Raw genomic sequence first — 288358 nt, forward strand, 5'->3', positions numbered from 1 at the left:
GTTACTATGGAAATAATTAATAAGGACAGGGAATATTAATGAATATGCCAAAGCCTATCTAGATTAGGTTAGATTAGATTAGATTAGATTACTTACAGTGTGGAAACAGGCCCTTCGGCCCAACAAGCCCACACCGACCCGCCGAAGTGCAACCCACCGATACCCCTACATTTACCCCTTATTACCTAACACTAAGGGCAATTTTAGCATGGCCAATTCACCTGACCTGCACATCTTTGGACTGTGGGAGGAAACCGGAGCACCCGGAGGAAACCCACGCAGACACGGGGAGAACGTGCAAACTCCACACAGTCAGTCGCCTGAGTCGGGAATTGAACCCGGGTCTCTGGCGCTGTGAGGCAGCAGTGCTAACCACTGTGCCACCGTGCCGCCCACAAATCTAAAGCTAAAACAGAAGTTGCTGGAAAAACTCAATACTGGGGAAAAGAAAGCAGAGTTAACATTTTGGGTTCAGTCACCCTTCCTCAGAACTGACAGTTACTCGGAAATGTTATATATGCTGAAGACAGGGAGGATTGGATTGTGTAAAGGAGAAATGACAGATGAAGCCAAAGCCCAGAGGGAGAGAAAGACATTCAAGCAGACAATGGATTGGATAATAGTAAGCCAGGGAAGGAGAAAAGCTGATAATGGGGACCACATGTAGCTGTACTGAAAGCTGTCCATGTCAGAACAGGGCCTGGGATCCGGGTGGTGATGAGTAACCAAAATGGAAGAAGGTGTTCACATCCTAAAATTAATGAACTCAATATTGAGTCCTGAAGGCTGCATGGTCTTCAGGTGAAAAATGTGATGCTGTTCTTCCAGCTTCCACTTGAGCACTGCAGTGAACCTTCAATAGAAACATTGGCCAGGGAAGACAGTGGTGTGCTGAAATGGTAGACATCTGGAAGCTGACGGTTATTTTTGCAAATAGAACTTGTCTAGATCTACTTGGCTTTATTTCCACCAGCATCAGAATAGAGACCAGTCATTCAAATCTAAATAATCAGGACAGTAACATAGTTAAAAATAGTTAACAGTCTTTGTCGATCATATCATGGACAATACATACATTATTGAAAAAAGTACATATAAACCACTTTTATATGTGGAAGATGTGTTTAAGGCAATGAGGAGATAGAAGCTAAAAAAGGCAAGTCTTGCATGTCCTATTTTCTTTGTGGAAAGGGGATGGGCTGCTGGGGGTGTTCATTGATGAGGGACCATGTTTTGAAGGACAGATCCTCTGAGAATACTGGAAAGGATGGAAGAAGAAGTTGTTTTTGGTGGTGACATCATGCTTGGGACAGCAGAAACCAAAAAAGATGATCCATTAAATACAGACCCTGGTGGGGCTGAAGATGAGGACAAGATGAATATGATTTTGAGAAAGAAAGGAAGAATGCGAGCAGCTGACTACCTTGTCAACCAAGGTTAATGATGCTGGGTGGACAGCGAGAATTATTAATTGAAGAAGACGGAAGTTCTGTTAAAATCACTGCTATGGAAGTTTGCATTGTCACTACAGATGTGAGGGAGACAAGAAAAATGATTTGAAACCTCAGAGTTTAAGGAATTGTAATCAAGGTAGCACTGAGAGTCAGTGGGCTAGTACAAAGGTGTTTTACACTGTGGGGGAATCAACTACAGATTGGGTGATCACTTTATGGAACACCTTGCATTTAGACTGCAGGCATGACTGCAAGCTTTTGGTTGGGTATCATTCTAACTGTCCACCTTGCTGTTGTGCTGACTTCTGCCTTCAGCCTACCACAATGCTTCAGTAAGCTCACCTCAAGGTTGAGGAACAGCATCTGATCTTGCAATGAGGCACTTTACAGACTGAACGTTAAGTTTCACTGTTGCAAATGTAAATTCTATTTTTTATTTGTCGGTTTTTGCTTCCTATCATTGAGCAGATTTGGTTTCTGCTTTATTCCCTTGTTTTTGTTTTCAAATTCATTTTCATTCACACCTCTTTTAAACTCATTGGCCTAAATCTCACTAGAAATCAACTAAGTGTTATTTACATCAAGCTTCATAGAATGTTTGTCTCCATGAGGTCCAGCATGTTTTCTGACATGATTGCTGTACACATGCCTTCCTAACTGGGCACCACATTCCTATGGCACCCGCTAATCTCATGTTAGCCCTATTCACCCACTAGCCGTACATGGAAGTGCTCAGCATTTTCAGGATAAGAGTCAAGATTAGGGTTGTGCTGGAAAAGCACAGCAAGTCAGGCAGGATCTGAGGAGCAGGAAAACCGATGTTTCGGGCAAAAGCCCTTCATCAGGTTTCGGGCAAAAGCCCTTTACCCAGCATGTGAATGTATTCTTAACATGCCACAACTTTGTGATGCACTTGCTCTTTTACCTGCTGCAGGTACAGTGACATTAGTGTGGTCTTCACAGCCAAGAGGATAGGACACTAGATAATGGCTCTTTCACTTCTGAGGAAGCACCATTAATGCTGCCTCTTGCACCTTCCACCAACTCAGATACTGACACCTCGGTGGGTGTTTTAGCGACATTAGAGTTGGAAGGTCCTGCTGATGGGTTCACCACTCCCATGACTCTGCAGATAGCCAAAGACGAGGAGATCAGGCACTTGCTCGAGCCCAGGCAGGAGACGATACCGTGATGTCCACAATCCGTGACCTAACTGGTACGCGTAAGCAGATACAGGAGCAGCCGGCAGTTTTGTCAAGGGCACAGGGTATACTAGCACAAAAGTTGCAGGACCACAGAAATGCAGTTGGGACCCTGCTGCCTCAGACATGTGAGTAAATATCTCTCTCCATGGACAGGTTAGTTGCTGTCATGCACAGCCAGGTTCGGTAGTCTCAGAGTCTGCTGGGTATACACACAGACCTGCACTCCATCATTCTAGCCATTGGTGTCCATCACCAACAGCAAGGCAACAGGCATATGATTGTTCTTGACCTCAGGCCCGGTGCCCCTTCCTCACAAGGAGACAGGACAGTGCCAGTGGACACCCAAGGAGAGGATGAACTACATACAGGCTCTCAAGGTGTCCTCCCAGGACACTCCAGCTATTGCCAAGCCTTCAGTACGCCCAACCTGCCACCATCTGCCCTGGGTGAGTTCAAGTCAAGGAGAGAGGCCATTTTCAGTATGCCTGGACCCTCTAATCACAAACATCCCCAGAGTGGCCCAGCCAAACTTCAAGGCCAACCACAATCACTGAAAGGCAGGTTCCCTCTACCCCAGCTGAGGAACATAGGGTACACCGAGACATAGTGGCAGGGAAAGAAAGTAGATTGTCTGAGGGCAGATGGTTGGCATGAGTGACCCATCATTGTAAACACATTATCACATTTACAAATATATGTTCAATACTCATCATCAGTTATGAGCAAATGCCTGCTTAACCACAGGTACACTGAAGGTACACAGCCAAGCCATCCATACTGCTACACAATATTTCATAGTCCGAGATGTGAAGTAAGATATTCCTGCATAATGTGCAGCCTATGGGAACTTGAAAGGAGTTCCCTACTTTGGCAACTAGGCCCAATCTTTCCAGATTGTTAAACATTGCTTGCCCATTACAGTCTTTATTGGGATTGATCTGCAATGTTGCATGATATGATCAAGAGTGCTTGGGGACGAGGAATTTGACTGTTCACTGTAGGTTGGTGTTTACATTTAACATTCAGCATGTAGTGTTTGCAGGTTGTTTTAGCTGTGTGGCTGTGTAACATTGTTAGCCTTTAAATGACCAAACATCACTTAAAATTGAAGTCCCCCCTCCACAGAAAAAAACACTTGTTTTACTCACTCAAGGTTTGGTTGCTCCATTCTGTCATCTACAGCACAATGGGGGAAAAGAAAACAGTGGTTGCTCTTTGGACTGTGAGTCTCAGGCTCCATCTCTCACACCCCCAAATGTAAATATTTCCCTTCTTGATAGCTCCCCCTGTCAATCCCATTAGCTTTAAACTTTCTCATGTTCCCACCCAACCCATTCGTCTAAATGTTTGTCTCCCCATTTTAACCCCAACCCGACATATGAAGTCAATGTGATAGGTGCTCGCTGGACATCTCACATGATTTTCCTAACTTACATGCCATAGTTCAGAAATTGGGATGATTGCATCTAACACTTTATTTTATTCAACCTACTATCTTCCATCACTAACCGTAGCCTCAAAACATATAATATCTCATGTCTTTAACCCTAACATGGATTTTTTTTGTTCTTTTTCTATGCTCCCTAATTTCACTTGCTTAAAACTTATGATGTTTCCAACTTTTCATAATCTGATGAAACATCATTGTCCTGAAACATAGATCTCCATAGATTCTGCCTGAGCTGCTGAGTATTCCCAGCAATTTCTATTTTTATGTCTAATTTTCAGCATCTGTCGTATCTTAATCTTGCAAAGTTTTAAGTTTTGATCTTTTGGATGTTCATTTAGCAACAAGTATTTGTCTAACTATTTTGGACAACTTTGAAATAAAGGCGCAAGATTCTGGTACTGACAAGAAAACGTGAATGGATAATGACAATTCCACATATAACTCAAAATAAAAAGAAATTGAGAAAGCATTTTAAAAAATATTGTGTGAACGCAGTGTCCTGATGTTAGAATGGTGAAGTCTCTAAGGCAGGTATTCATATTAAATGTGGACATGAGAACTTATAATAGGAAAAATACTGTACAAATGTGTGGTGAATATTCTTCAATGGAATGTCAAGTGTCACGAAAAGCTAATATGTTATATGTTAAAGTATAAGCAATTTAATGTGCTGTGGATCAAAATGGTAATCAGTTATAAAAATACCCACTTATTCATCACAGAATTACAGAGTACAGGATAGGCCGCTCTGCCCATCGTGTCTGAACTGCCAAAAATACACTGTTATCTATACTAGTTCCACTTTCCTGCAAGCCACCCATAGCCACAGCAAAAAGTAAATTAGTTCTCAAATATGCTCAAAAAGGTGTAATTCACAGACATACTGAGGAAACAAATACACAGCAATATATATAACATGGATGTCAGTGCAATGATGTCCTTGATTTGTAACAGACATTGTTCTTATTACAGAAAAATGGCCATTAAAATTAATATTTTAACAGCAAACTAAGTCTTGATGAAGCTGTATGAAAGCTATGTAAATAATTAACAGGCAACTCTGATATTGGATAGCATTTCATCCACAGACACCTGAGCCTGCTAAATTGGTGAAAAGAGATTGAACTCAATGAAGGCAGACTACAGAAGCTTCATGTTACTACTGTGAGCAAAGATATCAACAAACATCGAACAATGCCTGAAAATGAAGAGCTAAATGGAACATCGATAGAATATCAATCAATGAGAAAGATGTGCTCAGGATTGTTCAAGATTTAAAATGAAGCCAGGGAATTGGGAATAAGGAACTGGAGGAACTGATCTTATTCTGGTGTTGCTGTGGAGTCAGTTGGATTTTGTGTGCTATTTATCCAATGAGGTGATCCACTCTTTGTTAAGTACAATTAAGGATGGTTCTTTTCTTGAAATCAATGTTGACAAATGTAATATTAATATATCACTATTAATCAGCCAGATTTGTGAAATAAAACTAAACAATTTTTGAATTAGAGTATTCTTATGGTAGAAAGAAAAGTGTTAAAAGTCAGCAAATCTCCTTTAGTTAACAAAAAAAGAAGTTGTTTATTGCAAAATAGCTGATTGTTCACCAAAGGATTAAAATGTGTACTGTGTCCAATTACTCTTTTTGAAAAATAATCTAAATCTCTGGAGAGTGTTTTCTTATCAATACTTTTGTCAAGTAACTGTAAAATAGAAAAAAAGAATCATTCACAAAGTGTCCAAATGTTAATATGCAACTGAAGTCCCTTCCATGCATACTTTTACAACTTGGCTTTCTTCCTGGATCAGTTGGAGCTGGTTTAATTTTCTTTTTTTTCTGAAGGCAGAGGTGTAGATTTAGACTTCTCCTTTAAGGCCACTCCCCTTGCATTCATAAGGTTTTCCACTGGTTTCCAACACACACACACCCTTGATGAGGTGGGTTTCTAAGAGAGAGGCTGTTGGCCTGGGACAGGCTCTCTCTGAACCGTATGTGTTGAAAGCTAATGTACTTTACATCCACAAATAGATCATGTGACCTCTCTCTGAAAGTAAAAACTCAAAGAACTGTGAATGCTGCAAATCAGAAACAAAAACAAGTTGCTGGAAAATCTCAGCAAGTCTGGCAGCATCTGTAAAGAGAAATCAGAGGGTGGTGAATCTCAACGGGCTATTGAGGCTGCTTAATTAATTATATTCAAGACTGACATAGATTTTTAATCAGGAAGGGAATCTAAGGTTATGAAGAAAAGGAAAGAAAGTGGATTTGAGGATTATCAGAGCAGCCATGATCTCATTGAATGGCAGATCAGGCATAATGGGCTGAATGGCTTACTCTTATGATATTACACAAGCTGCTTGACTGGACTTACTGATTGTACAACACTTTCAGAGAGAGAGAGAAAAACAAAAGTTGCTGGAAAAGCTCAACAGGTCTGGCAGCATCTGTGAAGAGAATTCAGAGGAAGGGTCACCAGACCCGAAGCGTTAACTCTGATTTCTCTTTATAGGAGAATGAAGAGTTGAAGGGCAATTGTATTAGTAAGAACATTGTATGGGAGAAACCAATAGGGCTGCAATTTGATAGGTCCCTGTAACTTGATATTCTACCTGCCACGATGTTGAAAGAGGTGGCTGTAGAGATAGTTGATGCATTTTCCAGAATATTATGAATTCTGGAATGATTACTATGGAATATTATGGATTCTGGAATGATTATTGCAGATTCGAAGCTAGTAACAACTGTCACTTCATAATCTAAGAATGGAACAAAAGATAACCCAGTCTTGTAAACTTTAGATCAGCAGTAGGGAAAGCTGGAACAATTTAAAAAGGATGCGATAAATGAATACTTGGATAGTAATGATCTGATGGGGTCTAGTCAGCATTGATTTGTGAATAGCAATTTGAGTTTGACAAATTTGTTGAAGTTTTAGATGATGTTCCTAACAAAATTGATAAAGAGGAGTTGATGGATGTAATATTTTCAAATGGCTTTTGATAAAGTCCTCCACCGGAGTTTGTTTAGAAAAATTAAAACACCTGGGATAGTAGGTAGTGTACTGGCAAAGATTAAGGACTGGCTAATAGACAAAAATCCTGATATCACTTTAAGGGATTGTCCAACTGCACCTCAGTTGTGTACTGTCCCTTTAAATTTTGGACACAGCACGACAGGGTTCTAAATTTCCTGCTTATGGCTCTGCCACACAAGAGCATTAGCTCAACAAGTGCTTACAGAGAAAACATCCACAAAACGCAATCCAGTGGCCTGTGATTAATGCTTCCGGAGATCCATAGGACTTTCAAGGTGAGTCAATGAAGGTATATATATGTTCTGAAAACAAGAAATACTGGAAATCACAGGAGGATGAAGAGTTATCTAGACTTGAAGTGTTAGCTCGTTGTCTCTCCATGGATGCTGCCTGATGTGCTGTGATTTCCAGCATTTTTTTGTTTTCCATACAGATTTCAGTACATGCAGTAATTTACTCCAGCCATGTACATGTGAAGCAGGTGACTGAAAGCATGAGGGACCTGTGTGAAGGACCTGTGTGAATTTCACTAAATCAGGGAGACTGGAGCAAATTGCATCAAATTCTATTTAAATTATATGCAAGTGGGCAGTTAAACACGTCAATGAGATTTCTGCTGCTAACGAACAGGTTTTCCTGTTTTGTTAGCTTCCTGTCACAGACTTCAATTGTTTATGGTACTCTGCCATGGGGTAGTCTGATGCTCATCCTCCATGCCCATGCACAGACTCACGCAGATTGCCCCCTCCAGTGAGCTGTATGAAATCCAGCCTATGTTAACATTACACATCAGGGACATTGCATCAGAACTGGAAATGATGAATAAGTCACTTAAAAGCAAAGGCTGGGGGTGTGATCAAAAAGAGCTAATCAAGACTGTAAAGGGTATTACTGGAGAAGACTTTTCAGGCTTCTCCAATGGTCGGTGTGGAGATGGAGGGCAGACCACAAATACCTGGTGATGGCCAGCGTGCCAGCTACCTCACCATTTTTACTATGAAGGGCTCAGGGCTGGCACAGCATGCGACCTCAATGAGGTGGGCAGAAAATTATGTTTGTTAAGACCTTCCATGTTCCCCAGCCTGACATGGGGCAATATAACTGCCCACAGGCAGGCACCTAGTGGCAGGCTACCAGGTCCAATAGTCCAAGTTAGTCCACACCAAAAGCATTTCCAAGTGCCCACCCTGTCAAGGGAATCCTTCCCCTACTCCCTCATTGCCACCCACTACACTGATGGCCTGACTGCAGTATTCATTTTTGTTTAGGTCAGCTTTTATAAAGTTTGCTACTTCCATGATGAAGCCTTTTTAGTTAGTGACACATTCAGTCTGCTGTTCTTCTCAAGCTCAAAGGCCTCCAGTTTCCCAATCCCACCCACCCTCATATTTAGACAGGAAACATGTCTCCGTGCTGATTAGGAGTTTCTGGTGACTCTTCAGAAATCCTAAATTTCCCCCAAGGCTGTAGCCAAGACATAGAAACTGTCCCAATCCTTGTTTTCTGCCCTGCAAGGAGATTCTAAACAGAAACATTTTCACTTTTGAAAAGACGCCAATCAATATTAAAAAGTTACCAAGCAATCAACTTTTTCACTCAAAAACTGATCAATGTTTGATTCCTGCTACTAGGGAAAGCAATTGACCTGAATAAAATAGATGTATTTGAGCGCAAATTACATAAGCACACATAAACATATAAAGGAGAAGAGAGTAGCTAAAGTGATTGTTGGCCCCTTAAAGGATGAGATTGATTAGATTAGATTCCCTACCCTGTGTGGAAACAGGCCCTTCGGCCCAAGAAGTCCATACCAACCCACCAAACAGCAACCCACCCAGACCCAACTTCTTCTGACTAATGCACCTAACACTATGGCCAATCCACCTGACCTGCACAACTTTTAGATTGTGGGAGGAAACTGGAGCACCCAGAGAAAACCCACACTGACACAGGGAGAATGTGCAAACTCCACACAGACAGTCACCTGAGGCTGGAATCGAACCCAGGTGCCTGGTGCTGTGAGGCTGCAGTGCTAACCACTGAGCCACCATGCCACCCATAATGGATATTTTAATGGGAAACAGGGAAATGACATTGATTTTGAACAATGCTTTGTATCTGTCTCAAAGATAGTAGATGCAAACAGCATCCCAAGAGTAGTACAAAATTAAGTGGCAAACCAAGCAAACAAATGTAAAATAATTGCTTTCATTAGAGAAAAAAATGCTCGGAAAATTAATGTGACCGAAGACTGACAAGTCCCCTACATCTGATGACTTGCAAACATATGTCTTAAAAGAAATGGCTGCAAAGATTGTAATCATACAGAATTCTAGAAATAGATTGTAAAACTGCAAACTTAACACCACTTTTCAAGAAAGGAGGGGGATAGAAAGCAGGACACTACAGGCCAATTGTCTCGTCATTGGGAAAATACTGCATTCTACTATTAAGCAAATAGCAGTACATTCAGAAAATAAATATAAAATTTAGCAGAATTAACATAATTTAAAGAAAGGGAAATCATATTTGCAAATGTATTAGAGTTTTGTTGATATAGGAAGCAGGGCGATAGAGGGAAACCAGCAGATGAAGTATATTCAGATCTGCAAAAGATATTCAATATCATAAACAGTTACTGCGCAATTGCCTCATGGTGCGAAGGAACTCTGTGGGTTACTATATTAACATGGATAGAGAATTGACTAACTTAGAGGAAAAAGAAATTCAGGACTAACATTGCCAAAAGGTAACTTGTGGACTGCTGTAGGGATCAGGGTTGGAGCTGAAAATGTGTTGCTGGAAAAGCGCAGCAGGTCAGGCAGCATCCAAGGAACAGGAGAATCGACGTTTCGGGCATAAGCCCTTCTTCAGGAATGAGGAAAGTGTGTCCAGCAGGCTAAGATAAAAGGTAGGGAGGAGGGACTTGGGGGAGGGGCGTTGGAAATGCGATAGGTGGAGGGAGGTCAAGGTGAGGGTGATAGGCCGGAGTGGGGTGGGGGCGGAGAGGTTAGGAAGAAGATTGCAGGTGGAGGGAGCCTAGTTATGGACAATTTTCATGCCTCAGTACATAATGAACCTTCAGTTCAGACATAAGGTGGAATGGTTGTGGTGAGAAAGTCAGGCGAATATGATGAGAGTGAAATATCAGATTCCTGACTGAGCAAAAGAAATGTATGATTTTCCCCTTGGGGTCTAGATAGAGTGTTGGAACATTCCAATGAGCTGTGACTACTTCATTTCCATGCATTTGCATTTCATTAACTGCTATTCTCCCATGATTCTACTCAGCACCCAATCTCCCCTCAGTCCCCAAGAAGCTAAGAGGCACCAATTCTGGATATGGAAGCTACCTGGCAACAGGAACTTGCCACTTGCTTCTCCAGATTTTTGTTTAACTTCACTGTCACCCCCAATTCCCCCTGCAGTCATCATGGACACAGTCCTCTTCCAGACAATAGGCATTGTCAAACCACCAACTTCACAACATCATTTTGACTGCTTTCAGACACACTCACACCTGCTTTAGCACTTCAGGACTTCACTTCAGATCTCATGGATGCTAATGATTTGTATGTTTCTGCCAGATCAAGTTAACCACGAGGAAATACTAACAGCTCACAAACCACAGAGGGATTTGGGAGGCTTCAGACAAGAACCAAAAAAAATCTGTCATCCACATTCAACAGGTGTTAGGAAAGGCAAAACGAGTAATATACTGCATTCTACTATTAAGCAAATAGCAGTACATTCAGAAAATAAATATAAAATTTAGCAGAATTAACATAATTTAAAGAAAGGGAAATCATATTTGCAAATGGAATTTGCAAAGGGAATTGATTACTGAAGAAAAGTACGGTCTTGCTAAACTACACAGGTCACTTGTTAGACCACCACCTAAAATACTGTGAACAGTTTTGGGCCCATTGTCTCAAGAAAGATATGTCAGTGTTGGAGGCAGTCCAGAAAAGGTTCAATAGGTCAATCCCAGGTGTAGAATGATGTTCTTACAAGGAGCATTTGGGAAACAAAGTTTTATTTTCAACACCTGGACAATAACATGCCCTTCCATGGATTGAAAATTGCTCAGATTCCATAACAAGTGGGGTATTTGATTTAATTTATTACTTGTGTTAAAGACAAAAAGACTTTACCTTAATGTCCACTAGACAAAGCTGCAAAGAGTTGGCAGTGGAGCTAGGACTGTTCACCCTCCACAAAGTAAAGCTACACTTTCCCCTCAAAACCCCCCACTTACCAATAACTATTGCTTTCCCTTAGTGTGGCATCTGTTAGTTTTCATACAATTGAGCAGCTTGCTAGACCATCTCAGAGGACAGTTATCAACCACATTGGTCTGGGACTGGAGTCACGTGAAGCCAGCTTTCCTTCCCCAAAAGAATGAAAAATGACAACATTGCATTGCCATATTAACTGCCCAATGCAAAATATATACTGATAAAAAAACTTTTCTTCAAACAGGACATTTTCACAAGTTTTAAAATCTGCACTGAAATGCCAGAATCAGAACATGCATCAATTAAAATATAATTGACAAAGCAGCTCCAAGACGTACAGTATTCAAGTCAGCTTGTTAATTCGTGAGCACGTCTATGTTTGAAACTTCCTGTTATTTTATGGTGACACATTGCTACACCGGCTAACCTGCTGCAAGTCTTGACATGATAGAGGTAAATGTGTGACATCCAGGTTAAATCCAGATTAGTCATTACTCCTTGAACCAAATTTTGGAAAGTCAGCTGTCTTGGTTCATTGAGATGCCAATCATTATAATATTATGGACATTAGGTTAGATGTATTAAACATTTCCTAATAACCATAATTGTATAAATTAAGGTTATCTGTCTATCTTCCTTATTAAATGTCAACACTGATATTAAAGCCAGATTACCATCGTAGTAGAGATATTATTTGCTGTGGTGAAAATGGAGAAAGATGTTGAAGTTCTAGATCCTGTGGCTGAATCTAGCATTTTTGATTTTTACGAAATGGGGTGTGTGCGTGTCTGGGTCGAGTGAGGGGAAGTGAGTGGGAGGTGTGTGGTGGTCATAGTGGTGTCAGAGAACAAAGCAATTGGAGATGACACAGTTTTCAAAGGCAGCGGCACGAGGGAGTAAATAGCTGCCTCCTCTCAAACTGAATGCTGAAGTCCCTACTGTCTAGAGTCCTGAATGTGGAGATTACATTGTGTTAGCACAGATCTATTCTCAGTGGCTTTGATTTGGATAAGCAGGCTAACCCTTTGGAAAGCTGAGATTTCCCTGTGGATATGGTCCCAGGATAGCCTGGGAATGGTGGTCAAGGATCCACTGGAGGAGAGGAATCACTTTTCCTTCAGGGAGGTCAAAAATCCTTCAGAAAAAGAATGAAGGTGCCCTTTGTGATTACTAATTGTGAGGACAATTGTACCTACAAGGTGCAGAAACCTTTGGAAATTGTCCAAGAACTATCAAGAAAATGCCAGAGCATGCTAGGCTATCAAGAATATATCAATGGCCATCAAGAAGTGCCAAACTCTTAAGACCTGTTGAGAGATTCAAGAAGTGGTAGCAAACTCTTCAAAGAAGTGTTGATTTATCAAGAAATATCAACATATGAAGAACTTATGAAGAATGTCATAAACTGTCAGGGTCTGTCCAGAAGTGTCAAAACCTGTCTGAGGAATGTCAAGACCTAGAGGGAATTGTCAAAAACTTTCAAGACATGACTAGAAGTGTCAAGAAGCATCAAAAACTGCCAAGAGCTGCCAAAGAGATCACACTCTGTTGGAAATTGTCAAAACAGCTGTCAAGAAGTATCAAGATCTGTGAAAAAGTGTAAAGCCTTACCACAAACAGCCAAGAAGTGTCAAACTAGGTCAAGATGTTTTAAGGTGTGTCAAAACAGCCAAGACATGACAAATATATTCTTTTTAAGAATGGAGTTGCAAATGACACTGTAATTATCAGCAATTATTTTATCTGTTTAGTCCTGCGCGGGCTTTCAGAGTAGCGGGGTATGGATATTAGGGCAGTTGCACGTTCCTCCTGCAGAATGTGACAGATGAGAGATACGACACATGTCTCTGCAGATCACATCTGCGGGAAGTGCACCCAATTTCAACTCCTCGGGAACTGGAGCTGGAGATGGATGAACTACGGATCATCTGGGAGGCTAAGGGAGAAATTCAGAGGATGTACAGGGAGGTGGTCACTCCTCAGACACAGGATAAGGACAGCTGGTTTACAGTCAGAAGGAGGAAAGGGAACCAACAGATAGGGCAGGGATCCCCTGTGGCCATTCCCCTCAGCAATAAGTCTACCGTTTTGGATACTGCTGGTGGAGACAGCCAAACAGGGGAAAGCCATAGCTGTCGGGTCTCTGGCACTGAACCTGGCACTGTGGCTCAGAAGGGAAGGGGGGAGAATAGAAAAGTGCTAGTGGTAGGGGACTCAATAATTAGACGGATTGACAGGAGATTTTGTGGTCAGGAATAGAACTCCTGGAAGTATGTTGCCTTCCTGGTGCCAGGGTCTGGGATGTCGCCTGTCGGGTTTACAGGATTCTGAAGGGGGAGGTTGAGCAGCCAGAAATCGTGGTACATATTGGCACTAATGATGTAGCCAGGAAAGGATTGAGGATCTGAAAAGTGACGACTGAGAGCTAAGTTGGAAGCTGAAGAGCAGGGTGAATAGAGTAGTGATCTCAGGTTTGCTGCCAGTGCCACGAGATAGTGAGGTGAGGAACAGTCAGCGAATGCAGCTTAACACGTGGCTGTGAGGCTGGTGCAGGAGGGAGGGCTTCAGATACCCAGACCATTGGGATGCCTTCTGAGGAAGGTGGGACCCGTACATGAAGGACGGGTTGCACCTGAGCTGGAGGGGCACAAATATTCTGGGTGGGAGATTTGCTCGTGTGGTTTGGGAGGGTTTAAACTAGTTTGGCAAGTAATCAGAGCCACAGATCTGAGAGGGGGGCAGTTGCAGATGGGGCAGTGACAGGATGTAGTGAATCTATCGGGAAGGTTTCTCACGTGATGAAACAAAGGGATCGGTTAGAATGTGTCTGCTTTAATGCAAGGAGTGTCAGAAATAAGAGTGATGAACTTAGAGCATGGATCAGTACTTGGGGCTATGATGCTGTGGCCATAATGGAGATGTGAGTTTCACAGATGCACGAATGGCTGCTAGATATTCCAGGGTTTAGAACATTTAAAAAGAACAGGGAGGGTGGAAAAAGAGGAGAGGGTGTAGCATTGCTAATTAGAGAGTGCATCACAGCTACACAAATGAAGGTTGTTGAGGAAGGTTTGTCTACTGAGTCAGTATGGGTGGGAGTTAGGAACAACAAGGGAACAGCAACCACATTGGGGGGTTTCTACAGACCACCTAACAGCAGTAGAGAGATTGAAGAACTCATAGGCTGGCAGATTTTGGAAAAATGCAGAAGTAGCATAGTTGTTGTTATGAGTGATTTCAACTTTCCCAATAGCAACTGGGGAACTTCCTTAGTGCAGATGGTTTGGATGGAGCCATTTTTGTCAGATGTGTTCTGGAGGGTTTCCTTACTCAGTATGTAGACAGACCGACAAGGGGAGATTTTGGATTTGGTGCTCGGCAATGAGCCAGGACGGGTGTCAGATCTCGCAGTGGGAGCACACTTTGGTGACAGTAACCACAACTGATTCACATTTGCCATAGCCTTGGAGAGGGAAAGGAGCAGTTATCAATTGGTTCCTCTGTGACAGGTAAGAAGGGGTAAGATTACGGAACCTTGGATGACAAAAACAGAGGAACTTCTCATCAAAAGGAAGAAAGCAGCTTACGTAAGGTGGAGGAAGCAAAATCTAGCACAGCTTTAGAGGATTACAGGCTTGCTAGAAAGGTGCTCTGAAATGGACTGAGGAGAGCCAGGAGGGGGCATGAAAAAGGCTTGGCAGGAAGGATTAGGGAGAACCAAAGGCATTTTACTCATATGTGAGGAATAAGAGAATCATCGGGGAGAAGGTAGGGCCGATCAGGGATAGCGTAGGGAACTTGTGCATGGAGTCTGAGCAGATAGGGGAAGGCCTAAATTAGTTTTTTGCTTGTTTTCACTATGGAAAGGGACATTGTTGTGAATGAGAACTTTGAGGAGATCAGAATTGATGAAGTTGATGTGCTGCAAATTTTGGCAAATATTAAGATTGTTAAGTCCCCAAGGCCAGACCAGATTTATCCTAGGCTGCTCCGTGAAGCGAGAAAGGTGGTTGCTAAGCCGCTGGCGAAGGTCTTTGCTTCTCACTCTCCACAGGAGTCATACCAGAGGATTGGAAGGAGGCGAATGTTGTTCCTCTTTTCAAGAAGAGTAATAGGGAAATCCCTGACAATTACAGACCAGTCAGTCTTTTGTCTGTGGTCAGCAAGGTTTTGGAAAGGATTCTGAGGTATGGAATTTATGGCTATTTGGAAAAAGCATAGCGTGATTAAAGGCAGTCAGCATGGCTTTGTCAGGGGCAGGTCATGCCTCACAAGTCTTATTGAGTTCTTTGAGAAGGTGACAAGACAGCTCAACGAAGGTTGAGCAATGGATGTTGTATATATGGACTTCAACAAGGTATTTGATAAGGTTCCCCATGGTGGGCTCATTCATAAAGTCAGGAAGTATGGGATACAGGGAGATTTAGCTATCTGGATTCAGAATTGGTTGGCTGACAGAAGGCAGAGGGTGGTTGTCGATGGAAAGTATTCTGCCTGGAGGTGAGTGTTGAGTGGGGTCCCACAGGGCTCTGTTCTTGGGCCTCTGCTCTTTGTAGTTTTTATAAATGACTTGGATGAGGAGGTTGAAGGGTCAGTAAATTTGCAGATGACACAAAGGTTGGAGGCGCCGTCAATAGTATCGAGGGCTACTGCAGGCTGCAGCGTGACATAGACAGGATGCAGAACTGGACTGAGAAATAGCATATGGAATTCAACCTGGATAAATGTGAAGTGATACATTTTGGAAGGTCAAACTCGAATGCCGAATATAGGATTAAAGAAAGGATTATTGGCAGTGTGGAGGAACAGAGGGATCTTGGTGTTCAAGTACATAGACCCCTCAAAGTTGCCAGGTTGTTAAGAAAGCATAAGGTCTTTTGGCTTTCATTAACAAGGGGATTGAATTTAAGAGCTGTGGGGTTTTGCTACAGCTCTGCAAATCCCTGGTGAGACCGCACTTGGAATATTACGTCCAGTTCTGGTTGCCCTACTATAGGAAAGATACAGAAGCTTTGGAGAGAGTGCAAAGAAGGTTTACCAGGATGCTGCCTGGACTGGAGGGCTTGCCTTATGAAGAAAGGTTGACTAAGCTCGGGTTTTTCTCTCTGGAGAGAAGGAGGAAAAGAGGAGACCTGATCGAGGTGTACAAAATAATGAGAGGAATAGATAGAGTCAATAGCCAGAGACTTTTCCCCAGGGCAGGATTGACTGGCACGAGGTGGTCATAGTTTTAAGATATTAGGAGAAAAGTATTGAGGTAGGTTCTTTATGCAGAGAGTTGTGAATGTATGGAATGTGTTGCCAGAGGTGGTGGTGGAAGCAGAATCATTAGGGACATTTAAGCGACTGCTGGACATGCACATGAATTGAGAGTTGCGTAGATTAAGTTATTCTATATTACATTAGGATTAATCCTCAGCACAACTTTTCTATGTTCTATGTGATAACAAAAGGAAGCGATTTGCTGAATATGGTTTGGACTAAGACATTTTATTAATGTGTAAAATAATATCTGAATAGTTTTCACATTCAAACTTCAGTGAAATTGTAAAATCAATATGGACCTGTGAAGAACTCTAAATACCAAAAAACTATTTTTTGCATACATAAAGAAGTTGTTGGATTTGATGCACATTTTAGAAATTTTTTTTGGATTATCAATTTTAAAGATTGTATTAAAGTGGCAAAGTGTACGTGAGATTGAACAGGCAATAAATGAAGATTTAATAGTTAAGGCTGGAGAGCCCAATATCTTTATGTCTGGCCTTCTTGGTTGATCAAAGGCTCTATGTGCCATTGATTACATACTCTCCAAAAAGTCTTATATGAAATTAAATATCAATTGTGGATCAGAGGATATCAAACACCCCAGCCTCGAGAGCAAAATTTTTTTAGATTTAGGTCTCACTGCTGGGTTGAACACACAAAAAACTACCCAAGGCTGATGCTTAAGTACAGTGCTGAGGGAACGCTGTACTCTACTGGAGGTACTGTCTTTTGGATGAGATGTTAAAATGTTGTCTTGTCTCCTCCTGACATAATTTTGAAGCAGGGCAACAGAGTTTTTTCTCAATGTTCTGGTTTATACTATTTCACCGTTCAACATTCAGTTAATAGAGTGTTTGGTCATTATCACATTACTGACTGTGGGAGTTTTGTATACATGCACTGGCCACCATGTTATCAGTGACAATATTTCAAAACTATTTCACAGACAGGTGTAAAGCTAGATTGAATTTGGATCCAATCACCATAAAGCATCAGGTGTAACATTTTTATCTTTGTAATTTTCACATAAATCTAAACAAAATTGATTCAATGAATATATTTTTAGATCTAACTGAATGATAGGATAGATCTGAGTGGCTAAATGGCCTACTCCTGTTCTTTCTTACAGTCCTAGTGAAAGCCTCAACTCTCTCTAGTACTTAGAAAGCTCATCAACCTTAAATGTTACGCAGAATTTTCATTCCTAGTTTCTGATCCCACTGTTGAGATGAAGTACAAATGGGGAAGATGGTTATTCAGGTGGTGGGATGGCCAGAGAGATTTTGAAATACAGGGAGACTTCCGTATCCACAGAATCATTTTCCGTGGTTTCAGTATTCTGCAGTTTACCGCTGCCCAAACATTGTACAGAGAACATTACAGAACCAGAGATCAGGGGGTTGCCAGGAAGATAAATTTCCCATTTAAATGAATGGGTTTGCTCCCATCCATCATTTCGGGCTTCCGCAGTTGGTCTTGGAATGTATCCCTTGCGGGTATGGGGGGGACGGGGTGGGGAGGGGGGGTTCTAGTGCAGATCATAAATAAGAGGCTATCTCTGGGAACCTTGTTCAATTTAAGGTGCCTGGGTATCTAGTTTCCACTCTTCTCATAATGAATGTGTAGATTAGGTTAGATTACTTACAACGTGGAAACAGGCCCTTTGGCCCAACAAGTCCACACCGACCCTCCGAAGAGCAACCCACCCAGACCCATTCCCCTACATTTACCCCTTCACCTAACACTACGGGCAATTTAACATGGCCAATTTGCCTAACCTGCACATTTTTGGACTGTGGGAGGAAACCAGAGCACCCGGAGGAAACCCCATGCAGACACGGGGAGAATGTGCAAACTCCACACACACAGTTGCCTGAGGCGGGGATTGAGAGGTTTGAATGGTCACGTCAATAAAAGTGTGTTACCATAGAGCTTAGGTGCAGAAGTATGTTAATTTAGCCCAGCGAGTTTCTCTGTCATTCAATGAGATCATTGAACGTAGAACAGCACAGCACAGTACAGCCCCTTTGGCCCTTGATGTTATGCTGGCCTGCTATTCTACTCTAAGATTAGTCCAACCTACATACCCTTCATTGTCCGATCTTCCATCTGCCTACCCAAGGGTCGCTTAAATGTCCCTAATGTATCTGACTCGACTACTATTGCTGGCAGTGCATTCCACGCACCCACCACTCTCTGTGTAAAGAACCTACCTCTGACCATCTCCCCTAAACCTTCCTCCAATTACCTTAAAATTATACCCCCTCGTGATAGACATTTGGAAGAGAATTTCTGACTATCCCCTATATTTATGCCTCTCAACATCTTGTACATCTCTTGTTTCCTCATCATGATTTAAGTAAAGAAGAAGCATTTTCAGGTTGGAACCAATGTTGTCAATAGAAGTTAATATTTTAGCAATAATACGCTTAACTATAGCGATACCAACAAAAAGACAAATTAAAGCAATAGCTCCATACAAAGACATATTAATTAATTGGTTGTACCATGAGCCAAACCCCAATCTCCCCATCCCGCACCTTCATTCATTTGGTTGACAAAAATGTGAATATTATCAATATGTCTCGTAATGTTTCCAAAAAGATCAGTGACCCCCATAATGCATTTTCCTTTAACTATAATGTAAAATCCATCTTGCTTCACAAGTATATAATCGGTTTTGTTGGGCAAATAGGCGCAATTCTGAAAGCATTTCTAATTTCTATTAAGGTAGCAGTTGTCTCATTTCCCAAAATTGTGAGTCCACCAATGAGATAATAATGGTTTTGATGACTAATAATTCTTAAGGACTCTCCTAATGAAAGAATTCTAAGAGCTGCATATGCCAATGAGTGTGTTTTACTTCTTGATATGGTCTTTGGATTCTTCCATTCTGCACAGAAGTCAGGAGAAACTGTATGTTTAAAAGGGGTATGATTTCATTGCCAGGTAATTGGACAGGGAACAGGAGTTGGAAACAGTGTTCCTACAGCTACGACATGAGGACTACTTGCTCTATTCAGGACAAGGTAGTTAGCTGCCTTATTATAACTGAAAAAATAATATCCAGGTTTACCATAGGGAATAGAGGGACCTTCTCAGTAAGATGCAGGCTTATATTTGTGACTTCATAGGGTATGTGGATAACCCATGATTACATAATTCGGCCCTGGAAGCTGAGGGTGAAAATCATCCAGTACTAATGAGGTGAGTTTCTTGATAAGAAACATGGTCAACATCTCAAAATGGTTCTTCCCCTCCAATAACTGGGAAAATATTGGTGCTATTAGGGGTATCATAATGAAGGTGTGTGTTGTTACCCTCCCCACATAGAGTTTGAATTCCAGTGATAATAGGGATACATTTTTTGTTAAGGCATACAAATGAGATGCAAGGTCCTTCAGAAAAGTAGTGACAACTAACACATTTAATTATAGCACAAAAAAAGGTTTTAGGCACTCTTACATAAGCGCACCCCCATTCCTTACCCTTGTAGTAATTTGGATAGGATATTACGAATTTATTGGAGGAAGTCCATAAACAAGTATCAGGTGGGGATAGGTAATAACTAAAAAAGATATTACGTCTTGTAAATACTTTAATACTATTCCATACCCCCATGTTAGGATTTGGAAGGATAAAAGGGGTCAAGGAGTCTCTTACTGAAATAAGGGCATAACAAATTAATTCATCCTCTCCAAAAAATTTTATTATGGGTTTCTACAAACATCCCTCCTTTGTCTCTTTTACTATGTGATCTATCAGAAAGCGGATAAGGCTTATCAGGGATGCCCATAGTACAAATGTAATCAAACTGGCACACACCAGTTTTACATGGTAAAGACCATTTAGACTTGTTCTGTAAATGAACTGTTAATTTTTTTATGCAGTTGACCACTGCAAAAGTCTTTCTTGGCAACATTCAGTCTTTTGGCGCACAAAGACAAGGCATAGTTGGTACACAGTCTCTGTTTGCTCAGGATGGCACAGGTAAACTGTCCCTTCTTGTGCAACAATGCTGGCAATGGCAAGTCCACACAGCAGGTCAAGTTCGATCTTTATCATCTCCCCCCCTTGCAAAGTTGGAGACCGCGAAGTGTCCATTGTAATAAAGTATAAACCATTTCCTCCTTGTATATAAGTATATACAATATACATACATTCAATTAAAATAGGCAGCAGCAAAGAAGTAACACAAACTAATCTGGTAGAGGTCACCCATATTCTGGTTTGAGTATTGCGGGAGTACCTTATTTGAGGCCATAATTTGTGCTCTTCAATAGGCTAGAAGCCCTAAGAGCAATTTTGAAATAAATAATTCTCAAATTAATCAATCTCAAATAGCCCGCTGGAGTAAATATATTGCCCATACTGGCAAAACGTTTGTTCATTTTAAATTATGCACTAGCATTCCCTTCCTTCCCATCATTTTCATGTTTTATATGGAAAAGCCTGGGCATGGGCGAATTAAGTAAACCTTTTTTATAAATCCAGCTTTGCTGGGATATAATGCTCTTTGAAGTTTTGCTACTAAAAAAAATCTATATTATCTAAAATCAGATTAGAAATCAGCAAAATGGTTCACAGGCTATCTTATAGTATTAGATTAGATTACTTTACAGTGTGGAAACAGGCCCTTCGGCCCAACAAGTCCACACCGACCCGCCAAAGTGCAACTCACCCATACCCCTAACCTAACACTATGGACAATTTAGCATGGCCAATTCACCTGACCCTGCACATCTTTGGACTGTGGGAGGAAACCGGAGCACCCAGAGGAAACCCACGCAGACACGGGGAGAAAGTGCAAACTCCACACAGTCAGTCGCCTGAGGCAGGTATTGAACCCGGGTCTCTGGTGCTGTGAGGCAGCAGTGCTAACCACTGTGCCACCGTGCCGCCCATAAATTCTTGTAAATTGAGAAATTTTGTTATAATAAAAATCTACATATTTTTGTTGCCTAAATTCAAATTTTAGATCCTCATCGACATGGACCCCAAGATCCCTTGTTCCTCCATACTGCCAAGAAGCTTACCTTTAACCCTGTATTCTGCATTCAAATTCAAACTTTCAAAATGAATCATTTCTTACTTTTCCAGGTTGAGCTCCATCTGACACTTATCAGCGCAGCCCTGCACCCTGTTAATGTCCCATTGGAACCTACAACAGCACCCGACACTATCCACAACTCCACCAACCTTCATGCCATCGGCAAACTTACTAACCTACCATTCCATTTCCTCATCCAAGTCATTTATATAAATCATTAAGAACAGAGGTCCCAGAACCGATCCCTGTGGAACATCACTGGTCACCGAGCTCCTTGCTGAATACTTTCCATCCACCATCACCCTCTGTCTTCTATGGGCCAGCCAATTCTGCATCCAGATAGCCAGGTTTCCCTGTATCCCATGCCTCCTTACTTTCTGAATGAGCCTACTATGGGGAACCTTAGCAAACACCTTGCTAAAATCCATGTACACCAAATCCACTGTTCTACCTTCATCAATGTGCTTTGTCACATCCTCAAAGAATTCAGTAAGGGTTGTGAGGCATGATCTGCCCCTCACAAAGCTATGCTGACTATCTCTGATCAAGTTATGGTTTTCCAAGTAATCATAAATCCTGTCTCTAAGAATTCTCTGCAATACTTTGCCACTACTAATGTAAGAATGACTGGTCTGTAATTCCCAGGATTATCCCTATTCCCTTTCTTGAACAAGGGAATAACATTTGCCACCCTCCAATCATGTTGCACTACTCCAGGGGACAGTGAGGACACAAAGATTATTGCCAAAGCCACAGTAATCCTGTAGTAACCTTGGATATACTCTGTCTGGCCCAGGGGATTTATCTATCCTTATGTCTTTCAAAGTTTTCAGCATATCCTCCTTCCTAACATCAACCTGTTCTCGCATATCAATCTGTTTCACACTGCCTTCAGAAATGTCAAGGTCCTTCTCAATAGTGAATACTGCAGCAAAGTTTTCATTAAGGACCTCTCTACTTCCTCCGACTCAAGTTCCCTCCACTATCCCTGATCAGCCCTCCCCTCCTTCTGGCCATCTTCTTGTTCCTCACATAAGTGTGGAATACCTTTCGGGTTTTCCTTAATCCTAACCACTAAAGCCTTCTAGCTCGTCTAAGTCCATTCTTCAGGTCTGTCTTGGCTACCTTGTACCCTTCTAAAGTCCTGTCTGATCCTTGCCTCCTCAACCTTAAATAAGCTTCCTTCTTCCTCTTGACCAGGTATTCCACATCCCTTGCCACCCAAGGTTCTTTCAACTTATCATCCATTCCTTGCCTCAGTGGGACAAACCTTTCCAGCACAATCAGCAAATGCTCCCTAAATAACCTCCAAGTTTCTGTCATGCATTTCCCTGAGAATATCTTAGGTACTCCAGTTCCTGCTTAATAGCATGGCTGATTCTATCTGATAATCCTCAACTCCACTTTCCTTGCTTTTCCTTTTCTCTTGATTTCTTTACTCATTAAAAATCAATCTATCTCATCCTTGAATATACTTAATGAACCAGCCATGACAGCCCTCTGTGATGAAGATGTCTACAGATTCACTCTCTTCTGAGAGAAGAAATTCTTCCTCATCTCTGAGCTCAGCATGGATTTTGCTTTGCTGAAAATGTGTTGCTGGAAAAGCGCAGCAGGTCAGGCAGCATCCAAGGAGCAGGAGAATCGGGCATGAGCCCTTCTGGATTTTGCTTTGTCAAGTGATGTCAATTGTGGACTTTGCTTGAATGTGATTGTAAGTGATTATATAATTTTGTTCTATTATCTTTTGTCAATGCCTCAATTTGGACATGATTAATAAATGTGAAGTGCTTGAAGCCTTTCTTATTAATCCTTTAATAGCTTAACTGATTAACACTTTCAGAGGATTGTAGGAACAGCAGGTACTATTTTAAAGAATAATTTTGTACCGGCAATATTTTCTCTCAGCACTTGTTATTGTTCTTTTATTAGGCGGAAGTGGTTACTGCAGATGCTGGAGATTAGAGTCAAGATTAGAGTGGTGCTGGAAAAGCACAGCACATAAGGCAGCTTCCGAGGAGCAGGAAAATCGATGTTTCGGGCGAAATCCCTTCATCAGGAATCATGATGAAGGGCTTTTGCCTGAAACATCGATTTTCCTGCTCCTCGATGCTGCCTGACCTGCTGCGCTTTTCAAGCACCACTCTAATCTTGACCCATTGTTCTTTTATTGTTCATTGGTTCTGTACATAGTGCTTCCTGGGTGAGTGATTCAGAAGGGACATTCATCAGCATTCAATTGACATGGAAGGGGCCTTAGTAGGTGGCTGGGATGATTAAAATGATAATGGGAAGTGGCTAGTGGATACTAATTGTCATTAAGTCAACATGGAATGTATGGGGGACTTGTGGAGTGACTAGGGAAAGAGGTGAGTGAGAGAATGTGAAAGGCAAAAGATAGAGAGCCTAATTGATTTAATTAGAAATGTCACAGAAACCTGAAGAACTGAGGCACGATTTCTACACAGAATAGCCGCTGCCTGGGAACTGTTATCCGGGCTGTTGAGCCTGACTCATCTCCTGGAGAGAAAAATGCATGATTCTAAACCCTTTAAGCAAGTTGCACCTGCTTATTGTTTGAACAGTTTGGTTTGAAGGCTGAATTGGCCTGTGTGAACAATGCTTCTTAAACATTAATTGACTAAACATACATCAGTGTCTTTTCATTGACCTGTCAACATCTCGTGTAACAGAAGTAGCAGGTGAGCTGTATGTGTGCTTATGTTGACCATGTCTCACCAGGCAATACGAGACGTCTTGACGTCGTACTCGTCACAAATTCAAAAACACACCTGACTCAGGTTTCACCATGAAATAATAACTGCAGTCATTCATCAGGTTCCTGATATTCATGATACTCATTCATAATTTATTGGTTTGCTCTGCAGGACAACACAAAGAGGTTGCAGACAGGTTTGGGTGTGAGGTCACTTACTTTACCAGGTCATGTAGAGAAGAAATGAGCCAGGTACAGTGCTTGCAGGATAATTGAGCATGAAGAAAATAAACATTTGCCTTTGGACTTCTTATGAGAGATATCCCTTGTGTATGAAAAGAAAGAAGAAAGATGTAAAATATCTCACGGCTCCTCTTTATAGCCAAAGAGGCACATAAAGTGGGACTAGTGTACCTTTTGAACCAAAACTGGGAATTGCTCAGAAAACTTAGCAGTTCTGGCAGCATGTGTGGAGAAAAAGCAGAATTAATGTTTTGAGTCCAGTGATCCTTCTTCAGAACAGGTCACTGAGATTTAGAATAGTTGCTGCAGACTCAGTTCGCCAAAGGGTTTCTTCTTTATTATCTTCTGATTCTATGACTCCATAAATAACCAAAAGAAAGAGATAGAATTCAGTCATTCAACTTACCAAATTAGTTCCACCATTTTATTAGATCACAACTGGTTTATGTTTGGAAAGGCTTGGATGCTGTCAGCATGCAGGTAGACATTAAGTGTCTGAGTGCTAACAGAGCAAGTGAGCAGCCTGGTCTACCAGTGAACTGGGTGCTTATCCCTGCCTGTACTCTATGCCTGCTGTAGCCTTTCAATGTTAGGCACTGACGTGCCCTTCTGAGGGAAATGGGGACAGACGACTGAGGAGGAGGAGGAGGACAAGGACACTGAGTTGGGGGAAATATCTCCTTGTGGATGACAGACCTCAGGTCTTTCAGGTGATACAAGGCAGACAGGTCCTGATTGACACCCACTTCCAGTAGATGTGAGCTGGGCGTAGCAGACATTATGAATTGTCAAGGTCAAGATGCCAGGGTTGGGTTCACACTGTGGGTGTGAACTGTGATCTGTATTCATTTCCTTTGTGTTCCCTTTGCTGGGCTGTTAATAAAAACGCATGTCTGGAATTGTCTCATTAATGTATGTGATGTCACCCTACTGGACAATGATAAGATGCTGGTGACCACTGGGCAATGAGAAACAGCAGCAGGGACTCAGAGAGGGTCTTCAGATGGGATGTATCTAAGGAAGGATAACATTTAAAACAGTTAAACAATATTCTCTTGGCTAAGTATGAGAATTGACTTAACATAGAACATTACAGCACAGTACATGCCCTTTGGCCCTCAATGTTACACCGACCTGTCATACTAATCTGAAGCCCATCTAACCTACACTATTCCATGTACGTCCATATGCTTGTCCAGTGACGATTTAAATGTACTTAAAGTTGGCGAATCTATTACCGTTGCAGGCAAAGTATTCCATACCCTTACTACTCTCTGAGTAAAGGAACTACCTCTGACATCTGTCCTATATCTATCACCCCTCAATTTAAAGCTATGCCCCCTCGTGCTCGCCGTCACCATTCTTGGAAAAAGGCTCTCCCTGTCCACCCTATCTAACCCTCTGATTATCTTATATGTCTCTATTAAGTCACCTCTCAACCTTCTTCTCTCTAACGATAACAGCCTCAAGTCCCTCAGCCTTTCCTTGTAAGACCTTCCCTCCATACCAGGCAACATCCTAGTAAATCTCCTCTGCACCCTTTCCAAAGCTTCCACATCCTACTTATAATGAGGTGACCAGAACTGTACACAATACTCCAAGTGCAGCTGCACCAGAGTTTTGTACAGCTGCAGCATGACCTCATGGTTCCGGAATTTGATCCCTCTATTAATAAAAGTTAAAACACTGTATGCCTTCTTAACAACCCTGTCAACCTGGGTGCCAACTTTCAAGGATCTATGTATCTGGACACTGAGATCTCTCTGCTCATCTACACTACCAAGAATCGACGTGTCAGATTGTGGACGTAGATACCACTATTACGCATGGGAACACCTCCCACCTTGTACATGGCAGCTACTCATGCGACTCAGCCAACGTTGTCTATCTTATATGTTGCAGGCAAGGATGCCCGGAGGCATGGTACATTGGGGAAACCGAGCAAAGGCTACGACAACAGATGAATGGGCACCGCACAACAATCAACAGACAGGAGGGTTCCCTCCCAGTTGGGGAACACTTCAGTGGTCCAGGACATTCAGCCTCGGACCTTCGGGTGACCATCCTCCAAGGTGGACTTCGGGACAGGCAGCAGAGGAAAGTGGCCGAGCAGAGGCTGATAGCTAAGTTCGGTACCCATAGGGAGGGCCTCAACCGGGACCTTGGGTTCATGTCACATTACAGGTGATCACCATTGCACACACACACACACACACAGATATTCCTACACACACATACTCTCACATACACATGGACACAGGTACACACAGACGCACACACAGACAACCACACACACCCTTATAGACACACACACTCCCACACTAGCACATGCACCCCCTCACAGACTTAAGACACTCTGCACTCACTACACACACACACTTTCTCACACTCACAACCCCCACCCCAGACAGACAGACACACACACAGACAGACAAAGACCCACATGCACACATATATTTTGTGGGGTGAATTTGTACTTGCAGAGTTACATTGCACTTTGCTCAAAAATTGCATACATTCATGTAGAACTCTGAGCTCAAAAACTGCATGAATTTATGTAAAACTCTGTTATCTCACTTTTTAGATTAGAATCAATCTAAACATCAGGTCATAGACAGAGAACACAGGGGGCTAACACCTTCAACATATTGTCTAGCTATCACCATTGTTAACAGCTAACCCGAGAATGCAACTTTAAAAAAAAGGGTTTTGTGATTTACACATGAAAGAAGTGAAACTATCACTGTATTCTAACAGATGAAAGGCTTAACAGACAATCAATTTTTCAATGTATAATTTCAGTTACATCACACTGCAAATTTTTGCTATAAATTCTGTGTAATGATCGAGCCCTCCACAATCACCTGATGAAGGAGCGTCGCCTGGAAAGCTAGTGTGCTTCTAATTAAACCTGTTGGACTATAACCTGGTGTTGTGTGATTTTTAAGAATCTTACCATTAGCCCAGTATTTGCATTCCGGTTACTCCGACCAAAGTGAATCACTTCACACTTGTCCGCATTAAATTCCATTTGCCACCTCTCAGTCCAGCTCTGCAGCTTATCTATGTCTCTCTGTAATCTACAACATCCTTCGTCACTATCCATAATTCCACCGACCTTAGTGTCGTCTGCAAATTTATAACCCACCCTTCTACACCCTCATCCAGGTCATTTATAAAAATGACGAACAGCAGTGGACCCAACACCGACCCTTGCGGTACACCACTGGTAACTGGACTCCAGATGAACATTTCCCATCAGCCACCACCCTCTGTCTTCTTTCAGCAAGCCAATTACTGATCCAAACTGCTATATCTCTCACAATCCCATTCTTCCGCATTTTGTACACCTTGCTGAAATCCATATACACCACATCAACCAGTTTACTCTCATCTACCTGTTTGGTCATCTTCTCAAAGAACTCAATAAGGTTTGTGAGGCACGACCTACCCTTCACAAAACCGTGCTGACTACCCCTAATCAAATTATTCTTTTCTAGATGATTATAAATCCTACCTCTTATAACCTTTTCCAACACCTGAAGTAAGGCTCACTGGGGGTAGATATAGGACTGAAGTTAGGGGTAGGTTCTTCACTCAGCGAGTCGTAAGTTCATGGAATGCCCTGCCAGTAGCAGTGGTGGACTCTCCCTCTTTATGGGCATTTAAGCGGGCATTGGATAGGTATATGGAGGATAGTGGGTTAGTATAGGTTAGGTGGGCTTGGATCGGCGCAACATCGAGGGCCAAAGGGCCTGTACTGCGCTGTATTCTTCTATGTTCTATGTTCTATGGTCTATAATTACCAGGGTTGTCTCTACTCCCCTTCTTGAACAGGAGAACCGCATTTGCTATCCTCCAGTCTTCTGGCACTATTCCTGTAGACAATGACAATTTAAAGATCAATGCCAAAGGCTCGGCAATCTCCTCCCTGGCATCTTCTTATGAGGGAGACTGATTAGAATGAAAAATTAAACCATATTTCTTCTTGGAAGTAACTGCCTGAACCTGAATCCTTTCTGGAGGAGGAGAGAACATTAGATTAGATTACAGTGTGGAAACAGGCCCTTCGGCCCAACAAGTCCACACCGACCCGCCAAAGCGAAACCCACCCATACCCCTACATTTACCCCTTACCTAACACTATGGACAATTTAGCATGGCCAATTCACCTGACCCTGCACATCTTTGTGATGGTGGGAGGAAACCAGAGCACCCGGAGGAAACCCACGCAGACACGGGGAGAACATGCAAACTCCACACAGTCAGTTGCCTGAGGCGGGAATTGAACCCAGGTCTCTGGCGCTGTGAGGCAGCAGTGCTAACCACTGTGCCACCGTGCCGCCCACATTCACAGTGAAAGTTTTGAAAACTCAAAGCGAAATTTGTCCCCATCCCCATTAAAGTCCCCATCAACAACCGCTACTACTGAAAGTGTTTGACAGTATTAGTTCCAAACCATTATTCTGACATCAATATGTAATATTCTGAGAATTACCAAAAACAACAGTTTAGATTACTCATGCCACCAAAAGCATTCAAATAATTTTTTTCATTTGATGTCAAAGTTATCCAATCTAATTGTAATCACATTTATTCTCAGATAAATAGACAAATATGGTTTAATTTTTCATTCTAATCAGTCTCCCTCATAAGATGTCTAGCACGGTGGGCGGCACGGTGGCACAGTGGTTAGCACTGCTGCCTCGCAGCGCCAGAGACCCGGGTTCAATTCCCGCCTCAGGCGACTGACTGTGTGGAGTTTGCACGTTCTCCCCGTGTCTGCGTGGGTTTCCTCCGGGTGCTCCGGTTTCCTCCCACACTCCAAAGATGTGCAAGTCAGGTGAATTGGCCATGCTAAATTGCCCGTAGTGTTAGGTAAAGGGGTAAATGTAGGGGTATGGGTGGGTTACGCTTCGGCGGGTCGGTGTGGACTTGTTGGGCCGAAGGGCCTGTTTCCACACTGTAAGTAATCTAATCACTGAAACTGATGTTTTATCGAAAATGTCATTGAGAGATAGACTTCACTCGACTTCACTCAATCACAAGCAGTTTACATACAGAGAAGCACATCACAAAAAGGCATGGTCAAATCCAACAGTCATAATTACCATGTGTTCTCAGATATAGGAGCAAATGTGAATCCCTAATTAACATCCACCATGCCTGAATAGATTCAGCATTTGATTAACATGCATCTGATAAGGGAAGTGTCTTGCAACACAATAATAGTTAGTAACTCTCTCTCTCTCTCTCTGGGCGAGATGTTCCAGCTTCAAGTTCCACCTGCCCAGGGGTGAGTCATAACATGGCTGCACAACCAAAAGGACTCTTGTGGTATTGTGGTAGTTTCCCTACCTCTGAGCCAGGAGACACAGGCTTAAGTCTTACTGGCTCCAGAGGTGTGTAATAACATCTCTGAACAGGCTGATTAGAAAATATCTTTACAACTGATGCCTAATGGAAAAATAATATAATATTTTATAGGGGATTCTATAATTAGGGGGACAGATGGTATCCTTTGCAAGCCGGATCGGGAGTCTCACATGGTGTGTTGCCTACCCGGTGCCAGGGTGCGGGACATCTCTGACCGGCTTGAAAGGATATTGGAGCGGGAGGGGGAGGATCCAGTTGTTGTGGTCCACGTTGGGACTAACAACATAGGCAAAGCTAGGGTGGAGGGCCTGTTTGGGGATTATCAAGCACTAGGAAGGAAATTGAAGTACAGGTCCTCAAGGGTCATAATCTCCAGATTACTGCCCGAGCCACGTGCCAATTGGCATAGGGATAAGAAAATTAGGGAAGTAAACATGTGGCTAAGGGATTGGTGTGGGAAAGAGGGATTCCACTTCATGGGGCATTGGCATCAGTTTTGGAACCGGGAGGATCTGTACCGTTGGGACGGTCTCCACCTGAACCGATCAGGTACCAATGTTCTAGCGAAGAGGATAAATAGGGTGGTCAGTAGGACTTTAAACTTCTGATTTGGGGGGAAGGGAAAGTGAAAGCGACAGGGAGTATGGAGTTAAATGGAAAGATAAGAAGCAGGATAGCATTTGTGCAGGCAGATTTAAACTTGAGACAGACTGGGAATGCAGCAAAAAGGAAGGATAACTTAGGACATCTTATGACTTCCAATATCTCTAATGATAAGAAAGTTAGCATTAAGGCACTTTACCTGAAGCTCGTAGCATTCATAACAAAGCAGATGAACTAATGGCACAGATCATCGTGAATGATTATGATGTGGTAGGCATCACAGAGACGTGGTTACAGGGGGGTCAGGACTGGCAGTTAAACATCCAAGGGTTTTCAACTTATCGAAAAAACAGGGAGGTGGGCAGAGGGGGCGGGTTGCCTTGTTAGTTAAGAACAAAATTAAATCTATGGCACTGAATGACATAGCGTCAGATGATGTGGAGTCTGTGGGTGGAATTGAGGAACCACAAAGGCAAAAAAAAACCATAGTGGGAGTTATGTACAGACCTCCTAACAGCGGTCAGAACAAGTCAACATGGATTTAGTAAGGGGAGGTCGTGCCTGACAAACCTGTTGGAGTTCTTTGAAGAGGTGACAAGTAGGTTAGACTGCGGAAATCCAGTGGATGTGGTCTACCTAGACTGCCAAAAGGCCTTTGATAAGGTGCCACACGGGAGGCTGCTGAGCAAGGTGAGGGCCCATGGTGTTCGAGGTGAGCTACTGGTATGGATTGAGGATTGGCAGAGAGTTGGGATAAAAGGTTCTTTTTTGGAATGGCAGCCGATGACAAGCGGTGTCCCGCAGGGTTCAGTGTTGGGGCCGCAGCTGTTCACGTTATATATTAATGATCTGGATGAAGGGACTGGGGGCATTCTAGTGAAGTTTGCCGATGATACAAAGTTAGGTGGACAGGTAATACTGAGGAAGTGGGGAGGCTGCACAAGGATCTAGACAGTTTGGAAGAGTGGTCCAGGAAATGGCTGATGGAATTCAATGTGAGCAAATGCGAGGTCTTGCACTTTGGAAAAAAGAATACAAGCATGGACTACTTTCTAAACGGTGAGAAAATTCATAAAGCCAAAGTACAGAGGGATCTGGGAGTGCTAGTTGAGGATTCTCTAAAGGTAAACATGCAGGTTGAGTCCGTGATAAAGAAAGCGAATGCAATGTTGTCAATTATCTCAAGAGGGTTGGAATATAAAAGCACCGTTGTGCTACTGAGACTTTTTAAAGCTCTGGTTAGGCCCCATTTGGAGTATTGTGTCCAGTTTTGGTCCCCATACCTCAGGAAGGACATACTGGCACTGGAGCGTGTCCAGCGGAGTTTCACACGGATGATCCCTGGAATGGTAGGTCTAACATATGAGGAATGCCTGAGGATCCTGGGATTATATTCATTGGAGTTTAGAAGATTAAGGGGAGATCTAATAGAAACCTACAAGGTAATACATGGCTCGAAGAGGGTGGACGCTAGGAAGTTGTTTCCGTTAGGTGAGGAGACTAGGACCCCTGGACACATCCTGAGAATTAGAGGGGGTAAATTCAAAACAGAAATGTGAGGACATTTCTTCTGTCACAGAGTGGTGGGCCTGTGGAATTCATTGCCACAGAGTGCAGTGGAGGCTGGGACGCTAAATGTCTTCAAGGCAGAAATTGATAAATTCTTGATCTCACAAGGAATTAAGGGCTACGGGGAGAATGCGGTTAAGTGGAGTTGAAAGCCCATCAGCCATGATTGAATGGCGGAGTGGACTCGATGGGCCGAATGGCCTTACTTCCGCTCCTATGTCTTACGGTCTTATGGTTTTGGTACGGTCACAGCACAGAAGATAGCCAGCTTGTTATTTTTTTTTTCTTTTTTTGGAAAGTCCTTGACACTGATCCAGCTTCCTCAGAGCCTGCTCTCAGAGTGAACAGAACCTCTGACACTCCTGTTCTTTTTTGTTCTTTTTTTTCTTTCTTAACCCCCACACTCCCACCTAACTGCGGTAGTGCTTATTTTTTCCCCAGCACCCATGGTGTGTGTGTGTGCAGGTGTGAGACACAGTGAGAATCTTTATTCAATTTCCTCCACCAGGAAGAGAGGAAAACACCCGGGTGGCCAGTGACAAACACTGCCCTTCACAAAAGGGCAATGCTGTGTGATCAAACAGTGAAGGGGAGGGTAGGGACTAAATCAAAATAGAGTTGGAGGGGGAAATAATGCACTCCACTCCCTGCGGCGCCCACCTCTCCCTGAACAACTCCAGGGTGTTGGTGGACAGCGCATGCGCCTTCTCCAAGGACACCCGGGCACTAACGTAGCCAGCTTGTTATTTTTTTTTATTTCTCTTTTTTTTCCTTTAACCCCCACACTACCACCTAAGTGCGGTAGTGCTTATTTTATCCCCAGCACCCATGGTGTGTGTGTGCAGATGTGAGACACAGTGAAAGACACAAAGCGCACGAATCTTTATTCAAATTCCACCACCAGGAAGATAGGAAAACACCCAGGTGGCCAGTGACAAACACTGCCCTTCACATCAAAGGGAAATATCCTGTTCTTTTTTTTCAGTTTATTTTTTTTTCTTTTTTTCTTTCTTTTTTGTTTTCTATTTCTTTTAACCCCCACACTACCACCTAAGTGCGGTAGTGCTTATTTTTTCCCCAGCACCCATGGTGTGTGTGTGCAGGTGTGAGACACAGTGAAAGACACAAAGTGCGCAAATCTTTATTCAATTTCCACCACCAGGAAGATAGGAAAACACCCGGGTGGCCAGTGACAAGCACTGCCCTTCACATCAAAGGGCAGTGCTGTGTGATCAAAACAGTGAAGGGGGAGGGTAGGGACTAAATCAAAATAGAGTTGGAGGGAGAAATGATGCACTCCACTCCCTGCGGCGCCCATCTCTCCCTGAACAACTCCAGGGTGTTGGTCGACACCGCGTGCTCCTTCTCCAAGGACACCCGGGCTCTAACGTAACCGCGGAAGAGGGGCAGGCAGTCGGCCCTAACGACCCCCTCCACGGCCCGCTGCCTGGACCTGTTGATGGCCAATTTGGCCAGGCCCAGGAGCAGACCCACGAGGAGGTCTTCAGACCTGCCCTCCTTCCTCCGTACCGGGTGCCCAAAGATCAGGAGCGTGGGACTGAAGTGCTGCCAAAAACAGAGGAGAAGGTTTTTCAGAAAATCAAAAAGGGAGTGCAAACGCCCACACCCAATATATACGTGGTCCACGGACTCCACAGCGCCACAGAACAAACAGTTGCCAGCTTGTTTTTTTTTTAAATTTAATCCCCACACTACCACCTAAATGCGGTAGTGCTTATTTTATCCCCAGCACCCATGGTGTGTGTGTGCAGGGGTGAGACACAGTGAAAGACACAAAGTGCATGAATCTTTATTCAATTTCCACCACCAGGAAGATAGGAAAACACCCGGGTGGCCAGTGACAAACACTGCCCTTCACAGCAAGGGACAGTGCTGTGTGATCAAAACAGTGAAGGGGAGGGTAGGGACTAAATCAAAATAGAGTTGGAGGGAGAAATAATGCACTCCACTCCCTGCGGCGCCCACCTCTCCCTGAACAACTCCAGGGTGTTGGTGGACACCGCGTGCTCCTTCTCCAAGGACACCCGGGCTCTAACGTAACCGCGGAAGAGGGGCAGGCAGTCGGCCCTAACGACCCCCTCCACGGCCCGCTGCCTGGACCTGTTGATGGCCAGTTTGGCCAGGCCCAGGAGCAGACCCACGAGGAGGTCTTCAGACCTGCCCTCCTTCCTCCGTACCGGGTGCCCAAAGATCAGGAGCGTGGGACTGAAGTGCAGCCAAAAACAGAGGAGAAGGTTTTTCAGAAAATCAAAAAGGGAGTGCAAACGCCCACACCCAATATATACGTGGTCCATGGACTCCACAGCGCCACAGAACAAACAGTTGCCAGCTTGTTATATCTGTACCAAATCTCAATATGAACAGCTGGATCCAATAGTTACTATATCAGATGACCACAAAGTTAGTGAAAGCAGAAGGTTTGAAGGAAGAAAGTGTGGTAGAAAGGTAGAAGGAGAGCATTGCAGTCATTAAAACAATTGGAGGCATGGCCACTACTGGTTAGTGATTAAAATCAGGAATGCACAAGAAGCTGGAGTTAAGTCAGATATCTTGGGGGTTGTGAGGCTGTAGCAGATTACAAAGATAGGGAACAGTTAATTGAGTCAATTGAAGTTAATTACATATAGACGAGGGCATTGAATGGATGGCTACTCGAGCACATACTAAGACATGCAGTGATGCAAGAGTTTAGTGAATTGAGAAGATTCACTCTGTGAGTTAATCTATGTCAAGTAAAGACTTAAAATTCTTCCTTTCCTGATTACTATCAAGAGTATAGCTATGACGTCAGGATGGGTTGTAAAAACAAGGCTGAAAGTTTTAAAATCAAGGCGTTGCTTGATTGGAGGTCAATGTGTGTCACTGAGTACAGTGGTTGAAGATTCTGCAGCAAGTGTCCAGCATCTACAAACTACACATTAGGAGCATAATGGAATTCTCCCCACTTGCCTGGATGAGCTCAGCTCCAACAATACAACCATACTCCAACAATACAACAAAACTACATCCAGGAGAGAAAATGCTGTTTAATTGGCACTGCATCATTATCTTAAACATTCACTCCATTCACCAGCAATGTACAATGGTATGTACCACCTATAAACTGCCTTGCCAGTACACCCCAATGTACTTTGATAGCATCTTCCAACCCCGTAAACTTTACACCCTTGAAGAATGTGAGCAGCAGAGTACAGGGTACCTGCAACTTCCCCTCCAAGAATACGTTAGCCTGACTGGGAATTATATTACCATTCCTTTACTGTTCCTGGGTTAAAATCCTGGACCTATCACCATAACTGCACACGAGAGTACCCATACCAGGTTGACAGTAGCAGTTCAAAGTATAGTTCACTACCATCTTGTGATGAGCAGTTAGGGATGAGCAACAAATGCTGCCCTAGCCAGTAAAGCTTATACTGTGAAAGAACTTTTTAAAATGTCAAGAATATGTCAAAGTAGTCAAATCGATAGGTAACAAAAGCATGAATGAAGGTTTCAGTGGAAACTAAACTGAGACAGGCTAATATTACAAAGGTGGAAATTGGCAGTCTTCATGATGGCATAAATATGAGACCAGAAGGGGTCAAATGTCATGCCAAGGTTGCAAACAAACTGACCTACTCTCAGCCTGATTCCAAGGTGTGGGATAGAGTCAATACAGAATGTCCCTAATTCATGAATGTCCAGTTCATGAATGCTCATTTTTACAAATGTGATTTCATACGGTGTGTGATTTTAAAAATTCAACAAACAAACTTTTCATGTACTTAGGAATAGCTCTTTTATTGCTCTGTGTTGTGTTTCAATATGTGCACAAATTGACTTGCAAATGGACTCCAGATCAAAGCCTGTTCACAACCTAGGGGCCCCCGATATCTAGGAAAGGCCATTTGGAACAGAGACCATAACAAATGGCTTAATTGTTTCTAATATTCTATTAGACTAAATCACGTGGCCATTCAGTACTAAGCATTTAACAACAATGGAGAACTTGAGAGCAGTGGTAGTGAGCTAGAGCTGGGTATCATCAGTGTACATGTGAAAATTAATGTTGTAGTGATGTTGTCAAATGGCAGGATGTAGATGACCAATGGGAAGGGGCCAAGGATAGATCCTTGAAGGACACCAGATGTAACGATGGGGAGAACCGGAAGGGAAGCCATTGCAAGTGATTCTCTCATTATGATTGAATTGCAAAGAAAGGAACGAGGTGAAAAAATTCTGACTCAGTTGAATCAATTTGAACTGTAGCTCTAAGATCAGTCTCAGGCAAACTCAACTATCCTTTTTATTTATTCATTCATGGATGTTGACATCACTGGTCAGGTTGGAATTCATTGCCCATATTAATTGCCCAGACAGCAGTTGTGAATCAATTGCATTGCTACAGGTTTGGAGTCACAAGTCATCCAGACCAGATAAAGATGACAATTTCCTTCCCTAAAGGCAATCAGTGAACCAGATGGGGTTTTCTGACAATCGGCAACAATTTCATGATAATCATTAGACACTTAATCCCAGATTTATTTTTTATTGAATTCAAATTCCACCATCTGTCATAGTGACATTTTAATCTGGGTTGGCATCCCTAGTAATAACAGCTGATCCCTGCTATCTTCTATTTTATCACTCAGCAAGCGTCGTCATAGAGTCATAGGGATGTACAGCATGGAAACAGACCATTCGCTCCAACCCGTCCATACCCACCAGATATCCCAACACAATCTAATCCCACCTGACAGCACCCGGCCCATACCCCTCCAAACCCTTCCTATTCATATACCCATCCAAATGCCTCTTAAATGTTGCAATTGTACCAGCCTCCACCACTTCCTCTGGCAGCTCATTCCATACCCGTACCACCCACTGTGTGAAAAGGTTGCCCCTTAGGTCTCTTTTCTATCTTTCCCCTCTCACCCTAAACCTATGCCCTCTAGTTCGGGACTCCCCAACCCCAGAGAAAAGACTTTGCCTATTTACCCTATCCATGCCCCTCACAATTTTGTAAACCTCTATAAGGTCACCCCTCAGCCTCCGACGTTCCAGGGAAAAAAGCCCCAGCCTGTTCAGCCTCTCCCTATAGCTCAAATCCTCCAACCCTGGCAACATCCTTATAAGTCTTTTCTGAACCCTTTCAAGTTTCATAACATCTTTCCAATAGGAAGGAGACCAGAATTGCACGCAATATTCCAACAGTGGCCAAACCAATGTCCTGTACAGCCACCACGTGACCTCCCAACTCCTGTACTCAATACTCTGAGCAATCAAAGAAAGCATACCAAACGCCTTCTTCACTATCCTATCTACCTGCGACTCAGGGATCTCCCTCCTCCTGTGCCGCAGGGATCAGTGCTGGGACTGCAGCTTTTTACAATGTACATTAATGATATAGATTAAGGTATTAAAAGTAATATTAGCAAATTTGCTGATGGCTCAAAGCTGGGTGGCAGGGTGAAATGTGAGGAGGATGTTAGGAGAATACAGGGTGACCTGGACAGGCTAGGTGAGTGGATGGATGCATGGCAGATGCAGTTTAATGTGGATAAATGTGTAGTTATCCACTTTCGTGGCAAGAATAAGAAGGTAGATTACTACCTAAATGGAGTCAAGTTAGGTAAAGGGGCTGTACAACAAGATCTAGGTGTTCTTGTACATCAGTCAATGAAGGTAAGCATGCAGGTACAGCAGACAGTGAAGAAAGCTAATAGCATGCTGGCCTTCATAACAAGAGGAATTGAGTATAGAAGCAAAGAGGTCCTTCTACAGCTGTACAGGGCCCTGGTGAGACTGCACCTGGAATATTGTGCGCAGTTTTGGTCTCCAAATTTGAGGAAAGACATTCTGGCTATTGAGGGAGTGCAGCATAGGTTCACGAGGTCAATTCCCGGAATGGCGGGACTACCTTACGCTGAAAGATTGGAGAGACTGGGCTTGTATACACTTGAGTTTAGAAGGCTGAGAGGGGATCTGATTGAGATGTATAAGATTATTAAAGGATTGGACACTCTGGAGGCAGGAAGCATGTTTCTGCTGATGGATGAGTCCTGACCAGAGGACACAGTTTAAAAATAAGGGGTAGGCCACTTAGAACAGAGTTGAGGAGAAACTTCTTCACCCAGAGAGTGGTGGGTGTATGGAATGCTCTGTCCCAGAAGGCTGTGGAGGCCAAGTCTCTGGATACTTTCAAGAAAGAGTTGGATAGAGCTCTCAAGGATAGTGGAATCAAGGGTTATGGGGATAAGGCAGGAACAGGATATTGATTAAGGATGATCAGCCATGATCATAATGAATGGTGGTGCTGGCTCGAAGGGCAGAATGGCCTACCCCTGCACCTATTGTCTGTTATTTAACAGACTTTAAACATTGATAATTTTGTCACCTTGCACTTTGTAAAACCCTTTTGGAAGCCTATGAACACTTCATTGTCTGTAATACCTTCAATGATCCTCTCTGTTGCTTCATCAAAAATTTCAATCAAGTTGGTATGCACTAAGTTTTGATTGATTATCACAAGAGTCAAGGATTTCCAAGCTTATTTTATCACACAAAAAATTAGGTTAATACTTATTTCCCAAAATTACATAATAGAAGTTCAATACTACTTTATCTCAACTACTTTATTTCCAGGCTTTAAAGTTTTTCCCTCTTATCTATGACATACATATAAATGGATGTTAAGTTCTACAATTATTTTAATGAGAACATATTTTCTCTGAAACTAATAATTTTGGTACAGCTAATTAAATGCCTTTAGTCAAATAAGCAGTTAACAATCAATTAGTTACATAGCCTATTTCATTTGTCAGATACAGATTCCAATAATGAATTTGACTTATTCTGAATGTCTCAAATTACCTTCTGTTATATTTTTATGACCTTTGCACTTCTAATTATTTTAAAGACACTTAACTTGGAACCTTTATGGAGCATATCTATGGCTTTTTTTCTGTTGCTTTCCAATACTTTTGCCTCCCCTCCTTTTGTGGGAGGTTGGACTCCTTGCTGAGACATAGAGTTAGGATCCTCCTCTTGAGATATGACTCTGTCAAGCACCTTGTGTAAAGAATGGATCCATCAATTACATGGTAAAAGATGCCTCCTTGTGTAATTCCTGGGCGATGGCTTAATTTTCTTTTTATTGGGTGACTGCTTGGTAACAGCTGTATGGACTGCTGTATGGACGTGATGGCTCCAATGGCCTATTGCTGGTTGATGACTTTTTGCTTGGAGATAGCTAGATGGGTTCCAGTTCTTCACCTAAACTGTAACCAAAATTGCATATATGTGGAAGCTTTTATATATTACCAGGTTACTTACACCCAAGAGTATCAGTCTGAAGTCTAGTATCACTGCAGATATAATAGTTTCAGGAGTGAAACATCACTGTATCTTGCCCCCCAATTCAGGATCAATATAGATATCGTAGAGCCTTAATACCACCACAGCTGAGATTAGCTACTTCTGGGTAGTTCAGGGTTCAAGTACAGCATCTTAATGCTTGTATGGCTCAGGTACTCAGTGGATAAACTCAATGAGTGCTGAATTAACAAGAAGGAGATCAAGGAATTTTGTTATCTAACTTTTAATGCTGATATTATTATTTAATAATGTTGCTTAAAATAATCAATTATTAAAGCAGGTGGGTTACTCAACTGCTACACAGCTTCTGAGGGATGGGCTCAAAGATTTGATCAAATTATCTTGACATTCCAGTGTGTTACTTAAGTGGAGCTGCACTAACAGAGGACCAATTTGCCTCTCTGGTGGACATTTTAAAAAAAAACCTGACAATACAATTCAAACAAGAATTAATGAGTTTTGCTGATTCTTGGTCAATATCTATTGCTCAACCAGTGTCATGAGTAATTGGTCACCTATTTTGTTGCCGTTTTGGGGGCTATATTTTGTGAAAAATAGGCTCCTGCATTTCCCTTGAGTCAGACAACGATTATCCTTCAAAAATACTTCTGGAAATTCTGAGTTTGGAAAAGAAAATGCTTTTCTCTTTTAGTTCGGTCCATCCTACCAAGTCACAGGAGACTTTGTGTCATTCCTATTCCAGGATGCCCCTTGTTCCTGGAGCACCTGCTGATGAATTTACCTGGAGGCTGAGCACCATTACTGCAGAACCCAGCATTGACCTCCTGGTGCATTCATTCTACCTAATACTTGCACACATATCTCCCCCCCAAGGCCCCAGAGGTTCATTTCACATCTTGCAGAGATTTTCCTGCATATCTACCTACCTCATCTACTGCATCCTTTGCTCTCAATGTGGTCTCCTCTACATTGGGGAGACAGGACACCAACTCACAGACCATTTCAGAAAACAACTCTAGTACACGCACCAAAAAACCCCAACGCCCTGTGGCCGACCACGTCAACTCCCCCTCCCACTCCTCCAAGCACATGCAAGTCCTGGGCCTCCTCCAGCATCACATCAAAGCCACCCACCAACTGGAGGAAGAATACCTCATCTTCTCTCTTGGGACCCTCCAACCACACAGTATTAACATCAACTTCAAATCTCCCCTCCTCCCATCTTATCCCAGATCAAACCCTCAAACTTGGCACTGCCCTCTTGACCTGTCTTACCTGTCCATCTTCCTTCCCATCTGTCTACTCCACCCTCCCCACCCACCTATCACAATTACTCGCCACCTACATCCACTTATCGCCCTCCAACCTACCTGCCTCACTTCCTCCCCACTATTTATCTCTCAGTCCCCACCCCACCCCCTACATTCCTGATGAAGGGCTTATGCCTGAAACATCGACGCTCTGGCTCCTCAAATGCTGTTTGACCTGCTAGGCTTTTCCAGCACCACACTTTTTGACTAATTCTCCAGCATCTGCAGTCCTTACTTTCTACTAATTATTCCTGCTGTGTTTGGGTGTGGCTAGAATTTGGATTCTGGGTAATCCAAGATGGAGGATGGGAAGAATTTCTGGCTGTAAGAGCTGCTACTTTTTTTGAGGTATTTTAGGTGTTGGAGGTGAATTCCTCAATTGCCAGGAGCAGCAATTACTGTTTCATATGGTGTTGTATTGTTTTGGAACTTTGGAAAAAGAATGTCAAGACAGCAGTTTAAAAGGGAGAAGAGCAGACAAAGAAAGCACATGGTGAGGACAGGGGAGGGAGAGAGGGAGTGAGTCAGACAGACAGACAGACAGACAGACAGACAGACAGACAGACAGACAGACAGACAGACAGAATCAGACAGAATGTTCTCACTGGGGTGAGGGGCCAGCAGGAGGTCATTGTCCACATTGGAACCAACGACATTGGAAGGGAGAAGGTTGAGACTCTGTAGGGAGATTACAGAGAGTTAGGCAGAAATTTAAAACGAAGGTCCTCAAAAGTAATATTATCTGGATTACTCCCAGTGCTACGAGCTAGTGAGGGTAGGAATAGGATTATAAAGCAGATGAATTCATGGCTGAGGAGCTAGTGTATGGGAGGATTCACTTTTTTTGGATCATTGGAACCTCTTTTGGCGTAGAAGTGACCTGTACAAGAAGGACAGATTGCACCTAAATTGGAAGGGGACCAATATGTTGGCAGGGAAATTTGCTAGAACTGCTTGGGAGGATATAAACTCGTAAGGTGGGGGGTGGGACCCAGGGAGATAGTAAGGAAAGAGATCAATCTGAGACGGATACAGCTGAGAACAGAAGTGAGTCAAATAGTCGGGGCAGACAGGGACAAGGTAGGACTAATAAATTGAACTGCATTTATTTCAATGCAAGGGGCCTAACAGGGAAGGCAGATGAACTCAGGGCATGGTTAGCAACATGGGACTGGGATATCATAGCAATTATGGAAACATGGCTCAGGGATGGGCAGGACTGGCAGCTTAATGTCCCAGGATACAAATGCTACAGGAAGGATAGAAAGGGAGGCAAGAAAGGAGGGGGAGTGGCATTTTTGATAAGGGATAGCATTACAGCTGTGCTGAGGGAGGATATTCCTGGAAATACATCCAGGGAAGTTATTTGGGTGGAACTGAGAAATAAGAAAGGGATGGTCACCTTATTGGGATTGTATTATAGACCCCTAAATAGTCAGAGGAAAATTGAGAAACAAACTTGTAAGAAGATCTCAGCTATCTGTAAGAACAATAAGGTAGTTATGATAGGGGATTTTAACTTTCCAAACATTGATCTAAAGGGTTAGATGGAGAGGAATTTCTTAAGTGCACACAAGACAATTTTCTGATTCAGTATATGGATGTACCCACTAGAGAAGTGCAAAACTTGACCTACTCTTGGGAAATAAGGCAGGGCAGGTGACTGAGGTGTCAGTGACCATAATTCTATTCGTTTTGAAATAGTGATGGAAAAGGATAGACCAGATCTAAAAGTTGAAGTTCTAAGTTGGAGAAAGGCCAATTTTGACGGTATTATTCAAGAACTTTCGAAAGCTGATTGGAGGCAGATGTTCGCAGGTAAAGGGAGGCCGGAAAATGGGAAGCCTTCAGAAATGAGATAACAAGAATCCAGAGGAAGCATATTCCTGTCAGGGTGAAAGGGAAGGCTGGTAGGTATAGGGAATGCTGGATGACTAAAGAAATTGAGGGTTTGGTTAAGAAAAAGAAGGAAGCATATGTCAGGATAGAGCGAGTGAATCCTTAGAGTATAAAGAAAGTAGGAGCATAATTAAGAGGGAAATCAGGAGGGAAAAACGGGGACATGAGATAGCTTTGCCAAATAGAATTAAGGAGAATCCAAAGGGTTTTTATAAATACATTAAGGACAAAAGAGTAACCAGAGAGAGAATAGGGCCCCTCAAAGATCAGCAAGGCAGCCTTTGTGAGGAGCCACAGAAAATGGGGGAGATACTAAATGAATATTTTGCATCAGTATTTACTGTGGAAAAGGATATGGAAGATATACACTGTAGGGAAATAGATGGTGACATCTTGCAAAATGTCCAGATTACAGAGGAGGAAGTGCTGGATGTCTTGAAATGATTAAAAGTGGATAAATCCCCAGGACCTGATCAGGTGTACCTGAGAACTCTGTGGGAAGCTGGAGAAGTGATTGCTGGGCCTCTTGCTGAGATATTTGTATCATCGATAATCACAGGTGAGGTGCCGGAAGACTGGAGGTTGACAAACGTGTTGCCACTGTTTAAGAAGGGTGGTAAAGACAAGCCAGGGAACTATAGACCGGTGAGCCTGACCTCGGTGGTGGGCAAGTTGTTGGAGGGAATCCTGAGGGACAGGATTTACATGTATTTGGAAAGGCAAGGACTGATTAGGGATAGTCAACATGGCTTTGTGTGTGGGAAATCATGTCTCACAAACTTGATTGAGTTTTTTGAAGAAGTAACAAAGAAGATTGATGAGGGCAGAGCAGTAGATGTGATCTATATGGACTTCAGTAAGGCATTCGACAAGGTTCCCCATGGGAGATTGGTTAGCAAGGTTAGATCTCACGGACTACAGGGAGAATTAGCCATTTGGATACAGAAATGGCTCAAAGGTCGAAGACAGAGGGTGGTGGTGGTTGAGGGTTGTTTTTCAGACTGGAGGCCTGTGACCAGTGGAGTGCCACAAGGATCGGTGCTGGGTCCTCTACCTTTTGTCATTTACATAAATTATTTGGATGTGAGCACAAGAGGTACAGTTAGTAAGTTTGCAGATGACACCAAAATTGGGGTTATAGTGGACAGCGAAGAGGGTTACCTCAGATTACAACAGGATCTGGACCAGATGAGCCAATGGGCTGAGAAGTGGCAGATTGAGTTTAATTCAGATAAATGCGAGGTGCTGCATTTTGGGAAAGCAAATCTTAGCAGGACTTATATATTTAATGGTAAGGTCCTAGGGAGTGTTGCTGAACAAAGACCTTGGAGTGCAGGTTCATAGCTCCTTGAAAGTGGAGTCGCAGGTACATAGGACAGTGAGGAGAAAGTGAGGTCTGCAGATGCTGGAGATCAAAGTTGAAACTTTATTGCTGGAACAGCACAGCAGGTCAGGCAGCATCCAGGGAACAGGAGATTCGACGTTTCTGGCACAGGCCCTTCTTCAGGAATGAGCAGAGAGTGTTCAGCAGGAGAAGATAAAAGGTAGGGAGGAGGGACTTGGAGGAGGGGAGTTGGAAATGTGATAGGTGGAAAGAGGTCAAGGTGAGGGTGATAGGTCGGAGTAGGATGGAGGCGGAGAGGTCAAGAAGAAGACTGCAGGTCAGGAAGGCGGTGCCGGGCTGGAAGGATCCGGCTGAGACAAGGTGGGGGGAGGGGGGATGAAGAAACTGGTGAAGTCCAAGTTCATCCCCTGCGGTTGGAGGGTTCCCAGTCGGAAGATAAGACGCTCCTCCTCCGACCGTCGGGTTGTTGTGGTTTGGCGGTGGATGAGTCCAATGACCTGCATATCCTCGGTGGAGTGGGAGGGGGAGTTGAAATGCTGTGCCACAGGTTGGTTGGGTTGGTTCGTCCGGGTGGCCCAGAGGTGCTCTCTGAATCGCTCCGCAAGTAGGCGGCCTGTCTCCCCAATATAGAGGAGGCCACACCGGCTGCAGCGGATGCAGTAGATGATGTGGGTGGAGGTGCAGGTGAATCTGTGGCGGATATGGAAGTTTCCCTTGGGGCCTTGGAGAGAAGTGAGGGGGGAGGTGTGGGCGCAAGTGTTGCACCTCCTGCGGTTGCAAGGGAAGGTGCCGGGAGTGGTGGTTGGGTCGGTGGGGGGTGTGGATCTGACAAGGGAGTCGCGGAGGGAGTGGTCTCTACGGAAAGCTGATAGGGGAGGGGAGGGAAATATATCCTTGGTGCTGGGGTCTGTTTGGAGGTGGCGGAAGTGACGGCGGATGATGAGCTGTACATGGAGATTGGTGGGATGGTAGGTGAGGACCAGTGGGGTTCTGTCCTGGTGGCGGTTGGAGGGGCGGGGCTCAAGGGCGGAGGAGCGGGAAGTGGAGGAGATGCGGTGGAGGGCACCGTCGACCACGTCGGGGGGGAAATTGCGGTCCTTGAAGAAGGAGGCCATCTGTGTTGTACGTATTTTGAACTGGTCCTCCTGGGAGCAGATGCGGCGGAGACGAAGGAATTGGGAGAATGGGATGGCGTTTTTACAGGGGGCAGGATGGGAGGAGGTGTAGTCCAGGTAGCTGTGGGAGTCGGTAGGTTTGTAGTAGATGTCCGTGTTGATTCGGTCGCCTGAGATAGAAACAGAAAGGTCTAGGAAGGGGAGGGAGGAGTCCGAGACTGTCCAAGTGAATTTGAGGTCGGGGTGGAAGGTGTTAGTGTAGTGGATGAACTGTTCAACCTCCTCGTGGGAGCACGAGGTAGCGCCGATACAGTCATCAATGTAGCGAAGAAAAAGATGGGGGGTGGGGCCAGTGTAGTTGCGGAAGATGGATTGTTCCACATACCCTACGAAGAGGCAGGCATAGCTGGGGCCCATGCGGGTGCCCATGGCTACTCCTTTTGTTTGGAGAAAGTGGGAGGATTGGAAAGAAAAGTTGTTCAGGGTGAGGACCAGTTCGGTCAGTCGAAGGAGGGTGTCGGTGGAAGGGTACTGGGTGGTACGGCGGGAAAGGAAGAAGCGGAGTGCTTTGAGTCCTTCGTGATGGGGGATGGAGGTGTACAGGGACTGGATGTCCATGGTGAAGATGAGGCGTTGGGGACCGGGGAAGCGGAAATCCTGGAGGAGGTGGAGGGCGTGGGTGGTGTCACGAACGTAGGTGGGGAGTTCTTGGACTAATGGGGACAGGACCGTGTCGAGGTATGCCGAGATGAGTTCGGTTGGGCAGGAGCAGGCTGAGACGATGGGTCGTCCGGGGCAGTCAGGTTTGTGGATTTTGGGCAGGAGGTAGAAACGGGCGGTGCGGGGTTGTGGGACTATGAGGTTGGAGGCGGTGGATGGGAGGTCCCCTGAGGTGATGAGGTTATGGACGGTCTGGGAGATGATGGTTTGGTGGTGGGGGGTGGGGTCATGGTCAAGGGGACGGTAGGAGGAGGTATCTGCGAGCTGGCGTTTGAAGAAGGCATTTGGTATACTTTCCTTTCTTGGTCAGAGTATTGAGTACAGGAGTAGGGAGGTCATGTTGCAGCTGTACAGGATATTGGTTAGGCCACTGTTGGAATATTGCATGCAATTCTGGTCTCCTTCATATCGGAAAGATGTTGTGAAACTTGAAAGGGTTCAGAAAAGATTTACAAGGATGTTGCCAGGGTTGGAGTATCTGAGCTACAGGGAGAGGCTGAACTGTTTTCCCTGGAGCGTCGGAGGCTGAGGGGGTGACCTTATAGAGGTTTACAAAATTATGAGGGGCATGGATAGGAAAAATAGACAAAGTCTTTTCCCTAGCGTGGGGGAGTCCAGAACTAGAGGGCATAGGTTTAGGGTGAGAGGGGAAAGATATAAAAGAGACCTAAGGGGCAACTTTTTCACGTAGAGGGTGGTACATGTATGGAATGAGCTGCCAGAGGAAGTGTGGAGGATGGTACAATTCCAACATTTGAGAGGCATCTGGATGGGTATATGAATAGGAAGGATTTGGAGGGATATGGGCCGGGTGCTGGCAGGTGGGACTAGATTGGGTTGGGATATCTGGTCGGCATGGACGGGTTGGACCGAAGGGTCTTTTTCCATGCTGTACATCTCCATGACTCTATAACTTGGCCCAAGTGTTATATTGAGGGCTCAGGTTAAGCCTGCTGGCCCCATGCTGGCTACTTGTCTTAACAGATCTTTTAAAATGTTCATACATATAAAAATGCATTAAGGACGGCAAATGGGTGACTGCAAGGAAGCATCTGGATGTGAAAGGAAGCTTTGATCAATCCATCCCAGATGATGAACAGAAGTATTGAACAAGGTTAATGGTCTAATTAGCCCTTTCACAAAATGAAAGGGAAAGATGGTTAACATAAGATGTGTGGGAAACTAAAGGTAGCAAAAATAATAATACTGAATAAATAAATTGTCTCAATTATTTGGAAGGTAGGATTTTTTGAATTATTGCAGTACATTCTATTTTAATTTTCTTCTTCATCCTGCGAAGAAATGATAGGCATCACCTTCAAGTTGCATGGCAACTTAATCTGAAATGGGAGATTAGTGTAAATGACCTGGAGTTGATGACTGACAAGAGCTTTATGATATCCTATATCCTCCCACAACAAATATGCATGTAAGGGATCACATTAACATGTAGTTATCCATTACAAGCCACTTTTGTAACTATTTAGATAAGGTGCATTTAAAAATCAATCTTTTTTTTCCCCAATATTGGGAATGAAATATAGTCAATATTGGTTTAAAAGAAATATCTGCACATCTGATTGTTGACACATCAACATTAACAGCAGTTTAAAAAAAAACATTCATTATTTATGTTGCTAAAATAAAGATTTTAATATTAAAACAAACCTAACAGTTTGATTCCCAATGGCATAATCTCTAATTCCTAAAGAATCATGATCATATTTCGGATTGAAAGGCTGTGCTATGTTCAAATTGGTTGAAGATTTAAATATTAGCAACAACTTGTATTCATATCACACCACTCATACAGTGGTATGTCCCAAGACGTTTCTTGGGAGTGTTACCAAAACAAAATTTGACACCGAAGCAGACAAAGAAATAGCAGGGCGGATGAACAAACATTTGGTCAAAGAGATAGGTTTTAAAGGGCATCTTAAAGATGGACAGAGAAGATAGAGGATGAGATTTAGGGAAGAGATTCCAAATCCTAGGTCCTTCGCAGTAAAGGCACAGCCATCTGTGGAATGAATAAAACCAGGCATGCTCAAAATGCTGGCATTGCAGGAGGGTAGACATTTTGATGGGTTCAAACACTGTAGGAGGTTACAGAAAGAGGGACAGGAAAGCCCACAGTACATCTTAAAAACAAACTTGAGAATTTTTAAATTGAGATGTTGTCTAATCAGAAACCAATGTTATTAGTGATTTATGGTTGAATAGGACTCAATGTGAAACCTGACATGGCCAGCCCAAGTTTTAGATGACCTGAATTGAGAATGCTGGTGAATGTCCAGTCATGTGTTTGAACAATGGAAGCTAGAAGTACCAACGGCTCAGGTGAAGGTTTCAGGATCAGATGACCTCAGACAGGTGAGGAGCTGGGCAGTGTTACAGATTGGAAGTAGATAGTTGCATGATAATCTGAGCAGAAGTTTATGTTAATATCAAAAATAGCACCAAGATTTTTAAAAAACTGGGTCAACTTCAGACGGCTTTCAAAGAGAGCGTGGAGTTGATCGGGAGAGAACTAAGTTTGTGGCAGGGATTAGGGATAGCAACTTTCATCTTCCCAATATTTACAACAGTTGTGAAATATTAAAACAAACAGTTTGTGTCCCAATGGCACTTTTTCCTAATTTTCACTCGCACTTCTGGAACCTTCTCTAAAGATCATCTCAAGGTTTTATGGAGAAGGGTCAAACCTATCCAGCTTTCCTATCAAAGTGCTCACATTTACTCAGGTTCGATATTTCAAGTGAGTTGATAAAGCGTGGCGCTCGAAAACGCACAGCAGGTCTTGCAGCATCTGAGTAGCAAGAGAGTCAACATTTCAGGCAGAACCCTTCTTTGGGACTAGGGAGGGGGAAGGGGATTGAGAGATAAATGGAGGAAAGGGGTGGGGCTAGGGAAACCTAAATTGTTTTAAAATACCATACTTTATTTTAAAATGGACTTTGTTGAACTAAACTTGGCTGCTGTGTTATGAAGATGTGCCACATAACAGAACTGTGTGGAAAGTTATAGCTCAAATTATAAAGTGGATACAAAATGGGGTGAGTGATAAAGTAGTGGTCAATTGATACTGTTTGGGTGTGAGGAAGGTTTGTAGTGGAGTTCTCAATGGGTTGGGATAGGGATCTTTGCTTTTCCTGATGTACATTAATGATCTGGATCTTGGTAAGCAGGAGTCAATTTCCAAGTTTGCAGACGACACTAAACTTTGAAGAATTGTAAACTGTGAGGAGGACAATACGGCACATCAAAATAATTTTGACAAGTTGACAAAGTGGGCTGATAGGTGGCAGATGAAGTTCAATGCAGAGAAATGTGAGGTGATATAATTTGGTTGTAAGAACATTAATAGACAATTATAAAATAGGGGATAAAATTCTAAAGGAGGTGCAGGAGCAGAGGGACGTGGGTTTGTATGTGCACAGTGCATTGAAGGTGGTAGTACAAGTGGAGAGCGTAGTTAATAAAGCATAGTTTCATGGCTTTATTAATAAAGACATAGTGTACAAGACAAAAGAGGTGCAGGTTAGGTGGATTGGCAGTGCTAAATTGCCCTGTGGTGTCTAGGGATGTGGAAGTTAGATGCATTAACCATGGTAAATGCGGAGTCACAGGGATAAGGTTGGGAGGTCTGGGTGAGATGCTCTTCGGAGGGTTGGTGCAGATTCAGTGGACCAAATGGTGTCTTTCTGCACTGCAGTGATGAAGTGATGTTGAATTTCAACAAGTCACTTGTCACACCTCAGCTGGAGTATTGTGGACAGTTGTGGGTGTGATATTACAGATATATGAAAGATATGAATGTATTGGGAAGAGTGCAGGAGCGATTTACAAGTTCCAGGGCTAAGGAACTTCAGTTATGAGGATAGATTGAAGAATTTGTGTCTGCTCTCCCAGGAGAGAAGAAGACTGACAGGAGATTTTACAGAGACTTTCAAATCATGACCGGGCTTGATAGACAGGGTGATACTGTTCCCACGTGTAAACGAACAGATAATGAGAGGGCATAGATTTAAAGTGATGTGCCAACAAAGCAAGGATCTTGTGAGAAAAATCTTTTTGCCACAGCAAATATTTAAGGTATGGAATGCACTGCCTGGAAATGTAGTGTAGGCAGGTTCAATTGAGGCATTCAAGAGTGTATTGGATGATTACTTAGATGGGAATACTGTGCAAGTAAGAAGGGAAAAGGCAGGAGCTTGGCTAGAGAATAGAACTGGCACAGGTATAATGGGCTGAATGGCTTCCTTTGGTGCCAGCCCAATTCTGTGACTCTGTGGTAGATGATTACATTTGTTGGATAAGTTGAAGTTGGAATTAAATGAAAAGGATATGAAAGCAAGTGTAAATGAGGTACCAGCACAATATTTGAATGAAGAATGAGGCAAACAAGATGGTAATTCAGTTGAGTTAGTTAAAGTTTAATTACAGACTAGGCACTTTGAACAGGAAATAGAATTATAAGTGAAAAGGCTTGAACTTGTAAGAGGAGGAAACTCTTCAGAGAGAAAAGAGGGAAAAAGAAAGAGAATTTAAGGTGGAATGTCAGAAGCTCAGGATGACCTTATAGACATTTATAAAATCATGAGGGGCATAGATAAGATGAATAGCCAAGGTGGTTTTCCCAGGATAGGCAGTTCAAAATTAGAGGGCATAGAGTTAAGATGAGATGGGAAAGATTTAAAAGATCTGAGGAGCAACTTTTTCACAGAAAGGGTGGGGTGTATATGGAATTAGTTGCCAGATGAAGTGGTGGAGGCAGGTACAATTACATTTAAAAGATATTTGGACAGGTACATGGATAGGAAAGGTTCAGAGGGATATAGGCATGGACAAGTTGGGCCAAAGGGTCTGTTTCCATGCTGTACAACTCTATGACTCTATGTTAAGGATAAAATTTAAAGTGAGGAGAGAGTGTGAGAGAGAGAAGAAAAAGAGAAAGAAAATAACTGCTTAAAAGGATAAAAACACCTGACTCAAAGAACACTCTGATAAGGAAAGATTTGAGTGCAATCTAAGATTAGGTGGAAATTGTTTAAATCTGTGCAAATCATCCCCAATTTTGATGCAAGCGACACTAAGACACGTTTCATTCATGTTAAAAAGGTAGCTAAGCAGGTGAGGTGGCCAAAAGAAAACTATACATTGGTGATGCAAAGCAGGTTGTCTGGCAGGACGTCTGGCTTGCTTTCTGAAGAGTATTTTATAGTTAACGAGCTCGTTAAAAATAAAATGGCTATGCTCAATACGTATTAATTGGTCTATCAGCCCGGGCAGACATATAGAATTTGAGAGATGAAAACAAAATAATCTTGACCACTGGATACAGGCATTAAGAGGCTACTTGTAAAACCCAAAGGGGTCTGGGAAGACTTTAAATATTCACTCCTTTCCTTAGCATGAACTCATGCAGAAAACCAGAAGGTTGTATCAGCAAGACAGTTAGCTGAGATGACTATCAGTGGTCCACCAGGTGAAATCCCTTCTCCATCTCCCCCATAAGTCTGAGAATTACAGAAGGTGGGAAGATTAAAGGAAGACAAGTAACTGGAGACGAGAAGGGATACCTGGGAATGCATCAGAATTTCTTTGTTAGGCCAGGAAGGAGATGTCAAATGTGGAAATGATGCCCAAGTATTCCCATTGACACAAGATGGGACACTGTTGTTCAGATCATGCAAGTTAGAGTAAACCTTGATCAGAATACACTATGTCAGAGAAATCATCATGCAAAATGAAATTGCATCATTACATATAAAAGAAAGACAATAGAGAATACACTGTGTGCAGTACTTTTTAAAAATTCAGTAAACTATATTTTTAGATTGAACACATCTATCTAGTGACAGATGTTGGTCAATGCAGAAGCTGAGTTCCAGCAATAACTAAACCAGCCACACTCTGCCAGTACAGAAAGCCTTTCCGTAAAACCCAGGAGAAGGAGCAGCTAAAATAGATCCCAGGTCCGAAAGTAAGATCAGAGGGTGGTGAGAGGTTCTTGTGGTAGTTTCTCTATCTTTGATCCAGAAACTGGGTTCAATTCCTAACTGTTTTGGAGGTGTGTCAAAACACATTTGATCAGGTTTTTTTTTGAAAATCTGAATTAGGTCAGGCTGAAAAATGAAGTACAGAGGGTAGGAGAAAAGTTCAGGGCAACAACGGAGTTGGCAAGACCTACGGGGCTGTAAGTAAAGTTGTGGAGCAATGCCAGAAGGCAAGACCCTAAAAATAAAACAACTTCCAAATGAAATAATTTTAAGGGGGTGCAACACAAAACAAGATATACCTGTATATTTTTCTGTGCATATAATTGTAAATATTGCTGTAATTAAAACAATGTTGGAAATGCTCACCAAGTCTGGGAAAATGTCATGATTTCTGTCAAAGAGTCATTGCCTGGTGAGTTACTTTGCTTTGCTCTCCACATCTGCTGACCGATCTTCTGGGATTTCATAGCACTCCTATTTTTTCCCTTATTTCAGATTTCCAGCATTTGTGATTCTTTGCACTTTTACATTGAAAAGTTAACTCTCTTTAACTCTACCCAAGCATGATAAGCAGAGGAAAATATACCCAAGATGTAAAAAGAAATCTATTTCTACTCATCATTATAATGGTAAATCCACAAAAATCAAGTTTTAAACAGATCTTAGAATTGAACATAGTTCAACAAAAACATTTTATTATTGGGTGAGCTCTGTGCTCAACAAATTAAAAGGCATCTGGATTTAACCAAATAATAAAACATATTGCATTTTTTGTATGTAAAGCTCAAAGAAATCACTCAACCTCAGCAGTACACATTTGCTCTAACCACAGAGGACCAACAATTTGATATTTTAATTTCTCATATTGTCAGCTGTGTCGGAGCACCTAATTTGAATTTCCAAGTTTTATTTAAACTGTACCATTCTGTTTGCATTGTCCCACCATTATCCATGCCAACAGCATTGATAGTTTTGCCACTTTTGCTGTCAAATCTCTCCATCTTCTCCATGATTTTGTAGTGCTAGATCACTTCACCAAATACAACAGGCATTCTGTCCAAGCATGCAGTTTTATTAGTAAAAGTACTGGAATCCATTTGTATTGGCTCCGCACTGACCATAGTCAGGATACCAATTTCTGTGTGCTTCAATTGGAAATTCTTATTGGCAAGCCTTTCATCATAGTTAGACTCCCCACCAGTGTCATTGTGTTTGGGAATTATTCAATGGAATGTTGAGTTCTTATAACCAAACCCCTTCTCGCCAATGCACAGTGTACATTTTCTGCAGTTTTTGGGACCACATCAGCACTGAGCTCCATCTCAATCCTTGCCTTCCACGGCGATCCTCATAAACAGATGTAGGTTCTTGGTCTTTGCCATGGAGCTGCTGGAATCATGCTGACTCCAGGTGGGAAGGGAAGGTAGCAAGGAACTAATTTTGTGCTACAAACCAATACTGTGTAGAAGCTTGGTTGAACCTCCAGAAACATAATTCATTTTGGAGGTTAGCAGTCAGTAAGAGAGTCATAGAGATGTACAGCATGGAAACAGACCCTTCGGTCCAACCTGTCCATGCCGACCAAATATCCCAACCCAATCTAGTTCCACCTGCTAGCACCCGGCCCATATCCCTCCAAATCCTTCCTATTCATATACCCATCCAGATGCCTCTCAAATGTTGGAATTGTACCATCCTCCACACTTCCTCTGGCAGCTCATTCCATACATGTACCACCCTCTACGTGAAAAAGTTGCCCCTTAGGTCTCTTTTATATCTTTTCCCTCTCACCCTAAACCTATGCCCTCTAGTTCTGGACTCCCCCATGCCAGGGAAAAGACTTTGTCTAGTTATCCTATTCATGCCCCTCATAATTTTGTAAGCCTCTATAAGGTCACCCCTCAGCCTCCGACGCTCCAGGGAAAAAAACCCAGCCTGTTCAGCCTCTCCCTGTATCTCAAATCCTGCAACCCTGTTCTCAGTAGACAGTAAGATAAATTAAATAACATTGCTATCTTCCATCCCACCCAAGTTTGCACTAGGACTTAAACATGTCACAAATAACAATTACAATTTCTGTCAGCATTTTTAGAGAAACTTTCACTTGGTTCATTTGGAGCGCCCTCTAGTGGCATAGACAGACCAACTTAAATGAAGTGACAGAGAAATAGATTGTCAAGCAATTGACTTACAAGACATGTCAGACATTACTAAGCATGGAATTTAGATCAATCAATTTTATATCCCTTGACAAATTGAGTTTAATGGAGTTTGGTTTGATCAACATCACCATCAAAATTCAAATTCAGCTTTATGAATGTCAGGTATCTGTCTACAACTCTGCTTTCCTCAGAATAAAGGTAAAAATCACAGAACACCAGGTTATAGTCCAACAGGTTTATTTGGAAGCACTAGCCTTCAGAGCGCTGCTCCTTCATCAGGTGGTTGTGGAATAATTATTCCTCAGAATAGGTTCAGTACTGTATATACTCGAATAATAGTTGTTCTCATGTAAAAGTCGACTCCCTATTTTTGGCCAAATAATCTGGAATTTTCCATATACCTCGTGCAAAAGTCAACCCTCGTTCTTCACAGATAATAGGTCAACGTTTATGAGTCAGTGTGCCGGCCATCACACTTTAGCTTTCCAGTCTGCTGGTTGTTGCACTCCACTCCCGGTCTTTCAGTCCACTGGCTGTGGTGTTGCACTCTGGGTTTTCAGAATCACCATAATCCATTTTCTCAGTTGGGTTTCTGCCAATGATGAATTTGGATGGGCATGAAATTCAGCCCCTCAAAAGTAGTATTCATGTAATAGTCCACCCCATAAATTTAAAAAGTGGTCAAAAAATTGACTATTACTCAAGTATATATGGTAGTTCCATCAGGAGAACATTCAGAAGCAAGAAAATTAGGAGGCCATGCCTTAGATATTCTTTACAGATCCTATCGTTCAATCAGAATTGTCATCAGTAACTTAACATTTAACAAGTTTACAAATAGATATCAATTGGTTAGTGACCAAAGATCATAACAGAATTACTTGGATAATTACAATCTGGTACAGAACTATGTAAGCAGCCAGTTGAGTGTTCTGACACCACAACATTGCAAACTCCAAGTAAATGTCATGTTTTGTTTTAAAGATTTCTAATAGCTGTCTATTTTTGGTTTCAATGCCCAGCTTTAAGTTTGCTCTATTGCTGAATTATGAAGTAACTTTAGAACATAGAACGTAGAACATAGAACAATACAGCACAGAACAGGCCCTTCGGCCCACGATGTTGTGCCGAACATTTGTCCTAGCTTAAGCACCCATCCATGTACCTATCCAATTGCCACTTAAAGTTCGCCAATGATTCTGACTCTGCCACTCCCACAGGCAGCGCATTCCATGCTCCCACCACTCTCTGGGTAAAAAACCTACCCCTGACATCTCCCCTATACCTTCCACCCTTTACCTTAAATTTATGTCCCCTTGTAACACTCTGTTGTACCCGGGGAAAAGTTTCTGATTGTCTACTCTATCTATTCCCCTGATCATCTTATACACCTCTATCAAGTCACCCCTCATCCTTCTCCGTTCCAATGAGAAAAGGCCTAGCACGCTCAACCTATCCTCGTACGACCTATTCTCCATTCCAGGCAACATCCTGGTAAATCTTCTCTGCACCCTCTCCAAAGCTTCCACATCTTTCCTAAAGTGAGGCGACCAGAACTGCACACAGTACTCCAAATGTAGCCTAACCAAAGTCCTGTACAGCTGTAACATCACTTCACGACTCTTGATTTAAATCATTCTGCTAACGAACGCTAATGAACGCCTTCTTACAAGCTCTATCCACCTGAGTGGCAACTTTCAAAGATCTATGAACATAAACCCCAAGATCCCTCTGCTCCTCCACCTTACCAAGAACCCTACCGTTAATCCTATATTCCGCATTCTTATTTGTCCTTCCAAAATGGACAACCTCACACTTGACAGGGTTGAACTCCATCTGCCACTCCTCAGCCCAGCTCTGCATCATATCTAAGTCCCTTTGCAGCCGACAACAGCCCTCCTCACTATCCACAACTCCACCAATCTTCGTATCATTTGCAAATTTACTGACCCACCCTTCGACTCCCTCTCCCAAGTCATTAATAAAAATTACAAACAGCAGAGGACCCAGAACTGATCCCTGCGGAACTCCACTTGTAACTGGGCTCCAGGCTGAATATTTACCATCTACCACCACTCTCTGACTTCGACCGGTTAGCCAGTTTTCTATCCAATTGGCCAAATTTCCCTCTATCCCATGCCTCCTGACTTTCCGTATAAGCCTACCATGGGGAACCTTATCAAATGCCTTACTAAAATCCATGTATACTACATCCACTGCTCTACCCTCATCCACATGCTTGGTCATCTCCTCAAAGAATTCAATAAGACTTGTAAGGCAAGACCTACCCTTCACAAATCCGTGCTGGCTGTCCCTAATCAAGCAGTGTCTTTCCAGATACTCATAAATCCTATCCCTCAGTACCCTTTCCATTACTTTGCCTACCACCGAAGTAAGACTAACTGGCCTGTAATTCCCAGGGTTATCCCTATTCCCTTTTTTGAACAGGGGCACAACATTCACCACTCTCCAGTCCCCTGGTACTACCCCTGTTGACAGTGAAGACGAAAAGATCATTGCCAACGGCTCTGCAATTTCCTCTCTTGCTTCCCACATAATCCTAGGATATATCCCATCAGGCCCGGGGGACTTGTCTATCCTCAAGTTGTTCAAAATGTCCAACACATCTTCCTTCCTAACAAGTATCTCCTCTAGCTTACCAGTCCATTTCACACTCTCCTCTTCAGCAATACGGTCCCTCTCGTTTGTAAATACTGAAGAAAAGTACTCATTCAAGACCTCACTTATCTCTTCTGACTCAATACACAGTCTCCCACTACTGTCCTTGATCGGACCTACCCTCGTTCTCATCATTCTCATGTTTCTCACATATGCATAAAATGCCTTGGGGTTATCCTTGATCCTATCCGTCAAAGATTTTTCATGCCCTCTCTTAGCTCTCCTAATCCCTTTCTTCAGCTCCCTTCTGGCAATCCTGTATCCCTCCAATGCTCTGTCTGAACCCTGTTTCCTCAACCTTATGTAAGCCCCCTTTTTCCTCTTTACAAGACATTCAACCTCCCTCGTCAACCAAGGTTCCCTCACATGACCATCTCTTTCCTGCCTGACAGGTACATACATATCAAGGACACATCGTATCTGTTCCTTGAAAAAGTTCCACATTTCCACGACATCCTTCCCTGAAAGCCTATGCTCCCAACTTATGCTCCTCAGATCCTGTCTTACAGCATCGTATTTACCCTTCCCCCAATTGTAAAACCTACCCTGTTGCACGCACCTATCTCTCTCCATAACCAAGGTGAAAGTCACAGAATTGTGGTCACCATCACCAAAATGTTCACCCACTAACAAGCCCATCACTTGTCCTGGTTCGTTACCAAGTACCAAATCCAATATGGCCTCCCCTCTGGTCGGGCAATCTACATACTGAGTTAGAAAAGCTTTCTGTACACACTGCACAAATACCGCCCCATCCAATCTACTTGATCTAAAGAGCTTCCAATCAATGTTTGGGAAGTTGAAATCACCCATGACTACTACTCTGTGGCTTCTGCACCTTTCCAAAATCTGTTTCCCAATCTGTTTCTCAACATCTCTGCTGCTATTGGGGGACCTATAGTAAACACCCAACAAGGTGACTGCACCTTTCCTATTTCTGATTTCAGCCCATACTACCTCCAAAGACAGATCCCCCTTGAACTGCCTTTCTGCAGCCGTTATACCATTTCTAATTAGCAACGCCACCCCCCCTCCTTTTTTACCACCCTCCCTAATCTTACTGAAACATCTTTAAGAAGTTATTTAATCTATCTATGTCTTTTACTATTTTGAATATTTATATAACATTCCATCTCACTATTTCTTAAGTCTAAAGAGTCCAGTTACTCTAATATCTCCCCAACCTTCAATGCTTGGAATATATGGTGCGCCTTTTGACTATCTCCAATATTTATTTATGGCTAGAACTGAACACAATTTATAATTAGGTAGGGGTAAAAACAATGACTGCAGATGCTGGAAACCAGATTCTGGATCAGTGGTGCTGGAAGAGCACAGCAATTCAGGCAGCATCCGACGAGCAGCAAAATTGATGTTTCGGGCAAAAGCCCTTCATCAGGAATAAAGGCAGAGAGCCTGAAGCGTGGAGAGATAAGCTAGGGGAGGGTGGGGGTGGGGAGAAAGTAGCATAGAGTACAATAGGTGAGTGGGGGAGGAGATGAAGGTGATAGGTCAGGGAGGAGAGGGTGGAGTGGATAGGTGGAAAAGGAGCTAGGCAGGTCGGACAAGTCCGGACAGGTCAAGGGGACAGTGCGGGCTGGAAGTTTGAAACTTGGATGAGGTGGGGGAAGGGGAAATGAGGAAGCTGTTGAAGTCCATATTGATGCCCTGGGGTTGAAGTATTCCGAGGCGGAAGATGAGGCGTTCTTCCTCCAGGCGTCTGGTGGTGAGGGAGCGGCGGTGAAGGAGGCCCAGGACCTCCATGTCCTCGGCAGAGTGGGAGGGGGAGTTGAAATGTTGGGCCATGGGGCGGTTTGGTTGATTGGTGTGGGTGTCTCAGAGATGTTCCCTAAAGCACTCTGCTAGGAGGCGCCCAGTCTCCCCAATGTAGAGGAGACCGCATCGGGAGCAACGGATACAATAAATGATATTAGTGGATGTGCAGGTAAAACTTTGATGGATGTGGAAGGCTCCTTTAGGGCCTTGGATAGAGGTGAGGGAGGCGGTGTGGGCACAAGTTTTACAGTTCCTGCGGTGGCAGGGGAAAGTGCCAGGATGGGAGGGTGGGTCGTAGGGGGGCGTGGACCTGACCAGGTAGTCACGGAGGGAACGGCCTTTGCGGAAGGCGGAAAGGGGTGGGGAGGGAAATATATCCCTGGTGGTGGGGTCTTATTGGAGGTGGCGGAAATGTCGGCGGATGATTTGGTTTATGCGAAGGTTGGTAGGGTGGAAGGTGAGCACCAGGGACGTTCTGTCCTTGTTCCGGTTGGAGGGGTGGGGTCTGAGGGCAGAGGTGCGGGATGTGGACGAGATGCGTTGGAGGGCATCTTTAACCACGTGGGAAGGGAAATTGCGGTCTCTAAAGAAGGAGGCCATCTGGTGTGTTCTATGGTGGAACTGGTCCTCCTGGGAGCAGATACGGCGGAGGCGGAGGAATTGGGAATACGGGATGGCATTTTTGCAAGAGATAGGGTGGGAAGAGGTGTAATCCAGGTAGCTGTGGGAATCGGTGGGTTTGTAAAAATTTCAGTGTCAAGTCGGTCGTCACTAATGGAGATGGAGAGGTCCAGGAAGGGGAGGGAGGTGTCAGAGATGGTCCAGGTAAATTTAAGGTCAGGGTGGAATGTGTTGGTGAAGTTGATGAATTGCTCAACCTCCTCGCGGGAGCATGAGGTGGCGCCAATGCAGTCATCAATGTAGCGGAGGAAGAGGGCTACATTGATGACTGCATTGGCGCCACCTCGTGCTCCCGTGAAGCAGTTGAGCAATTCATCAACTTCACCAACACATTCCACCCTGACCTTAAATTTATCTGAACCATCTCTGACACCTCCCTCCCCTTCCTGGACCTCTCCATCTCCATTAGTGACGACCGACTTGACACTGACATTTTTTACAAACCCACTTCAACCCCAGGGCATCAATGTGGACTTCAACAGCTTCCTCATTTCCCCTTCCCCCACCTCATCCTAGTTTCAAACTTCCAGCCCGCACTGTCCCCTTGACCTGTCCGGACTTGTCCGACCTGCCTAGCTCCTTTTCCACCTATCCACTCCACCCTTTCCTCCCTGACCTATCACCTTCATCTCCTCCACCACTCACCTATTGTACTCTATGCTACTTTCTCCCCACCCCCACAGTTTATAATTAACTTGTCAGCATTTCTGTAGTCACTGTGTTTCTATTAAAACAGCTTTTGGGGCCTAGCTTGAGAGTGAATGGGTTTTTATGCACCCACCAATTGATTTTCATTTAACTAGATTGCTCTGTGACACAGCAAAACAAATAACTGTGTCTTGAGGTTTCTTACAGACTTCTGACATTAGGAACAAACATAGGTTAGAGAGGGAGACTTTTGGTTTCAGTTTTACTTCGAGTGGTGCCATTCCTGTGAAGTCCTTTGAATTAGATAGCTGTATTGACCAGTGTTCTTACAAAGGGAACAGTATATGAACTGAATAACTAGATTAGAGTGAAGAGTTAGTGTTAATCCAGTGTTTGGACAAACCTCTGAAGAGGTTACTTAAAGCTGAGTACTTGAATACTCAGCTGTAAACTAGCTCCAGGAAGAAGCTATCTGCAGTTTCAGTCTATGAAATAAAGTCACAGATGTCTTAAACTAACTGACAGGTCAAATACAGGGACAGTGATTACTGTCCATGCAGCGTTTCTGGCACTGTGCCTGGGGTGTGTTGGATACTTTACAAAAATTTTCTTTTCAATTTATAAAGGATTGTTTTGAGAATAATGAGATTCTACTTTTACTGTATAGGAAGTCTTTGAATTTGTATTATTAGTGGAGGCCAAAAAGTCTCCAAAATGGCAGCAGAGTAGCACGGCTGCTCCCAGGGCTTGTCCACTCCGGTCTGCTTTCTTTCTCTTTTATTTCCTCTTTGTTTTTAAAGGCTGGAGATGGAGGGTGAAAGAGGAGGCCTCTGGCAGCAGCAATGCCTCAGATGAACTGGCCACAGCTCCACCCCTGCCTGGGACAGTGGAGGATCCCGACGACTGATGACCCGCGGCGACGACTGGAAGAGTGTCAGGTGGGGTGTAGGAGGTATGGAAGCTATGCATCCCAAGGCCCATGGCTCCAGCCTGGATGCAGCAGTCATGATCGTGATGGTGACAAAAGCCCATAACCTGAGACTCAAGATGCCATTACAGAGACCGAGGAACACATTTCAGAGACTATGGCTGATGTCAAGCAGTGACTGGAGGAGCAGTGGAGGAGGAACACTACTGCAGTAAAATCTTGCATTATATTCAGTGTGTCATGATGGTGCCAGAGTGTGGCAACACTTTATGTGTAACATGCGGAAAAAACACTTTTACTGTACTTTTATATACATGTGACAATAAATCTGAATCTAATCTAAGATGGTTTAGTTTATCATTTTATATCTTCATTTCTTTTATCACTGAATTTCTTGTTAGAACCAATGTTGATTTTTCATTATTTTTATTGTTATTCTTTTATCAATTTTGAATTGTGAGCTGGAAATGAATTGCCAATTCTGGGATAGCTTGTAATAAAAGGAAAACAACAGACGAAACAAGCTTTGTTTATTTGAGAGGCCAGGCCTGGAGGTGAATTGTAGGCTGAGGTTGATTTCATAGGTTCTAATAGATACAATAACCCTGTGAGGAGTACTGTCTTTAAATAGATAGCAGAGTTGACTATTAATGAGTTCAGTACCTGGGTTTTTGTTCCAGCAAGTCTGAAAAAGACTCTTTGTTCCAGCAGATGGCAGGTATTGAATGGTCATTGAGATCATGGGAAGCATCAATCAGGGTGGAACCAGAATTAATGTTTTCTTGAACTGTGCTTTCTGGGAGATGGCTCTGGGTTGCTGCTGAGACAGCATAAAGATTTGAAAGCTCCCTGTATAACCTGCTTTACCAGTTTCTGGAAGCCCAGAGAGGAAATCTGAGTTAGAATTATTGCCTGGGTGACTCTGATCAACATTTCAGAAGGCGGCATGGTGGCTCAGTGTTTAACACTGTCTCCTTACAGTGCCAGGGACCCAGGTTCGGTTCCAGCCTCGAGCGACTGTCTGTGAGGAGTTTGCACATTCGACCTGCATCTGCATGGGTTTCCCCTGAGTGCACTGGTTTCCTCCCACAGTTCAAAGATGTGCAGGTTAGATGATCTGGCCATGCTAAATTGCCCATTGTGTTCAGGGATGTGTTAGTTAGGGGTAAAATGTAGAGTAATAGGTTAGGGGGTGGGTTACTGTTCAGAGGGTCAGTGTGGACTTGTTGGGCCAAATGGCCAGTTTGCACACTGTAGGGATTCTATTCTTAAAAACAACCAAGATATCCACATTTGCACCTTTGAAATAACACATCATGAACGCCATTCAAAGAATTGAGCCAGTTTTGTTACTTTTATTCATTTATTCATTAACTGTTTGTTTGTCTGTCTTTTGTGAGAATGGGGGCTGAACGTTTTGGGTTTAAAGCACCGACATTAATAATTTTACTGTGTTATTTAATTTTGAACTGTGGTTTCTGGGAGATGTCTAATAAATAGTTGAGACTTTTGTTAGAGATGGAAAACTGGTGCCTGGAAAGTAATTATAGAAACATAGAAAAAATACAGCCCAGTACAGGCCCTTTGGCCCTCGATGTTGCGCCGATCCAAGCCCACCTAACCTACACTAGCCCACTATCCTCCATATGCCTATCCAATGCCCGTTTAAATGCCCATAAAGAGGGAGAGACCACTACTGCTACTGGCAGGGCATTCCATGAACACACGACTCGCTGAGTAAAGAATCTACCCCTAACATCTGTCCTATACCTACCACCCCTTAATTTAAAGCTATGCCCCCTCGTAATAGCTGACTCCATACGTGGAAAAAGGTTCTCATGGTCAACCCTATCTAAACCCCTAATCATCTTGTACACCTCTATCAAGTCACCCCTAAACCTTCTTTTCTCCAATGAAAACAGCCCCAAGTGCCTCAGCCTTTCCTCATACGATCTTCCTGCCATACCAGGCAACATCCTGGTAAACCTCCTCTGCACCTGTTCCAGTGCCTCCACATCCTTCCTATAGTATGGCGACCAAAACTGCACACAATATTCCAGATGCGGCCGCACCAGAGTCTTATACAACTGCAACATGACCTCAGGACTCCGGAACTCAATTCCTCTACCAATAAAAGCCAGTACGCCATATGCCTTCTTCACTGCACTATTTACCTGGGTGGCAATTTTCAGAGATCTGTGTATATGGACACCAAGATCCCTCTGCTCATCCACACTACCAAGTATCTGACCATTAGCCCAGTACCCCATCTTTTTGTTACTCTTACCAAAGTGAATCACCTTTATTGGCAATGTCTGGGATTAATTGCTCAACGGTCTATCAGGAATGATTGGAGTGACTATTTTAGGGGTGGGGGGGTCTTTGATGGTTTTGTTTTACTGTGTTGCTAATACAGAAGTAGAAAGACTGTTTTGATTCACTGTGTGTCTCCGTATCAAAACATTGTTTTTAATTGTTTTAAAAATTTGCAACATTGTTTGCTTACATTTCAGCACTACACAACTTTTTAAAAATCAAAACAAACCAAACTATGAGCTATCAAGCCAGGTTTCTGTTTAGGATCTGACTTGATTGGTAATAACATTAGTTGGGCTTAATGACAATATGCTGTTATAGCTATGTCTTACTGTCCTTGCTGTTGAGTAGAAATGAAAATGAAGCTGTTGATCCTGTTGTCGGCTGCTATGCATCTGTCTCCTGCTTGATATGTACATGGCTGTCAATTTTGACTGAAACTGCAACTAATCTGTAAATGAGTATTGGAGGCAAAAAAGTTGAGGAAGGTGGTCCCCTTTAACTCAGTTGCAGAATAGGTTTGTGATAGGCGTTGCTACTGCAAATAACTCAAACCTGCAAAGGTGCTTAGCACACTTGCCTTATTGCTCAGTCATTGGAGTATAGGAGTTGGGAAGTCATGTTGAGGTTGTACAGGACATTGGTGAGATCTCTTCTGGAGTACTTTGTCTAGGCGCTCTTCCTCCAACTATTGTGTTGCTATGGTCTGGCGATGGAGGAGTCCAAGGACCTGCATGTCCTTGCTGGAGTGGGAGGGGGAGTTGAAGTGTTGAGCCACGGGGTGGTTGGGTTGGTTGGTCCGGGTGTCCCAGAGGTGTTCTCTGAAACGTTCCGCAAGTAGGCGGCCTGTCTCCCCAATATAGAGGAGGCCACATCGGGTGCAGCAGATGCAATAAATGATGTGTGTGGAGGTGCAGGTGAATTTGTGGCGGATATGTAAGTATCCCTTGGGGCCTTGGAGGGAAGTAACGGGGGAGGTGTGGCCGCAAGTAGGCTGCCTACTTGCGGAACGTTTCAGAGTACACCTCTGGGACACCCGGACCAACCAACCCAACCACCCCTCAACACTTCAACTCCCCCTCCCACTCCACCAAGGACATGCAGGTCCTTGGACTCCTCCATTGCCAGACCATAGCAACACGACGGTTGGAGGAACAACGCCTCATCTTCCGCCTAGGAACCCTCCAACCACAAGGGATGAACTCAGATTTCTCCAGTTTCCTCATTTCCCCTCCCCCCACCTTGTCTCAGTCAAATCCCTCGAACTCAGCACCGCCTTCCTAACCTGCAATCTTCTTCCTGACCTCTCCGCCCCCACCCCACTCTGGCCTATCACCCTCACCTTGACCTCTTTCCACCTATCACATTTCCAATGCCCCTCCCCCAAGTCCCTCCGCCCTACCTTTTATCTTAGCCTGCTGGACACACTTTCCTCATTCCTGAAGAAGGGCTTATGCCCAAAATGTCGATTCTCCTGTTCCTTGGATGCTGCCTGACCTGCTGCGCTTTTCCAGCAACACATTTTCAGCTCTGATCTCCAGCATCTGCAGTCCTCACTTTCTCCTCGAAGATTATACTCTTGTTGGACCAAAGGGTCTGTTTCTGTGTTTAATTCCTCTATGAGATAATCCAGAGGTCTTTTTCATTCTTTCATGGGGTTAGTACTGATGGCAAGGCCTGCACTTGTTATCCATCCCTAAATACCCTTGTGAATGCGGTGATGAGCCACCTTCTTGAACTATGTAATATCTGGCTCTAGACAAATAGTCATAGAGTCATAGAGATGTACAGCATGGAACAGACCCTTCGGTCCAACCTGTCCATGCCGACCAGATATCCCAACACAATCTAGTCCCACCTGCCAGCATCCGGCCCATATCCCTCCAAACCTTTCCTATTCATATATCCATCCAAATGCCTCTTAAATGTTGCAATTGTACCAGCCTCCACCACATCCTCTGGCAGCTCATTCCATATACGTACCACCCTCTGCGTGAAAAAGGTGCCCCTTAGGTCTCTTTTCTATCTTTCCCCTCTCACCCTAAACCTATGCCCTCTAGTTCTGGACTCCCCGACCCCAGGGAAATGACTTTGCCTATTTACCCTATCCATGCCACTCATAAGTTTGTAAACCTCTATAAGGTCACCCCCTCAGCCTCCAACATTCCAGGGAAAACAGCCCCAGCCTGTTCAGCCTCTCTCTGCAGCTCAAATCCACCAACCCTGGCAACATCCTTGTAAATCTATTCTGAACCCTTTCAAGTTTCACAACATCGTTCCGATAGGAAGGATGCCAGAATTGCACGCAATATTCCAACAGTGGCCAAACCAATGTCCTGTACAGTCATAACATGACCTCCCAACTCCTGTACTCAATACTCTGACCAATAAAGGAAAGCATACAAATGCCTTCTTCACTATCCTATCTACCTGCGACTCCACTTTCAAGGAGCTATGAACCTGCACTCCAAGATCTTTGTTCAGCAACACTCCCTAGGACCTTACCATTAAGTGTATAAGTCCTGCTAAGATTTGCTTTCCCAAAATGCAGCACCTCGCATTTATCTGAATTAAACTCCATCCCCCACTTCTCAGCCCATTGGCCCATCTGGTCCAGATCCTGTTGTAATCTGAGGTAACCTTCTTCGCTGTCCAGTACACCTCCAATTTTGGTGTCATCTGCAAACTTACTAACTGTACCTCTTATGCTCGCATCCAAATCATTTATGTAAATAACAAAAAGTAGAGGACACAGTACCGATCCTTGTGGCACTCCACTGGTCACAGGCTTCCAGTCTGAAAAACAACCCTCAACCACCACCACCCTCTGTCTTCTGCCTTTGAGCCATTTCTGTATCCAAATAGCTAGTTCTCCCTGTATTCCATGAGATCTAACCTTACTAATCAGTCTCCCATGGGGAACCTTGTTGAACGCCTTACTGAAGTCCATATAGATCACATCTACTGCTCCGCCCTCATCAATCTTCTTTGTTACATCTTCAAAGAACTCAATCAAGTTTGTGAGACATGATTTCCCACGCACAAAGCCATGTTGACTATCCCTAATCAGTCCTTGCCTTTCCAAACACGTATACATCCTGTCCCTCAGGATTCCCTCCAACAACCTGCCCTCCACTGAGGTCAGGCTCACCGGTCTATAGTTCCCTGGCTTGTCTTTACGACCCTTCTTAAACAGTGGCACCAAGTTTGCCAACCTCCAGTCTCCCAGCACCTCACCTGTGACTATCGATGATACAAATATCTCAGCAAGTGGCCCAGCAATCACATCTCTAGCTTCCCACAGAGTTCTCGGGTATACCTGATCAGGTCCTGGGGATTTATCCACCTTTAACCGTTTCAAGACATCTGTAATATGGACATTTTGCAAGATGTTACCATCTATTTCCCTACAGTCTATATCTTCCATATCCTTTTCCACAGTAAATACTGATGCAAAATATTCATTTAGTATCTCCCTCATTTTCTGTGGCTCCACAAAAAGGCTGCCTTGCTGATCTTTGAGGGGCCCTATTCTCTCCCTAGTTACCCTTTTGTCCTTAATATATTTGTAGAAGCCCTTTGAATTCTCCTTAATTCTATTTTCCAAAGCTATCTCATGTCCCCTTTTTGCCCTCCTGATTTCCCTCTTAAGTATACTCCTACTTCCTTTATACTCTTCTAAGGATTTACTCGCTCTATCCTGTCTATACCTTACATATGTTTCCTTCTTTTTCCTAACCAAACCCTCAATTTCTTTATTCATCCAGCATTCCCTGTACCTACCAGCCTTCCTTTCACCCTGACAGGAATATACTTTCTCTGGACTCTTATCTCATTTCTGAAGGCTTCCCATTTTCCAGCCGTACCTTGACCTCCGAACATATGCCTCCAATCAGCTTTGAAAAGTTCTTGCCTAATCTCGTCAAAATTGGCCTTTCTCCAATTTAGAACTTCAACTTTTAGATATGTTCTATCCTGTTCCATCAGTATTTTAAATCTAATAGAATTATGGTCGTTGGCCCCAAATTGCTCCCTCACTGACATCTCAGTCACCTGTCCTGCTTTATTTCCCAAGAGTAGGTCAGGTTTTGCACCTTCTCTAGTAGGTACATCCACATACTGAATCAGAAAATTGTCTTGTACACACTTAAGAAATTCCTCTCCATCTAAACCTTTAACACTATGGCAGTCCCAGTCGATGTTTGGAAAGTTAAAATCCCCTATCATAACTACCCTACTATTCTTACAGGTATCTGAGATCTTCTTACAAGTTTGTTTCTCAATTTCCCTCTGACTATTGGGGGGTCTATAATACAATCCCAATAAGGTGATCATCCCTTTCTTATTTCTCAGTTCCACCCAAATAACTTCCCTGGATGTATTCCGGGAATATCCTCCCTCAGCATAGCTGTAATGCTATCCCTGATCAAAAACACTCCCCCTCCTCTCTTGCCTCCCTTTCTATCCTTCCTGTAGCATTTGTATTCTGGAACATTAAGCTGCCAGTCCTGAGCCATGTTTCTGTGATTGCTATGATATCCCAGACCCATGATCCTAACCATGCCCTGAGTTCATCTGCTTTCCTTGTTAGGCCCCTTGCATTGAAATAAATGCAGTTTAATTTATTAGTCCTACCTTGTCCCTGCCTGCCCTGACTGTTTGACTCACTTCTGTTCTCAACTGTACCAGTCTCAGATTGATCTCTTTCCTGACTATCTCCCTGGGTTCCACCCCCCCGCTCCCCCCACCTTACTAGTCTACTACACCTTACTAGTGGGCAGCACGGTGGAAAGCACTGCTGCCTCACAACGCCAGAGACCCGGGTTCAATTCCCGCCTCAGGCGACTCTCTGTGTGGAGTTTGCACATTCTCCCTGGGTCTGCGTGGGTTTCCTCCGGGTGCTCCAGTTTCCTCCCACAATCCAAAAAAAAATGTGCAGGTTAGGTGAATTGCCCATGCTAAATTGCCCATAGTGTTGGGTGAAGGGGTAAATGTAGGGGAATGGGTCTAGGTGGGTTGCGCTTTGGTGGGTCGGTGTGGACTTGTTGGGCCGAAGGGCCTGTTTCCATACTGTAAGTAATCTAAAAAAAATCCTCCCAAGCAGTTCTAGCAAATTTCCCTGCTAGTATATTAGTCCTCTTCCAATTTAGGTGCAATCCGTTTTTCTTGTACAGGTAACAATGGTGTTTAGAAGAAATCAAACCAGCTTGTGGAGCTTTTGGCAGTTGTCAGGTAAATGTGAGTTCGTGGATGGGTGGTCTCATACTGTTAATTGCAGGGAGTGTGACTCTGGAATCTGTTGTCCTCTCTGACACACCTTCTTTAATCACTTATGGCTTCAACAATTATTTTATATTTATCTGTACATCTGCAAAACCAACCATCATCCTTATTATTGATATGGGTTACTGGAAGACACATCTGTTCACTTAGGTGTTTAAATTTTCATTTTTCTCATCTCCAATGGAAATTGCCATTGAGCAACTTCCATTCTCAATATCTCTAATATATCAGTGCTTTATGGACTTTTCTTTTGACCTATTTCAGATAGATGAAAGGAGCATGGACTGCAGCTTCATCCTTAACATACAGAAACTTCTGCTGGGCTTCATTATGTTATTTTAATGAAGCCAAACCTTCTTTATGCTGCAATTGATTTAAGAGACCAGCCGGAAAATTGCAATACAGTGTTTTGGACCCAAGCCAGGTTTTCCAAATGCCTAGTGCTTGATGTGCTCCAATGCACTGGTTTTACTGACTGCAATGATATTTATTTGACAACCCTGTTGAAAATTGAATCAGTCTTAATAAGTGCATTAATGACTACAAAGGTCAATACGCCTCATCTCCTGAATTCCATAGGCTAGTCCTTAATTTGTTTTCTGAGAGAGAGCATCATACTAATCTGGCACCAGAAAGTGTAACAATCCGAAAAGAAGACAGTTAGCATCTGAAGGAGTTAACTCACATCACAAGATTAGATTAGATTCCCTGGAGTGTGGAAACAGGCCCTTTGACCCAAACAGTCCACACCAACCCTCCGAAGAATAACACACAGACCCATTTCCCTCTGACTAACATACCTAATACTATGGGCAATTTAGCATGGCCAATTCACCTGACCAGCACATCGTTGGATTGTGGGAGGAGCACCCAGAGGAAACCGACACACATATGAGGAGAATGTGCAAACTCCACACAGACAATCTCACAAGGCTGGAATTGAACCTGGGAACCTGGTACTGTGAAGCAGCAATGCTAAGCACTGTGCCATCATACTGCCCCAATCTGTAAAGGATTGCTTCTGTAACCAAAGGAGTAGTATGCCTTTCTTCTGAGGAACAGTCACTGGACCCAAAATGTTAACTTTGGTTTCTCTCCATAGATGCTGAGCTTTTCCAGCAATTTCTGTTTTTGTTTCTGATTTCCAGCATCTGCAGTTATTTCCGTTTTTATTTGAGTAGCATGCCTTCACCGGTTTAGTTTCAGTCCTTGGTACAATACCTTCCGAGAATGTTTTAGTAGCTGTAATGTGTATTTGCTCTTACGTTGTGCTTGATGTCTCACAAGAGAAAGTCATGTCTCTTAGATGTCGGATAACTTTGAGTAATATTTAATAAACCGACTTACTTTACATCAAGTTGTTCCTATCTTCTACCTATCTTTCTCTATATGGTATCAATGGCCTAGACTAATATCAACCAGAAAGATCAGTGATGGCAAATCTACGCAGGATATCTCAGACCATATCCAACATTATAAGGTGATGACAGCAGTGAGGGCTGGTTATTATATAAAAAAAGCACAATCAGTTGAATTTAAAACATCATTTGATATGGAATTTATTGTTTCTATTTTTAGACCAAATCACCACAAATAAATAAAAGTGATGCCTCCAAAGAAACAGTAAACCTGTACCCTGGGCAATCAAATGATTCTTTTGCAAGATATCTTATACTTAGGAATACGCATGAACCACATAATGATACTAATTTGGAAGTATTACATCCCTTGCTTTTAATGGATCATTTCAATTGTTTAGACTTACTTTCATCTCATGATTAAAATGAGTTAAGGCTGAATAAGGAATATGCGACAAGAAGTGCACAGGAAGAGAGAAACATTGGAGTGATGTCCACAGATCTCCAAGGTAGCATGTCCTTGGGAGATTGTCTGTGTGGAGTCTCCTCATGTCTGCGTGAGTTTCCTCCGGGTACTCCGGTTTCCTCCCACAATCCAATGATGTGCTGGTCAGGTGAAGTGGCCATGCTAAATTTCCCATAGTGTTAGGTATGTTAGTCAGAGGGAAATGGGTCTTATGTAGGTAAGATATTTAAAGATACATGCAGGATAATGTCCTTTATTGGACAGGGCTTAGTAAGATGACTAGGAAATTACATATTTAAAAATTATTTCACAATAAATGAGCAGCAGTAACCCATCATTTATTGTCTATCCCTAATTACCCTTGAGAAGGTGACAGGAGCCTTACCAGTGGAGTACGTGTTGTAATTACATACAGAATGCTGTTAGGAAGGGTATACCATGTATTTGCTGAAACTGTGTTGCTGGAAAAGCGCAGCAGGTCAGGCCGCATCCAAGGAGCAGGAGAATCGACGTTTCGGGCATGAGCCCTTCTTCAAGGGCTCATGCCCGAAACGTCAATTCTCCTGCTCCTTGGATGCTGCCTGACCAGCTGCACTTTTCCAGTAACATATTTTCAGCTCTGATTTCCAGCATCTGCAATCCTCACTTTCTCCTATGCCATGTATTTGACCCAGTGACAGTGTAGGAATGACAATATAGCTCTAAGTCAAGGTGGCTGATGGTTGGAAGGGGAATTTGCAGACAATGGTGCATCTAATGCCATTGTACTTTAGGATGGTAGAGGTCACAGGAGTGGGAAGAGCTTTCAAGAGTCTTATTGAGTTGTAGATCACACACACTGCTGTATTGTACATCAATGGTGGAAGAATTAATGTTTAAAGTGTTAGATAGGTTGTTGAACAAGCAGATGCTTTGTCTGGATAATAACCTAGCTTCTTGAATGTTGATTGAGATTCTCTCATCCAGGCAAGAATACTCCAGCCCTCTTCTGATCTGTGCCTTGTGGATGATGTACGGACATTGAGCAGTGACCAGGCAAGTTAATTGTTTCACACATCCCAGCCTCTTACCTTCTCTTGGTATAATAGGTTACTAGTCAATGATGATCCCCAGGAGGTTGATGGTAAGGATTCAATGACAGTAATGCAGGAAGATGATTGCCCTGGATGGGAAATATAGAATCAGGGAAACATTCTCTTAAAACAAGAGAATTTAGGCGTGATATGAGGAGGGATTTCTTCACTTAGACCTAGTTGATTGAAGGAGTTGGTTGATAGGTGAAATTGCCTACTTTTGCTCCTATTTTTTGTGAATTTCATGGAGGCATGGTCAGTTTCTGATTATCTGGAGATGTTCACTACATGACACATGTACGGTATGAATACAACTTGCCAATCAATAGACCAATCTTGAAAATGACAAAAGTGAGGACTGCAGATGCTGGAGATTAGAGTCAAGAGTGTGGTGCTGGAAAAGCACAGCAGGTCAGGCAGCATCTGACGTGCAGGAAAATCGCCATTTCGGGCAAAAGCCCTTCATCAGGAAAATCCTGCCCCTCAGATGCTACCTGACCTGCTGTGCTTTTCCAATCTTGAATATGGTCCAGATTCAGCTGCATATTGACGCATACTGATTCATTACCTGAGGAGCTGTGAGTGGAAGTGAACACTGTGCAATCATTCGTGAACATACCGCTCTGATCTAATGAAGAAGGAAAGGCCAGGGGGATCTAAGATGGTGGCGATCTGAGAAGATCACACTGCAGAGCTTCGCATCGCAGCAGGTCCTTTAACCCACCCAACCCAGGTCATCAGGATTTCTTGGGGCATTGGAAAGATTGTGGAGCCCCAAGAAACATTTAAAAATTGACTTACCTATATTTTCAGCTGTCCAGAAATGCCTAAAAAGGGAGGAGGAACATCTGAGTCCGGGCCTGCAGCAGCCTCGGAGCCGATTACTCTCCAGGACCTGGTGAACCAGCTCTCGAAATCTCGCGAGATGTTGGGGAAACAGATTGAAGAGAAGCTGGCTCCAGTCTCTCTCATGCTGCAGAAGCATGAGCAGCAGCTGGGAGACCTGGAGAAGAGGACAGATGAGGTGGAGCACAGGGTCACAGTGGTGGAAGCTGTTGCCAGTTCATTCAAGGAAGAGATCCAAGCCCTGAAGATGCAGGTTCGTTATTTGCGTGACCAAGTGGATGATCTTGAAAACAGGGGCAGGAGAAAAAACATTCGGATCATCGGTCTGCCTGAGGGTAAGGAAGGTGAGTGGCCAGCGGAATTCGTTGAAGATTGGCTTCCAAAATTCCTTGACTTGGAGACTAGCATGAGAGGATTGATGATAGAGAGGGCTCACCGGGTCGCAGCACGGAGATCGGGTCTGGGTCAACGCTCTCGTCCTTTCCCAGTGCGGTTCCATCAATACTGGGAAGGAGTCATTGAGGCTTCCAGACTCCAGGGGAAGGATCCAAAGGCCCGAACTTACGACGGGTCTAAGATAATGTTTTTTCAGGACTTTTTAGCGGCGGTGATCCAGAAACGAAAATTGTATGATGGTGTCAAGAGAAGATTGAAAGAGCTTGGGATTCAGTACTCCCTGAGATATCTGGCAGTGCTGCGGATCACCTCAGATGGATCCATGCATCTCTTTGACACATCAGAGAAGGCAAGAGACTTTGTGGACAAACTAACCTAATTTAAACAATTGTAGTATGTATAAATATTGTTGCTTGGGTACGCGTTTATCATTCTGTAAAAGAAATGGAGGAAATCCGGTTGGAGCTTTGTTTTCCCCCCTTTTTTTTCCTCTATTGATAATAATTTGATTCAAACTATGTCTGACGGTGGTTAAGATGTACATTTTAAATTTCTAAGTTAGGGCATACCAAAGGATGGGTCGGGTATTTATTCCCCTTTTTTTTATAAAAGAATTTTTAAAATTCATATTGATATTCTATGGGGTGTTTATTCTTTTTAGCTTGTGCTTGCGATGCGGCTCTAGCTGGGAGAAGTGAAGGTGGTTGAGATGGTTAGATGCCTATTTATGGGCAGTTCAGAATGGGTAGTTGCCCCCTCCTGGCAGGGGGTGAGTTCCCCTACTCAGCTCTATTGGCGCTTTATATGTTGGTTTGTTTTCTGTTTTTTATTTTTTTTTATTTTTAATAATTTTGTATGTTAGTTAAATGTAGTGGTTTTAGTTTATGTAGTTTTTATATTTGGTGGACCATGCGACACTAAGGCTCAGCAATTTGTGGTTCGGGTTCCTCCTTTCTGGAATTTAAATGTAATTGCAGAAGATTATGGCTAATGATTTGATTAAATGGTGTACCTGGAATATCAAGAGAAGTCACTCACCAATTAAGGGAAGAAGGTACTCTTGAGTCTGAGAAAGGAGAAGGTGGATATTGCTTTGTTACAGGAAACACATTTGGATGACAAGGAGCATCTGAAATTACAGCAGAATGGCTTTGACCGAGTTTATTTTTCATCATTTAATACCAGAAGTAGGGGAGTGGCTATATTGGTTAGGAAAAATCTCTCATTTAAATTGTTGGAATGTGTTAAAGACACATATAGGAGGTTTGTAATTCTTAAAGCCTTGATAAATGGGGAAGAATGTGGCATTTTAAATGTTTATTGTCCCTCAGCTCATTCTTTTAAATTCTTGGTAGATGCTTTTTCTAAACTGATAAGTCTTAAGTCTCGGCACATCATTATATGGGGAGATTTTAACTGCCTCAAGGACCCTACAGTAGACAGGTTGCCTAAAGGTCCCTCGATACCCTCTGCACAAACTAAACAGTTATTGGGTTTGTGTGGGGAATTAGTATTGGTGGACATCTGGAGGTGTCTCCACCCTACAGGTAGGGATTTCACGTTTTTCTCCAATCCGCACAGATGTCACAAGGTTTGATTTTTTTCTGATCCCTGTGGTAACCCTGGATCTGGTGGCATCCTGTAGGATTGGTAATATTGCCATCTCTGATCATGAGGAGAAAGTGAGGTCTGCAGATGCTGGAGATCAGAGCTGAAAATGTGTTGCTGGAAAAGCGCAGCAGGTCAGGCAGCATCCAGGGAACAGGAGAATCGACGTTTCGGGCATAAGCCCTTCCTGAAGAAGGGCTTATGCCCGAAATGTCGATTCTCCTGTTCCCTGGATGCTGCCTGACCTGCTGCGCTTTTCCAGCAACACATTTTCATCTCTGATCATGCTCCAGTGTACCTCATGGTTAAGATTAAGGATGTTACAGTGGATTCAAGGTACTGGCGAATGGACCCCTTTATTCTGATGGACAGCAAGTTTGTGGAGTATTTCTCTAGGGAATTTCGGGCATTCCTAGACATCAACATAAGCTCGGTTGATAGCTCATCTGTTCTCTGGGAAACTGCCAAAGCTTATGCCAGAGGGTTAGTTATTTCATATTCCACCAGTAGAAAGCGGCAGAAGGGTGAACAGCAACGCCTCCTTGAAGCACAGTTGAAGGCAGCCGAGAAGGCCTATTTTGACAGACCCTCGTTGGTCAAACTACAGAGGATTACGGCACTGCGGTCTACACTAAATTCCGTGCTCACGCAGACGTCAAAGAAGGAGATGGGTTTTGCAAAGCAAAGGTTATACGAGCATGGTGACAAGCCAGGCAAATACTTAGCATACCTTGCCAGAAAGAGAAGTGCCCCACAAACCATTACAGCGATTAGGGAAGGGTCTGGGAACCTAATATGTGATTCTAAAAAGATTAATGTGGCGTTCCAGAGATTCTACTCTAAGTTATATCAGTCTGAGAATTGTGAGGAGGGGCAGGCCAAAATGGAATCCTGTTTTAGAGATCTGAAGCTCCTGGGTGTGACTCCTGAACAACAGTCCTTTCTCAATGCCCCATTATCAGAGCAAGAAGTGCAGGAAGCTGTGAGGCAGCTTCAGAGTGGAAAGGCGCCCGCTCCTGATGGACTTCCCAGTGAATTCTATAAGGAATTTATAAGTATACTGTCAGCCCCAATGCTGAATATGTTTAACGATTCATACAGTCATGATTGTCTCCCACCATCTCTGAGAGAGGCCAATATTTCACTTATCCTTAATAAAGGGAAGGATCCGGAAGACTGTGCTTCATACAGGCCCATCTCACTCTTAAATGTGGATGTTAAGATCCTCTCTAAGGCTCTTGCGTTAAGGCTGGAGACTGTGTTACCCTCTATTATAAAAGAAGATCAGACGGGCTTCATAAAGGGTCGCAGATCCTCCAATAATGTTAGGAAGCTGCTTAATGTAATTCAAACATGCCAACAGCACTCAATACAGGGATTGGTGATTTCTTTAGATGCAGAGAAGTCATTTGACCGAGTTGAGTGGCTGTACCTTTTCTATACTCTAGACCGGTTTGGTCTGGGTGAACTTTTCATAAGATGGGTAAAGGTTCTCTACAGTGGACCTCTTGCTGCGGTCATTACCAACGGGATACGATCAAGCAGTTTTAATATTTCTAGGGGCAGCCGGCAGGGCTGTTCTCTTTCACCATTACTTTTTACGTTGCTGATTGAACCGTTGGCAGAGGCCATTCGTGGGGATCTCAATATATCAGCTCTAGAAGTGGGGTCAAAATTACATAAGATCTCGCTGTATGCAGATGATGTTCTAATTTTCTTGACAAATCCAGCAGTCTCAGTGCCTTGCCTGATACAATGCATTCACACGTTTGGAGCTTTTTCAGGGTATAAGATTAATTTTGCTAAATCAGAGGCTATGCCTATGGGTGATCGTATGAAAGAGTTGGCTCTCGAGAGTGACTATAGATTCCCATTTAGGTAGTCACAGGGGGTTTTTATGTATTTGGGCATATTCATTACTCCAGTTCTGGATTGGCTGTTCAAAGCCAATTTTACTTAATTATTTGAAAAAATTAAACAAGATCTCCAAAGATGGGATGCACTTTCAGTCTCGTGGTTGGGTCGGATAGCGCTTATTAAGATGAATATTCTCCCTCGTTTGCTATACCCTATATGGATGGTCCCCCTGATTTTCAATAAATAAACACTCAGGAGACTGAATGGTTGGTTCAGCTCCTTTATCTGGCACCGTAAACGGCCCCTCATTAAATTAGCCAAACTGCAGTTGCCTCACAGACTGGGGGGAGTGGACCTTCCGGACATTAAAAATTACCAGTTAAGCTCGCTTTTGACCTACGTGAGTGATTGGGTTTGTGGGGACCCTCTTTCAATATGGCTAGATATCGAAACCTCCCAGGCAAGGTGCCCCCTTACCAGTTTGCTGTTTTTGGACAAGGTGAGGACAGTTAGGGAATATTGCCATAACCCAATAGTCATCAATACTGTTAAAGCAAGGAGAGCAATTCGGCAGAGGGAAGGTAATATTGGCAAAACATCTTTGTTTACACCTTTAGTGGGTATGCCGGGTTTTCAACCGGGTATGATAGATTCAGAATTTAAATGTTGGGCAGCTAGAGGTATATCTTGCATGGGTGATTTATTTGAGGGAGATGTAATGATGTTCTTCGATCAGCTAGTACGGAAGTACGAGTTACCTAATAGAGACCTCTTTCATTTTTTTCAAGTTAGGGATTTTATTCAAAAAAAGACCACACTTTGACTGATCCCTACAAATCTGACATAGAAAGAGGGGTACTAAGGGCTAAGAGTACACTCTCTGTCAGTACTCTATATCACCAATTGGGGGGTGGCACCTCAGGTGAGTCTGATTGACTCTGCAGGATGTGGGAAAGAGAGCTGGGTGTTGAAGTTTCTTCAGAGGCATGGGAGGATATTTGGGAGAATGCAAGGAAGATATCAATTTGCAATAGGACCCATGCTTTACAGTTGAAGATTCTCCACAGGGTCCACTTAGCCCCAGACCATTTGCCAAAATTTAAACCAGGGGTATCTTCAGCATGTCCCAAGTGCAAGGTCTGTACGGGTACTCTTACCCATTGTCTTTGGTCTTGTGACAGGCTTCAAACTTATTGGAACGCTGTGATGGGTGCAATGGAGAGGATTTTAGGTGTAGGGGTGGAGAAGGACCCTATTTCTCTCCTTTTGGGCCTACCCATTTTATTTCCTGCAGACTCGCATAAGGAAAAACTTTTCAATATTCTTACGTTCTGTGCAAGGAAGAATATCTTGCTTGGTTGGATATCAAAAAACCTCCCAGGCCTGTCAGGTTGGCGGAAGATTGTAATGGAGCATATTCCCCTGGATTTTCTCACAAATATAGAACACCACAAAACTGAGAATTTTTACAAGACATGGCAACCCTTTTTGAAATACCTGGACACATATTTATCTGCCACACTAACAAGGACTTTTATATTGCCGTAACGATTGTGTTTCATGAGTCCAATATCCAGGGAGGAGGAACTGTGAATGTATGAGTGTTTTGTTTGGCTGGGCTGAGTTATTACTATTTATTTGTTTGTTGTTAGGTATTTATCTATTTAGTTAAATAGCTAGTTTAGGTTTTTTAAAAATTTTATACTTCTCTATATATGTTTATACATTTGTATAGGAGAGTGGGTTGGGGAATTTTTTTTATTATTTGGGTTTAGTTTTGTACTATTTTTGTACTGTTTTGAATTGCATTGTTTTGTATTTGTTGTAATATTTAAAAATCAATTTTTTCTTAATAAAAATATATTATTAAAAAAAAGGAAAGGCCATTAATGAAGCAGTTGGAAATTGTTAGGCCTAACATGCTACTGTGAGGTACTTTAAGACATTTATGGTTCAGTGGTAGTGTCCCTATTTTTGAGCCAGGAGACATGGGTTCAAGTCCCACTGACTCCAGAGGTGTGGGACAAACAACTCTGAACAGGTTGTGCTTAAAGTACCTACATTGAGGAATTTACTGCTGTTGTGGTAGTGACCATACCGCTGGAGCAGAGACCTGGGCACAGAATAATAGGCTGAAAATATATAGCCCAAGGAACTCCTGCAGTGATATCCTGGGGCAAATAATTGGCTCCATCATCTCCAACAATGGTCCTGGAATCACATATAGGCCAATCCAGATAAGGATGTCAAAATTGTTTCCCTAAAGGGCATTGGTGAACCAAATAATCTGTTACAGCAATCTGATCAGTCACCATTGCTGGGGAGGTGTCGGTGTTTTGTTATTATCGTCAGAGTATTAATCCAGAGGCACAAGTAATTTTCTGGGGACCTGTGTTCAAATCCCACCATGGCAGATGGTGGAATTTGATTTCAATAAAACTTTAAGCTTAAGAGTCTTAAGATGACCATGAAACTATTGTTGATCACTGGAAGAAAACTCATCTAGTTTATATGTTCGTTAGGGAAGGAAACTGCCATCGTTACTTGGGAGTGACTCCACTCTCTGAACTGAAGATAAACTGAAAGTGAAGTTCCCTCGACACCGTTCCCATCAAACATTCCCGGGACGGGGACAGCATGGAGTTCAATGCAGAGTAAAGCTTCCTCGATTCTTTTTGGGAAAACAGCAAGAAAAAAATAATGAAACAGTCCCTGCTCGCGCACCTGTATCAAAATCAAACACAAATTAACAGTCAAACAAAAAAGTATAGAATGAAACAGAAACTTACTAAATTGAAGGAACATTGTTTGGGGTGATGATGCACTCTAGCCCCAGCGGTGCCCACCAGCCTCAAGCACCATGTGCTGCCTCGCCATGGACACCTCAGTGTGGACATAACCGTGAAAGAGGGACAGACAGTCAGGATCGATAAGTCCCTGCACAGCCCATACCAGGACCTGTTGACCACCCTTGGCAAGGTCCAGGTGCAGACCCACGAGAAGACCCTGCAACCCGTCCGACCCTCTCCGCATTGGAGTGTGGACTGAAGCACAAAGTTTAAGGAGTGGTTCCTTCAAAAAGCTAAAAGGGGGTTGCAAAGGGAAACATTCTACAAAGATGTGAAATACCATCTCTTCCTGGCCTGGCACCCAGTGAATTTACTTCGCCTACAGTTGCACGGGGCTGCCATGTGCAGCACTCTCCACCCCATCATGAATGGTAAAGGGGAGGACCCTTTGAAGAGGGCCCTTCACTGGGGATCTGTCACCAGAGGGCAAAATGGGAAGTTGAGGTGTCTCCAAGCAGCAGACGAAGATGGGGAAGTGAACAGTGTACAACAGCTGCCTGTATAAGAAATGTCTATGTTTGAAAGGGCTCAGGAAGCATCTTAAAATGGCTCAGATTATGGAACACCTCATGGGGCTGATTTCAAGCTCTGGATGAACAGGGGTCAGTTGTTTGAAAGCCCAACACACATCTGAGCCAGCTCCATTTAACATGAAGCTTTAGGCCGAATGTCTTGTCCACTAGTCTCTGGGTGGCTCAGGTTGCGAGCCTGATGTAGACTGTCACTCTCTGGGCCAGATTTCAGTCCCAAAGTAATGTGATTGATACTTAACTATCCTCTGGGCAATAAATGTTGGCCTTGCCAGTTATGCCCACATCCTATGAATGAATATAAAATAAAACTGAGACTCACTTTTATTCCATATATATGACTGAAATTTAAATACCATCAGCTGCCACACTGCAATTTAAACTGGTGTCTCCAGAAAATTAAACAAAAACAAAAAAAACTAAAGATGCTGGACATCAGAAACAAAAATAGAAGTAGCTGAGAAAACTCAGCAGGTCTGGCAGCATCTATGGAGAGAAAGCAAAATTCATATTTCAGACCAAATGACCCTTCTACAGAACAGATTGTAGCTACATGGACTGAAGATGGGGGAGGGGAAGAGTAACAATAAGTGGAGATGAAACCCAGAGAGGACAACAGTTGGACAGTCAAAGGAATGGGTAAAGGTTAGCCTGGGAGAATCAATATCTGCTCATGGTGACTGTTAGTGTCTGACAATGTGTTGTTTGTAGTAACAGCCCATGTGATGACTAGGCCTGGTGTGTGGGGGTTCGGGTAAGGACATGGGAGAAGGTATTCAGGTCTTAAAATGATCAAACTCGATATTCAGTCCCGAAAGCTGCAGGCTTCCCAAGTGGAAAATGAGAGGCTGTTCCTTTAGCTTGCACTAAGCTTCGCTGGAACACTGCAGCAAGCCTGAGACAGACATGTTGGCCAGGAGGTGTGTTGAGGTGTAGGCAACAGGAAGCTCAGGGCCCTTCATTGCAGACAGAACATGGGTGTTCTGCAAAGAAGGGTGACCCATCTCCTGGACTACACATATCACTTCTTTTCCTTCCCATAATAGCGATAGAGTCTCCCTGGTCCTCACTTAACACCCTATCAGCATTCGAAGGATCATGAGTTGCCATATTCAACACCTCCAGCGAGATGCCATCACCAGAAATCTGATTTCTTCCCATCCCTTGTCAGCCTTCTGCAGGGACCATTCCCTCCAGGACACCCTGGCCTGGCCCTGCTCCACTCGCATCATCTCCCCACACTCCCCCAGGGAAGTGGATAAATCCCCAGGACCTGATCAGGTGTACCCTAGAACTCTGCAGGAATCTAGGGAAGTGATTGCTGGGCCTCTTACTGAGATATTTGTATCATCGATAGTCACAGGTGAGGTGCCAAAAGACTGGAAGTTGGCTAATGTGATGCCACTGTCTAAGAAAGATTGTAAGTACAAGCCAGGGAACTATAGACCAGTGAGACTGATATCGGTGGTGGGCAAGTTGTTGGAGGGAATCCTGAGGGACAGGATGTTCATGTGTTTGGAAAGTCAAGGACTGATTAGGGGTAGTCAATATGACTTTGTGCGTGGGAAATCATGTCTCACAAACTTGATCGAGTTTTTTGAAGAAGTAACAAAGAGGATTGATGAGGGCAGAACAGTAGACGTGATCTATATGAACTTCAGTAAGGCATTCGAGAAGGTTCCCCATGGGAGACCTGTTTAGCAAGATTAGATCTCATGAAATACAGGGGAGAACTAGTGAGCTCCGGGAAGATTTGTAGCTCAGGTTGAGGTTCTGGATGTAGGTTTGCTCGCTGAGCTGGAAGGTTCATGTTCAGACGTTTCGTCATCATACTCAGTAACAACTTCAGTGACCTCTGGATGAAGCATTGCTGATGATTCCTGCTTTCTATTTATATGTTTGGGTTTCTTTGGATTGGTGATGTCATTTCCTGTTCTTTTTCTCAGGGGGTGGTAAATCAGGTCCAAGTCAATGTGTTTGCTAGTAGAGTTCCAGTTGGAATTCCATGCTTCTAGGAATTCTCGTGCGTGTCTCTGTTTGGCTTATCCTAGGATGGGTGTGTTGTCCTTCCTCATCTGTATGTAAGGATATTAGGGAGAACTAGTCATTTGGATACAGACCTGGCTCAAAGGTAGAAGACAGAGGGTGATGGTGGAGGGCTGTCTTTCAGACTAGAGGCCAGTGACCAGTGGACTGCGACAAGGGTCGGTACTGGGTCCACTACTTTTCATCATTTATATAAATGATTTGATTCCCTACAGTATGAAAACAGGCCCTTTGGCCCAACTAGTCCTCACTGACACAGAACCACTCCACAGCTTATATTTACTCTGGCTAACGCACCTATTACGATGATAGGTGAGGTGTGCTGCCACCGTGCTGCCTCTGGATGTGTGCATAAGAGGTATAGTTAGTAAGTTTGCTGATGACACTAAAATTGGAGGTGTAGTGGACAGCGAAGAAGGTTATCTCAGATTACAATGGGATCTTGAACACATGGGCTAATGGGTCGAGAAGTGGCAGATTGAGTTTAATTTAGATAAATGTGAGGAGATGCTGCATTTTGGGAAAGCAAATCTTAGCAGGACTTAATGGTAAGGTCCTAGAGAGTGTTGCTGAAGTGCAGGTTCATAGCTCCTTGAAAGTGGAGTCGCAGGTAGATAGGATAGTGAAGAAGGCATTTGGTATGCTTTCCTTTATTGGTCAGAGTATTGAGTACAGGAGTTGGGAGATCATGTTGCGGCTGTACAGGACATTGATTAGGCCACTGTTGGAATACTGCGTGCAATTCTGGTCTCCTTCCTATCGGAAAGATGTTGTGAAACTTGAAAGAGTTCAGAAAAGATTTACAAAGGGTGTTTCCAGAGTTGGAGGATTTGAGCTACAGGGAGAGGCTGAACAGGCTGGGGCTGTTTTCCCTGGAGCATCGGAGGCTGAGAGGTAACCTTATTGAGGTTTGCAAAATCATGAGGGGGATAGATAGGATAAATAGACAAAGTCTTTTCCCTGGGGTGGGGCAGTCCAAAACTTGAGGGCATAGGTTTAGGTGAGAGGGGAAAGATATAAAAGACACCTAAGGGGCAACTTTTTCACATAGAGGGTGGTACGTGTATGGAATGAGCTGCCAGAGGAAGTGGTGGAGGCTCATTGCAACATTTAAAAGGTATCTGGATGGGTATATGAAGAGGAAGGGTTTGGAGGGATATGGGTCGGGTGCTGGCAGGCACGACTAGATTGGGTTGGGATATCTGGTCAGACGAGTTGGACCGAAGGGTCTCTTTCCGTGCTGTACATCTCTATGACTCTCTGACAATTTCCCATGCAATCACAGAATGTGTAACTCCTGCCCATTTGCTTCCTCTCTCCTCACCAGCCAAGACTCCAAACACACATTCCAGTTGAAGCAGTGATTTACCTGCATTTCACTCAATCTAGGTTTACTGCATTTGGTGCTCACATGTGGCCTGCTCTACAATGGGGAGATGAAACACTGACTAGGCGGCCGCATTGCAGAACACCTATATCTTCAAAAATCCTGATGCCTACCACTTCAACACACCACCTTCTTCCCTGGCCGACATCTCTGTCTCAGACTTGCTGCAGTGCTCCAGCAAAGCCCAATGAAAGAATAGAATTACATCTTCTACTTGTGGACTCTGCACCCTTTGGGACACAACAAGTGAGTTAAATAATTTTATGGCCTGAGCACCTATTCCCATTCTTACCCCAACCCTGACATATCAGGCCTTGTCACACAATGGCTGTTACCACACAAAACCTACTAGTGCTCCACATTAAAGACTATGAATACTCCAAGGCTGACCTTTACCCATTTCTTTTTTCTGTCCAACTGTTCTCTCTCTGGGCTTCATCTCCACCTATCATTTACTACTCTCCTGTCCCTCATTCCATCTTCAGTACATAGACCAACCTTTTCCTAGCTGCAATCAATTCTGAAGAATGGTTACTGGACGTGAAACATCAACTCTGCTTTCTCTCGACAGATGCTGCTAGACCAGAGTTTTCCCAGCTATTTCTGTTTGTCTCCAGAACACTAGTCTATGTCTCTAGATTACTATTGCAGTAATACTATCACAAAATGTAATTCTCCAGCACAAATCTGGTGTACCATTAATTTCTATAATTGTATAACTTTACCTACATTACATTATTTCCTTCACCTTTTAAAATGCATCTGTCTTCTCCTTAGATGCATTTACACAACTCACCTCAATGTGGGAGCGAACTACCTGATATGTTGATCTTCCACTTGGCTTTCTACCCACTAGTGTGAATACATTGATTTAAAAAGCTTCCAGCTTCTCTTCAATTCTCTTTTGAATTGAAGAGAACGCAAAACCCAGCCTGTCTTTATCCCTGAGTCAAACAGAGGAATCTAAATCAAAACATAGATTGCTGAAGAAACTCAGCAGGTCTGACAGCATCTGTGGAGAGAAAACAGAGTTGACTTTTCGAATTTGACACTTCTTCAGAACTTCCTGATGGAGGGCTCTGGCCTGAAACGTGGATTCTCCTGCTCCCCGGGCGCTGCCTGACCTGCTGTACTTTCCCAGCACCACACTCTCGGCTCTGATCGCCAGCATCTGCAGTCCTCACTGCCTCCTGACTCTTCAGAACTGGCTGCCAGACCTGCTGAGTTTCTCCAGCACTTCACAGCTCTGTCATCGTTCTCGCCATTTCTCTACACTGCACCCTCTTCAGTGACTCTGCAGGAACTGCGCACACACAGTGCAAACGTGATCCAACCGAGGTGCGTTTCGACTTTTCGCAAAAACGGTTGTTATGTGACAGGGACGACGGGCTCCCGCACTGACGGCGGCCGAAGGTATGACATCACAAAGCAGCACCCCAGTGTTATTGTGACGTTGCCCGGTTCGCGGGTGAAAGAGCGCTTCGAATTGAATCGGCGGCGAGAGCCAATGCTTCCGCCGAGAGAGGTTTGACTCCTGTCGGTTCCCGTGCACTCTCCCCCAACGCTCGTGGCGTCCTGTTGCCTTGCAACGCTAACGGACTTCCAACGGCTGCAGGCTTCGACTTTCAGGCCGCGTTGTCAGGAGGGTAAACCTTCAAGAATCCTCATTCGTACTATCCGATGTAGATTGTAAACCCTTGAGACTTTTCGTTTTGCTTTTGTTTTAACCCGGGGGAGTCCCCGCCGAGGGCTCCCTCCGGAATTGAACTGAACGGCAAATGAACACCGAAGGTGCCGCAAACGTGAGAAACTCAGTCGGTCTGGCAGCCTCTGTGGAAAGAGAGAGAGACTGAGAGAAAACAGAGTAAACGTTTTCGAGTCTAGCGACCAGTTCTGCAGAAGGAGCGGGGGAAGCAGGGACCTCGGAAGCGTTAACTCTGTATTTCTCTTTCCACAGACGCAGCCAGACCTGCCGAGTTTCTCCAGCAATGTCTCCGGATTCGAAAAAAGGTTCCGCCCTCTCTTCGCGTCGATTGGTGCAAAGTGTCCGGCTTATGCGTGGCTCTGATTGCCGATTGGCTAATAGCGCTGTCAGTCAAAAATACGTATACGCTCCTGACGTCACGGTGGCGCGTCAGCCAATCCGCGTCCATGTCTCTCCACTCTTGCAGGCACCCTGCCTCTATTCCTGATGAAAGGCTTTTGCCCTAAACGTTGACTTTCCTGTTCCAGATGCTGTCTGACCTGCTGTGCCTTTCCAGCCCCACTCTAATCTTGATTATGATTTCCAGCATCTGCACTCCTTGTTTGTACCTAATCTGTCAATGCTGGGTTGCTGGGGCAATTAGGGGCATCTTATGGGAGCATCTCATTGTGTAGTTGGTACATTGAACTGCAAAATCCTTCACTTGGGGGTCAAACCCCGGCAGAAGTTGCAGGTGGGGTTCTTGCAAGGTAGTCAACCTGTCCTGCTCAAGTGGTCGATTTTTAACAAGTTTTTCAATGGCGGAGAGGTGGCTGAGTGGTCCGATTCAAGCCTCGGGGCGACTATCTGTATAGAGTTTACACATTTCCCCCCCCCCCCCGCCCAGTCTGTGTGGGCTTCCACAATCGAAAGATGTGCAGATTAGGTCGATTGGCTATGCTAAATTAGTGTCCAGGGATATGCAGGCTGGGTGGATGAGTGGAGGGTTACAAAGATAGAGTAGAGGGGGTTGTGTCTAGGTGGGATGCGCTTCAGAAGGTCACTGTGGACTTGATGGGCCGAAAAGCCTGCTTCCACACTCAAGGGATTCTACGAGAGAGGGAGTTTTAGAGTCTTTACTACTCACCTCACACAAGAGAAGGTGGGATCGAAGTAGTTAGGATTTTGGAAGAGTCTTTCAGATTTGAAAGATCAGTGAATGCAGGCTTGGAGACAACAATGGCTGAGGTTGCGAAATCTGTAGTCAGTGTGCTATTGGACAGGGAGCCACTAAGAATTGGCCAGGATCATATTTAGGGACTAAATGGATCTGGAGGAACTCAGGCAGGCAGTGAAGAGGTTACTTGATCGTCGATTAGTTACTTGATCAGTTGGTTGGATGGCTGGTTTGTGATGTCGCGTGATTCCAACAGCATGGGTTCAAATCCATATCAGCCGAGATCGCAGTGAAAATATCACTGCCTCACCCTTGCCCATCACGAGAGGTGTAGTGACCTTCAAGTTAAACCACTGCCATTCAATACTCTGTCTCTATTAAGAGAGCAATCCTATCATCCTGACACTACGGTGACTTGAGTCATAGAGATCTACAGTACAAAAAACACCCATCGCATTCATGCCAGTTGAAAACAAATCATCTAACTATTCTAATCATGTTTACCAGCACTTGGGATTTATCAGCATTTATTTCTTCAGCATTTTTTTTCCCACTATTACTTATTTCCTTCAATATCTCCTTCTCTTTTACTTGCTTCCATGTCATTTCTGGGAACTTAGTTGTGTCTTCTTATAGAGTCATACAGCATTGAAACAGGCACTTTGGCCCAAATCATCCAGATTTCCTAAACAGAACTAGTCCTATTTTCCTGCATTTGGCCCATAAATTCCTAGACCCATGTCACCATTTAAAGTGAAAAGTAACAATTTTATTTTTTTAAAGTCTAACAGAGCATATTAACTAACAGCTACCTACAACTCCTTTCTCTAACCAGCTTTTACTTTCCCTTCTGCAATACTGGTCCGATAAAACCCCTGAATAAAATTTACCGAAAAGTTCAAATTTCAAAACCAGCCAACTATCGAATCTTATCTTTGTATCTTCCTCAGTAGATTCGCTGTCCAGGTCGGCGTCAAATTTTTTTTCTCTGTGCAAACTCCTTCTCTAGACAGGTACTTCTCAGATAGTTCTCACTAGCAGCCTCCTTTTGTTGGTCTTTTGGCAGTTCTCCTTGCCGCTCTGACTAACTGTTGCAAAATGTCTGATTTTATACCTCAAAGCATCAGATTGTTTCATTGATGTTAATATTGTCAAAATACTTGATTGAGTATAGTATCTTGGGGCGTAATTTAAACTGGTCGAATTTGAATTTTTGTCTCATAGCAACCCAGATACTGCTAGCTGCTGGATCAAATGTAACATGTACTCTGTGTGCTTGCTAAGTCCTTCAAATCTCTTAAAGGTACAGTACATCTCTACACCTTCATAACACTATCCATCTGCCTATCCAAATGTCTTTTAAATGTTGTAATTGTACCAGCCTCTATTAATTCATTTGCCAGCTTGTTCCTTGTATGCACCACCCTTTGTGTAAAGATGTTGCCCCACAGGTCCCTTTTAAATCTTTCCTTTTTTACGTTAAACCTTTGCCCCCTCTAGTTTTGTACTCCGCTACTCTGGGAAAAACACCTTGGCAATTCTCCTCTATACTCCTCATGATTTTATAAGCCTCTACAAGATCACCCCTCAGCCTCCTTTCCTCCAGGTAAAAAAATCCCAGCATTTCCTTATAACGCAAGCCTTTGAGTCTTGGTAACATCCTTCTAAATCTCTTTTGCATCCTTTCCAATTTAATAACACCCTACAGCAGGGCAACCAAAATTACACCAATGGCCTGACTATTGACTTGTACAACCTTAATATGATGTCCCAGCTCCCTGTATTTAATGCTTTGACTGATGAAGACAAGTGTAGCAAATGCCTTCTTCATACCCTTTCTACCTGTTATACCATCTTCAAAGACTTAGGTACCCACATCCCTTGGTCAGTCTGTTTGACAACGCTCCCTAGGGCCCTACCATCAACTGGGTATGCCCTTCCCTGGTTTGGCTTACCAAAACACAATACCTCGCCCTTATCTGAATTAAGCTCCATGTGCCATGTCTTGGCCCACTGGCCCAGTTGATCAAGATCTCATTGTACTTTTGGATAACCTCCTTCACTGTCCACTGTACCAGCAATTTTGGTGTCATCTGCAAATTTATTAATCATGCCTCCTACATTCTCATCCAAATTATTTATGTAAATGACAAACAATGGACCCAGCATCAATCCTTGCAGCATACCACTGAACTCCAGTTTAAAGTCAACACCTCTGCTTCATTATCCAGCTAAATGAGACTGCCATCTTGGTTTCATTGTTCCAGATTTACAACAATCCTCAACCATCGCCCTTTTGCCTCTTACCTTACAGCCCATTTTGTATCCAATTGGCTAGCTCTCCTTGGATCACATGTGACCTAGCCTTTCTTCTCTAAAGACAGGAAGAAAAATAGTTGTTTAATTGCTTTTCCATTGCCTGTTCTCCATTATCAATACTGTAAAGGGCCTACAGTTACCTTCACTACTCATTCTTTTCCATTTTACATTCTTGTAGAAGCTCTTATCGTCCACTTTTAAGTTCCTTGTGAATATGATCTCATACTCTATTTTTCCACTTTAAATTAACCTCGTGCTTCTCCTTTCCTGAATTAAACTGCTCCCAGTCGTCAGGCTTGCAACTTTTTCTAGCAACTTTTTATATACCGCCTCTTTGGATCTAATGCTGGCCTGTTTGGGCCACTTTTCCTGTTTTGGCTGAAATAAAATACACTGAATCCAAGATTGGATGTTAGATTAAATAAACGGTGGACAGGACTCAAACGTGATGGAGAGGTACAGCTAAGTATTGCAAGCATCCATTGAATGTATATTTGTGGGTAATGTTAGACTGGGCCCATGAGTAAATCTGGCTATGATCAGGCAATAACAATGAAACCAAGATGGCAGTCTCATTTAGCTGGATAATGAAGCAGAGGTGTTGACTTAGAACACCAGTTATTTCCATTCACACTGCAGAGAGGTTACAGACAGGGAGAAAAAAGAATTCCACAGTCACAGAGAATTATGTGAAAAATTGAGCGATGAAACCACTTGAGAAAATAAAGGGAGGCTAGACCTGTGAAGGCAGTTAACTAAAGCATCCTACCTTTCGATTTCTTTGAGGCAATTTACATTTCCTGAGAACACAGCAGCATTTACACTATCAACTGGAAGGACGATCAGTTGAGTGGATAGTGGATTTGTCATCAATGGGATTTGGAGGTGTTTTCTTTGACAAGATATAGAGTCATAGAGATGTACAGCATGGAAATAGACTCTTCGGTCCAACCCGTCCATGCCGACCAGATATCCCAACCCAATCTAGTCCCACCTGCCAGCACCCGGCCCATATCCCTCCAAACCCTTTCTATTCATATACCCATCCAAATGCCTATTAAATGTTGCAATTGTACCAGCCTCCACCACATCCTCTGGCAGCTCATTCCATACATGTACCATCCTCTGCGTGAAAAAGTTGCCCCTTAGGTCTCTTTTATATCTTTCCCCTCACCCTAAACCTATGCCCTCTAGTTCTGAACATACCAACCCCAGGGAAAAGACTTTGTCTATTTATCCTATCCATGCCCCTCATAATTTTGTAAGCCTCTATAAGGTCACCCCTCAGCCTCCGAAGCTCCAGGGAAAACAACCCCAGCCTGTTCAACCTCTCCCTATAGCTCAAATCCTCCAACCCTAGCAACATCCTTGTAAATCTTTTCTGAACCCTTTCATGTTTCACAACATCTTTTGGATAGGAAGGAGACCAGAATTGCACGCAATATTCCAATAGTGGCCTAACCAATGTCCAGTACTGCCGCAACATGACCTCCCAACTCCTGTACTCAATACTCTGACCGATAAAGGAAAGCATACCAAACGCCGCCTTCACTATCCTACCTACCTGCGACTCCATTTTCAAGGAGCTATGAACCTGCACTCCAAGGTCTCTTTGTTCAGCAACACTCCCTAGGACCTTTCCATTAGGTGTATAAGTCCTACTAAGATTTGCTTTCCCAAAATGCAGCACCTCACATTCATCTGAATTAAACTCCATCTGCCACCTCTCAGTCCATTGGCCCATCTGGTCCAGATCCTGAGGTAACCCTCTTCGCTGTCCACTTTACCCCTAATTTTGATTTCGTCTGCAAACTTACTAACTGTACACTTATGCTCGCATCCAAATCATTTATGTAAATGACCATAAGTAGAGGGCCCAGCACCGATCCTTGTGGCACTCCACTGGTCACAGGCCTCCAGTCTGAAAAACAACCCTCCACCACCACCCTCTGTCTTCTACCTTTGAGCCAGTTCGGTATCGAAATGGCTAGTTCTCCCTGTATTCCAAGAGATCTAACCTTGCTAATGAGTCTCCCATGGGAAACCTTGATGAATGCCGTATTGAAGTCCATATAGATCACATCTGCTGCTCTGCCCTCATCAATCTTCTTTGTTACTTCTTCAAAAAGTTCAATCAAGTTAGTGAGACATGATTTCCCACGCACAAAGCTATGTTGACTATCCTGAATCAGTCCTTGCCTTTCCAAATACATGTAAATTCTGTCCCTCAGGATTCCCTCCAACAACCTGCCCACCACCGAGGTCAGGCTCACTGGTCTATAGTTCCCTGGCTTGTCTTTACGACCCTTCTTAAACAGTGGCACCACGTTTGCCAACCTCCAGTCTTCCGGCACCTCACCTGTGACTATCGATGATACAAATATCTCAGCAAGAGGCCCAGCAATCACTTCTCTTGCTTCCCACAGAGTTCTCGGGTACACCTGATCAGGTACTGGGGAATTATCCACCTTTAATTGTTTCAATACATCCAGCACTTCCACCTCTGTAATCTGGACATTTTGCAAGATGTCACCATCTCCCTACAGTCTATATCTTCCATATCCTTTTCCACAGTAAATACTGATGCAAAATATTCATTTAGTATCTCCCCCATTTTCTGTGGCTCCACACAAAGGCCGCCTTGCTGATCTTTGAGGGGCCCTATTCTCTCCCTAGTTTCCCTTTTGTCCTTAATATATTTGTAAAACCTCTTTAGATTCTTCTTAATTCTATTTGCCAAAGCTATCTCATGTCCCTGGTTTGCCCTCCTGATTCCCCTCTTAAGTATACTCCTACTTTCTTTATACTCTAAGGATTCACTCGATCTATCCTGTCTATACCTGACATATGCTTCCTTCTTTTTCTTAACCAAACCCTCAATTTCTTTAGTCATCCAGCATTCCCTATACCTACCAGCCTTCCCTTTCACCCTGACAGGAATATACTTTCGCTGGATTCTTGTTATTTCATTTCTGAAGACTTCCCATTTTCCAGCCGTCCCTTTACCTGTGAACAATTGCCTCCAATCAGCTTGTGAAAGTTCTTGCCTAATACTGTCAAAATTGGCCTTTCTCCAATTTAGAACTTCAACTTTTAGATCTGGTCTATCCTTTTCCATCAGTATTTTAAAACTAATAGAATTATGGTCGCTGGCCCCAAAGTGCTCCCCCACTGACACCTCAGTCACCTGCCCTGCCTTATTTCTCAAGAGTAAGTCAAGTTTTGCACCTTCTCTAATAGGTACATCCACATACTGAATCAGATAACTGTCTTGTACACACTTAAGAAATTCCTCTCCATCAAAACCTTTAACACTATGGCAGTCCCAGTCGATGTTTGGTTCAAAGACAGCATGGCATGAGAAGAAGTTTTATTGTCGGAGCTGAGTCTGAAGGACTGGTGTTAGTTGTTTCATTGGGTAGTATGTAGAAGGCAACTGAATGCAAAAGAATTTCACAAGCCCTTTACATTTGGCGCTGACACTTTTAGGCAGGAAATAAGGGGGAAGGGACATAGTCAGGAGAGGATCTTTTTGCTGTCCGTCCTGATGATATCTTGGTGTATTGATGATTCTAAACTGAGAAGATGTCTGGTGGGATCAACTGGATCTGACATTAGTGACTAAGCTATTTGCATGCTGGCTTCACTGAAATTTGTGCCTGAATGCATTTTAAGCTGAATCACTTAGGTTGGGCTTGGATGATATATGTGTAGATGATAAGGTCAGTAGTTGGGATCAACCAGTCTGCATTTTCTCAAGCCTTTCTTCAGATATACTCTTTCTTGGATTGAGATCCTATTCTTTTTTTTGATTGTAGAGTCCTTTTCTGAAGAAATTAGTTCCGAACATATTGGTATCATGAGTCATAAACTCAGCAAGGAGGAGATAGAGGAGCAATTTGAGCAGTTCTTGAAAGAGGTACGTTTATTATGTTTTGCTATTGTATCTTGCAAAGACTTGTATTTAACAACAATTTACATGAGGTGATGTTTGGGCTGTATGATCCTTTCAAGTTGTGTAAAGGCATATACCTTGCCTAACAAGTTATAGATTGTGACTTGAACTTGGGAGCTTCAGGTGGCTATCGACTGAGCAACTGGCCTACAAGTAATATGTTAGAATGTTGTCTAATAGAACCGGAAGGTCCGATGGAATGTTTTCTCTTTCTAATCTATATGAGAAAATCTAGTCTAAAGTGAGACTATGGGCTTTTTCAACCTGTTACTTGTGCATTTAAATTAAAATACTCTGAAATGAGTAAATATGATGTAAGGTATGCACTTCACCATTTATTTTGTTATTTGGATTCTGAACAGGTGGTATGCTTCGTGTATGAAGGAGTTTAATGGTTAAGTTCTAAAACCACGATAAGAGTGAGAGATTTCCTGGTGTGATAATGGGAAATATATTTTGAGTTTTATAAGAAGGAAGAGTATAATACTGAAAAATCTTTTTTAACCTGCTTTCAATTAGAAGAATGAGAAGCTGGTGTTTTTGCTTGGGGGAAAAACATGGCTTAGAACACTTTAGGTTTCAATTTGCAGAGGTCCTGGTAAAAATTAGCTGTGTGAATTGGTTATCCTGAAGGAAGGAGATAGTTTAGAACTGTTAGGAAATAGATTATCTTAGTATAAGGATTTTAGTTTAAAAGTTCCAAAATGTATGGTTGGAATACTGAATGGCTTTTTCAGAGCTGAGAAAGTCTAAGCTCACTTGTATGACTAATCAAGCAAGAGGCTTTCAAACTCTCAAAGCAAAAGAAAGTTCAGTTAAACCAATAGATGCAAACATGATGCAAACTCTCTCTTGTGTTTGAGAGCTATAAAATTATAGCTTTGGAATAGATGATTTGTATTTTACTGTATCTTAAAATCTCTCAATATTGTGGTTTACTTTATATTATATTTTCTGTTGTGTACTAAATTTCTATGTTGTTGTTAAAAACCAAAATTGTATTCTTATGTTTCTGTGAAATACCACCTTGTTAAATAAAAACAAAAGAAAGTCTTATTTATTGAGCCAGATTTCAATCTGGGATAATATCAACTGGGATCATAACTGTAGTTGTGTTCACTTGTATAATATTTTAAACATACACATGCTATAAGTATGATACACTCCTCTGAGCCTCAATTAAAATAATTTTCTTCTCCACAGTTGCACTGATGTGGGCTGTGCAACTCTAATCTGTACAGAATCAGTCAATTTATGTTTAATTCAACTTTTTCAATATTATTGTCCCTGCAAAAAAGGACATTGAAAATGTTGAGTCTTGTTAAATGAAGTGCACATGAATTTTTAATGAAATACTAAATGTCATTGCAAATGAACAACCGATTTAGCTCTGAAAGGTTAATCATCGTGTCACACTTATTTAAGATGAAGGAAGAAAGATGTGATGATGGGATGCCACAAATAGTAACAAAAAGTATTTCAATGCTATTTCTTTGTATTTGATAGATACAGAGATTGTGATCTACTAGAACTTAAAAAGCATGACATGGAAAGAAAATTAAGCAATATTAAATTTAGCCAGGGCTTTTACAACCTTGGACTGTCCCAATATATTCCATAGCTAATGAATACTTTTATAGTGATGGCATTATTGTAACTTAGAGAAACACTGTCTTTACTTTAAATTTAATTAAAAATATAAAATGCCTGCAGAGAACATAGTGGTCCATAGTGTAAAAATGTGTCTTATAATACATATACAGAATATCATGGAAAGGAACAGTTCTGAGATGGAGTTCCAAGATAGAATCTGAATTATAAAACTGATGTAGAAGTGTATAAAGTTAGTTTTCAGAATCATCCCTTTTCACACCAGTGTGGTGGTGGTGGTGGTTATGTTTCTTGTGAGTGAATTTCCTAATTTCCCTCCTCAGTTCTCATATCCCTTAATTCAAATATGCATTCTAATTTTGAATGTGAGATAGAAAATATCATAAATCAGGCTAGATGTGATCTTGAGGCTGCCTTCTGTAAAGAGGTTTGTTAGATTCTCTGTTCTCAATTGTTGCCAGGATTTTGTGATCAGCAACTTCAAGGAAAACTGCTGACCTAGATCGAGCAATCTCTAATGTGGGTTTCATTTTTTTATAAAGTTAATTTGAGTCTAGCACCAAATTGGGGGATCTTCCAACTAAGTATGATGGCAACAATTAGTATAATTTATCAGTGACATTAAGGTTTTATCTCACCCAGTCAACTAGAAAGTCAAATTCTTTGCTAATCCATCACTTGTAAGAAATTTTACAGGCATAAAAACAAAGAATGGAACATGATATTGGAAGCTGAGGTATTATGAACTGTCTTAAAAAATATCGTAAACAATGGAACTCTTACTAAAATAGAGAAAAACAATAAATTTAAAATAAGTTTCCAAGGCCAAAAAAAAGATCTGCAGTATCTAGACCTTATTAACTACAAAAAAATCTAGTAACACATCTCTAACAAGGGGAGGAGTTTATAAACTGTGCTAGAAGTTCAGCCACCTCTCATTGGCACGAAAGTGGATGGAGCTCGAATTTATCCTGCATCATGCTTTGCCTTGTTACAAATAATTTTAACCAGATTTTGAATTAGATTCTAAGCAAGTTTCAATAACTATTTTTCACACATTTGGAATTCCTTCCAGAAGATGGTATTTGAGGAAATTCCAGAAGTCTTGTTTCAGATTGGAAATATTGCTTTGCCTGAAGATTTTGTAGATTAAAACCAATTATTGGATTTTTATCAAACCTTGAGCAATCTTTATATTTCTGTTGAAAAATTGTTGACTTTAAATATTGCTCTTGGAAGAAATTATCATTTTGGTAAGGTTATAATTACCTGTATGATATATAGCATTATTCCACTATATTGATTGAAAAAAAAACTAATAATTTTTCATTGAACTATCATGTTCTTTCATCCCATATTATTTTGTTGTTCTGATAGCTATGCACATATTACAGTCTGTTTCAGATGAGTCAGTTGATTTGGAGAATTCACCAAAATCTAATGTTCTGGGTTCACTGGGAAAGCATACAAGGAAAGAAATCAAAAAAGATGCTAACCCATGGTGGATTAATGATAATGATTCTGATGAAGAACGTAAGTAGCTGTTTTGTCCTTGTGCAGTCACAGCATGGTGTCTGTTTCATGAATGCTTGCCACCAGAGGGTAGCAAAGCGTTGCAGTATGGAAGACTTTAAGTGCTTTACTCTAACATCTAAAATGCATCAATCTTTTTTTCATTCCAGATTTTCCATTAAATGGCACATGCTTTAAATCCAAGGTCTAAGCATTATAGATTATTCAGAGCAGTGCTCAAATTTGCATATGGTTTAAAAGTACAAAGTTAAAAATCACACAACACCAGGTTATAGTCCAACAGGTTTAATTGGAAGCACACCAGCTTTCGGAGCGAAAGCTAGTGTGCTTCCAATTAAACCTGTTGGACTATAACTTGGTGTTGTGTGATTTTTAACTTTGTACACCCCAGTGCAACACTGGCATCTCCAAATCATGGCTTAAAAGTAGTTTGTTAAATAGTTTATTAAGAAACAAAAGTTTAAATATAATGCATTGACTGATAGGAAAAGTATCCAATCCATTACAGTTGGGAATGTTTTATTGGTCCTGAAGAATGAGTGGATTAATGAAGCCAATATTTGTAGCTGGGAGCGGCAGTCTCATAGCTGTTCAGTTCTCAAAATAGCAAGATGTGAGGAAGTTAATCCTGCTGTCTCCTCCAGCAGAAGGACACAGCTGCCTGCTGAGGAATGTCTTCGTCTCTCTGATAATCCATTGATTTAGCTTGTTTCTAGAGGGGTTGGTAGTTTACTGTCGTTATTCTGTTGTTCAAATCAATCTGGCTAAAGACCAAAATACAGATGGCCAAGGTATACCCTCCTTCTGGTCTGTCACTTTGGTTGAGCTCATATTTTAATTTATTTTGTACTGGTTGCATTTGTTAATTCCCAAAAGACACTGTATTCCCTTAACTATATCAGCACCTGGAGAGCATCTATCTTTTTGGCTATTATCTTTGTTTTACCTCACCTATGGACTTATTGTGTATTTTCCCAAAGAAAAGAGAAGGAGCTGTCTGCTAGGTAGTGCCTTATAATATCCCTGCCAAAATTATTCCGGAAAGTATCATTTCTTACAATGTGTTTAAACTGAAATTGTAAATTTTCCTTCTATTTTCCTGTTGTTTGGCTTTAATTTAATCTTCTCTGCTTTTCTTATGTTTTTGCACGTCTCTTATCATCTTCATCCAAGAACCCCCACTGAGGAGATTTTCTAAACTGAAAAGACAGCCAGCAGTCATTGATGCTGGCGTTAAAGCAATGGTGAAAGAAATTGGTGATGTGTGTGTTGGAAATGCACTGTGTCAAAGTCCAGTCTCCCAGGAGGGTATTCATTTTTTCCTCATATAAGTATATTGTAAAGTAGATAAGCACCATGTTTTCGTCATGCTAACTAAATTATACTTCTCCATTAGGCTTTTAACAATGCATACAAACTACAGTTTATTATCAAAGCGAGAATAATAGATGTTGCATTTATGGAACATCATTTCATACCTTCGGGATGCCCCAAAACTTTTTGAAGCCAATAGATTACTAAGGGATAATAAAATTTATTTAAACAGCTTTAATATTTTCTAATGCCTAGGGAGCCAAGTAAATACTGTCGGCCCTCACATTGCTATCATTCCATGCTCCCTGTAGGTTGTGAGAGAGTAGCTTGGGTAGTCATGCATACTTTATTAAACAATGAAAATTATCCTCTTGCTGTATATAACTATCTGTAGTCTTAAGATCTGTTTTCAAATAGTGGAAAATCTGTAGTGTAAACATGAATCCTGCTACATAAGGCCATAAGTTATAGGAGTGGAAACCGGCTATACAGCGTATTCAGCCTGCTCGTCAATTCAGTGAGATCATTGCTGATCTGATAATCCTAAACTCCACATTCCCACTCTTTCCCCATAACCCTTGATTCTCTTACTGATTAAAAATTTGTCTATCTTAGCCTTGAATATACTTAATGCCCCAGCCTCAGGAGCCCTTGCAGTAAAGAATTCCACAGATTCACTACCCTCTGAGAAAAGAAATTTCTCCTCATCTCTGTTTTAAATGGGTAACCACTCATTCTGAGATTCTGCCCTCTGATCCTAGACTGTTCCATAAGGGATGTGATAGTCCAGTAGGGTTATGTCTATACCATTAATCAAAGACCCAGGATGAGGAGACCAAGATAATATTTCAGGAGACCTGAGTTTGAATTCCACCATAGCAGATAATGGAATTTGAATTAAATTAAAATCTAGAGTTACAAATCTAATGATTACTATGAAACAGTTGTTATTCATCAGAAAAATCTGGTTCACAAATGTCCTTTTTAGGGAATGAAATCTGCCAGACCTTACCTGGTCTGGTCTACATGTGACTGTAGCATTGTGGTTGACTCTGAACTGCCCTCTGGGCAATAGGGATGGGTGATCACTGATGCCCATATCCCATAAATGAATAAAAGAAAGGGGAACAACCTTTATGACTCTATGACAATGCCTCTATCTCACATGTCAAATCCCCTGAGAATCTTGTATGTTTAAAAAGTCATCTCCCATTCTTCTAAAACTACTCCACCTCATATGTCTGTCTCTCCCTACCCTTCTCTGGACTGCATTCAGTGCCAGTATATCTATCAGTGGCCCAAAAAGTATTCACAGTATGTTTGGTCTGACTAGTGTCTTGTTTAGTTTTAGCAAGATGTCCTATATTTATACTCTGTTCCATTTGAAATAAAGGCCAACCCATTCAATTTGCTTTCCTATTACTCTCTCAACTTGTATGCTAGGTTTTGAGATTTATGCATGAGGACTTCCAAATCCCCCTCTGTTGTAGCTTTCTGTAGTTTTCCTCTATGTAATAAGATATCCCTCCTTACAAAGTGCATAGTGTCACATTTTTCCACATTATATTCCATCCAGCAAGTTTTTGCCCAGTTGCTTTACCTGTTTATGTCTCTACCTAGCTTCTTTCTGTCATCTCCACCACTTATTTGCTACCTATTTTTGAAATATTTCAGTTTTGTGCACTTAAATCTGTCCTTATGTGAATTAGATTAGATTAGATTACTTACAGTGTGCAAACAGGCCCTTCGGCCCAACAAATCCATACTGACCCGCCGAAGCGCATCCACCCAGACCCATTCCCCTACATTTACTACGGGCACTATGGGCAATTTAGCATGGCCAATTCACCTAACCTGCACATTTTTGGACTGTGGAAGGAAACCGGAGCACCCGGAGGAAACCCAAGCAGACACGGGGAGAATGTGCAAACTCCACACAGAGAGTCGCCTGAGGCGGGAATTGAACCCGGGTCTCTGGTGCTGTGAGGCGGCAGTGCTAACCACTGTGCCACTGTGCTGCCCCACTTTAAATTCTTTAAAGTAGGACATCTTGTCCTTCGTAAAACAATTCTTTTTATTTTATCTTTCATTTTCTTTCTTTATGTTGTTATTAATTGAGTTTTAAAAATATAATTAAAGGATTTATTCAGACAGACATAAGAAAACAATTTTCTTTGATCAAAATAATTCAAATCAAGGGGGCATTATTTAAAAAATAGTTATGATGTTTAGAAATTTAATAAAGAGGTGTACAAATGTAGAATTTATTTTTCGAAAGTATGGAGGTGCTAGGTCAGTTACAAATGTCAAATGTGAAAAATAGATGTCAATAAAATTTTTAAAATAGAAGTGTCTGACTAAAGTTCATTGACCTGCATTGTTAAGTCTATTTTACTCTCCATACATGATGTATGACATGCCAAGAATCTCCGGCATTTTCTGTTTCATTTTGGATTTCCAAAATCCGCAGTATTTTGATTTGATATTAAATAGTTTTGATGCTGTTTGACTCTAATAGTTTTTATTTATTGTCAAGAGAGCGGTAGTAAAAATAGAACAGATTTCCACTTCGCTCATTCCTCAACCTGCAAAAGGGAATTAATCCAGATTTATGCAATCGGTTCTCACAATTGTTTTTTATAATTATCATTTTGGTAAATCTGCATGTCACCTGCATTGAGGGCAAAATTACTTTTTTGAGGTGTTAAAAACTGAATGCTTTATAGATAGTCTTCCAAAGGCTCGGGATAGCAAAAGAACTAGTTCCTCAGATTTGTATTGAGTTAAAGGTAAACAACATGTTTGGTCTGTCAGCCTTTTGGAATTGTTTTCAGTGATTTGTGTGCATGGACACCCAAACTATTTTGTTTTTTCAGTTTCTGGTTTCTAGAAATGTTATTGTTTTGATTTGAGTAATATCAGCATTCACATAGTGAAAAAATATGCCTACTTTGCACTAAACCCACTTTCTTTCCACCTTTTCTTGGTAAACGCCAGATGTGCTGGGAGTCAATAGGAGCTTTCTCAAATCACAGAGATTCTCCCAGTCTATTGCAGAGATTGAAGAAGAGCAAAACCAGAAGGAAAGAGAGAGGACGTCTGTATCTATCAGTCAAGACAGTTTGGAACCAAACGGTATGAAATAGTTTGTGAACTTGTTTTAGAAAAAACTGAAATGGGAGTAATATGGAAGACTATGTGTATATTCATTCTGCCATCCAAGAACATCCCTCCATGCTTCAACCTTTTATTACAATATCTTTGATTTGGTATAACATTGAAATTAATTGAATCTTAGTGCACCTAATATTAGATTCAAGACAAAAGCATGGAAAGAAAAGTGATTTATTGTCTTCGATGATGAGAGGAGGGTACTTTCAATTTAATAAATTGTAGATTATTGTTTAAAATGCTTAGCTTTGACATTTTTAAGTGGAAACAGTTGCTATTCATGTGTAGAGAACATTGAATTTGCTATATTCCAAAGGAAACAATGTTTAAAATAAAAATGTAAATTGAGCAGTGTTCTAATAAATTAATTGGTCTGATATACATTTTTTTTAAAGATTCCCTACAGTGTGAAAACAGGTAGTCACCGAGGTGGGAATCAAACCTGGGTCCCTGGTGTTGTGAGGCTGCAGCACTAACTACTGAGCCGCCATGCTGCCATGTACTGAAAAATAGTTCTATTTGTACAAATATGTGCTAAATATGCTCCTCTCGAATATTATGCTGTCATTTTTGTGATGCTGTGAAATCATTTTTCCTCAAAATGCAAAAGTGGCAATTAATTTAAATGTAATACTTTTGCTGAATTCATTGTGATGTATAATTGGCTTGCAATATATTGTTTGTGATTTAAACAAGGGAAATAAATGCTTGGTAGAACTCATTACAAAGTACTCTTCAAAGATAACTGATGTTGTTTTATTCATTTTTAGACTCTGCAATGGCATCAGGACCTCGGCAAAGTACTCCTGGAGTAGGACTGGATACACTTGAAGAAGAGGAAGAGAAAGAGAAGTTCTTTGCTAATCTCGAGAAAGGAGCTTCCTCTACAATTGACTATTCGAAACTAAACAAAGAACTTGAATCCACAGATTCAATACCTCTGGCTACTCTGAATCAGTAAGAAAATTCTCTAAGGGGAACTGCAAATATTCTTCAACAATATGAGACTTGGAGTGTTATCCCACAAGTGTTATTTATAAGGCCATAAGATGTAAGAACAGAATTAGGCCATTAAGCCCATGAGTCTGCTCCGCCATTCAGTGAGATCATGGCTGATCTAATGATCATCAATTCCACTTACCTGCCTTTTCCTTACGGTACTTGATTCCCTGATGGATTAAAAAAAACTTGTCTGTTTCAGCATTGAATATACTGAACAGCCCTCTGCAGTGAAGAATTCCATCATGTCACCATCTTTCGGAATGAATTAATACTTGTACATCTTTGTCTTAAATTACTCCTTTCTCTGAGCCTATGCCCTTTGGTCCTAAACTGTCCCTCAAGGGGAAACAACTTCGCTGCACCTACTAGTCAAGCCCCAAATGTATCACATATTTCCATAAGGTCTCTTTCTTCTAAACTCCAATGAGTGGAGACCCAGACCTAATGACCGCTCCATGTAAGGAAATCCCTGCACACCTGTGGTTTATCTAGTGAACCTTCACTTGTCTTCCTCAAATGCCGGTATATCTATTTTGGAATTATGGTTTTCTTTGAATAAGGCGACCAGAACTATTCAAAGCGTTTTAGATCTGGTCTATCTAGTAGTGTGTATATTTTTATCAAGACTGTCCTATTTTTATACCCATTCCTTTTGACATAAAGGTCAACATTTCATTTCCATTTGCTATTATATGCTGAACTTGGATGCTAGCTTTTTGTGATTTTATGCACAAGGACCCGGAATGGGGGAAGCTCGGTGGCTCAGTGATTGGTACTGCTACACCACAGTGCCGGGACCGGGGTTCGATTCCAGCCTCTGACAACTGTCTGTGTAGAGTTTGCACATTCTCCCCATATCTGTGTGAGTGTCCTCTGGGTGCTCTGGTTTCCTCCCACAGTCCAAACATGCGCAGGCTAGGTGAATTGGCCAAGCTAAATTGCTCATAGCATTCAGGAATTTTTAGTTAGGTGCATTAGTCAGGGGAAATATAGAGTAGGGGAATGGTTTGGGTGTGATACTCTTCAGAGAGTCGCTGTGGACTTGTTGGGCCAAATGGCCTATTTCCACACTGTAGGGATTCAATGAATCTCTAACCCAGAATTGCTCTGTGTTGCAGTTTTTCCTCCATTTAAATAATATCCTACTTTATTCTTCCTGCCCAAATGCATAAGCTCACATTTTCCCACATTAAATTTAATCTGCCAAGTTTTATGCCCACTCAATTAACTGGCCTATATCGTACTGAATACTCTTTATCATCCTTACCACTTGCCTCCCCCAAATTTGTCATCTGTAAACTTGACAGGAGTACAATAATTTCCCTCATCTAAGTCGTTAATATATGTTGTAAATAATATATGGATCCAGCAATGGATCCCTGTGGAACACTATTAGTTACAGGTTATCGTCCTGAAAATACTCCCCTTATCTCAAGTAATCTTCTACCTTTTTTAAAATCCTGAAATGTTACACTTTTTGCTTGTTGCCTCTTGAAAGAATTCTAATAAAATTACTAAACGTGGTTTCTCCATCATGAAGCTGTGCTGATTCTAGAGTCATACAACATGGAAACAAACCCTTCTGAAAAATGTGTTGCTGGAAAAGTGCAGCAGGTCAGGCAGCATCCAAGGAGCAGAAGAATCGACTTTCGGGGATGAGCCCTTCTTCATGAGCCCTGAAGAAGGGCTCATGCCTGAAACGTCGATTCTCCTGCTCCTTGGATGCTGCGCTTTTCCAGTAACACATTTTCAGCTCTGATCTCCAGCATCTGCAGTCCTCACTTTCTCCAACAAACGCTTCTGTCCAACTCTCCATGCCGAACAGGTTTCCCAAACTAAACTAGTCTCACTTGCTGCATATCTGTCTAAAACTTCCCTATTCATATATCTATCCCAATGTCTTTACCAATCCCCCTACCACTCCTCTGGCAGTTTCTTCCATATAAGCACCACCCTCTGTGTAAAGGTTGGCCCTCAAGTCTCTTTTAAATTTTTACCTCTCATTTAAAACCTATGCCCTCTACTTTTGAAAAAGATTGTTGCAATTTACCTTATCTATGCCTGTAATGATTTTATAAACCTCTATACGATCACACTTCAACCTCCTACATTCTAGGGGGGAAAAGTCTCAGCCTATCCAGCCTCTCCTTCTAACTTATACCCTTCAGTCCTGGTAACATCCTTGTAAACGTTTCTGCACTCTTTCCAATTTAATACATCTTTCCTACAGTAGGACTATCAGAAGTGTATGCAATATTCTAAAAATGGCCTCACCAATATCCTGTACTGCTGCAACATGATGTCCCACCTCATATACTCAGTGCCCTGACCAATGAAAGCAAGTGTGCCAAATGCCTTCTTCACCACCCTGTCTACTGGTGGTGCCACTTTCAAGGAACTATGTCTTTGATTGACAACACGCCCCAGGCCCCTGCCATTAAGCTGTGCTCTGTTTTTATTACCAAACTGCAACACCTTGCATTTATCTAAATTAAACTCTGACTGCCATTCCTTAGCCCATTGGCACAATTGATCAATAACCCATTATACTCTTAGATTACTTCCTTCACTGTCCACTGTACCACCAATTTTGATGTCATCTGCAAACTAACCATGCTTCCCATATTCCCATATCCAAGTCGTTTTTATATAAATGTAATACAACAATGGACCAAGTACTGCTGGTCATAGGCCTTTAGTTTGAAAAACAATCTTTTGCCACCACCTTTTGTCTGTTGTATCCAATTGGCTAGTTCTCCCTGAATTCATGCTATAACTACTGACCAGTTTACCATGTGGAACCTTGTAAAGGCCATGCCAAAGGCAATATAGACAATGTATACCATTCTGCCATCATTTATTCTTTGATTATGTCCCACAAAAAAAATCAATCAAGCTTGTCACCACAATTTTCTACACACAAAGCCATGCTGACTATCCCTAATCATCCTCTCCAAATGCATGTAAATCCTGTATCTCAGAATCCACTCCACAACTTACCTACCACTGACCTCAGACTCCTTGGTGTCTGCATGATTTTATTATGTATTTCTAAATGCTGTGTTATTAGATCCTCTTTAATAGACTGTAAATTTTCTCAATTACAGATGTTAAGCTAACTAGCCAATATTTACTTGTTTTTATCTCGCCTTTTTTTTGAATAAGGATGTTACATTGGCAGTTTTTCAATCCTGTGGAACTGTTCCAGAATCTACTAATTCTTGGAAGATTATTACAAGTGCATTCGCCTTCTCTGAGGCTGAGTCCTAGGATATTAAAAGGGAATCAGCCAATGAGATCTAGGGGATTTACAAAACTTTAGCCCCATTATTTTCCCTTGGATCGTTACTCTATGATTTGATATTGTTTCTATTTTCTCTCCCATCCCTGACTTGCCTCTGGTTATTCTGTATTTTGGAATGCTATTTGTATTTTCTACCAGGTAGACTGATGCAAAGCATTTCTTCACCTTCTCTGCCATTTCTTGATTTCCCCATTATTATTTCCCCAGTCTCATTATCTAAGGGATCTGTGTTCCCTTTGGCCTCTGTTTTACTCCTTAGATAGTCAAAGAAACTCTTACTTGATGTTTTAATGGTATTTGCTAGTTTACCTCCATTTATTTTCTCCACCTTTTTTTTGATTATCATTTTTGTTGGCATTTACAACTTTTCAAATTCTTTGACTTACTGTTGATCTTTTTTCAGGCTTTGTTTTTTTCAGTTTGGTCCTATCTTTAATTTGTTAAGTTAACGATGGTTGATTTATTCCCTTCCCTTCTTCATGACCGGAATATTTCTTTCCTGTGAGTCATGAAGTATTTTCTTAAATGTCTGCCATTTTCATCAACTGTCTTTTCTGCTAAACTCCTTTCCTAGTCCGCTGCAACCAACTCTGCCTTCATCCTTTTTGATAACCCTTTGTTTCAGTTTTGCACAGTTGTTTCCAACCATATTTCTCCCTTTCAAACTTAATGCTAAATTCTGCTATATTATGATCACTGTTCCCTTGGAGATTTCTTACACTGAAGTCATGTATTAAATCTGTCTCATTACACATTACCAAATCCAAAGTAGCCTGATCCCTTGTTTGATTCATGACATATAGTTCTAGGAAGCTGCCCCAAATACGTTATATAAATTTTTCCTCATGGCTACCTCTGCTAATCTGATTTTACCAATCTATATGAAGATTAAAGCCACCCATGATTAGCGTACTGCCTATTTACATGCGCTCATTACCTCCTGATATAGTCTCTGTCCTATCGTTTATCTACTGTTAAGGTACCTATATAGTTTACTTCCACCAGCGTTTTCTTGCTTTCATTTTGTGTTAGCACCCTCCATGTGGATTTTGCAAATTCTGGTCAAAGATCATTTCTTGATATTGTATTTATTCCATCTTGTACCTACAAAGCTAACTTGCTGCTCTTTCCTTCCTGTCTATCCTTTCAAAAGTCCTGAAAATGTAGTCCCCAACTTTGATCTCTTGTAACACTCTCCTTAATGGCTATAAGATCATACTCATTAACTTATTTTTGTGTCATTAATTCAATTACTTGTTCCAAATACTATGATTATTTAAATAAAGAGCCATTAAATGTGGCTTTTCTTTCCAAATTTTATCCCCCATGTCCCTATTTGCTGCTGTTTTTCTATATTTGTACACACAGTCCCTTCCTATACCACTCTAGGTATGATGACCTTATAAGCTGCCCCACAATGCTGCCAAATCCATTTTGCATTGTAAGCCTACATATCTCCTCCTCTTCATCTTTGTATCCTTCCTCACTCAATTTCCTTTATTCTTTGAAAAGGAGAGTAAATTAGAATACTGTTACAGTTGATATACTTTGGAAATGCGACAGCATCAGACTTTGTAGATGTTACTCTTTGAGAATGCTCTCCCTTGTTGCAGAGCGTTATCTGTCCAGGCTTTTTTTTTCCATGCAGGACCAATTATATACATAATATACGAAGTGCAGAATTTTGTAAACATAATTTAAACAGAAATTCAGTGATCACTTTATCTTGTAACAGCACATGTCAATAATGGAAGCATTGTACTGGTCACAATGTTCTAACTGTTATCTCAAATTTCAGCTTCCAAGTTTGTGAAATACACTGCAGATAGTGAGCACCCCATTCAAAATTGTAATATGTCTGTTTGACTTTGCTAAATACCAAATTCCTTTCAGTTTTAAGAATCCAGTTTTATCTCTTGATTTTTATTAGAAATGAAAACCGACTACAAGTACTGGAGATTGAGGGAACAAAGGAGGAGGATGAGTCCAGACCTAAAAGCATCACAGGTATTGCTGTTAAAAGTGGAATATGCATCACTTGTGCCTGAATCTCTTTTGACATGACTACAAAAAAAAAGCAGTTATAGCTAGCAGTGTTTTTATTTTATTCTCTTATAAAAGAGAAGAGATATGTTACTGTTGTTCAAAAGTAACATGACTGCATTACAATAGAATAATACAAGGTTTTAAAATTTTAGGCAAGTTGAAAAGCATAAATTTAAGATCAGCACATAAAAACAAAAGGGAACGTTAGAATTTTTTTTCCAGTGAAGAAGTTGTTAAAATATAATGTGTTGTTGATTAATGAAATCCATGATGGTCTTTAAAAGGGAAGGGGATAAATTAAAATGAATATCGCAAGGTTTGTGAAGGTTTGTAGCTCAGGTTGAGGTTTAGGGTGTAAGTTTGCTCGCTGAGCTGTAAATTTGATATCCAGACGTTTCATTACCTGGCTAGGTAACATCATCAGTGGCGACCTCCAAGTAAAGCAAAGCTGTTGTCTCCTGCTTTCTATTTATATCTTTCTCCTGGATGGGGTTTGTGGTGAAAGATATCTTTCCAGGAGAAAGATATAAATAGAAAGCAGGAGACAACAGCTTCGCTTCACTTGGAGGTCGCCACTGATGATGTTACCTAGCCAGGTAATGAAACGTCTGGATATCAAACCTGCAGCTCAGCGAGCAAACCTACACCCTAAAATGAATATGTGTAAAGAGCAGAAAAATGGAACAAATGGGTAATTCTTTGAGCAAGGTGGTAAGGGCTGATAATTTGCATTTGTACTTAGACGATTTTATGAAATTAATTTTTACAAATAGTAGAAATCCCTGTTGTCTTAAACAATAACTGTATTCTTCAATGTGGTGCAAAACATCATATTTATAAGTATAACAACTGAATGCATTGTCGCAATTAATTTTGCAAGAACTTTTGTGACTAGTTTATAAATCGCTTTCATAAATTATTTCGATAATAAAATCTGTAAGATTGTGATATTTTGTGGCCAATAAGTATTTATATTGTTGGTGTTGGCCATATTTCAAGTTACAATATTCAACTGACTGTGCTTTGTCTGTGGAAAACTAGTATCATAGTATTGATTGCTATTCCACGTTTGTATGTACAAATCCTTTTAATTGTAGGTCATTTGAATTTAGAAACTTGTTTTCAGATGTATGTGAAATAATGTACCTGTAATTTGGAATTGTCCACATAGTTAATATTGTTCTAAACTTTGGATTTCAGCGTCAAAATGTTACAGTGATGATTTTGATGATTATTCTGATGCCAAATTTGGAAGTGAAGACTTTGGATTAGATGACAACATATTGAAGACTGAATGTATTCCAGAAACTGTTGAAACTGTGAAGGAGACAAAAGAGCAGGTACTGTATTTATTTTGTAAGCTTGATGTTTGGAATGAAAAATTCTAATATAACTTCATTTACATAGGCAATTAAATTCTTTTTCAAAATAAAAGTCTTCTTTGGGGGGAGAAACAAAAAGTGCAGTTTGTCGAAGACCAGTGTTTTGTCTAAAACAGCAAAATTCTACTTTTGTGAAACAGATTTTTTCACCTGACATCACTTCAAGTCTCTCACCTACAAAGCCAGATGGGATAAAAAATAATCTAGGTCTTAATTAATAAATCTCTTCTCTATGCTGTGTACCATTCATTAGATTTATTGAAGGAGGCAACAAACTGGTAAAAGTTCAAAAATCTAATTGAATAATGTAACAGATGTGAGAAGTCAAATGGCCTGCTGCCTTTTCTGTTACTGACAGGACCTTTTTTAGGGGTCTGAGCGACATGGGCTATGTTAAAATATGTCGCAGATTTGGACAAGAAGTCTGAGTCCCAACTCGATTGTCAAGATTATTGTATTTTGTCTTTTATGCTTTTCACAAGTGACGCGGCAAGATTCTCACAAGGCAGCAGCAAGATGCCAAATGACAGGGATTACACACTTATTAAATGTATTGCTAATGTCACAACTTACCTCATTAATATTCAACTTCTCATCTTACCAAATTTGACTAGCTTGGCATCAGGAAAAGTTGAAAATGTGTTGCTGGAAAAGCGCAGCAGGTCAGGCAGCATCCAAGGAACAGGAGAATCAACGTTTCGGGCATAAGCCCTTCTTCAGGAATGAGGAAAGTGTGTCCAGCAGGCTAAGATAAAAGGTAGGGAGGAGGGACTTGGGGGAGGGGCGTTGGAAATGCGATAGGTGGAAGGAAGTCAAGGTGAGGGTGAAAGGCCGGAGTGGGGTGGGGGCGGAGAGGTCAGGAAGAAGATTGCAGGTCAGGAAGGTGGTGCTGAGTTTGAGGGATTTGACTGAGACAAGGTGGGGGGAGGGGAAATGAGGAAACAGGAGAAATCGGAGTACATCCCTTGTGGTTGGAGGGTTCCTAGGCGGAAGATGAGGCGCTCTTCCTCCAACCGTCGTGTTGCTATGGTCTGGCGATGGAGGAGTCCAAGGACTTGCATGTCCTTGGTGGAGTGGGAGGGGGAGTTGAAGTGTTGAGCCACGGGGTGGTTGGGTTGGTTGGTCCGGGTGTCCCAGATGTGTTCTCTGAAACGTTCCGCAAGTAGGCGGCCTGTCTCCCCAATATAGAGGAGGCCACATCGGGTGAATAACACTGTCGCCAACTCTGCACAGAATCCCATCAGGAAAAGTTGACAAGGAAACCAGAATGTGTACTTGGTGTATGCAGCTCACTGCTTGCTCTGAAAGAGTTCTGTTACCTGCGACCAACTTGCAGCCCAGGGCATGATCAACAGATACAAAGCACTTAGACCCTTCATCTACAGAGATTGACATCGGCTTACATACCACAATCGTCTTGGAACTTCTATTCACTGGCAGTTTAGTCTGCAAGTGTAGACTTGCGGTATCTGCCTACCAGTTAGCAGCGTTGAAAGGCTTCAGGGAGACCGTGCACAAGGACAGACATCCAGCTGACAAACTGGACCAGGCTGCTTCTCAGTGATGCTTGCTTGTTTTCTTAGCACTCAATCATTTATTACGTTCTTGCATCCAAGCAGCATACCTACACTACCTTCCATTGACTTGCCTTGTTGAACCAATTATTGCAGTCACAAAAATGGGCAGCATGCCTTGCTGGTCTGCAGTCTTCACTCTATAGTACCCATATCCTTTTGTACGGCAGTGTGTCATGTTGATCTCACAACTGCTCCATATGCTAGCAGCTTACGTACCAAACATATTGCATGTGCTGCAAGCAGGCAGCCATGTCGAAATGTTTTAAGGAGTCGTCATACTGAAGTCCATGGAGGTACCATGGAAGGTCCCAGCACAGTAACTAAAGGTAATCTCCCGTTGCAGCCAATGGAATTGGCTATTGTCAGACTTCCAGTTGGGATGCCTGTGCTTCTAATGTCTAGGGAGTGGGCCTCACTCAATCCATTGGCTTCATAGATGCAAGTCCTAGGGGTAAGGCTAACACAGTTGGGTAGATGTATAGACAATAGTCGGGGTCTGGACAAATCTTGCTTTGGATGTAAGACATGGTGGTTAAGGGGATGGGCCTCAATCAATCTGTCAGATCTATCATAGAACTTAGAACAATGCAGCTTAGAACAGGCCCTTCGGCCCTCAATGTTGCACTGACCTGATAACTAATCTAAGCCCATCACCCTACACTATCCCATCATCATCCATATGCTTATCCCCTAATGTAGCTGAGTTAACTACATTGGCAGGCAGGGCATTCCATGCCCTTACCACTCTCTCTGAGTAAATAATCTGCCTCTGCCATCTGAGTTAAATCTATCACCCCTCAATTTGCAGCTATGCCCCCTCATACAAGCAGATATCATCATCCTAGAGAAAAGGACGCTCACTGTTCACCCTATCTAATCCTCTGATCATATTGTATGTCTCTATTAAACTCCCTCTTAGCCTTCTTCTCTCCAATATGAGAACAGACCCAAGTCCCTCAGCCTTTCCTCATAAGACCTATGCTCCATACCAGGCAACATTTTGGTAAATCTCCTCTGCACCTTTTCCAGTGCTTCCACATCCTTCCTGTAATGGAACAACCAGAGCTGCACACAATACTCTAAGTGAGGCCGCACTAGCGTTTTGTGCGTTTGCAGCATGACATCACGACTCCGGAACTCATTCCCTCTACCAATAAAACCTAACACATCATATGCGTTCTTAACAGCACTTGGGTGGCAACATTCAGGGATCTATGTACATGCACACCAAGATTCCTTTGCACATCCACTTGGGTGGCAACATTCAGGGATCTATGTACATGCACACCAAGATTCCTTTGCACATCTTATGAGGAAAGGCTGAGGGACTTGGGTCTGTTCTCATAATGAATCTTTGCATTGACCAGTATTCTGCCTTCCTGTTGTTCTTCCCAAAGTGAATCACCTCACATTTATCTGCATTGAACTCCATTTGCCACCTTTCAGCCCAATTCTGCAGTTTATCCAAATCTTCCTGCAACTTTCTTACACACTGTCCACCACTCCACCGACTTCAGTGTCATCTGCAAACTTACTAACCCATCCACCTATGCCGGCGTCCAAGTCGTTTATAATATAAAAATGACAAACAGCAAGGGTCCCAAAACATTGTGTGTATGTGTCAGTGTCTGTCTGGGGTGGGGGGTTGTGAATGTTTGTGAGAGAGTGTATATGTGAGTGTGTGTGTGTGTGGGAGTGTAAAGTGGTCTAAGTCTGTGAGAGGATGCATGTGAGAGTATGGGAGTGTGTGTGTAGGAGTGTGTGTTAGTGTCTGTGTTTCGAGCCTACAGAGAAACATACAAAAGTTAGTATTAGGAATATTTATGCAGAAACTGAGAGTGATGTACTAGTCTTTTTCATCCATGGTATCAAAGTGCCTTCAGTACATTTTCTTCTTCCCTTATGTCTTTGTACTTCCAGCTGGGACAGGAGGAGCTTGCTCAGAAATGGAGCTTACTGGCCCTGGAGGTTTGGTGTGGTCGCTCCAGGGGAGTTGGAGTCTAAACAGGCCAAATATGTCACAGTCTTCTTGCCAGAGTCAGATTGCCCCTCTTGGATCAGGGGAGGCAGGCAGGTTGAAGGTGGAAAGTTCAGCCACTTCTGTCCTAAATGGTAACTTCTGAGGGGGGTTTTCTACCTTTTGGTTGGGTGCCTCCTGACACCACACTCTCCTCATGATGAGGGGACATCTGGACTGAGGTCAGGATTCCATATCACCATGTCTTTGGTTTTTGTGACCCATGGGTGGGGTGATAGAGTGCTGGTGTATGAGCATCTCCAACAGTCTCTGAGGGTGCTGAGCCTGACTCTCCATCACAGCCAGCAACCTGTCCATAGACGGAGGCAGCAGGTCACATGGTTCACTGCATTGATGTGGTTTCTGGGACATGAGGGCCATTGTGTCCCATATGCCTATCTGCTGCTGCTGCAGCCCTGTGTATTTAGATGAAGTCCCTGAATGCTGACACCTCCGGGTCATCTCCTACCTGTGGCTAAGCGGGTACGTAGTTGCAGGCAGTCCTCCAAATGCCAGCCTGACTTTCTTAACTCTGCTAGATGCAGAGCTGTTGCTGTCCGCTGCTTATCAGGTTGTGTACCTGCATTCTCTGTCAATAGTTTGCTCCACCCCAAGGTGTTAGTTTCTGAGCTGGTGGAGGGTGAAGGTGGCAGCCTTGCTGATACTTTCACTGAGGCTTCCGTACTCATGTCCTCAAGGGGACTTCTGTGGGAGCTGGGCATTTCTCTACAGAGTTAAGGGCAGGTTAGCATATCCTGATGGGAAAAAGATGGAAGGTATAGCATCCAGTAGTTATAAATAGTATGCAATAATTGAGAGTGACAGCAGGATTAATGTGAGAGTTGCTGTGGAATGAAGAGTGGTACTTAACTGGCAGCAATATTTCTGCATCCCTGAGTGAGTCATCTTCTGCAAGGGCCAGGATTCTGTCAAGGATTGGATATTAGGAAACTGATGTCGGACAATCGTCACCCATACTTCTTGTCCTGTGATGAGCTGTCATCTCCTGTCATAAGCAAGATGGGGCTAAATGAATGAGATTTGTAGTAGGTGGCATGGCTGCATGTGGGTAAAGGTAGTGAGGTATATTGAAGGACTGAGGAGGCAGCACAGAGAGCTGGTATGGGAAGTTGGTAGGAGGAATTAGTGTGAACAAGGGAAGAGACTTGTAGCCACAAAAAGATATGACCCACTCTCACTAGTATCCTTACATACAGATGAGGAAGGACACCACTTTGACTGGGGCAACACATCCATCTTAGGACAAGCCAAACAGATACGCACGAGAATTCCTGGAAGCATGGCATTCCAACCGGAACTCTAGCAACAAACACAGTGACTTGGATCCCATTTGCCACCTCCTGAGAAAAAGAACAAAACATGATATCACCACAGGAAATGACATCACCAACCCAAGGAAACCTAAACACATAAATAGAAAGCAGGTCATACCACCAGTGCTTCATCCGGAGACTCACTGATAATGTTACCTAGTATGGTGACGAAACATCTGAAAACAAACCTCATAGCTCAGCGAGCAAACCTACATCCAGAATCTCAGTCTGAGCTACAAATCTTCTCAAAACTCGCTAATACTGCATTCCAGTTAACTGTTTTTATGTGTCTTTATAATGTTTCAAATAAAGTGGTTTAGGTGACATAGTATTTTCACATTTGTCAGTTCCAGATAAAACTGGAAATAATACATTTATATAGAACATTAAATGTAAATGATACTTGTTGGTCATTTAAACTTGTCTAAAAATAGAGCCCTATGGTGGAAATGCTTCCCTTACCCCACAATATTTTGAATAATTCCACCCAGCACTCTTAAATGAACTTGAAGGCAGATTTCAATGACATTTGAGATTGTAGTTTTGTCACTGAAGGAAGAGCAAAGTCCTCCAGTTGTAGACTCAGAGGGCTCAGTATTTTTGATATTTTCGGACAAACCTGTTCAGCTATGTTATTACACACTTCTGGAGCAGGTGGGGCTTGTACCTCGGTCCTCTGGCCAAAAACTGTGAGGAGGAAGCTGGATGAGGGAAGAGTCAGCATTTAATTGGAGGTAAATAATATTCTGAGAGGAATTTAAATGCAGTAGAATTGGTTTGGCAATGAAGTAGCACAGTCATTTAATTTTAATCAACTAAGTACACGTGCAAAGTTTTATTACCAGAAGTAGTAGAGGGAAACCTTTATGGTTCGGAAATGGAAACTGCTGACAAGTTCAGACAACAAAATAAAAGCCTGCTCAGTTTGAGTTCTGCCAGAGCCACTGTGTTGTTGATCTTATTACAACCTTGGTTCAAAAGATTCTGAGGAAGCATCATCACACCCAAAGCGTTATCTTTGATTTTTCTTCACAGATCCTGCCAGACCTGCTGAGATTTTCCAGCAATTTCTGTTTTTGTTTCTGACTTACAGCATCTGCAGTTCTTTTGGTTTTTATTTGGGTGACAGCTATGATAGTCAAGCTGTCTGGTTTAAACTTTAAACAAAAGCTACTGTTAACTGTCAGTCAGCATTAATTGATGTATTCTCCACAGCAACAGCTTCAGCAGTTAGAGTCCACTTGCCAACCAATCCGCACTCTCCTTTCTTGCAGTAAAAACTTTGTTTCTTCCTTCTTGAATTTTTATTCTTGAGAACTATCCTGATGCATGCAACACAAAAACTTTCAACAAGGCGTCTCTTTTGTTTTCAACAGTGTTCGAATTCTGTAGTAATAGGTCAGGTTCAACGAGCAAATCTTGTGTCGAAGAATCTGTAGAGACTTGGTTGAAGGCAAAAAGCAGACTATGCAGTTCAATATTTAATGACTGTCAATCAGGAAATTCAATAAACTCTATAAAAAGGCCTCAGACTTCAGTTATCATGTTTGGGAGGCAGGTTATGTAATAATGTTATTTGGGCGACTAGAGGTCTTGAGTTCCCCTTGCAAATCTATTTTGATTTAGCTCCCTCTTCCTATCTCTCCTTCATTTCTGATAGTTTACATTGCCCTGAACAGGCTTTGCGTGCAGACATCTGATTGGGTATGCTGGTGATCTAATGGTGGCAGTTAATAGCTAAAAAGAAAAATGTTTGGTTGTATGAGCGCACTTCTGGATATGTGATTTGCAAAAATAATATAAGTAAAAATTATTATTTCAGAATAAAACAGTAATAAGGAGCATAAATGAAATTTATTAACAAGCACATTTCGTATGGTTATCAAAACTTGGTGTGATAAACATATAGAAACATCTGCCAGACTTGGTGAAGGAACAACATTGCATTCTGATTCTATAATAGGGAATTAATATAATAGGTTAATAAGCTTCACTGTGTTAATTTATGATTTGTTTACAAGCAATAACTAGAGGCTATCGATTAAACCTTTGATGGCAAAAAGAAGAAATGCTTACACTGAGAGATTAGTGAGAAAAGATGGGAGGAGCTTTCAGTCTAGTACATGGACCAGTTGAGCTGAGAATCGTGTTTCTATGCTTTTCTACTTGTGTGATTGCCTTGAGGGTTGCTGTTTTGAATTGCTCAGTATTGATGACCATGCCTTCAAACTCTGAACTTCCCCCTCTTAATCGCTCTGACTCAGAATGTCTCTTCTGAAACCTTTACAATGTTCATTAAAGCCTACATCTTTTTTTATTATTCCCCTTGCTTTTAGCAATTTGTCCTTGTATCACTTTTTATGTGGCTCTGTTTCACATTTTGCTTTAGATGTTCCTGCAAAGCATCTTGAGGTGTCTCATTATGCTGAAGGTGCAGCATAAAAGTAGTTTGCGTAGATGTTGAATTTTCAAATTACTTATTCCAATCACTAACGGTTCTTCTTTTCAGTTCTTAAAACACATCATATACCTCCTTCCTTGTACATGTTTCTCCAAGAAATAAGAAATATCCTTAATATCCCACTCTTGGAGAAACTTGGATCAGCAGTCATTTGAAAGCTAGGTCTAGAATAAAAGTTTTAGAACTCTTTCAAACACTAAATGCAGCTTGGAATAATCAAGATTATTTGCTATTTATTTTTAAGGAAACAGAGCCTGGTATGCTAGCAAAAGGTAAGTCTGTCTTTGTTTATGTACATTTGAAGAATCATTTATGTCAAAGAGCACTGTTTTAATGCTTTTGGTCGTCTTTTAATGTTTACTGATGTAAGGATTTATTTTCAAACTGAATTCTAGCAGGTTTCATTAACAATGAAAATGTGGGCCCAATTTTAGTTTGTTGTGGCAAATTCTATGCTACTTTCGTCCTGGATTCATTGTCTTGTCCCAGCCTTCTGATTCCTATGCATTGTAAAGCATACTCAGGATCAGGCCCAAGTTTATCATAACAACTCAATGTTTTATGATCTGTAATATCTAAAGACAATTTCTTTCAAAACTCTTGCCATAAACATAAGGACATAAGAAATCAGACTCAGAGTAAACAATTCAGTCTCTCAAGCTTTCTCCAACATTTGATATCATCATGACTAAAGTTCTTGGCGTCAACTCTATTTTCCTGCCCGCTCTCCATAACGCTTTAACCTATTACCAATTTTAAAATAGGTCTATCTCCTCCTTAATGTCCTAGCGATCCCCCACAATCTAGAGTAGTGAATTCTGCAGATTCACAATGCTTTTACACAATTAAGTTTTCCTCATCTCTGTTTTAAATCTGTGACCTCTTATCCAAAAACTATGACCTTTTCATTCTGGATTTCCCCATATGAGAAAACTTCCTTTCAGTGTCTTCTTTGTCAATCCCTGTTAGCATCTCATATGTCTCGATTAAATGTCCTGTCATACTTCTCAATTCAAGACAGTTATAGGCCTGAACTGCTCAATCTGCCTTCATAAGACAAATCTCTCATCTTTGGAATCAATCCAGTGAACCTCATTTGAAAAGCCTCCAATACATCTACATTCACCTCAAGTAAGGGATCAAAACTGTTCACGATAATCTAGGTGAGGTCTGACTCTTGTGTTGTTGCAGCAACACTTCCAGAATTTTCCTTTCACAACAAATGCCTAAATTCCATTTAGCTTCCTTTATTACCTACTGTACCTGCACTCTAGTTGGGTGCAATTGATGCACAAGGACTCCAAGCAAAATGGAAAGCCTCACACTTATCTGTGAATTTTCCCCACACACGTATCCACATCCATTTGTAAGTTTCTTATTCCCATGATGCAACTTCCATTCCCACCAATTTTAGTGTCATCTGCAAATTTGACTATGGTACTTTCTATCCCTAGGCATCCAAGTCATGGATATAAATTGGAAATAATTCGGGCATGAGGATCGAATCCTGTGGCACCCTGTTATCCATGATGTCTTGCCAACTTGAAAAGGACCCATTTATTCCAACTACCTGTTTTCTGTTTGTTGGCCAATCCTCTGCCCAATTAATAAACTACTCCCAACCCTAATGCTCTTACATTGTTAATCTTTTGTTTCGCACCTCATCAAATATCTTCTGGAAGTCCAGAAATATACAACATCTGCGGCATCCCTATTATCCTGCTTGTTTCACTTTCTAAGAATTCAAGCAAATTAGTCAAACATGATTTATTCTTCATAAAACCAAGTTGACTGAAGGATTGTATTTTGACCTCCTAAGTGTCCTGTTATTAATTCCTTAATAATGGATTCCAACAATTTCCCAACGACGCTTGTTAAACTGACTGGTTCATAGTTTTCCACTTTCTGCCTTCCTCACTTTTTGAATAAGGGTGTCATGTCGGCATTTTTACAGTGTCCTGGAATCTTTCCAGCATCCAAGGAATTTTGGAATATTAAAACCAAAGGATTCACTGTTTCTGTTGCCATTTCCTTTAAGGCCCCAGGATGTAGGCAATCAGGCCTTGGGGACTTGTCTGCTTTCAATTTCAATAGTTTGCTCCGTACTTATTAACATAGTGGTGATGATTGTTCTAAGTTTCTCTCTTACTATAAATTCAGTATGACTTGTTTCTATTAAGTTGGCATTCCTCCACAATTATGTTGCATTCTCTTCTGTGCAATTCTGGCAATTTTCATATTCCCACTTCCAAAGCTTAATGGTGCTTTCAACCATTGTGTTTCTCTTCTATGAAATTTCCATGGAATGTTTGAAACTATTCCACTTTTCCTTTATTCTCAAACTTAAGACACTTTCTTAAAAACTCATCTTTTGAGTATTTCAGTTACTATCCCTGTCTTTCTAACCATGGATTGATATCTATTTCTCTATTTGTCTAATTTCTTTTGTGAAATTGCGTAGTATGTTTGAATATTTTTATATTTGTGTAAATCTTTGCCCTTTAAGACATAATATTAATTTCATACTTACCAAAATAATTTGTTTTTGCAAAGTTTTTTACTCAAATGTTTTCTGCTTCCAAAGGGAACATTACTTAACAGGGAATGTTCCACAAAAATAATCCAAAGGTTCTCTATAAATTGATCATCTTCATTTCCTTCTGGCAGAGGTGAAGAGTGAGAAGTTTGAAAAAGCAAACAGATAAAGGATAAAAAGTAAATGACCAGAAATATGAAACAAGAAAAGAGAGGTTCAATATATATAACGTGTCAATCAGCATCTCTGGAGAGAGTAGTTAAGGGTTCACTCTTATTGCTGTTCAGAATTAAATAGTAGGGGCAGACAATGTCCTCGTATCAGATGATAGGGGATAGGAAGTATATAAACATACTAAATCAAGTATCAGGCAATCAGCGATTGATGTTACATCTGATCTACAAGTCAGAAATAAGGGAAGCCATAATGGAGAACAAAGATATGGAAGACCAATTAAATACATATTTTGGTTCTATCTTCACAAAAGAGGACACAAATAACATCCCAAAAATGTTGGGGAACACTGGGTCCTGGGGAAGAACTACAGGAAGTCAGTCTTAGAAAGGAAATTGTGTTGGGAAAATTGATGCATTTAAAGACCAATAAATCCCCAGGGCCCAGTAATCTATATCCCATAATACTCGAGAAAGTGGCCCTAAAAATAATGGATGCATTGGTGGTCAGATTTCAAGATTCTATAGACTCTGGATCAGTTCATCTAGATTGTAAGGTGGCTAATGTAACCCCACTATTTTAAAAAGGAGGTAGAGGGAAAACGGGGAATTATAGACCAGTTAGTCTGACATCAGTTGTGGGGAAAATGGTAGGTTAGTGCTTGGAACCCAGCTATTCATAATATATATTCATGATTTAGATTTGGGAATAGAATGTAATATGGTCAATTTTGCAGACCACATAAATCTGTGTGGATGAGTGAGCTGTGAAGAGGTGCTTCAGTGTCATTTTGGAGAAGTTGAGTCAGTGGGCAAATGTGTGGCAAATGAAGTATAAAGTGGATATATATGAGGTTATCCATTTTGGTAGCAAAACCAGGTAAGGCAGATGTTTATCTGAATAGTAATAGATTGAGAAGTTGAGGTGGGGTGTGCAATGAGACCTGGGGTGCCTTTGTATACCAGACACTAGAAGTACACCTGCAGGTGCAGCAGGCATTGAAGAAGGCGAAAGGTACGTTGCCTTCATAATGAGAGGATTCGATGAAATTGTACAGGGTCTTGGTGAGACCACACCTGGTGTATTGAATGCAATTTTGTTTCCTGATCTGTCGAATGATATGAAGGAAGTGTAATGAAAGTTTCCTGGGATGGCAGGACAGATGTATGAAGAGAGACTGGATTAATTAAGACTATATTCAGTGAAGTTCAGAAGAATGAGGTGTGGGGAATCTCATAGAATACTAGCAAGACTTGATGTTCCCAATGACCATTGTCCAGAACCAGGGGTCCACAGTCTAAGGATACAGAGTAGGCAATTTAGGACTAAGATGATGTGTGAGTTGGTTAATTCTGTTGCCTGGACAGCTGGTTTGTGATGTACAGTGATGCTAATAGAGTATGTTCCATTCCCACCGACTGAGGTCATCATGCAGGTTCCATCTTTTCAACCTTGCCCCTCACCTGAGGTATGGTGATCTTCAAGTTAAATTCACCAGCAATTGTCTCTCTAAGCCTACCAAATCTGGTGGAATTTCTTGAGGAGATGGCCAAGCGGGAGGATGGTAGGGCAATTGATTTTGTTTATGTAGATTTCAACAAGGCCTTTTGATAAGGTCCCAGATAGGAAACTGATAAAGAAGGTGCAACTTAGTAAGATGGATCCAAAATTGGCTTAGTGACAGGAGACAGAAGGCGATGATAGAAGGCCATCTGTGTGACTGGTACTTAGTATACAATGGCATATCACAGGACTCAATGCTGGGTCTATCATTGTTTTGATATTCACAAATGATGTAGGTGAGAGTGTGGGAAGGATAATAAGTAATTTTGTGGATGACACAAAGATCGACTGAGTTGTTGACAGTGTGGAGGAAAGAGTTGGGTTACAGGAGAAAATAAACTGATTGGTCAGATGGGTGGATTAATGGTAAATGGAAGTTAACCCTGGGAAATGTGAGTTGATGCATTTTGGAAGAAAACAAAACAAGAATGTATTCAATGAATGGCAAGACACGAGGAATCTCCGATAAACAGAGGGATCTTGGTGTGCTGATCCATGAAGGTGGGGCAGGACAAGTTTTAGGCTTCTTAATGGCAAGCATCCTCAAAGCCTTATCAGTTGTGGATGGATTATAGGAGTAAGGAGGTCATGTCAGAGATGTACAGAACTTTTGGACAGGCCACATCGGGGGTACTATGTGCAGTTCTGGTTACCACACTATAGGAAGAATATGATTGCTCTGGAGGGGATGCAAAGAAAATTCACCAGTTTGTTGCCTGGGATGAAGCATCTCAGCTAATGAAGAGAGGTTGGATGAGCTTGGAGCAGGGAAAATTGAGGGAGGTGGGGGTGGGGCCTGATAGAGGTGTATAAGATTATGAGGAGCATGGACAGGGTGGATAGAAAGCAGCAGTTCCCTTACTTGAAGGGTTAATAACAAGGGGGCATAATTTTAAAGTGAAAGGCAGGAGGTTTAGAGGGGATTTGATGAAAAGCTGCTTCACCTAGAGGGATGATGGTGGTCTGTAATGCGCTGCCTGTTATGATAGTTGAGGCATTAAAGCTCACAACCTTTAAAAAGTCTTTGCGTTCTTGAAGTGTAATAACATTCAAAGCTAAGGGCTTAGTGTGGGAAAGTGGAACTAGTGGATATAGTATTTTATTTTTGGCGGTACAGACTTAATGGGCTGAAGGGGTGGCACCTCTTGATGGCATCTCTTTTGTACAATTCGATGGTGAGGAGAAATTTTTTCACCCCAGAGTCGTGACCCTGTGGAATTCTCTGCAACAGAAAGCACTGAGTCTAAAACATTGAATGTTTCAAGAAGAAGTTAGATAAGATCATTTTGGCTAAAGCAATCAAGGGACCTGGTGAAAAAGCAGGAACAGGAGTTAGATGACCATCCATGATCCGTCATATTAAATATTAAATGTTGGAGCAGGCATGAAGGGGTGAATGGCCTTCTCCTTTCATTTTATGTTTCCATGTTCCAACTATCAGTTAAGCAGCAGAGAAACTAGAGGATTGCGATATTTAAACATTTTTTAAAAAAGCAAGGGGCATGAGATTATCAACAGTGGTCTTAGAAAAATGCAAATTAAAAGGCATCATAGAATCATAGTGTGGAAGCAAGCCATTCGGCCCATCAAGTTCACAACTATCCTCTGGACAGTATCCCACCCAGATCTCCTCCATCCCCTGACTCCCAGCCCCCGCAATCCCTGTAAACCTGTATTTCCCATGGTGAATCCACCTAACCTACGTATTTCTGGACACTATGGACAATTTAGCATCGCCAATCCACCTTACTTGCACATCTTTGGACCGGAAGAAACCCATAACAACATTGATGGAATCGGCAAATTGCACACAGTTGGCCGGGGTGGAATCGAAGCTGGGTACCTGGTGCTGAGGCAGCAGTGCTAGCCACTGTGCCACCCCATGGAAATTCAGAAAATTTAAAGATCAGAATTGAACTATAAACAAAATGGGCTGGCTAAGTTCTAAATATGCAGCAGTTCCAAAAGCAAAGGAAACAGTTTGGAGGGACGACTGCGCAAGTATAGCCTAGGCAAAGTGTTCATCAATCATACTGGTAAGCAACAGGAACTACATTGGTAGCATCATCCTCTCATCATGCAATTAAGCAGATAGAAACAACTGTGATACTTTAAGTCGCCATCTGTTCTTCCCAAGGAAAATGGATATTTCCTAGCTAGAATAACTCAGTATCATTAAACTTGACTGAAAGTTCATGAAACTTTCACTTTGCCTTAACTACGCACTTGGATGTGGCCAGTTCTATCTAGCCAAATTGACACAGTCGGAACAATATGAACAATTTTCAGGTAAATCTACAACTGTTGGAATGGTTGATTTTAAATTTCTGAACTGTTTCATAGTGTTAATTCTGTAGTACGAGAAACCTACGCTTGTTGACTGACTATATTGGTTTTCTGACTAACAATGCTTTGATTTTTAAACCCCATACTTATTTTCAAATTCATGGCCTTGTCCTTCCCTATCTCTGTAATCTCCTCCAGTTTCAATACATTCCTATTTAGTTTGATCATCTACAATCAAATAGAGCATGAATAGGAATGTGGCCTTGAAATCCTAAAGGTATAAGGAAGCTTTTCTCATTAGGAAGCTAAAAAATTTAATGTTTTCCCAGTCTGAGCATTAAACGCTTTTACTACAAAAGTACAAATTAAGTCTGATCTAATTGAGTTTACTGGAGTCTTGTGTTGCTACTTGAAGCCAGATTTTATGACAAGAAAATCATTTGTTTGAAAACATTTCACTGAATGTGAAATGATTTGTAGAATTAAATTTATTTTAAAAATGTTTCCTTTTTATAAATTTAACATGATTTTCTTGTGTCAAATATATAAATATCTGTTTCTTTCATTTATAGTTGTCCTGCTAGATTCACTAGATTCAACTCCTGATACACAAAAATTATTACAATCTGAGGATGACAGATCTATGATAAAACCTACAACAGAAGAAAAATATGGACAACAAGACCAAGCATCTCAAATGTATACCACTAGTAAGTAATACATGATAATGATCTGATCTACTGTATATACAACAAAATAATTTTTTTATATCAATTGGTGTTTAAAAAAACAAGTAGGTACGTTTTGCTTAACCTACACGTAATTAGATTCTCTACAGTATGAAAACAGGCCCTTTGGGCCAACAAGGACATACCGACCCTCCGAAAACCCACCCAGAACCATTCCCCTACCCTATATCCACCTAACACTATGGGCAATTTAACATGGCCAATTCACCTGACCTGCATGTCTTTGGATTGTGCGAAGAAACCAGAGCACCCGGAGGAAACCCACGCTGACACAGCGAGAATGTGCAAACTCCACACAGACAGTCACCCGAAGCGGGAATCGAACCCGCGTCCCTGGTGCTGTGAGGCAGCAGTGCTAACCACTGAGCCGCCATGCCACCCCTAATGGTCATGGGTGATGCTGGAAACGTGGGGGGTGAAAGAAAGCAACTTATGTACTCCAGACCCGAACTTTCTTGTGCCTTTACATGATCTAGAATCAGCTTACTTTTACATGAAGACCTAAAAATGAAATTCAACCTTGAGTAAACATTATCATCAAATCAAGGTATAGCCAGTGATCTTATGCATATCCTATTGATGTTCATTTGTATATACTTTCAAGAAAGGACTGTTAGATTATATAATGAAACTGGACTATAGTTGATACGTACAATATCTTAGAATTAACAACAAAATCTGACCTCTACTAGAATTTGATCCTATTCACAGAACTAGCTGAGCTGCAGATTGAAGTAGCCATCATATCGAGTTTCCATTAATTGCACCCTTTTGCAAGCTTTCAAGGCGGTTCCCCAATCTACATGATTTATGTTGAACTGATTACCATTATAACAAGTAAATCGTAACTTCTAAAATAATTTTCAGTCATTTTAAAGTTTAGTTATTCACAGGTAGTGCATAAAACATTGATTAAAATACATATTTTGTTTATGATGAACACAGTTTCTCTCTATTAATGCTGTAAAATCGTTCAATATATAATCTTTTTTAACTTATTTGTGTATTAATGCCTCCCTATTTCTACATGTTATTGTGGGAACTGTTTTAAACAAATTCAAAGTGATCTTTTAACATATCATCCTGGCCTTAATACCAAAGATACCTGACGGACTGTATTATGATTCTATGACAGAAAGACAAATTAGCAAAAAAAAAACAAATCAACCACAGACAAAACATTTTGATATTGCATATTCATGGTCAATGTTGAGTTTGCTATTTGTTGCATCGACTGTAAGGAAGTATTGAACAAATGTGAAGTGGTTTCTTATAAAAACAGAGGTAAAACACTTATTCAAATTTGGCCTGCAAAATAATAATCTGAAGATATTCCAAATGTTACTTTTTTTTAAACAAAATGCTGCATTAGCTTACTTTGTTAGATAATCTGGTAATTGTTGATTAATAGGATGGATGGGAATATGGAAAATCATACCTGGTAAAAGTGTAGTACTTGGGAACAGAAAATCTTTTATCTGTTTTTAAGTTGCATAGACTATGATTAGATAAAATGGGTGTTATTAAATATTCTGTAAAACGGAGTAACCAATATGGCTTTGTAATTTGAAATCATTATAAGCATTACCGCATAGATTTTGAAAGGTTTTCCAACTTCTTATTTTCTCCAGATATTTCCTATGGACAAACTAATAGTGATATTGAGGCTTTGCATCAAGCATATTGTGACATTGATCAGTCTCTGGAAGCCACAGATGCAGTGCAAAGTATAAAAAATGGAAATATCATCAATTCTGTTCAAGATCTTCAGAGCCCTGTTAAGGACTCGACCAGGAATATTTCTACAGGAGAATCTGGTAAGCATTAAATTGAGTTTGAATTTGAGATTTTTACATTATTGTGAAATCATAAATCCTAACTGAGTTAATTCTGAAGTGTTAAGTATAATCACATAAATACAATACTTTCAATAATTAACTCCTGTAAATATGTAAGAAATGTTCCAAACATTTGCCAGAGCCCAGACATTTATAACCAGGAATAGGTAAAATATTCAAATCTGACAACCATATAATTGGTCATTCAAACCTTTTTATTGCATTGGAGAAAGTCTTTGACACATGCAATGTTTCTGTGTAATAGACTTACAAATAAATACATGCAGTTATAGAGTCATATAGACAGACCTTTCGGTCCAACCCGTCCATGCCAACCAGATATCCCAACCCGATCTAGTCCCACCTGCCAGCACTCCTTTGATTTTGTTCTGGATAGAGCATTTATTGAATGTATTGAACATGGTTCTCCAAATTGTGAAAGAAAACTCAACATCTTAATAGATTTCTAGTCATGTGAATTGTCCTTGCTGATTCAGTAATTGATATAGTGAACAGAGTCTTCCAAATGAAAGAGTTCCTACAAAAATCCTATTTGTTTACTATTGTGACCTAAATGTTCTGCTTGCTATCTAAAAGTTGTCTTTAAAATTTCTTTTCACATGTAGTGAAAACTAAGTCACAAATCACACGTGTTACCATATATTAATTATTTGCTAAACAGTATAAATTTCAAAGCTCAAACTGTGAACTTCCTAAAGAGGCTTTGGGTTTCAGGTATATAGATTATAAAATGTTGTAAACAGGCACAGATAACAGCAAGTTTTGAGAAGATTTGTAGCTCAGGTTGAGGTTCTGCTTGTAGGTTTGCTCGCTGAGCGGGAAGGTTCATTTCATTTCATTACATTACATTACATTACATTACATTACATTACATTACAGTGTGGAAGCAGGCCCTTCAGCCCAACAAGTCCACACCGACCCGCCGAAGCACAACCAACCCATACCCCTACATATACCCCTTACCTAACACTATGGGCAATTTAGCATGGCCAATTCACCTGACCTGCACATCTTTGGACTGTGGGAGGAAACCGGAGCACCCAGAGGAAACCCTCGCAGACACAGGGAGAACGTGCAAACTCCACACAGTCAGTCGCCTGAGGCGGGAATTGAACCTGGGTCTTTAGCGCTGTGAGGCCAGAGGCCCACTGAAGATGTTACCTAACAGGGTGATGAAATGACCATATAATTGGTCATTCAAACCTTTTTATTGCATTGGAGAAAGTCTTTGACACATGCAATGTTTCTGTGTAATAGAGATACAAATAAATACATGCAGTTATAGAGTCATATAGACAGACCTTTCGGTCCAACCCGTCCATGCCAACCAGATATCCCAACCTGATCTAGTCCCAATTATATGGTCATTTCATCACCCTGTTAGGTAACATCTTCAGTGGGCCTCAGGCGAAGCACTGTACATGATTCCTGCTTTCTATTTATGTGTTTGGTTTTCTTTGGGCTGGTGATGTCATTTCCTGTGGTGATGTCATTTCCTGTTCTTTTTCTCAGGGGTTGGTAGATGGAGTCTAACTTGATGTGTTTGTTGATAGAGTTCCGGTTGGAATGTCACGCTTCTAGGAATTCTCGTGCGTGTCCTAACTACTCTCCCCTACATCAAAGACATCTCGGAAATGACTGCCAGACTACTCAGACCCCTTGGCATTATGGTAGCCCACAAACCCACCAACGCACTAAAACGGCAGCTAATGAACTTGAAAAATCCTATACAGACAACAAGCAAAACTAATGTCATTTACAAAATACTGTGCAAGAACTGTAACAAACACTACGTTGGACAAACAGGCAGAAAACTAGCCACCAGGATACATGGACACCAACTAACCACAAAACGACATAACCCTCTCTCACAAGTATCTTTACATACAGATAAGGAAAGACACCACTTTGACTGGGACAACACAACCATCTTAGGACAAGCCAAACAGAGATATCCAGGCACAGATAGTTAATGAAAAGGCTAACAGAATGCTGGGCCTTCTACTTGGAATGCCAGCATACAAGAAGGTAGAAACATTTGAAATGAAGGAAATGCAACAGAGGTTCACCTGAATTATATCTGGACCTTAATCACAAAGAATAGGAGAACATAAAAACATCAAAGCAGGTAGAGATGAAACAACCATTGAATCTAGTCCATCATCCAATATGGTCATGTTGATTCTGGGCTTCCACTGCACTCTCATGCATCGACTTCCTACCACCCTTGATTTCCTAAGAGACCAGAAATACATTCATTGATAAAATATATGCAACCTTCTTGGGTACAGAATTCCAAATGCTGCCTAGATGCTGCCTGACCTGCTGCGCTTTTCCAGCAACACATTTCCATTACAGAATTCCAAAGGTTTACAACCCCAGAGGTTAAGAAATTCCTTATTATCTCAGTCCTAAATAATTGACCCCTTATTCTGAAAGTGCATCCCACCATTCTAGATTCCCGTGGCAGGAGGACGATGATCTTGGTATCCACTCTGTCAATTCACCCCATATCTTGAATGTTTCAATTAGATCAACTCTCATTTTTCAGAATATAAGTCAAAATTACTTGGCCTCTAATCATAGGACAACCCTGTCTTCCCAGGGACGTTTCCAGTGAAATTTTGTTGCACAGCCCCCAATTAAGGTATATCCTTTATGATCCCATGGGACTGTAAAGCAAGTTATGGATCTCAAAATGAAGATATTGCCAAAAATATTTCACTCTCTTTTTAAACTTTGTTGATTTGAATTAAAATAAATCTGAATTAACAAGCAAACAATGCTTCAAATAAAATAGAAAATTTCATTTTAAATAGTTGATCGAGCGAATGCATGTCTTATTAAGCTACAAGCGTTTGTATCATATCCTGCATAAACAGACACGCCATAGTTAGAGTTCCACTATATAGTACCCTTGTTCACTCAGGGTATTTCAAGAGTCCTATTTGTTAACAACATTTACCTTAAAGTTCCTTAGTTATTTTTTAAGGCACACTTGCACACGTTTTGTTTCTCTTGGCTCACAACAGTACCAATGGTTTGGTTCTCCTGAGGTCTTTTTGAACCAATGAGAAAATAACACCCCAGTTCACGATTTGATCACAACTGCAAAAACGACCAGCTGTTTAGTGTCTCCCAAACTGTTAGCATGTCTCTCCCAGGCTTCAGAACTTTTCAGCCAACAAGCAAAATAGCTCCAGTCTCCTTTTCTGCCAGTCCAGAAAATTTGATATCTTGCTGAGAGAGATTTGTGATCTCTCTCAGCAAGATATCATAATAATTCTGTGATCTTCTTGTTGTCTCTTTCTCTATCTGCTTTCTCTTTCTGTTTGTGTCTATGTACTAATTGCTGGCACCCTCCAACTCCTCTGCTTATGGTTTTGTTTTGTGTCTTCCAGCCGCACAATGTCTTGATTACCTTCCTGTCTGTTGGTCTGCTTTCAGCTCAAGGGTCACAGTTCACATGAGCCAGAATTTCTTATTATCCAAGAAGGGATTCCGTTACAATTAATGCAATTTCTGTTTTGAACTTTCTTGAACATAATTAAGATTATCTATTTATTTAAATACATTTTTGAAACTTTTTAAAGAAATTATGAATTTTCCTTTATTTTACTGCTTCCACATCGAGGATTGTCACATTATGCCATTGAAGGTTTTACTAACAATAACCAAATCGGCATTGTGGTCATCCACAACTTCTTCCTTCAACTAGAAAATTGGAGAATACCACACAGATTTAGTGAAATATAAATGCATTGCTTCTCAGATACACAGCAATTAACTCAACTGATGTTCAGTTATATCTTGCTTTTAATTTCAGGATATTTTAAAATTGAATGGAAATGTTCGTTAGCGCTTGTATGATTGGGACAGAGCACTAAGGTTAGAAAGCTAGTTGAAGCTATTTAACGAGAGAGTCCAATCCTTAAAGTTTGAATTATATTGACAGCTTCATTCACATGATATTGCTCTCGCCACCGAGTTAGAAAAACAATTGTTCAGGCTCCCTTCAAATGTTTCATATGTGACAGTATAGACCGGCAATTTATTTTGGGACTGTGGTGCAACGTTAACAATTCAATGAGCAGCCAACTTCAAAACCTCAGTTGAATGCCCAAGTGGTGCTATTTGAAGAAACTGTTGAAATTCACTCAATATCTTTACAACATTAAAAAGCACACAACATCAGGTTATAGTTCAACACGTTTATTTGGAAGCATTAGCTTTCGGAGCGCTGCTCCTTCATCAGATTCCTTCGTCACCTGAAAATGAGCAGCACTCAGAAAGCTAGTGCTTCCAAATAAATCTGTTGGACTATAATCTGGTGTTGTGTGCTTTTTAACTTTGATCACCCCAGTCCAACACCGACGTCTCCAAATCATACCTTTGCAACATTTCTCCATCTATGACCTAAAGCAAATCAATTATTTTATCACTTACTTTATTTGCTGATACTATATATATCAAGTTGCAAGGCTGGGACAACCAAATAAACGTGTTGCTGGAAAAGCGCAGCAGGTCAGGCAGCATCTAGGGAACAGGAGAATCGTCGATTCTCCTGTTCCCTAGATGCTGCCTGACCTGCTGCGCTTTTCCAGCAACACATTTACAGCTCTGATCTCCATCTGCAGACCTCACTTTCTCCACAACCAAATAAACTAATGGTAAAACAAATAATTTGTTTTATGTTGTTCATTGATGGAGAAATATTGTGAAGATTCTGAGTAAATCCTATTAAGTTGCCATAGTCCCAGAGAACTGCTATTTCATTAGGTGGTGGTTTAACCTGAGGGTCACCATGTCTTGGGTGAGGGGAGAGGTTGAAATGGAGGGTCCTTTATGGTAGCCTTAGCTGGTATGGGAATTGAACTTATGCTGTTGGCATCACTCTGCATAATGACTGAGTCATCCTGTAAGTTGAGCTCATGACCCAAATAGAAAGATGTAGCCAGGTTAAGTGAGTGAGCAAATAATTGGTAGAATATAACGTGGGAAAATGTGAAGTTTTGCAATTTGGCAGGAAGAGTAGAGGGCCTGAATATTATTTAACTAGAGGAAGTTTACTTAAAGCTTCAGCACATTTGGAGATCCTTGTGCATAAGCATACGAAAGATGGATCTGAATTCAGCAGCTTCTCGGGAAGACAAATGGTATGTTGGCATTTATTTCTAAAGGAATGCGGTATTAAAAAAGGAACATTTTGCTAAAACTTTGCAAGGCCGTATTTAGACCCTACCTGCAATACTGTGAGTAGTTTTGATTCCATATCTAAACAAAGATATACTGTCATTGGACACAAACATTTATTCAGTTGATTCCTGAGGTGGAGGGTTTTCTTATGAATACAGGCTCAGGGGTTTAGAATGAGAAGTGACCCAATAAGATTCTTAGGGGGCTTGAGATGTAAATGCAGAGAGCTTGTTTCAGATCAGAGACATCATCTCAAAATAAGGGATCATCAATTTAAGAGAGAAATGAGGAGGAATTTCTTCTGTGGGTTGTGAATCTGTGGAATTCTTTACTTCAGAGGGCTGTAGAGGCTAGCTCATTATGTAAGGTAATCAAGGGTTCTCGAGAAAAGGTAGTAAAGTGAATTTCAGGATTATCAGATCAGTTGTGATCTTATTGAATGGCAAAACAGACTCATGAGGTTGAATGGCCTACTTCTAAACCTGCATTTTATAGTCTTGTATGATTAGTGACTGTACTCAAGAATTCACATTGTTAATTCACTTTGAATTGTTTGGGAAATTCTAAGCAGGTTAAAGCTTGTTTTAATGTAGGTTGTTTCTCAAAAATATAATAAAACATGAAATAGCTGGAATATAAAAGGGGAGGAGCAAAAGCTATATGATGTTATAACGCGTAAGCAAGTGCTACATCTCTGAGTAAATGTGATGACTTTCTCCATTTTCGTAATCAAAAATTACCAATTAATCTGCACTTCCTTGGCCAGATTTGTTCACTATCGAAGAACTAATGAAACCAATTAAAGCGGGAGTTCTTGTTCCAAGAGGATATGATTCACATCCCGTAAGGTATTGTAGTTTGTTCAGTCACACAATGTTAAAAGCCAGTCTGCAATAATGTATTACGTTTAATATACCATATGTGCTATGCTTTGCTGAAATGGTATTTCACAATATAGAATATTTTAATGGTGGTCTGCACAATCCTTCTTCAGAGACTATGACTCCCAGGTTACAAAAGATTTGGATTTCTCAAAACTAGGCTGGCTTCACCATTGACTTGAATGATGCAACTCACTTTAAGGACAGAGGAAAGGATAGTAATAGAATAAATCATCATTATCTTCCATTCAATTAAAGCCAGAAGATTTAATGTAACTATATATGTCCTTGCAATTTTTTTTCCACATGTTTGCCACTCTTCGTTAAATTTACACTGTTCATTTTCTCATTTGCAATCTTGATACAGTGCACCAATCGTGAAGTATCATTAGTACTGGGGCAAATATATCTTGTCTCTTTGTAACACTGTGTGATGTAGGGTGCTGGAGAAGACCACTTGAAATGGTAGTATGCCTTATTGAAATGCTGGTAGATGTAATACATATTTGCAAGGTTTTTTATATCTATTTTAGATTTTACATTTTTTAATCACAAATAGGCTCGATGGAATTAAATTTCTAAATGCAAAGAGGCAAATGATACTTTTGTTTTTTTGATGTAAGAGATGAGTGGTAAGTAGAGTAATTTAAATTTGGCAAGGCATTCTTTTTCCAAAATACACCAATTAAGTGTTGGACTTTTCATAATTTTCCCCTTCTGCAGTAAAAATGCACAGCAGCACTGTGAAGCAACAGAAACATTTAGAAGAACGATGGCTAAGGACACCTACAGTGCTGTGCCTTCTGAGTTACAGCTTGACTCCAATCATTTATCTGGAAGACAAAGCACATATATAGAGTTATCTGAAAAATTATTAAAAGAAAACGAGAGCTGTATGAGTAGAATTTGTGAAGAAGATATGGAAGCATTACTTGATGAAGTTAAATATGATCCTACAGTCAAACACTCAGTTTCTGCTTCACAAAATGTTCCTCACCAAGATGATCAGGTATACGTAACTAATTTATGTGCCATCAAAGCATTTAATTTGGATGCATTTTAATTATTGGATATTATTGGGTACTCTTAGCAACATGGTGTGTTTTAAGATAATTTACATAATTTAATTTTCTTTTTATTAGCATGAAATAGCCTTTGCAAAAATGTTTGTGCATCCTGTGACTATACTGCCAAAAAGACACACTTTCTAATTTCTATATCGTATTCTATTCTTATGCCAGTTTGTCAAAGGCGGATAATGACAGTTGAATTTCCTAGAGTTAAATACTCGAAAAGTTCACTATATTGGCAGTGTCAGACATAGTTACTACACATTGCTCATAGTCATAGACATTAACAGCAGAGAAGGAGGCCAATTGGCCCATATGTCTGCACCAGGCAATATCCCATTTTCCAGATTTTGGCTCATTAGCCCTAGAAGCAATGGCAGCATAAGTGAATATCTAAATTCCAAGAGTTTCTAAGTCAACCATGCTTTGCGGCAGAGAGTGCCAGACTCCTATACCCTCTGAGTGAAAGAACTGTCCTCAATTCTTCTCTTGACCTTCTATGTTCTTGCTTAAATGTGCGTCCTCGCTATTGATCTTTCTACTAGTGAAAAAAGTGCTTTCCTGTGCCTCCCAATCTTGAACATCTCTGTCAGGCCCCCATTCAATCTTTGCTCTTCCAAGGAAAAATCCCACATAGGTCAGACCCTCCAGTAGACAGCATCCTAATAAATTTCCTGTTTACCCTTTCTAGTGCAATGAGATCTTTCATGCCCTGCAATATAAGATTTGCCAGCTGAGCTATATTGTGTAGTCTCTTATCCATCAGCTCTCAGTAATGGAATGAATCTTTGTAAAAATGTCAAAAATGGAAGATTAATCATGAGACTATGTAGATGAACTTCCTATATTTGTAAATATGCTTTAGATATTTTTGAATATTAACATGTGCAAACATCTGAGATAATATCTGTCTTTTATGATTATTTTGAATTTAGACACCTTGCTCCTTGACATATGGTGAGATAGCCAAATGCTTCACAGCAATCTGTTTGAAGCAGGCAGTGAATAAAGTACTCCCTCAAGAATGATGTGTATCATTTTTTGAGATGCCAGGTTTAGTAAGCATTGAACAGCAAGAGAATGTGAGTACAAGATTAAAGTCTTTCTGTGATTGACTATAGTCTTGGTGAGAGACACCTGGAGTATTATTTGCAGTTTTGGTCTCCTTACCTGAGGAAGGGTACACTTGCCATTAAGGGTGTACAACAAATGCTTGCCAGACCAATTCCTGGGAATTTTGTAACCCATAGATTGTGGAGTCTCAATCGATTTGAAACAGTTGATAGTTTTCTACATGATAGAATATGAGGATAGTGTAGGAAACTGGAAATTGAGGTAGTTAAATGATGGAATAAGTCTGAAAGAGAGAAAGTTCTTTCCTTGCTCTTACTTCTTATGTTTGTATTAATTAAAAATTAATTTAAAAATAAAATCTAACAAAGGATCAGTATAAATTTGGAAGTCTTTCTCACAGTGTTCCATGAATGCTATGACAGTTGGAGCTTTCAGGATTGAGGTGCAGCTCAACATCATCTAAATATAGTGGAGCAGGCCTAAAAAAACGCATGACCTATTCCTCTAACTATTCAGCAAACCCTCAGCAGGTATTATCATTGAAAATACTGACTTTACTTTTGATAGTCTTGAATAACATGTTACAAATTTAGAAATTCACCATGAGGTTTGCACTTGACTGAGGAAATGGCTGATGCAGTGAGTATAATATTTCCCATTTACTTCTGCAGTTGAGGTTGAATCAGGACTCAAAGGTGGAATGTCAATTTAAGGAACGTTTGGATTCTTAAAAAATAAAGTTGTCTCATGCATATAAATTGCTGCTATGCATTGCTTTTCTCCTGGTCAGTTGTAAAATAACTAGAATAATTAGTTCCAATGGGCCTTGACTCTCATTACCAAAGTGCTGAACATTCAGTGCTAATTGAAAGTAAGTTCCAAATTGTACTCCGAAGCCACAAGGATGACACTCCTAAGAAATACAAATAAGCATTGGAATAGTAAAGTCAGTATTATTGATCTGATGTCAGCATTAAATACAAGAGTAAAAACAAAATCACATTTGCAAGTTGTACACAATACAACTTCCTTTTATTTACACAGCTGAGCTATTGATTCTCACATTTCTGACATGCTGAGAACAAATGACGGAGGTGGGTGGAGTGGAAGGGTCTAATAATATGCAGGAATCTGCATGTAATTGGAACAATAAGCCACTGACAGATCATTGGATTACCACATTTTCAGGTTTTCTGTCTTGTTGATATGACAGCAGAAGCTCATTGACCTCCAACATTTAAAGGGCCACTCTAAACATGCAATCTGATGATGTTAGAAGCAAAGCAGAACAAATTGGTAGAATGGATCCACGTATTTAAAGGTTGTGCCTCATTTTAGTAATGCCTAAGAACCCTGAGGAAAACCTATTACTGTTGACAGAGAAAGAAACATGACCATGAAGTAAGGAGAGCCTAGCTGGAGATTTCCCATGAGGTCAGCAACAGGATCTAAGCAATGTAGGAAAAGAGAGCAGGGTGTTCATTTGCCTACATCCTCCATCACCTATCACCCTAACCATTTATCTGCTCTGTCTCTTAAGCTTACTAGGCAGAAGTGGGTACTGAAAATGCTGGAGATTAGAGTCAAGATTAGAGTGGTGCTGGAAAAGCACAGCAGGTCAGGTAGCATCCAAGGAGGGGGAAAATTGACATTTTGGGCAAAGACCCTGTATCAGGAATTCATCATTCCTAATGAAGGGCCTTTGCCAAAGCATCGATTTTCCTGCTCCTTGGATGCTGCCTGACCTGCTGTGATTTTCGAGCATCACTGTAATCCTGATTCTTATTCTGGATTAGTGGTGCTGGAAGATCACAGCAGTTCAGGCAGCATCCAAGGAGCTTTGAAATCGACGTTTCGGGCAAAAGCCCTTCATCAGGAATAAAGGCAGTGAGCCTGAAGCGTGAAGAGATAAGCTAGGAGAGGGTGGGGGTGGGGAGAGAGTAGCATAGAGTACAATAGGTGAGTGGGGGAGGAGATGAAGGTGATAGGTCAGGGAGGAGAGGGTGGAGTGGATAGGTGGAAAGTCCGGACAAGTCATGGGGACAGTGCTGAGCTGGTAGTTTGAAACTAGGATGAGGTGGGGGAAGGGGAAATGAGGAAGCTGTTGAAGTCCACATTGATGCCCTGGGGTTGAAGTGTTCCGAGGCGGAGGATGAGGCGTTCTTCCTCCAGGCGTCTGGTGGTGAGGGAGCGGCGGTGAAGGAGGCCCAGGATCTCCATGTCCTCGGCAGAGTGGGAGGGGGAGTTGAAATGTTGGGCCACGGGGCGGTGTGGTTGATCGGTACGGGTGTCCCAGAGATGTTCCCTAAAGTGCTCTGCTAGGAGGCGCCCAGTCTCCCCAATGTAGAGGAGACCGCATCGGGAGCAATGTATACAATAAATGATATTAGTGGATGTGCAAGTAAAACTTTGATTGATGTGGAAGGCTCCTTTAGGGCCTTGGATAGAGGTGAGGGAGGAGGCGTGGGCGCAGGTTTTACAGTTCCTGCGGTGGCAGGGGAAAGTGCCAGGATGGGAGGGTGGGTCGTAGGGGGGCGTGGACCTGACCAGGTAGTCACGGAGGGAACAGTCTTTGCGGAAAGGTGTGGGGAGGGAAATATATCCCTGTGGTGGGGTCTGTTTGGAGGTGGCAGAAATGTCAGCGGATGATTTGGCTTATGCGAAGGTTGGTAGGGTGGAAGGTGAGCACCAGGGACGTTCTGTCCTTGTTACGGTTGGAGGGGTGGGGTCTGAGGGCGGAGGTGCGGGATGTAGACGAGATGCGTTGGAGGGCATCTTTAACCACGTGGGAAGGGAAATTACGGTCTCTAAAGAAGGAGGCCATCAGGTGTGCTCTGATTCTTAAGCTTACTGTAATGCACATCATCATGTACACCTACTTAATTTGCAGATATGCACATCCCTCTCTGTCCTTCCTCACATCCCCATCTATTGATCCTCCACTGACTCTCCACTTTATCCTCACTTTTGTCTAATGTCATTCGTGCCTTTTATTCATTGATTGATTAAACATATGCCTTCGCTCTCACTGCTACATCTCTTCTTTTGTTTTGCATGGAGAGAGAGCAGAATAGGAGGCAAAGAAATGAAGGAGACACTCCAGACACATTTTGGCTAACAATTGCAGAGAAGGTGGTGCTGTGTACATCTGTGTCCAATTCTGCATGCTTGGTTATCAATGATGAGAGTCAGTCAGCTCCTTTAGAATTTTGACCTCGCAATAGTAATGGAATGGTGATATAGTTCCAAACCAGGACAATGTGTAGCTCGGATAGCTACTTTAATGTTGTTAACGTTCCCGAGCTTTTACTGTCATTATCCTTCTATGTGGCACAGGTTACAGGTTTGGAAGGTTATATCAAAGAAGCCTTGGAAATGGAACATGCTGCTGGCAATATATATTGATTGTGAAGAGAGTGGTTGCTGAAAATGTTGAATGGGTTGCCAGTCATCGTGGTAATACTATTGAACATGATTGGGCGATTGGTTAGATTCTGGAGATGGGCATTGCCTGGTACAAAATTATGTGATGGTATTTGCCACTTTATCAGCCAAAGAGAGAAAGGGGGAAGGAGGACGAACAGGTAGGTCTGGTCAAGAGGACGAAGCTGAGTCGGAGTGTTGGATCTGGGATACAGTCAGGGGAGGGAAGATTTGGAAACTGGTGAATTCAATGTTGAGGCCATGTGGTTGTTGGCACCCAAGATGGAAGATGAGGTGTTCCTCTGCCATTTGCAGGTGGTCTTATTTAGGGGGTGGAGGAGCCCAGAATGGACATGTCATGGGAGGACTGGGAGGGAGAGTTGAAATGAATGGCCACCGGAAGGTGGGGTTGGTTGGTGCATACGGACAAGAGATGTTCCCTGAACTGTTCCGCGAGTTTGTGCTCGGCGGCCTCCATTGTAGAGGAGACCACATCGAGAGTAGCCGATGCAGTAAATGTGGTTCGAGGATATACAAGTAAGTCTTTGCTGGATTTGGAATGATCATTTCCAGCCTTGGACTGAGCTAACTGGGGCGGTATGAGCAAGGGAAGGTGCGAGGTGAGGAGATGGGGTTGGTGGGAATATGAACCCAATGAGGGAGTCGTGGAGCAAACAGTCCCTGTGGAATGTAGATGGGGGTGGGGAGGGAAATATTATTTTGGTCGGGGGGCGGGGGGGGAATATATATATATTTTGGCTGGGACCATTCCCTCCGCAACTCACTCATTAGGTCCAGACTCCCACCAACCTATCTCCACACCTGTCACCTTCCCTTGCAACTGTAAGAAGTGTGAAACCTGTACACTGCCGCCATCATCTCAGTCCAAGGCCCCAAATGATTATTCCAAATCTGGCAGAGATTTATTGTATACCCTCGAACTACATTTACTGTGTCTGTTGCTCTCAATGTGGTCTCCTCTACATCGGAGAGACCGAGTATAAATTTGCGGAATAGTTCAGGGAACATCTCTGGTCCGTATGCACCAACCAACCCTACCTACCGGTGGCCATCCATTTCAACTCCCCTTCCACTCCCCCCATTACATGTCCATTCTGGGCTCCTCCAAACTCTAAACAAGGCCACCTGCAAACTGGCAGAGGAACACCTCATCTTCTGCCTCGGGAACCTACAACCACATTGAATTCGCCAGTTTCCAAAACTCCTCTCTGCCAACCCCATTCCAGATCCATCCCTCTGACTCAGCTCCGTCTTCTTGACCAGACCTACCAGTCCAATTTCCTTCCCACTATCCCTCCAAACTTCCCACCGACCTATCACCATCACCTCCTACCTTTTGTCCACCTATCACCATCCCACCTATCTTTCCTCACCACCTCCCCAACCCCCATTTATTTCTCAGTCCCCCTCCCCAGCCCTGAAGAAGGGTTATACCTGAAACATCGACTTTCTCTTGCTCCTCAGATGCTGCCTGTCCTGCTGTGCTTTTTCCAGCCCCACACTTTATCAGCTCTGACTCTCCAGCATCTGCAGTCCTCACTTATTCCTCCTGTTCGAAAAGACCATTGTGTACTTTATTAAATCTTCTTTTTCAATATTATTAGAAATATTTCTGGATAGACATTGGGCCACTTCAAACTGATGCTGGAAGCCTAGTGATGGGAGATAAGGAAATAGCAGGAGAACTTAATAAGTACTTTGCATAAGTCTTCACAGTGGAAGACATGAGTAATATCCCAACAATTAAAGGGAGTCAGGGGGCTGAGTTGAGTATGGTTGCCATTACAAAAGAGAAAGTGCTAGAAAAGCTAAAAGGTCTTAAAATTGATAAATCTCCTGGCCCTGATGGGTTACATCCTAGAGTTCTGAGGGAGGTGGCTGAGGAAATAGCGGAGGCGTTGGTTGAGATCTTTCAAAAGTCACTGGAGTCAGGGAAAGTCCCGGATGATTGGAAGATCGCTGTTGTAACCCCCTTGTTCAAGAAAGGATCAAGGCAAAAGATGGAAAATTATAGGCCAATTAGCCTAACCTCGGTTGTTGGTAAAATTCTAGAATCCATATTAAGGATGAGGTTTCTAAATTCTTGGAAGAGCAGGATCGGATTAGAACAAGTCAACATGGATTTAGTAAGGGGAGGTCGTGCCTGACAAACCTGTTGGAATTCTTTGAAGAGGTGACAAGTAGGTTAGACCGGGGAAACCCGGTGGATGTGGTCTACCTAGACTGCCAAAAGGCCTTTGATAAGGTGCCACACAGGAGGCTGCTGAGCAAGGTGAGGGCCCATGGTGTTCGAGGTGAACTACTGGTATGGATTGAAGATTGGCTGTCTGACAGACGGCAGAGAGTTGGGATAAAATGTTCTTTTTCGGAATGGCAGCCGGTGACAAGCGGTGTCCCGCAGGGTTCAGTGTTGGGGCCGCAGCTGTTCACATTATATATTAATGATCTGGATGAAGGGACTGGGGGCATTCTAGTGAAGTTTGCCGATGATACAAAGTTAGGTGGACAGGCAGGTAGTACTGAGGAAGTGGGGAGGCTGCAGAAGGATCTAGACAGTTTGGAGGAGTAGTCCAGGATATGGCTGATGGAATTCAATGTGAGCAAATGTCTTGCACTTTGAAAAAAAAGAAGAGAAGCATGGATTACTTTCTAAACGGTGAGAAAATTCGTAAAGCCAAAGTACAGAGGGATCTGGGAGTGCTAGTTGAGGATTCTCTAAAGGTAAACATGCAGGTTGAGTCCGTGATTAAGAAAGCGAATGCAATGTTGTCAATTATCTCAAGAGGGTTGGAATATAAAAGCACTGTTGTGCTACTGAGACTTTATAAAGCTCTGGTTAGGCCCCATTTGGAGTACTGTGTCCAGTTTTGGTCCCCACACCTCAGGAAGGACATACTGGCACTGGAGTGTGTCCAGCGGAGATTCACACGGATGATCCCTGGAATGGTAGGTCTAACATATGAGGAACGGCTGAGGATCCTGGGATTGTATTCATTGGAGTTTAGAAGATTAAGGGGAGATCTAATAGAAACTGACAAAAAATACATGGCTTGGAGAGGGTGGACGCTAGGAAATTGTTTCCGTTAGGCGAGGAGACTAGAACCCGTGGACACAGCCTTAGAATTAGAGGGGGTAAATTCAGAACAGAAATGCGGAGACATTTCTTCTGCCAGAGAGTGATGGGCCTGTGGAATTCATTGCCGCAGAGTGCAGTGGAGGCTGGGACGCTAAATGTCTTCAAGGCAGAGATTGATAAATTCTTGATGTCACAAGGAATTAAGGGCTATGGGGAGAATGCAGGTAAGTGGAGTTGAAATGCCCATCAGCCATGATTGAATAGCGGAGTGGACTCGATGGGCTGAATGGCCTTACTTCCACTCCTATGTCTTATGGTCTAATGGTCTTATAGTTTTTTTGCATACTCTAAATTTCCCTCTTTTAATCTTTTGAGTCTGTATTTGCTTTTTATATTCTACCCAATCCTCTGAACTGCTGAATCTTTGTGCTGTTCTCAGCATTTTCTTTGAGTTTATTACTATCTTTAATTGTTTGATGGTGAATCATTGCCTTGAATTGACTACATTGGATTTGGCTCGCTTGAAGTGGAAGTCTTTGAGGTTATTGAGTATTCTTGGGTGATCTGGGTGTTGCCTCAATTGCAACATGCTTGCAGTCAATGACATCCCACTTCTATGGAATGCCTGCCAGAGCCAAAAATGCTGACATACATCTTTGGGACCAGAATTGATAGAATTGGCAACAAAGCCATTCCATCAAGTGTTTTATGTATTTGTATTTTGTTGGCTGCAAAAATCCTATAAATGTCTCCAGTAGACTCCTGGAAAGATCGAGTGGGAAAAAATAGAGGATGTTGTTGTCTTTGACGGATTCTTCTGGCAGCAGACTTTGTTCTAGCAGTTTGCAGATATCTGCCACCATTTGAAAAACAGGGGCTGTAACATTTTAACAAGATTCATCATTTCTTGTGTGCCACGTGTAGCAGATATAGTGTAACTCTCACGGCACCATCAGAGCAGACTATTGCTACTCCTTTAGGTGTTCCTTCTGCTGCTGATTACTTTGGTACTAATCTGAATTTGAAAGTGTCACAATGTAAATGACACCTGTGATTTGATAGGTCAACACCATGGTGGATATCAGGAACAGAAAACTTTTAAAGTTGTAAAGTTAACATTCATAGTACATGAGCAATCTCCAATGCAACTATCATGAACAAAGTCTTTGACATCGACAAGCCAACTGTAAAGTTTGAGGACTTCGTATGTTTGCACGGTGACATACTTCCATGTTATAATTAAGCCCCTTCAGTTGCCACCGTGCTTGCCTTGCTTTGACTGTGAGGGTTTCAGGAAGTCTGGGAAACACAACAATTCACAGTTAAATTCAAGTGCATGTTAATATCTCAAGTGATTGATAGTCGTTGCTTGTATACAGTCCAACGCATTTTGGAAGTCAGCATTTTGCAGCCAGTTTCCTGATTGTCGGTTTCCCTAATTTTAATCCCTTTGGCATGTTCTCAAACCAATGTATCCCTGCACATTCAATTTCAGGCTTCTTTTTTGTATATGCAAAGAAGAGCTGTGATATCTGCTTAGCTCACACTGCTGCACAGCATTTGTGTTTTTAGAAATGTTGTGTTATGTTTGAGTCAGCTGAATTTAAAGATTTATTTTGGTGTTAGTTCTTGCCAGATGTTCTGGGCAATAGATTAGGTTCTTGTTGTAAAATTGTCTTTTAGCTGACTAGATGTTTCATTCTAACAACATTTAATTTCTCTATATGAACATTTATGTATTTTTTTATTCTTCAGATAATATAATTCTTCATATTGTTATCAATACACAGATTTCATCAAAAACTAAAAGTCCTAAAGTTAAAAACAAGCCCATTGATGGGAACTATGCTTTTGTCAAGAGTTCAGGATATGGCAAAGTCAGTTCATCAAAGAAAGAATCCTTTGGAGTTAGTGAAAAAAAGACTTATCAGAGTCCACCAAAGCAAACTGCACCTATTAAAGGTTTTAAAGCCAGATCCCCAGCTGAGCATGCAAAAGGCAAATCAAAAGGTAAGGTATTTTAAAAATAAAAATTATTCTTAGAAAGATGATAGAGTTTAATTCAGATAAACATGAGGTGCTGCATTTTGAAGAGGCAAGTCAGGGCAGAACTTATACACTTAATGATAAGGTCCTGCGGCGTGTTGCTGAACAAAGAGACCTTGGAGTGCAGCTTCATAGTTTACTAAATTTAGAGTCACAGGTAACCAGGAGAGTGAAGAAGGTGTTTTATATACTTGCCTTTATCAGTCAGTTCATTGAGTATAGGAGTTGGGAGGTTATGTTGTACTGGACATTGGTTAGGCCACTTTTGGAATTCTGCATTCAGTTCTGATCTCTGCTATAGGAACGATGCTGTGAAACTTGAAAGGGTTTAGAAAAGATGTTGTCAGGGTTGGAGGATTTCAGCTATAGGGAGAAGCTGAACAGGCTGGGGCTGTTTTCCCTGGAGCGCAGAGGCTGAGGGGTGATCTTTTGGAGGTTTATAAAATCATGAAGGGCATGGATAAGGTGAATAGCTAAGATCTTTTCTCTCAGGTAGGGGAGAGAGGGGAAAGATTTAAAAGGGACATTAGGGCTAGATTTTCCATGCGGAATGTGGTGGGTGTATGGAATGAGCTGCCAGAGGAAGTGGTGGAGGCTGGTACAATTTCAACATTTAAAAAGTACCTGGTTGGTTATATGAATATGAGGGGTTTAGACGGGTATGGGCCAAATGCTGGTAAATGCGACTAGATTAATTTAGGATATCTGGTCAGCACAGACGCGTTGGACCGATTGGTCCGTTTCCACGCTGTACAGCTTTATGACTCTGAGCATTACTGGCAAGCATTTAGTGTTTATCCTTGGTTTGCCTTGAGAAGACTGTTTAGTTTCTGCAGTTTGCTTCGTAAAGATAGTCCTAAATTGCTATTGGTAAGTTTCAGAATTTTGATTTGGCAATATAGAAGGATCAATGACAAAGTTTTATTTTAATTTGAAAGATTTTTTTAGGACTAATATTTTGTCTGAGAAGTTATGTCATCAGAAAATATATAAAATCTCAAATAGACCACAAAAATGATCAAGATTCCTAACTGACTGCTACTCAGGACAAAAGCAATTCACACCAAGTTGCTTCAAGAACAGAAAAGTAATACTATTTGCTATAATACCTTTAAGGTAAAAACAAGGACTTCAGATGCTGGAAACCAGATTCGAGATTAAAAGCACAGCAGTTGGAAAAGCACAGCAGTTCAGGCAGCATCTGAGGAGCAGGAAAATCTCCTCGGATGCTGCCTGAACTGCTGTGCTTTTCCAGCACCACTCTAATCGATAATATCTTTAACAAGAACAAGGAAAAGATTTCTAATTAGCGCAATTTCAACTATACTTCTTCAAAAATCCAAATGTGCACACACTTAGTTATGAATAAGACAGACAAAATACATTGTTTAACATACATGCTATAGGTTGGAAAAAGAACATGAATAGAAGAAACACATTTCCAAAGGTCAAAAGTCCAGACCACAGAGTCACAGAGATGTACAGCATGGAAACAGACCCTTCGGTCCAACCTGTCCATGCCGACCAGATATCCCAACCCAATCTAGTCCCACTTGCCAGCACCCGGTCCATATCCCTCCAAACCCTTCCTATTCATATACCCATCCAAATCCCTTTTAAATGTTGCAATTGTACGAGTTTCCACCACTTTCTCTGGCAGCTCATTTCATACACGTACCACCCTTTGTGTGAAAAAGTTGCCCCTTAGGTCTCTTTTTTTATATCTTTCCCCTCTCACCCATAACTTATGCCCTCTAGTTCTAAACTCCCCCACCCCAGGGAAAAGTCTTTGTCTATTTATCCTATCCATGCCCTCATAATTTTGTAAACCTCTATAAGGTCACCCCTCAGCCTCCGATGCTCCAGGGAAAACAGCCCCAGCCTGTTCAGCCTCTCCCTATAGCTCAAATTGTGCAACCCTGGCAACATCCTTGTAAATCTTTTCTGAACCCTTTCAAATTTCACAACATATTTCCGATAGGAAGGAGACCAGAATTGCACGCAATATTCCATCAGTGGCCTAACCATTATCCTGTACAGCCGCAACATGACCTTCCAACTCCTGTACTCAATACTCTGACCAATAAAGGAAAGCATACCAAATGCCTTCTTCCCTATCCTATCTGCCTGCACTCCAAGGTCTCTTTGTTCAGCAACACTCCCTAGGACCTTACCATTAAATGTATAAGTCCTGCTAAGATTTGCTTTCCCAAAATGCAGCACCTCTCATTTATCTGAATTAAAATCCACCTGCCACTTCTCAGCCCATTGGCCCATCTGATCAAGATCCCGTTGTAATCTGAGGTAACCTTATTTGTTGTCCGCAACATCTCCAATTTTGGTGTCATCTGTAAACTTACTAACTATACCTCTTATGCTCGCATCCAAATCATTTGTATAAATGACGAAAAGTAGTGGACCCAGCACTGATCCTTGTAGCACTCCATTGATTATAGGCCTCCAGTCTGAAAAACAACCTTCTTCTACTTTTGAGCCAGTTCTATATGCAAATGGCTAGTTCTCCCTGTATTCCGTGAGATCTAACCTTTGCTAACTAGTCTCCCATGGGGAACCTTGTCGAACGCTTTACTGAAGTCCATATAGATCTCATCTACCGCTCTGCTGTCATCAATCTTCTTTGTTACTTCTTCAAAAAACTCAATCAAGTTTGTGAGACATGATTTCCCATCCACAAAGCCATGTTGACTCTCCCTAATCAAGTCGAAAGTTGTTTTTCTGACAGTCGTTTTGGTCTTTCAATGATGACACTGTGTTTAGCGTGAGTCTATGGTTGTTCAGATGAACTTATATTTTTTATTATATAAATTTGATCTATATGCTCTGGAGGTTTTTCTGCTGCTCTTGGCACTTACTGCTGTTTAAAACAACAGTTCAACCAATCAGAGAGCTGATGCTAGGCAGAATTTCCTTCATCAAAAGAGTCTGTGTTCAGTCTCATTGTCCTCTTATTGCTTGCAAAAATCACCATGTATTACGCAGCTCACCAAGAGGGAACACTTAATTTACAAATAGCAGAAAACATTTCCTAGTGTTCCAGTTATAGCAGTCCAACTTCCATTTCAGATTGTAGTTACAAAAAAAAATTAAATGTGGGCTTTTACAATTTTTGGAACAGCAATTATCAGCTTCAAGCTCCTTTGGAAATGAAAAAAAAATTAAATGGCCAAAGCTACTACTATTATGAAAGCTGAGTTAAGTATTTTCTGCTGAGAACAAAATATTGTCTTTCATCTGTTTATTTTGACCTTTTTTTAATAGCATGTTATTTTGTAAAATTAACTATCTGCAATGTTTGTAGCAAATATTCTAGGATATGCTATACAAGACATTTTCTTTTAAAAGGTAGCACCAGTGAATTTAATGTTTTATTTTTAATTGAAATATATTAATCACTTTGTAATTAATTGATACAATATTACAGACTTCTTTGCCAGCCAAAGATGTTTATCTTCCTTTAATAACACTAACTTGAACCTCATGCTTTGGTCCAAATTGACTTTTTCGTTGTATACCAGCTGAAGTTTACCTTTCATCCATGCACAAACAGGTCAATTACATGCAACACAGACACTCAGACCAGCAAAGCATAAATTTAATGAAAATGACCTTGGAAGTCCATTACTTACCTCGGTGCAGTCGTTTACTCTAAGCCACCAGACTAACAGTAAGACAGACCATGCAAAGTTAATTGGTGTGCACATGCAGAACCAGGTAAAATTTAAAACAGTTGCACGTATTCAGTGTTTTATTTACTATGTTTTGACAGCCGTAATTCTATGTAATATTCTTGGGTTAAAGAAATGACTAAATTCTTGCCAAGGTGAAAAGAGAAAAATCAAATAAGAAAAAATTATTTGGAATGAAAATCAAAGCAAGGAAAATGAAGAGGAGGGTAGGCAGGTCGTGCTGGTGATATTGTAGAGGGGGATGATAGGAGCATGCGTAGTTCTAGTGTCAAGATGAAATCTGCTGAGACAAACTGGTTGTGGACTATGAGATCTAATTCAAACTGGAATTGAATAATGAGCTGCAGCACTGCTGGATTCAGGGTCAGAGGCATTTGGATATTAGCAGGAGCTGAAAATTATGAATGTGATTTAGTCACTTTTTGAATATAAAATAATTTTTATTAATTTATCATTTAATGATTGAAACACACTGAACCAATGCAAGAGCCTTAGAGCTAATGGTATTTGCGGAAATTAGAATTGTGTTGGAATAAGGGGAGGAGATGCAAACTGTCAGTTAACATTAAGCCAGGGATATGAGAGAAATTGGGACTATTCTGTTTTCAAAGAGAAGGTAGCTGAGAGGAGATTTAATAGAGATTTTCAAATTCATGAGCAGACTGGACACGGTAACTAGGGAGAAGCTGTTCCCACTCTTGAAAAAGAAAAAGAACATGAGGACGTAGATTTAAAGTGATGTGCAAATGAAGCGAAGGTGATGTGAGAAACACAAGTTTCACACAGTGAATAGGAATTCACTGCCTAGAAATGTCGTGGACGCATTTGAGGCATTCAAGAGGGTACTGGCTGATTATTTGAAGGGAAATGGAGAAAAAGCTAGAGATTGGCACTAAGTAATAGAACAAATGCAGGCTTGATGGGCTGAATGATCTCTTTCCACACTGTAACAATTCTGTGATTCTGAATTCTGAATATAAAAGGAAGTGAGAATTGATGAAACCAAGAGCTCGTAGCAGCCTCATCAATATCCCAATAGATCAGCTATTTCATCATAGACAGGTGTTCTAAATCTGGAATTTTCCCGTACCCCAGCTTCAGCTCCAGGGCTGATATGAGTGTGTGCAAATCGGGGTATTTTGCACAAGATATCCCCTGACATCACAGCTATTAACCACTGCCAATGTCAACACAGTATTCTTGTACTTTATTACGAACATATGAACAAGGGACAGGGTCAGGTCTCTCGGCCCTTTTGAGCCTGCTCTGCTGTTCAAATGATCATTGCTGATCTGATTTTGACAACAACTCTACATTTCTGCATATCTCTGATAATCTTTTATCCCGCTTGGTAATCAAGGATCTTCCTACCTTGGACTCAAAAATACTTAATCCTTCTGTACCCACTGCCTTTTAAGCAAGGGAGTTTCAAAGGCCGTTGCTTTCTTAACCAATGAACATTTCCCATCCCCAACCTCATCCTCCCAGACTATGACAGTTAGTCATTCCTATCACTTCCTTAACCATTCCTAATCTATTTGCAAACTGCTCAACACTATCAAATTACATTATTTAACATTGCTACGTGCAGTAATTATCATTACATCTTGCCAGCTACATTCTATAATATATTTATTTCATAATTACTTTTGCTTTTTGTATTTCTTTTGTTTTAAAGTTGAAATAATTTTAAGCACTTAAAGAAATGTACAATCATCAAGCCACTGAGTATAAGTTCCCAATTTATAAGTGTACACCTAAAGTTGTAGATATAATCAAAAACATTCCTGATAGTCCTACAACAGTGTTTAAAACAAAATACAATTCACTTATAAAATTATTACAAATAAATCGCTTTGCTTTATTTTATATTACTCAACAAAATTAACATCCTAACTGTTAAGAATATTTCTGACTTTGATAGTTACTTACAAGAGCTGATGAGGAAATCTCAATAGATCAGAGACAGTGTTCAATAGAACCTAGTAACACAGCGAGAGAACTTGCCCTGCTACAAAAACTGGAAGAAGCACATGAGAAATGGAATATAGAACATAACCTCATGGAGAAGTTGAAAGAAAATTTGGCAGTGAAAGAAAAGGAACTTATTGACAAAGATGAAGAGCTGAAAAAGGTTCCACAACTAAACAAAGAGATTCTCATTCTTCAAACAAAGGTAATTATGCTCCACAGGATTCTCTGAAGCTAGAACAGAAGGAGTGTGACAGTCATTGCATAAAGTTGTAGCATGATGTTTTCATTTAGATCTAATTTGTTGATAATATTTTGTGATGCAGAAGGAATGGAAATATTTAGCATTTAGGGATAATTGTAGTTATTCCTATGTTCAGATCTGAATTACTGTGTATGTGACGCATTAAATTAAGAAAATAGCCTCAATTAATATGCAATAAACAAGTTTGGATTTTGGTAATTTGTAAAACATCAAACACTTCACATCAATCCATTATGTACTAGTAAAATTTGCATGGTATTTTGACAGTGCAACTCATAGCAAGAAACTGAACCATTGATTTTATGGTCTTAAACTACATTACTTTAAGTTTAAAGGACAAGTTTTATTTCTTTTATCAACTTATCGTGAGCAAAAATAAAATTCGGCCCCTCAAAGTTCATCCTTCTAGTAGTCACCTATCATTTCATAATATTCATTTGCTTATTTCATGTCTCCACTATCCCATCTGGCAGATTCGTTTTCTCTGTGTAACTGAGTCGGTGAGTCTGCTTTAACTGTACTTTTTCACCAATTGTATTTTATCTGTAAATCTTGAGTGAATGTATAGTTGCTGTAAATCATGTAATTGTTTTTTAAAGACAGTCCATTGCATATGTAAAGTCATACCTTTTAATGTATTTTCCCAAGCCACCTCAGACAATTGTCCCATATGCTTTCATGATTTTACAGAATCAAACTGTCCCTCAGCCACCCATGACTGGACGTCACTTCCCCTCTCTGCATCGTCGCCACCGCACTTATCTAGTCCTAGATTCTTGAGATTGATTGTAGTCATTGTCCTGCCCACTGCAGCTTGTAGCACTGCTCTGACCACTGGCAGACAGCTCTTTGAGACTAGGCTCACTCCTGACTAGGAGTCAAGCCCTGTCTCTGATAAGTAATGTTCATTTAAAACTTTAAAGTGCTGGAGGCAGCTAGTGACAGCAGCAATGTTTTGTCTTGACTTTAAAGTGGTGAGCGGCAAACCCAGTAATCCAAGAAACTCTAATCATTGGGCTGGAATTGCTTTGCAAGATTCCACTTTGCACATTTCATTGGTTTAATACTCTGCCTCTTAAGTAGACCCTCAAAATTGGGGTTAGCATTCATACTGTTCAATAGGTTCTCGGATGATTCTTCAGTTTTTAGTTCTATTACTTTTTTGCTTCCTTTCCTCATTAATTAAATCAAAGTCCTCTGATTTTCGATCTTTTCATGAGTGGGAACAATTCCCCCCATTTACTCTCTTCAGACCATTTTATATTTTTGGATTATTTCTGTCAGATATTCGTTCTGCTTTCTTTTTTCCAACGAAAACATTCTCTAATCTGTTTTTATGATTCACATACCTTATCCTTGGAACCATTTCCATAAACCTTTTTCTGTACTCTGTCCAAAGCATTCTTGAAGTGTTGTGCCTAAAGCGAGATGCCGCATTACAGTTTGAGCTGAACTAGTGTCTTATGTAAATTGTGTAACTTGCTCTGACACTCTTTCTATTATTAAACCTATAATATTGTACATTTTATCAACTACATTTTATCAAACTGTCTTGTTCTCTTTAATGACTCATATACGATACACAGAATTCCCTCTACTGTTAGCCTCCTTTTTTACGGTATATCCTTTATTTTAAACTTTCTGTCCATGTTCTTCCTACAAAAATATATGACCTCACACATCTATGTAGTGAGTTTAATATGCCACCCATCCAATTACTCCACCAACTTGCCTATGTCCCTTTCAAATTCTACAATACCCTCCTCATAGTCAGATAAAGCAAGGCTTCTAACACCGACCCCTGTGGAACTCCACGACAAACTTACCCAGGCAAAAACATCTAACTTTGCTCACAAGACTAAGTGAAGCGTTCTATCAAACATCTCCTGGGGGTCCATGTACACCACATCAACAACATTGCTCTGGTCAACCCTCTCTCTCACATCTTCAAAAAAAACTCCAGTAATTTAATTCAACGTGATTTTTACTTGTGAATTCATGCCAGCTCCCTTAATCAACCCATATTTATCCATGTGACTATTAATTATGTTCCAAATTATTGCTTTTAGAAGTTTTCACATCACTAAAGTTAAACTGACTGACTGACTGTTTTATAGTTGCTTGTTTTATCCTTGTCCTTTTTTTTTAAAACAAGGCTGTAATGCTTGCAATTCTCCAGTCCTGCAGCACAACTCCTTGAATCTAAGGAATACTGAAACTTTATTGCCAACATCTCTGCAATTCTCACACTTCCTTCCCACAACATCCTCGAATGCATTATTTTTGGTGTCAGTGCCTAATCACCAGTTTGCTAATGTGCTCAACGCCTTCCTAAATGTAACTACTCCATTTTTTAGTCACAGGCCAGGGACTTCCCTGAATTGGCTGAGATATTGACCTCTTCAGAGGTGGTTTGTAGGTATACCTAAACCATTTCTGTTGAGATCTTGAGGGTCACCTGCTGTGACCAGATTCACGTAAAGCAGTTGCTCCTGGAGCCTGGTGTCAACCATATAAGTGGTGCAAGTGGTGTTGGTTTTGTGCAACTAATGCTTCAAATGCTGGGCATGTTGATTTTGGAAGTGAATTATGCTTTTGGGCCACCTTTCTTACCAGTGGATTCGGATGATCTTGTGAAGGCAATGCAGTAGTACTGCTCCTGTGCTTTGAGATGGCTGATGCAGGCTGTCCACATCTCCAAAACATAAAGGAGCCTTGGGATCACTGCTGCCCAGTGACCATAATCTTATTTTTGGTTGAGAGATTCTGGTCCTCAATACTATCTTCATGAGTTGATTAAAAGTTGAGTTGTTGCATTGGAAGCAATAAGTTTGTTGTCTAAGTTGGCCTTCATTTAAAGGAAGCTCCCACATGGTCCACGTTTTGCAGAATCTCTCCACTGATCTTAATCAATAGGAGCATATTGTGCTGTATAAGCTGATTGGAAAAGGACTTTAATTTTCAAGGTCCATGATATCATGTTCCTTTAGAAGGTGTCAACAATGATCTGCAACTCAGTTTCTAAGTGAGTGCACACACAAATATCATCTGCACTCTGATGCTGAATATTGATGTTGAAGTGATTTTGGTTTTGGATTGAAGATGGCACAAGTTGAACAGTTTCTTGTCTGTTCTATAGAAATAGTCTTTTTCTAATTGTCAAGATGTAACAATGGGTTGCCACACCATTCAATCCTCAGACCTCAACTACTTACAAATTATGTAATGACTTGGATGCAACGATGGAAAGTACAATAGTCAAATTTGTAGATGGCACTAACATAGTTGTAAAGTAAACTATAATGGAAACATACATTTACAAGTGGATATGGTTAGGTAAACGGGCCAAATTTGACAAGCAAAGTTTAACGTAGGTAAGTGTGAAGTATACATTTTGGTAGAAAAAATAGAAAGGCAACAATATCAAATTGGAGAGAACCCTCAATGCTTTGATGCAGAAGGTTCTGTGTAGCTTCATGTATGAGTCGCAAAAAACTAGTATGCAATACAGCAGGTAATAAAGAAGGCAAATGGAATTTGGCATTTAATTCCAAAGAAATAGCGTGTAAAGGGAAGGACGTATTGCTGCAAATTTAAAAGGCATTAGTACTGCACCTGGAGTATTGCATACAATTTTTGTCCTCCGAGGAGGAATGTAGTTGCTTTGCAGACAGTTCAGAGGATGTTCACCACATTGATTCCAGAGAAGACAGCTTTGTGTTATGAGGAGAGAGTGAGCAGTTTAGTCCTATACTCTCTGGTGTTTAGAAAAATGAGAAGAGTTCTAATTGAGGTATATGAGATGTTAAATGGGATTGAAAAAATAGATATAGGATGTTTTTATCGTGGGGCAATCTAGAATGAGAGGTCATAGTTGGGGGATCAGATGTAATATACTTAAATCAGAGATGAGAAGACATTACTTCTCTCAAAGGGTCATGAGTCTTTGGAATTCACTATCTTAGAGTGCACTGGATCCTGGGACATTGTGTAAGTTTAAGGAGATAAGATAGTTTTTAATGTTATAAACAGCAGGCAAGAAAGTGGGGTTGAGGCAGAGATGAGATCTGCCATGATGGTATCAAATGGCAGAGCGGGATCAATGGGCTGAATTGCCTACTCCTGCTCCTAGTTCTTATGTTTTAGAAAACCTGTTAATGGTGAGGTGTAAAATTGCAGTGAGGATGATGAAAAGGACACTTGGTACAATGACACCACATCATTTAACACCAGTCTTCACTGAAATGGTGTCCCTGGTGGTTACGTTGATGAGGACCTCATCTTCTATGTCACTGTGGAGTGTGAACCGCAGAGAATGAAAACTAGGTCCACATTACAGAAGAGGAGATACTGGAGGTGTTAAAACACCACATTTGGAGTACTGTGTACAATTCTGGTCACCCTGCTATAGGAAGTATGTTATTAAACTGGAAAGGTTGCAAACAAAAAAAGATTTACAAGAATTTTACCAAGGCAGTAAGTTTTGAAAGGAGAATCTGAATAGGCTGGGACTTCTCCCCTTGGCATAAATAAGGTGAGTAGCCAAATTCTTTTCCCCACTGTAGGGGAGTCCATAACTAGAGAGCATAGGTTTAAGGTACGAAGGGAAAAATTTAAAAGGGACCTGAGGGGCAACATTTTCACACAAAGGGTGGTACATATATGGAACGAGCTGCCAGAGGAAGTGGTAGAGGTGGGTACAATTACAACAATTAAAGACATTTCAACAGGGACATGGATAGGAAAGGTTTAGAGGGATATGGGCCAAATGCAGGAAAATGGACCAATTCAGTTTAGGAAGCCTAGTCAGCACGGACGAGCTGTGCCGAAATGCCTGTTTTTGTGCTGTACGACACTATGACAAATGATTTTGACATATTTCTGACAGCCAGATTTGAGAAGAATTTGAACAAGTCGGTTCTGTTATGTCTTGCAAAGCTCAAACTTCCTCTCCAATTACTGTTTAATTGTACAAATCTGTTTATTTACTATTTTCAATTAATTTAAGTTTCATAATTTTCACTTCTGTCGCTTGTTACCATTTTTGGGGGAAATTGCTAAACTCTGCCCAATTGTTTTTTTACAATTTTCTTTCCTTTCTCTCTATTTTTACTTGCGTAGTTTATACTTTTGTCTATATACAGTATTTATTTTGAATATCTATATATTTAATTATTTCTAATTTCCTCAAAATTTGCTTTTTAAAGTCTGATACCCTGCTCCAGAACATACAGAAGAACTAGGAGCAGGAGTGGGCCACCTGGCTCTTCGAGCTGCTCAGCCATTTAATAAGATCATGGCTGATCTTTTCATTGCCTTGGCATCACTTACCCGCCCTTTCACCGTAACCCTTAATTCCTTTATTGTTCAAAAAAAATGTATCTTAGCTTTACTGAAGTAGCATCAACAACTTCACTATGCAGGGAATTCCGTAGATTCACAACCCTCTGGGTAAAAAAGTTCCTTCTCAATTCAGTGCTACATCTGCTCCTCCTAATTTTAAGGCCGGGGCCCCTTGTCCTAGTTCACCTGCCAGTGGAAACTGTTGTGGAGAAAATAAACCATCAGGAGACACAGAGAGTTCTTCAAGAAGTAGGTCTTTTATTTGCAAACAAAAAAACCATGACACTGAGAAAGCAGATTCTCGAATGCCCACGAACCTCATGGTCCGTGGATTTTTATTTTTTTTTATCGTGTTTCTGTTAGCTTATCAGCATGTCTAACTATATTAATCAAAGTACCTCACTCTAGCTACACAATAAACCAGTGATGTTAGTTCCCATTATCTCTTTAGTTGTACATTCAACTTAATGTAATTCTAATGTCACGGTTAGATATTTATTGCTAACTGTGCTATAGTGATCTTCAATTCCAGACTAATCTGTCATGATAGATATTTAGCTATTCCACCTGTTACAATAGTCTCCTATCTCAAGCTGACTCTAATAACTATTAATTAGATATTTTAATGTCATGTCCCAAATATTTATTGTCCCAATCCTGTCATAATAACACTTAACAGAGAAACTTGCTTTATTATTTGTGTTATCTCATCTCGCCATAGTGACCTTTCAGCCTTAAACATACTCTGCTAATTGGTGTAGTAATGTTCCACTATGGTTATCCTATCCTGCCTTCCACAGAACACAGATTGCCAGTGGTCTTCATGCTTTAACCCTTCCCGTGCTTTCATGTTCTTTATTTTCCATAAAACATCCTCTGTATGTCTAACTCATCAATTCCCTTTGTATTGTTTCTATAAGATTTCCCTCCTCATTCTTCTAAATTCCAATGAATATAATCCCAGTCTACTCTATCTCTCTTCATAAAGCAACCCTCACAACTCAGGAATTAAGTTAATGAACCTCCTTTGCACCCCCTCATGTACCAGTACATCCTTTCTTACGTAAGGAGAACAAAACTGCATGCAGTACTCAAGGTGTAGCCTCACCAACACCTTGTACAGCTGTAACATAACCTCCCTGCTTTTGAACTCAATCCCTTTAGCAATGAAGGACAAAATTCCATTTGCCTTCCTGATTACCTGTATTACCTGCAGACCAACCTTCTGTGATTCACGCATAAAGACACCCAAAGTCCCTCTGCATATCAGCATTATGCAATTTTTACCATCCAAGTAATAGTCCTTTTTACTGTTACTCCTTCACATTCATGGCTTCACATTAATTAACATTGTATTCCATCCGCCAGACCTTTGCCCACTCACTTAAATTATCTATGTTCCTCTGCAGAGTTTCACAGTCCTCTGCACACTTGGCTCTGCCACTCATCTTGGTGGCATCACATGGTCCACAATTCCAAATCATCAATGTCAATTGTGAATAATTGTGGTCCCAACACTGATCCCTGAGGCACACCACTAGTTACTGATTGCCAACCAGAATAGCGCACATTTATCGCCACTCTTTGCTTCCTGTTAGTCAACCAATCCTCTATTCATGCTAACAGATAAATGAGAGGTGCTGCATTTTGGGAAAGAAAATCTTAGCAGGACTTATACACTGAATGGTAAGGTCCTAGGGAATGTTGCTGAACAAAGAGACCTTGGAGTGCAGGTTCATAGCTCCTTGAAAGTGGAGTCGCAGGTAGATAGGATAGTGAAGAAGGCGTTTGGTAGCTTTCCTTTATTGGTCAGAATATTGAGTACAGGAGTTCGGAGGTCATGTTGCGGCTGTACAGGACATTGGTTAGGCCACTATTGGAATATTGCATGCAATTCTGGTCTCCTTCCTATCGGAAAGATGTTGTGAAACTTGAAAGGGTTCAGAGAAGATTTACAAGGATGTTGCCAGGGTTGGAGAATCTGAGCTACAGGGAGAGGCTGAACAGGCTGGGACTGTTTTCCCTGGCGTGTCGGAGGCTGAGGATTGACCTTATAGCGGTTTACAAAATTATGAGGGGGATAGATAGGATAAAAAGACAAAGTCTTTTCCTTGGGATTGGGGAGTCTAGAACTAGAGGGCATAGGTTTAGGGTGAGAGGGGAAAGATATAAAAGAGACCTAAGGGGCAACCTTTTCACACAAAGGGTGGTACGGGTATGGAATGAGCTGCCAGAGGATGTGGTGGAGGCTGGTACAATTGCAACATTTAAGAAGCATTTGGATGGGTATATGAATAGGAAGGGTTTGGAGGGATATGGCCGGGTGCTGGCGGGTAGGACTAGATTGGGTTAGGATATCTGATTGGCATGGATGGGTTGGATCGAAGGGTCTGTTTCCATGGTGTACATCTCTATGACTCTAATACTTTACCCTGTAATGCCATGGGTAGCAGTCTCTTGAGCAGCACCGTGTCGAAGACCTTTCTGAAATCTAGGTCCACCACATCTACTGGGTGCCCGTTGTCTACTGTGCTCATATTGTCTTCACAGAATTCCAAAAGATCAGTTAAGCATGACCTGCCCTTATTGAACCTATGCTGGTCTGCTCAATAGGACAATTTCTATCTAGATGCCTTGCTATTTCTTACTTGATAATAGATTCAAGCATCTTCCCCAATAGGTCTTTAATTCGCCACCTTTTGTCTACCTTCTATTTTAAATAGTGGTGTCACATTTGCTCTTTTCCAATCTGCTGAAACTGCTCTAGAGTCCAGTGAATTTTGGAAACTTACCACAAGTGCACTTGCTATTTCTCCCACCATCTCTCTTAGTACTCTGTGATACATTCCATCAGGGCCAGGAGATTTGTATATCCTTAGCTCGATTATCTTGCCCAACACTGACTCTTCTGTGATAATTGATGATTTGGAGATGCCGGTGGGATGAACAAAGTTTAAAAAATCACACAACACCAGGTTATAGTCCAACAGGTTTATTTGGAAGCACTAGCTTGCTGAGCACTGCTCCTGCAACCACCTGATAAAGGAGCAGCGCTCTGAAAGCTAAAATTTCCAAATAAATCTGTTGGACTATAACCTGGTGTTGTGTGATTTTTAATTCTGTGATGATAATTGGTTGTTTCAAGGTCATCACCTATCTTTGTCTCTCTGTCAATTACTGGCATGTTATCCATGTCTTCCACTGTGAAGACCAACACAAAGTACCTCTTCAGTGCTTCGGCCATTTCATCATATCCCATGACTAAATACCCCTTCTCATCCTCGAAAGGACCAATGTTTACTTTAGCCACTCTTTTTTGTTTTATATATTAATTGAAAATTTTGCTATCTGTCTTTATATTCTGTGCTAGTTTTTTCTCATGTTCGATCTTACTTTTCTTTATAGCTCTTTTTATGGCTGTCTGTTGACCTTTAAAGCTTTCCCAATCTTCTAGTTTCCCACTAACCTTGGCCACTTTGTGTGCCTTCTCTTTCAATTTGATAGCCTTCTTTATTTCCTTAGACACCCATGGCAGATTACCCCTTTTCTTACAGTCCTTCCTTTTCACTGGAATAAACTTTTGCTGAGCACTTTGAAAAATTGCATTGTAAGTCCTTCACTGCTCTTCAACTCTCCCACCATATGTCTTTGTTTCCAGTCTACTTTAGCCAACTCCTTTCTCTTCCTATTGTAGTCCTATAGTCCAGATGAACCAATAACCTTAATTTAGTTGTGCTTTTGTTTCTAGTTGCTGTCTGAATACTCTATTGTATGTTTGCTTGAGAAATGTGAACTTCACCAGCTTATCATGAGTTGCTAGTGTTCTTTTCTGGGTATGTGATGATGGGCTGTCATTTTACAAGTGTGCAAAATACTTCAGTAGGGGCAGTTCAGAATTAACCATATTAATGTGTGGGACTGAAATCGTAGGTCAGACCATGTGAGAACATCAATGTGCAATTCTTAAAGGACATTCCCAAAAAAAACTTGTGTTGTTTTGATATTCCCACAGCTTTGTTGTCACTAGCTGACTATTTCCAGAATTTTAAATTCTCAAACTATCTTGGTAGCATTTGAACTCATTTTGGATGTAGGTTTGCTCGCTGAGCTGGAAGGTTCATTTCCAGACATTTTGTTACTCTACTAGGTAACATCTTCAGTGGGCCTCAGGTGAAGCAATGCTGAAAATTCCTGCTTTCTATTTATATGTTTGGGTTTCTTTGGGTTGGTGATGTTATTCCACTGAAGATGTTACATAGTAGGGTAACGAAACATCTGGAAATGAACCTTCCAGCTCAACGAGCAAACCTACATCTAAAACCTCAACCTGAGCTATAAATCTTCTCAAATTTGAACTCCTGTTATTTTAGTTGTTAGCAATTGACTCTGGAATGTTCGTCCAGTAGCGTAACCTCAGCATTACTGTGTTTACACTTGCAGAAATCGTTTCTTCTCGAACCTTTGGCATCTGAAGACCAAATTTTAAAAATTGTGCTTCTAATGGGAGTTCAGTCAGTGAAAGCATATACAGGTTGTTCTGCTGAATTGGGGACACTGTTTCTAAAATGGGAAATTTTAAAATGTGTTGGCTGTAAAGCGACTACATCATCAACACTTTAAGTGCTATTTCTAAAGGGGTGATTTTTCTGCAACATGAGGTTACACAAGAACATAACTATCGTGTTATAGAAGAACTGACTGAGAAAAAAAGTATGGTCTCCACAATTGTGTATAATGTAAAGGAAGAACTAGCATATAGTGCTTATGGTGTATTAATATGTCCTATTGAGTACATTGAAATAGATCTACTGTTTCCAAATAGTGCAGTTGTTATAATGGGTTAATATATTCATTTGTAAACAGGGAATCTTGGGAGTGCCACTTTCTATTTCCAATGACTGCTAATGTTGGATGAAGTCAAAAATCACAAAACACCGGGTTATAGTCCAACAAATTTATTTGAAACCGCAAGCTTTCAGTGTGTCCCACTCCTTAGGCAGCTTCCTAATGCCAACTTAGTTTCATAAAATCAACCCTATTGAATTTAAAACTAGAACAATGGAGTTGTATCACACTCATTTGATTCTAGTGCATCACTCCCATTAAATATCTATGTCTTCCTAGTTTATGTTGAATTGATTTGAAAGTGCTGTAACCCAAATGTTAACATTCATGCCTTACTCAAAGCAGGCCAAGTTGTTAATTTGTTCGCTACAAATCTATTCATGAACTCCCATTATTTAACTTGCTTCTTTTCCTCAAATAACAATAAACTTTCCTTAATTTTCAACTTTTCATTGCCAACTAAAACTACTCCCACTGCTTTTCTGTTCTTTGTGAATAATTCATGCACTTCAATTAGAAAGTGTTCTCATCTCCTAGGGTGAATACATGTTTCAGCAACTTGTACATCAATTTTCTGCTGCTAAATATTCATTTTAATTCATCTCATGAATACTTTAACCATTTGTATGTAGTTAGTTACAAGCAATCTGTAATTTGTTTCTCAGATGCAATGGTCAATTACTGCTTTATTTTTGTGGCCTACGAGTGAAATTTTCCTTTCCTTGGAGATGTTGAGAAGGGGAAATAATTGAGCCAACTGGTCTAGAGAGAAAAACACCCTCTCTTTTTTAAACCATCTCAGTAATGAAATACCAATTGAGAAGTGTCATTGGGTGACTTGCCAGAAATTAAGTGGTCACTTAATAGCTTTAACTCATTGCTTTCCCGATCACCTGCCTCCCCATTGGGAGAATTGGCTGTCTAATTTCCCAACTGGGACACGAAGGCAGTCTGCTTGCCAAATTGGACATGAGGCCACCAATTGCCCCAATTTCGGGAAAATCAAAGGCAGAGAAGGGAGAAATAGGATGATCCCCCAACTTGCAAGAAGAAATAAAATGTGTAGTTCTTACTGCTAGATCACCCAAGGAGTAGGCATCCAGAGTGGATTTTAGGAGCCAGAAGCTGATTGGCAAGCTGAGGCAACAGAAATTGTTGACCAGTGTCATCACGTTTAGGATGAGGTACTCATCCTCACTGTTATTGAGCTGACTGGCACACCATTCAGTGAGTTATCTCAGCTGTGGAACTGGTGTTTTACACGCTGCCTAATCCCTAAAACTCTCAGTTTCAAAAATAAATCACAGTCTTTGCTTCCTTTTTATTTAATTAGCTTCCCACCTCTCCCATTTTTCTCTGTTAGTTTGGTTCAATTAATGGCGATCCCAGTTCTAACTCGGAACATTGAATTCAAGTCCCAGTACGTGACCTAAGTTAGGCTGTGGGAATGCTGTATTGTGACAGGTAGAGCCCTTCAAATGGGAGGTTGAATCAAACTATTGAAAAAATTGAAACAAAGCCATGAAGATTCTTAGCGCTAGGAATAAGTGCTGCCATTATGTTGGAAAATATTCTCAAACTACCAACTTCCAGGAACTGATTAAATCACACAAGCAATATCAGTTAGTCTGTTAATCTTCAAGTAATAACAACATGATTACCTTGAATTACATCTGTGCATTTGCATGCTTTTAGTGAAGAAAAAAAAAGAAATTGTTGAGATTGTAATGAAAAGAAAGCTTTACTTTTAAGACACTTAGTTTTGTGTTGCTGAAATTAAGATACATTTTGTTAAAGCTTTTTGTCTTGTACCTTTTCGGACAATTCATAAGTTTAGCAAATTAAAGTGCAAACAAAATTTTTATTGCATAAGTGGAGTCATAGAGTCATAGAGATATACAGCATGGAAACAGACCCTTTGGTCCAACCCATCCCTGCCAATCAGATATCCCAACCCAATCTAGTCCCACCTGCCAGCACCCGGCCCATATCCCTCCAAACCCTTCCCATTCATATACCCATCCAAATGCCACTTAAATGTTGCAATTGTACCAGCCTCCACCACTTCCTCTGGCAGCTCATTCCATACCCGTACCACCCTTTGTGTGAAAAAGTTGCCCCTTAGGTCTCTTTTATATCTTTCCCCTCTCACCCTAAACCTATGCCCTCTAATTCTGGACTCTCCTACCCCAGGGAAAAGACTTTGCCTATTTATCCTATCCATGCCCCTGATAATTTTGTAAACCTCCATAAGGTCACCCCTCAGCCTCCGACGCTGCAGGGAAAACAACCCCAGCCCGTTCAGCCTCTCCCTGTAGCTCAGATCCTCTAACCCTGGCAACATTCTTGTAAATCTTCTCTGAACCGTTTCAAGTTGCACAACATCTTTCCAATAGAAAGGAGACCAGAATTGCACGCAATATTCCAACAGTGGTCTAACCAATGTCCTGTACAGCCGCAACATAATCTCCCAACTCCTATACTCAATATTCTGACCAATAAAGGAAAGCATACCAAACGCCTTCTTCACTGTCCTATCTACCTGCGACTCCACTTTCAAGGAGTTATGAATCTGCATTCCAAGGTTTTTTTGTTCAGCAACACTCCTTAGAACCTTACCACTAAGTGTATAAGTCCTGCTAATATTTGCTTTCCCAAAATGCAGCACCTAGCATTTATCTGAATTAAACTCCATCTGCCACTTCTTAGCCATTGGCCCATCTGGTCAAGATCCTGTTGTAATCTGAGGTAACCCTCTTTGCTGTCCACTACACCTCCAATTTTGATGTAATCTGCAAACTTACTAACTATACCTCTTAAGCTCGCATCCAAATCATTTATGTAAATGACAAAAAGTAGAGGACAATGCATATCCTTGTGGCACTGATCCTTGTGGCACTCCACTGGTCACAGGCCTCCAGTCTGAAAAACAATCCTCCACCTCCACCCTCTGTCTTCTACCTTTGAGCTAGTTCTGTATCCAAATGGCTAGTTCTCCCTGTATTCCATGAGATCTAACCTTGCTAATCAGTCTGCCATGGGGAACCTTGTCGAACACCTTATTGAAGTCCATATAAGTCACATCTACCATTCTGCCTCGTCAATCCTCTTTGTTACTTCTTCAAAAAACTCCGTTAAGTTTGTGAGGACATGATTTCCCACACACAAAGCCATGTTGACTATCCCTAATCAGTCCTTGCCTTTCCAAATACACGTACATTCTGTCCCTCAGGAATCCCTCTAATAACCTGCCCACCACCGAGGTCAGGCTCACCAGTCTATAGTTCCTTGGCTTGTCTTTACTACCCTTCTTAAACAGTGGCACCATGTTTGCCATCCTCCAGTGTTCCGACACCTCACCTGTGACTATCGATGATACAAATATCTCAGCAAGTGACCCAGCAATCACTTCTCTAGCTTCCCAAAGAGTTCTAGGGTACACCTGATCAGGTCCTGGGGATTTACCCACCTTTAACAGTTTCAAGACATCCAGCACTTCCTCCTCTGTAATCTGGACATTTTGCAAGATGTCACCATCTATTTCCCTACAGTCTATATCTTCCATATCCTTTTCTACAGTAAATACTGATGCAAAATACTCGTTTAGTGTCTCCCCTGAATGATTGGCAAGTGGATTCTGATTAGTAGAGGCTGCATGAAGAATCAACCAGTTAACAATAAATTACATTTTACTGTTAAGATTTGTTTAAATTTTAAACCAGGCAGGTTGACTCTGATTGACCAAGGCATTACACTGAAAAATGAGCCAGAGAATGGCTGTCACCTATTTTGTTGTGTTGAAATAGATGCAGTGCATGTACATGTTCTTTTGGTCTGCAAAGAACATGGCACTGTGCATTAATTATGTCTAAAATTATAATCAAGATACATAAAGGCATATATCTTACTTTAAATTAATGTCATTATACATAGGACTCTGAAAAGAAAGACTGTCCTGACATCTCTCTCATTAGAATACTAAAAAACTACTACAACGAGATGTCATTTAGGAATTCAGAAAAGCAAAGATGGCTACAAGCTAACAATTCAGATATCCTTTTAAATATCCAGATTTCTAAATAATGGATTAGTAATTATGCCAATGTATTTCCAGTTGATGAGATGGGTTTTTTTTCTGCATAATTGGGCAGTTTGCACATTCACAGACAGAAGAATTTAGATTATTCATGAAACGCTGGTATTTTCTACAGTTCCAACTTCAATTAATTGTAAAATTACATCTGAGTAATGCCAGAATAGAAATGAAACCACAGCTGCATTATTACTGGCTGTGATCTAACCTGGTACACATTTTGAACTTCATGTTATTCATGGCAGAGTTCAATTTAATTATCATGTCAATTCCTTTCAATCTGGGCAATGAAAATTTTAAAATGCTGGAAATCTTCTTAAAAAACAAACAAACATAGTATTGACTTGCACTTTGCAGGATTGGCAGTTCCAACCTTCATTCACTCAGGATTATTTAGCAACTGTTGCCCAATCACCGAATCACATCTAATGTTGGACATTGGGTTATGGAAGCAGTGGTGCATAATAATTAGATTGACAACCAATTTAGAATTGTCAGTTGGGTTGTAATGTGGCATATTTGTGCTTCCTGGATGTTGTCAGAACTGGAGGGTTTGAGTTCTAGGGAGAGGCTGAATAGGCTGAATACCATCAGGTATTGGAACAAAGACGTTGGATTCTCCACTTTCCAAGGACTGTATCAGTGCTTTATTCCATGGAGCATCAGAGGCTGAAAGGTGACTTTATAGACATTAATAAGCTCATGAGAGTCATGGATAAGGTGATAAGCCAAGATCTTTTCCCTCGGGTAGGGAAGTACAAAACTAGAGGACATAGGTTGAGGTGAGACAGGAAAGATTTGAAAAGGACTAGAGATGTACCTTTTCACATTTGAGGGTGGTAGTGTATGAAACAAACTGCCAAAGGAAGTGGTGGAAATGTACAGTTACACCATTTAAAAGGCATCTGGATAGGTATAAGAATAGGAAGGGTTTAGAGTGATATGGGCCAAATGCTGGGAAATGAGACTAGGTCAAGTTGAGATGTCTAGTCAGTGTGGACGAGTTAGACTGATGGGTGTGCTTCCGTGCTCTGACTCTATAGCCACAATAATCTTTGTAATACTTCAAAATGCTGTTTGCGTATTTCCAGACTCCTCAGCTGAAGTGATATAACTTAGCATTGCTCTCAAAGTAATACAAAATCATTATCCTTCACAATGGCTCCCAAGCTATATATAAAATCATGATTTACATACTTAAATGAAATTCTGTATCCAGGTCCATCACCATCTGTTATCATACCTGCAGAAGAGTTTCTCTTTTAAAATAATTTAATAATGCATTTTTTTCTGAAAGTTGCACAGCTTGGAAGCAAACAGGAAGAAATTAATATTTGGAGGACCATTGGATCCTGTGACTGAAGAAAAGCTGAAATTAATTGAAAAGGAAGTTCAGGAACAAGAAACTCTAATTCAAGGATACCATCAGGTATTGGAACAACGATGTTGGATTCTCCACTTTCCAAGGACTGTATCAGAGTTTTATTTTGGTGGTTAAGTAGTAAAATCAGTCAGCTTTATTTTTTCAATATTTTCCTATGTTTTGTGCATGGAGTTTTCTTATCTACTGCATTTGACTGTCAAGCTTGACTTCATACTTTAGCTTTTATCTTGTCTAATTTCTTTACTCAAAATCAAACTGCATGAGACCTTCGTCCCAGCTTAAATTTTCTCCCCAGTAATATTTCAGTAAAAGATATAACACAGTCACTGCCAAGTTATTTTTGGGTGTCAGATGGCAGCCAATCTTTGCTCTTGCTAATCTTTCAGGTGGATTGCATTCATAATATTGTGGTCATTCATCAATTGAATATTTTTGCTATGATCCCATACCAGACAGAAATTTAAGTTACAATTGTTTTAAAAATAGACAAAATGTGAGATCGTAGGTACTTACTACAATAATAAAGCCACAAAATTCCATGATTTTAAAAAAACAAATTTCACTGTACCAAGTTTGAACAGTAATACAATCTAATATCTAGTTAGAATTAACTTCAGTAAATACGGGGAGCAGACACATACTCCACAGAGTACATCAAGAAATATATACAGTCAAGATCAATTTCCCCCTGAGATTTCTCTATAACTCATTTCACCCAGATTTAGGGACACTATGGGCCAAGTCTAATTTAAAATGCATGAGAATTCCGATTTCTTCTCTTGCAATGATCTAACTTTAAAACTTGCTGAAAAATTCTTCTGCCACTGATTACCTCAATGACAGCTCAAGTTCTGGTCCTTCCTCCCTTCCTACAACTATACTCTTCTGCATTCTTGAATCTGCACTCACTCAAAAGCACAATTGCTTTTTTCAACAACAGCTAGCTTTACCAAGCGATATTTCTGTATTGTATTTCTCCGAGCTCTAATGTTTCTTTGCTGCATGAATCAAAACTACTTGTGATTTTTCTTCACCTTTTCTCTCTGCTATCATGAACACATCTTCTGAGTCCACATAGCTGCCAGATCTTTTCTTGTCAGCCCTTCCGCAGCTCTTGGCTGCACCTCGTGGCTCCCTTGCTATTTTCTGCATTCTGGCATTCAAAATCTGTGCCTTTTTCAGTATGGAGCATCCCTTCTCTTCTCCTAAGTACCTGATTGACAAGGAGCCCAAATGGTATTAATCTTTAGCTGGTGGTGAACCAGTGGAATTCTCCACCACATAAGGCTATGGAAGCTAAGTCTGTGACTGCTCTGTTGAATTGATTAGAATTTAATAGAGTTGAAAGTGACCTATTCAAAACATTGCAAAAAGCTCCAGACTTTTTCCAGGCAGTATTGAATGTAATTAATATTTTGTAAGTCAAATATAGAAACTCCTTGGAACTTTCTATTCATTTAATTTTACCATTTTCACAGATTGCTACTTTTCACAGCACAAATTAATATCAAAAGATTTCATCACCATTTACATTTATATCATTCAGCTTTTGGAGATTTCAGTGGTGTACATTTTAGCTATTAAAACCTTCTTTCATTTGTTAATGCAGTATTCGGGTATAAACACAAATTACATCCATAGCGCTCCATTCTGTTCCAAAGGTCAATTCAGGATGCACACTGGTCTTTGGATCCTTTATAACAGATATGATTACCAAGAATAAATCAAAATGCTCCAAATCTAACTCATCACAACCAAATCTCTGTTTCCTTGAGTTGTCTAAATTGGCCCTAAGCCTAGATATTCCTCGCTAGAACGCCAAGCTACAGGAAACAAAACAGATGTACAGAGCAAAGTCTAATGCATACTGAGTGGCAATCAGAGATAGTTTGAATTACTCTTGTATTTTGGAAAGCATTGCATGATGAAAGGTCAGTAAGAGTTTTGATTTTTGCAGATATCTGACATCATTGTTATTTTACACGGTTTTTTTACCTGATTTTCAATTTTGTACAATGAATATTCATGGATTGGAAAAATCTCATAGCACATAAGGAATAATGAGAAACATTTTTGTACAAATGAACATCTCTTTTGGACCCATCTTTTGTTTTTATGTTTGGCTCATTATCAATTTTTTGTGCCTTGCACAAATCTCATCCCTTTTGACATGCATCATTCCTGTGCTCTTTGCTATCATAGATTGTTTCCTTTTGTTCCTTGCTTGAACTGACAAATGTACTATTTTTGTTTAGGACTTAAATATGTGTTCCTTTTTCTTTTCCTAGTCAGGTCTTACTTGGTAGCATGCCCACCTCTGAGTCACAAATTCCCAGATGCTAGTTTCACTCCAGAATTAAGCACAAAAATATTAGCTGACAATCCACTACAGTACTGGGGAAGTGCTGCACTCTTGGAGCCAGCTAGATGTTAAACAAAGATCTCATGGCACTATTTTGAACAAGAGCAGGAAGTTACCCCAAAATCCTGATAAAAACTTATCTCTTGAATCAAATCCCAAAAAAAACTAGTAAAGGATATAATGACCACAGAGAGATTACAGCAAAAATTCACCTGACTGATTCCTGGGAAGGTAGGATTGTCATTTGACAAGAGATGGAGTCAACTCTGCCTTTATTCACTGGAATTTAGAAGAATAAGAAGTGATCTCATTGAATCTTGTGAAGTTCTAACAAGGCTGGACAGACCGGATGTAGGAATGATGTTTTTTGCTGGCTCGGGTCGCTAGAACAAAGGGTCATGGTCTCAGAATATAAGTTGGCCCTTTACCGACATGAGAAGAAATGTCTTTTCTCAGTTGGTGGTGAAGCTATGGAAGCCAATACGGTGAATATTTCTGAGAAAGAAATAGATAAATTTCTGGACACTAAAGTTATCCAGGGTTATGGAAAGAGTATGACTATGGCGTTGCGATCAGGAATTCACTATGATCATAATTGCTTCAGTGCAGTATGTACTATCGCAAAGATGCAGTGCAGAAGTTCACCAGGACTCCTTAAACAGCACCTAACCAAAACACATGAACACTAACATCGAGAAGGACAAGGGTAGCAGATACATGGGAACATCAAATATATCTTCCCCTCCAAGCCACTCATCATCCTGCCTTGGAAATATAGTGCAGTTCCTTCAGTATGCTGGAACAAAATTCTGGAACTTGCTGCCTAAAATAGACAGTTCAAGCGGCAGCTAACCACCATCATCTCAAGGGCAACTGGAAATGGGCAATCAATATTGACCCCACCATTGACACCCACATCCCTTGAATTAATTAAAAAAGTTAATGATAGTGCAGGTTTGATGGGCTGAATAACCATATCCTGCAAAAAATCAAAAGAATTGTGGATGCTGTAAATCAGAGGCAAAAATAGAAATTGCTGGAAAAGTTAAAATCGGTCTGGCAGCATCTGTGGAGAAAAATCACACTTAACATTTAAGGTCAAATGACCCATCCTCAGAATAGCAATTTCTATTTTTGGACCTAACCCTGCTCCTATTTTTCATGTTTCTAATAGTCATGGAGTCATACAGCACAGAAACAGACCCTTCAGCCCAACCAGTCCTTGCCAAACATAATCCCTAACTATACTAGTCCCACCTGCCTACTCCTGGCTTATATCCCTCCAAACCTTTCTTATTCATGTATCTATCCAAATATCTTTTAAGCATTGTAATCATACCTGCATCCACCATTTCCTGAGGAAGTTCATTCCACACACAAACCACCCTCTGTGTAAAATATTTGTCTCTTACATAATTTTTAAGTCTCTCTCCTCTCACCTTACAAAATGTGTTCCTTAGTCCTGAAATTCCCCATCTTAGGGATAAGACAACTACCATCAACTTTATCTATACCTGTCAAGTTTTATAAACTTCTATCAGGTTGCCTCTCAGGTGAAGAAAATTCCCATTCTATCCAGTTTTTCTTTATAACTCAAATCTTTCATACCCTGCAACTCCTCTGAATCCTCTCCAGCTTAATAATATCTTTCCTATAACTGGGCGACCAGAACTGGACACAATACTCCAGAAGAGGCTTCATCAACACCCTATACAATCTCAACATGCCGTCCCAACTCCTAAATTTAAAGGACTGAGCAATGAAGACAAGTGTGCTAAACGCCTTTTAGGCCTCAAAAGATTATGTAGATGAATCTCTCTGTACTTAGAACTATGTAGCTAGATCTCTCTGTTCTACAACACTACTCAAAGCCCTACTATATAAGCCTTACCTTGTTTGTTGTACCCAAATGTAATACCTTGCATTTATCCAGATTGAACTCCATCTGCCATTTTTTCAGCCCATTGACCCGTTTTATCAAGTTCCCTTTGTAAGCTTAGATAATCTTCTTCACTGTCTACAATGCCACCAAATTTGTTGTCATCTGCAAACTTGCTAACATGCCCTCTATATTCTCATCCAAATCATTTACATAAATGACAAACAAAAGAGCCCATCCCTCTGGAACACTGCTGGTCACAGGCGTCCAGTTTGAAAAGCAACTCTCCATCGTTATTCTCTGTCTCCTGCCAATTATGTTTCTAATTATCTCATTACTGTCCATGGGATTTCACTGTGCACACATTACCTGTTGCATTTCCTACATTACAACAATGACTACACTTTTGAAGGTATTTTATTGAATTTTTAATATGTTCAGTCTGTTGAGCATATGATCTTTACATTCGCTAGAATAATGGAACAGAATAAACTGAATGGAACTTCTGATCATCTCAATGGCAGAAAAGAAAACCTTGTTAATATTAAAATACTTGAACTCTGGTAAAATAAAGATAAAGCAGCCCTATTCAAAAATAGTTGTTATGGACTAGGCCAGACCACTCAAAACATTCTTAAGCAGGCAGCCCTAGACCTAACTTTGCAATTTGTTTCAGTAAGTGTGCAGTGAAAATTACCCGCAGTAAGATAACTAGGTTGAATACTAGATTTTAAAACAGACAAAAAATGTATTCACAAAATTGCACGATGAAACACAAAGAACAGAATAAAGAACTCAGCCTATCCAGTTAGACTTAATTATGCTGTTCTGAATACACACAACAGTCCCAATAAGCAAACTTCCTTTAAGAACCAGTATAAATTGAACACATGCTTACAGGTTGAAGTTGAAGGGCAGAAAAGAGGTAGAGTTTCCACACAGCTCCCTGTTGAACTTCCCAGTTCAAAACTGAACTAAAACTGCTCAGCTCAGCTAAAGAGCTGACTACCCCCCCTTTCATTATACAGGTTACTTCTAAAACATGACCACTTTGTCCTGAAGTCTCAACTGTTTACATATAAACAAAAGGCCTCTCAAAATCCTTTTCACCTCTGTACCAAACCAGGCTGATCAGAGCCCGGGGAGAAAGTGAGGTCTGCAGATGCTGGAGATCAAAGTTGAAACTTTATTGCTGGAACAGCACAGCAGGTCAGGCAGCATCCAGGGAACAGGAGATTCGACGTTTTGGGCACAGGCCCTTCTTCAGGAATGAAGAAGGGCCTGTGCCCGAAACGTCGAATCTCCTGTTCCCTGGATGCTGCCTGACCTGCTGTGCTGTTCCAGCAATAAAGTGATCAGAGCCTGGCCCAGTTTATTGCCCCTCTGAAAAAAAATCAAGGTCAGACTCTCCTTTAACCAAGGAACAGCTGTTAGAAAAAAAGGAACTAGCTTTGTGACATAGTCACCGTAAAATTTGTGTGTGAAATATTATATTCTGATTCTTCAGTACTATTTTAATGTTAAATTTCATGGGGCTGAAGAGGATGCAGGTTGAAAAATATTCTTTTCCCTGTCTTTATTAGTCAGTGTGATGGTCACAAATGTCTTTAATTCTGTCAATTTGCTTCATAAGATCCCAGCAGACACTGCTGAACAGAACTGACTAGAGGAGGTTTTGAAGTCACAAAGAGGGACAGGACCCTGAGTAGTATTGTAGAACAGAAAGACCTAAGGGTTTAAGTCCATAATTCTTTGAAATTTGCATCACAGGTAGACATGGTGGTTAAGAAGGTGTTTTGCATGCTTGCCTTCATTGCTCACACCTATGAGTATAGGAGTTAGGATATCATGCTGAGGTTGTATAGGGTATTGATGAAGTTTTTTCTGGAGTACTGTGTGCACTTCTGATCACACTGTTATATTATCAAAGGATATTCTTAAACTAAAAAGGGTTCAGAAAAGATTTATGGGATGTTGTCAGGAATGGAGGGTTTGAATTATAAAAATAGGCTAGATAGGCTGGGGCTTTTTTCACTGGAGCATAGGAGGTTGGGGGGGTGACCTTAGAGAGATTTATAAAATCGTTACAGGCCAAGATAAGGTGAATAGCAAAAATCTACTGGCGCCGGAGTTCAAAGCTTGGGGGCATATTTTTAAATTGAGAGGAGAAAAATGTAAAATGGACATGAGGGACAACTTTTCTTTACACTGAGATTGGTTCATGTGTGGAATGAACTGCCAGAGGAAGTGGTAGATGCAGATACAGTTAGAACATTTCAAAGGCATTTGGATAAGTACATGAATAGGAAAGGTTTGGAGGGGTATGGGCGAAACACAGGCAGGTGATACTATTCTAGTTCGGGAATATCTTTTTTTAGCTAATGTTTGAGATGTCAACAGGAAAGCTGTGTTTTCTTTCTAGGACTAGTATTCTTGGTATTTATAACTACAGATTATTTGATGTAACATGAATGTATTCTGTTGGTGGATTTAAGAACATTTATCATTTCAGGAAAATGAAAGACTTTACTCGCAGGTGAAAGAGCTTCAGGTTCTTAAAAAGAGAAATGAAGAGAAAATGTTCACAGAAACTCAACACTTAATGGCAGAAATACATCGACTCAAGTAAAGCTTTTAAATATGCTTTTTCGAAAAGTTCATGTTTGCATTGATGCTCCCAATTAGTGAATGACTTTAAATAAAGAAATAAACTGAAATTCATCTGATTACTAATAGCACAATTCCCTGTATTTATTGTTGCAGTTAAATCATTTGAAAAGTAGATAATTGCTATTGAAAGCCATTGCAAGTTGCCCTCCACTTGCATTTTTTGGAGATGACATTATCTGCTTCATATTTTTCTATTATTTGATATTTACATAGCTAATTATTCTGTGCCCTTTCACTTCCTGTAATGAGTATTTTGTTAAAATGGTAAGACCGCATTCACAAATTAAATGCAGTTTTCTTAAGAACGAAAGGACTTTTAAAATGTTTATTTTTACAGTGTGGTGTTTTATACAAGCCTTTAGAAATGGATACTGACACAAAAGCAAATCTGTTGTTTTTAAAAAGTTAAAAGATGACAAAATGCCAATATCCACATGCTGAAAAGTGACATTGCCTTGTGCTTAAATTATTAGAATTTGTTTGTTGAATCTTGTGATGTGATCTGTTGAGGCAGATACTTATTACTTGGCCCTGTTTACCCTGATTTCCAACAGCTGACAACAGCATTTGACAACTTTTGATTCAACCATATTAATGTGGGTCTGGAACCATTTTTCTTACCTACAAGATACATTTCTTACCTTCATTCCTTTTAAAGAAGCTAGGGAACTAACTGGGCTTTTATAACAATAGAAAGTGATGATGCCAGCTTCTTGATCTCTTACTGATACTGCTTTTTATTCCCAGATCTCTTGAAGCTAAATTTAAATTTTGAAAACACCAGGGTGGGAGTTGATCTCTCACTCTCAAGATTAAGGCGGTTATGTTAAACATGTATTAGATACTCGTTCAACCTCAGTTGAAGCATTGCATCCAATTCTTCTCCAGGAAGAATGTGAAGACATAGTGCAGAAAAAGTTTCCAAGAATGGCTCCAAACCCAAAAATATTTTCCATTGTGAAGACTGTTTGGAGAAATGAAAACAGTTTTCATAGGAAAAGTGAATGCTGAGACATCTAACAATAGTTTTCAAAATTGCAAGAGTACTGGACAGGATAAGCAAAAAGAAAAAAATAGTGAAAGGATCAATACCAATTTAAAGTAATTAGTAAAAGTCTCAAAAGTATATGAGGAAAACCTTTCTTATCTAAGTGGTTAGGGTTTAGAATGCACTGAGTATGTGGTGGAGGCAGGTTCAATTGAGCAATTCAAAAGGAATTAGACATTTATTTGCAAAGGGACAAAGTGCAGGGTTACAGGGAGACAGCTGGAGAACGACACTGAGTTGCTCATTTGGAAAGCTGGAAGAGACACTGCACTGGATGATAGTCTCCTGATTATGTTGAATTCAACAATAATTTGTTACTTCTGTTTGTTCAAATTTTTGAAAATACCGAAGGATAGAAATTCACTCAGATATTGATGCAGCACAACCAATATCAGCCCAATACAGGCAACATGTGATATTCAGTTCCAAGCATTATATACAATTGCCTAATTGCCTGTTTTGTGCTATCACCTGGGACAAACAAACTTTGAAATAGGAGGTGGAGTCAGTCATTCAGCCATCAAGCCGGTTCCACTATTCAGCAGGATCATGACTGATCATCTACCTCAATGCCATAATTGCGCTCATTCTCCATGCCATTTAACATCTTTTGGTATCCATAAATCTATGCATTTATTTCTTGAATATAATCATTAACTTGATATCCGCTGCCTTTTGTTGTAGAAAACTCCATAGGCTCACCACCCTCTGTGAAACACCAGGCTTATGGTGTGAAAGAATTACTTTGCTTTTACTTTGCAGATATCATCCATGGTTCAGTTGATTGCAGTCTTTCCTTTCTCAATCAGAACGTTGTGGTTTCAAGTCTTATTCCAGAATCTGCACAAACATCAAAACTGATACTTCAGTGCAGCACTGAGTGAGTGCAGTACTTTCAGATGAGACAGTAAAATGATCTAACCTTGAAGATAGCCATAAAGATCCTCTGGCAGTATTTTAAGGAAGAGCAGGGAGCTAGCCCCTACTGTTTTAATTAATATTTAGCTCTGAATTAACATTATAATTTCAACTCTTATGGTCATTATCACTTGGTGTTTGGAACTTGCTGTAAACAAATTAGTTTCAATACTTTTTGCAATACAACAATGACTACATTTCTAGAGGACTTAGTTTGAATGAACTATAACCTTGAAAGGTGTGAAATAAATGTAAGTTTTTATTTTTCTGTTTGTATTATGTATCAAAACACTTCATCCTCTTTTTGCGTTACGTGGAATATATTGGATTCTGGAAAGTCACAGTATGTGTGCACAAATTGACAGTTTTTTAGTTAAAAATGGCTACATTTTAAAAAATTGTTTTAATACAAAGGAATAAGTCTATTTATTTAATTTCAAGTTTGCACTTTGAAAATCAAAATGTAATTTTTTTGCCTTTTTCCTCATTAGGAAGCATTCACACAAGGATAATATGAAGCAAGTATCAGTCCATGATGTGCAGTTGACTGAACAAGTTAAAGATCAGAATATTACTGATTTGCTTTCACAATTGAGAGTAAAACAGGCAAGTACATGTCATAGAGTCATACATCAAAGAAACAGCCCTTTGTCCCACCATCTCTATGCCAACTAACAAGCACCAAACTATACTAATTCTAATTACCAGCCCCACGGTCTCTTGCACTTAATCCTTTCCTTAAACATATGCCCTCTGGTCTTCAACACATCTACCATTGGGAAAATATTTTCATGATCTACTCTGACTGTGCCTGTTATAATTTTGGATACCTTTTAATCAGATCCTGTCACTCACCTCCTCCACTCCAGTGAAGACAAACACAAACTAATCAGTCCCTCTTCATCACTGAGACATTTTATGCCAGGGAACACCCTAGGGAATCTCCTCTGCACCCTCTGCAGTGCAATCGAATCCTTCAAATAATGTGCAAGAGGCATTCCAGCTATGGCTTAATCAATGTTTTATAAAGTTGTATCAAGACTTTGTTGCTCCTTTATTCTACACTATAGCTAATGAAGGCAAGCATCCCATACTCCTCCATCATCACCCTGCCTACCTTATCTGACATTTTCAGGTATCTAAGGACTTGCATACCAAGGTCCTTTTGTTTGTCAGTCCTCCCTAGGGATCTACCATTCACTGTGTATATTCTTCGCTCATTGGACCTCTAAATATCAAAATATTTAGTCACCTTTTCAATTATATTTGTCAGACAGAATCTCCCTTTAACAAATCTGTACAAACAATTCTGCCTTTCCAAGAATTGATTAATTCCATTGCTCAGAATTTTTTTCCAACAATTTCCCTACTACTGATATCAGACCAACTGATCTCTAATTACTTGGTCTACCCTTGCTGCTCTTCTGGAGCAAAGGAGTGACAATAGCTACCCTCCTGTCATCTGGCTCTTGATCTGTGGCCAGTAGAGTATTTAATATCTCCCCCACAAAAATCTCACTTGCCTCCCATAGCATTCTGGAGTACATGCCATCAGGTTCTGGGTATTTACACACCTTTTATGCTCACTAAAGCATCTAATGTCTCCTCATTAACATGTTCTGGAATCTCACCATCCCAATTGAAATGCTTGGCTGCAATGTCTTTCTCATTTGTGAACACAGATGAGAAATATTCATTAGTGAGTTTTGAGAAGATTTGTAGTTCAGGTTAAGGTTCTGGATGTAGGTTTGCTCACTGAGCTGAAAGGTTCCAGCACCCACAAACAAAGCTGCATTAGAACATTATTTCGATGAATCACCACACACTGCAGCACAGAGGAACTACACAGAGCAGAGGAAAATCATCTAAAAAAGAATGTGTACCCAATGAACACAGTCCGCTGATTTCTCAGCAACAAACTCCAACAAGCAGACAAAACACGTCCAGAAACCCTAGCCACCGTTCCCTACACCAAAGACATCTCGGAAATGACTGCCAGACTACTCAAACCTCTTGGCATCGTGATAGCCTACAAACCCACCAACACACTAAAACAGCAGCTAATGAACTTGAAAGACTCTGTACAGACAAGCAAAACGAATGTCATTTACAAAATACCTTGCAAGAACTGTAACAAACACTACATTGAACAAACAGGCAGAAAACTAGCCACCAGGATACATGAACTTCAACTAGCCACAAAATGACATGACCACTCTCATTAGTATCCTTACGTACAGATGAGGAAGGACATCACTTTGACTGGGACAACACATCCTTCCTAGGACAAGCCAAACAGGACACACAAGAATTCCTAGAAGCATGGCATTCCAACTGGAACTCTATCAATAAACACATTGACTTGGATCCCATTTACCACCTCCTGAGAAAAATAACAGGAAATGACATCACCCACCCAAGGAAACCCAAACACATAAATAGAAAGCGGGCCATGCCACCGATGCCTCATCCAGAGGCTCACTGATGATGTTACCTAGTATTGTGATGAAACGTCTAAACATGAACCTTCTAGCTCAGTCAGCAAACCTACATTGAGAAGTGTTCATTTCAGACTTCGCTCATGTCCTCCGGCTCCAGGCACAGGTTGCCTCTTTGGTCTCTAGTTGGTCCCATTTTTTCCCTGGTAATTCTTTTTATTCTTAATATGCTTATAAAAAGCCTTTGGATTTTCCTTCATTCCATCTCCAAAAATATTTCATGGCTCTCTTTGTCCACGTAATTTATTTTTTAAGCTGCCTATGTTTTCAATGGCCTCCCCTGTTTTGATGTATGTTTCCTTCTTTGTCTTTATCAAACTCCTTTGACATCCAGAAGCAAAAACTGAAATTGGTGGGAAAACTCAGCAGATCTAGCAGCATCTGTAGAAAGAAAGCAGAGTTAGTGTTTTGGGTCCAGAGAAGAAGAGTCACTTGACCCGTAACGTTAACTCTGCTTTCTGTCCACAGATTCTGCCAGAGGTGAGTTTTTCCACCAATTTTTATTTTTGTTTCTGATTTCCAGCAGCTGCAGTTTTTTTTTATTGTCTTTTTTCCCTTGACACCCTGGATTCCCTAGACCTGCTGCCCTTGCCTTTCACTCTTAAAGGAACAATGTGGTCCTGATTTGACACTATGCTACATCTAAAAGATTCCACTTTCCAAATGTAGACTTACTTGTAAATGACTGCTCCCAGTCTATGTTTGCTACATCCTGTGTAATGATATTTAAATCAGTTAGATATTTAACTTCTACTTTATCCTTTTCCATAATGACTTGAAACTTACAGAGTTATAGTCACTATCTCTAAATTGCTTGTCCACTGAAACTACTTGACTGGCTACATTCCCTAGGATTAGATTAAGCACTGCCCCATCTCTAGTAGGATTGTCTATGGACTAGCACAAAAACCTCTCCAGATGCACTTTTAAAAATTTCAACCAGTCTAAACCTTTAATACTAAGGTGATTCCAGTTAATGTTAATAAAGTTGAAATCTCTTCCAAATGTAACCCTGTTTGTCTCATACCTTTCAGTGATTTGCCTACATATCTGCTCCTCTATCTCTCCCTGACCGTTGGGAAGCCTGTAGTATAATACCAGCAAAGTAATCCTTTTTTTATTATTTCTAAGCTCTACTCAGCTCTACATTTGAAGACCTTTCTAGGACACCCTCCCTCATTACTGTAGTGATGGTTTCCTTTATCAATAATGCAATGCTCCCACCTATCTCAGATTGCACACCCCCACCCCCGACCACTGTGCCTGAAACTTCTTTACCTTGGAATGTTGAGCTGCCAGTCCTGTCCTTCCTTAACTGTGTCTCAGTAATTTCAATAGTATCATATTCCTACATGCCAATCAATACTGTATGTTCATATGACTTACCAGTCAAGCTCCTTGCTTTCTGGACCTCCCAAATGCTTTATTTTGCCCATGTCTTCACCACCTACTGAACTGTCTCAAAGGATGGTATACATTTTCACCATCAAGTATGTAAAGTATCTTATCTCTAATGTTCTAAAGTATGAAGTGATGTATATTTTTGTAATTTCTATCTTACAACATTTGAAAAAGCTGTTGTACTATAGACCCTAATATCCATACAGCAGCTGTACATCAACATAAACAGAGATGCAACAACGATGCTCATTAGATTGAGGAGTGGAGGATGACAAACCTCAAACCATGACAGAAAGATCAGAAAGTTAGTTGCAGATTTTTAAAAACGTATTCATGGGATGTGGGGGTCACTGGCTGGTCACTTATAGAGCCCCTCCCCCAACTGCCCTCAGGAGACCCGATCACAGGGTTATGGATCTGGAGTCATATGTAGGTCATACCAGATAAGGATGTCAGATTTTTTTCTTTAAAGGGTACTCATGAACCCGATTGTATTCAGACTTCACCATTTGCCTTGGTGGGATCCAGTGATACTACCACTATCCCACTGTCACCTCCTCCTCCTGCTGTTGGGATCTAAGGGGGTTAGATTCTCCTCTATTATAAATTATAATTGTCTGTGAGAGACAATTTAAAGTTTTTTTAAAAAAAATCTTTTAGGAGTCTGAGGCACAGATCTGAATAAAATTCCACAAGTGAGCTCCGCAACCAATGTTTGGCAAGTGGATGTGTCTTATTTCAAAAGATATATCTTTGGCAGGAAGCTCTAAAAATTGGAAATATGGTAACTACTAAATGTAAGAAGGCTTTTTCAATTTGGTTTCCAGTTATTTTCAGTTGAATAAGATGAAGTTGAATTAAAATTGCTTGAATTCTACCTTTTATCCTAATTCTAGAACTTGTGTGCACAACTTAGTACTTTTCTGGCATCCTAAATAGGACATGTTTAAAATAAAAAATAATTTAAAAGCTGTGCTATTATTCATGTCATTTGTCTTTCAAAGAACCACTAGTTTCCTATTATGAACGCTATGGACAAATTTCAGAGTCTCTGTTCTCCTACAATTTATTGTATTTACCATGGTATGTTGTCACTTTTAATGCTGCATCAAAAAGCACAGCTCCATTAATGTTTTTGATTAGCATTCCAGTTTCTAATAGGCTTCAGTATACCGTAAGAATGCTTAAGTTGTTATTATTCTAATCTCCTTATTAATTTGAGCTTTGAATTTTATTTTCATTATAGTTTAAACAAAGCTAAATAGGAAATATATGTCAATCTCAGACTCCTGGTGAGAGCTGTTTTGTAAGCAAATAAATAGGAATTTAAAGTTCCTCAATTTGGTCACATTTCAAAAAATTCTGTAAGTTATCTTTGAAACATTGATTAAACAGCTGTACCTTTTTAAAATTTGCATTACATTCTCTTGGTCAGAATCAGTTTTCTACCTCTCAATGTTATGCTAGTCTCTTTATTAAAAGGCACACAGGATAGACTGTATTGCAGAGACCATAACCATAATGCCATAGGAAGTAGATACAGGAGTAGTCCAATGCCTCCTCGAACTAGCTCTGTCACTTGCGAATAGTTCATGGCTGATACAACACTGCTTACAACCACTGTCTGCTTTCTCCTCGTAACTCTTGATTCCCCTGTTGATCAAGATTCTATCTCTGTCATTCTTAAATACACTCACAGACTCTGCCTCCACAGTTCTATGTGACTCCCATCTCTCTCTAATTGAAGAAATTCCTCCTCAACCCTGTATTACATTGGCACCCCTTTATTCTGAGACTATGCCCTCTGGTCCTAGACTCTCCCATGAGGAGAAACATCCTTTCAGTATTTACCTGGTCAAGACCCTTAAGAATTCTATATGTTTGAATAGGATCATCCCTCTTTCTTCTGAACTCCAGTGAGTAGAGTCCCAATGTGTTTAACCTTTGTTCAAAAGCCAATTCTTCCTTACCAGGGATCATCCTCATGAACCTTTCTCTGAATTGCCTCCACCGAAATGATATTTTTCATTAAACCAGGGCATCAAAACTATCACCGTACAGTCGGTTCTACTATAATGTGTGTTTCTTCAACGTTAATTGGCTTTAACATGATTGAAGTATTTAGACCATTATTTGAAGAATGCAAACTTTCTTTACCTGTATTGGCTATAACATGATTCTGGCCCCATTAGTTTAAATGGTGCAGCTATTGTGTGACTTTCTTATAATGTCAGATTGCACCAGAATGGAACTATTGCTTTATATCAGAACCAACTGTGCTCCAGATGTAGTCTCACCCTCACCTTGTACACTTGCAGTAAGGTTTCCTGACCCTTTTACTCCAGCCTCTGTAAAAAAAAAAGGTCAACATTCCATTAGTCTTCCTGATCCCTACTCATTTGTGTGCTAGCTTTGTGTTTTGTACAGAAGTACTCCAAGTCCCTTTGTATTGCAGCTTTCTTCGATTTTTTTCCATTCAAATAATATTCTGTTCTATTGTTCTCCCTTCCTTCCAAAATGGACAACTTCGCATTTTTCAACATTTTGCTACAATTGCCAACTTATTGACCACTTACTTAACCTATCAATATCTTTCTGTAAACTGTATAACTTTTGAAATCTGCCTTTCTCTCTTTTTGTGTTGTCTACAAATTTATTTGCAGTACATTTGATTTCTTCCTCAAAGTCTTTAATATATATATTGTAAACATTTGCAGTCCCAGCCCTGATACCTGTGGAACCCTACTGGTTACAGGTTGTCAACCTGGAAAAGCACCCTTTCTCCATACTGGTTCCATCCCATTAGTCAATTCTGTATCCCTGCCATTATATTACCTCCAATACCCTGGGGCTCTTATAATTTAAGTTTTGTGAGGAACCTTGTCAAAATCTAAACACAATGCGCCTTCTAATTCCCCTCTATCCACTCTGGTTGAGACTACCTAAAAAAAAAACTCAGAAATTAGTCAGACAAAATTTCTTTTCATGAAGCCATACTGACTCTGCTTGATTAGATAATGATTTTCCAAATGCGCTGCTGCTTCCTTAATAATTGATTACAATGTTTTTCCAACAATATGTGTCAGGCTATTCAGCCTATAGTAAATAGATGTTTGCCTTCCTCCCTTTTTAAATAGGGATGTCACAGTGGCAGGTTTTCAATCCTCTGGTACTTGTCGAGAATCCAAGGATCAGTGCACCCATTATCTCTATGGCTACTTATTTTCGGGTCCTAAGATGAAAGCTGTCTGAGCCAGGGGCCTTATCTGTCTTTAGTCCTATTAGTTTCTTTAATACAACTTCTCTAGTGATGATCATGGTACTTAATTCCTGTCCTGTAGTCTGTAGTATTAATGGGATGTTCAAAGTATTTTCCACTGTAAATACTGATGTAAAACATCTAACTCCTCTACCCTTTCCTTGTTACCCATAGCTATCTCCCCAGATACATTTTCTAAGGGATCTATAGACGCTTTGGTCTCACTTCCTTTTTTACATATTTAAAGAAACTCCTGTTGTCTGGTTTTGCATTCCTCACGAATTTGACATTGAGTTGATTTAGTCTCGCTCTCTCTCTCTTTCTGTCTCCCCCTCTTGTCTATTGTCTTTTTAGTCCACCTTTGCTGGATTCTGAATTTATCCCAATCTTCAGGGCTGTCACTGAATTTTATCTCCTTCTATGCTTTTTCTTTCTAGTTAAGTTTTTTTTTCAACTTAATACTCTCCTAAACTTCCTTGGTTAGACATGATTCATTTATCACTCTCTTAAAATATTTCCTCCTTACTGGAATATATTTTTGCTGAGAATCAAGAATTACCTCTTTAAACATCTGCTACTGCTTGCTTACTGTCTTTCCTGCTTATGTATCTGCCCAATCCACATTAGCTAACTCTAACCTTATTTCATTGCAATTCCCTTATTTAAGCTGAACAGGGATCTGCTTGGTTGCCAGTATTCTGTTTTGTGCCTTTGGAAAGATCTTTCATTTTACTGGACTATCAGTTTTTATTTTCTGCTGCCTCCTGGATGAAGCACCCTGTTTCGACAAGTTGTATCCTAATTATTCCTGCCTGATGATTTATTTTCAAGAAAGTCATCTGAGCAGGTTCTATCCCTCTTTATTTCAGTTCTTTTCAACTCTCCCCTTTCAGAAAGAAGAGACTAAATATATTGAAGAAATTAAAAAACTAAAACAAGAGAAGCAAGCATTAATGGTGGACGTGGAAAAGATGTCAAAAGAGTGTAATGTGGCTAAAATGCAACTTACTTATACTTCAGGTAAGTTGTGCAGTTTGACCTCATGAAGGCAATTTACATTTTGTTGAAACTGTGGAGTTGAATTTATCAACTTGTCCTCTTTCATGCATTGCGTGGATTTTAGACTAGAAAAGGCAGTCCATCCATCTTAATTTTTCCATACACATCATCACATTTTTCCAGTTGCAGTATCCAGCTGTTCACGCCACTTGATGAAGGAGCAGCACTTCGAAAACTTGTGATTTCAAATAAACCTGTTGGACTATAACCTGGTATTGTTTGGCTCCTGAAATATTTGGTGAACAGATTGTTGAAAGAAAAAAATCATTAATAATTTAAAATTAATTGATTTTTGCACATTGTGTGATATCAGTATTCTTACGACACAATTTTGCATAATGTTAAAGACAGCCTACCCTCTCACAGGGCAGGTGTTGCCTGGTCACTGTCCAGTTTCTCTCTACCACAATAGGACAATACCAAATTGCATATAAACAAGATGTGAATAATAATTAATGCATGCATTTCACTAGTGTTATTCAGCTTTCATTGTTCAAACCTTAGGTGGAAATTGAAACTTTTTCCCCTCTGTTAAGAATCTGATTCCTCTTGCCATGTTTTCTCAACTGATTTGCTGTTGCCCACATTATTCAGGGGCAGCTAAAATTCTGTCCACACCTTTTTTTGTAAAATGTGTTAATTTCAGTTCAGACATTTTAATTAATTTAACGTTGGCTTCATGAAACATGGCTAACCTATACGGTTAACTGATTATTGCGGCCAGTTTAATTCTGTCTCAATTCCTTTTTAAAAGCATTACAGTCTATTAAAGTTCCAGGTGCTGAGATAAAATAATGGAAGTCAGAAATAAATAGGCCCTACTGTATCACTATCATAATTTTTTGCCACTTGAATGCGCTCTTCAGCCTTTAAATCTCCATGAGCTATGTGCACAAGCTGATTTTAGAGATCTGAGTGCAAACTGAATGCTTCTATTAGTCTGTCTTAAAACTTGCATCTAAACCTTGAACAACATCATTAGATGCTTCACCAAGATAGTTTTTCTTTTAAAATCAATGCTGAATCAAAGTTATGGGGTATTTGGCAAAGACTAAACGTCAAATAAATACTATTATATCTTAAGAACGAGCAGGATTGTGTGGAAGCAGAAAGCAAAATTTGGAATGAGCCCAGATAAAATAGTCAAGATAAAAATCTTTAATTGAATGAAAACTGAAAACTACAATGAGAAAGTGTGATGATGGGACTTGGAAAAATTAAGATTGATGGAGTATCTTTTCTAACCTAAAAAAGTTTAATTATATATTTTTAAAATCACAAGTCATATTCCTGGTTTTTAAAAAGATATTTTATCCAGGTGATAAAGAATTTGAAATGAAAATAATGGAAGAACAGTACAAGCAAGAAATCCAGCGTCTCAACAAAAGGTTACAGTGGTATGCTGAAAACCAGGAGATGTTGGATAAGGATGCATCACGGCTTAAAGCAGCAAATCTAGAAATTGAGAAGCTGAAGGAGCAGGTACTGATTGCATTTAATAGAAATAGATGCAGCTTTATATTTTGGATAAATACAAATGGACCAGAAGCTAATCTTGAACCTTTTCTTGCTACAATTTGATTTGAGTATTGAATGGTTACTGGTGAATTACTTATGTATCCAAAATCTTAAATTGGTGTCGCTTGCAGCTTCACAAGTTGCATTACTGCAAGTATACCTTGAACATAAACTTAATGAATTGCAGTCCTCCCCAGTTGCTATTCACTGAAGAAATTATGTAGAATAATTATTTATGAGCCAAAAGAAAATGTATTTTATCTCTTTGACAAATGCTTCTCATATCAACAGCTTAAACTGATTGTAGTTTTGTGGCATCCAGGAATTCTTAAAATTGTTGTCATCTATTGAGAAATTCTGTAAACAATAATATTTGAAGCTTAGACAGGTAGTTGGTAGTAGACTGTTACATCAAAATAGAGTCAATCTTTAGGAGACAGTATTGCAAAGAGTCACCATTAAGTAATATGACCTTTCTAAAGTAGCTACGTTAATGAGCAGGACAGGCAAAAGCCAAAGTTCAGAATGTTGATCTTGTTTGTGGATGACTTAGTGTTCCTGTAAGATATGTACTGCATTTCTAAATGCATTCTGAGAAATTACAGAAAAATTATTGCAGCAATTGCATCTTCATTAAAACTGAAATTTAGGCCAAAAATGTTAAAGTTTTGAATATCTGCAGATTTTCTGATCTAACCCTTTTGGCTGAGCTTTTTATTCCTTTGTGACAGAGGGTAATGGATGTGGACAACTTTCACAATGCACAGTGGTTTCATACAACTGAGCAGTTTGATAGGCTGTGTGATTGAGAAAGTACCTTCTTTCCCATATTTTCATCTGACTGTTGAGTACAGAGTTATTTACCTGCAAGGACAATATTACTTCTTTTCCAGCATCGCATGTGTTAACATAATTATGTCAGAAGAGATTTAATACAAATTAAGTTGTAAGCATGTAGCCATTGACTCGTCATGAACATTGTAATTGGGTTATTCTTACTGCTGCATTTACAAATCACTTTTACTCCATCATCAATTAACAAATATCTTTCCTCAACTTCTTTCCACATCCTTACAGTCGCCACCTTTTATACCTTCGTCATTCACTCAGCTAAGCAGCTTTTCAGCCAAGTAATGTCTGGGTTATCAATACCACATACGCACCTACCTATGTTATTTCTTTTCATGGATATGTACTTGTATACAACATGCATCTAAACTTGGAAATCATTATTCCATTCTGTTCTATCTTTGCAGTGGTCAGGTTTCTGAAGTTGTAAGTTTTAACAATATTTCTTTACTTCATCAGGTAGAAAAGCTGACTGCTTATTCCAGAGATAAAAATTCGCCTCCTGAGAAACGTGCAAAAGCGAGGGCTCTGGAAGCCAAACGTATTCAGGATCTTGAGCGGCAGGTTTGTATTGTTTTCAACACTAAATTTCAAGTTTCCTTGTTGTTAAATGGCCATATTTAACACAATAGGTTCTGTATCATGGCGCAACTCAAAAACTTTGAACTAAGCCAGACATTCATTTCAAAATTGGTTTCATTCGGGTAAGTTTATGAGGGACAGTTTATCATGTGCTTTAAGCTAATTCTGCTACCTACACTCCAGACAGCCCTGGGTTGAAAGTGTTTATACATACTGGTGGCTAATGACTCCTTATCTTTGAGTAAATTCCTGATGGACTGTAATATTCCTTTATTTTGTATGAAAGGGATGTGATATATATAATATATCCTGGAGTGTTAACGGAATTCTGTTTATATTATATTGTACGGATTTAAGACATAAGAGCTCTTGGATTTACAATAATCAAAGATTGATTTTAGCTTAGCAAAAAAAAACCAGCAGTTAAGGAAATAACTTGCTTCACTATAAAGGTTTTAGTTTGGGAAGATGTCCAGACCAGGAATATTTTGTTGAAACAAGGCAGACTATAAAAAGACTGAGGAGAAACTAAGCTCCCGGTTGCGTGAATGGTGAAGGAGAAAGGTGTCACAGCTCATGGGGTCAGAACTGAGAAAAAACAGTTGTTATATATATATTAGATTTGGTGGGGAAGGAACATTTCTCTGGAGTTTTGATTAACTGAGATGTAATGGTGTTGGGGATTAGAATGGATTTTATTTTGCCAGAAGTTTTGAAATATTTCTAGCTAGGGAGTTTGAGTTGTTTTGTTTTGTTTTGTTTTCTTTGGTGTAATAAACTTATTCTGTTCTATTGTTAAAACCAAATCTGCAGTCCAGTGTGCTTATGTTTCAGTGAATGACCATCACACTAATTTAGATTGTATTGTGTTTCATTTCTATCAAACTGTATTTAATTCTGGGATTTGCCCTGTCCAATAGTAACATTGGATGCAAATTGATCCTATTATAGATTACTGGTTCTTCTACTCTGTCTTCTCTCAATCTCTCCTACTCCATCATTTGCTCATCTTCCCCAAGTTTCTCTTTACTCGGTCCACATAAAACCTTGACTTTCCTTTTAATGTACTAACATCCCAACTAGCATCAATATCACTACTATCGTTACCTTCCCTGCAACCCTAACCGAGATCTCAGTGGTCAGTCTGAAACTCCAACTGAACATCCTAATCAAGTTTGCTTGATTTTGAGCCAAGGTGACATTGTTGTACTGTGTCCAAAGTTACTGTACCACTCTGTACATTGTCTGATGTGTTATGTTTATGTCTTTCTTCGTTCTTGCACTAATCAAACAAGATATCCCTCTTGGTCAGAGTAAAATCAATTTTCCTATTTCTACGTTCCTTCTGATCGTACAAGATAAGATCTAGATTAACTTGTTTCTTCAATGATTCTGGCTTTTAACTTACTGCCCAATAACCAGACTTTCTGCCCTAGTATTTAAGATCACTCCAGTTTTTCCCCTAATCTATAGTTGTACCACCCCCGTTTCAACAGTGACATTTCTCCATTTGTTTTACTTTTACTCTTTTGAGAGGTAATATTTGATCTGAGGTTGCATTTTTATAACTGATACATCCATTTTTAACCTCCTTACCATTAACAGTTTAGCTTGCAAGTACCCATTGTCCGATGTTGCTCTGTAACTGTGCAGACATAATTCCTATTCTGTATTCTTATGGATCAATGACCTCTCTGCCTGTCCATTTGAATGAGGATGAAGCCAAAGACTTGCCACCTGGTTGATACCTGTCTGTTAGTGAACTTTTGAAATTCTTGCTCACAAATTGGGGTCCATGGTTTGATATAATTGTTTTTCTGGAAATTACATATGAAGATTTGTTTCGATGCTCTGATCACCGAGTCTGCAATGGTCTTTTCAGCTGTGTCCTGGGTATTGGGTGTCTACACATGTACTGTCTTTGAAGATGTTGGTTCTTTACCTTTAAGGAAAGCTCTTCCACTCCTGATATACTGTAACACTTTTATTTAAATTTGTATGTTGCAGATTACTAAATACAGTTGTATAGTATAATGTCTAAGATCTCTCTTAACATGCTGATTCTGGGATGTTGTCTTCTCTTAGTCCTACAGTTGTCAGAGTTGCATCATCATCAGTTACATCATTTGCATATAATGTTATATTTCAATTTTACACAGTATGTTTCCTACTTGCGAATAGTCAGGCTTCCCTGTTTTATGCAGGAAAGTTATTGTAGAAAGTTATACTGTTACTGGTTTTGATTGAGATCTTAAATTATTGGTGTGAATACCACTACTCAAATTTGTGTTTTGTGTAGGTTATTGTGGCCTAATTTGGAGATGCCGGTGTTGGACTGGAGTGTACAAAATTAAAAATCACACAATACCAGGTTATAGTCCAACAGGTTTAATTAGAAGCACGCTAGCTTTCAGAGCGCCACTCCTTCATCAGCTGATTTGTGCTTTCAGTTAAACCTGTTGGACTATAACCTAGTGTTATGTGATTTTTAACATTGTGGCCTAAGTTTGTCTCCTGTTGAATTACAAGTATATATGGGAAGATCTTTGAGACTAATCTGGCATTTTTACCTAAGGTCAGCAACTTATCATTTGGTGTTGTGTCAATTATATTTCCTCTTGGCAGTTTAGTTTTCTTTCTAGTTTGAATGTAAGAGTCAGTATTATATAATATTTTATTTAAAGAAATTACAGTATAGATTTTTGTCTTGGCTGCTTGAACAATCCAACTCACCCAGTAGGAGTCTTGGAGGAATATCTGATGGATGTAATCGTACTATATTCCTAATTCTGATTTCCCAACGATTCAAATTAAGGGAAGTTGTATTGAGTGGGCTTAGTAACTTGCATGCATTTTCCTCAGCCAGTAATTTTATTTTTTCTTATCCACCTCTCCACCTAGACAATAAATATAAAAATCTACTCCTCCGGGACCTTGTGCAAGATATGTGCACATGTGAATTTCTCGACTTTGCAGATTTCTGACCACATTCAGGTGCAGCTACAAGTGTTTCACTTGGCAATTTATCAGTTAAGAGATAAAGGTCAGGTACACACTGTCTCTCTGTTAATTTATTTTTGGGGGAAAAAATCTATCCAGTTTATTAGTGGTCTGTGAGTAAAGGACTGAGTTATCTCTTTAAGGTTGCTGATTCACAAGGGAACTTGAGCCTGCCACATAAGTTCTTTCTGCTCAGGTCAGGATTCTCTAACAAGCTGTGATCTTTATTTGGCATCCACTCAAGTTTCACTCCAGAGATTTGAGCAGAAACTCTATGCTGATACTTCTTCAGTGCAGTATGATGGAAGAGCTGCACTCTGAGGTGCCAACTTTCATGTTCAGCATTAAAATGAAGCCTTGTCTACTGTTTTAAATGACCCTTGGCCCTATTTCAAAAGAAAAGCAAGTAACAGTTTTTCCCATTATCCTAGCCTATATCACTAAAATGGATTATCTGACCATTATCACATTGCTGTTTGTGGCACCTTGTGTGCAGATTAGCTGCTTCATTTCCTATGTCTAAATGGTGTCTATATTTCAAAAGTACATGATGCGGAGGTGTTGAATTGGGGTGGACAAATTTAAAAATCACACATTAGGTTATAGTCCAACAGGTTTATTTGGGAGTACAAGCTTTCAGAGCTGTACTCCATCGTCAGGCAGCTAGGACACAGAATTTATAGTAAAAGATCAAAGTGTCACACAACTGATGCGATGTATTGAACAAACCGAGATTGCTGTAAAGTCTTTATGTTGGTGTGCAAGATGATTGAGGTTTGTTCAATATATCGCATCAGTTGGATGACCGTTTGATCTTTTACTATAAATTCTGTGTCCTATGATCCTGCCCCATTAGCTACCTGGTGAAGGAGCAGTGCACCAAAAGTTTGTACTTTCAAATAAACATGTTGGACTATAACCTGGACCTGTTTGATTTTTAACTTCAAAAATACAGCATTGCTGTAAGGTACCTTGGGCTGTATTAAATTCATAAAAGAAAAGTCTTTTCTTTTATAACTTGCCTAACATATATAATTTGGAACCTTCCTGTAGATCATTGTTTCACTTCTTGTCCAGCCTCACCAGTTAGCTCAGGACAAACCACTTTGTGAATAAAATAAGTCAGATAATTCTTCCTGTAATGTAAGGATGTTACTGCACAGCACACTGGAGTAAAAAGAATGAACAGCTAGAGGTTATACTTCATATTGTTCCACTACGTGGATAGAAAGAAGAATGATGTCCCTCTAGCAAATTTTTAGGGACCTTTGTAGCAGACCAGCAAGTTGGATCTCAGATGTAGTGCTCTTCAGATTGGTGCCTCTCGCTGATGTATATTAAAAAAGGAGCATAGAGCAGATGAATATGTGGTTGGGGAGATGGTACAGCTGGTACATCCCCAAATAGTCACACTCTCCACCACTGAAAAACACTGGAGGAGCTCACCAAAGCTACTCCGACAGGAATTAATCAACTTGCGAACTCTACCATGTAGAAGGTAAAGGACAGCAGGTTCATGGAAACATCACCATTTATAAATTCCCCTTCAAGCTATGAACCATCCTGACTTGGCAATCTATCACTGCCTCTTCATTACCACAGGGTCAAAATTGTGGTCCTCCCTGCCAAACAGCATTATGGATGTCCACATACCTCATTGACTGTGGGAATTTAAGAACCTTGTCAAGGCACTTCGGGATGGACAATAAATATTGGCCTAGCCAGAGATACTCATTCTGAGATTGAATATAAAGATTGTTGACGCAAATGCAAGTGATAATAGAAAATAACAAAGCAGCAAAAAAAAAAGCCCTTTGTTGATCATTGCATAATGATGATTCATAGATGATCAGCACATAAGGAGGCTAATTGGCCCTTCATGTCCTCGCCAGTCAGTAACTGTCTGAGTACACTAATCCCATTTTCCAGCATTTGGCCAATAGTCTTGATGACCATGGCAATGCTTGTGAATATTCAAATACTGCAAAGTGTTCCAAGGGTTTATGAGTTAACCACCCTTTCAGGCAGTGAATTCCAGACTCCCACCACCCTCTGAATGGATTAAAAAAGTTCTCCTTCTCTGTCTCTTTTTAGTCTTCTACTTTTTTGCTTAAATCCACCCCTCACCCCCGGTTCTTGATCCCTCTACTAATAGGAAAATGTCTTCTTTTGCCTTTCAATCCTCTACATTTCTATCAGATGTCATCTCAACTTTCACTGCTCTAGGAAAAACTATCCCAGCCGATCCAATTATACCTCATGGCTTAGACCTTGCAGCTCAAGCAGCATCCTGATAAATATCCTCTGCACTCCCTCTTGTGCAATTACATTCTTCCGATAATGCAGTAACCAGAACTACCTACATAGCATAAAATCAAACATAATGGTTCTAGCATAACCTGCCGTATATCCTCGTGTATAGATCTATCTCATGTAGAGGTAAACCCCTTATTTTGGCCAAAACAATCTTGTAATTTTCATATACCTCATGTATAAGTTGACCCTAGTTTTTCAAGGCTCTCTTCCTGATTATTAATGCAACCTTAAAGCACACGATTTGCATATTTTTGATCCAAATGCAATACACGCATCATCACATGTGCACCAGCGTATATTTGCGCAACGTGATTTTCAAATCATTAAATTGAATTTCTGGGTGTAAGTTTGCTTGCTGAGCTGATAGGTTCATTTTCAGACATTACATCACCATACTCAGTAGCATCATCAATGAGTCTCCAGTGAAGCACTGGTGTTATGTCCTGTTTTCTATTTATGTGTTTAGATCTTGTTGAGTTTGTGACATCATTTCCGGTGATGTCATTTCCTATCTTGCTGATATCATTTCCTATTATTTTTCTCAGTGGGAGGTAGATGGGATCTCAATCGATGTGTTTGGTGATAGAGTTCCAGTTGGAATGCCATGCTTCTAGGAATTCTCGTGCATATTTCTGCTTGGCTTGTCCTAGGATGGATGTGTTGTCCCAGTCAAAGTGATGTCCTTCTGCATTCATATGTAAGAATACTAGTGATAGTTTGTCTTGTCTTTTTGTGGCTAGTTGATATTCATGCATTCTGGTGACTAATTTTCTGCCTATTTGTCCAATGTAGTGTTTGTTACAGTTCTTGCAAGGTATTTTGTAAATGACGTTCATTTTGCTTGTTGTCTGTATAGGGTCATTTAAGTTCATTAGCTGCTGTTTTAGTGTGCTCCAACCAGAACTCTATCAACAAACACATTGATTTAGATCCCATCTACCTCTCTCTGAGAAAAAGACCAGGTAATGACATCACTACAGGAAATGACATCACCAACCAAGAAAATCTAACCTCATAAATAGCAAGCAGGACATAACACCAGTGCTTCACCAGAGACTCTCTGATGATATTACCTACAAAACGTCTGAGAACGAACGTAACAGCTCCAGAGCTTCAACCTGAGCTACAACTCTTCTCAAAACTCGTTAAATTAAATGTTGATAATACGTACATATACCGTGTGTGCATAAATAAATGTATATTTTATATATACATTTGTAATATTTACATGCATACATTTGACCTGTGCATGCAAATATCTACTTTCTGGCAGCCCTCAACCTTGTCTTCCCACTGTTGTCTCAGTTTCTTAGAAGTAGGTGTCGTGTACAGTTGTGCTCTGAACTTATGCAAAACTCCCCCAAATTTTTCTGACAAAATGGCATCACGAAAACATAAGTATACAACACATTTTAAATTAAAAGTTATTGAAGTTGCAGAGTCGTCCTGTGTTTCTGACAAACTTGTTTAAGATTGGAGGAAAAAAGCCACACAGTTAAAGGCTATGCCAAAATAAAAGTATGCCAACTGAGGAAAGCTGAACAAGTGACCACAACTAGAAGAAAAGATTGCTGACTGGGTAATTCAGTGTCATCAGAACGGAAGCGTAGTGACTTGACAATGTATAAGAATATGTGCCAACAATGAAGCAAAAAAGATGAATTCAGTGATTTCAAAGCCAGTGCTGGATGGTGCAGTAGGTTTATGGAAAGGTATGATTTAGTGCTTAGACAGAAAACCAAGATTGCCCAACATCTACCAGCAGAACTTAATGACAAGTTAATTGACTTCCATGGCTTTGTAATCAGGATTCGGAAGAAAAACAGGTTCTCATGCATCGGCAATGTGGATGAAACCCCAATGAACTTTGATATATCAGGGAACAGAACTGTGGACAAGATTGGAGCAAAAACAGTTTTGGTTAAGACTATTGGCTATGAAACACGTTGATTCACTGTGGTACTTGTTTGTATGGGAAATGGAACAAAGTTAAAGCCTATGGTGATTTTTAAGCAGAAAACTCTGCCCAAACAGAAATTTCCAAAAGGCATTGTTGCCCTCATCCATGAAAAAGGGTGAATGAATGAAGGTGGCTGCAAGACTTGGATTTGGGAGGTCTGGAATATGCGACCAGGTGGACTTAGAAAGGAAAAAAAAGGTTACTGGTTTGTGATATGTTCAGATCACAGAGTGAAAAGTGTTATCAGTGAACTTCGAGCTAACAATACTGACATTGCATTGATTCAAGGAGGCCTTACGGGCATGGTGCAGCCACTGGATGTTGGCATCAATAAACCTTTTAATGGCTTAGTATGGAAAAACTGGGACACGGATGCAAGAAAGGGAAAAAAGCTTCACAAAAGGTGGCACCTTGTAACTGTGGATTGTTGAGTCCTGGAAGGAAATGAAAACTGAAATTATTGTGAAAGCTTTCAAAAAAATGTGGAATTTCTAATGCTTTAGATGGTACAGAGGGTGACTATTTATGGTCAGATAGAAGTGATGACAAATCAATTGATGATCCCCTTAAGGCTGCAGATGAAGATGATCCATATGATGATTTGCTTGATTCAGTTGACTGGCATGAATTATTCAGTGTTGTAAGTGATGAGGACAGTGAATTTTAAGGATTCTAATGGACTTTTGCATGTAACTTTTGTTTTAAGCAGCTATCCCATAATATTTGTGATATATGGTAAAAAGAGTTTTTAGCTGTGAATATCAGTTTTTTGATGTAAAGTGTTTATCGTATATTATAAAATTTCATGTGGTCCTTTTTTAATAAAGTATTTCCAGTCGTTTTGTTTTTGTTTTGTTTTTATTCATGAATTGTGTGTTGTACAAATATCCCTGGTAGATCGCCTAACCACCTGCTGGTATGTCTATTAACTTTTGTATGTATGTGTACACCTACATGCACTTTGCAATACTGGTAACTGGAAAACGGGTACAACCGTACTGTTCTCACATAGCAGGCAGAATGGAGAGTTGTATTGTATATAATATTCAATAATGGCCATAATTCTTTCCTTTTGTTGTTTATTATTTTGTATAGAGATATGGCTCTTGTTTGTCCATTTTTCACTCGTACAAAGCATGAATTTCATCCCCTCGAAAACAATACCTCGTGCATTAGTCAACCCGCTAATTTCAACTTGAAAAAACGATCTTCAAAGTTTGACCTATACGCAAGTACGTATGGTATTTGCTGTTATATTCTGTGTCACACTTAATAAAGGCTGTGCCACAATGAGTATGGCACCTTAGCCACACCTCTAGCTGCTCTGCTACTTTAAGAAATCTGTGGATATGGGACACACTAAGGATTCTTCTGATTTTCCAGGGTCCTACTATTTATAGTTTAAACCCTTACCTTGTTAGTACTCCAAAGTGCATTACCTCACATTTTTCCAGATTAATTTTAATTTGCTACTGTTTTGTCTATCTGAGTAGTCTGTTGATATCCTCCTGCAGTTTATAGCTATCCTTCTCACTGTTTGCTACCTTACCAGGTTTTGTGTCATCCATGAATGTTTTGATCATTTCCCTACATTTAAGTCCAAATCACAACACAAACAACAAGAGCGCCAGCCCCAAGTGTTGCGTAATCCCATTGGAAACAGATTTCCTGTCACAGGGATCTCTCTGTACCATTGCCTGCTTCCTGCCTCTCAATCCGTTTTGCATCCAGTGTGTCACTTTGCCTTGGTTCCAGTGTGCTACTTTGTCTTTGATCCTATGGGATCTTCCTTTATTCACCAGTCTGCCACAAGGGACCTTATCAAAAGCTTTGCTAAATTCCATAGGCTACATCAAATATGTTACCTTTTTTAACACTCCTAGTTATCTCCTCAAAAAATTCAATAAACTTCGTCAAACATGACCTTCCTTGAAATACATGCTGAAGACGCTGGTTAATCTACGTCTCTCCCAATGTAGATATATTGTGTCCCTCAGAATTCTTTCTAATAATTTCTCCATCACCAAGGTTAGACTGACTGGTCTGCAATTCATAGTCTATATCTTCTTTTCATTTTTGTTCATGGGACAACATTACGCTTGACTCAGTGGGTAAGTATAAAACCAGCTAATACCTTATTTGCATTTTGACAGATTAAAGAAATGGAAGAAATAATTCGAAGGCGGTATCCAAATTCGTTGCCTGCTCTTATATACGCAGCTGCATCTGTACCTGAAGCAGATTCTGAAACAGAAGGCAGACTGCATTCAAGAGCATTTTTAGAGAAAAGAATAAAGAAACTAGAAGCTGACCTCGAAGGAAAAGATGAAGAAGCGAAGAAGAGCTTAAGAGTAATGGAACAACAATTCCAAAAAATAAAGGTATTTCTTATTATCACTTAATGCTAAACTCTTTAAAAATAAGTTCAATTTGAAAAGGATTTGGAACAAAGACCAGTACAGCAAAAGAACAGGCCTTTCAACACACTAAGTCTGCATCAATGCGTGATGCCTTTTTAAACTAAAATCTTTTGCCTCTACACAGTTTGTATTCCTCCTTACTCTGCCTATTCATGAATCTCTCAAGATGCCTGTTGTATGTTGCTATTGTATCTGTTTCTACAATCTCCTCTGGCTGTGCATTCAAGGCAGTTACCACCCTTTGTCTTTTTAAAAAAAACTTGCCTCTCTCATCTCCTTTAAACTTTCTCCTTTTACCTTAACCAACGTTCCCTAGAAACTTATACTTCTATCCTGGGGAAAAAAGACTTTTGATTGTCCTTGCCTATAATAATTTTGTACACTTTCATCAGGTCACCTTCAATCAGCCTCCAATGTTCAAGTGAAAATAAACCATGTTTGTCCAAACTCTCCTCACAGCTAGCCCTCCAAACCAGGGGATATTAAGAGTAAGTTCTAGTTTGCAAACAAGATATTGTAAAATGCTTATCATTTTAAAGAGTTTTGTGATGTCTTCATTATCTCTACTATTGAAGGTGAGCAGAGGTAATGTTTCTGCCTTTTTGTTTGTCTGTTTGTGAAAATATCTTAAAATCTACTGGATAACTTTACGCAAAATTTATGTGCAGAAAGTATAATAGCCAGGAATAACTGATTCATTTTTGACAATTTTCTGCATCAGAATCCTGGAATTTTCTCACACTGGGAGACCGAATGAATTGATATCTTGGTTCAGATATTATAGGTTATCTTAGCCGGTAAGATAGAATTACTCTCAGCTGTCAAAGTGTGAGCGGAGCTTTTGGATCAGGTTGTTGACTATGTATTGGTCTGAAATCTCTTCAGTGAGATGAGTGCTCTTCATGAAAAGTTTTTTTTCCAGATATGTTGTTACAGACTATCAATCAGAGAGGGAAAATCCTTAAGACAGATCTACAGAAGTATAATTATACTGACTTGAGTTAACATAGCTTGGTAGAGTTATGTATTCTACTCTGTCCTCTCTTCATTTATAGATTCTTAAAATCTTTTGAATTTATGTACTGGTATGAATTTTGAATTTCTAATCATATTGTTCAGAAACTAAAACTGATGAGTTAACCTAAGTTCCTTTCTAAGGCTTGCTTTATACATCAAATCTAATTTATTGGGTGTTTTGTTCATTTTTGTGGTCAGTATGTAAATATTTGCACCTTGAGTTTTTGAATTTTTGAGTTTTATTTGCTCCCTGAATCATCTTGCTTATCAAAATCATTGCCAAATATTTTACTCAATCATCTTTACTGATCTCCATACTTTAGATACAGCAGCAAATCAAGCAGAACCCAAATCTGGGTTGTTTAATTTTTAAAATTTTACTTATTAATTTTGTGGGATGTGGGTGTCGCTGGCTGGCCAGCACTTTATTGCTCATCCCTAGTCGCCCCTAAGAAGGTCATGGTGAGCTACCTTCTTGAACCACTGCAGTCCATCTGCTGTAGGTTGAACCACAGTGCCATTAGGGAAGGAATTCCAGGACTTTGACCCAGAGACAGTGAAGGAAGGCCGATATATTTCAGAGTCAGGATGATGAATGGCTTCGAGGGGAACTTGAAGGTGGTAGTGTTCCCTTATATCTGCTGCCCTTGTCTTTCTGAATAGAAGTGGTTGTGAGTTTGGGTAGGTGCTATCGGAGGATCCTTGGTGAATTTCTGCAGTGCTTCTGGATATTGTGCAGACAATGTTGCATTTGGACATGTACTGCTTCAGTATCTGAGGAGTCATGAATGGTGCTGAACATTGTGTAATCGTTGGTGAACATATACACTTCAGACTTAATGATGGAGGGAAGGTAATTGATGAAGCAGCTGAAGATAGTGGGCCGAGGACACTTCCCTGAGGAACTCAACTCTTTTGTCCATGTTTGAACTAAGGCTGTAATGAGGTCGGGAGCTGAGTGAACCTGGCAGAACCCAAACTAGGTACCGCTGAGCAGGTGCTGCTTGATAGCACTGTTGATGACACCTTCCAACATTTTACTGATGTTGGGGTGGTAATTGGCCGAGTCAAATTTTTCCTGCTTTTTATGTACAGGACATACTTGGCCAATTTTCCACACTGTCAAGTAGATGCCAGTGCTGTAACTGTATTGAAACTGCTTGGTTAGTGGAGCAGCACGTTCTAGAACAACACTCTTCAGACTATTGCCAGAATGTTGTCAGAGCCCATTGCCTTTTCAGTATCCAGTGCCTCCAACTGTTTCTTGGTATCACCTGGAATGAATCGAATTGGCTGAAGACTGATTTCTGTAATGCTGGGGACCACTGGAGGAGGCTGAGATGGATCATCCACCTGACACTTCTGGCTGAAGATTGCTGCAAAGCTTCAGCTTTAACTTTTGCAGTGATGTGCTGGGTTCTTCCTTCATTGAGGATGGGGGTATTTGTGAAGCCACCTTTTCTAGCAAGTTGTTTAATTATCCACCACCATTCACGACAGGACTGCAGAGCTTAGATCTGATCTGTTGTTCATGAGATTGCTTCGCTCTGTCTATCACTTGCGGATCATGTTGTTTGGTGTGCATGTAGTCCTGTTTGGTGGCTTCATCAAGTTGACACCTCATCTCCAGGTATGCCTGATGCTGTTCCTGGCATACCCTCCTGCACTTTCCATTGAACTAGGGTTAATCACCTGGCTTGATGGTAATGGAAGAGTAAGGGATATTGCCAAACCATGAGGTTACAGATTATGCTGGAGTTCTGTTCTGCTCCTGTTGATGGTACACTGGGCCTCATGGATGCCCAGTCTTGAGTTGCTAGATCTGTTTGAATTCTGTTCCATTTAGCATGGTGATGCTGCCATACAACATGATGGAGGTTATTCTTCACGTGAAGTCTGGATTTCATCTCCACAAAGACTGTGCAGTGGTCACTCTTACTGATACTGTCATGAACAGATGCATCTGCAGCTGGCAGATTGATAAGGATGAAGTCAAATATGTTTCCCCTCTTGGTTCCCTCACTATCTGCTGCAGAGCCAGACTAGCAGCTATGTCCTTGAGGACCCAACCAGCTCAATAAGTAGTACTGCTGCTGAGCCACTCTTGATGATGGACATTTGAAATCCCCCACCCAGAGTACATTTTGTGCCCTTACTATCCTCAGTGCTCCCTCTAAGTGTTGTTCAACGTGGAGCAGGACCGATTCATCAGCCAAGGGAGGACGGTATGTGGTAGTCAGTCGGAAGTTTCCTTGCCTATGTTTAACCTGAAGCCATGAATCCCGTGAGACTTCATAGGATCTGGAGTCAATATTGAGAACTCCCAGGGGTAACTCCCTTCTGACTGTATACTACAGTGCTGCTGGGTCTGCACTGCAGGTGAAATAGGACATATCTAGCTGGTGTCTGGGACATAGTCATTCTCACAGAATCACACCTTGCAGACAATGTTGCTTGACGAGTCTGTGAAACAGCTCTCCCAACTTTGACACTAACCCCCAGATGTTAGTGAGGAAGATTTTGTAGGGTCTTTTCTGGTGCCTAGATTGATGTCAAGTGAGCCATCCTGTTTCATTTCTTTGAGACTTTGTAGCAATTGGTACAACTGAATGGCTTGCTAGGCCATTTCAGGGTACAATTGAGAGTCAACTGCATTATTGTGGGTCTGGAGTCACATGTAGGCCAGACTAGGTGAGGGTGGCAGATTTCCTTCCCTGAAGGGCATTAGTGAACAAGACAGATTTTTCTGGCAATTGACAATGATTTCATGGTCATCAGTAGATTCTTAATTCCAGATTTTATTAAAAATTGAATTCAAATTCCACCATCTGTCATGGCAAAATTCAAACCTGGGTCCCCAGAACATGGTCTGGGTCTCTGGATTAATAGTCTGGTGATAATGCCCCTAAGCTATTACCTTCCCTGTAGGTTAGAATTGAGAGGTCCAAACAACGATCAGTTTAAGATGACGCTCAACTCTAACAAGCCACTTCCAGCAGCACTACTTCTGCCACTACAGCTCTGCCCTATTAGAATTCTGTCAGTATTCTGCTTGGCACTTTTTGCTTCTTTCTAGTATTCTGCTTGGCACTTTTTGCTTCTTTCTAACATTTATAATTTCTAGCCTGGCTTCTTGGATTTTTCAGTTTAATAGAAATATTTCATGTGTAGCAGTATTGAAGCTGCTGGGAAGTTCAGTTAAGCTATATAGGTAGAACAGTAATATCCTGAAAAAGAGTTGAAATTTGTCAGAATCTTCCTTTTTTAGATTAATTGTGGCCTTTCTACTTAATGGTATTATAAAAATACATTTTTGATCTCTGCCATTGATGAAAAATTAATGCTACTGCAGCTTCTTTGATTTGGGTTTGCTATCTGTTTTAAATATGTATTGAATTATCTTGCCTCAAAACTTGCAGATCTTCTTCATGCCTGCTGATAGTTTGTACTCTAAAACATGCTTTCCGGTTTCTTTCATAACCATAAGAGATGGTGTGACAATGATGATTTCGTTATTTACCCAACCTGTTTTTTGATATATGTTTCTTTTTCTTAGAGAAATCTTTTAATTTAAATATTCAATATTGAAGCTTTAAAAGCACTCCACTTTCTCTGGAATGTTTGTTAACATTTTTTAGTTGTACTTCATTCCTTTGAACATGAATCAGCATTTTGCATTTTTTCTTGTTACATTTTGTTTAATGATAGGTCACTTGTTCTGCATACATATGATAATTTAGCCCTAATAAAATGTGTTGTATCATCTTCATTTAATGTGACTTTGTGACCTGCCCTGTCCTCCACACTTCCTTGCCTTCACCATTGAGCTTCCTCCATATTGATTATCAAATATTTTGAAACTTTTTACTCTCCTTGGAATGTCTTGCTTTCACACCCAGTTTGATGCTAAATGTAATGACATGTCGTTGATGTCACAAAGATGGTAGTGCTGTTGTAACAACATCCCTCAACTGCATATCTGTGCCATCTGCAGGCTGACTCTGGTGCTTGAAGATATAATCTAAGTAAATTGAGTGAAGGTGCTTTTAGTATTCTTTGTGAATTGCACTTTATTGTTATTTCTAGTACTTTGTTTTTGACTATACAATTCTGATTACTGAGGCATGCATCTGGTTGCTCTATTTGGTGAGCAAAGCTTGACACATGTGGAAGCAAGAGAGGATTGGATCGTGTGCTGTGTGTGTCTGCCAGTGGTGGTTAACAGCTGCAATGGAGTGGATAATAGAGTAGGAGAAGCACAACAGCACAGATACATGTTGAAGATGGTGGGATTGATAGAAGGGGTAGGAATGGTAGGATGGCACGGGCCTGGTGATGATGGAATAGTTGAATGCAGCAAAATTGTTAAAAATCAAAGTTTTTTGTGTGCTTAAAGGGAAAGTTTACTAGATTTGAATGAAAATGTTTTACAAAAACAGTCAGGTAAAGTAAAAAATGCGTCCGTGTTGATTCTGTAAACCAAGATGGTAACAGTCTATATCCTCCAAAATGTCAACACAGTCTACCTCCAATCAGCATACTGATGCATAAATTTAGACTCGTGAAAGCATCAGTAATAATGTCACTATGAAAGTTGAATCAGAGTAAAACTGCTAGTCAGGAAATCTTTTCATTTTAAATGCTGAAAACATAAGAGGTAGTTTTCAAGGAAGTAGGATGAATTATGTAAAACTCATCAAAAGTTAACTTTTTGGTTTCAGCTTAGTAGAAAGCCATTTCTAATGACAGTTGCAATCTGATAATCATCAGTAAGTCACAAGAACAGACACTTGATAAAATTTATAGTTCCATTCATTTCCCTCACACATGCACAGTTTTATTGTAGGTGTTTCCAGAGTGAGAAGTTTTGATTCAGTTCCTTTGGTGAAAAATAATTGGAAATTGTGCATTTAAGAGAGTATTGTTGAGATATGTACTTATTTGATCACAGATGTTCTCGGACTTTTGCTAAAGATTTTTAAAATGCAATAATGCTGAAGATAACTATTTTGAAGGTTTGTCTTCTTTATGTATTTGAATACCAAAAGAACTTCTGCATGGTGTACTATCGAAGATTGTTCACAGTTCAATTTGTTACAGTGGGTCTATTTAGAGAAAAGTATACCATGAGTGATTAAATGTGACTATGCTCCTTTTGTATTTAAATCTTATTTAATCATTTCTTTTCTTTGATTTTGTATGGCTTGTTCATTTTGATACTTGGTGCTTTAGTTAAGTTTTGCTTGACCAATTTTAGGCAATGTCTCAGGCTTGACTGGATTATTTCCAGCTTTATCTTTCTGTTCAACCCAAGCTATGCTTCTGATTCATGTTTTGTTTTGCACAAAGTCTGCACACATGTAGTTTTGCCTGACTGGGACTGAAACTTTCATTGTGCCTTTTTCAGATTTAGTTTCAATTTTTTTCCGTCTACTCTGCAAACTCTGTTGATTATTAGTATGCAAGGGTCAATCTTGCAGAGCTTGTATTTGTGCCAGAAATTAAAATTGGAGGGCAGAATCTTATCTCATTTGATTGACTCAATTTTGTTGGATGACACAGAAAGTTTCTGTCTGTAAGCCTTGGCAAGATTCCTTGCCATATCATCCCAAACTTACCTTATTAACTATTGACCCTGTCCCTATTCTTACACTGTAGTCCAATATTATCCCAATTCAACCACTCGCTATACCCAAAACAATGCATCTCTGCTTGGATATCCTTAAACAGATCATCAACCCTGACACTGCCATTATATTTAAAAGGAGAAATTCGGGACTGCAGATGCTGGAGATCAGAGTTGAGAGTGTGGTACTAGAAAATCACAGCAGGTCAGGCAGCATCCGAGGAGCAGAAGAACCGACGTTTCGGACATAAGCCCTTCATCAGGAGTAAATTCTATTTAAAAGGCTGTTTGTACTCAGATAGCACTGTCAGTCTGGAACTGCCCTACATGAGAACTGATACTTGCCAGAAACATAGCACAGAATGAGTAATTGATACCATGCTTTGTGGACAAGGACTTGGAGGTCCTTGTGGACAAGAGGGTGCAGAGAGGAGCTGTCCTCTTCCCTCTGGACCAATAGAGGCGACAATACCAGACCCTGCCAACACAGGCCGAGGTTGCCACCCAGGTCATCACTGTCTCTGCTGTCTGGTGGAATGCACAACAGTGAAGGATGAAGGACAGTGACCTCCTCCACTCCAGCAATATGAGAGCTAACACTCAATCTATGTCTGCTACTATATACACTTCCCATCAAGACTTATGTTCTGCAACTCTCAGTTTTGCATGCAACATCTTCTCTCACTGCTCTCACCCACAGCACACATGCTGCCACCACCGATGTTGCATGGCCTCTGCACTGTTTGCTCACTTGAGACATGTCACTACATTTTTCCCCCATCCACATCAGCTGTGCCATCAGCTTTAAACTCACTTAATCCTTCTGTCTCCCCTTCTCCCTCATTCACTCACTCACTCACTTACTCACTCATTTCAGGAGAAAACAGCCCACAATGGAACTAAAAGAGCTGAATGGGTGATGGGCTGCCTAATATTTGGTTCCTTACCCCTTACAAGAAAAGAAGCCTTACCTGAACAATCTCAGGTGACTGTCCAAGCCCCTGGACTGGTATTGGTGGCTGTAGTTGACTTAGTGCACGCGGAGCCCCAACTGAAGGCAGTCTCGCTTGACATGAGTGAGGATTGCTGACAACCATGATTAGCTTCATTACTTTCTGGTATATATTAAATGCCAAGATATGACTAATGTACTGTAAGCCTAGTGGTTTCAGCTGAGAGAACAAGGCAGATATAGTAGGAATCTTGTAACTCACTAGTTAGGCATAAAGTAAGGGAGCATGAAGAGAGCAACAAGACAGCCCTGAGAGGCAGCCTGGTCCAATGAGCTTGGATGCCTTTCCCTGAGTGCACAGTCTTTGCAGCAGTGAGTTCAGTGCTGGTTCACAGCAAAGTGCCACATTGAAGTGCCAAAGTGAACTGTAAGGGTATCAAAGATGTGCTGTGCAACCTGAGAGGGTGGCAGGTGTCAGATGCCAGCATCCATGGACATGGGGTGCATACACCTGATGCCATTGGGCATGCCTGAGACATAGTGGCCAGGGTCCAAGATGGCAATTTGGAGGAGCAAAGGATGACCTCAGCCTTGTATATTAACAATCATCAATGTCAAATTTGCTTGCGACACATACTATGAGCAGTGTTCCTTTCAATTTCCTTTTCCGCTATCGGGCCTTCAAGGTCTGTGCATGCCAGCAACATTTGGAAATGAATTCCACAATTGGCATGCCAGTTGTATTGCGTGAAACTTTGGAGTGGCTACACTGGTGAGATTCAATATTAAAGAGGTTGTCAATAAGCAATGATCCCTGCTAATAGGCATCTCACCACTGCCCAGCAAGATCCTCATCTCAATACCCAAAACCTATTTCAAAAATGCAACTAACTACTCCCAACATTGAAATAGGCCTTGTTGGACTTCTCATGTGTTTCTCCCAGATTACTCACCATAGCCCGCATAGTTATCCCATATATAAGATTCTACTCAATGCCTTTCATGCATATTTTATTAGAGGAAGTGATGCATTCGTGCAGAGGACAAAGTGAGGGTTGCAAGCGATCTTATTGAGTTATTAAGATTTGTCATGAATTGATTATCCTGGATCTTTCCTCATTCTTCTTGCAATGGTCTCACTTTTATATCATCTGAAGAAATCATGTGTTTTTCGTATAATGTAAGCTAATGTAGACCAACATCAGTTCAGCATTACAGAGAGGGAGTCTTATAATAGCCAATGTTCTTTCACATTCAGTAAAGGTAAACAGAGGGATTAAAATAGTTGCTGTCTCAAAATTATATCTATGATATCGGGGATTATCTCTTTGTAAACTGGCCTCGGTGATTTGAGCCATTCTATCATGATGGCTTGATTGAAAAGGTTTTGTAGGGTAATTCCCCACAAATGGAGGTGTGAACCTAAAATACATTATGAATAAAAATGTTTAATAAGCTATTATTTTGTATATTTTCTAGATTCAGTACGAACAGAGAGTCTCAGACCTTGAACAGTGTTTAGTCGACAAGCTAATCCATGAGAGAGAAAATTTAGATGACTCTGATCCAAAAATGAAGATACTGGAAGAGGAAATTTTCAAATTAAAAGAAGCCCACAAGTCCAAGGAAAATAGACTCCGAAGTGACATTGAAAAACTGAAAAATCAACTTTACCAGACAGAGTTAAAATTAATGGAGAGAGAAGAAAGTTCTCTGAGAATGGCTGACCAGCATAAGCAACATTCATATCAGCACGCTAAGATAGAGAAACTCAATTTAGAACTAGCCACTAAAAACCGAGAGATACAAGAGCTTTCAAAGACTTTGGAACATCTACAAAGAGAGAGGAGGGTGCTCCTTAATAACAAATCACAGGCAGAGAAATACACACAACAGAAATTAATCAAGAAATCCAAAAAAGACAATGAGTGCACAGAATCTTTCCCAGCAACTTTAGATGAAAAGATTTACCAGCCAAATGACTTTTCTGGTTCTCACATCTCCGAGGTTCTGAAAGAAAATGATATACTGAAGAGCAACATCGAAAGACTATCTTTGGAAGTAGAACAGCAAAGAGCACAGTTAGCCCAATTTGAAAATGAAGCAAGGAGGTAAAGATGGGATTTAATCATTTGTACATTTGTTTCCTTGACACACTCATTTGAATAGATTGTGCTTAGTCAGTAAAACAAACTGCAAATTATGCATTTTAGGATGATCTAAGATGATGCCACCAGCCTTCCTGTTGAAGCTACCTGAAAACTTAGTTGCTATCACATATCTCAGGTCTGTGCCATGTGAGCTGCCTGTTGCTCTTGACATTTGGCTCCTGTAATGTCTTGGCAACCCATGGCTCACTATTCAGGTGTACGTGAATTTCTAGCCTGTAGTATCTTTATCATGCCCTTTTAAAAAAAACTATCAAAGGACTTCTTCATTCTTATTCATCCATGTAAAAATTAGACATCATTTACTAAGCTAACAGCTATTTCCCATTCATTTAGATACAGTTAATGATTTTGACAAGCAGTGGCAATCGTGGACAAAATGACAACCGTTTTGCACAGCAATTATCCAACAGCCACCTTGTATTTGATAGAGTGGCTGAGGTTATCACTGAATAATAGAATATCAGATTATTGCATATACCATTTTTAAGTATTCAGTTCTTTAATGTCCACTGGAACTACTGAAATGGATTTGCTGGATATCCATTTAATATCTCATCATTCTCTTCAACAAAGAATCAAACATCCCTCGGTGCTTCACTAAGTATCAACCCAGGTATGTAATAGTAGTCACCATAGTCCCAGAGAACCATAGGACTGCTCTGTCATTAGAGAGAGAGAGAGAGAGAGAGGCTGGTGGTGAGTTTAACCTGAGCATCACCATACCTCAGGTGCAGTTGAGAAATCAGGGCTTTCATAGTGATCTCAGCTGGTGTGGAAATTAAACTACTGTTGTTCTCACCACTCTGCGTTGCAAACCAGACTCTTGCCAAGATATATACTCAACTCCTAAAGAGCAGCCTTGCACCCACAACACTAAGTCAGGGGAGTGCTGCCAATAAAGTCAAATTGACAGACTGTGAAAATTAGCCTTAAATATGTTCAACACAGGAACAGATGTTAATGGAAAAGTTTGGGTCTGGCATCATCTGTGAAGAGAAATTAAAGTTAACGTTTCAGGTCCGGTGACCCTTCCTCAGTTTAATTCTTGATCATTGTTTTCTAATAGTTCAAATAAAGTAGAACATTTTTTTAATGATTTTCTCCAATCTGCAGAGCACAAGGAGATATTGCTGAGCATGTTGCAGCACTAAAAGCAGCCCATCAACAAGAATTAGAACAGATATTGACTCAGCATGCACTGGAACACTCCTCTTCAAAAGTGGCTGAATTGACAAACAAAATCTCTGCCCAAGAGGTACAGGCAATTAACTTACAATGTCACACTCCTTTTTTTGTATCAGCATTCTAGAGTTTGCTAGGTGGATTTTAAGTTTCATTAACCACGTCAAATTTTAAAATTAAGTAATTTTTTTTCTGTCTTGTTTATTATTGGATTTTGTCTTTCAGAGAGGAATCGTGAAATGGGCAATTGGGCTTTGCATTATAAAGTTTTTAAAGGAATTTTATTGGGTCTATTGTTTTGATAGAGCACAGTAGATGGTAAATGGAATGTGGATGGAGAATTGCAAGATCAAAGGACAAACTGCATTAGTGGATTGGGATAGCAATTGGGTAGGGGTACCCTCTATCTCAGCCCGCTTGGCACACCAGCCTCATTCCTGAAGAAGGGCTTATACCCAAAACGTCGATTCTCCTGCTCCTCAGCTGCTGCCTGGCCTGCTGTGTTTTTCCAGCACCACATTTTCAACACTGACATTTCAGCGTTTGATGCTCCTTCCTAAATTCCCCTGAAAGGTGTTGATGAGCTACATTCTTGAAATGATATAGTCCATCTGTTGGACAATACAATTATCTCTTTGAGCTAAACTATCCTGAACCTTTAAAATTTCCATTTTAAGGGATTGAAGTGTATACTTCACAGATCCTCCACCGACATTCCTTGTTATCCAGGCATGACAGTCCTCTTGAGAACATGAGGAGTTAAGACTAGTCCATCCATAAGGGCTGGGTGCACTATTGAAACAACTCACACAAAACAACTTTGTAGAACCTTGTGGATTTTGCATTAATGATACACTTAGAAGGTCGATTCTTTGGATATCAATCCAGGTATGTAGTACTAGTCACCGTAGTCACAGAGAACTATAGGATTGCTCTGTCACTAAAGACAGCTGGTGATGAGTTTAACCTGAGTGTCACTATGTCTAAGGCGCGATTGAGAAAGCAGGACTTTCATAGTGTTCTCAGTTAATGTAGGAATTAAACCCATGCTGTTGTTACTACTGTGCATCACAAACCAGACTCTGCCCAAGGTGTATCCTCAAGTTCCAAAGTAGAAGTGCCAGTGTTGGACAAGGTCAAAAATCACACAACACCAGATTATAGTGCAACCGGTTTATTTGAAAACACTAGATATTGTTTTCAAATAAACCTGTTGGAGGAGAGAAAGAAACCCACACTGCTAAATGACACAGCAGTGAACCTGTGCAGATACTGCCTTTACTGTTAAATTTGTGTATCGCTGCACATCGGAGTGCATCTGGGAAAATGTTTTAAAAAGTGAAATTCACAACTGATCTCGGAGGAACCTATTTGGGCGGGGTCACAGCACAGAAACACATACGTAGATTTTAGATGCAGCCTTACACTAAGTCTGCAGTGATGAGTACAGTGGGTTCTTTCTTGATTATATGTTTTATTGAGCTAGGTCTCTTGAATAAACTTAAAATGTAAGCCATTAATTTAATCTGGGCAGTGTTTTGTAGAGAAATAAGACAGTGCTATTTTCTGGGTCTGTAGATTGAAAGAAGCAAAAATGGCCTAAAGTGATATGCGCTTCTTATCAGACATGGGAGTTTAGGGAGAATTTATGGGTTACTGAGGATTATATTTGCAATAAGTGCCGTTGGTTGCAAATTCTATCAAATCAAATGGATCGGTTGGAGAGGCAGTTTGAGGCAATGAGGAATTTACAAGAACAAGGGGATGTGATGGATAACAGTTATAGGAAGGGGGAAAGTCTCAGATACAGTCACATAGGTGGGTTAACTCCAGGAAAGGTAAGAGAGGTAGGCAGGTGATGCAGAAGTCTTCTGTGACTATCCTCATTTCAAACAAGTATGCTGTTTTGGAAAATGGACGGGATGATGGATTCTCAAGGGAATGTTGCACGAACTGCCACATTCCTGGTATTGGGACTGGCTCTAATGTAATGAGAGGTACGTTGGGTTCCAAGCGATCAATTGTGTTAGTGGACTCTCTAGTCCGATATACAGACAGATGTTTCTGTGGCCAGTAGCAGAAAATCAGAATGGTGTGTTGCTTCCCTGGTGCCAGGATCAAGGATGTCTTGGAGAGGGTGCAGAATGTTCTCAAGGGGGAGAGGGACCAGCAGGAGATCATTGTCCACATTTGAACCAACGACATAGGTAGGGAAAAGGTTGAGATTCTGAAGGGAGATTACAGAGAGTTAGGCAGGAATTTAAAAAGAGGTCCTTGAGAGTAGTAATATCTGATTACTCCTGTGCTAGTGAGGGCAGGAATAGGAGGATAGAGCAGATGAATGCATGGCTGAGGAGCTGGTGTATTGGAGAAAGATTCACATTTTTGGATCATTGGAATCTCTTTTGGGGTAGAAGTGACCGGTACAAGAAGGACATATTGCACCTAAATTGGAAGGGGACTAACACACTGGCTGGGAGATTTGCTAAAGCTTTTCTGGAGGATTTAAACTAGTAAGGTGGTGGGTTGGGACCCAGGGAGATAGTGAGGAGGAAAGAGATCAATCTGAGACTGGTACAGTTGAGAACAAAGGCAAGTCAAACAGTCAGGGCAGGCAGGGGCAAAGCAGAGAACAAGGTAGATTAAACTGCATTTATTTCAATGCAAGAGGCCTAACAGGGAAGGCAGATGAATTCCGGGCATGGTTAGGAACATGGGACTGGGATATCATAGCAATTACAGAAACATGGCTCAGGAATGTTCCAGGATACAAATGCTACAGGAAGGACGGAAAGGGAGGCAAGAGAGGAGGGGGAGTGCTGTTTTTGATAAGGGATAGCATTACAGCTGTACTTTGGGAGAATATTCCCAGAAATACAATCAGGGAAGTTATTTGGGTGGAACTGAGAAATAAGAAAGGGATGATCACCTTATTGGAATTGTATTACTGATAGACCCCCTAATAGTCAGAGGGAAATTGAGAAACAAATTTGTAAGGAGATCTCAGTTATCTCTAAGAATAATAGGGTGGAAAGGGATTTTAACTTGCCAAACATAGACTGGGATTGCCATAGTGTTAAGGGTTTAGATGGAGAGCAATTTGTTAATTGTATAACAAGACAATTTTCTGATTCCTTATGTGGATGTACCTACTAGAGAAGGTGCGAAACATGACCTACTCTTGAGCAATAAGGCAGGGCAGGTGACTGAGGTGTCAGTGGGGGAGCACTTTCGGGCCAGCGACCATAATTCTATTAGTTTTAAAATAATGATGGAAAAGGATAGACCAGATCTAAAAGTTGAAGTTCTAAATTGGAGAAAGGCCAATTTTGACAGTATTAGGCAAGAACCTTCGAAAGCTGATTGGGGGCAGATGTTTGCAGGTAAAGGAACAGCTGGAAAATGGGAAGCCTTCAGAAATGAGATAACAAGAGTCCAGAGAAAGTATATTCCTGTCAGGGTGAAAGGAAGGCTGGTAGGTATAGGGAATGCTGGATGACTAAATAAATATAGGTTTTGTTTAAGAAACAAAGGAAGCATATATCAGGATAGAACGAGTGAATTCTTAGAAGAGTATGAAGGCAGTAGGAGTATACTTAAGAGGGAAATCAGGAGGGCAGAAAAGGGACATGAGATAGCTTTGGCAAATAGAGTTAAGGAGAATCCAAAGTGTTTTTACAAATACTTTCAAGACAAAAGGGTAACTAGGGAAAGAATAGGGCCCCTCAAAGATCAAAAGGACGCCCTGAAGAAGGGCTTATGCCCGAAACGTCGATTCTCCTGTTCTTTGGATGCTGCCTGACCTGCTGCGCTTTTCCAGCAACACATTTTCACCCCTCAAAGATCAGCAAGGCAGCCGCAGGAGATGGAGGAGATGCTAAGAGTATTTTGCATCAGTATTTACTGTAGAAAAGGAGATGGAAGATATAGAATGTAGGGAAATAGATGGTGATATCTTGAAAAATGTCCACATTACAGAGGAGGAAGTGTTGGATGTCTTGAAATGCATATAAGTGGATAAATCCCCAGGACCTGATCAGGTGTACCCCAGAAGTCTGTGGGAAGCTAGGGAAGTGATTGCTGGGCCTCTTACTGAGATATTTGTATCATCAAGAGTCACAGGTGAGGTGCTGGAAGACTGGAGGTTGACAAACATGGTGCCACAATTTAAGAAAGGAGGTAAGGACAAGCCAGGGAACTATAGACCGGTGAGCCTGACCTTGGTAGTGGGCAAGTTGTTGGAGGGAATCCTGAGGGACAGGATTTATATATATTTGGAAAGGCACAGACTGATTAGGGATAGTCAGCATGGCTTTGTGCGTGGGAAATCATGTCTCACAAACTTGATTGAGTTTTTTGAAGAAGTAATAAAGAGGATTGATAAGAGCAGAGCAGTAGATGTGATCTATATGGACTTCAGTAAGGCGTTCGACAAGGTTGCCCATGGGAGACTGATTAGCAAGATTAGATCTCATGGAATACAGGGAGAACCAGCCATTTGGATATAGAACTGGCTCAAAGGTAGAAGAAGGTTGTTTTTCAGACTGGATGCCTGTGACCAGTGAAGTCCCACAAGGATCAGTGCTGGGTCCATTACTTTTCATCATTTACGTAAATGATTTGGATGTGAGCAAAGGAAGTATAGATAGTAAGTTGGCAAGTAACATCAAAATTGGAGGTGTAGTGGACAACGAAGAAGGTTATCTCAGATTACAATGGGATTATGATGAGATAGGCCAATGGGCTAAGAAGTGGCAGATGGAATTAAATTTAGATAAATGCGAGGTGCTGCATTTTGGGAAAGCAAATCTTTGCAGGACTTATACACTTAATGGTAAAGTCCTCGGAAGTGTTGCTGAACAAAGAGACCTTGATTCAAAGCTCCTTAAAAGTGGAGTCGCAGATAGATAGGATAGTGAAGAAGGCATTTGGTATGCTTTCCTTCATTGGTCAGAGTATTGAGTACAGGAGTTAGTTGGTCATGTTTGGCTGTACATTGGTTAGGCCACTGTTGGACTATTGCATGCAATTTTCTAGTCTTCCTATCGGAAAGATGTTGTGAAACTTGAAAGGATTCAGAAAAGATTTGCAAAGATGTTGCCAGGGTTGGAGGATTTGAGCTACAGGGAGAGGCTGAACAGGCTGGGGCTGTTTTCCCTGAAGAGTTGGAGGCTGAGGGAGGACCTTATAGAGGTTTATAAAATTATGAGGGGCATGGATAGGATAAATAGGCAAAGTCTTTTCCTTGGGGTGGGGGTGTCCAAAACTAGAGGACATAGGTTTAGGGTGAGAGGCGAAAGATACAAAAGAGACCTAAGGGGCAACCTTTTCACGTAGAGGGTGGTACATGTATGGAATGAGCTGCCAGAGGAAGTGGTGGAGGCTAGTACAATTGCAGCATTTAAAAGGCATTTGAATGGGTATATGAAGGGTTTGGAGGGAAGGGGCCGGGTGCTGGCAGTTGGGACTAGATTAGGTTACGATATCTGGTCGGCCTGGGCAAGTTGGATCGAAGGGTCTGTTTCCGTGCCGTACATCTCTATGAGTCTATGACTATGATCTCGTGTCGTGTGATTTTTGACCAAGTTCTGAGGGGCAGGCTTGCACATGTGCGGTCACTGCTGGGTAGGCAGGACTTTTGAAGAATGCTCAAATGTATGAGTTTTTACAGAAGCAGACATCCAGACAGATTTTTCCTTGATTTGTTATGAAGAGTTTTGATCAGAACTTTTGGGTTGACGAAATGGGATTTGCAAGGTATGAGTGGTGGTGAGTGCCAGGATAGGAGAAGCACCCTATACTAATGCAAATGTTTAGTTTTACGGAGGTCCTGGTCAGGTGATTTCTCACAGAATTTCCCAGTTGTCACAATCTGGAACTGTAGAATATTTCATAAATCTGCTTTATGTATAAAATTTTACTTTTCTAGTTAGGCTGCTGCATATTTTAAATTGGAAGTCTGTCAGTATATTTTGACTTGTAGAGTATTTATTTCTATTGTATAATTATATGAATTTTGTAACAAAATGTTGGGGCGCTTCCAGAGTTGTTCAGACATAGTTTACAAGTGCTGAAGTTCTGAATTTGAAACAAATACTATATATGGACTTTCTCATGAACTTGTGTATCTCTGGCAAGTTTACATTGCATGTGAAATTAGGCTATTCTTCATATACAAAGCTAAGGTTTTTTTTTGTTTTTTAGTGTATTTATATAATCCTGCTATTTTCCCCTTATTCAGGAGGATGATACACTTAATGATTTTTGGTAATGCCAATCACAATGTTACATGAAGGCACACGCTGCTCTGTTGTGGGAAATCCCTACTCTGAACTGTTAATCTTTACTTTGTATATTGGTAATTCCATTTTTCAGTTTGAACTGGAGTCCATTCAAAACAGGAACCATGAATCTACATGACTGCATTATATTGTAACACAGTTGTATAATCTGGCATATATACAGGGGAAGGAAGTTCGTAAATGATAAAGGAAGAAATAAAAGTATATTTTTTATGAGAAGAGATAATGAGGTGGGAGGAAACACTTGTGGAGGAGACACATCATCATAAAGGTTTTAGGTAATGTGCTCTCAATTCAGCGCAGTTTTAAGATTTAATCTTAAATCTTCCTGGTAGATTTCTAGATTTTAGCTGGTTTTAATAAAACTAAAGAGCTATACTCTTCAGGAATCTGTTTAATAAATTATTTGAAACGCCATGTGTTGCTGGCTGGATGGCTGATGTGCAGTACAGAGTGAGACTAACAGCATGGGTTCAATTCCTGCACTAAGGTTACCGTGAAAAACTACCCTTCTTAACTTCTCTACTCTCCTGAGATCTGGTGACCCTTGGGTTACACCACCACCAGTCATCTCGCTCTCTAAATCGCTCTGTCTCTCTCTTCTCCCCACTGAGAGAGCAGCTCTGTGATCTGGTAGGATTATGGGAGACTCTTGTGTTTATATCTTGATGAAGTACCAAGTTATAAAAAGGTTACATATTTGATTCTGTTTCCATGATGAGTTCCTTCTTTATAATTGTGCAACTGGATTTTTGTCTTCAGTTCAAGAACCTAGAGTTGGACCATTTCTCAACAACACACTCCTGACTTTTTTTTTAAAAAAGACAGCTCATTCACTGTGTGTTTTGGTCTCCAGGAATTACTTACAGTTTAGAGCTGGGGCCATTGTCTTCTGTGGCAGCAACAGAGGCAGGCTTGGGCAAAGCTGGCAGGTTTGAGATCTCTCCCAGGACATTAACCCAGTTCTATTCATGGTTGTTTAGTCCTTCAGCCCTCCTTCTACTCCCTTCACCCAGATGCATGCAACTTGCAAGCCCATTCAGTCACGGTCTACGAGGTACATAAATATAAACTGTAAGCAATCGATAACTCAAAAATCTCTGAAAACAAATTGCCTCTTCTATATTCTCGAAATAACTCTCAAGCACACAAGCAATGAATTTTCAAGAAAACTTGAAACCTCTTAACTCTTTTTGCCTACGTACATGGATATTGAAATCTGTTTTGAAGAAAAATAAGCATACTTCAAGTTTGTAGAACTGTCAAGCAAACAAAGCTAACAGACCATTTCAAACCAAATAAATAACCTCCTCTCCACCAAACTACAATGCAGGACACAATGTTTTTGTCAATCTTAGATGTCAGGTTAGCATTGACAATAGTAATAGAAGTAGGCTGAATGGAGGGCCAGGCATCTCTTTTGCAGATTGTATCATTTTGATTGCTTAGCTGAACATAAGAATCATTTCCTTTTTTAAAAAAAGTCAGAATTTTTTATCTAAAAGTATAAAGGAGTTATTTGAATAGGATAGGGAGAGGAGAATTAGGAAATGTGATATATTTGGATTTTCAAAAGGCACTTGATAAGGTACTGTGCATAAGATGCCTATAGTGTTCAAGGTGGTATAATAGCATGGATAGAGATTGGCAAACTAATAGGCAGTTGGGATAAGAATGACAACTGATAATTAGTGGAGTGCCACATGAATCAATGCGGAGGCCACAATTATTTACAATATATGCTAATGACTTGGATGACTGAAGTGAATGTACTATAGTCAAGTTTGCAGATGACACGAGTGGGTGGGAAGGTGAGTAATGAGGATGACAGAGTCTACAGAAGGATATAGGCAGATAATGTAGTGGTCAAAAATTATTAGGTAGATTGAATCTAATGTGAGAAATCATAAAATTATGCACTTTAGCAGGAAGAATGTCATTTAAATGAAAGAAAATCTGAAGACAGCTGCAGACTTGTGCATCTTTGTGTATGAATCACAAAAAAGTTAGCGTGTGAGTTTAGCAGATGGTAGAGAAGACAAATGGACTGTTAGCCTTTAATGTAAATGAAGTTTTAAAATAGTGAAGTCTTGCTCAAATAATATAAGGCACTGATCAGATCACACTGTGAATAGTTTTGAACCCCATATCTAAGAAAATATATCCTGGTATTCCAGAGAAGTTTGATTCCAAATAAGGAGACTATTTTCTTGTGAGATTAGGTGGAGTAGGTTAGGCTTGTACATTGGCTTTAGAAAGAACAAAACATAGCAAGAGGACTAGGCCATTCAGCATTTCAGGCCTACCCTGCCATTCAGTAGATTTTGGCTGATTGAATAACACTTTAGTGCTTTTTACTCGAGTTACTAACGAGTCCCATTCCTAAGTAGATATGTCAGTCAATTTGTGCACAAGTTGGAACACAATATAGTCCAATATAAAATAGCTATTCGTGAGTAATTTTAATGAGATCTCCCATTCATAAGTTCATTCGTTAATCAGAACTGCCTGTAAGTCTCATTAAATAAATTTTACGTTGAAAATATCTGATCAAATAAATGTGAAGGCAGTTGAAAAATCTTTGTCTAACCTTTTCTTTTCTTGCTAAGCTCAGCTTTAATCTGTACATGCAGTAATCGACAAGTCTCTAATCACATCTCAAAATATTGCTGGCCCTAGGTCACCCTCACTGTTGTTGAAACTATAATCCCTGCCATTGTCACTTCCAGGAGAAACAGTATTTGCTCCACCCTACATGAACTCCAACTTATTGAAAGGTCCACTCACCTTATCTTATCATATACCAAGCCCCTCTTATCAATTTCCCCAGCCTTCTGACTTCAATTATTGATCTACTGTGAAAAGAAATTCACCTGAAATTGCTTGTTCTCATCTGCAAATCATTCCACAATCTTGCACCACCCTACATCTGCACATATATCTAATTTTGCATCCATACTGGTGCCCTCTATTCATTAAATTTATTCTGCCCCCTAAATTCCTCCACTTTGGTGGTACAACCTTCAGTTTCATCTCATCCCTCAGAAACCTTTTCCCTTAACTAAAAGTAGTTACTTTTGCTATAAATCTTTTTGCATATAATCACAATTTTCTTCCTGCTCTTCCTCCTCAGGTCCGACTGAGGCACCTTATCAGGCTTTAGTACATTAAAGACTTAATTAGAAAAGAAGATTTTTGAAAGACACTAAAATATACTCTTGCATTATCTAATTCCCTCACTATATAATTATAGGTTATGATGAAACATCTTCGGGAACAAATTAATGAGCTCCAGAAAGACCGGGAGGCTCTTTCTTTTACAAAGCTCCGTGAAGATGCTCTGCAGTCTCAGGTACTTATGAACTGCACAGTAACAGTCTTAGCCATTGAACTGAGTTGTGTGCTCAAGAAAATGCAGATTCAAGAATGGAAAAAACCATTTGCAGCAAAGTCAAGTGGAAAATGAGGTGCTTATAAGCTGTTCGATGTACAAAGTCTAATTAAAGTAAAAGTAAAATTCAGGGATAGTAATTGATTAATCTTCAACACAAAATGATTAACGATTTTTATGATCAATGTGCTAAAAATAGATATGTTATAGAGAATAATTTAACACATTTTCTCCACTCCTCAGCTTCTGGTTGTTTACGACTTTCTCTGTTCCCTTTTCTCTTTTCCTACTCCATCCTGAGCTGCCTACACTACTCCAGCGAAGAGCAACACAACTTAAAGAACAACCTGAATAAAATTATAAACATTTTGTATTTTTTTTTGTCAATATTACTTTCTGTTGTAACACATTTGTAGCCCTTTACATCACTCCCATTTGGCAGAATCTTTGCTTTATTTGCAATTCTGTAATTTTTTTTCTTTTCATTTGTTGCCTTTTTTACTTTTATTCTTGCTCCTTGAGAGTATAAAGTAAATTCTTATTGCATTAATTTTATTACCTCATACTGATCATCTTCTACATTTTTATCCATTATCCGATTTTTCCCTGTCTATTGTGGACAACCTCTGCCTCATGATACTGAAGTCAGATGTCAAATATTGAATCTGAGTAGAACCATTCAGACATGTAGCTGTGGGTTTGGAGTCAGAAATACTTCTGTTGTAATTAACTTGTGGGCAGAAAGTCAGAAGCTTGATTGCCTGCCCCTCTGCCAATAGAGAATGAGAAAGAATTAGCACACGAGATTAATAAACCAGTGAAGTCATGCTGCAGGAGTTGCAGGAGTGTGGAGTCCCTCAATGTTCACAAATCAGTATGGCATGGACATGAAGACATGGAAGACAGATATAATCGTTGATAATCAACCCTGCTCTTGCTGCCAAGTGCACTAACCACAGCCACCACCACCTCCACCCACATCCCACCCCACTATACCCATTCTATGTTTCCATATCCTTCCCAGCCCCATGCACCAACACTCTCATGTCTTCGAGATTGCGTCTCATCTTGGCAGTAGTCAGCGGCTGTCTCCTTGGTACTGCTGAATGCTAGAGCTGCTGTTATCTTTGTGGGACTTCCTCGATCAGGTCCTAACCTCAGTTGAAAGCATCAGCAATCAATTAGATTGCTGAAAGGTCTGGAGGGCTTTCACCACCGAACAGGATTGCAGGATTCTCCCTGCTTCTCTCTCTCTCTCTTCCCGTTCTGTACATGGTCCAAAAATAAGAAGATCCTACCCTCAGTGGGTGTCTCTCATTCTTCTGTTTCAGGTGCTATGGCACAGTGGGTAGCACTGCTGCCTCACAGCGCCAGAGACCCGGGTTCAATTCCCACCTCAGGCAACTGTCTGTATGGAGTTTGCACATTCTCCCAGTGTCTGCGTGGGTTTCCTCCGGGTGCTCAGGTTTCCTCTCACAGTCAAAAATGTGCAGTTAGGTGAATCGGCCATCCTAAATTGCCCATAGTGTTAGGTGAAGAATTGGTCTGGGTGGATTGCTCTTCAGAGGGTCGGTGTGGACTTGTTGGGCCGAAGGGCCTTTTTCCACACTGTAAGTAACTTCAATCTAAAAAATAACATTAGCCATTTTAAGTATTTTAAAAACCATACAGCATTAACTAAATTTGAATCCTTGCTCATCAATAAAACTAAAGAATCTATTGCCTACATGATAATTAGTGATTTTCACAACACCAGATTACAGTCCAACAGGTTTCTTTGGAAGCACTAGCTTTCGGAGCATCCACATCACAGTTTTAAGATTAGGTGCATCTTTACGTTTTGATGGCCAAATCGCATATTCATGTTTCTATTACATGCATTTCTTTGTAAAAATAAATAAATTGTAACCTTTATTTACTTAAATGTCATCTCCCAGATGGCCAAGCTTTTAGAAGAATTGAGGGAAGCGAAAGAGAATCATAGCCCAGAGATGAAACACTTCTTGGCTTTGGAAAGGAAAATTCAGAAGATGGAGTTCAAGTATGCTCAGAGAGAGCAAGAATTCCAACAGGTATTATTCTTCGCCAATTCTTAAGTAATGCAAAACCTTAAGAAATAAGAACAGGATTAGGCCATCTGGCCCCTCCAGCATGTTCCACCATTTAATAAGATCACGGCTAATGTAATTGTGGCCTTCCTCCATTTTCTTGCCTGTTCACCCATTAACTCAATCCTTTGTCAATCAAAAATCTATGTAACTCAGCCTTGAAGATATTTAATGATCCAGCCTCCATCTCTCTCTGAGTAGAGGATTTCAAAGATTTACAACTTTCTGTTATGAGAAGTTCCTCATTTTTAAAAAATACAACAGCCTGATTTTGAAACTGTCACCCCAAATACGAAGTTTCTCTGCAAGGGAAAACATCTTCGCCACATCCAAAAATAAATCACAGAAGAGAAATGAGAAACCGAATAGGTTAACTTTTCGGATAATAAAAAAAAGTATAATTCACCCATATACAAACAAAAATTATTTAATTAATAATTGTCTGTTGATTAGATTAAGTGTCATTAATACAAAACACATTTTGCCCTTTTATCTGAATTTCAACTTTTGTTCTGAGAATTTTGTATCCCAATGAGAAAACCCTGTATAATCATAATGGGAGTAATTTTCCCAAGATAACATACCAAAACATAATCTATATCATGTGATCATTCAACAGAAAATTTGGAAAGGATAGTTTTGAGGCATAAACAACAAAAGAAAGCATCAAAATTAATCTGATTTTAAATTAATGGGTTTGAGCTTTTCTGGATAATTTATAGAGAAAATAAAAAAAAAAGTATCCTAGGAACTTGCAGTTCTGAAAGAGATCATTCAGTCCGTTGTGCCTGTGTAGGTTTATTTGAAAGAGCAATTATACATGGTACCACAAAACATTTTATTCTCACGCTATAAAGTTCTCATCTTCCAAATACCTTGGTTAATATTCTTTTGGAATCAATTCTATTACCCTTTAAAGGTAAGAGCATTCCAGATTGTAATGCTTTTCAAAATGAAGACATTTATAGATCTGTTGTTAATGCTTTTAAATCTATGACAATTGTTACTGAGTAATAGGTTTTTCTCTATCCATTCTTATCAGAATTGTTGTTCAGTTTGAAAAAATGTTTTTAGGTCACGTTAATTTATGAGTTCTGAGATCAGTCCTAACTTTTCCAAACACTCCTAAGTTGAAGTCCTCCATCATAACAGTGTGGTTGACCTTCCTTTCTAAAATCTTTTACATCTTTCAGTAGTGCGTTTTTTTTTGTCGTTAAAAGATTGCTATTCTTTTTGTCAATGGAACTTCAGTTACCCAGAATAATGGGGAAAATTACACTGAAGAAGATAGAAAGTAACAGATAACTGAGAGGAAATAAATTGCTTCTCAGAACTGCCACCTCACTCTCTCCAAACCCTCAGTCTGTGCTCTTTAGCAGCACAATGACGAGGTGAGTCAGCACTCCAGCAGCTAGTGAGTTATGATTGCAGGTTTACACATGCCTGACAACAAAAACATTTCCCTGATATCAAACACATCCCCTCAGCAGACTTCATAAATAACTAATTGTCGATAAAATGCTTGAGGATGTGAAAGGCACCATATAACTGTAATAGATGGGCAAGAGGCTGGAAGAACACAGCAAGCCAAGCAGCATTAGGAGGTGCAGAAGTCGATATTTCAGGTGTAACCCTTCTTCAGGACTCTGGGTGGGTGTGGGGGGAGCTGCAGATAAAGGGGAGATAGGGGCTTGTGGTGAAGTGGGGATAGGTGAAGGCAGCTAGATAGATGGGAGGAATGAATCCGGTAGGTGGCAGGGAGCAGCTCCTCCCACACCCTTCCCCAGCCCTAAAGAAGGGTTATACCCAAAACATTGACTTCTCCATCACCTGATACTGCCTGGTTCTCTCTGTTCTTCAAGCCTCATGCCTGTCTATTTTGGATTCCAGCATCTGCATTTTTTTGTCTCTAACCATATAACTGGAGGCTTTTTCTTGGAGCCAGTGCATTCTCTCCTCCAGAATCAATGGAAATATATGCTAATTTAAATGTGATTCTGTCCAGTGAATAATGAACATAGGGTATGTTATGATTTTAAAGTCATCCACTTTACCTGCTTAAAGTCATAATTAGTGTTGGAAATGTTTTTGATCAACTGTCTCAAGTCTGTGTTGCATCTGCATTAGATGAAGATTTAGATGGCTGCATTGGCAACTATTCAGCAAGCTGGCTGAGTTATGGCTGGTCTGAATAACAAAGTATCAGTCTTCATTCTTCTGCCAGCACTCTTCAAGCCTGTAACCATTACCAGCTAGGAGAACAAGGACATGAAGCAATTCCACCCACACATTCCCCTAAGTCACATATTATGCTCACTTGTAAATCACTGTTCTTTCACTGTTGCTCAGAAAACAGGAATTCCCATCCTAACAGCAGAGCATAGCTAAATAACATAGCCTTCAGAAGTAAAGGAGCTCACTGCCACAATCTAAAGCATAACTAGGGATGGTCAATGAATACTGACTTTCCCCGTATCCCACAAACTAAAAGAGAACAAACAGGATATGCTAGTATTGAGAAAGTCAAGCTTCTGTCATGCATTTAGAACAAGAGTAGGTCATTAAGTCCATCATCGAGAATAACTTATCTTTTTTTTTTGCTGGACTTGTGTATGTGTACGAATCCCCTCACTTTTGTCCACATCTCTGTACTTCTTGCAAAAGACAGTATAATTAATTCAGGAATACACTGTCAAAAATAACGGTATGTCTATCATTAAATAACAATCGGGTAGTCCCAGGAGGTTCTTCTTGATATTTGGGACTGCTGCTGAATTGTAAAAGAGCATTTTTGGTTTCTAAGTTCATCATTATGTATAGAATTATGCATATTGCATTTCATAATATATGATTTCATTGAAGTAAAATTCACAGATGTCAAGATAGAACAATCCTTTGTGCACCAAGCTAATACAGAAAAGTAAGCACGTAGTTGATAATCGTTATAGTCCTGCTTGCCTTCTAGGTAATACTGCTTTCTGTTGGATATCATTTTCTGCTGAATAGCATTTTAAGTTGCCTTCTTCATTCAATTTTTATTGTAAATAGTTATCAGGTTTCACTTAATCTTTTTCTTCCTTAATTTGCTAATAGTTAATTCAACAAGCAAGGCATAGTGCTGATGCAGAACAAATTCAAGAGGTTGAGAAGTGGAAGAAGTTAGCACAGTTTAAAAATCATGAACTGGAAAATTTCAGAACAGAGCTGGACTCTATATTGGATGTTCTTCGTGAACTGCAGAGACAAGGGGTTGTTATTCCAGCTCCTAGTTCCACGAGACAAACTATCTCAACGTTTACTAGGCAATTGTAATTCTATAAAATTAATATGTTATGGAATTGCACTCATGTTATGGAATTTGTATTCATACATGCAGCCTGTGAAGCTGTGCCATGGTGTTGTTTGATCATAAAAGGTCTGTTCTTTGTGCACAAATGGTAAGTTGTTTGGGAGAAACATGTTTGCCAAGGCTTGCTCCTGATTTTGTTTGATTAGACTTGGTTTAAAAACTGCTGATTAATTCAAATTTTTACGTGAATCTTATTCAGGTACTTTTAATTTGTTTTTTCATTCCACCAGAATGTTACAGATATATTGTTTTTATCAATGCATCATAAATATCAATCTTACAGTTTCTGTAAAATCATTTTATTTAATTCTAATTAAAAGTGAATTAAATTCTCATGAACAGAATAGAAAGCACAGAAGAACATCATTCTGCTCATTTTGTCTGTGCCAGCTTTCAGCTTTGTTCTACACCTGCACCTTATCCCATAGGCTTATGCAGTTCATTTATCACCAAATAGAGCTGTCATTATTCAGTTACCTGGAAGTCGGTGTGCAAGTACACCTTGTACAATATGAGTCTTGTTTATTTTAAAAAGATTATCGTAATTGCAAAATTATCAGGATTTTCAGACTAATGTTAGTTATTCATGTGCTGTTATTCCACAGTTTAATTTCAGAGGCAATACACATACAAATATATGATACACAACAGTGATGAATTTAAAGCAGCAATGTTTCAGGGCTGTTCTGAAATGTTAACTCTGCACAGATGCTGCCAGATCTAAAGAACAAATGGCAGTAAGGCACAGGAGCAGGCCCTTTGGCCCACCAAAATATTACCAACACATGATGCTTTTCTAAATTAAAAACCTCTTGCCTCTATGCTGTCTGTATTTCACTATTTCCTACCTCCTCTTATATCTGTCAAGATGTCTCTTAAACATTGCTATTGAATCAGTCTTCATCACATCTTCTGGCAGCACATTGCAGGCACTTACCACCCTCTATGTAAAAAAAACCTTGCCTCTCACATTTCCTTTAACCTTATTCCTCTTTTACCTTAAATCTATGTGCTCCAGCAATTGACATTTCCATCCTAGAAAGACTCTGACTATCCATTCTATCACACCTCTTGTAATTTTATAAACTTCTATCAGGCTTCCCCTCATCCTAATACCTTCCAAACCAGGCAACATCCTGATAAACCTCTTCTGTACCTCTCCAAATCCTCCACGTCCTTCTGGTAGTGCGGCGAACTGACAATATTTCAAATGTAGCCAAACAACATATTTAAACAGCTGCAACATGACTTGCAAGTTGTTATACTCTGTGCCCTGATAGATAGAGACCAGCATGCCATATGTCTTCTTTACCATCTTATCCACCTTTGTTGTTTTTTTCAGGGATCCCTCTGTATGTTGATCCAATAAGATTTCTGCCATTTACTATAAGCTTCTCTAATGCATTAGATCTTCCAAAATGCATATCCTCACATTTTGTCAAATTAAACTCAATCTGCCATTTTCATGCCCAAGTCTTAAACCTATCTAAATCTTGCTGTATCAACCTCTGGCAATTCTCCTCACTATCTGCATCAAACCACCTACACTTTCCTCCATGTCATTTATATATATTACAAACAAGAGGGGTCCCAGTACCAATCCCTGTGGAACATCACTGAAAACCAGCCTTCCACCACACTGTCTTCTATAACAAAGCCAGTTGTGTAACCGTCTTACCAACTCATTACAGATCTCATGTATCAGCCTGACATGAAGGACCTTGTCAAAATGCTTCCTAAACTCCATGTAGACAACATTCAATAATAATCTTTGTCACTAAGATCTATCAGTTCATGAAATAATAGTGTCATTTGTCAGGGCTCAGGTGCATGAAGCACCATTAGATTAAAATACCAACCATGCAGATGTATTCCATAGGGCTTTTCTGGGATTTCTATGGGTCTTTCGCCAAACTTATGACAAAAAAGCAAAAGTCAGTGGGTGTATTCTGAAACATGTATTATACTCATGCAAAATACTTCCATCAGCTACAGTTTGCCGTCTTTCATGTTACTTTAAATACCTTACTGGCAGGTGTGTCCACGCATTTTACTTATATTGTTAGTCTACCCGGTGTTTCACAGAAGAGAAGAAAATGCTGAAGCTATGCTAAGCCATGGCACAGGAATTTTTTTTGGTCATAACATGAAGTTACTGTTAACCTCTAGCATGTGTAATTCACATTCTAAAAAGTGCAACGTATGTCCAGTATCAATCTTATTCAGAAAATAGTAAACCTTTCTCTGCATTCACATGAAAGGAGCATAGATCTTTGCATCTGTTGACTTTTCACAGGAATAGTGTTCTTTCACAAAGTACATAAAGAAGAAACCATGTGTTACCCCACTAACTCTTGCTGAAACAACACAGCCATCTAAAATCACTAAAATATCATAGAGTGAACAAACTTCTTCAGTCACAAAAAATACTGTTGTTCATTTCTGAACTATAGATGAACAAATTTGCCGTAATGGCAAAAATAAAATGACAATTAATAGATGGTAATAAATTTTCTGTGTGGAACAGAAAATTTTACAATAAACAGAATTGCAACTGATAAAATAACATGCAAAAGTGATGTTCATGATTTTTAGAGAGTTTGGGTGGCACATTTTAAAAATTTCACCATTCTTGCACCCATCAATTTCCACCTTGTCAAACCATGTCTAAGTAGGTTTTGCTCTTTTGTTCCACTACATTGTGTGAAACAATATCATTTTAGTTGTATTCATGTAACACTAAAATATGAACCAATTTGAAGCATTACTGCCTTTGTACTTTTGAACTTGCACAATTAGGATTGCAATATTTGTGAATGATGACAAATTAGTAGGTTGAAGTAAGAGACATAAAGTGAGAAATCCAATTTAGAGGCTGTCAAGATAAATAATTATTTAACTTGACATCATCTAATTACTTGAATTGTGTTACCCTCTTGTATTTTTGCTCTCCTATCTATGTTTTATATGTATCATAACACTGATCTCAGGGATCACTGAAGCCAACCGAATGCAGATAGAATCAAGACTAACCACTGGACCTTGAACAAAATCACTTAACACAGCAATGTCAGATTCAGTCTCTCCACAGGATGAAATGCTAACATATATTCAATGAGGTGATGTAGATCTAGGTGTGTGATTGAAAATCAAAATTCTGGTTGATTCAGATATCAAACACAAGAAAAGGCATACAATACTTTAACCGGAGTAATGCCCATGTTTAATCAGGATCAAGGTTTTTTTTTTCTTTTATTGTGTGTGTGTGTGTAAGTACAGGGACTCAGTGAAAACACCATTGTGCAAACTATTCAATATTTCCACCACCAGAAAAAACACCCATGTCACCAGGGAATCGGTAACGAGCAAGGCCTGATAGGGGCAACGCTTGAATCGAGGTTTTAGTTTTGGTTGACTAGTCATACATCACCGCAGGGATTGACCACTTAAAATTGGAGAAACTCTCCAATGAATGTTCCTGCAGTGATGATTTAAAATAATGCAGCGCAGAAATGGTAAATATTATGTTTTTCTTAATTTTATTTCCTCTTGTTTGCAATTTGCTTATGATCACGAGTATTATCAAATAGCAAATTGAAATTCATCTAGTTCACCTTCTATCATCCTTCTACCCATGCGACTGTTCAGGTTAGTAGTGGCAATCATCTTATAATTTTGGATTTATTCATATCAAAACTTTAAAAAGTTCCATCAATGGCGTTATCTGATAACCTCGGTTGTCAGGAAGAGCCTCCAACTTAAAGAAGACATGCTATTGTTAATGATATTTCTGAATTTTCACCCATTGCCTTTCCTGTCTTCTGAAATGCACAAAACAAACTCTACATGTTTGCTATTTACACCATCCCAGAGTCCGAATACAGCATTCACGTTGCCGTTCTTTACGGGTGTGACTGGACAGTGTCTGCTGATGACCATTCAATCACGGATGAAATATCACAATTTAATTCCCTTATGCACCATTTGGTTGCAATCATCGGCAGAAACTTGGCAGTTGGCTATAATCTTTCACATCTTGATGGATCTGCAATGAATTGTTTGATTTGCTTTGAATTGTTATCCAGAATCCAAAAAAAAATAGCTGCCAACTGCAAATGGGAAGTTCAGTATACCACCTAATTTCCATATGACAGGACAGTTTAAAAAGAATTGGTGCAGACGTGGGACATATAGCCACTTAAACCTTCTATTAAATAATATTCTTGTTCATTTTTGACCTTAACTCTACTTTCCAACCTATGTTCCTTGATTCTCTAGAGTCCAAAAATCTACCTCAGCCTTGAAAATGACTCAACATCCACAGTCCTCTGAGAACAAAATTTCAAAAAGTCACAATTGTCTGAAGAAATTTCTACTCGTCTCTGCCTTAAATTGCAGACTCATTATGCTGAGATTATGGCACTGACTTCTAGCTTCTGCAGCCAAGAAAATAGCATCTCAGTGTCTAACACTTCAACTATCTTATCTTTTATAGTTTCACATAACCTAATATTGTGTATAATCCCCCAGTCACAGATGCAGGGAGATGAATGGTGGGTGAAGGAACTTCATTAAGCCAGAGTCCAAAATTCACAATTTCACTGGTATGTCTGTAAAAAGCAATCTTTGAAAAACAAATAATTTCTCCAACCTTAAAAAGAGTATTAATCTTCCTGACTGCAGGTGTCCAGAAGCCTTTCTGTATCTCATTAAAAGCACAAATTGCCAGAATTAAATGGTCCCTCCAAACTAAGTTCTACCCATTTAGAAAATAGTTGCCTTCAGATACCCATCTGAGTATTAGAGCTGCATACCTGTGAGGTTGACTTCCAGGACTTTGGAGTTAATTTGTACAACTTTGTCATACTGATTAGGCTTTAAACAAAGCTTAATTACAGAGTTGCAGCAAAAAGTCTTCAAGTGGAAAAAAATCAGAGCAGCACGGTAGCTCAGTGGTTAGCACTGCTGCCTCATAGGGTCAGGGACCTGTGTTTGATTCCAGCCTCAGGTGACTGTCTGTATGGAGTTTGCATATTCTTCCCATGTTTGCGTAGGTTTCCTCCCACAATCCAAAGATGTGCAAGTTAGGTGAATTGGCCATGTTAAATTGCCCATAGTGTTCAGGGATGTGTAGGTGAGGTGCATTAGATAGGGGTAAATGTAGGATAAAAGGGTAGGGGAATGGGTCTGGGCGGGTTACTCTTTGTCGGTGGAAGGAAGGGTCGGTGTGGACTTGTTGGGCCAAAGGGCCTGTTTCCACACTAGGGATTCTATGAATCTTCTATGAAGAGGGTGCATGTGGGCTGGATGCAGTTTGGAGCACAGAGGAAGGAGAGTGAGGGGAAAGAAGAAATACTGGCTGGCAAGGGCCAGTGGAGCTTGCACAATTTTTCTGTGTCTGCATGGGTTTCCTCCCAAGGTCCAAAGATATGTAGGCTAGGTGGGTTAACCATGGGAAATGTGGGGTTACAGGGACAGCGTTGGGGGTTGGGGTTGGGTGGGATGCTCTTTGGAAGTTTGGTATACACTCAAATGGCCTGCTTCCACACAGTAGGGATTCTATGATTCTAAGGGTGGGGACACTGCTTGTCCAAGGGTGGAAGATTAGACATGACAACATATTTGTGTCCGGTCCTGTTCACCCAGTGAGCTGGCTGGTGAGGGTGTAATCACTGCTGTGGGAAGTTTGAGGGTATGTCTGTTGATACCATGCACCAGAGGGAAATAGTCAGTTCTGGGGCTGGGAGTTGCATGGTCATGGGTGGGAATTGTAGGATCTGCAGGAGGTCGAGTGGTCGTGAAAAGTGAGAGTGATATTGTGTGCTTATGATATTTCCCATAAGAAACTGAGCTGTGCATTTTGTAGTATTAAAGAATACAGCAGACTTATTACAACCAGTGTATACATACATTGCATTCACAGGCACATCAATGTCTGGACTAACATTACACTATGAAATTGCAAGAGGAGCATACATCTCTTAGTATGTCATGCATCAAATGATCCTGAGGTAAGAAGAAGTCTGAGACATATATACACTCTGGTCACAAACTTATGATGCAGTGATTATATTATTTGCATGTCTTTTATAGTTTAGGATGGTCTCTCAAGTTTTATTTTTGACTGGTTTTAAGTTCAATGCAGGAATTAATCATTTAAAAAATGATAATTCTCCAATAAATATTCCTAAGGTGATGATTTAAAATGATGCACTGCAGAAATGGTACAGATTATACTTTTCTTAATCTCATTTCCTCTCATTTGCAATCTTCCCACATACACAAGAATTACTAAACAAAACATGAAACATCTGACATACTGTGGCTCTCACAGTCAGTATATCTTTACAGCCAAGATTGGCATAGGTAACCTCAAAATTGGGACTTCAGTAATTAATGATCCTTAATGTACACCCAGTCGGTCTGCACCATTGCACACTGCCCCCAAAGTGGCTACTTGGGGACTGAGACTGTCACACATCTTCTGGAATGTGCCTTTTCAAAGGAACTCTGTAGAATCTTTGTCAAGATTCATCACACGCAGCTCTGTGATGTAGGACTCCTGCAATCCATGGTTTGTTCCCTGGGGTGCACACTTCGACAAACATCAACTCAGTGAAAGTCGCGCTTAGGTCTGCCCAAAACTACTTGTTCTTCCAGAAAAGGAGTTGCTCCTTTTATAGAGTTGCAGACTACCCATTTCAAGCTCAAGGACTATGTGCTGAGGGATGCACTAAAGCATGCGATGCCACCGCTGAGGCGCAGTGGGGAAAGACCAGTATCTGAAGTCTTCCTGGTAAAGGTAAATGGGGGACGGTTCAGTTATTGGACCCTCCTAGTGCCTCAAATATATGTAAATATTGGTAAGAGTGTTGGATAGAGTTAAAGTCCAATGTCTGTTTTGTTTTTGATGTACAACAGTACAGAACCAATCTGTATTTCTGACAGTGTGTATATACAAAGATTTTTTTTTAATGAATACAGTGTAGAAAAAGAAAGAGGAGGAAATCCAACATAAGCATGGATGGACTTGGCGAAGATGGTCATAAACAAGTCTAGGCTGTGGAAAGTTGAAATGGTGTCTCAGCCTGCCCTTTCTCCACAGTTGTATTTGTACTTGGTGTTCTTGGACAGGGTGCATGTGGTGAACACTGGTACACTCTGACCATTCAGTACTGCTGGGGTTGAAGTGCATACATAATTTCCAAAGTAATTTCTTAATCTGGATTTTGTTGATTTAAATTTTAAACCTTTAATTTTGTTGCAGTGCTCCTTTAAGGGGCTAGCACATTACAATTTGATTTAATTTGATTTAATTTAATTTGGTTTAATTTAATTGGATTTGACTGATTTTAAAAGAGCTAAACAAGGATGGGTTCTGTGGAAATGGGGAGAGGTTAATTTTGATTCTTACAGCAAACACAAACCAGTCTACATTCTCCTGAGGAGTGCTGAGTTGCAGGCTTTGGCAAAAAGGTAACACTAGAAGTGTGAGGAGATTTTTTTTAATATATTGGTGGAATTAATAGATGGAAGTTCAAAGTGACTGGAAGGTCAGCTTATAGGCCATGAGCCTAGATGCTGCAGACTCATGATAAGCTGAGTTCCACTCACAAAAAATTAATATAGATTCAGAAATTATGACAATACATGCTGACAATATCCCAAAAAGGCATGGAACCACAGCACAGTGTGGGCTGGTGCTGTCTCATGATATCTTAAATAGGGATGCAACCATGGGGGAGGAAGAGGTTAATTCCTTAACCAGCCCATATGCCAGAGAGGAACAGTCTTCAAACTCCAGCCTCGACTTTCCCAGCTGGATGTTTGTGTCGGGCATTTGGAAGTTGGGTGGTTCCTTGGTAGGTCTATTATAGCAAGGCAGTGCCTCTTGGACCCTATGGATATGACAATTTGAAATTATTCTGCTGCAAGAATAGACATCTCAATAATGTGCCTGAGAATGGTTTGCCTGGCTCTGGAGACCCTAGCCAGGGGAAAACTCATACCATCTTCCACGCTGCAGCATCAGTACACATTTTGTCATTACTCCCAGATTATATCCGTGGTGGCTGCAATATAGCAAACCCAGGCCCACTCCCACTCTCACCCCATTCAAAAAAAGGCATTATCCCTGTATCGGTTTTGTGAGACCTGTGTGTAATTACCAAACAGTAGATCATCCTTCTCTAAGTAATGTGAACAAACATGAGCCACACACTTTACTGATGAAAAGACAACAAATGGTGTATCAATAGAAGACCCGTTTTTTTATTCTGGTGGAAGAAAATAGACCATTCCTTGACTTCAGTCAACCATGTCAGCACCAAGTGTGTTAATGCACTGAATCTACAGGAAACTCATGCAGTATCCATCAAGCTACATTTAAGTAATGCACACACATACATTGAATGAACACTTGTGCCACCATATGCCTTTGAGTGGTTTCCTTTCTTTGCCCACTCCATGCTGCTGCCAATTATAGCCTAGGAACTTTGAGTATCCTCTGGATGCTCCTCACTTGACCTTCTGAAGGCATTTGTAGCTGCCCTTACCTGGATTGGAGGAGAGAGAATTAGTTGCTGAATGTACACAGCTCCTTCTCTAAACAATGTCCCAGACACTCGGCATATCTGGGTGCAGTAGCTGAGTGGTAGTATCCTCCCTGACCTTCGGAGACAGTCCTATCCATCCACCTGCACAGGCACAGTCCTGGTCCTTGCCCAACAGCTCTGTAGCCTCCCCTCAAATGGGCTGAGGATTCAAATATTTGGGACCCTCTCTGCCAGTCTGAATCTGCTCCGTCTCCTGGTTTTAGAACATAAGAACGAGGAGCAGGAACAGGTAATTTAGCCCCTCGAGCCCACTCTGTCATTTGACTCGATCATGGCTGATCTCATTTTGGCTTCAACTCCACTTTCCTGCCCACTCTCCATAATCTTTCAACCTATTATTAATTAAAAATCTGACTGTCTCCTCATTGAATTTACTCAAAGTTCAAGCATCCGCTGCACTATGGGTAGTGAATTCCACAGATTCATTTCCCTTTGAGAGAAGCTATTTCTCCACATCTGTGCTTTCAACCAAATACCTTTTTGTAAAACTGTGACCTTTCATTTTGGTTGATCCTTTCCTACAGAAAGAGAAAGAGAAGGAACAAGTGCGTTGGCAATGGATGACCGGGCACTTCATGAGTATGCCAGGTCCTGAGTCCTTCTCAGTAATGCGAATGAGCACTGTCCAGGAAACTGGGAGAATATTGACAGCAAGAGGTGGCTGTCACCCATTCAGAATCTTACACATCATCTTCCTATTGGACATCCCACTGCACTGGCACAATCAGACTGAATGATGCCCCACAAGGGTCAATTTGTAGTGAGTGGACAGTGACACTTGGTTTAAGATTCTCGGGATATCCTTCACACTCTTCCTGCACTGCATCCAGGTTCATTTGTGAAGCATTGCAACATTGGTTCAAGTCACCTTGATCAGACTGGAGGGCCTCTTGCTGCCTATAGTGGAGAAGAGCGCCTCCTGCTGTTCAGGATGACCAGGAGCACAGTGTCTAGGGAAGCCTTACTGAGCCATGGGACCAGATTCAGTTTACTGTGAAATATCTCCAAAGGGAGTTGACCAAGGTGACAATGTGGGCTGGGAGTTCAGATTCACTTTGTACGTGTGCAATTATGTATGTACATGAGCAGCGAGCTGAAAACCGCAACTGTCCCCAAATGGAAGTGACACCTGAAGCCAAGCCCACTGCTAGACTTTAACACAACAATGGAAGATTCTACCCAATCTCTAACTTAATGATGATGCCAGGAACTTAAAGCAATTTGGGTACAGTTTCCACAGCCTCTTTAACATGCTTTAAGAAAAATAATAATGCCAATAAAAATAACATAACAATATAATAATAACAATGAATTTGCTACCCCAATTTAAAACTGACTCCCAAGAACTTGAAAGAAATCCCAATCAAACCCTTGTTTAAAATGTAGGTTCTACATTCGGTTCAACTAATTTCAGTGACTAAGCAGGTCATCTTAAATCTGTTTCTGGACTGAAAACTTCAAGGGCCATTTATTGTAAAAAAAAAATCATCAGTCATTAAATAAGAATTATTACTATATTTCACAAGAAAAAAAGTGTTCATAACCTCAAAAGTATACAGACAAACAATTTTAATTTGAAAAACACGGCCACTTTATATGTAAGACATAATGACTATTCATTCTGTTTAAATACAAATGCCCTTCCTCAGGAAATAAAAGTACAGAAATGCCTTTTAACAATAAAAATATCAATGAAAGATAGCATTAAACAATTGACTGAATTACATCACATGAGAGTCCAAAACAGCTAGACTTAGACGTGTTTCAGAAAACTGCAATTGGGTGCTGCAGACTATTCGCAGATCACACTGAAGTCCTTGAAACATTGAAGCAAGATGGAAAGAGATGCAGTTTATTTTGCGAAGGTCCCTTTAAAGTACATTAACTTAATGAAGTGAAGTGGTTGGAGATGCTTTTCAGAATTGTGATAAGTTTCTATATAAAGGCATGCTCTTGCTCTCTAAGTGGTGGCCGAAATCAAAAAGAAGAAAATGAAAGGTAAGAGAATAATTAAACTCACCTGGGGACAATAGAAATACATCCTTTCAGTCCCACAACTGCAATGGGAGACATAAAAAATGATTTTTAAATTCACTCATGGGACATGGGTATCACTGGCTGGCTGGCTAGCATTTAGTACCCACCCCTAGTAGCCATGAGGATAAGCAGAGAAGAGTAAACATTTGAAATGGTTACTCATTCCAAATATTCACAAAAGGAGTCATTCTCATTCCAAAAAATAAAACAACCTGAGTATAATCTGTGACTTTGATTAGAGGCTCAAAGAGGCTAAAAAAAAAACTGGGGATGTGGGATAAAAGCATAACTGCTACTTCAATACCAGTGCTGAATTGAATTTATTGTCACGTGTACCGAGGCACAGTGAAAAGCTTTGTCTTGTGAACAATACAGGCAGATCACAGAGTCAAGTAGCATTGATAAGTAAATAATAGGTAAACAGTAAATAGGTAAATAGTGGCAAAAACAGAAACACAGGTACAAGTGAATGTTAAGAGTTTGAGAGTCCATTCAGTATTCTAACAACAGTAGGGTAAAACTGTTTCAAAACTGGCTGGTGAGTGTTCAGGCTTCCATACCTTCTCCCCGATGGTAGAGGTTATAGAAAAACATTGCCAGGGTGGGATGGATCTTTGAGAATGTTGGCAACCTTCCCTTGACAGTGGCCTGGTAGATTCTATAGATGGGAGGTTGGCCTTTGTGATTGTCCGGGCCAAATTCACCGCTCTCTGTAACCACCCCAATCATGAATGGTACAGTTGCCATACCAGGTAGTGGCACATCCAGACAGAATGCTCTCGATGGCACACCTATAAAAGTTGGCAAGGGTATTCACCATCATGCCAAATTTCCTCAGCTGCCTGAGGAAGAAGAGACATTGTTGGGCCTTCGTAACCAGTGCGTCTACATGAAGAGTCCAAGAAAGCTTGTTGTGTATGATCACTCCCAGGAGCTTAATACTCTTCACTCATTCCACCTCTGTGCTGTTAATGTGTAGGGGGGGCATGAGTAACATCCCGCCAAAAGTCAATAATGAGTTCCCTAGTTTTGCCAGCATTGAGAGCTATGTTGTTCTCAGTGCACCATTTTTCCAGGTCTTCCACCTCCCAGCTGTAGTCTGTTTCGTCGCCATCTGAGATTCAACTGACTATGGTGGTGTCATCAGCGAACTTGGCATTAGTCTAGTGTTTGGCGATACAGTCATGGGTACACAATGAATACAGTGGGAGCTGAGTACAGTAGGGAGCTGAGTACGCACCCTGGGGGGCTCCAGTGTTGAGTGTTAGTGATGATGAAATATTGTCCCCAAACTTCACTGATTGTGGCCTGTGGGTCAGTTGCAGAGAGTGGGGCTTAGTCTGAGATCATTAAGTTTAGTAATTAGTATCAGTAAAATGCTTCCTACATAGCTGTAAGTGTTGTCATTCTATGATGAGTCTTCTACAGATGAGAAGGACATTCTAGAGATGGCCTTTGTTTGAATTGAGTATTAGAACAATTGTGAGGCGCTGCCAAAAAATATAATAAAAGGATACGATTGGAAACTATCGGCTGAAATTAATGATTGTGACGTGGAGCTATTGGTAACCTTCGTATCTGGTAGCCCTAGGAGTTTACCTGCTGGCAACAATATTCACAGGGCCTCCAGGCAAAAGGATCCAGCCTTCAAGCACTGCCATTCAGACCCAATTCAGACCCTACTAGAAGTGATGCCCAATGATGGCACTGCAGGAGGTCCAGGTTGTGTGAAGACCAGGTTCAGTGGTGTTCCTATCAGGGATAGCCCCCAAAGGCCAATTTTGACCATTTCTACCTAATTTATTCAGGGATACTTGGGAAGGTGAGAGACTGTCCACCAGGCACCATCACAAGCCTATATGAAAGCAATACTGAAAAAATTCAAAATAAGTATTTATATTTCAATAATTAGGTTAGTTCCGATTGATGATTGCTATTTTTGATCGCAAGTGAACTTGCCTCCAGTTTGTGTTCATCAAGAACTAGTCAGAAATGTGATGTATTTCCTGCAATCTATCTGACTTATTTTCAAGAACGATTGGCTGCTCACACATCAGTAGATCGTCTTCTGTCAGGGAGGAGCTTTGATCAATGCTCACAAAATTTGGAAGGTTGAACTTACTCGGACAGAACATGGGATCATCTGAATCGTCACTTCTATCCCCTCTTTCTCGTGGGGTAAGATCACTGTTCCCTGGTCCAGGCACTTTGTTTACAAATTGTTGCCTTTCCATTTGTATAACCTCATTAACATAGTAATGAAAGAGAGACCTGGATTCTTCATTTTCCGGACGGGAAAAGGCTTTATCTGATCTGGACATGATATAATTGATAGCAAAGCTGTTTGTTCTGCGTTGTTTTGTAGAAAGGTCCACATTCCTGCTGAAAAAGATCACACTTTTAGAACGAATGTTTCTCAGAAAACTTTTAACAACAACTTGCATGGTGCTGCTAATGTAACAAAAAACACCCAGAGGCAGGTAGCTGGAGCACTGTGAAACAAAATATAAAACCAAGAAATATTGGACAAATTAGGTCAGATGAACATAAGCTTGGTTGAGGAGGCATATTTTAAGGAGAAAAATTACTTCGAGAGGTGTCAGAACAGAGCACAGGGCCTTAGCACAGCTACCAATGGGGAAACAAATAAAATCAGGGATGCTCTTGAGGCCAGAATTATAGCAGCACAAATATCTCTGAGGGTTGTGATGTTAGAGGAGATTACAGGCAAAGGAAGAGGGGTGGCCACAAAGGGAATTAAAACATATAAGAGAATTTTGAAATCAAGAGGTTACACAGAGCCACAGTAACTCTCAGTAGATGGGGAGGGGTGAATGTGATTGCAGGTTAAGATAGGCAGTAAGGTTTTAGATGATCCAAAGTTTTTGGCAAGTAGAATGTGGGAGATCAGCCAGCAGTGCTTTGAAATAGAGGCTCTGAAGTGGTCTCTCTGATCAGCCCCAATACCTTCTTACCTGGGCTCTAGAGCCTGGTTGGTCCTTGCACTGAGCCTCCTCCAGTGTCAGGGTGACCACTGCTCCCAATGGAACTGCCACATCTAAAGAGCTGCTGGCCAGCTAATGGCAATGCAGCTAAAAGTAAGGGTTCAGCAGAAGATATGCTAAGACAGGGACAAAGTCAGTCAATGTCAATGAGATAAAAATAGGCAATTTAGTAACAGCTCCAGTCGGTGGTTAAAATTTGTTCTCGGGGTTAAATGTGATGCGAGGTTGTGATTTAATCTCAAGACACTTTTCAGGGACGGGGTGGGGATATAGTCAATAGCTCATGAACAGATTTTTGAACAAAGCAGAAACAACATCTTATCAGATTCCTTACATTACATCTAATGCAGGACCAAGTGAAATTTCCTTTAATTGAACACAGAGAAGACTGAGGAAGGTTTACACTTTGACACAGTTCTGTGGGGTGCTGATTGTGATTTTGCTAAGAGTTATTTTAGTACCTGGAGTGGGGAGGAAATCTGACTGGATGATTTAAACATGGTATCCTGGGTAGGATGGTGTAAGATTTTCCTGTGTCTGCATGGGATTCCTCCAGGTGCTCTGGTTTCCTCCTACAATCCAAAGATGTGCAGGTTAGGTGGATTAGCCACAGTAAATATAGGGTTATGGAGATAGGATGTTGAGGTGGGTCTGGATGGAAGGCTCTTCAGAGGGTTAGTGCAGAACTCAAAGGGCTGAATGGCCTCTATTTTCACTGTATGGATTCTATGGTTCTAAGCTTGGAAGACCATAACACAGTGAAGGATATTTAAGGGGAAAGCTGAGATTGGGATGAAATGAACTAAAGAAAATTTACTAGGCATTCCTAAGAATTATTGATTGAAATCTCAGTTAGCTATCTGTCCATGTACTGGCAGTGGAAATTACACAGAGCGAGTAGTTCGTTCAAAAGAGAACTAAGTAAATCTATCATGCAGTTGTGACCAAGCTGAGTGCAACTAACTATATCAATGGAGGCAATTTCCACTTGCAACAGCTTTTCTCTGCTAGATAACTAACTGGTATGTCATTTTATCCATCATTCCAATGGATAGAAACGTTTCATGTAATAGCAAATTTGGTCAGTCATACAGTTTAGATGCATAGGCTTTCAAACAAATCGCCCTGTCTTGAGGAAACACTGACTACACAAAGAGAGAATCCACCATATATATTTTTATAACAAGCATGTCATGACATGTAATTATGCAAATAAATTGATTTGAGTAGCTTTAATTAAATCCAAAAGATTTATTTAGTTCTCTTTTGAACGAACTGCTTGCTGTGTGTAATTTCCACTGCCTGTAATTGAATAGATGGCTAAGTGGGATTTCAGTCAGTCAATGATTCTTAGGAATGCCTAGTGAAGTTTCTTTAGTACATCCCATCCTAATCTCCCTTTCCTCTTAATAATCCTTCACTGTGTTATAGTTTCACAAACTTAGAATCATAGAATCCCTACAGTGAAAACAGAGGCCATTCGGCCCTTTGAGTTCTGATAATCATTACCCAGTTAAAGCATCGCTAACTTAATTCAACAATATTTTCCAGCTTTGAAGAGGAAAGTGGCTATTCTTGGTGTCCTTCCATTGTTGCAATAATTAAAGTTTTGAGATAAGCTTATTTATGTAGCGGAACAGCCACTTATATTTATGTAGAGCCCTTAAAATAATATGTGAAAAGTGCCTCAAAGAACCTCATCATTATTGGACAAAGAATGGACACCAAGCCATGGAAATAACTTTTCGAACAGATGGTGAAAAGCTTAGTCATAGGCTTTAGTAGCATCTTAGAGGAAGGGACGAAGGCAGTGGCGCAGAGAGATTTAGGGAAAAGTGAAGAGCTTATGGCCTCAGCCACTGTAGATTTAAGTAGCAATGGTGGAGCAAAAACAGCCAAGGCTGCAAAAGTGGCCAAAATTGGAAAAGCACTCAGGCAAAAGGCTGTAGGAGCTAATCAAGATAACGAAGGTCAAGATCATGCAGAATTGGAGAATTTTAAAAATTCAGACTGGCATTTTTGCTTCAGAGTTGTGCAGCAACCTCTCCCACATTAGAAACAGATTGCACTGGACCCAGTATAACAGTTGAGGTTATTTCTTTGAATGATTTTAAGGCAAAGACAGAGATAGAACAGTAAAGGAACTAAGGGTTATGGTGAGCAGGTGGGTAAGTGGAGCTGAGTCCATGAAAAGATCAGCCATGATCCTATTGAATGGTGGAGCAGGCTTAATGGGCCAGATGGCCTACTCCTGCTCCAAGTTCTAATGTTCTTACGTACAGTCTACTGAAAACCAGATATTCATCACCCGTTCTTGTGGTGATATATCGCAGTTACAAGACAGCATCCAAACATGCCAGTAGTTCCCTGTATCAGGAAAGCTACTATGGTTAAAGAGCCTTTAGGCTAGATGCTACTCCTTATCCTTTCACTGAAGAAGCCAAAACATCCAGTGAGAGATGCCAAAGGCACATTGCACCTCCTCACTTCCCCTTCCTTCAAAAGAACATTCTTCAACAGATACCTGACAAAAATTGACACGTAAATGAAATTAAATTAAATTCATCTCACAATTTGTTCTTTTCAGGACTAAGTACAGAGGTGGGAATATTAGTTGTTCACTACCACTCTACTAAAGCGAGCAAGAAAACTCAAGCTCTCACCCTCCAATTAGCTTTTCAAGAGCTGAGTAGTGAGCTTTGGCAAGTTTTTCAGCCAATCACAAGCATCAACATTGGTGTTCCAGATTGCCAGCCAATCAGAGGCTGGCAGTTTAAAGACTATTGGCTGAGGTCTACTCTTCAAGAGATCCAATAGCAAGAAGGTCAGTATTTCTTTTCTTCTCATGGGTTGGGGGGTAGTCGTGAGAAGAGGTGGGGCGTGGAGATAGCTTTAAAAGCTGGCAAGCAAATCACCCTGGTTACCCAGTCACCTTTCTCACCTGCCAAGAAGGCAGATAACGAGGGAGGTGGCAAGGTGAGGCCCTTAAGTGACTATTAGTTGACCACTTTAGGATCTTAATTAGTGGTGAGTTGAGAAACCTCCCAATGGACCTTCCTGCCAGAAATGAATCAGCAAGTTGGGAACAAATCTTTCTCCAGGCCAATTATCCCCATCATTTCCTCTTTTCACCACCTCTTCCGACACACCCACTTCCACCCTCAGTTTCAATTCTTCCTGAATAGCTCTAACCTGGGCTTCCAAGTGGGGCCCACACTTTGGGTGGTTCGGCCAACATGAACCATCCACTGAGCCGCATCAGGACAAACTTATGTTGAAGTCTACACACAACGGTTTATATCTCATCATGGTGACAGCTTTCATGGTTTCTTTTAAAAGAGAGAAGTGGAAACATTAACATATCCAACAGATATCTGGAAATGAGTTAACACAGCCCAGCTCTGGTACTTCTCGATCCACGACTAAGTTTCCAGCTGTTGCAAAGAAATCATTCTAGCTTTATAGGCAGGGACTGGGGACTCTTTTGTTTAGATTAAACCCTGAAAAGCAATTTTTATCTTCATGCATTGGAAACAAATCTTGTGCAGTGGATTGCCCCTTGGGTTGTATATTTATCAAAGGAATGCTGGGCTCTATAAAAAGAGTGCACAAGCCCAGACAATGAAGGTGAAGACATTTAAAAATAACAGCTGAGTTCAGTTCTCATGACCCCCAAGTGCTTCAAGCAAAGGAAAACGTTGCAAATATAAAATGAAATCAAAACCCCTCGATTTTTTTCTCTCCGAAAACACAATAATGAAAAATGTCATATTTGTTTACTCTTGATAAATCACAGCAACAAATCACTTAGCACAGCGAGATTTCCTTTCATGGTTCAAATGGCAAAATCAGTTTTTAGATGTTGAATACAATAATGTTCTTATTGTACAAGCTGTCACTAATGATGCTCAACTTCAACAGCTTGGTTACTTTGAAAGTCAATTATCAGCATTGAACAGTTGAAGATTACAATCCAGAATTACATAATGGTTTACGTAATCATTTGTGTTTTATCAAAAGCAAGAGTTATCATTGAATTTTACCGTACATGTGATCATCATACTGGTGAAAGAGCTAGCATTCTCTCCTGTTACATCCTTGCCATGTGAACATTTCTTTTTCAAGTATATATAGGAACACTGAAACAGGAGTAGGCTATTTAGTTTTGCAAACCTGCACTGGCATTCAATGAAATCATGGATGATTTAAAAGCAAGGTATAATCCTTAATACCTTTGGTTAATAAATTCTATGCATTATTGATTTAAAATTACCAATTAATCTAGCATCAATGACCGTTTTGTGAAGAGAGTTCCAAACTTCCACCATGTTTTATGTGTAAGGTCTTTCAGAATTCTGCCTCTGAAATGTCTAATTCTAATTTTTAGGTTGTGCCTCTTGGTCCTAGGCACACCAACTAACTGAAAAATGTTTCTCTCTAACTTTGTTGCTTCCCCTTAACATCGTGAGTGCCTTGATCAAATCATCACTTCACTTTATACATTCTCTACCAACAGTCAACCCTTATTTACATTGGTCTTTGAAATTTAACTCCAAGCTCAGGTACCGTCCTGATCTATTCAGCACCCTCTCCAAAGTCGATGGACACATCCTAATGTCCAGTGATCAGAACTGCTCTCAGTAGTCCAAGCATGGTCTAACTAAGGGCTTTTGAAAGCTGATCCATGACATCCACCACTTTCATTTAAGGCTTGGATGGACAGATTGTTGGTCTCTCGGAATCAAGAGGTATGGTGCAATGAGCAGGAAAATGAAGCCTAAGATTACTCATGGTGGAGCAGGCTCAACGTGGGCCATTTGGCCTTCTCTTGCCCCTGTTCCCTGAGTTCTTTTCTTGTGTCTTCCGATGTTCTACATATGAAGGGCAGAATTCCATTCGTATTTTTGATACTGTTTCATGATGTGTGAATGATCTGTGTATCTGAAGCCCAAGTCTTTTTGAACTTAGTGGTTCTAGAATTTCACTGTTTTGAAAATATCCAATTCTATACTTTTTATATCCAAAATGGATGATTTCACACTTTCCAACACTGAACTTTATTTATCACAGTTTACCCTTTACGTAGTCTATTAAAACTGCTTCATAATTTAACACTTCCATCTTATTATCTAATTTATTAGCAAATACAGTAAATATTTGAGGCTTCAATACATTTTACTGGACACACCACTACTCCTGTGCTGTCAAATAAAGTGCCTGTAGATCATCCATATCAGAGTATTATTAGCCTCCCTATTTGTGAACCAGAGGGTCTGGTTTCAAGCTCCACCTGCCCCCAGAGGTGTGTCACATCATGTCTAAGCATGTTAAAAATACAAAAGATTGAAAATATCTACGGAATCATGGCTCCCTGCCTCCTATTGCCCAGGCAGTTTCGTAACCTGAGTAACCTCAATTCCATGGGTTTTAATTTTAGCTCTTGCTTGCAGGAGCTTATTCAAAAGTTTTCTGGGTTTTCAAAAAAAGTGCTGATAGGCATTTTCCTCCATTAGTTGAAACGTGTGGTGCTGGAAAAGCGCAGCAGGCCAGGCAGCATCCGAGGAGCAGGAGAATCGACGTTTTCCTCCATTACTTCAGCTACTTCTATCAAAGGTTCAACCAGCTCCCTTAGACATGAGCTACACTTATCGACTTTCCCTGATCGGCTGAAAATGGTGAAGTTCAACCAACCTTACTTATAGAGTCTAATAATTTCCCGACAATGGATGTAAACTAGACCACTTCTTGGTCTCTCTGTATTTTTTCTTAACTGGCAATGATAATTCAAAGTTTTTCAATTTAAAGGAGCCATTACCAAATTCAGAGAACTTTGGGAGATAGATGTTTGGATGTTTAAAACCTGCAGATGAAAACCATCTGATCCCAGGGATTTGTCATTCTTCAGTATGATTATGCTTTTCTCTGTTACTGATATTTAGCTCAAATTAATGTTAGCGATTTCCTGTTCATGATTTTCAATATTAATTTGCCTTGGAATTTTCAGCATGATGACCCCTTTCTATACTGTTGCTGCATGTGAGGTAATTGTTCAGTACATCCATCAGTTCCTTAATTGACAACATCACCATTATCAGTTTTTAAGAGGCCTGTTGTTCTGCCAACATTTCTATCACCAAAAATAAGTGTAACATTTTTATATTGACTTTCATATCCTTTTTGTACCTTTCCCATTAGCCAGGATTTTGAACTATTTTTTCACTTGTGCAATTTTTCTTTTTACTGTTATAGTATTGCTGACCTTTTCTCAGAGTTATTTTAGAATCTCTTTCCACCAGGCTTCCAGACAATGCATTCCAGATCTTAACAAATCACTGCATAAAATGATTCTCCTTCTCTCTCCTCCAGTACTTTTCCAAGTAACTTAAATCTGTGCCCTTTGATGATTGACCCTTATGCCAGTGGACACTGTTTCTCTTTATTTACTCTATCAAAACCATTTTTAATTCCTGTAAGCATTTTCAATATATACAACTGTAACTATTTCAGGGGTTGCTTCTCTTAATCTGTGTTTTAATGCATGTGCTGTTCAATGACTACATTTTAGTCACTGCAGCAAGGCATTTACCAGTTCCTATTGATTGTAAGGTGTATGTGAGGTAATATTATAAGATACCTCTCATGTTCTTCCCGATACAGCCCTTTATTATAAATTAAATGTAAGAGCCTGACTTACTCTTGATGTGGTGCTCCTGTCTTTGTCAGCAGCGTCAAAACGAAAAACATGAAAATGACAAACACGGCCAAGCCTACCCAAAATCCAATCACAATGGAATCTAAAAAAGAGGATATTGTGTTGAATTGCATAGTACAAAGTTAACACAGTTGGAACATTGGCTTTGAAAGGCAATCAAATAACAAGTAGGCTCACTTACAAACAGTGGGAGTCTATTCAAGGCTGGGATGGACATTTTTAATCAGTAAGGGAATCAAGAGTTAAAGAGAAAAAGCTGGAAAGTTGAACCGACGATTATGTTGAGGATCAGTCATGGTCTCATTGAAAGATGGTGTACACTCAAGTGACTGAATGGCCTACTTATGCTTCTACATCTTATGTGAGTGGTGTAGCTCTGCTCCAACCATTCATGAAGAGGAAATTCTCCCTTCCAAAGTATTGTGCGCTAGCTTTTTCTCAATACTCACTGTGTAGAAAGTGCACAAATCAGATAAAACCAAACAACTTAGATCATCTCAAGCGTAACCTAATTTTTTTAAAGATGTGTTCACAGGGCAGGGGCCTCACTCGGTTAGGCCAGCACTTATTGCCCAAGCTCTTGAGAATCTGGTGGTAGTGAGCTGGTTTCTTGAATCATTATGGCATGGGTTCATCCAGAGCACTGTTAGGAAGGGAGTTCCAATTTTTTTGACCAGTCACAGAGAAGGCCAAGAATTATGTGTTCAAGTCAGAGTTGAGTGGGGCTTGAAGGGGAACTTACAGGTGGTAACAGTCATGAGATTGGCTAGAGGAGTCATGGTGATTTGCTGCAGGGCTTCTTGTAGCTACTGTGTGTCAGAGGTGGGGGGAGTGAATGATTAAAGTGGTGGATTGGGTGCTAATGAGCATATTGCCATGTTCTGGATGGTGTCAAGCTTCTAGAGGATTGGTGGAGTTGTACTCATCCTGACATGTGCCTTGTAGATGGACAACAAGTCTTAGGCAGTTTGGAGGAGAATTACTTACCACAGAATTTTAGCCTCTGCAGTTACAGTATTTAAATGATTGGCCCAGCTCAGTTTCTTGTCAATTGAAATCCCAAGATGTTGGTAGGGTAGGTAGGGATGGTAATATCATGGAGAGATAGTGAGATTTTCTCTTGTTAGAGATGGCCATTATCTGGCACAGAGGTTACTTAGCACTTACCTGCCCAAACCTGTAAGTTATCCAAGTCTTGCTGCATTGTCTGCTTTAGTATCTGAGGAGTCTAAATGGTGCTGAATATTGCGCAATCAGCAGTGAACATCCCACTGTTGATCTTAAATGGAGGGAAAGTCATTGATGAAGCAGCTGATGAGGTTCCATCAAGGACACTAGCCTGAAGAAATTCTGCAGAGATGCCCTGGAGCTGAGATAATTGACCTCTAATAACCACAACCATCAACCTTGGTGTTAAACATGATTGGCTGGATCACTGAGTTGCAGTGTTCTGCAATGTCCATCCACCAGGAATCTAATGCCACCAGAAGTCAAGAAGACTTTAAACTAAATATAGTCCTCATAACAAATCACTTAAACAGGGAGGTGTTCATGCATTGAATAACAATGGAAATGAATCCACTGTAATTGATATGACCATTTTTGAAGTGGTGGATGAGGGGCTGAAGAGGTGGATTGTCTTGTTCTGAATGGTGTCAAGCTATCACTGAAGTTGCATACATAACAATCAAGGGGAGGGTAATTCATCACACTCCTGACTTGTATCTCATGGACAGAATTTCAGGAATCAGGAAGTGAGCTACTTACTACAGGAATCCTAGCCTCTGATCTGCTTTTTTAGCCATAGTGTCATGGAGCCATAGAGATGTACAGCATGGAAACAGATCCTTCGGTCCAACTTGTCCATATTGACCAGATATTCCAACCCAATCAAGTCTGACCTGCCAGCACCTGGCCCATATCCCTCCAAACCCTTCCTGTTCATATACCCATCCAGATGCTTTTTAAATGTTGCAATTGTACCAGCCTCCACCACTTCCTCGGGCAGTTTGTTCCACATACGCACCACCCTCTGTGTGAAAAGGTTGCCCCTTAGGTCCCTTTTATATCTTTCCCCTCTCATCCTAAACCAATGCCCTCTAACTCTGGAGTCCCCTACCCCAGGGAAAATACTTTGTCTATTTATCCTATCCATGATTTTATAAACCTCTATAAGGTCACCCCTCAGCCTCCGACACTCCAGGAAAAACAGCCCCAGCCTATTCAGCCTCTGCCTAAAGCTCAAATCCTCCAGTCCTGGCAAAATCCTTGTAAATCTTTTCTGAACCCTTTCAAGTTTCACAACATCTTTCCGATAGGAAGGAGACCAGGATTGCACGCAATATTCCAAAAGTGGCCTAACCAACATCCTGTACAACCATAACATGATCTCCCAACTCCTATACTCAATGCTCTGGATAATAAAGAAAAGGCATACCAAATGCCTTCTTCACTATCCTATCTATCTGCGACTCTACTTTCAATGAGCTATGAACCTGCACTCCTATGAACCTCTCTTTGTTCAGAAAAACTCCCTAGGACCTTACCATTAAGTGTATATGTCCTGCTAAGATTTGCTTTAAAATGCAGCGCCTCATATTTATCTAAATTTAACTCCATCTGCCAATCCTCAGCCCATTGGCCCATCTGGTCAAGATTCCGTTGTAATCTGAGGTAAACTTCGCAGTCCACTACATCTCAAATTTTGGTGTCATCTGCAAAATTACTAACTATACATCTTATGCTCAAGTCCAAATCATTTATGTAAATGAAGATAAATAGTGGACCCAGCACTGATCCTTATGGCACTCCACTGATCACAGACCTCCAGTCTGCAAAGCAACCTTCTACCACCACCACCCCTTCTCCGTCTTCTATCTTTGAGCCAGATCTGTATCCAAATGGCTAGTTCTCCCTGTATTCCATGAGATCTAACCTTGCTAACCAGTCTCCCATGGGGAACCTTGTCGAACGCCTTACTGAAGTCCCTGTAGATCACGTTCAATGCTCTGCCCTCATCAATCCTCTTTGTTACTTTTTCAAAAAAACTCAATCAAATTCATGAAACATGATTTCCCATGCACAAAGCCATGTTGACTATCCCAAATCAGTCCTTGCCTTTCCAAATACATGTAAACCCTGTCCCTCAGGATCCCCTCCAACAACTTGCCCACCACTGACATCAGGCTCATCGGTCTATAGTTCCCTGTCTCTCACCTTTCTTAAATAGCCAACCTCCAGTCTTCTGACATCTCACCTGTGTCTATCAATGATATACATATCTCAGCAAGGGCATAGCAATCACTTCCCTAGCTTCCCAGAGTTCTAGGTTACACCTGAGCAGGTCCTGGGGATTTATCCATCTTTATGCGTTTCAAGACATCCAACACATCCTATTTTCTAATATGGACATTTTTCAAGATGTCACCATCTATTTCCCTACATTCTATATCTTCCATGTCCTTCTCGACAGTGAACACTGATGCAAAATACTTGTTTATGATCTCCTGTGGCTCCACACAAAGGCTGCCTTTCTGATCTTTGAGGGGCCCTATTCACTCCCTAGGTACCGTTTTGTCCTTAATGTATTTATAAAAACTCGTTGGATTCTCCTTTACCCTATTTGCCAAAGCTATCTCATGTCTGCTTTTTGCCCTCCTGATTTCCCTCTTAAGTATACTCCTACTTCCTTTATACTCTTCTCAGGATTTGCACGCTCTATCCTGTCTATACCTGACATATGCTTCCTTTTTTTTCTCAACCAAACCCTCAGTTTCTTTAGTCATCCAGAATTCCCTATACCTACCAGCCTTTCCTTTCACCCTGACAGGAATATACTTTCTCTGGATTCTAGTTATCTCATTTCTGAAGGCTTCCCATTTTTCAGCCATCCCTTTCCCTTTACCTGCGAACATCTGCCCCCAATCAGCTTTTGCAACCTCTTGCCTAATGCCATCAAAATTAGCCTTCTGCCCATTTATAATCTCAACTTTTAGATCTGGTCTATCCTTTCCCATCACTATTTCAAAACTAATTGAATTATGGTCACTGGCCCCAAAGTGCTCCCCCACTAACACCTCAGGTATCTGCCCTGCCTTATTTCTCAAGAATAGGTCAAGTTTTGCACCTTCTCTAGTAGGTACATCCACATACTGAATCAGAAAATTGTCTTGTACACACTTAACAAATTCCTCGCCATCTAAACCCTTAACACAATGGCAGTCCCAGTCTATGTTTGGAAAGTTAAAATCCCCTACTATAACCACCCTATTATTCTTACAAATAACTGAAATCTCCTTACAAGTTTGTTTCTCAATTTCTCTGACAATTAGGGATTCTATAATACAATCCCAATAAGGTGATCATCCCTTTCTTATTTCTCAGTTCCACCCAAATAACTTCACTGACTGTATTTCCAGGAATATCCTCCCTCAGCACAGCTGTAATGTTATTCCTTATCAAACACACCACTTCTCCTCTCTTGCCTCCCTTTCTGTCCTTCCTGTAGTATTTGTATCCTGGAACATTAAGCTGCCAGTTCTCCATATTCTTGAGCCATGTTTCTGTAATTGCTATGATATCCCAGTCCCATGTTCCTAATCATGCCCTGAGTTTATCTGCCTTCCCCTGTTAGGCCTCTTGCATTGAATTAAATGCAGTTTAATCTATCAGTCCTACCTTGTTCTCTGCTTTGTCCCTGCCTGCCCTGACTGTTTGACTTGCTAATTTTCTCAACTGTACCAGTCTCAGATTGATCTCTTTCCTCGCTATCTCCCTGGGTTCAACCTCACCTCCTTACTAGTTTAAATCCTTCCAAGCAGCTTTAGCAAATCTCCCAGACAGTATATTATCCCCTTCCAATTCAGAAGCAATCCATCCTTCTTGTACAGGTCACTTCTACCCCAGAAGAGATTCCAATTATCCAAAAATGTGAATCCTCCACCTATACACCAGCTCCTCAGCCACATATTCATCTGCTCTATCCTCCTATTTTTCGCTTCTGGCCATTGATACCTCTCTCTGTTCCACTGACTAAAGAGTCCCCTAACACAATTAATCGCTTGGAACTCAATGTACCCCTCATTACATTAGAGCCAGTCTTGATACCAGAAACTTGACTGTTTGTGCTACATTCCCCTGAGAACCCATCACCTTCTACATGTTCCAAAGCAGTGTACTTGTTTGAAATGGGAATAGCCATAGAAGACTCCTGTACTACCCGCCTACCTTTGTCTCCTACCTTTCTTGGAGTTAACCCATCTACCTGACTGTATCTGCGGCTTTTCTCCCTTCCTATAACTGCCATCCATCACACCCTGTAGCTCTTGTAAATTCCTTATTGCCTCTAACTGTCGCTTCAACCGATCCATTTGATCGGACAGGATTCGCAAGCAATGACATTTATTGCAGATATAATCCTCAGTAACCCTTAAACTCTCCTGAAATTCCCACATCTGCCACTATATTTATATGGCTAGTCTATTTTAGTTTATGGTCAATGATGAACCCCAGGATGTGGATAGTGAGGGATTCAGCAATGATTGATTTGCATGCTTAGGTTTTCTCTTGAATAAACTGGTCAGGCAGTGGTACTGGTACCCCCATTCTCCTGGCAAAAAAATGGCTGCAAAACAAGTTAATAGAGTTGTTTAAAATTACAAGAGGTTTTCAGAGAATCCCTACAGGCAGAAAGAGGACATTCACCCCATCAAGTCTGTAGCATCCTTCTGAAGACTGTCCCATCCAGACCCAGGAGAAGCATCTTTGATCAAAGAGTGGTGAAAATGTGGAACTCACTGTCACAGAAAAGAATTGAAGTAAACAGAGTGGATACAGTTAAAGGGATGTTCGACAAATATATGAGAGTCACACAGCACAGAAACAGACCCTTTGGTCCCACCAGTCCATGCTGACCATAATCCCAAACTAAACTAGTCCCACCTGCCTTCAATTGGTCCATCTCCCTCCAAACATTGTGGGATTTGAGCACAAGGAGCCAGAGCATTTGCCTCTGGACAATTACTCCAGTGACATTACAACACCAACCCAAGGACTGCTGTGCAAATTCCAAACATTTCCTTGCATTAAGGTTCTTAAACACCAAAGAAACTGGAAGCAGTGAATGTGGGTCCTCCATTCAAGAGGGGAGAAAGAAAACAGGAAACTACAGTCCCGTGTGATAAGTTAAAAATCACACCATGTCAGGTAGTTGACAACCACCCGATGAAGGAGCGGCGCTCCGAAAGTTAGTGCTTCCAATCAAACCTGTTGGACTATAACCTGGTGTTGTGTGATTTTTAACTTTGTACACCCCAGTCCAAAACTGGCGTCCCATGTGATAGCTTACATCTGTCATAGGAAAACAAGGCACACAGCAGGGCACCTAGAAAATCGCAAAAGCAATCAGGCAAAGTAATGAAGGCTACTGAAAGGGCAATCAACTAATTTTTTTGAAGTCACAAGAAATGCGCCTTGACCTTGAAATGCACCTTGTTCCAAATTCTAGAATGTTATTATTTTTTTCTGGTGTCTTTGACTCAAAAGAGCAAGCCTGGGTTGAGAGAATGAGCAGAAATCATCTGGCTGGACTTCTGTCGATGCCTACTGTGTGTCTGAGCCAGACTTGAGAGAGGAATGGCTTCTCGTCTTCACTCATTCAACACCATATCCTCCCCACTCATCCTCACTGCACTCTTCCTCCCACATTTACCCACATCCGTCCAGCATTTTCCCCTATTTGGCCGAGTTTCTCTTGGAAGAGCGGGAATACATTAGGCCTTGCCTTCATACAGCTCCGACATGCCTGATTCTGTCCGGTTAGCTGCTCCAATTGTCACAATAGTAGCAGTAAATAACAGCACAATGATACTGTGAATGTTAAGAACAACACTTTTAAAAGCTGCATTTTAAAAATGATGTAGGTTAAGATGGATTCTGAGGATTACCAGATGCGTTTTTCTTGGGCAATGACAGAGATACCTTTTATTGTGGCTCACTGTGGGGTTAGGGACATACAAGGCCCCCTCCACAAAGGTCAGTGTAAAATAGTGGATGTCTTTCCAAACACATCGGTTCTGGCCAACTAAAACCATAGATGGGAGAAGAATGCTGAAGGAAGTATCACAATACCTTGCTTCTGCCATGCCTCAATACTTCGTGTGAGCTCATACGATACGGAACCAAATGTAGCCTTTAAAAGTGCCATTCTTCACATTCACAGTATTTCTGTGATGGACATAGAATGAGTATACATCAAGGTGGAGCTACCTATGCATATCTAATGTGAAAATAATACCAGAACCAAGTTTACCTAGCTACCCTCTTGTTCCTTACATACATATGTATAAAATACCTTGGAATGTTCCTTAATTCTGTCTGCCAAAGACATTTCATGGCCCTTTCCCTGGTTGGACTCTTTACATTTTGTTTCACAGTGAATATAGAACAAGTTAAAATCACCCACCATAACAACTCTGATCTTTTCACATTTTTTCCATATCTGATCCTTTGTCTCCTGTTAACTTTTGGGAGGCCTGTAGTACAATCCCATCAAAGTGATTGCACCCTTTCTATTCCTGAGCTCTATCCACTTGGCCTTGCTAGATAAACTCTCCAAGATGTCCTCCCTCAGTACAGCTTTCCTTTAATAACACAACTCACCAACCTCTTTTACATCCCCCTCTGTCTCACCTGAAACATCTAAATCTCAAAACACTAAACTGCCAGTCTGTCCCTCTTTCAACCGCTTTCCTGGTGCTTCGGTGTTAATACTGAGGTTACCTGCAGAAAGCAAAGAATGAACAAGTGAAAATGAAATCAGGAAGATACGGTGAGAGAGAGAGGAAAGCCAAGTCAGTAAAAGATTACAGCCCTCAATTTGTGTGTTGGAAGATCGGGAAACGTCATCCATTTATACCCTGCTGGGGGACTTCATTCAATCTTTTCAATTCACTGATGAGATGTGGGCTTCACTGGCTAATGCAACATTCATTGCCCGTCCCTAGTTGCCCTTGAGAAGGTGGTGCTGAGCTGGCTTCTTGCAATCCACATACTGTAGGTTGATTCACAGTGTCATCAAGGAGGGGATTCCAGGATTTTGACCAATGAAAAGTGAAGAAACAGTGATATATTTTCAAGTCAGGATGGTGAGTTTTTGGAAGGGAACTTGGACATGGGGATGTTCCCATGTATCTGCTGTCCTTCTCCTTCTAGATGGAAGTGGGTTTGGAATGTGCTGTCTGAGGATCTTTGGCAAATTTCTGCAATGCATCTTGTAGATTAGATTAGATTACATTACATTACATTACATTACAGTGTGGAAACAGGCCCTTCGGCCCAACAAGTCCACACCGACCCGCCGAAGCGCAACCCACCCATACCCTTACACTTGCCCCTTACCTAACACTACAGGCAATTTAGCATGGCCAATTCACCTGACCTGCACATCTTTTGGACAGTGGGAGGAAACCGGAGCACCCGGAGGAAACCCACGCAGACACGGGGAGAACGTGCAAACTCCACACAGTCAGTCGCCTGAGGCGGAAACTGAACCCGGATCTCAGGCGCTATGAGGCATCAGTGCTAACCACTGTGCCACCGTGCCGCCCACATGATAGTACACACTGCTGCTACTGAGCGGCAATGATGGGAGTGAACGTTTGTAGATGTGGTGGCAATCAAGCGGGTTGCTTTGTCCTGGATAGTGTCAAGCTTCTTGAATGCTGTTGAAGCTGGACTGATCCAGGCAAGTTAGGGGTATTCCATCACACTCCTGATGTGTGCTTTGTAGGTAGTGGATAGGGTTTTAGGATGTCAGGAGTTGAGTTTCTCATTTAAGTAGTCCTAGCTTCTGACCTGCTCTGTATTTATATGGCAAGTCCAATTGAGTCTCTGGTCAATGGTAACCCCCAGACATTGATAGTGGGAGTCAAGATTAGAGTGGTGCTGGAAAAGCACAGCAGGTCAGGCAGCATCCGAGGAGCAGGAAAATCGATGTTTTGGGCAGGAGCCCTTCATCAGGAATGAGGCTGGGAGCCTCTGGGGTGGAGAGATAAATGGGAGGTGGGTGGGGATGGGGAGAAGATAGCTTAGAGGGGATGGAGGTGTTAGGTCGGAGAGGAGGGTGGAGCAGATAGTGGGAATTCAATTATGGTAATACCACTGAATGTTAAAGGGCAGTGGATAAATGATTTCTTATTTGAGATGGCAGTTGGCTGCCATTTGTGTGTTGTGAATGTTACTTGCCACTTGTCAGCTCACGTCTGCATATTGTCCAGATTTTATTGCATTTGATCATAGATTGCTTCAATATCTGAGGAATTGTGAATGGTGCTGAACATTGTGCAATCATTGGCAAATATTCCCACTTCTGACTTTATGTTGGAGGGAAGGTCATTGATGAAGCAGCTGAAGATGGTTGGGCCGAGGACACTACTCTGAGAAACTCCTGCAGAGATGACCTGGAGCTGAGGTGACTGACCTGAACAATTACAACCATCTTCCTAGTGTCAGGTATGACCAACAGAAAGTTTGCCCAGGATACCCACTGATTCCAGTTTTGCTAGGACCCCTTGATGCCACACTCAGTCAAATGAAGCCTTGATGTCAAGGGCTGTCGTTCTCACTTCACCTCTAGAATTCAGCTCTTTTGTCCATCGAGGGCTGTAATGAGGACAGGAGCTTCCTAAGCTGCGAATGCAATCAGTTTCAAATGGAGTGGCTATTCTGCTAACATCTCCTAACAAAAGACATTCTAAAAAGAATTATTTATCACCAAAATATAACAATGTAAGCTGATTACATTTTTCAAAAAAAAATCTGACCTTGGTTTTCTTCTATTATGTTTTGAGAGATTGGTCAATTTCAAATCACTGGATCAAACTGATTAGCTATCTTCAACTTTACCCAGTAATCACAAATACAAGCCTAATTCACCTGCTCTCTGCAGCATTCAAGTTCTGGCACTTCTAATCTTACTTGGCTGTCGAATCTCATCTTACCCTTAGAATATCTATGCAAAACTTTCATCTCTCATTGCAATTTGCTATGCTATAAGAGGGTGGCATGTTGGCTCAGGAGTTGCCACTGCTGCATCACAGTGCTAGGGATCCCAATTCGATTCCACCCTCGGGTGACTGTCTGTGTAGAGTTTGCACATCTTCTCAGTGTCTGAGTAGGTTTCCTCGAGTGTTCTGGTTTCCTCCCTCAGTCCAAAGATGTGCAGATTAGATGGATTGGCCATGCTAAATTGCCCATGGTGTGCAGGCTAGGTGGATTAGCCATAGGAATGCAGGGATGGGATGGGCCTGTGTGGTATACTCTTCGGAGGGTCAATGTGAACTTGATGTGTCAAATGGCCTGCTTACACATCGTAGGATTCTATGACCTATTCAGTATGATCTCCTTCTTCAACACTGGATAAACTGGTGGCAACTGCTGCTCAGTAGATCCATTTCCATGGGCACTCACTCCTTCTCCACTGTGACTCGTTCATTACTCATCTCTGCCTCCTTACGTTGTACATAATATTTACCACCATTAAAGTAGCTTGATAAAGGATTGATCCGAAGAGAATTTTTTAAAATGGCTTAATGCTTCACTTCAAGAATTTTGCTTTTACTAAGCAGACATTAAATGCTGACCCCTCTATCAGCTGGTACAGCCTCTGTTAAGAATATCTGAATTGGGCAGGTCTTTAAAATAATAAGAGAAGGAGAATTAATCTTAATCAGAATGGATTTACTCACATGAAAGGAAATGTTCCCCTATGGACTGCAGTTCAGTTTCTGTCAAATTATTTTTCAGAACATTAAACTGTCATAGTCTTTTTGAAACTTGCCACTTGTTAAATATTTGAATCATATTAGGTGATAATAACTTACACTTGTGTGCTTTCAATCCTTCAAAGGAAACTGGCTCATCATCATAATACTCATAGCGCCAGATGTAATCACCGTTAGATACAGTGGTCTTGTTTGCAACAGCACTAGCTTCCGACATTTTACACCTGTAAATCAGAACAATGTTTCATTTTTGTGTTTATTTAAATTAAATGAATTAAACAAACCAACAGCATGTTTATCCTAAATAACCCTAAACACAACACCAGGTATAGTCCAACAGGTTTATTTGAAAATACAAGCTTTCAGAGCCCTGCTCCTTCATCAGGTAGCTATTGGGGCAGGTACATAGGACACAGAATTGACAGTAAATGATCAAAGTGTCATACAACTGATATGGTATAATAGACAAACTTAGATTGCTGTTAAGTCTTTAATCACTGAGAATGGGGATGCAGGTTTCAATTGATTAATATGTAAATCCCAGAATTTTGATTGATTAATATGTAAATCCCAGAATTTTGATTGATTAATATGTAAATCCCAGAAGTTATTGCCCTGAGATAACTTTAGGTTTTATCAATATATTTAAAAAGTTGACATCTCAACTCAGACAATGCATTAAGGGTGTGAGGTTAGAGTCTGTCTGTATCTCAACCTGGAGTCAGACTGGTTTTATTACCAAAATAGGAATTTATAAAATGTCAAATTGACTGACTGCCATCAGGCTGTGTACTTTTTGAACAAAATAGAATGTATCTGCAAACGCAAATTCACCCCATAGACTTATGTGTTTATACGTGTGTGCTGTGAGGGAGAGATGGAGAGGGAAAGTTAGTGTACACGCAAGGAGATGGGAGAGAGAGAGAGAGAGAGAGAGAGAGAGAGAGAGAGAGAGTGAGTGAGTGTGTGTGTGTGTGTGTGTGTGTGTGTGTGTGTGCTTGAGAAAGTGTGTGCGTGAGCGTGACGTTCATGCCTATGAGAGGACATTCAGCCTCAGATCTCCAGGTGAACATCCTCCAAGTTGGATTTCAGGATACACAACACTGCAGAGTCACCAAGCAGAGGCAGATAACCAGGTTTAGTACCCATAGGGATGGCCTCAACTGGGATCTTGGATTCACATCATACTACAGGTGATCTCACTACGCTATACACTCACAGACTCTCACACAAACACACATACACACATGAATTTGCATTTGCAGATATATTCTATTTTGTTCAAAAAGCACACAATCTATAGGCAGTCAGTCCATGTGACATTTTATAAGTTCCTACGTTGGAAATAAAATCAAATTGACTCTAGGTTGGGATACAGACAGACTCTAACCTCTAAAGCACTGTCCAAACTGAGATGTCACTTTTTAAATGAAACCTACAATTATCTCTGGGCAATGACTTGAAAGAAATTTTGGGATTTACAGATTAATCAATCGAAACCTGCATCCCCATTCTAAGTGATTAAAGATTTAACAGCAATCTAGGTTTATCTAATACACTGCATCAGTTGTATGACTCTTTGATCTTTTCTATAAATTCTGTGTCCTATGTATCCTGTCCCACTAGCTACCTGATGAAGGAGCAGCACTCTGAAAGCTTGTATTTTCTTTTTTATGTAGATATTTTTATTGAAACTTTAACATGTTTTTACACGTTTACAAAAGAAAACTAAAAAAAAACCCAAGTATAAACATTGATATACAATTAAATCTTAAATAAATAATAACCAAAATCTATCAAACAGAAAAAAAGAAATACCAAGAGAAAAAAAACAAAACTCAACTAACTACTCATCTAACCTATAACTAACCAGAGTGTATGATTAAAACTCTTACATTATTCGAGAGATAAAAAAGCAATGGATAACACAGAAATTGAGTAATGATATACATGCTCAGAATGTGTTAACATCAGATCACAATAAAACCCGTATTCATGCGGGATTCCTCTCCTAAGGGACCCCAGACCAGCCAGGTTCACCCTCTCAATTAAATAAAGGCCCTTGTTAGGATGATCGAGATATCTGTATTTGTGTAATTCAAGAAGGGCTGCCATATTCTATGGAGTAATTTGTTTTTTTTGGTGCACCACATTTGTAAGGAAGTCAGGGGAGTATATTCCATAATTATTCTGTGCCAACTGGAAAGTCCATGAGGGCCCTCAGCCACCCAGTTTACCAAAATGTTTTTCCTTGCACAGAAAGAGAGAATGGAAAATAATCTCTTCCCTGTCGTAATTTCAGGTGTTCTTTATCCAATAAATGTGACTCCTATAGGAAAGCTATATCGATCCTCTCTTTCTTGAGGTTTGATACTATTTTCTTCCTTTTGATTGGTGAATTACTCCCCATGACATTCCAGGTGCACCAATTAATCGACGGATCACCCATAATCACCGGGCAATTCCGAGACCCCCCCGGGAGAAGAAACCCTATCCAAAACATCCCAAGCATAGAGCATATAAAATTCACAAAAATAAAGGCTCTTTAATACACTCAGATCAATATAATAAAAAACTATTTCTAAATAAAAAAATATAAAACGTATTTAAATGGAGATTTTCCCCCTTATTTCCAGGGGGCATCACTTCCTTTCCAAAACCCATCATAACCTCTCCCAACCAGTGCCCCACCCTTGACCCAGGCACCCCACGATAGGATAAAGAAAATTCAAATATACTACTGAACTAGAATTAACAGTGCGTACCCTATCCTCCCCCATCCACAGCAACACCTGGATATATTTGGTAATGTTAATACCATATGTGAACATATATGACTATAAAATTACAGTCTCAGCAAATAATAATTAAATATAGTAATACAAAATAACAGGGGAAAACAACCCCGCTCCTAAGGACAGAGATAAAATAGGATAAGGTAACTATCTTGCCCCCATCTTCATTAACTAGGCCCCCTGGCCTATATATATATTAAAAAAAGGGGGAGAAAATCGCTAAGTAAAGAATAAATAAATAAACCCCTCTTCCCACTCCCCCGGAGACAATATTAAACAGTAAGGTAATAAAGGAAAAAGAAAGAGGGTAAACTGGGGTGGAGGGAGGGCAAAACAGCATAAATTAACTCTTATAATTTATCTAAGAGAGTCCAAAAGTTCCTTGGCCTTCTCCGGTGATCCGAAATTATACACAGACCCTTCATGGCTGAAGCGTAGCGTAGCTGGGTAGCGCAAGGAGTACTGAACGTTTAAGTCCCTTAAACGCTTCTTCGCTTCGTCAAACACCTTCCTCTTTCGGACCAAAGCTGGGGAAAAGTCCTGAAATAACATAATCTTGGATCCTTTATAAATAATGGCTTGGGGATCTTTCCCAAGATTTCTGGAAGCTTCCAAGAGCATCTGCCTCTCCTTGTAGCTCTGCAGCGGAACAGGACCAGGTGGGGGCACTGGTTCGAGCCGGGCCGGCATATTGCAACCCGGTAGGCCCATTCCACTCTTACTTGGCCTGATCCAGCCTCCAGATCTAACAGCTGTGAAAGCCACTGCTCGAGGAACACTGTAAGCTGGCCTTCTTCTTCCTGTTCGGGAAGGCCCAGCAAACGAATATTTTTTCGACGACCTCGAGAATCCTTTAGCTCCGCCCCTCCGACTCAGCGCTCGATTTCTTCGATGTCTCGGCCGTGCTTTTGTAGTGCGGCCGAGAGTGAATTCTATCGGCTTCGGGACTCTTCAATGAAGGCATCGATCTTCGCATCGAGTTTAGAGATTATTTCCGTGAGGCTCGCCTCCGTAGATAAGTCCCCCAAGGGCGGCTGCGGATGCCTCTGCTGCAGCTGGAGAGGGTGGGGGAGGGGTTCCTGCCTGTGGCCCACTTTGCCCAAGTCTTGGGAGGAGCACTATAGACTCAGACTTGCAGAGTTGCCGCCATCTTGGATCTCTGAAAGCTTGTATTTTCAAATAAACTTGTTGGACTATACCTGGTGTTATGTGATTTTTAACTTTGCCCACTGCAGTCCAACACCTGCACCTCCACATCATCCTAAATTTAATTCCAATCAATGACAAATTAGATTTAAATATAGATACATATCGTCAAGTACAATTAATGCTCAAGTCTGGTCAGATTAATCATTGACTGGGGAAAAAAAAGCTATTCAAATTCCTATTATTACCAAATTATCATATATAAGAACATCCAGCAGTCTCATCTCTTTCATCTACCATGACTATTTTTTTCCTCTTAGCTCCTTAATTCCCAAAGGAAGTTGGGAATATTTTAAAAATCATTAAAAACTGGTGAGCTAAAAAGCAACTCAGAGTTTTAGAAGTTATCCTAACAGGACTGTGGGTGATAATTACATGCCAATCATTGGCAACATCAATGGCTTAACACTTAAAAGGTGTTATGTGCTATTTCATATCAGAGACATCAAAACATTTTAAATACAGGAAGCCTATTGGCTGAATAAGCCGTATAAAACCGGGCAATCACTAGGGCTGGGGTTATCAACAGAATTAAATCCTAGCCCAACCTGTAACCTGACAGTCGAGCAGATCCCTCACTCCTTGATTATCATTAAAGCTTGGAAACTAACTCTGGCCAATGATACTAAAGGACTATGCACATTTTGAAATGTGTAAGACAACTGCACAAAGACAGCTGCATGCTAAACTGCAGATTAAGGAAAGCTCTGTACTCTCACCACATCCAGTTCTAAGTGATAGTGGACAGCCAGGTGACAAAGAGAAAGAGGAGTCTCCATAAACATTCACATGCTCATGCTGAGCATGACCATGTTTAAGAGACAAGACATGCATTGTCCACCTACAGCACTGAGATGATGTTTTTATTCGGCCTCCTCTCGAGCTCCTAACTATAACCGATGCCATTATCTGACCAATTCTGTTCACTCCATGTGATATCAAACAGCAGCTCAGTGACTGAGCACAAAAATAACAAACTCTGACAACATTCTGGCTATTAAACTTATTATGATCCCTATCAATGTTATTATGGATAGGTCAGATCTCAAACCGAAACCTAGATCATAGTTTGATTTGCTTGGTTTTAAAAAGGGGGTTTCTCACTCAAACATAACCACACAACGCTGCAATAAACAGAATTCTATTAACAAAAGAAATATATGATAAAATTAAATAAACCAAAGTATCCACTTGTACTACAAATTCACAGATTTTTGAACAGTAGGAGTAGAATCTAATTTATCCCAAAATGTTCCTTCATAAATTGAAAAGAAATACTTTGTGTAATACCAAAAAAAGGCCATAGATATAGTTCATGATATATCTTTCCTTCTCAGGAACACTGGTCTACACAGTCATTCTATGAACTTCACAGGAACTGGTCCACTCAAAGTAAAACTGAAACCAAATATCTTCCACTCTAAGCTCTGAGTTTTTACTTGAAGCTTAAAAAATTGTTTTAGAAGTCTCTAACAAACCTTTATTCCCTATTATTTACCTAGCTGGGTTGCAAAGTAATCGAAGGTAAACAAAATGATCCATGAACATACACTCATTCACACTAAAGTCAGGTCTCACAAACTGTTTTAAAAGAAGTCACCATGGCTACTGAAATACTTACAAATTTATTATTTACTTTAAACATACAGAAAAACCATAAGTTACTAACTCAAAAACCAAAACCAAATTTATAATAATATGTTTTTAAATCACACAGTTTATATCACAATTTGAAGATGTGTCTAACTGAACCATACACTCCTCTATATGCTACACCTGTACTTCAGAGATAGTTTGCTGTGGTTTGGGTTCAGGTCAAGACTATTGTTTCTGAGCCAAATTCCGTCATTCGTCTCTAATAGATCTTCCTGGAAGCACCAGTTTTATTGTCCTTCTTTGGAACTTTTCCTCAAAAGAGAGTGGAAACCAAACCTTTGAATATTTTTCTGCCAGAGATTGATAGATTTTGATAAGGAAGGAGATGGAAGATTCCTGGGAGTTGTTGGGAATGTGGGGCGATCAAGTCAGCCCTGATCTTGCTAAAAGATGGTGCAGGCTTAAGGTACTGAGTAGACAGGCAGAAGGCTGGAAGAACACAATATGCCAGGCAGCATCAGGAGGTGGAGAAGTCGACGTTTCGGGTGTAACCCTTCTTCAGGTCTGGGGATGGGTGTAAGGTGAGCACAGATAAAGCGGGTGGCAGGGGCAGGGTGATGAAGTGGGGAACGGTGAAGACCGGTAGAGGGTAGGACTTGGTTGGTCAATGGGAGGAATGAATCTGGTTGGTGGCAGGGAGGAGTGGAAGGGAGGGGCTAGGAAGGGAGACAGCGATGGGAAGGGAGGTTATTTGAAATTGGAGAATTCAGTGTTGAGCCCTCCGGGCTGTAGGCTGCCCAGGTAGAAGCTGAGATGTTGTTTCTCCAATTTCCAGTTTGGTTCATTGTGGCAATGGAGGAGGCCAAGGATGGTCGTGTCGGAAAGGGAGTGGGAAGGGAAATTAAAATGAGCAATGAATGGAAGGTCTCCCTACTGAAGACCAGACATTCGGCATTCAAGTTAGATTATCCAGACCTTTAAAGAAAATCCAGATATGACTTCCGCAAAGCCATCAGAGAAGCCAAGAGGAAGTACCAGACCAAATTAGAGGCCTAAACCAATCATACAGACTCCCGCCATCTGTGGCAAGGCCTAAACAACATAGCGGGATACAAAATGAACAACAGCGAGATAGCAGACAGACACATCCCTCCCTGATGCACTCAACACTTTCTATGCTCTGTTCAAACAGAATGCCAGCTGTGTGGTGTCACCTGTCACAACAGCCCCAGACTGGCCTGTTCCCTCCCTCACTGCTGCAGATGGCAGATTAGTCTTCCTGGGAGTCAACCCAAGGAAAGCAACATGCCAGGATGGAATCTCCAGTCATGCACTTAGATCTTATATGGACCAGCTGGCAGAGATATTCACTGACATCTACAACCTCTCACTCCTCCAAGCCTAAGTCTCCATCTGCTTCAAGAAGACCACCATCATCCCAGTAACTAAGAAAGCACATGCAACATGCCTTAATGACTACAGCCCAGTAGCTGTGACCTCCACAATCATGAAGTGCTTTGAGAGGCTGGTCATGGTCCACCTCAACTCTAGTCTCCCAGCCTGCCTCAATCCCCTGCAATTTGCCTACCAATGTAATAGGTTCACAGCGACAGCATTTCCGTAGCGCTGCACTCATCCCTGGAACATTTAGATAACAAGGTCATCTATGTCAGACTCCTGCTCATCGACTACAGCTCTGTCTTCAACACCATTATCACCTCCAGATTGATCTCAAAGCTCCAAGACTTCAGCCTCAGCTCTGCCCTCTGCAACTGGATCCTCAGTTTCCTGACCCACAGACAAGTGAAGGTAGACAACAGCACCTCCTCCACAATAACAGGGGACACCGGAGACCCCAAGGATGTGTTCACAGCCCTCTACTGTACTCCCTGTACACCCATGACTGTGTAGCCAAATTCCAAATGATCGCTGTCTATAAATCTGCTAACAACACTACCATGGTAGGACAGATATCAAATAATGATGAGTCAGAAGACAGGAAGGAGATAGAGGGATTGGCGTCATTGTGCAATGATAACAATCTTTCTGTCAATGTTGGCAAAACTAAAGAACTGATCATTGACTTCAGAAAGGGAGGAGGAGAACGCACCCCTATCTACATCAATGGAGCAGAGGTTGAGAGGGTTGAGAGTGTCAAGTTCCTTGGCGTGATGATAACCGCCAACCTGTCTTGGACTTCCCACGTAGATGTGACAGTCAAGAAGGAACAACGCCTCTTCTTCATCAGGCAGCTCAGAAAATTCGGCATCCCCATAAGGACCCTCACCTCAACCTTTACAGATGCACCACAGAAAGCATATCGTCTGGGTGTATAATGGCCTGGTATGGCAACTGCTCTTCCAAGGACTGTAAGAAACTATAGAATATTGTGTACACAGCCCAGACCATCTCAGAAGCCTACCTTCCATCCACGGACTCCACTTATACTTTTCGTTGCCACAAAAAGCCTGCCAATATCATTAAAGACCCTCCTACCATGGAATGCTCTCCTACAACCTCTTCCATCAGGCAGAAAATAGAGAAGCTTGAACACATGCACCAACAGTTTCAAGAACAGCTTTTTCCCTGCTGTTATTAGGTTGATGAATGGACTCTCTAACTTCAAATAACATTGATCTTGTAAACATTGATCTTGTCTGCGAACTTCCTGTTCAATGTAACCTGTCTGCCTCACTCTGTCTAACCACTCTATGATCTAAATGTCTTTGTTTGCTATGATCCGCCTGTACTGCTTGCAAACAAAGTTTTTCATTGTAGTTAGGAACACGTGACTAGATTAATCAAATGAAAATAAAACACACCTTTGGGCAACTGGGCCACAAACCTAGACTTTCTGACTTAGAGTTAGAGACATTGTCACTGTGCGACAACAGACCTGGCCTGGTGTCATATGATTAGTGTTTTTTTTATTTCTCTGCCAATAATATATTCTCTGCTGAGTTACTCCAGAACTGTTCCTGTTGATGCCAACCTACCCAAGGTTTAGCTTCTGTGCTGCCTAATGATCTTATCTCTATCTGTTTCCCAGTGCCATTCCATTCATATATTCTACTGATTGGTGTGCACCACTAATCACTATCCCAGATAAATATTTAAGTAGAGAACAATAAAAGACCAAATTAAAGTTCAGAGTCAATGAGAACTCTAGGATAAATCTGACTTGTACCCTTGAACATAACACTGGGAGTTTTTCCATGGAGAGCCAAGAAGCTGTTGAGAACAGGACACCATCTCTTCCTTTGATCATTTCAGATTGTTTCAGTCACATCAGCCCTCAGTCCGATCTTCATTCTCTCCAGCCTACCTAGCTTCCTACCAAGTTTGTCACTGACACACCCTCATTGCTTTCCTTCAAAAAGACTACTGCAAACAACTTCCCACGCCGGGAGATAAACTTCTAGGGCAATGTCGTAATATCAGAATTGATGCCTGGGTACTCTTAGCAAAAGTAAGAATCTTAGAGTAAACAGTAACAAGCTTTATTAATTATGCATACTTGGTAGAAGAGAGACTTAACACAGGACATTTCTAGAATCTTCCACACTCTGTTCTCAGTTCCATGTGGACCTGATATCATCAGTGATGCAGTCTAACAATTAGCATATAGTAACTGATCCCATGAAACTACAGACTTCAGAAAAAGTTAGAGTGGGTGAATAGAACTGATTGGTTTGCACTACAGGGAACCAACATGACTTCGATGAGCTAAATGAGCTCCATTTGTACTCACACACAGAGCAGGCAGTGACCTAGCAGTATTAATGCTGAACTGTTAATCCAGAGACCTATGTTCTGGGGACCCAGATTTGAATCCCACCACAGCAGATGATGGAATTTGAATTCAATAAATGTCTGGAATTAAGAGTATAATGATGACCATGAATCCATTGTCGACTGTCAGGGAAAAAAACCAAACTGGTTCACTAATGTCCTCCAGGCAAGGAAATCACCCATTCTTCACCTGATCTGGCCAACATGTGACTCCAGACCTACAGTAATGTAGTTGACTCTTAACTGTCCTCTGGGCAATTAGGAAAGGGCAATAAATGCTGGCCTAGCCAAAGATGCCCTCATCCCATTGGAGGAATAAAAAATAAAGGCTATGACCAACTCCCAATCAACAATCGCCCATTTCCAGGTTACATGATAAATTCCTGGTCCATTGAATTTAAACTTTTCATCTTCACATTTTAATCCCTTCATGGCTTGTAGATTGAGAGGATGCCTTGAATGTCCTCTGAGAAGCTAGTTAAAACAAAAGTTAAAAACAGAGGGTTGAGCAGGCTTTCATGTTTGCAATATCAAACAAGTTACCAGGAGGCCATCAACTGTTGTATCTGTGTAACCCCATACCATAGATTTTTCAATTTAGCTACATCTAACTCCTCCCCCAGCTTCTAGCTCAAATGTTGAGATGACTACTTCCCATTCAAAACACTCTCAGCTTACCTTGATTCTGGTCTCTACCTACGGTCAGCAGATTTCTCTTATTTGACACCCTCACTGGAAATCGTGCTTCACTGTTCCTGTGAACTTCGGTTTCCAACAATCTAGAAATTCTTCGCCCGGCCTGAATATAGTTCTCCTCAGCCCGATGAAGGACAAATGGTTGGTTTCCAAACCAAGTCCCAACATCATCTTCAAAGTGATACTCAGATCTAGGTTTGATATGGTTGTTATTCTTTTCCTCTCCTCCTCCTCCTGGACTGGGGCTTCTTTCTCTGGAGCTTTGGAGGCTGAGGAGTGGCCTTGTAGAGGTTAATAAAATCATGAAGGGCATGGACAGGGTGAATAGCCAAGATCTTTTTTTCTGCCTGGAGGGCAGAGAGGAAAGATTTAAAAAGATTTAAGGGGTAACTTCTTCACGCAGGGGCTTGTGCTTGTACAGAATGAAATGCCAGAGGAAGCGTTGGAAGCTGGTACAATTACAACATTTAAAAGGCATCTGGATATGTATATGAGTAGGAAAACTTTACAGGGATATGGGCCAAATGCTGGCAAATGGGTTTAGATTAATTTAGGATATCTGATTGGCAAGGCCAAGTTGGACCGAAGAGTCTGTTTTCGTGCTGTACAACTCTGACTCAGAGTCCTCACTCTCTGCTATTTGCTCTGGTTCTACAATCCTCAATAAATCTGTTTTTTCTAACTCAGGCCTCTTGTGTAGCCTCACACTTTTTGACCCACCATTGGTGATTAGACCTTCCACTGTTTCAGTTCTGAAATGGTCTCTCAGAAAATTTGCATACCATCTTCTCACTCTCTTTAAGATCCTCCTTAAAATCCACTTCTTTTGTGAAGCATGTAGTTACTTTTCCTACCATTCGTATCTTTGGCAACTGGACAGGAAAGCTTGGATTCTCGCAATTTTGTGTATTTGGCTTCCTTTTGTGAATATGAATCCTTAAAATAATTGAAATGCACTGTCTGCCCCTATTGAATTTTTAATGGTGGTTTTGGCTTAAATTTCTCAATTTGTAAACAAAAACTTAGTTTTGTCTTCCTGGCATAATGAACATTATGCCTAAAGGATAACTGCTAAATATATGAGTTTTATAAACCAAATTTGATTACTCCATTTATTAATTAGCTTTATGAGGTATTATGCCAGATTCCAAATAACTTTTCAGAAATATTGTGGTAACACTTCACAGGACTTGCTTTCTGCCAATAACCATCCAAACAATCGAGTGTTTTGTTTTCATTTTCCTAATCAATCTGTTCAAAACCTTTGAGGTTACAATGAAAACTGTTTTACAAAGGCCCACCTTATTTGAACTCAAGGATTAAACACTGAGTATGGAAAGGCAGACATCTTGTATGCAACCAAAATCATTTCCAACAGGACCCCTTTCAAACCTTCATGACGTATCTTTGGAGCAGGTGGAACTTGAATGCAGGTCTCCTAGCTTAAAGGTAGGGACACTGTCACTGTACCACAAGAACCCTCAAGTAATTTGGTAACTTGACTCTCAATTATTCTCGGAGGGAGAAGTAATTGGGCCAAGTTGCAGAGAATTTCTGCTCTGTTGTGAAAAGTGCAATTGAAGTACTTTGGTTGACTAATTTAAAAGGTCCTCAGATTGATCCAATATTCCACTGTACATCCGCCTAAACATTAGAGGGTTCTTGTGGCACAGTGGTAGAGTCCCTTCAGCTAAGCCAGGAGTCCTGGGTTCTGTCCTACCTGCTCCAGAAATGTGGGACAACATCTCTGAACAGATTGATTAGAAAACAGACTAAACAATGGAATTTTGTTTTCTAAATTATTGTGATATATTAACACCCATGCGTTCTTATCAGCAAAATCTTTTTTTTTAAAGAATGCTGCATGTTGGTCACCTCAATGACTCAATAAACTTTCCAGTTCTCACACAGTGACAGTCTTTTTTCTGAGGGGGTAACTTAGAGATTCTCCAATTATCAAGCAACACACCAAAAAAAGTCCAGGTCATGTACTCTTTCAAACACATGTCACTTCAGTGATCATAACCTTTCAGGTTACAATGAAAGCTTTACAAAGGCCAACTTCTTGATCTCAAGGGTTAAACACTGAGTATGAAAAAGCAGACACCTTGTATGCAACCAAAATCATTTCAAACAAGTTCCCTTCCAAACCTTCAATTTTATTAATTAGGATTGTAGCAATTTTTTGTACAGCCACAATTTGATTGTATTGGAAGTACTATTTTGTTTCCACCAGTTTGATATTACTTCCATACCTCTCCAATGCAATCCTAGATTTTTTTCTGCCCATTCATAAAACTAACGAATTATTGAATGTAAGGTTGATGCAAGATTTTGCAAGTACTTTGGTTTGGTGGAGAATGGTCTGCAATTTCCCTGACTTGCTTCTCTGCTCCAATTCCCTCTTGCTTTGAGGGCTATATTTTTCTCGACAGATGTAGAACATCATTTAGCACATCTGTACTTTCTTCACAGTCTCTGTTGCTTGCCTTATTAGCTCTTACCACTTTCCCTTCGGCTCTTTCTGCAGAGCACACTCCCTTGTATCACCACTGACTTTCCAAGCCTCCGGTATGTTTTATTGGTTGGTTTATCTCCACTCTGTAAGAGGTGAATAAGAATAAAGCAAATAAAGTGGATGCTGAAAAGTTTTGCAGAAAACAAAAGCACCACATACACTGAGAAATGCAAAAATAAAATCAATATTGTAATTGATTAGGAGATCTTCATGTGTGCGAGAAAGAAAGTTGTAGCGTTCAGAAAACAATACATGATGTATGTCTGCACAATTTGTCTGTTTCCCTCAGATTTCATGGAAATCTTCAATATTACTATCCAGTTATTAAATTATGCAGAAACAACATTTTCCACACTGAATTGCCAGCACTTTTGGAGCAGGATACCACTCAGCACATTGAGATGATGACTTTTATCAGAACATTCTCTACTCACCTGATTGTTTTGCACAATATAGTTATACAATATTCATATAAAGTTCCAAGCTATAAAGTCTAAAATTGACAATGAAGCCTACTTCCTTCAGTCCAAAATATTCTAGCCATTAAGATTAGATTAGATTCTGTACAGTGTGGAAACAGGCCCTTCAGCCCAACTAGTCCACACCGACCCTCTGAAGAGTAACCCACCCAAACCCATTCCCCCTAACTAATGCACCTAACTCTACGGGCAATTTCTCATGACCAATTCACCTAACCTGCACATCTTTGGACTGTGGGAGGAAACCGGAGCACCCGGGGGAAACCCAAGCAGACATGGGGAGAATGTCTGTGTGGAGTTTGCACAGTCACCCAAGGCTGGAATCGAACCTGGAAAAACACTACTGTTTCCTGATACTTACCCAACCATTTTGCTATTGCTTTATCCCTTGGGCAGCTCTGCTCACAAGTCAATTATGTAGCATTTTCTCAATTGCCTTTTGGAATCTATGTACATCATCATCAATGTTACACTCAGCAACCCTCTCTAATAACTCAACATAAATTTGCTTGAGTATTTTTGTTGCATTAACAGAGAAGGTTGATGAGTGTAATATTATAATAACTCCATGCTACTTTGTTTAATTAACCCACATTTGTCTAGGTGCCTATTAATTTTGCCCTGCACTATTGGTTCAAGAACCTTGCCAGGCCACCCAAAGCTAAATGATCTGATCTGTAGTTGCTCTGCTTGGCTTTATGTCTTTAACTTGAACAGTTCTTTACATTCTGCAGTCCTCTGGTATTGCTGTGAGTCTCAGAAAAACAGGAAAATTGTGCCCAGTGCCTCCACAATCTTCATTATTTTCCACACTCTTTAGTTCCAAAAATGTCATATTGGACATGAAACATTAACTCTGTTATCTCTTCACAGAATTTGCTAGACCTGATATTTTTAAGATTTACATTCCACTCCCTCTTCCCATAAAATCCTTGGATGCATCTCATCTGGTCATGGTGTCTAATTACCTGCGAGTATAGACAATCCAATCCCTTCCTTTTGAACACATGAATTGTCAGAACTAGCTCTTTTTTCACCACTACCTGTGTAATATCTTCTTGTTTGGTAAAGATAGATGCAAAGTATTAATTAGATACATTAATCATGCCACTTGTTTTCAGGCTTAAATCACTTTAGGGTTCTAATCATCCTACACCATCTCTTCACCATGATTTTTTTTTTTTAAGCCTACAGAAAACCTTTTTTTAATGTTAGCTGCCAGTCTCTTTTCAGACTCTCTCTTTGTTTGTGTTCTTTACTTTTTCAATACCCTTTTGTATTTTCTATTTTCAACCTGCTTCTAGTTGTGTTACTCACATGCACCTTATCTTCTTTCTCTTCATGTCCCTGTCTATATTTCTTCAGGGAGCTCTGGATTTGTTTGCCCTTTGTAGAAATGTACCTCAACCATGCCCAAACTCTCTCTTCTCTACAGATAACTCATTCATCAGTTACAGTCTTGCCTGTAAACTTTTAACTCCAATTTAACTGGGTCACATCTATTCTTACTCCATTGAGGTTGCCTTTCTTAATCTGGATTATTGCTTTTTCTTTTCCATAACTAATGTAAACCTTACAGTATCAAATCAGAAAGTGCTGGAGAAACTCAGCAGTTCTGGTAGTATCCGTGGGAAGTGAATGTTATGAGTCAGAGGTAATTCTTCAGAACAAGATTGAAGAAAAATTACACCAGACTCAAAATGTTAACTCTGTTATTCTCTTCACAGATGCTGCCAGAATTGTTGCGTTTCACTAGCATTTTCTGATTTTCTTTCAAGTTTCTAGCATCCACAGTATTTTGCTTCTGATTACACCTTATGATACAATGATCATTGTCTCTTCATGTTCTCCAACTGACACTTGATCCACTTTGATCAGCTCAATTCCAGGCAGCAGGTCCAGTGGAGCTTATGCTCATGTTGAACTGGTGACATACCACTGTGGAAAATTGTCCTGAACACACTCTAGAAATGCTTGCCTCCCTCTGCCTTTCGCAGTACTACTATCCAGTCAATATTCAGACAATGCAAGTCCCCCGTTACCACTATTCCAGATCACTCACACCTCTCTAATTTCCTTGCAAATTTGTTTTCCAACATCTTTCTACTCTTTGAAACCTCACCATGGTTTTCAATGTCCCCCAAAAACATTAAACTAGGGTGCTGGATTCCAAGTCCAGGGATGTTACCACTATGCCAATGCTACCTCTTGAAGGAGACACGGCTAACCTGGGCAGAGATGTTATTACACACCTCTGGAGCAGGTGGCACTTGAAGCTATTAGCTCTCCTGTCTCAGAGATAGGGATGCTACCACTATGCCACAAGAGCTCCCCACTGCATCTCTCTATGATGGCCATGTAGACTCTGTGGAGCAATATAATTGAACCCTTTTCATTTCTAAGCTCAAATGATTGGTTTAACTCTTGGATCACAACATAAAACCTCCAGGTAAATTATATTGTGGGATCCTTTAAATCACTCTCTCTATTTTCTTTTCTCTGTCATTTCTGCACCACAACAATGTATTCTGCAAACGGGCTGTCCACACAGTGGAGGTTTTCAATTCATTGGCTCAGAATTTGCTGGGGTAAAAACCCCCCCGTTGTCAGTGCATTCAAAACGTGTGGAGAGGAAGTACTCGTGGGGAGTTGTGAAGCCCCAGCGCTGCTCCATCCTTAGCCCAACAACAAAATAAAACGAGATGGAAGTGCGGGGACATTGCCGGATTTTGGGCGATTAAACTCCCCAGACAGTCGGAGCTGTGAATATGGAGGGAGTCATTGGAGCCTGTAATATTGACCTGCGATGCCATGCAGCGTTGGAGGCCCAGAGGCTGTGACCTTATTCCTGCAAGTGGTACATAAGATTTCTTATTTTTACTTGCAATTTTTTTTTTCTCTCTCTCTATCCAACCTTCCTGTTCCTCTCTATATATTTAATTTGATCCCGAAAGTCTTCCTCTCCCCCCCCCCCCCCCCCATCGTCGTTTCCCACTGATCTTTAACTGTGATCAGTTACTGCAATAAACTCTGGTCCTGTCGCTGTGTGCCTGTTGCTCACACTGCAGTGTTGTCAGCTGGGACTCCTCAGCGCTGTGAGGGTAGTTTAATATACCCCACGACAAGCATTGAAATCAACGCATATCTTTTTTTTTAACAAGCGCTGCCCCTTCAGTTCACTGCCCACCCCCTTTCAGGGTGCTCATTAATTCAGTGTATTTCTGATGTTCCGACAGCCTGTCAATACAAACAGGTCAGTCCCGGCCATTCGAGCTGCATCGATACAGAAACCCCTCAATTCCTCAATAAATCGAGTTCGCCTTTTTTTTTAAACAAATCACATCATGCAATCGCGTCCCACTTCTCAAGAGGGGTAAACAAAAAACACAGCTTCTTTGTTAAGCCCGTGGAAAGTTTCTGGGCACGATGATCCACCGCATTGGGATTAGTTCCTGTGAACCGCACGCACATGTCGAGTAAATGACCACAATCCCACCGCAGTTTCCACCTTCCCAGTAAGAAGGGAATTCATCCTTCTGGGATAGACAGTCCGCGGGAGGCGTAAAGTTGGACGTTTGGTCAGAGTGCAGAGACTGCCCGGAGGGAGCGTGCAGCCCTTTCCTCAGTCTCCCCGTCTCCCCCGTCCGGTGTCGGCCAGTCCCAGTCCCAGGGTGTATTCCGCCTCACCTGCAGGTCACGCTGTGCAGCGAGAGCTGCTCACTGCCTGCTGCTGCCTGAAGGGGGCTGCTCCTGGCATCGAGCAGTCATTTCTGATGTCAAGCCTGCGACTGAGTGGTGTTTCCTCGCCGGTGGATAGGTAGATACAGCGAAGAGACTCTCACCAGAAAGTGAACACTCCCCCTCCCCATGCCCCGCCCTGCTTTCTCTCTGTCTCTCCAGAAATTCTCAGCCGAAACACAGAGTGTTAACTGACAGGGAGCTTGACTTCTGTTCTGAGCTCATCTTCCTCCCACTCACCGGGGATTTTTTTCCCCTCTGAAAACCCATTATATCTGCGCACTGGAAATAATTTCCTGACCTTCAGAGCGGCTGGGGGTATGGGAGGAGCCGGGGCAAGGAACACAGTACACAACACCAACTAGTCCAGTGTTGCGAGCCAGATAAAAATCAAAATCCTTTAGACAGGACAAACCATCAGCGCTACTGCAGCAACCTTGTACATTCGGGAACCCGCAGAGGCTGCTCTACCTTGTTATCGCTGCTAGATTTAGTCAAGGATAACATAACTTGGAGGAGCCGGTGTTGGGACTGGGGTGGACAAAGTTAAAAATCACACAACAACAGGTTCTAGTCCAACAGGTTTTGAGACCAACAGGTCTGATGCTTCCAAATAAACCCGTTGGACTGTAACCTGGTGATGTATAATTTATAATATTGGAACGTAGGAAATTGGGTATTCCAATGGGGCGTCAGCAGAATGCAAATACTCGAATATTGAGCAGACAAAGGCAAAGGACGAAAGGAAGGGTGCTGAGAGGAGAGGAGCCCACTGCCCGAGGCAGTCATCACACAGATAACAGATCACCGGCTTTGTAATCACAACGCCGTTCCATTCATAAATGTTGGCCGAACACAATTATTAGTCTGTGTTGCTAATACAACCAAAGCAGAAGGAGCAACTGGTGGAGATACAGTTGTATTTACAAAACAAATGCGATTTTTAAGGCGTATGATAGCCTGCGCGGTCTGGCCAGATAGGTTTCGTTCTGTGTAATTGATGTACAATAAATAATTCAATCACAAGGATATTATTGCTGCTGATCTAGCTCAGGATTCACCTCCCCACGAAACATCACCCACAGACAAGCATCTTACGACCGCCCGTCTCAATCGAAGCTGGGCAGGTTGAGGGTAGCCTCGAACATAGGATCCCAGTGATAGGAGGCGCTGAGTCAACTGCGTGGTGCTCAAATCAGACTGGCCCTTGAATAATGTGGAATCCTAATCACTAAGAAACAAGATTGAATCACAGAAGATTGTGTGGAGAAGAGCTACAAGGCTGATCTCTGGTGGTCAGGTCTCTGAATTACAAAGGAAGATCTTCTCAGCCCCCTGAAAGCTGGTGTCTGAAAGGTGATCTTATAAATGTATAAACTTTCGTTAAAGGATGGAACAAAATGTGAAATTCTGCAGATGCTGGATATCTGAAATAAAACCGAAGTGCTGGAGATACACAGCATCTGTGACGAGATTAACAGAATTAATATTTCCAGTTCAGAAACTTCTTCAGAATTGGCGTTTCAAATTTCCAACGTAGACTCATATTGTCTCAAAATATTGGTCAGAATCTTATTGGAACCTGAAAGACGCGGACTATGGCAGGAAATGAGGTAGAATTCCATAAAAACCACTCTCACTGCAAGTTTCACTCGAAGTTTCAAACGTCAAGGTGAGATTCCTGCTAGCAGCAGTTAGTTGCCTTTTAAGGGGAGTTATTGTTTCTTAATGATCTTATTTACTATGTAGCTTTCCATTGTACCACCATCTGAAAACAAACTGGAAACAGCCAAACCTTAACATTGCAACTCCAGCTCCCTATTCACTCCAAAGGCCGTCTATATTGGTCACCAGGCATCACCATCTCAGGATAAGGTCCATAGGTACTAGCCAAATGCACCTCACACCCACAGACATTGGTATCTGATATGTGCCAGCCTCCTTAAACCTTTGTGGCAGATCTCCGATTCACTTCCAAGAAACTCCTGCACTTCAATGCTGTCCTTTGGAGGGCACTAGTAACTAATGCAGCAGCAAGAATAGGGTGTGTTCATAGACACATATCCCCTTCATCAGGGTCGAATGGGTAGTGAGGTGAGTTTTGGCATTTGCGGTAAGGAAACCCACCATTTCAGGTTTGGCGGAGAGAAACTTGCAATGAAACTTGTCGAAACCAAAAACAAAACCCAGAAAAAGTAAGATCTTACCCTGACTTTCTCTACAGATGCTGCCAGTCTTCAGAGTTTCTCCAGCACTTTCTCTTTTTATAATAAACTGAACTGTAGGACTCCACTAGTCAAGATAGATTAAAATGAATACAAGGTAAATTTAGATCTAATGGTGTGAAATTCCGCCTCATACGAAGCATGGCCTACATAGGGAGAACACTGGAGACAGAAGTCCCTGGAATTATTTAAAAACAATGTTACAATGGGGTGGATGGTGTTAAGATCCCTCAGACCAGTCACTTAAAATAGACTAACTCGCCTTCTTCATTTATGTTTATTTTGTGGATTTTGTAAACCAATAAGAATTGATTACCAAAATATGAGCATAAATTATTGGAGAAACTCAGCAGGTCTGGCAGCCTTTGGAGAGAGAAACAGCATTGACATTTTAAGTCTGTGACTCTCCTACAGAACTCCCTACAGAAGGGTCACTGGACTTTCTCTCCACAGATGTTGCCAACCCAATAGAAATTCTGTAATGATTGTTGTTGTTTCAGATTTCTAGCATCTGCAATTCTTTGTTTTATTAGAAGAATTGATTTTAACTACCTCAAAATGTAAGTGCTAAGAAATTATCGGAGGAAGTTTTAGTGCAGGTGCTGCATTAATCCCTGGTCCGAAGGAAAGAGTTGTAATTAAATTACAGCATATCAAATCTCTCAGGAACTTCCCCCAGTCTGTCTTGCACAATGAACTTGAAGCCATTGACTCTTATATAGGTTACTATTTTTATGCAAGACCAGATCCTACAGTCTGTCAAACAACAATCTGAACAACAAAATTATGTTTTTGACATAATTGGTTGAACAAGAATATTGGAGGGGCTACAAAAGACTTTCGATATTCTGCAAATAATTCTGTGGCATTCACCTCAATATCTTGGGAAATCCTTTGAAGGAGACCAGCATATCACTGGTGTATTAATCCAGACTAGATGGTCAGGTGCTAGAAAGAGCGAGAAACCACATTTTCTTTGTTTTATTCATTCAAAGAATGTGGGCGTCTCTGGCAATCACAGCATTTGCTGCTGGTTCCTAATTTCTCCTGTGTGACTTGCCAGGCCATTCAGAGGGCAGTCAACCATATTGCTGGAGGTTTGGAGTCACATGTAGACCAGACTAGGTAAGAATGGCAGATTTCCTTCCCTGTAGGACATTTGTGAACCAGATCGGTTTTACAACCATGCTGATGGTTTCATAGCCACCACTATAGAGACTTGGCCTTTCGTCCAGATTTTAATGAATTCAATTTAAATTTCATGGGCTGCCAATGGGGGGGATTTGCCTGATTTGCCTGGGTATGAGCCTGAACCTCGGGATTACTAGTCCAATTACTAGTCTATATCTAATTCTGTTCTGAAACCTGACGTCAATATAAAGGAAATGCTCAGGGATGTTATAGCATTTAGAACAGTGTATTCTTCTTAAAAGGGACAAAATTAAACCAGAGCAGAAATGATTTGATTTGATTCATCATTGTCACATGAACCTAAGTACACTGAAAAGTTTTGTTTTGCATGCAGTACAGACAGATCATAATGGGACAGATCAGGATGAATGGCTAATGCCCGAATCGTTGATTCTCCTCCTCCTCGGATGCTGCCTGACCTGTTATGCTTGTCCAGCACCACACTCTTGACACTGATCTCCAGCATCTGCAGTCCTCACTTTCTCCTTGTCTGATATCCGGTATGATCAGTGAACTTGTAGATGGCGTTCAGATGAATTTTGGCCACACAGCCATGCGTGTACAGGGACTAAAGCAGGGGGCTGAGTATGCAACCTTGCGGGGAGCCGGTGTTGAGGATCGTGGCTGTTGTTTATCTTAACTGATTGCAGTCTATGAGTGAGGAAATTCAGTCAGAGGGTGGAGCCGAGACTTCAGTCTCGGAGTTTGGGGATTAGTTTGGTTGGGATTATAGTGAAAAAGGTGGAGCTGGAGTCAATATTTAGAAGTATGCTGAAGGTAAGTTTATTATCTAGAGGTTCCAGGGCTGAGTGTAGGACTAGGGAAATGGCCTCTGCCATGGACCTGTTGCACTGGTAGGCAAATCACAAAGGATCGAGGCAGGCTGGGAGGCTTGGGTCGATGTGAGCAACACTAATCTCTCAAAGCACCTCATAATTATGGAGGTCAGAACCACTAATCATTAAGGCAATCATTGTGTTACCTTTTGGACCAGGATGATGGTGGCCATCTTGAAGCAGGATGGGACTTCAGATTGTAGTAAGGAGAGATTAAAGATATCAGCGAATACTCCTGTCAGCTGATCTGCACAAGGTCTGAGTGCATGGCTAGGGACCCTATCTAGGCCAGTCTCTTTCCATGGGTTCAATCCCAAGAAGGCTGAGCTGATGTCTATAGCAGTCTACAGAGGGAACAAGTGCGTCTGGGGCTGTGTTGCGCAGGTAATACCTGTAACCCCCCTGGCATTCTGCTCGAACTGAGCGTAAAAGGCATTGAGAGCATGAGAGAGGGATGTATTTTTGTGGTGATATCAATATTTGGTGGTAGCAATAAAATAGTGCAATAAAATAGCTTACTACAGTCAGAAATGGAGAGAGATCAGAGCTACCTTCAAAATCAAACAAAAACTGTTCCCACTCATGAAACAATTGAGGACAACAGGGCGAAGATTTTAAATAATTGATAAAAGAAGTGAAACCGATATGAGATTAAAAATTCACACAGTGAATGGCTGAGGTCTGGAATGCCCTGCCTGAGACTGTGGCAGATGCAGGTTCAATCAAAGCATTCGAACTAGGACTTGACTGTCATCTAAAAGGAAGAACGTGCAGGGTTACAGGGAGAAAACGTTGGAATAGCTCAATGGCTTCCTCCTGCACAGTGAGAATTCTGTGATTCTGCAAGACAAAACATTTTCACACGGTAAACAGCACCAGCATCACCATCTGCTGTTCTGTTTACAAGTGTGCTTCTTCCTAGAGTATACATAACCTATCTCGTCAAGCATCATTCAGATAAGTGAAAATGTTTGCAACCTAGATGGGAAAATATACCAAAGGTTACCAGGTGACTTCATCAAATGCATCTAGCACTAAGACTTGATTTGATTTTAAGGGTTGTGACCAAACATTCAAGTTAACTTGTATAAATGTATGAGTGAGGGTGGATGAATTGTATTACTATTCAATGAATGCGAGGAGTGGAAAAGTTAAGGGTTGAAAGGGGAAATGAACTCAACCTTTCACTGCTCCCTTTCCATCACCTAAAAAGTCTAGCACTGAGTCAATTGCTTCAGCATTGTCTTCTTCAAGCTGCGCCAACATGTCTTTGACAACGGGGAGCAAAGGTTATGGTATAACGCTGTTGTGTTGACCATCCTGATCTATTGTAGTGAAATCTGGACCATCTACAGATGTCACATTAAGATCCTTCAGTGCATCCACCAGTAGTGCCCACATCAAATCCTGGCAAATAAATGGGAGGACTGCCAGATCAATGCAAGAAGCTATATCCTCCAGCATCAAACCCCAGCTCCTGAAAAACTAACTCTAATGGACAGGCCATTGACACCGGACGTCCAAAAAACAAACAGGTCATTTGGGAGGTTCTCTTTTTCCTGCTATCCTTTGGCCAACACTCAAAGGGTGGCCAAAGGAATAAGTATAATTTTAATCACTGAAAGCACAGAGGCATTGACATCGTTGACTAGCAGGAGGAAGCTGCTGAGTGCTCAACATGGTACCTCTTGGTCATCAAAGCACAAGCCAGCTCAAGGCTCAGTGAATCAAACATGAGATGGAATAACAAAGGCAGAGAGAGGGGAGGGAAGTCAACAAGGGGTTGCAGGTTCCATTTCCCCACACAACAATCTGTACCCATTGCTGAAAATGTTGTGGATCCAAAATTGGGCTCCTCTGTCATCTGAGAACTAAGGCAATTCTGAGGAACTGCCAACACAGATGCATTAACTGTAGCCATTGTACCCAGATCCTTTTAAAATTGAAGGATTTGAAGAGGACAAACAGCAAAACTGAAAAAGATGAATATAAACCTTTTATTAAACCTTTATTGAGATATTTATCCTGGAGGCCTTATGTCCAAACCAGTAATGAATAGGTTAGAAAGTCCAGATTATTACCTCTGATATAAATCTTTCAGTTCTATGGCTGTATTTCTGCCCTGCTCTTAACCTCCCACAGATCCATAATATCATGGTACCTCTTGGTCATCAAAGCACAAGCCAGCTCAAGGCTCAGTGAATCAAACATGAGATGGAATAACAAAGGCAGAGAGAGGGGAGGGAAGTCAACAAGGGGTTGCAGGCGGCACGGTGGCATAGTGGTTAGCACTGCTGCCTCACAGCGCCTGAGACCCGGGTTCAATTCCCGCCTCAGGCGACTGACTGAGTGGAGTTTGCACGTTCTCCCCGTGTCTGCGTGGGTTTCCTCCAGGTGCTCCGGTTTCCTCCCACAGTCCAAAGATGTGCAGGGTCAGGTGAATTGGCCATGCTAAATTGCCCGTAGTGTTAGGTAAGGGGTAAATGTAGGGGTATGGGTGGGTTTCGCTTCGGCGGGTCGGTGTGGACTTGTTGGGCCGAAGGGCCTGTTTCCACACTGTAATGTAATCTAATCTAATCTAATCTAATCTAATGTAATCATTGTGTAGCTCCAACACAACATTTCTTGTATACCCCCAATTTACATTACTCCACTGCTGACAGACATCCCTTCAGTTACTAAGACCCCAACTTCCAAAACGTCCTCTTTAAGCAGTGTTATGAAGTTGAAGGCATGTACTCTGCACCTTTAAGAGAGAGTGAATGCAGGTACCTGTCATGTGACTGACAGCAATCACAGAGTATGCTGAAAAATTGAAAGATGTAACATATTGTGGTAATCTAGATACCTTGTTGTTTTCACAGCAGTTTGAATTTAACTAATCAGTTTAAATGTTATGCCCCTAGATACTAAAACTCAATCAAATTTGAATTTACTGTTTCGACAACATCAAACCAATGAGATGATCCAGTGTTTTGGGGTATAAAAAGCAGGCATTTGAGAAAGAGTTGACCAGAGAAAGAGTATCTTCTACCATCGACAGACTGCTATTCAAAACTCTCTCAAAGATACCTTTATGAAAAGTCTTTGCAGCAGAAGACCAAAGATGAGCCAGGGAGATCTACAAACAGGAGAATCAAAACCCAAAGACAACAGCCGCTGTCTGGTTTTGAAAATTGGTTTGCTGTAAATTTAATAGGGGCTTTATTGGATCACTATATTGTTATAGAGTGGGACGTAGATAACAAATCTTTACGGCAAAGGAGGCTTAGAGTTGTAAATAGTTGTTGCTTAATGTTCACTTTTGGAATTAAAGAATAAAGTTGTTATTTTTTCTTCAAATAGTGAAATTTAGGTAGTTCTCTGTCACTCATACTTTAACAGATTAAGAGGTGAGGTGAGCTTTTCTGTGTGTTTGGTTTTATTTGTAGAATAGCTCACTGCCGTGTTGTAACAGCAGCCCTGGATTTCTACCTTCCTTCCATTCAGCTGGGTCAGCTTTTCACATTAATTTGGTCAGAAATATGTTGACATTTCATCACCAAGTCCTTCGTATCAATTAACACCACAGCCTGCTGGAGTTACATTCACGGTAACAAAAACAGGAAACATGTATGTTCCCAAACGCAACTATTATATATGAGGCATTTACCTGACAGGAATAGACTTCCTTCTTCAAGAACTGGTGAATATATACTTCAGTTATTTGGCTGTTTTGTAGACAAATAGACTTTATAGTGCAAGCATTTACAGTTTAAGGGGTGAAGACTGTCGTAGTCAACTAGCTCAGAAGAAGTCTCAGTCTTATATGGTTTTGCTTGTTGTTGTTAAATGCTGCAGTGCTTAAAGTGTCAGTAAATAGAACATACATTTGTAGGTTTGAAAACTTGAGGCTGATTGTGCATGCAAGTATAATATGTTGTAGTAACTCTGTTGGTTGGATAACTGGCTCACAAAGCAGAGTGATGCCAACAGCATGGATATGATTCCAACCCCAGCGATGCCTTCCTACCTCATTTCATTCTCAAGTTAAACTCAACGCCAATTATCTCTATTGGATGAGACAGCTGTCTTCATGCTCACTTCAGGTCATGGCTGAGAGGAGAGATTAACTCATACAGAAACATAATTCCTGTGGCTGGAAAAATTAGGTGATTCTATTTGTGGGTTGAACCCAACATCAATCTATAGTGTACAATTTCACACCTCACCAACATACTGAAGACAACTCTTTGAGCTGCCAGAAATTAGAAAGTATAAATTATAGAACGTCAGTGCCAAATTCTACACATGTTCAAGACTACCTTTATCATTCATTCTATGTGTGATCACAATGATCCTGATGTGAAACCACAGCATCAATTACTTTCTCCATGTCAACTGCTACCAGTAGCTTCTAAATTTTTTTTTGACATTTGTTTGAATGAGCATGAAAGTGAAGTGTTGGCACAAGGGCTTGTGACTATATGCTAGGCCTCAAAGTTAGGGACTTTCTTGCTACCAATTAATCTTGGCGCTTATAATGTCCCAAAGTTGACTTCAACATTATTGTTTGAATTTACAATAAAACAGCATAAATCTTTGCCCTAATCATAGAATCTTTTCTGTCACTCTTGTCAATGAGGCCATGGAAACAGCTCACAGGTGAATGTTATCTTGTGCTTTTGCACACTGCAATACCTAATCATCCTTCAATCTGGGAAATTAACTGGAAGGATGGGAATGTACATTCTTGTCTCATTTAAAATCTCCATTGAGCCTGTGCCCACTCCAGGCAGAATGCCACACTTGGTCTTTATGGAAAAAAACCTTGGAAATCTCAGGACAATATGAAAGGGATCTAGATATGGAAAATTGAGCTACGTTTCATTGATTGTTGACCATTGTGCATGGAGAATTGTGCACTTCCTGCAGACATAGTCAACAGAAACAATTTCTAGTTTTAACTTTTTGACCATGTTGGAAACCAAATTACATCAAATAACTGTTCATAACACAGCCTGCCTGATCTTGCAGCCCATTTTCTTCAATGGAGAGGAAAGCCGAATGAGGTGTATAATGGGTTTCCCATAAGCACGCACAATCTAAATTCAAAATGAAGCCTACTAATTATATTTTCTTTTATTTTCTTATATTTTTGCATGTATGGACCCATACTATATTTTTCCACCCCATTTCTCTTACTTGCAAATTCATTGATTTTTAAGTACCTCTGTGCCATCCATACTCATCAGTCTTTAAGATGCATCTTGTAGACTATTTAACTCCCTCCTTGTTGATTGCTCCATTCCTCATTTTGCAATTTTTTCAAAATGCATGTTTATCTTCAGTCTTGTTGGAAGGCATGACACATCTTTTCTCTTTACAGACCGTACATCATCCATTGTTATCTTCCAGCTGTTGTTTGCTTTTAGTTGGTTGGATATTCATGGATTAGAATAAATTTCTATTGTATAAAAGAGTTTCTGCCTGGACATCAGATCAAACTAGAATAGCCAAAGCATAAGAAAAAGAGTTGGTCCTGCAGCAGCTACGTCTAGACAGCTCAGCAGCTACAGGAAATGGTGGACTCTGTGGGCCCACAGCCCTTCGATTTGGTTGGGGGGGATACTGATTGCTATTGATCTGGCCTGGCTATTCTGCGAGGAGGCAACTTCACCAGTGTCAAGGGGAAGATGGTGGCAGGCTGGCGCTTCCTTGGAGAACATGTTATGTACAGAAACACTCCCCTGAGACTAATGCCCCGGCAGTAAAAAGAGAGTTGTTGACCATTCTGCAGCAGCTCCCACTGCTGCTAGCGCCATCCAGCTAGCCATTCTGGCTGGAGACATCAACTGCGTCATCCATGGGGATGGACGATCCCAGAGGGGCTGACAGCAAACTGGATGCTACATCTGGATTCCCGATGGAAACGGTTAAAAGTTGCCAAGCTGCTTGATGTCTTCAGCACCCCTGCAGGCAGAGCGCAGCGTAGGTACACCTGCTCACAGCCAGACAGGTCTATCTACTCAAGGCTAGGTTTTCTGCTCGAGTGCCGAGCGTTGTCAGTCAGATCCACCAACGTCAAGCCAGTGTTCTTCTCTGATTGCTGCCTCCTGCTGTCTGACTGTCATCTTCAGGATGATCAGTGGGCCCACAAGGGAACATGGAAGCTTAACCTGAAACTGCTGACCCCAGAACACATTGAGGAACTCAGGTTGGAGAGCTGTGAAGCCCCTCTTCAGTCTCTAGCTGACTGATGAGAAACAGTCAAGGGGATCATCAACAGGTTCTTCATCTTTAAAGGTGTTCAGAAGGTGAGAGAGATGGGGAGAACTGTTCAATCTTCAGAAAAGCATGCAGATGATGCAGGTGAAGAGTCAGCAAGCCTTGCTTCTTGCCTCCAAGGCCTCCAAGTCCAATCCAGGGTCTGTTCCGTGGAGCAGAAATGAGATGTGCTCGCATTACTTCCAGAAGGTGCACAAGGAGAGCTCTGTACTCAGCAGCCTGAAGGAAGAAGATACCTTGGTAGTGTCACCTTCATCTGACATCCCGAGGATCAGCAGATTGGGCAACATGGTGGCTCAGTGGTTAGCACTGCGACCTCACAGCACCAGGGACTTGGGTTTGGTTTCCTCCGCGTGCTCCAGTTTCCTCCCATAGTCCAAACCTGCGCAGGTTAGGTGAATTGGCATGCTAAATTGCCAATTGTGTTAAGGGCTGCATAGATTAGGTGCATTAGTCAGGGAAAATGTAGTGTAGGGGAATGGGTCTGGGTGGGTTACTGTCTGGAGGGTCGATGTGGAATTTTTAGGACAATGGCCTGTTTCCACACTGTAGGGATGCTACGATTATTTTATACCAGACCGTATGACACAAAGCCTACAGACGGTGTGGTTTACCAGCCATTTCTATTCACTATCACGGAGGTCTTAGATGATAGTACGCGGGAGAGGCTGGATCAGTCATTATCTCTGGATGGGCTGACCAAGCCCCTCAAGTCCTTTGAAAAGAATGAAACTTGCAGAAGTGATAGCTTACCAGCCAAGTTGTATTCAGCTCTGTAGGACTCAATTGGCCAGGACCTGCTGGAGATGTACAACAGAATGTTTCTGTCAGGTAGCATATGCAAATTCATGAGGAACGGTATCATTACCTTCATCTACAAGCGGAAGGGGGAGAGAGAGGCAATCAGAAATTGATGACAAATTTCACGACTGAACATCGATTATAAATTCCTGTCTAAGGACATCACCAACCAGATCAAGTCTGCTCCGGGATCGGTGGTTCACCCCGAACCAAGCCTGTGCTGTACCTGGCAGGAAGATCTCGGAGAGCTTTGCGTTCCTCAGGGATGTGACCACCTATATGCAGGACATGGAGTGGATGCCCACTTCAACAGCCTGGACCAGGAGAAGGTCTTTGACAGGATATCGTATACGTAAATGATGGACATGATGTCCAAGATGAACTTTGGGGATCCAAGGTAAATCGAGGCCATGTTCTTTGGGAACTGGGCTGACCAATCCTTTATTCTCTTCACTAGGGGAAAGTGAGGACTGCAGATGCTGGAAATCAGAGTCGAATGTGGTGCTGGAAAAGCACAGCAGGTCAGGCAGATTCTGAGGAGCAGGAGAATTGACATTTTGGGCAAAAGTCGTTCATCAGTAAGATGAATTCTGATGAACGGCTTAATCCAGAAATGTCAATTCTCCTGCTCCTCGGATGCTGTCTGACCTGCAGTGCTTTTCCAGCACCACACTCATGACTTACTGTCAGGACAGATTTACCTGAAAATGTTAGGAATATGGCTCAAAAGGGCAGGGGCCTAAACTTGGAGAGACTGGGCTTGTATACCCTTGAGTTTAGAAGACTGAGAGGGGATCTGATTGAGACATATAAGATTATTAAAGGATTGGACACTCTGGAGGCAGGAAACATGTTTCCACTGATGGGTGAGTGCCGAACCAGAGGACACAGCTTAAAAATATGGGGTAGACCGTTTAGGACAGAGATGAGGAGAAACTTCTTCACCCAGAGAGGGGCGGCAGTGTGGAATGCTCTGCCCCAGAGGGCAGTGGAGGCCCAGTCTCTGGATTCATTTAAGAAAGAGTTGGATAGAGCTCTCAAGGATTGTGGAATCAAGGGTTGTGGAGATAAGGCAGGAACAGGATACTGATTAAGGATGATCAGCCATGATCATATTGAATGGTGGTGCAGGCTCGAAGGGCAGAATGGCCTACTCCTGCACCTATTGTCTATTGGTGTATATCCAATTTACTTTTGAAAGCTGTGACAGAATCTACATCTAGCAGAGCTTTTCATCAAAACAAACGGTGACATAGAAAGATTTCTGATGTCATCTTAGATTCTTTTGCAAATCGCTTTAAATTGGTGGTCCCTGGTTCTCAATCTTTCTGCACATGGGTACAGCTTCTCCCAATTGATTCTGTCTACACCACATATGATTTTGAATAACTCAAACAAATTCTCTCATCAATCTCTTCAAGGAATCCCAGTTTCTTCAATTAATTAATACAACTGAAGTCCTTCATTCCTGCAATCATTTTTCTAAATCACGTCCGCATCATTTCTAAAGCTTGCATGTCCTCTTTTAAATTGCAATGCCCACTACTAGAGACATTTAATAATCTAGCGATTCAATGTAAACAAGCCACTCCTTATTTATCCATCCTGATTTTGAACACCTTTATGAAGTTGCAACATCTCCTCCTTACCTTAAACCTTTCTGCTCCAAGGGAGAAGAATCATAGCTTCTGCATAGGAACTCATTTTAAGAAGCAGGTTTACAGAGAGAAGCACATGGGGTTGAGGCTACAAGTGGGCTGCTGCCTCCAGCCCAGCACTGGGGACACACTCCTTCACTACGGCCCAGGGAGCAGGCCAAGCTCTCTCTCTCTCTCTAAAGCCTCAATCAGGTGGTGCCTCCTGCCCTACACCAGCCAGAATAAAACAACGATAAAGTAAAGAGACTGCTGCAGTTATTAACATGGGGTAGAGAGCAACACAGCAATTGTTAATATAATGTAAGTACAGTGTTCCCTGTATTACCAAATCTATTCTTCAACATGGTTGGTAAATTACAGATCCCTGGCTGGTTAACTTTGTCATCACAACAGGAACTCTTGGCTGCACATGCAAAATCCTGGTTTTGCAGCACACATTGCCAATCAGATAGGAGTAACTGATAGTTGTAACATGGTGAGTTATTTGGTGAAGAAGCCATATTAGGGTAAAAACAGATGCTGGAAACCAGGTTCTGGATTAGTGGTGCTGGAAGACCACAGCAGTTCAGGCAGCATCCGAGGAGCAGTAAAATCGACGTTTCGGGCAAAAGCCCTTCATCAGGAATAAAGGCAGAGAGCCTGAAGCGTGGAGAGATAAGCTAGAGGAGGGTGGGCGTGGGGGGAAAGTAGCATAGAGTACAATGGGTGAGTGGGGGAGGGGATGAAGGTGATAGAGCATGAGGTCTGATCAGCTTTGTGTGACTGGTGATCTGGGAAACTAATTGGAAGATGACATGTCCATTGGTAGACTTGCCTCAGCAGCTGAAATGATAACTGACTGAAGTTAGCTTTTCAACACCCGGGAGATTTGTCACTTTACACCTGGGTTTGATGTCCACCTTTTAACACAGATCAACTGGCATGATCATTTAACATCTCGATTATTGTTGTACCATGTGACTTCTATGACAGCAGAAAGCCAGCTATTTATTGTTTACTCCATAATCAGGATTCTGCAAAAGTGCATGTGGCTGGTCTGTGGAGTCAGTTGATGCTTTACAAAGATGGCTGAAATCATTTTAGGGCAATCAAGAGCTGCAGTAGAGATAAAGTCTCTTCAACTAAAAAATCACACAATGCCAGGTTATAGAGCAAAAGGTTTATTTGGAAGCATAAGCTTTCAGAGCACTGCCCTTTTGTCAGGTAGCTAATCACAATTATGAAATTGAAGAGGTCATCAGGAAGATAAAATGACATTAATGGGTTCTATTCAGTTGTATGGGTATATCATTTTTTCAGTGATCTTAAATTACCTTTTCCATTTGCTAAACTCTATTCATCTCATTTTAAAACGTTCCTATGTAGTAGTGCAAATGATTAACAAGTCTGGTTCCATCCACAGCTTGTTAGGTATCCTTGGATACGGGAGATATAATGAAAGAGTTAATCAGCTTAAGAATAGATTTATCAAGCTGTCTTGTAGTAACTTTCAAGAAGCTTTTAAATACAGTGCTGCTAATGTTTAGCCAATATTTTGTAGCAATGCTAGTTTCATTGTCTGTGTTTGTTTGGAACTCAGGGTGATGCTTGGAATGAAATGCGTTAAGGTAATTAAGTAATACCACAATTGTGCATGGTTACACCATTATTTTAAGATGGGGACCATTGTACTTTTAACAAAGAGTGCTGGCTGACAGCATCACAATTTGAGTACATTTGTGCCTGAGTATGTGGCTTAATGGAAAAAGATCATTAAAAACAGGTTATTGTACATTGATTCCTGAGCATGAGTGAACAGTAGTATTAATACATGCTGGCAAAGGCATTAATTAGGCTTGAAAAAAGAAAATCTGTACAAAAATGCTTTATTCCATCAAAAATGGTATTGGATGGAATGATCAGTTTGGTGCTGAAGGAGTCCAAGTTAATAATAACAGATATGTCTGGTTGAACCAGAATTAAATATAATAGAAGAAATGTGTGATAAGAAACCAATAGCAAACAGTTATGGTGAACTATAATTAGCCCAACAGAAAAGTATTTTTTATGTGGCATTTAGCTTGTTATATTGAAGGAATAGTTTTCTCGTCGTGTTTGGTACAGACATGAAATGTAAAGGCATTTTGATGAATTGTTGCACAGTGAGACAAAATTATTAAAATAGTACATTGTGTTGTGATCCTCAGACTGCCACATTTATGTTGTGGTCTGGCTAGGAACCATTAGTAAATTAACTAGGAACTTTATTTTTTTTAAAAAAGACACTATTTGAGATCACTGGTACTTGTTAACAGAATAAAGCTTGGAGTAAGCAAAATAAGCTTTACTATGTTAGAACAGGACAAGAATGTGCACTGTGTGATTGAGCAAGCAACAGAAAATATCAATTCTTAAAAGCAGTCAAGGCTGACCTACAGATATTGTACTAACCCAGTCGATGTTAGCAACATGGCAAGTTATCCAGTCTCATTAAAATTGTGCCATTTACAAGAGGTTCTAATCCTTCCCTCTTGTAGATCTGGCTTTAGAATGCCCTCAGAAGCCTACCTCACTCAAACCGTCTGAATAACTGCTTAGGTCTTGATTGTCCCTTCTTTTCTCTCAAGACCAGCTTCCCCAGGACTACTGCTCCCGAGAACTTAATCAATATCGCTGGGGTCTGGGAAGTGAAATGGTGGCACTATTGTTGGACTAGTGTTTCAGAGTCCCGGGGCATGTTCCAGGGGCCTCAGTTCAAATTTCACCATGACAGATGGTAGGTTTTGAATTCAGTTTTAAAACATCTGGATTTAAAGTGTTTAACAATGACCATGAAGCCATTGTCAATTATTACAAAAATAAAACAGTCAGGTCACTAATGCCCTTTTAGGGAAGGACAACTTCCCTTTTCTGGCCAGGAGTGTCTTCAGACAAGGCAAGGGAAGAAACAGTTCTTGTGTAGTGGACCGTTTTGGTTTCCTTATCTCTGAAAGAATGTCCTGGCTATGGTGAGAGTGCAACAGGCTTTACCAGACTGAATCCTAAGATGGCAGGACTGACACATGAAGACATTGGATAAGTTAGAACCATATTCACTGGAGATTAGAAGAATAAAGGCGGGCAGTTGGGGATCTCATGGATCTAACAGGATAGATAGGGTAAATCTACTGTCTATTCAGGTTTTAAACGTTGTTCCTGAAGACTGGGGAGTACAGAACCAGAGGGTCACAGCTTAAGGATGCTGGGAGTTTAGGACTAAGATGAAGAAAACTTTCTTCACCCAGGGAGTGGAATTCTCTGCCATTGAATTCAAAAAAATGCCAAAGCATTCAAGAAAGAAATAGCTCCCACAGTAAAGAAATCAATTGGATGATCAAACTCAATCATATTGAATTATGGTGCAGGGTTGTTGGGCTAGATAGTCTATATCTGCTTCTATTTTCATGTAGATGTATATTGTCTGGACTTCCAGAAGGCATTTGATAAGGTGCACACAAAAGATTAGCACACAAGGTAAGATCACATGGGGTTAAGAGTAACTTATTAGCTTGGACAAAGGATTGGCTAGCTGACAGAAAGCAAGATAAATGGATTTTTTTTTTCAGCTAGTGGGGTTTCACAAGGTTTGGTCCCAGGCCACAACTCTTTACAGTCTATATTAATGACTCTGATTCAGGGATAGAAGGCATTAAAGTCAAATTTGCAGATGACACAAAAATCTAACAATGAGCTGCAATAAAGAAATAAGAAATTTAGAAATAGATATGGATAGGTTGACTGAATGGGCTAAAAATTTACAAGTGGAGTTTACGGTGGATAAATGATGTTATCCATTTTAGTTAGAAGAATAGAAGAGCAACTTAAAAAAAAAAAATACTATGCTTAACTGGGGTGGCACGGTGGCTCAATGGTGAGCACTGCTGCCTCACAGCACCACGGACCCGGGTTCAATTCTAGCCTCGGGTGACTGTGTGGAGTTTGCACGTTCTCCCCGTGTCTGTGTGGGTTTCCTCCAGGTGCTCCGGTTTCCTTCTGCAATCCAAAGATGTGCAAGCCAGATGAATTGGCCATACTAAATTGCCCATAGTGTCAGGTGCGTTAGTCAAAGGGAAATGTGAGTGTGTGGGTTACTTTTCAGAAGGTTGGTGTGGACTTGTTGGGCCGAAGGGCCTGTTTCCACACTGTAGGGAATCTAATCTAATTTTAAAAAAAACTTTTGTCGAAGTGGAAAGAAGTTTCAAAGATCTTCAGTGCAAAGAGCTTTGGGTATCCTCATGCATAAATTGCAGAAGACTAATACGCAAGTACAGCATTAAGAAGGAAGGAGATCGGAATTTTGCCATGTATTACCAAAGGAATAGAGTATAAAAGTAGGGAAGTGTTGTTGCAACCACGCAAGGCATTAGTGAGACTGTATATCTGGAGTATTGTGAACAATTTTGGCCCCCTTACATGAGGAGGGATGTAGTTGTGTTGGAGGCAGTTCAGAGGAAGTTCCCTAGATTGATTTCGGGGATGATAGCTTTGTGTTATCAAGAGAGATATGAGCAGTTTAGGCTATTATTCTGAGTTCAGAAGAATGTGAGGAGATCTAATTGAGGTGTATAAGATGCCAAAGGGGATTGACAAAGTAGACAAGATTCTGATTTAGTGGTGCTGGAAGAGCACAGCAGTTCAGGCAGCATCTGAGAAGCAGTAAAATCGACGTTTCGGGCAAAAGCCCTTCATCAGGAATACAGGCAGAGAGCCTGAAGGGTGGAGAGATAAGTGAGAGGAGGGTGAGGGTGGGGAGAAAGTAGCATAGAGTACAATAGGTGAGTGGGGGAGAGGATGAAGGTAATAGGTTGGGGGGGGAGGGTGGAGTGGATAGATGGAAAAGAAGATAGGCAGGTAGGACAAGTCATGGGGACAGTGCTGAGCTGAAAGTTTGGAACTGGGGCGAGGTGGGGGAAGGGGAAATGAGGAAACTGTTGAAGTCCACATTGATGCCCTGGGGTTGAAGTGTTCCGAGGCGAAGATGAGGTGTTCTTCCTCCAGGCGTCTGGTGGTGAGGGAGCGGCAGTGAAAGAGGCCCAGGACCTCCATGTCCTTGGCAGAGTGGGAGGGAAAGTTGAAATGTTGGGCCACAGGGCGGTGTGGTTGATTGGTGCGGGTGTCCCAGAGATGTTCCCTAAAGCACTCTGCTAGGAGGGCGTCCAGTTTCCCCAATGTAGACGAGACCGCATCGGGAGCAACGGATACAATAAATGATATTAGTGGATGTGCAGGTAAAACTTTGATGGATGTGGAAGGCTCCTTTAGGGTCTTGGATGGAGGTGAGGGAGGAGATGTGGGCACAGGTTTTGCAATTCCTGCGGTGGCAGGGGAAGGTGCCAGGATGGGAGGGTGGGTCGTAGGGGGGCGTGGACCTGACCAGGTAGTCACGGAGGGAACAGTTTTGGTGGAAGGCGGAAAGGGGTGGGGAGGGAAATATATCCCTGGTGGTGGGGTTTGTTTGGAGGTAGCGGAAATGTCGGCGGATGATTTGGTTTATGCGAAGGTTGGTAGGGTGGAAGGTGAGCACCAGGGGCGTTCTGTCCTTGTTACGGTTGGAGGGGTGGGGTCTGAGGGCAGAGGTGCGGGATGTGGACGAGATGCATTGGAGGGCATCTTTAACCACGTGGGAAGGGAAATTGCGGTCTCTAAAGAAGGAGGCCATCTGGTGTGTTCTGTGGTGGAACTGGTCCTCCTGGGAGCAGATACGGCGGAGGCGGAGGAATTGGGAATACGGGATGGCATTTTTGCAGGAGGTAGGGTGGGAAGAGGTGTAATCCAGGTAGCTATGGGAGTTGGTGGGTTTGTAAAAAATGTCGGTATCAAGTCGGTCATCATTAATGGAGATGGAGAGGTCCAGGAAGGGGCGGGTGGTGTCAGAGATGGTCCAGGTAAATTTAAGGTCAGGGTGGAATGTGTTGGTGAAGTTGATGAATTGCTCAACCTCCTCGCAGGAGCACGAGGTGGCACCAATGCAGTCATCAAGGAGGAAGAGGTGGGGAGTGGTGCCAGTAGACAAGATGCCCCTTCTTGTGGGTCAAGGTAGAATGAGAGGTCCTTAGCTTTAGGATAAGGGGAAGCAGATTTAAAGCAGAAATGAGGAGAAATTATTTCTTTGAGAAGGTCAGGAATCTGTGGAATTCACTACCCCTAGAATGCAGTGGATGCTGGGACATTGAGCAAATAGAAGGAGACAGACAGGTTTTTAATTAGTAATGGGTTGAAGGGTTAGGGAGAGCAGGCACATGGTGGAGTTGAGATGAAGACAAGACACAGTGTGCTTTCTTCCTCAGCCAAAAAGAGAATGAAGAAATTCTTCATTACCTGATTGGATGATTTTTGGCTGTGAGTCAAACACCCCTTTCCCCATCTCTACAATTAATGTAACTTTTTTAAAATGTTCTGATCATTTGCCTCCTTGGTGACATGCAGCAGTGCTGAGGAGATTCATCTAATAAACAATATCTATTACCATTTGCAATGTCTAGTGTCTTTTATTGTCTGACAAACTGCACTCGGCCAGACTTAGCAATCCTGTAAAAACACTGACAATGGTGGAAATCTAAAGCAATTGGGGAAAATGCTGCAGAAACTCTAATGGTCTGGAAACAGCTGTAAAGAGAGAAACTGAGTTAACACTGTAAGTACAGTATGATCCTCTTCCATTCTGACTTGATATATGAACTTGATTTCTCTCTCCAAAGATGCTGACTTTCTCCAGCATTTTTCATTTGCTGCACTGTGTTGCGGTCTGATCAATTGCTGTCTATTGCTAACTGTCTGTCACTGTTCTGTTGCCATTTAGCCACCTGGTTTTTGTTGCTGACTGGTTGTGTAATATTTCATACCCTACATGAAAAAATGCTGTTTAAAGGATAAACCTGTCACTGAATCCCAATCACCTAGTTCGCATCTTGTTAGCTCCCTCTGTTGTCTTGTCACAGAGTGTTGAAATTCTTTGTTTCTTCCTCCATTGAATAAAAATAAATCAATCAACTTTTCAAAATGTATAGAGCAGAGCATGCTGTATTATTGCAATGACATCATTGGTGACAAGAGTTTGTAACATGTTATCATCTCACAAAACTTAGAATTTTTACATCTTCTGCAGATTGATGTCAGCAAACTCAGATTAATTGCAATGATATATAATCCATTATTAATGTACACAAAGGACCACAGTCCAGATTCTCTCAGTAAATGAGGCAGCATTGCTTACCACACCCTCAGCACATGAGGAGGAGGACTTAACTGTCTCCAATATGTGGAGCCCTCACTGCCTGTGAGATCCAAAAATTTCTCTCTATCAAAATACATGTGCATAAATCAATAATTCAAATATATCACTTACCTTGCAATATGTAGGAATGAGTGAGAAGCAGAGTCATAAATCAAACATAAGAAATCATAGGAGGTCATGTGACTGTTCCATGATTAGATTCCTTACAGTGTGGAAACAGGCCCTTCGGCCCAAGGGGACCACACCGACCCGCTGAAGAGTAACCCACCTTTTTCCCGTCTGACTAATGCACGTAATTGACAATTTAAGCATGGCCAATTCAGTTAACCTGCACATCTTTGGATTGTGGGAGGAAACCGGGGCACCCAGAGGAACTCCACACAAACAGTCACCCGAGGTTGGAATCAAACCCAGGACCCTGGTGCTGTAAGGCACCAGTGCTAACCACTGAGCCACCATGCCACGTCATTAAGAAACACTGGCTTGTCCGGGATATGAACCCGGGGCCTCTCACACCTCAGTGAGAATGAGAGCATGGAACAATCTTTTACTTAAGCTGTTCTGTTGTGCTTTATCTGTACTGTCCTTAATTCCTTCAGAGTGCAAACAAAATGTCTGTCTCGTTCTTAAACATAATCAGACATGGACAGCAAAAAGACTCTGGGCTATAGAATTCTGAGGTTTTGTCAGAATGAGAAATGAGGTAGACTTTGATTCACATATAAACTCAGCAAAACCTTTTTAATTCCCTATAATCCTCTGAATTATAGTAAGGAACTTAACCCACAGTGTGGGAGTCGTCATTTTTGAAACAGACATAAAATCACTCTCAAGGTGAATATGGTCAATGTGACTGTCATGATAAATCTATTTAAATGTCCAGCCTTTTCTTTTATAGAAAGAAAAAATCATTCAGGAGGCTGATGTCACTTTAATTTTTTTAATAAAAGCCCTATTTTGACAATGTATCACAATGTTGGTCTTTTACAAGGTTAGTATGCCCTTGAGTTATTTTGCAGAGAGAAGGTAATTGGCCAGGCTCCAAATGGATGGGTTTGAAAGGTTTACTTTTTGTTTACCCCTAACAGATAATGCCTCCAGCCTAAGCCTTTCATGTCTTAAAAAAATGCAGTATAATCAAGATTTGGAGATGCCGGTGTTGGACTGGGGTGTACAAAGTTAAAAATCACACAACACCAGGTTATGGTCCAACAGTTTAATTGGAAGCACACTAGCTTTCGGCGCGCCGCTCCTTCATCAGGTGATCAGGTGATTCATTCTCCATAATCACCTGATGAAGGAGCGGCGCTCTGAAAGCCAGTGTGCTTCCAGTTAAACTGTTGGACTATATCCTGGTGTTGTGTGATTTTTAACAAAGGGGAGTGATCAACTAGCTGTGGAGCTAGCCTTCGTTTAGGTTAGAGTTTTTAGTTCAGTTCAGCAGCAGTGTGTGTGAAGAAAGGCTGCCTACTCTCTCCCTTTCTGCCCTTCTGACCTGTGACCTGTAAGCCTAGTTTGTGTCATTTTTACTTTTTGTGCTAAGGGAGTCTGTTCATTAGGACTGTTGCAAATATTTTCAGCACAGCATCAGTATGTTGGGATAGTCTGTCAGGTTTTAGATAGGATAAGTCATCCAGTTCTGTTCGTTGTGCTTCATTTCGTAATTTTGTAAATAAATTCTGTTTGTTTAAAACTTGGCAGTTGGATCAGCTAATTCACTTAGCTAAAACAAACAGCAAAGTTACGGTCTGAGCTACCTGCTTAAAAATATCCCTAAGTGCACTTTATGAATGCTTGACTAATTTTCTAAAGCCTTACAATTATTTCAATGGTTGGCATCACTTGGCATGAGTCAATAAAGTGTGGCACTGGAAAAAAACACATGTCAAGCAGTATCTGAGGAGCACATTTTGGGCTTGACCGTGGCATGAAGTTAGCATGGGAAGAAGGGGCTAGCTGGCATGGCAGTATAGACATGGCATAGAAAATAGGTAGATGGTGACGGAATGTGAAAACTATGGGCCAGAGAATGTAAAATATAATC

The 288358-nt window shown here is 40.9% G+C and overlaps 2 protein-coding genes and 1 pseudogene across 7 annotated transcripts; 2 read left to right on the forward strand and 1 right to left on the reverse strand.

Annotated features, from left to right (window-relative positions):
- The first annotated feature begins 84254 nt into the window (after window positions 1-84254).
- Window positions 84255-218670, forward strand: cep162 (centrosomal protein 162). The gene is made up of 28 exons (XM_043686982.2): window positions 84255-84474; window positions 91827-91927; window positions 94969-95107; window positions 96281-96415; window positions 99419-99556; window positions 100363-100549; window positions 105829-105905; window positions 107145-107284; window positions 114960-114987; window positions 121847-121984; window positions 123655-123840; window positions 129845-129926; window positions 130683-130968; window positions 140414-140633; window positions 144238-144401; window positions 146301-146552; window positions 162191-162322; window positions 169031-169143; window positions 171646-171760; window positions 179206-179332; window positions 180690-180853; window positions 182198-182302; window positions 191750-191977; window positions 201091-201722; window positions 202896-203037; window positions 212520-212618; window positions 214595-214729; window positions 217859-218670. Exons 2-28 carry the CDS (start codon window positions 91868-91870, stop codon window positions 218075-218077), a joined length of 4443 nt encoding a protein of 1480 aa, XP_043542917.2. The 5' UTR covers window positions 84255-84474; window positions 91827-91867; the 3' UTR covers window positions 218078-218670.
- Window positions 218671-226387: 7717 nt separating this feature from the next.
- On the reverse strand, window positions 226388-267253 carry LOC122548400 (melanocortin-2 receptor accessory protein 2-like). 6 transcript variants are annotated; one of them, XM_087976261.1, is made up of 7 exons: window positions 266034-266189; window positions 261854-261950; window positions 249364-249488; window positions 238466-238565; window positions 232233-232343; window positions 230889-231148; window positions 226388-226669 (listed from the first exon to the last, which is right to left on the reverse strand). In XM_087976261.1, exons 3-7 carry the CDS (start codon window positions 249479-249481, stop codon window positions 226632-226634), a joined length of 627 nt encoding a protein of 208 aa, XP_087832387.1. In that variant the 5' UTR covers window positions 249482-249488; window positions 261854-261950; window positions 266034-266189; the 3' UTR covers window positions 226388-226631. The 6 variants fall into 6 exon arrangements, with proteins under 6 accessions (XP_087832387.1, XP_087832385.1, XP_043542927.1 ...); XM_087976259.1 differs by lacking the exons at window positions 226388-226669; window positions 266034-266189 and adding an exon at window positions 267146-267253 and having other exon boundaries at window positions 228220-231148; XM_043686992.2 differs by lacking the exon at window positions 226388-226669 and having other exon boundaries at window positions 228220-231148.
- LOC148150644 (uncharacterized) lies at window positions 256784-257411 on the forward strand (annotated as a pseudogene).
- Window positions 267254-288358: the final 21105 nt, after the last annotated feature.

This window comes from Chiloscyllium plagiosum, unplaced genomic scaffold (assembly GCF_037043375.1).
Source record: "Chiloscyllium plagiosum isolate Xiang-an unplaced genomic scaffold, Cpla_swu_hap1 HiC_scaffold_3, whole genome shotgun sequence".
NCBI lineage: Eukaryota > Metazoa > Chordata > Chondrichthyes > Orectolobiformes > Hemiscylliidae > Chiloscyllium > Chiloscyllium plagiosum.

Excerpts from the sequence above, each read along its gene's own strand:
- LOC122548400 (XM_087976259.1), bottom strand. The coding sequence starts at position 249,481 with ATGTCGGAAGCTAGTGCTGTTGCAAACAAGACCACTGTATCTAACGGT. Across the intron at positions 238,566-249,363 it reads AGGATTGAAAGCACACAAGT|ATTCCATTGTGATTGGATTT; the intron begins GTAAGTTATTAT and ends CCTCTTTTTTAG. Across the intron at positions 231,149-232,232 it reads AGATTTCCTCCCCACTCCAG|CAGGAATGTGGACCTTTCTA; the intron begins GTACTAAAATAA and ends GATCTTTTTCAG.
- cep162 (XM_043686982.2), top strand. The coding sequence starts at position 91,868 with ATGAGTCATAAACTCAGCAAGGAGGAGATAGAGGAGCAATTTGAGCAG. Across the intron at positions 99,557-100,362 it reads AGACAGTTTGGAACCAAACG|ACTCTGCAATGGCATCAGGA; the intron begins GTATGAAATAGT and ends ATTCATTTTTAG. Across the intron at positions 107,285-114,959 it reads TGAAGGAGACAAAAGAGCAG|GAAACAGAGCCTGGTATGCT; the intron begins GTACTGTATTTA and ends TTTATTTTTAAG.